Consider the following 264,395-nt stretch of genomic DNA (forward strand, 5'->3'; position numbering starts at 1 on the left):
CTATATTGAATAAGAGTGGTGAGAGTGGGCAATCTTGTCTTGTTCCTGATCTTAGTGGAAATGGTTTCAGTTTTTCACCATTGAGGAGGATGTTGGCTGTGGGTTTGTCATATATGGCCTTTATTATGTTGAGGAAACTTCCCTCTATGCCTACTTTCTGCAGGGTTTTTATCATAAATGGGTGTTGAATTTTGTTGAAATCTTTCTCTGCATCTATGGAGATGATCATATGGTTTTTCTCCTTCAGTTTGTTAATATGGTTTATCACATTGATTGATTTGTGTATATTGAAGAATCCTTGCATTCCTGGAATAAACCCCACTTGATCATGGTGTATGATCCTTTTAATGTGCTGCTGTATTCTGTTTGCTAGTATTTTGTTGAGGATTTTTGCATCTATGTTCATCAGTGATATTGGCCTGTAGTTTTCTTTCTTTGTGACATCCTTGTCTGGTTTTGGTATCAAGGTGATGGTGGCCTCTTAGAAGGAGTTTGGGAGTGTTCCTCCCTCTGCTATATTTTGGAAGAGTTTGAGAAGGATAGGTGTTAGCTCTTCTCTAAATGTTTGATAGACTTCGCCTGTGAAGCCATCTGGTCCTGGGCTTTTGTTTTTTGGAAGATTTTAAATCACAGTTTCAATTTCAGTGCTTGTGATTGGTCTGTTCATATTTTCTGTTTCTTCCTGATTCAGTCTTGGCAGGTTGTGCATTTAGAAGCATTTGTCCATTTCTTCCAGGTTGTCCATTTTATTGGCAGAGAGTTGCTTGTAGTAATCTCTCTTGGTCTTTTGTATTTCTGCAGTGTCAGTTGTTACTTCTCCGTTTTCATTTCTAATTCTATTGATTTAAGTCTTCTCCCTTTTTTTTTTGATGAGTCTGGCTAATGGTTTATCAATTTTGTTTATCTTCTCAAAGAACCAGCTTTTAGTTTTATTGATCTTTGCTATTGTTTCCTTCATTTCTTTTTCATTTATTTCTGATCTGATTTTTATGATTTCTTTCCTTCTGCTAACTTTGGGGGTTTTTTGTTCTTCTTTCTCTAATTGCTTTAGGTGCAAGGTTAGGTTGTTTATTCGAGATGTTTCCTGTTTCTTAAGGTGGGCTTATATTGCTATAAACTTCCCTCTTAGAACTGCTTTTGCTGCATCCCATAGGTTTTGGGTCGTCGTGTCTCCATTGTCATTTGTTTCTAGGTATTTGTAAATTTCCTCTTTGATTTCTTCAGTGATCACTTCGTTATTAAGTAGTGTATTGTTTAGCCTCCATGTGTTGGTATTTTTTACAAATCTTTTCCTGTAATTGATATCTAGTCTCATAGCATTGTGGTCGGAAAAGATACTTGATACAATTTCAATTTTCTTAAATTTACCAAGGCTTGATTTGTGACCCAAGATATGATCTGTCCTGGAGAATGTTCCATGAGCACTTGAGAAAAATGTGTATTTTGTTGTTTTTGGAAGGAGTGTCCTATAAATATCAATTAAGTCCATCTTGTTTAATGTATCATTTAAAGCTTGTGTCTCCTTATTTATTTTCATTTTGGATGATCTGTCCATTGGTGAAAGTGGGGTGTTAAAGTCCCCTACTATGAATGTGTTACTGTGGATCTCCCCTTTTATGGCTGTTAGTATTTGCCTTATGTATTGAGGTGCTGCTATGTTGGGTGCATAAATATTTACAATTGTTATATCTTCTTCTTGGATTGATCCCTTGATCCTTATGTAGTGTCCTTCTTTGTCTCTTCTAATAGTCTTTATTTTAAAGTCTATTTTGTCTGATATGAGAATTGCTACTCCAGCTTTCTTTTGGTTTCCATTTGATTGGAATATCTTCTTCCATCCCCTTACTTTCAGTCTGTATGTGTTTCTAGGTCTGAAGTGGTCTCTTGTAGACAGCAAATATATGGGTCTTGTTTTTGTATCCATTCAGCCAATCTGTGTCTTTTGGTGGGAGCATTTAGTCCATTTACATTTAAGGTAATTATCGATATTTATGTTCCTATTCCCATTTTCTAAATTGTTTTGGGTTCGTTACTATAGGTCTTTTCCTTCTCTTGTGTTTCTTGCCTAGAGAAGTTCCTTTAGCATTTGTTATAAAGCTGGTTTGGTGATGCTGAACTCTCTGAGCTTTTGCTTGTCTGTAAAGGTTTTAATTTCTCCATCAACTCTGAATGAGATCCTTGCTGGGTAGAGTAATCTTGGTGCAGGTTTTTCTCCTTCATCACTTTCAGTATGTCTGGCCAGTCCCTTCTGGCTTGCAGAGTTTCTGCTGAGAGATCAGCTGTTAACCTTATGGCGATTCCCTTGTGTGTTATTTGTTGTTTTTCCCTTGCTGCTTTTAATATGTTTTCTTTGTATTTAATTTTTGACAGTTTGATTAATATGTGCCTTGGCGTATTTCTCCTTGGATTTATCCTGTATGGAACTCTCTGTGCTTCCTGGACTTGATTAACTATTTCCTTTCCCATATTAGGGAAGTTTTCAACTATAATCTCTTCAAATATATTCTCAGTCCCTTTCTTTTTCTCTTCTCCTTCTGGAACCCCTCTAATTCGACTGTTGGTGTGTTTAATGTTGTCCCAGAGGTCTCTGAGACTGTCCTCAGTTCTTTTCATTCTTTTTTCTTTATTCTGCTCTGCAGTAGTTATTTCCACTATTTTATCTTGCAGGTCAGTTATCCGTTCTTCTGCCTCATTTATTCTGCTATTGATCCCATCTAGAGTATTTTTCATTTCATTTATTGTGTTGTTCATCATTGTTTGTTTCATCTTTAGTTCTTCTAGGTCCTTGTTAAATGTTTCTTGCATTTTGTGTCTTCTATTTCCAAGATTTTGCATCATCTTTACTATCATTATTCTGAATTGTTTTTCAGGTAGACTGCCTATTTCCTCTTCATTTGTTAGGTCTGGTGGGTTTTTATCTTGCTCCTTCATCTGCTGTGTGTTTTTCTGTCTTCTCATTTTGCTTATCTTACTGTGTTTGGGGTCCCCTTTTTGCAGGCTGCAGGTTCGTAGTTCCCGTTGTTTTTGGTGTCTGTCCCCAGTGGCTAAGGTTGGTTCAGTGGGTTGTGTAGGCTTCCTGGTGGAGGGGACTAGTGCCTGTGTTCTGGTGGATGAGGCTGAATCTTGTCTCTCTGGTGGGCAGGTCCATGTCTGGTGGTGTGTTTTGGGGTGTCTGTGGACTTATTATGATTTTAGGCAGCCTCTCTGCTAATGGGTGGGGTTGTGTTCCTGTCTCGCTAGTTGTTTGGCATAGGGTGTCCAGCACTGTAGCTTGCTGGTCATTGAGTGAAGTTTGGTGCTGGTGTTGAGATGGAGATCTCTGGGAGATTTTCACCGTTTGATATTATGTGGAGCTGGGAGGTCTCTTGTTGACCAGTGGCCTGAATTTGGCTCTCCCACCTCAGAGGCACAGCACTGACTCCTGGCTGCAGCACCAAGAGCCTTTCATCCACACGGCTCAGAATAAAAGGGAGAAAAAGTAGAGAGAATTAGTAGAAGTAGGAAGAAAGAAAGAAAGAAAAAAAGAAGAAAGAAGGGAAGGCAGGAAGGAAGAAAGAAAGAAAGAAGAAAAGAAGGAAAGAAGGAAGGAAAGAAAGAAAGGAGGGAGGGAGGGACGGTGTGAGGAATGAAGGAAGGAGCGAAGCAAGGAAAGAAAGAAAGAAGATAAAGTAAAATATAATAAAGTTATTAATATAAAAAATAATTATTAAGAAAAAAAAACGGACGGATAGAACCCTAGGACAAATGGTGGAAGCAAAGCTATACAGACAAAATCTCACACAGAAGCATACACATACACACTCACAAAAAGAGGAAGAGGAGAAAATCATAAATCTTGCTCTCAAAGTCCACCTCCTCTATTTGGGATGATTCGTTGTCTATTCATGTATTCCACACATGCAGGTACATCAAGTTGATTGTGGAGCTTTAATCCGCTGCTTCTGAGGCTGCTGGGAGAGATTTCCCTTTCTCTTCTTTGCTCGCACAGCTCCCGGGGCTCAGCTTTGGATTTGGCCCCGCCTCTGCGTGTAGGTCGCCGGAGGGCGTCTGTTCTTCGCTCAGACAGGACGGGGTTAAAGGAGCTGCTGATGTGGGGGCTCTGGCTCACTCAGGCCAGGGGAGAGAGGTGCGCGGAGTATGGGGCAAGCCTGCGGCGGCAGAGGCCAACGTGACGTTGCACCAGCCTGAGGCCCGCCATGCGTTCTCCCAGGGAAGTTGTCCCTGGATCCTGGGACCCTGGCAGTGGCGGGCTGCACAGGCTCCCCGGAAGGTGGGTGTGGATAGTGACCTGTGCTCGCACACAGGCCCCTTGGTGGCAGCACCAGCAGCCTTAGCGTTTCCCGCCCGTCTCTGGGGTCCGCGCTTTTAGCCGTGTCTTGCACCTGTCTCTGGGTTCCGCGCTTTTGGCAGCGGCTCACGCCCGTCTCTGGAGCTCCTTTGAGCAGCGTTCTTAATCCCCTCTCCTCGTGCACCAGGAAACAAAGAGGGAAGAAAAAGTCTCTTGCCTCTTCGGCAGGTCCAGACTTTTCTCCGGACTCCCTCCAGGCTAGGACTGCCTCCCGGCTAGCCGTGGTGCACTAACCCCTTCAGGCTGTGTTCACGCAGCCAACCCCAGTCCTCTCCCTGCTCTCCGACCAAAGCCCGAGCCTCAGCTCGAAGCCCCGCCCGCCCCGGCGGGTGAGCAGACAAGCCTCTCGGGCTGGTGAGTGCCGGGCGGCACAGATCCTCTGTGCGGGAATCTCTCCGCTTTGCCCTCCGCACCCCTCTTGCTGTGCTCTCCTCCACGGGTCCGAAGCTATCCCCCTCCGCCACCCGCAGTCTCCGCCCGTGAAGGGGCTTCCTAGTGTGTGGAAACCTTTCCTCCTTCACAGCTCCCTCCCACTGGTGCAGGTCCCGTCCCTATTCTTTTGTCTCTGTTTATTCTTTTTCCTTTTGCCCTGCCCAGGTACGTGGGGGAGTTTCTTGCCTTTTGGGAGGTCTGAGGTCTTCTGCCAGCATTCAGTAGGTGTTGTGTAGGAGTTGTTCCACGTGTAGATGTATTTCTGGTGTATCTGTGGGGAGGAAGGTGGTCTCCGCGTCTTACTCTTCTGCCATCTTCCCCTCCGCCCCTCAGGTTACTTTTTAAGGATAAAATGAGTTGGATAATGAATAGAGTAGTCATAGTATTGTATTCGAGAAGAGAGGGTGGTTTTCATTTAACCTATTCTAATCTATTTTGTGGTTCAGTTAAGGGCTTGGAGCAGGAGTGGGAGGTAGGAAATACTAGCTCCGTGTGTATGCAGTGGCCTATACGTCTTGTTTTAGTCATTGCCCTGTGAGGTTCTTGCCTTTCAACCTTGCAGCTCAAGCCCAGCATGGTGCCTGGCTAGTTTCTTTTGTTTGTTTGTTTTTGAATTTTATTTTTTTATACAGCAAGTTCTTATTAGTTATCCATTTTATATATATTAGTGTATATATGTCAATCCCAATCTCCCAATTCTGGCTAGATTCTTATGTGTGTTTATGGAGCCGAGTCAGTGCTAATTTAAGCATCTAAACTAAACCTATGATGAAATATGATAAATATAGTAGTGCCACTCAAATGTAATTAGAAATATTTTTTTTTTTTTTTTTTTTTTTTTTTTTTTTTTTTTTTTTTTTTTTGCGGTACGCGGGCCTCTCACCGTTGCGGCCCCTCCCGTTGAGGAGCACAGGCTCCGGATGCACAGGCTCAGCGGCCATGGCTCACGGGCCCAGCCGCTCCGCGGCATGTGGGATCCTCCCAGACCAGGGCACGAACCCGCATCCACTGCATCGGCAGGCAGACTCTCAACCACTGCGCCACCAGGGAAGCCCTAGAAATATTTTGATAAATATAATAAAACACTTTAAACATATTAATGACACAGTTTTCATGATCATTAAGGCATCCATTCTATGATTTGATCTTGATTTAAGTAAAGGGGGAATTCCAATAGTTGAGTTTAGGTACATCTAAAGGGTCGCTTTCAAATTGACATGGTTAAGTATGGTCTGTGATCATATCATGCTGGCTCATGAATTTAAAATATTCAGTGAGTCAGAAAGCACTTGATTCTAGTTTTGAAATGTTCGCTGTATTTGCAACAATGAGCAGGACCTGTTGTGGTGGTAAACAACAGGAAGATAGAGTTTCACTTCTGAACAGGAAAGATAGAATTAGAGATGACACAAATAGAGTATGTCCATGGCTGCTTTGAAAGGGATGTGTAACCTAAGAACTAGGATGAAAATTAAAGATTACGTGGAGTCATTTGAAAAATGGATAATGATAAAATAGCAATCATTGTTACCATGTATCCATTTCTTGCTGTATGCCAGGCACTGTTCTAAGCATTTTATATACATTAACCCAGTAGTTGCCTCCATAGCAATTACATCAGAATGTCTGGTGGAAGGGACCAAGCATCAATACTTTTTTAATGATGCCCCAGGTAATTCAGTCTGGAAACCATTCAGCAACCCTGCAAGGTAAATATTCTCATTGCTCTTTCTATCTTACGAAGGTGGAAACTTGAGTCCCAGAGAGGTGATGTGGCTCCGCCAAGGTCAAAGAACTGAAAACTTGAGACATGAGTCCAGGTGGACTGATTGCAGAACCCTTGATCTTAACCACTTGCAGTGCCTCCCCCAGTGCTTTAATGCCATTTCTAATGAGTAGCTTTGATTTTTATGAGTTTAAGGAAGCTTCCAATGCATGTCTTAACAATAATCATTTCAGGAGGTTATACTCTTTTCCTGTGGTTTGACCAGCAACTGTGTTGTTGGTGGCCCTGGGTAGTACCCACCGCTAACATGCACAAGGTTGTCAAAAGTGCCCTTCTCTCTGTCTCATTCCTTAACCCTCCAGATATTACTACTTCTATCTATCTTCAGAGTCCACCTAAGCCCACATCTGGGAATTGGTTGCATTTGTGAAAGGAAGAGGCAGTGCCTCCCAGTGCCAAGGCAAAGCAGGGCAAGTGCTGACGTTCTTCCTGTTACTGAAGCCCCATTCACCGTGTCCAGATTTCGACTGTTAATTTGCTAGTTGTCCATTACAAAGGCTTCTTTTGTTCAGCCTCTGCTGCAGGCTTCTAGTTCCTCAGATGTCTTTCTGTTTTCATCCAAAACCTAAAGTCAAGCTCCTCAGATGTCCTTCTACTTTCATCCGAAACCTAAAGTCCTGTTATATTATGCGACTTCAGGGGTCTCTCACCATAAGACTTTAGTCAAGAGACTTATAATACTCTTTTCTAGACTAGTGTACTGTGTGCTGTTCTAAATAGATTTTGGAGATCTGCTTGGCTAACTTTCTGGTTCTTTGGCACAGCATTGCTTTACATTTAAGTTCAAGCATGGACTTCTTCTGCAGACTGCTCACTGAGGTCCAGACCTTGAAAGGCACCACCACCACTATTTCTACACCCCTTGTGAACACGGTGTTCTCCTGTGAATGGATCCTGTCTGCATGGGTAATTTCGGTCACAGCTACCCTGGTCCAAGCAATTGCCTTTCAGCTATAGCTTGGGGGGTATATTTCATTATTTAATTCCCCTATAGCAACTGTATATCTAGTGTCAGAACAGATTTAATAAGCGAGGCACTTGGGGGTCTGAGGACTCATCCAGATGTGGAACACTTCTATGGAAGTGTTCTATGCTTTTTTATTTCCTAGATGAATTCATGACCTCAGCACATGCAGTGGTTGCAATAGTTAAAATTTCCCTCCAGTGAAATTGTGCCCTTTGCAGTGGAATCATACAAGCCCACCTGAAGCCGCAGTTGAACGCAGCCACCAGGCTCTGCTAAATTCCAAGGGCAGGGATTCAACAGCCCAGGCTCCACCAAGAGGCACCTGTGACCGACAGCAGTCAGAATTCACATAACAACCCGGTGGCCCCCCACCACCATGGATGAACCTTCAGGTTTATTCTCTACCTGTTAGAAATTCTGTCTTGTCATTATGAAACCCAGTGAGGGAGAAAGAAACTGACCGCACTTGCTTCAGTAAATTTTTTCTGAAAAACCGAAATAGGTCACTAATAGTAACAGATTTTGTCTGTGTTCTAATCTGCCACTGCTCTTTTCTCCTAAAATGGTACACTCAAGGGCAGGCTATATTTTTTTCCCCAACATTTAATTAGCAAAAGAAAAATATCCCATGAATAAAGAAAAAGCTCATACGACAAAAAAGGAAGAGAACCGAGGGGGCTGCTTCCTAAGACAAAAAGGAGTAGCTCTGACCCCCTTGGTTGCCTCAGCCCCCTGGTGGAGGACAGGCAAAGGGTAGGACAGGGCAGTTGAGGATGCCAGGTGTCCGGGGCAAGTGCCAGCTCTGAGGGAGTTTGGCTACAGGGCTTGGAGGAAGGAGAGTTCTCCAGCATCTCCATCGGCCCCAGCACACATCTAGATTTTGCTCTTCGGGAGTTCAGAACACACAGGGCCCTTTGAGAACCTAGAGTCCAACTCATAAGAAGTCTGGAGTTGTAAGCTGTGGCCCGGTGTGGCCTCACACAGCTACAGCCTGAGGGTAGCTTCAGATTTATTTACTGCCCACCCCAAGTGCTGCATAGCTGGGACCAACCATAGCTAGCGAGGACCGTATGCTGGAGGCTGGGCTGAGGCCAGCCGTAGCACAAGGCCACTTTCTAGTCACTTCAGGGAGGTTCAGTGTTTTTGAAAGGTCAAGAAAAGTCAAAAAAAATTCTTTAACATTTAATTCTCCAACTTTCGCATTTTGTATCCCTTCATATTAATACGCGGACTTTGAACATTAAAGTGGATGTGTTCTAGGCTGTAAAAAGTTTCCAAATCTTGAACATTATAATTTTTCTCCAGAACATATAGACTGTCTCAAATAGTAAAGTGACTGCCTCAGACTCATCAGTGAGTGGAGTAAAAACAAGTAGAATGGGCTTCCCTGGTGGCACAGTGGTTGAGAGTCCGCCTGCCGATGCAGGGGACACGGGTTCGTGCCCCGGTCCGGGAAGATCCCACATGCCGCGGAGCGGCTGGGCCCGTGAGCCACGGCCGCTGAGCCTGCGCGTCCGGAGCCTGTGCTCTTCAACGGAAGAGGCCACAACAGTGAGAGGCCCGCGTACCGCAAAAAAAAAAAAACAAGTAGAAAAATAGCAAAATCTCGTTGCTGACTGTCCCACAGGTTCACTCCCATGTTGAGTGACTATTTCCTGTATGAAGGTGCGCCTCAGTCAAATTTAGATTGTCACTGATCTTCAGGGTCATTCCAAGGTGTAAACTCCGTGAATGTCAAGGGTCTGTAATGAAATAAGAAACCAGACTTCTAAGACAGGGCCCCATCCTGTGAGCTGAGGACCCCTAGTGGTCCCTGCAGTAATAACTCCTTCTGAACAATAAGCATTGTCTGGAGAATGAGTATCTCAAATGACTTTTTCAGATGCATGTATATGTTGTTGTGATTAACAAAAACGTTACAATTGCTATTTGTTACCGTATTTTTTCAGTTAAAAGTTACCCAAAAGTAGTATCACTAATTGGAGAGGAGCCAGATGTTTTGATGTTACTCAAAAAGGCTGTGAACCCCTGCTTTAGATAATCTCCCCCAGAGCAGCTACTCTCTGGGGCGCAGCACCTTGAATAGTTGAGTCCACTGAAAACAACAGAAGTGTTCCACAGAACTCAGCCAGTCGCAGAACTGTATTAATCATAAGTAATGCAGTTATTTTTATTGCAGTACGTTTTGGAAAACAAGCATTGACCTACAAAGGAGAATTTGTAGGCTCTGACCAAATAAATGTCAAGTGACACAGTCACACACAGTAGCACTAAATGATCAAATGAGCAAATTTCTTCACATTGGAACTCTGGCTTTCACTGACTATCCGAGAAAACTGCAAAATGCAAAGCCATGTGGGATACCAGGCTTCACTTCAACAGAATTTTTAATTCACCATTTAAAAAACTCACACACGCACACGCACACACACATAACCAAGAGTCATGTCATGGCTTGGTTCAGCTGTGTGTGTGCATAAACCTGTATCCCTCTGAATCAAGTGTCATCATTACTGCATTTACTGAAATATTCTCTCAGATTGCCTGATATCCAGTGCCAGTCTCCTGGGGCAGTCAGGCAAATAAAATTTCGTTTACAGAAAGAATTGATGAGAATTTCCTTTTTTCCCTTAGAATTTTCCCCTCCAGCATCTAAAATCTATCAAACAGCACTTAAAGTGTCAGAGGAAAGGAGGACGAGATTTTTCAGAGAACACTGGGCAGTGGGTGGCAATACCTCATGATTCAGATTCTCCCTCTTGGTCTGAGAGGCTAGTGGGGAAGACAGTCAGTGCCTTACTTGCCATCAGTTAACACCTTATATTGAATTTCTACATCATGATGTTCGTCAAGACAGACATGCATGGATGCTTGAAACGCACAAAAATAATTTACTCTTCAATCTCAGATACACAAATATACTTAAGAAAGAGAAGTTTTATTAGGGCAATTTCACTTTATTTTTCCATACAGCAAAGTCAACTACTGCAGTAATAATAAAATAAGCATAAAACAAATTGCAGCCCAAGACAAAATACATAATTTTAAGCAACTACAAGCAGAAAGTAAGTTGTGATTACATAATAGTAAAACCAAGCACATCTGTCCTTTCAGCAGATGAAAGCGTAGGGTTGCTGGTAAGTGCAACACCATAACCAGCTGGAGTGAAGGCTGGATACACTAATTCATTAAACAAGTGCCCATTATCACATTTGCTTTTTTGAGTGCTTCTGAGTTGAAAATTAAAACCATGAAATTTGAACTGTGTTTTATCTTTTTCACCTGCTGAAAGAACAGGATCCTACAGCAATTAAAAAACAATCACATAACAACTATAGCTACTGTGTGCTGTTTGGTTTGCCTGTTTATGGTTGAAATTTTGTGAAAGTCAATACTTGTTTTGAAGATTTTTTTCTTTTTTTTTTTTTGTGAACAATAAACCACTGAAATTGGCAGAAACTGATTTGAATAGTATACGTCCTTAGTATAGTTCTGTCTCTTTTTTGTTTTGTTGAAGTTTTAAACATGCAGTAGTTTTGAAAAATGTAAGGAATATTTGATCCATGATTTCACCTTAATGGTTGAAGTACCTGCTAGTTTTGGTAATGATCTTCAGGCAGATTTGGCCCAATGGAGTTTTTGTCAGTCATGAGATCTCGGAAGGATGGCATATCTTTCCAGCTGAAAAAATCCTGGCAAACTACAAGCTGTCCACAAAAAGCAAAGCAACATGTTTGAAGGGGTATGGAGTGCTAACTCTGTGCCACTTTTGCAAGCAATTTTGCTCAGTCTGTCATTGTATTAGCCTTAACAAAACTCCTTGTAATTATAGACGTTTTTATTCAAAATAAGATCTTACTATTATACAGGTTTCTCTCTTTTGACTATATACAGAAGTGCAAAAAGTCAACCTTCTCTCTAGACGTTCCAACATGCTAAATTGCAGCATAATCAACCCTCAAGAGTTTGCACACACGCTATAATTCTCATTACGTAAACTTTGAGTATTTGGATTATCAACAAAAAGTCCCTTGTTCTATTTATTGATTATGCAGCTTATTTATAACAAGGCCTGATATTCAGGGATTTCAAAAATATTAAACAATACTTTAACATTTGAAATGGATACAGTAGAAAATAAATTTTATTCTAATATCTAGGATCTAGATCTTCTTATAATAACTAATTACAAACAAAATAAATCATCAAAATATTACTCAATTGTCTGCCAGGATTGTTGCGATAGCAACAACTTAACTTCTTACTTAGCAATGATTATATATTTATAAGATATCCATATAAAAGATCTTTGTTCTTTTAATGAAAACTAGACAAGAACTAACAATGACTGACATTCTTACACTTTAATATTAAATCAGTAAAATATAAATCATTTAGTTAACAATAATACGAATATTCATATGACACTACATGTAATTCAAAACTGAGTATGTTATGAAGGAAAAACTACTTTAATTTTTTTTTGTATTTTGAAAAATTCATCGGTAAAATCTAATAAAACAAGAGTCTATAAACTGAAATGGTATTCAATTGTTAATAGAAAATGAAATCTAATAAATGTAGGAAATGAAAAACTACATTTTAACAAGAAAAATAAGTAATATTCTATAATGTAACTAACTACAATAACATATGGAGTCACCATTACTCTCTTAACACGATTGAAATTACATTGGTATGGGTTCCAACCCGTAATGTAATAATCTAAGGCTTTAATAGATGTACAGTACAATCAGTAAAATCAACACATCAGTCTTATATTAGAAAGCATCTCTCTCAAGCATAAAAACTTGCAGTAAACTTGGAAGTATGGAAAGTTCTAGAACTGAACTTTCACTTCTCCCATTCCATACTAGAACTACCAGTGACCTGGCCCCTACTTCAGCAATTTTTAGAACTGCTGAACAGAGCAAAAATATCCTTTACTAGCTGCAACATCCAAACCACAAAAAAGGAATTCCTTTGGATGAATCCATTCTTAAAAACTGAATGCACATCTATTTTTTTTTAAATTTTGTAAAAGGCTTTCTAAGGCTATAAGCAGTAAATCTGAACAAAACAAAACAAAACAAATCACATATAAAATTCACCCATGTACTTAACCCACCCAGTGACTAGGTTAATTAAACATTTCCCATTTTCATATTTTGGTTTATCATGCATCTGATGAGTGCTGCTTTCTTCTTTGTTTAGAGTCACTATTTTAAATGTGACTGTGATGAAGCCTTTAAGCAAATGTGAAACCATTTTTGCAAAGCATTTAGAGTCTTCTGACTTTTGACAGAGCTATAAATAGAAGCAAAATAATTTCCTCCAACTTTTTTTTTTGTTATCGTGTCTCAGAAATGGCATATCCCTTTTGAATAACATGTTATACAGTATAGTATGCATAAATATTACACTACAATGCATTAAAATAATTTTATATATATATATCTATTATATATATCTCCAGTATGTGTGAGTTTATCTGTATTGAGAGAGTTTGTATTGTGCTGTCTATTTTGTTACTGTAAAGTTAAATCGGCCATTTCTGAGACAGCTTTGGTTTCCAAAAAAACAAAGGAAAAAAAAAGAATGGTGCCCTTTGACTGATTAGTACTAGCAAATAAGCAACAAAATGTGGCTCCGAAAACAATAACACTGAAGAAATAATACTCTAGTTTGATGTACAGTCTATGGCACTTCATGAGAATCCTTAACAACATGGTACTTAAAGCCATGATGTGCTTTAAAAGATACACAGTTGTGGTTTTGCTTGGCACATTCATCTCTGTCAGATCCCTCCCTCACCACATCTTAAAATCTACTACATTAAAAATATTACTCTTAAACAAAAATGACTGTGCATGCACGCTCTCATCTATAATGGCAATTTTAAATACAAGGTGCACCTTTGTTATTTGTAAACCTTGAAAGAAATAAACTTATTTTTAAAAAATTATATCTTGGTCTACAGACGTACCAATACATAATAGAATCATGGTTACACCATAGTCTGTCTTTTCAAGATGGCATGAATATATAGGAAACTAATTAGGTCTGCATATTTGAATGCATCACTCTGTGCTAGAAAAGAAAGACAATGTTGTTCTTTTAGACAGGAATATCACCTCAGCACAAATATCAATTAAATGTACAAAGTGTATAGGCAACAGTGTGCAGTGGATTTCCATGTTGTCTTGTCTTCTGGTTAACATGCAATATGCGGATGTCTTGTGGCTGAGGGGTTTTTGTGTGTGTTGCTTGACGGTATATACACTATGGCTAATGACCTCGTCCTTTACTCTAACCAAGCACACTGTCCTTTCCTCTTTAGCATGATCTGCAAGGGAAAAAGAGATAATCTTCGTTAAAACAGCCAATATCTAACAGCAGTTTCCAATATACATTCAACATGAAAACTGTATTTCTTGGTTTAAAGAGTGAACACGTGTATATTGTATCTTCATGTAAAAACAAAAAACACTTCACAAGTACAAAGGACCTACATTTGTTTATCATTTCTTCGAGAATAAAATGACATGCACAGCTTAATGAAACTGTAGACTCTGAACAAATATCACCTAACACCAAGCTCAAAGTATAAAATACATTTGTCGAATCAAGGGGTATAATGTAGTAGAGCTCTTTTTACCACTGTCATTGTGGGGCAGAACTTACAACTCATTTTACTTCTAAAGGTTAATAGGTTTCAAGAGTAATGGTTTGGCCCACGAAATTAAAATCCATGCAACAATCCTGTTAAACACAATTTGCTCTCTTTGGGTGCTTGATTAGCACAGTATGTGTTTGGAAAAAAATAAAAGAACGATACTCTACATGACTGTTTTGGATAAAGTTTGGATTTTTCCCACTAAAGGCAAGAAAATAAAAATTGTTCCTTACGCTCCTGACAAATTAAGGTTGAACTGATATTACAATGCACCTGTGAACTGAGTTCCAGTTTTTACATGAAATTTGTTCCCAGAGAATCTTTACATATTAGAATATGCTTTAGCACACAACCTAGAGAATGAAAGAAATCACGATTTTGCTGCACTCAAAAACCAGTTTAAGTATTGTAACTCCTCATGAAAATGAGTAATCATTTGTTAAACAGAACATTAAAGAGCCTAAGTTTCAATACACACAAATCCACTGTTTTGCTAATTGATGAACTTACGGCCATTTGCTATCATTTTTTTTAACCTGGATTATTGCTAAGAAATAGAACGTAGTTACAGATATACATATCAAACACACCCAACTGACTATAAAAGCTTGAAACAGTTTTCTTTTAACATGTCAAAAAGACAACTCTATTTCCAAACCTACAGACCACAAAGCGATGTGCTTATTCAAAATGTGGCTATTGTTCAGAATAATAAACATTATCAGAACTGCATTGAGAGAACTTACGAAACACAAAAATCAGTTTCAGTCATTTAATTCAGGATTGCAGCATGTCTCTGGTAGTACTTCTCAGATTGAGTCTATTTCTTTCTTAAACAGCTCTCAGATTTCATCTATACACTTCTCCTACATGGGTTCACCCTTTGACCAGCTGTTGCTATGCTCAAGGGCCTCTGAACTGCCCCATCTCCTGACTCAACACCTCTGTCCCTTCTTCTGTAAGGCCGTGACATCTCCCTTCACTCTGTAACAATCCTGATTGTCCAAATTCACTTAATTTCTGACTCTGTTAGGAAGAGCTGCTCCCTCATCTTTGTCCAAGAGAAATGTGTTCACACCTCTCTTATTTTAATGTAGAGTGCTGAAAGTTACATCATTATCTCATCATCTGCTCATCTTTATTTCCTCGACCTGGTAATTAACACACAGTAGCACCAAAAAATCATTTGTAAATAATGAACAGATAAATGAATGAAAGGAAGCAACAAAGAATGATCACCCATCTTATTTACCAGACTCAGTTTTAAGCATTATGGCTCTTTCTAAATATAAAAATAGATACTTAATACACTTCTGAGCATGTAGATAACTTGAACACATGCATACTGAATAAAACATATGCTCTATGGATGAAAACTGGTCATCTTTGCAAGTATCTAAGTCAATGTGTCTGAAAGTAAACCAAAAGACTTTCAAATCATTTGAGAAACGACATCTTTAGAATTATATGATCCTCCAGGGTGACTATTCTGAAGTACCTAAAGTTTACCTGGCTATATAGATATGTGTGTGTGTGTGTGTGCGTGTGTGTGTGTGTGTGTGTGTGTACACGTGCACATACGTCCGTGTGTGAATATATTTATTTAAATCAGACTCTTCATATTCTAATGACCCTGTGTGTGGCGAAGCACGGGGTAAAGTGGGTACATGTTCTCATTTAGGATTTAGCAAAGCAATTTTTGAATAAAATAAATGCTGACCTACACCAGGGATCAGCAAACTACTGCCTGTGAGCCAAATGTGGCCTGGTGCCTGTTTTTGTAAATAAAGTTTTATTGGGACACAGCACACCTTTTAGTTTATACGTTGTCTCTGGCTGCTTTTGTGCAACAGTGGCAGAGTGGAGCAGCTGTAACACAAACCCGATGGCCCACACAGCCAAAAATATTTACTATCTCATCTTTCAAGAAAAAGTTTGCCAGCCTCTGATCTATGCCTTCTATTTAGTTTTAAGTTGCCTTTTTTCTTCACTATTGTGTTTATTTCTAATATGAAATAAAAACAAAATTAATATATCCTAAGTATTACACATATTTAAGTGACATCAACATATTTATTATGAATTCACATGATAAAATTCCTCATAACCCATCTAAGATAAAATTGTGAGCTCTACATGAATACTTTCTTTGAAATTTTATAAAATTTTCTTAAGTGCATTACACAATTATTATCTTAAAAAAAAAAAACTACCACGGATATACACTCTATATTACACAATGAACTTACTGTGTAGTGATGAAAATTCTACATCTGGGTAACATACTTGTGGCTAGTCAGATGTTCGGCAGATATTATGGGTATCTAGCAAATAAAAAATTATTTAATGAATGACCCATGCAAGCAAGCCAACAACCAAGAGATGAAAACATTTTAATATTAAATTTTTTAAGAAAAGTGAAATTCAGCTGTGAGGTGACAGTCCTTATCTGGTCAACATAACAGTAAGTTAATGTAAACTTAATGCCTAAGTAGCAACTCATTTTTAAAAATCTCTGTGTTAAATACTATTCTATAAATGTTATCAGTTTTTAGGAAGAGAAGTAAAACTATCAAAAATTCATGCAGAGCAGTAATTGAAAGAAGCCCTTTTTGTTGGCCTACACACACACACCTGTGGTTTCAGTTATTCAGTAATCCAAAAAGTAAAGTAAGAAATGTCTTGCCTATTTCTGTGCAACCAGTTTCTACATTTTCATTCAACTGATGGTGTCTAACTTTTTTTCCAAGTTAAAAGTACCAGGTAAGAATTATAAAGGAGTATTTCAAAAGAACTGGATAACGGTATTAAATCTACTTCAGAACCCACTTCTGAATCCTAATTGCACATTTTATTGTATTTTAAATGGGCAAGAGAATTACAAAACTTGAGAGAAAATACAATAAGGAAATACAATAAGGAATATAGAGGTGACTTGTTTCAATCATCCCAAAAGCCAAGATCTTCCAGTTTGCAGCCTGATTCTCCTCCACCCCAGAAGTATGACTGCTATCCTGGGAGACAGATGTATGACATCTATCCTATAGACGAAGACAATCAGAGGAGTGAAAGCACGGGTTCTAACACTAGTAATCCATCTCCCGGTGTGTAACCTTGAGCAAAGCACTTACTCTATGCTTAGGTTTCCTCATCTCTAAAATGGCCCGAGTCCCATTTTGGCAAGGTTGATGGGAGAACAGTAAAATCACATACATGAAGGCATTTTGTTGTTGTTTCGATTTAGTTGTCCTAGACCAATTCAACATATTACAGTCCACAGTCTGGAGTGTAAATTAATTATGTCTCTATTTTATTTCCATTTCTCAGATGGTATCTTTACACAATTTTACAGCATTGGCAAATGGCACGAAAATGTGCTCCAAGCATAATGAAGCTTCTCATACCATTTTTCCTGCTGCTGCAGGACAGGATGTTGCACCCAACAGTGTAGAAGCATCAAGGATGGGGCTGTCGAAACATACCAAGGACCTTCAACACCAATCGATGCAGATGAAGGGCCAGCTATAAACTTCTGCATGCATGCAGGCTGCATTTTGTGGCATCAGCTATTTCCAGCATTGCTACTGTACTGTAGGCATATACATATGTATGTATATGTAGATATAATATATGTGTGTATATATATATCCATTCCCTTTTCTTTCTTTTGGTTGTGAAACAGTATGAAGACCCAAGATTATGCATGAAATGGTCACAGCACAATGCAAAAAGTAAAGTGTCCCCTACAACCAAGGTGGCCAGGGCATGTTGAAATTTGCTTTGCTGTACTTCTGCTTACACCAGCAATTCTATAGTCATACATGGTACACACAAGAGAGTTCAACATCATTAATCTGCACCATCAACGGATTGCATTGACTCCATTAAGAAATTTCTACCATAGATTACTTACTAACATGCCACAGATGCACAATCTAGCATTCTTGTAAATGAGTCTGATGTGTGAGCATAAATCCAGGGCTATTTTGACAAGCTTCGGAAAAACTAACGATTCTTTGCCAAGAAATGTTTAAAGCTTGTCTGAAACTTTAAAATACATCCATTTTGGCATGCTGCTTTTGAAAGTTTTTAATGGCTATACTAATAGCTTATAGTTCTTCTTCAACAGTACACGGTGCGCTACAGAAACAAGGGTGGCTACTCCTTATAGCAATAACTGCGAATTTGGATGGTACTTAAATTGTTCTTCTTTTCCTAAAGGGGCAACATGTTGATTCCCATCTGACTCTGGTTCGTCTGAGAATCATTTGGCTACATTTAACCTTGGTCTGGGGGTTATCCGAAACTTGATTTGCCTCTAGATTTTTTCATATGCTATTAACCCTACTGAACTTTACGTTCATAACAAACATATCTATATATTCAAGCCCAAACCTACTTTACATAAATTTGACTTTGATTCAACCAGTATTTTCTAGAACATAATTTTAAATAGGAGCAGAAAACGCTGGTTGAATCCATGCAGATTTTAAAATGTAAATATTTTAATAATCAATTTCTTTTGAATACTCACATCATAAAGTTTAAATTTCTGAAACAGATTCCTTCCACTTAAAAATACCCTGTGTATCTGTCACTCCATAAACTTGTATGGAACATAGAATGACTCAATTTGCCGTACTGGATGCCTTTTTTTTTTTTCCTTCATAACCCTCCAACGTTTATGCTGAGTAGTTACAGAAATAAGAGCACTTAGGAATTTTATTTTTTCCCTTAAATCATTGAGAATCAAAACTTGGACACAAATTTAACCTATTTTGAATATGCAATCTGCTTATTGAATAAAACTATAATGAATTTATAACAAACTCTATTTACAAGAGTGGTCATTTGTGGCATAGATAACACATTTAAATATTTTGCTTTTTATGAAGAATTTGGGCAAGAACTAAGAAATTGTATGTATCAAATGCGTATAACAAAAACCTTAAAATCACCTGTATTTTAAAAATGGTAAGTTTCAGGTGTGCCGCATTGTAGTTCAACACCTGTATACACTACCCTATATAATTTCGATTGGTCGAAACACCTGCGTGATGGATTGAGCCCAACTGAGAATTGCTTGTGTAAATATCATTTTAGTAGCTTTAGAAATGGAGCTGCGACAACTTTGGAGCACTTATAAATGGCATAAAAGCATTCTGCCGCTCATCAGAGAGAATGTGTAGGCCAACAAGAGGTATCTTTGAAACCCCATGCTCTTAAAGCACCCTCTACAGCCCTCACAGACACGCGACTCCCACGGACCTCAGTGGGAAATCCACGTGCGTCAGGGCTGTTGGACTGAGCCCTACGAGAGTTGGTTTTTAAGAAACAAAGCTGTAAATTAGCAAACCTGGTTGGCTGTGGCGGTTGCAGCGAAGGGAACACTTGTGGCAGATGTTGTTGCTGCGGACACAGTGGCTGGCGTAGCACCGTGCACCATGGGAACTTTCGGAGGGAAAATCATATAAGCAAACATACAGAAGAGTGTAGCAATATGGAAACCATGGCAACATGGAGGAGATAATTGGGCATGGTATTTATCACAGCAACAAGCCGTGTGACGGGGCATCATCACCAGTGAGTGACATGCAATCACAGCGCAAAGCAGGACAACATTCCAAGGAGAGAAGGGGAAGGGGGATGAAAGAGAAAAAAAAGGGGAAAAAAAGCTTGTTACCATCAAATCAAGAAAATTGACACAAACAGGCTTAATTTGCTAAGTCAAAAACAAGAATTTTATATAGTGTTCATAGTCAGACATTCAAAATCTAAGTCAAAATACAGGTATTTACTTCATATATACAATTATCTGTTTGAATAAAAGTATGTTTTCTTATTTACTATTGTAAAAATATACAATACATTACTTTTATGAGATAGTTTTTTTTTTTTCTTACACACCAGAACTCATAGTCCAATCAAAATCCACTAAAGGTGACTAAAGGAAACTTGTGTGTAAAGAAAACATTTATGTGAGTCCATGTCAATTAAATAGAAAATGGCATTTAATTGACAGGTGTTAGTAAAAAGGAAATGGACTTGCCCAATAGATATAAGTTAAACTTAGCAGTGGATTTTGAGGGGCTGTGAGGTGCACCATAGGTTTAAGATAATCAAGAAACAAAGCTGGCACCTACCAACACTTGTAGCGGGTGTCATGCACAATATTGAGCCTGCCCATCATGCATTGCAACAGGAAGGTGGATTTGAAAAGGGAAAAGAATTAAAACATCCCATCACACGTGTAATTAGGAAATTCATTTGAACAAAGAAGAAAAATTGTTATTATGGGAACAGTGGCATGTAACTGTCAGCACAATCAAATCATACAATAGCATAGTGATCAATTAGAACTAGTCTCAAGTGAAGAATAAAAGCCAGTTTAACTGTGTGCTGGTACACGTTGTTTCTCCTAATTGCTGCCTACAAATAAAAGTATTTTGAAAAAAATTGAAACCTGCTTAATTCTTTTAAAAATAATACTGCAGTTTGTTTTGTTTTAATCTGGTTACTAGCCATCTGGTAGCTTTGCTATTTCTGACTTTAACCTATGAACTGAGCACATGTTAAATCATTAGGGAAATTTATTATTAAGATGCTAAATAATTCAACGCACAAAACTGACTTAACAATGTAATGAAACCAAAACATTCATTTTCATTCCTTTGGTCTTATTTATTTCCCTGTTCACTGTAGCGACAACAACACAGGCATGGAAGGGGTTGTGATCATTCATACAGGAATTTTATTTGGAGGGGTACCAAGCAATAAATTATGCATAAAGCGAAAGTGAACTTCTGCATTGCCTTAGTTGGGAATTTAAATGTAAGGAAAACATTGAGATGGGATATACTTTCGTATAAGTCTCGAACTGGTTTACTTAGTAGGTATCTGGGAAAACTGACTGGTTTTCACTGCTGGTTTAGACCCTCAGGACTTCTTGGACTAGCAAGTGTTCTACAAAATTTCACATCCAAAAAATGGTTGATTAGATTTCAGTAAAAACCCTGAATGGGAGATAACGAAGATATATACATCGCATATGGGGTGTTAGCACTGATGTTCACAATGGCGCCACCATGACGTTAAAATAAATATTACGTATGTAGTCCCTGTTCTCTTTGACGTATAAACATTGAAAAATCTAACTTGTTTTACCAAGTACAGGGCCCTTTCCCACATACTGAATTACTGTTCTTTCTATGAGATTAGTTTAGACTTCTAGGTTTTAAAATATCAAATGATTTTATGTTTCTATCTGAATCTTGGTGCATCCTATTTAAATACTAGCAGCATCTGGGATGAACATTTGTTAGAAAAGTATCTGCCAATTTCGTCTCGTCAGAGATGGCCCTATAAAACAAAGCTGCCATTGAGAAGCACAGATTACTTAACTGGCATCCTTGTAACAGCTGCAATTAGACTGTTATCACAATTAGACGGTGGGCACAATGATCAGTGATTAAACTAGGTAATGGAGCTAGGGAGGCATCCTCTCAGGTGGAGTACTATTACATTGATAGGCATTATTTAAGACGCTTGAAGATCTCTGTCATTTGCTACCACTACTGAGTCAAAGACTTGTGAAAGACAACAAAAACCAGTAATAACAAAGACGGTAATTTGAGACAGTAGAGCAAGCAAAATTTAATACTCTAGATCTTATGAAATCATTATCCTATAATAGTGGGGTGGGAAGACTGAGAAAGGATGAAAAGATGAATGAAAAAGAATAATGTGCAATTTGATAAACAGTCGTTTTAAATACTGTACAGGTTATAGGTTTTAAATTTATTATTTATTATTATGCTGCAATTTGCCTATTGTATTTCATCCCATGCATAATTGAGGCTGCACATGCTGAAAATGAGTTAAATTTACCCTATCTCTCTAAAACTCTAAAGCATTTATGATTTGCATTTCAGTTTGAGTTACCTTCCTCATTAACATTATAACCAATGCACACAGTTTTGAGAGGGATTTGCAGCAAATAAACATAAGGCAGCAATGAAAATACTAGCCAGGGTGCAATAACTCACGAATATGAAGACATAATGCTGTAGGACCCACTTACCAAAAACAAAAAATCACTTTTGAAATGACCATAATATCCATCTTTACATCAGATGGGTTGATTTATTAATAATGATTGTACAAGTAGCCAATTAAAATTTTTTCCTTCAGTTTTCAGCACAAGGCAACATTTAAGTGAATGTATTTGTCAATTTCGAATTTCCCCTACAAAGGTATTTGCAGAGCAGAATGGTGTGTTTGAGGAATGCAACACTTTAATTACATGATATTCATATTAAAATTTTAAATTGATCTGTATGAAGGTGCAGAAAAAATTACTAGGAAGGTAAGTTACAAATGAGACGTATGTGTAGGTAAAATCTGTTCAAGGAGAAAGGAAGGAAGTAGAGAGAAAAAGAATTATAATGGAGATTTGGTTGGAGGTTTGAATTTAGATATGGTAATTCAAGCCTATTTAGGTAGATTATGATAGAAGTATAAAGCTGATTTAAAGTCTTCTAAAAATAATTTACATCATTTCAAACTAAAAGTTCACAATCAGTTGAATTATTCTCAAAATTGATATCTAAAGAAGCAACAGCTCCATAGAATTTATTTCTGTTTCTATTCAATCAATCGAATTCTATTTTATTGCACTACTGAGTTGGGAAATAATAAATAAAACTCAGTGCTTACTACATTCCAGGCTTTATTCCAGACTCTTAGACTTGTCTATAAAAGTGCTTTAAGAAAATGTTTTTATCAAATATGTTTAGAACTCACTTAAACACAACTCTGAAATAATTATTACTATTATCCCCATTTTATAGATGAAAAAAATGAAAGTATAGGGAAATTATATCTTGTGGTACAGCTGTATTTAAACTTCCAAACCAGATGTGTAATCACTATGCTAAGTTTCAGGTAAACCGTCTGCATTAATTTCATTAAGTATAATGAAAGTGATAAGCTGGAAATCTTTGTTTTTCTATTCTTTCTGTTAAAACAACCCCATCCCTCTGCAACTCCCCTCTCACTCCAACCCCTCAGGAAAGTTTCTTGGCCTTTTGTTTCCTTATTTCTGGTAGTGTTGCCACGCATGGCGAAGCTGAAGCCGTTTACAGGAAACTTATTTTTAGGTTTTTGAAATCATAAACCTAAACTGACTGAGGGCAATATGCCAGGTCAGGAGAGAAGAGAGATGTGCTTCTGAGGATCGCATGTAGGCAAAAACTGTGAAGGAGGGCAGAGAGAAAAGTTCCTCCAGACCCTGGAGAGGAGGCGGGCAGTGTGCAGCGTCCCTGGGTAGTTAGGCATGTGGCGTGTTCTTTCACAGCAGCCCTGCAGGCAGCAGGCTTTCCAAGGAATGGGCTGCTAAGGGAGGGAGGATAAGGGGCTCAGGCAAGGATGCTTGTACCCAAGGCAGGCATAGAAGCCCTGGAGTACCTGCCTTCAAGAGATCTTGTGGGCTTCCCTGGTGGCGCAGTGGTTGAGAGTCCGCCTGCCGATGCAGGGGACACGGGTTCGTGCCCCGGTCAGGGAAGATCCCATCCCACATGCCGCGGAGCGGCTGCGCCCGTGAGCCATGGCCGCTGAGCCTGCGCGTCCGGAGCCTGTGCTCCGCAACGGGAGAGGCCACAACAGTGAGAGGCCCGCATACCGGAAAAAAAAAAAAAAAGAGATCTTGTAAACATGGACATTGAGGACATCAGCAGTGACCAGTCCTGACTGAGGAATGGAGAATGGGTCGCCTGTCTGAGACTATTGGACTGCACAGGACCTCTATTTGAGTAGAGACAGAAAGAAGAGGAGATGTGAGGAGGGGGTTCTGGAATCCCAGTGACGCCGCCTGATATTTCTATCCAACACAGTGAAATTGGAGTTTAGAATTGGACTTAATTTCAGTTCAGGAAAATAAATCTGATGTAAATAAAAGTGTTATTTCTTACACACTCTAATTTCAGGGGTGAAATTTACAACTACAACATAAGTAGACCCTAGGTTATGCATAATCTGTATAAATAGTGAATTTAGTTTTAAAGGGTGAAGGTTAAAAAAAAAAAGGACTATATATCTAAAAAAAAAAAAAAACACCAAAGCTTCAATGTGAACTTAATCCAAATTACTTGTATTTATCTTTAAGTGAGATGGACGGTGTAAAAACAAAAGGCCAGAAAACTTTCTGGGGGTGGGTGGGAGGGAGATGCAGTGGGATGGGGTTGATTGAATGAATGGAAAGATGGATGAATGGACGAATGGATAAGTAGACGGATAGGTGGATGGAAAACAGGGAAGGAACAGAAGAAAGAGAGGAAGGGAAGGAGGTAGGGTGAGAGAGAAGAATAGACAGATGGTTAGAAGGATGGATGGATAAATGGCTAGATGAATGCATACACGGATGGATGATGGATGGATGGGTACAGGCCACGTAAGTCCCAGTTTGTTCTTAAAAGTTACGGTATATACTAATTTTTCTTAGCTAGCTAGCTGGTTTGCCACTGAACCCTGATATTTTGCTAGCAACTTACTCTGTATACAGAGTTACCTGCTCTAAAGATTTAGCCAACCATGCTTCATTGTAACTTCGATGAAATAGACCTGCGTGTCCCTGAAGTTATGATTGAAGCAACAGACTACAGAGCTCTAAGACTCTAAACTGCAAAAAATAAATGACTTCCTTTTTCCAATCAGTTCCAATAAAGTCTTCAGAATATAACTTCCAAATTATAATACTGTGGTTAGATAGGATGCTCTGATCATATAATTCTTCTATATGTCTGCAGAATAACCTAGACTTTGGAAAATGACTTTTTCTCCCAGGCGTTATACATAAGATGACATATGAATTTGTGGTAGGATGGATTTTCTGTAGTTCTCAAAGTATATTTAAAAACTTAAATGAGTTGAAAATATTTCAAAATTGAGAGATTTCACATATGAACCTGCAAATGTCCAGAATATCTGGAAAAAAATCATAAGATCTGGCAACACTGGACACCAGGGCCGCTGCATTAGGTTGCACAAGTTTGTATACAACCAACCCTGGGAGGAACAGACACAACCACCCCTTGTTCACGAAGACTTTGACGTACATGGAACCACAAAGGGTACTGTGCAGTGCACCATACCCACTAGGCAGACAATCCTCTAAGGCAGCAAAGGGCTAAGTCTGAACATTGACCGACCCCTTTAGACTGGGCCTGTGCTCTCCAGTGCCTCCCAGACCCCACAGCTCCTACTTTATTTCTTGCTCACTTATTCACGTTTCCTGCCTGGCCCTGAAGGCATTTGGGTTTTATATTCTCTGCCTTAGATTTCTTTCCTTTCTGGTTGTCTGATAAAGTGGTTTGGCAGAAGTATAAATGGGCTATCCATTTTAACTTTTTAATGCCATACTGGCACGCAGGTACGTATGACAATGAAAATTTTATTTTTGGCTGCGCAATGCGTGGCATGCAGGATCTCAGTTCCCTGACTAGGGATCGAACCTGTGCCCCCTGCAGTGGAAGCGTGGAGTACAAACCACTGGACCGCCAGGGAAAGTCCCGACAATGAAAATATTTTTAAGGAATGATGGAGGCAGTACTTACTTCTGATTATGTGACTAATAAAGGTTAACCTGAAGCTTAAGCTCTTTAAAACTGGGTTACAAATAACTCTTATCTGATATTACTATTGCAATAATTTCATAGCATGTTGACTACAAATATCAAGAACAGAATATTTCTGATGCAAATTCATCATAAAAATGCAAATGCATCTTAAAAATCTCAGCATATTTCAATATATTGTGGCACACTTTATTTAAATTAACAATGCTTAGTTTCTAGAACAGAGAGATAAGTATGATTCTGACTTATGAAGGTATTTATTGTTTTTCTCTGACTTGACCTTACCTATCATCTTTTGCTCTATCCTATCCACAGACTAAAAACCATTCCAGGGAGAGACTATTGTCATAAGTCAGAGTCATGCATATCATGCAATTAATGATTATACTTATTTAGAAAAATCTTCAGTCATTTGAATGTTTTTGGAGAAACTGATGCAAAACCCATTTGATAAAACAGATTATTTTAGGTTTCTTTAAATAATTTATGGAAGAAGTTAGATTTGTTTTTATTTTTAGATTTTTAAATAGGGAAACTGTCATTTCTAGTAGTAATGTTTTATTCAATGAAATAAACTGACAAAAATAATTTTTAATTTCTTCAAAGAGATTATGGCAGTTACCTACTTGAAACTTTGTTTGAATCCCTTGAAACTTTGTCTACTGATCTGACTATAGAAAAATTGATAGATTATCTGTTGGAGACAGCATAAATCCAGGGGCGTGGCAATTTATACTAAAGCAAAAAGATCCATTTCTGGAAATCTCTGAAAAACTGTATACGTTGAGAAGAAATTTTTTAATCTTATAAAACTTAAAACAAACGTGACTTTTCCCTCAGAATGCAACAAATACCCTACAGATCAACATGATTTAATTTCTGTTCTAAAATGGACAAACTGCAACTTGATAGACACTATTTCATGAGTAAATATCATTTTATCTGTGGTTCTAGGACAGGCTATTCCAATTAGCGGAATATTCTAGTTCATTCAATGTTACTACATATTCTACATAGGGATGGCTAGTTTTCAAAGATGCGCTGTATATAAAGTTGTGCTTAGCAGTAAAAACTAATGTGACTATAATTTATTCTCATTATTCAAAAACAAATTATCACATTCCCTCATGGCATTTTGAACGTAATGCCCTGTAAATACTGTTAACATAGTGTAATATACTAATGGGGCTGGATCTCTGACATACACAGCTAGTCATAAATTTATCAATTCAATTAATAAAATTATTGTATTAAATCTCTTAACACATGGTAATTTTTTAGAAAGATTAAGAGGTAAAGAGGAAAATAAGATTAGAGCCTCTGGTTAGTTGAATTCCAGATTACAAGAAGTGTAATATGTATTTTTCTGAAGTAAATGATGAGTGAGCAAAAATAATGAATTTCTAGATAACTAATTTTCTGATTATTTATGTTTTTAAATTATATATCTTTGTGTATAGTTCTAGAGTATATTTATTTGACTAAGTTGTAATCAACTGAAACCACAAATGTATAACTCAACAATAAATGTAAACTTCACTGGGCACTTAGGGCTACTTCAATATTAGCTCAGGAGCAACAATTTTAAGTGATATATATTGATTGGTACTGATAAGAGCACTTTTTAAGAGCTCTGGAACACAAAGTCAGTTTTTTATTCTCCACCTTGAAAACAAAAAGGCTGAAAAATAAAAATCAAAACTGAAAAGTGTCATTTCATATAATTCAAATGAACTCTACGGAATCATGAAGGCAAAGGGGTCTTACAGCAGGAAAGGGTCATAAAATAGCTTGACAGACATATAACAGTGTAGAGGAAAGAGGAAAAAAAAAGAAAAGAACTCTATTTCAATTCCAAATTACACAAACAAAAATAAATATATAAAACATCAATGATGTCTAATCCATCTTTCATTAAGCTAAAATTCTTAGTTTTTAAGGAAAACCATAGGAGATACCTCAGACAAGTTTCCATCTTACCTTCCACCTGCTCTATGGCTAAAAACAACTGGGGGTGTGGCTTATCTGCTCTACCAGTAGCACTCTACAGGGATCATCAGATTCATTTATTAATTAACTCAAACCCCTTACCTGGTGGGAGAAATGCTGTATGCTGTTGTAACTGCATGTTGGCTAGAGCCTGTTGGTATTGGAAAATACCAGTGTTAAAGACTGCGGTGGCACCGTTGGTTTTTTCAAGAGCAGGCCTCTTTGGTAATGGGGGAAGTACAGCTTGAGGAATTCCCTGTTTAGTGAATGAGTATAAAAAACAAATACCAGTAAAAAGAGAAAAAGAAAAAAGAAAAATCAGTTGAGGGCTAAAATTGTTAGGAAGCATGAGCAAGCAAGCAGCAGAGCACTTAACTACCCAAGGGGAAAAAACATCCAATAAACAAAAATTTAAAGGGAAAAAAAAAAAAAGCAAGATAAAAGCTTTAAAGGAAGCATTATTTTTGTCTTGGGGGCGGGGGGAACAACCCACTAGTATGAGAGCACATGTTATAATGTGTTAAAGTGTTTTAAGTCCCATAATGCTTCAGGCTTTCTGGGAGAAGCCATTGATTTGGGAAAAGAAGAAAAGCTGCACTGCGAGCTCCATGAGGACTGACAAGTATAAGCAATGTTAATAGTTAATTGTACGGAGTGACCGAAACAGGTAAAATAAAAATCAGTCCCACTCTGCCCCTCCCCCCATGTCTACCTAAACATGCACATGTCCCAGAGCATGCAAGTTTTTTTTTTTCTTAAAACACTGAACTAGAAATATTAAAAAGTCAATAATTCTATCACTAAAGCCATGCTAACCAAACAGGTACATAAATATACAGTCCAAAAATACATTTTTAATGTCCTTCAAGTATTCCATTAGAATATTCTACAATGTAGTTAAACTGAATGTGGACTGCTGGGCTTTCAGAATCTTTCATTGTATGATATCCGTCCAGGGACTTGTATTACGGTCTTTCCGCTAATTTTGTCAGGAAACCACACTCAGTTTTTCATTGTACTTTACAACTTTATAACAGAAAAAGGAATATATATTTTTAAATAGATAAAAAAAAAAAACTTGTATCTACAATAAAGCTACATGCCAAGCTAAAAGGTGAAAGGTCATAGTACCAGGTCAAAGGTTGCCTCGAGGGGTCGCTTCAGTGATTTGACAGCCGACTGAGTCTTAATTAGCAGGCAGCGAGCACATGATGGCAATGGGCCAGTGGGGTTCAAGCGCATTAACATAAACAGCAAGCAGAGGTGCATCATGGGGGCAGCAGTGCATTTTTGGGTAGGTGAGAAAAAACAAATAAAAAAACAAATCATCGGAATGCCATATACAACGAATAACAAGACTAAGCATGCACAATAAAGGCACTACTGAGTTGTTATTGGGAGGATAACTCCTCTTTGTAGTTAATTACAAACAAGATACTCTAACAGAAAAAAAAAAAGAGTGAAAGGAAGAGAGGAGGAGAGAGTCTGCCTTCTGTATTTTTGCTCAAGTATCCATAAACAAACACAGAAAAGACCTCTCTCGTGATTATTTTACCGTGCTACGAAATACCACACAGTGTTTTTTTATGAATATTTTAAAGATTACGTCATATATTTATGTAAAAAAAAAGGACAACATTACAACAGCTAAGCAAAGAACAAAAATGGACTCATTAAAATCAGCTATTAGATCACATTAAAATTTACCTTAAGTGTATAGGTATCTGTTCTAAATGATCCAATTTCTAACTCCTCCTTGAGTACTGCTTTCTCCTTTCTACGTAATGGCATAGGCAAGCTTCTCTAGCTTTACAGTTCTGTTTATGCCACAATATTGCTTAAGATTATCTAGATAGCAAACTGTTCAAAATCTTGTAGCTAATCCTAAAAACAATTTTGTTGAAGCAATTCTCCTAAATAGTTCCAGATTCTCTTATGGTTAAAAGCAAGATAATGTAGAGAAGAGCCTTGATGTGCAAAGGAACACACCGAAGGAAAACGATGGCTGATTAGGTGGCACACAGAAATAAGAGGACCGAAATGGCAGTATCGTTAAACCGAAAAGGAGACAGGTGTTCTGTACAAAGCAGAAATTTCAGAAACCCTATATCCAGAATAAGACACGGTATTAAGAGCTAGGCCGAGGGAAGGAGCAATCTGAACCATTTGAGGAGTTACTCTCACTTCTCTGAATGGTAACTTCATTATGTATTGTCTGGGATACCTGAACAAACATATCTTAAGCAAAAATTTTTTTTAAAAAGGTTAATAAATGAATAGCTTGTCGTCAGATATAGCTGTTCACTTTGCTTTTTTGACTGTTAACGAGGATTGATCTGAGGTCTCTAACTCACCATGGCAGCTGCGGTGGCTGCAGCCTGTGCTGCAGCAGCCTGGTTGACCTGGTATTGGGCAGCCTTGATCTTGGCTTGCAGATGTGCGGGAGGATGAAAGTATTTGCACTTTTCCCTAGAGCATCTCCCTTTGATGTAATCCATACACACGGTGACTGTGTTGTCATTGGTGTCAATCATTGTGCTGTCAGCAGGATGGGCAAACCGACAATCGTTTTCTCCTCTGTTGCAATTGCCACGCTGGTACTCTCGACATACCTACGGGGTCATTAAGTGCACAGGGGTCAGTCAACATGGACAAGTAGAAACTTTCCGAAGATTTTAACTTAAAGTGCAAGACTGGTGATAGAAGCCAACAAATGAAAGGGGAAAAGATAATTTGCAAAGGAACCACAAAATAACTTGAAAACATTCTTAGTTCGGTATACAAATTATAATCCCATTTCAGTAAAATGTCCATGAGAAAGAAAACACATTTATGATACTAATTATGGTAAAATATCTAATTTAAATTATGTTGATATACTTATTCATTACCAAGGGGGAAAACAGTAACTTTATATAGTGAAGAACCCTGGAGACACCGCTTTAATCAAACAATCAAAGTTAATATCACCAGTAATAAAGACATAATGACATCATGTACCTACTGATATGATGCACTGAAAAAAGGATACAACATTACATTTGTTGTATTACTGCTGAGAACGCATAACCTGAATTTATTTAATCATGAGGAAACATCAGACAAACTAAAATGGTAGGATGTTTTACAAAATGACTGATCAGTACTCTTCCAAAGTGTCAAGGTCATGAAAGACAAAGAAAGATTGAGACACTGTCACAGACTGAATGATCCTGGAGTCAGAGAAAGGAGGTTGGTAGGACAACTGGTGAAATCTGATTGAGGTCTGTAGATCGGATAATAGCAGCTTATCAAGGCTAATTTTCTGGTTTTGTGAGTGGTAACATGGCTACGTAAGCTGTCAATATTTAGGTAAGCAGGGTGAAGGATAGGCAGGAACTCTTGGTTCTATTTTTGCAACTTTTATGCTAATCAGAAATTATTTAAGAAAGTGTAAAAAGTAAAATGATAGCTTTTTCATAAAATGTTTCGAAGAGCTAAGTTTTTGATCATTAGAGATTTACCTGGTAGCTATAAAAAGCAGATGGAAAAAGATTAGTTTTTGTTACTATTTTTTTTTTTTTGCGGTACACGGGCCTCTCACTGTTGCGGACTCTCTCGTTGCGGAGCACAGGCTCCGGACGTGCAGGCTCAGCGGCCTTGGCTCACGGGCCCGGCCGCTCCAAGGCATGTGGGATCTTCCCGGACCGGGGCACGAACCCGCGTCCTCTGCATCGGCAGGCGGACTCTCAACCACTGCGCCACCAGGGAAGCCCTACTGTTTGTTTTATATCTATTAATTTTGGATGGGGTCCCTGGGGAAAGGTGAAAATGGGTTATTTTTCATTCATCTGCTCGATTTTGACTCTTACTATTAAAGTTTGTCATGGTGCTTGCTCTAATCAAGAGGTTGCCGGCGCTGTCTTCAGTCAGAATAGTTTGACCTTTTTACCACAAGAGGGCCATCTAAACACAGAATGTCCTTATATTTTTATGCTCTTACTTCATGCTTCAAGGATGTTTCCGTTTTGTTTTTCACAAATCTTTTTACAAACTGAGCGAATGCAGACCCTGAACACTCAATTTTGGAATTCATCAAGGGGAAAAAAGGGGGGGGGAACCCCATTGTGATTTAAAAAAACAAAGATTTTCTTGGATTTAAATACATGAAATGATCACATTTAATTCTAGGCATTTCCCCCTTTTACATCCATATCCCATTATTGAGGGAAGTGCTTCCTTTTAAAAAGGTCTCTATAATTTGTATCGTGGTATATCTTAAAAATAGCATTATAAACGACATCTTGCACCATTTGGAAACCTCAACTAGCTAAAGCATTGCATTCCACATAGCAATGAGCCAACTCTATTCATCACCTCAATTTATGTAATTTTTAAAAATTATTAAATAACTACTCTGTGCCAGACACTCTGAGAGATATTAGGAATACAAAGATGACTTAGGAAGTTACAGAAGATCCTTTTTTTTTTTATCATTGCATTTATCTTCTTGAACAAAAGAAAACAAGGATATCCAGGAGTTTATAATTTGAAAAGCAAAAGTGGTAAAGCTGTTATCCACAACTATTGTCCTCCACTCTCACTGAGGACTGGAGTCAGCTGGGCGGCTTTCTACACCACAAATCCCCACTTACTAAATTAGGCTCATCAAAATAGAAGAGAGGAACACTTAAATGAGGATAAAAACTCTTCACGTATGTATGCAAAATTATGCTAAACTTATACCACAGCATAAACAAAAAAGTTACTTTTCTGTTTAAACAAATCTGTGTCAATGCAGCCTCATCCAATAGGAAACCATCTGTGTTCGGACACTACTGCTGTTAGCTCTTCAGTAATTCCTGCTTTCTCGAATATGCTCGCAAAGAAACTGGCAGCAGCTGAACCAACACTCTGTTTTCCAATTTCTCTCGCTCTTTGCCACACTGACAAGAAAGAAGATCTGAAGGCAGTCTATCTGTAGGATCTTGAATCACTATCAAAATCAAAGATTTGCAATTTTTCAAAAACAATTATGCCAGTGCTGAGTGCCAGGCTGATCTTGACTTTTTTATTTCTCTGTCCATCTCAACGTTCTTTTTATTTTCAGGGATGTGAGCTTAAAATCAGGTTGCATAAAGATGATCATTCTAAGACCCCTTCTCGTCCCTCTCCGTTTGCTTTATGCATGTGTCAGTGTGGTTTGTATAGGTTAATAATTGGTTTATTACAGTTTTGTACTCTTTACTGCCTTGCAGGATGCATTGGGGGAGAATTCTAAAAAACATTTAAGCAGAGCTGATAACTAGCAGTTAGCTCAGAATTTTGTTCCTAAATCCAGCCTTTTCTGATGTTCCAAGAACTTAGGTAACTGTTTCTGCATGATATACATTTTTGACTGTTTTATTTTTTTTTCCAACTTAAGGTTCCTCCTGACAAGAGAAATGGAACAGAAGAAATATACTGAAATAGCTGTTCTCCTATTATTCTTGCCTTTGAAAAAAATAGAGAAGAAACTGAAAATCTCTTGTGAAAACTTGTACTGGTGAGAGCTACAAGGCTAGAGGGGCTAGAGAAGTTTGCCAAGCTTTCTTTGTATGTATGGATTGCTGGGTACCTATCTGAACAGAACAAACTTCCCAAAGCTTTTCAAACAGATTTTTCTCTACTAATGACCATCAATAAAATGGGATCTATCCCTTGACTGCTGAATATGGGTTTGGCCTGATAAACTCAAGCAAACTTTAGACTGTGTTGCTTCCCCAAAAGAAATCTCTTAGTGTATGTAGTATTGTGTTACCAAATTATAGTTGACAGACAAAATTTCAACAAATCTAACCTTATAATTCAAATCAGGATAAGAAATCGCACAATTTACCACACAGAGAATTTGGAACAAAGAAGATAAAATTAGGATTTGAAAACCCTAACAACATTATGGCTCTTTTTTCTATTCTCATCCAATCTTCTGCACGAACATATTTCTCAAATAGTTGTAACTATAGTATGGCTATTACTTGGTGATCTGTTTTTGCTCAACAATGTAGCATAAGCTTTTTGTTTGTTTGTTTTACTTAATAGTGTCCAGAGTCATCATTTTTGCTGGCTGCATCACATTCCATAAAACAGATGTGTATAATATAGGTAACTCTTTCAGAGAACATCTAGATTATTTCCAATATTCCCATATTACAAATAATGTTGCAAAGAGTATATTCATGACCACACTCTTTAAAAAAATCATTCTCTAAGGATAAATGTGCAGAAATGGCATTAGTGGGTCAACATATATAAGTACTTTTCACAGTTTGGTAAGTGGTTTTCAAACCTAGATGAAAATAATTCCATCTGTTGATATTAGCTAAACACATACTGTGCTTCAATCAAAAAGAATGTTTGTGGGCTTCCCTGGTGGCGCAGTGGTTGAGAGTCTGCCTGCCGATGCAGGGGATGCGGGTTCGTGCCCCGGTCTGGGAGGATCCCACATGCCGCGGAGCGGCTGGGCCCGTGAGCCGTGGCCGCTGAGCCTGCGCGTCCGGAGCCTGTGCTCCGCAACGGGAGAGGCCACAAGAGTGAGGGCCCCCAAAACAAAAAAAAAAAAAAAAAAAAAAGAATGTTTGTAAGTATAAGTACTTACATGTACTATAAGCATTAAGGCAGTTGACCTATACACACTACTATATATAAAATAGATAATTAATAAGGACCTACTGTATAGCACAGGGAACTCTACTCAATACTCTGTAATGGCCTATATGGGAAAAGAATCCAAAAATGAGTGGATATACGTATACATATAACTGAGTCACTTTGCTGTACACCTGAAACTAACACAACACTGTAAATCAACTATACTCGATTAAAAAAAAAAAGTATTAAGGCAGGATTTGCTTTGGAAATCAGGTAAGTTTTGGAAACTTTCATACAAAATGGGTAAGAGGTTGCTTTTACAGTAAAAACCGTCATTTCAATAAAAATATTCACTGAAAATTCCATTTCCAGAAAAACACCTTTGGCATATAAACTTTAAATAATCAAAAGAAAAAGCAATCAGAAAAACTTCCCAAGGAAATCTAAATTAATTCTACATAAACCTTCTTTTGTTAATTAAATAGCAGTAGTAGGGTGGAAAGAGAATAGAGTTTGAAATCAGAAATTTTCGCTTCTATCTAGTGTTTATATTTACTAGCTCTGGAATCATGAATACTGAATAAGATAATGTACAGATAGCTTAAAACACACTATACAAATCTGATTAAACAGTTGTTATTCGATCTCAATTTCTATCAACATGACAAACATATTTCAAAATGGTCAAAATAATAATAGGTTGTATAAGTAGTATTAAATTCATCATTACTCTGCAAGTTAAGGCTTGAGAGTCTAAGGAAATTAAGGTCAATGGATGAACTTATTCAAAACTAAACAGCCATTTGCATGTTCTTTAAGAGACATTCTATATTTTGTGCTTAACATAGTTAGTCATCTTTAGAGACTAACATTCAAAGCAGGAAGAGAGGGCTAACTGTAACAGAGAAGAGGGACTCTCAGGGTACTTTTTTTTTGCCGTACACGGGCCTCTCACTGTTGTGGCCTCTCCCGTTGCGGAGCACAGGCTCCGGACGCGCAGGCTCAGCGGCCATGGCTCACGGGCCCAGCCGCTCCGCGGCATGTGGGATCTTCCCTGACCGGGGCACGAACCTGTGTCCCCTGCATCGGCAGGCGGACTCTCAACCACTGCGCCACCAGGGAAGCCCATCTCAGGGTACTTTAATACTCTGGGAAGTCAATTTAAACCTAATGACCAATATTAAGGAGCTTATTCAAAGACACACACATACCCGTTGTCCAACGGTAAGCATCATGGACTTTACTAAGTTTGAGCTAACACAACACTTTAAAAAAGAAATACTGGATAATCAATTTTATCAAAGAACCCAAAGCATTACAGGTCATGAATATACAATCTAATACAAAGAAATTACCTGTGTTTTCAATTCAAAAAGAATTCAAATATCCACATCTTAAAATTCTGGTGATTAGGGGAAATGATCTTAGTTAATTGTTTGTAAAATTACATTCCCAAGATAAATATCTGATGATGCGATATCTAGTTTCAGTCTGTTATTTGATAATTGTACAAATTTGGTCTACCTGAACCTCATTTTTTAAAAACTGAAGAAAAAGACATCTACTTTAGCTACCTCAGAGAATTTCTGTTAAGATCAACTGGGAGTTTTCTTTGAAATCTAAAAGGTGGAACCTATCATTACCACCAGGCCAGTGAAGACAAGCATATTTCTATAGATGATATAGCTAAGAATTTGTCATTTGACCTTATGTAATTAAAAAAATCAAATCTGAATATACAGGAATGACCAACTAAATAAAACTTCCCATTAAATACACTGCCAGATTTTCATTTACTCATTTCTATGCATGACAGGACATCTGAAACAAGCTCATCAATATGCCAAATGTTCAGATCTATAGTTACCTTTATTACTCCTTCTAAATAACTGCAAAGACAGGGGCATTTTAGCTTTAATTTGTATGAAGAAATTGGTGGAAAAACAGCAAATATGAGTTGGCTGAGCCAGGATTAGCAATTCCCTTATTTTAAACAATGTACAACTCTATCATCTCTAAAACAAAACTCAAACTAATCACAGACAGTAATAATCGACAGAGACTAGATGTTTTAAATGGGGGGTGTGACCACATTTTAGAGAGTCATTCTAAAGCCTTATTACAATTAAAAAAAATGTAGACTACATAGACCTGTGTGCATAAAACTCAATATTTCTTGGTACTTTTCTAAAGAAATTAAAATATCATACAAGCAATAGCCAAACACTCTCTACAAAAATACGGAAGTAAAATAATTCTATCAGTAAGCCTTTCTTATATTATTAAAAGCATTTGCTTTTCTAATCTTATTTTGAATTGCATCTTTTATATGCAATAGATCATGACAAATCCATTCAATGCCTATAATAATGTCATGTAGGAATGCCTTTCACTATCACTTGAATCCACATTTATCTTTAAATGCTCTTTTTTGTGTAGGCAGTAGGTATCATATGTTTTTATGTCTATATGAAAAAAGTCACTAGACTCTTCTGTGTCAGTAAGTAGTGGAAGCATTCAGTATCCAGTGGTCTGAATTAGAAATTCATGTCATGATTACCTCAGTAGAATAAAACTTTCGGCACATGAATACTTTATTTTAAAACAAACTTTAACTGAAAAGTATCAGAAGCCTAGTGGATTGCTCTCCTTCCCTGGAATATGTCATATGTTTTTGTCATACAGACTATTGATATAAAAATGATGTAGTTCACAAAATGGCAATCTAATGTCTCCATCAGCATATGAAATATGTGGCCACTGGTTTGTCTTTTGTTTGGTTAATGCTGTTATGCAGTATAAATTACCCTAAAAATTATCACCAATTGCTTAAAATATTTCATAATGCTGTACATTGTGTTCTCAGCAATTTCACAAAATGTAGAATGCTAAATGCATTGGAGGAGGAAGATTTTTGTATACAAGTAACTGTACATGAGGTAAATGATGAAAATTAAGACTTAAATGACAGGTGCTGGCATCCCTGGAATAGGTATTTTATAGACCATTTGCATTTAGAATCACCTGGCAGATCTGTGCAAAGGATTTCAGAGACCCGCTAAAGACCCACTGAATCAGTCTGTGGGGATGAGGCCCTGCATTAAAATTTTTTTTTTTTAGTTTTTAATTTTTTTTTTTTTTTTTTTGGCTGTGCTGTGTGGCTTGTGGGATCTTAGTTCCCTGACCAGGGACAGAACCCAGGCCCTGGGCAGTGAAAGCCCCAGTCCTAACCATTGGACCGCCAGGGAATTCCCAGGCCCTGCGTTTTTCACAACCGTCCCAAGTGATTCTAATCACATTAAAGCTTGAAAACCATTGCTCTAGGACTAGGGGCATGAACTAGATGCCACATTTTGTAGCTGGAATGTTCAAAATGTAAACATGTTCTCAAGAAGAATGCTAACACATGTTTAAAATGTGTCATATTTTATCTCTTCTGTTACCTTACCCTAAGCTCTGAATAAGGGCATGTATCATTCTGTGATTAATTAATTGATTAACTGGCTGACTGACGCATTTATTCCTTCACTGACTAAGTTACTGGGCATCATTTATGAGCTTGGCACTATTCTGGTGGACCTTTGCTTGTTGTTAATAACACAGCTGATAACCTTATAAGGCTTCAAGATATGCCTTCCAACAGTTTTTACGTGTAAGATGTTCAACAGTTCTTCATTGGATATTGTTGAATAAACGAGAGAATAAATGCATTCATGGATCCTTCTTGCACCATAAAAAAATTATTGTGTGTCGTGAAAATAAGTCAAACAATGATTTCTTTAATTACCAACTCTTTGTAATGAAGCAAAGATACGACTAAAAACCTCAGTCCTTTCCAGTACCTACAGATTTTTAACAATTTCTTAAAATAATCATTGAAAATGACCGCTACTTGAAAATTACACAAGGGCATCCCAAGGTCACAAAATGGAATTTTAAAAGCCTCATTTCAGTGACTGATATTCGGGAGACTTGCTCCTCTTTAGAGAAAACCATGAAGACTGAATTTTACAGCACAGAAAGTATGCAGCTACAAGGTCTTTTAAAAGATATCCAACAAAGAATGGATAATATGAATAGTGATAGAAAGCTTAGGGGTGTGTGCGTGTTATTTATGTGTTAAATACCTTTACAGTAGTTTGTGGCTGGCATTAAACACAGGAAAATGACCTAAATTTCACCTAGAATGTCCTAACTGGAGGTGATCTTAGAGATTGTCTGGTATATTCCCCTAATTTAATATGTGTGGAATATGAAGCTCGGAAAATATCAAAAACTTGACCTATGCTTACTCACCTAACTAGCAAAATCACCAGCACTAATCCTTGGATTCGATTCCTGTTTTTCAATTTAACATTTTTTGTAGTATCACACTGGGTGCTATAAATATAAATATGTGTTAGTTCCTCTAAACAGAACCAGAAGGCTGATAATCTACCATGTTTTTAACTTCTTCATTGTCTATTTTGTAGCCAAAGAGAGAAAGAAGTGGCAAGAAGAATTGGCCAATATTTTAACTGATTCAAAATCTGTTCACCTCAAAAGGAACTCAAAATTCTAAAATGTACTTGGGAGTTCCATGAGTTAAAAATAGAGTATAGATTTAAACCCCAAATAACTTAATGTGTAAATTAAGTGTGTGCACTTACTGCCATGTCTTTTAGACTCCAAGATGTAGCGCAATTAGCATGAGAGGAGATACCCTGAAGATAGGAGTGTCTAAAATCACAAGTGCTAGGAGAAAGGTGCCCCTTAGCTTCACATTGCAACATCCTAACAGGCTGTAACTGTGACATTGAGTCAGATCCTGTGCAGGAGAATAAGGAAGCTGCCCTACCATCAGGCATTTAGATAAGTGGAATTCGGGTTAAAAGGAAATGACAGTCATTGCAACAGTAGCCATTTGTTGTGACTATGGGAAAGGAAGACAGACAAAATACTCAAAGTAGCTTCTTGCAAAAGAAAAACAAAACAAAACAAAAGACAGAAGTCTTCATTTTAACTAAACACCATACAAAATATAACCAATTACAGACTACCTAAAATTGTGGGAGGATTAGTTTAAAAGAGTTCTGACCACACAATCAGCCTTTTAAAGAGATTCTTTGACAGAGATTTAAATAGAGACGTTCTCAGCTTTAGGAATATCATCTATTAATAATTAATTCCATCAAGTTATCTCAGACTGCCTATTTCGTTCCCATTAAACAATCAACAATTACACATTATGAACCCAGGGTTTGCTTCAGAAAGGTCGGTGGGTGGGGGGGGAGGAGGGATGATTCATACGTTGAGCACATCTAATAATTTTTAAATATTTAACATTTCTTAAATTTCCTCCCAGTTTATCTGCAAACAGCATTAGTTAATCAATGAGCAAGAACAATTGTGCAATGACAAACCACCCACAAGTCAAGGTGTTATCTCTAGCACACAGCAGAGTCCTTGGTGCACAGAGGGCGTGCAATTAAGTCTCAATATCCTTCCTGAGTTCTCCTTGTGGAACTCTTGTAATTAGTAGCTTTTCCCAAAACGTTCAATGAAAGGTAAAAAACAAGCCTAAAATAAACAAACAAATGAAAACTCTAAAGGGAACACACAAGCCAAAATTTGCTGCCTCCTCTTTGTACTATCACCTGTGTGGGAAGGGAGAGTAATATACTAGTGTTTAAAAATGTAGTTCTGAGTTCATTCCCCACCAGAACATCCTACCCACGTGACCTTGAATAAGTTACGTTACATCTCTCTCCATAAATTTATCGCCCTGTTAAATGGAGTTAATGATAGTATCTTCCTCATAAGATTGTTTTGGGGATTAAATGTGTTGCATATGAAGGGGTAACGCTGTGATTGGTAGATAGTAAATACCCAATAAATATCAACTATTGTTATTACCGTCAAAAAGATGGTGGCAGTTATAACTATCTGAGATCCTTTGTAATGCATGCAATGAAACTTAATAAACAAAAAATTGGTGCTTATTAAATAAATTCCTGCTAAACTGATTAGAGTCAATTATGTTCACACAATGGCCTTGTTTTTCCGCTTTGTCAGTAATTAAGACACGTAAAGGTTCTCAGCACTAAGTACTGCCTCATGCTAACCAGGGAACAGAGGAAGAGCTCATTTGCTCTTTATATGGACACCAATGCTAGATTTGAGAGCTTCAATGTACAGTAATGTTGCCATTTTTCCCCTTCATCTAGAGTTTACCAAGTTCACTAATTTACAGCCATGCTAAAATTCTCAACAACCACTTCAACATAAGATTTATATCTTTAATTTCTTTTTCATGTAGCAATAGCAAAGTATATACCTCTGATCATCCTTGACTCTAAGACTGAGAGCATCACCCAATTTACAATTTAAAAACTTATAATCACATTTCACAAACAAGGCTGCCTTGCTATTCCAACCAAAATATTATGAGGCTTATAAGGAAACTTGCAACGATAAATTTCAAAACAGTTTGTAGAGAGTAACTGAATAACATCTTTATGAGGACAAGTACCAGGGGATTGATAGACTTTGTTAATAGCAACAATAAGCAAGAAACATTTAGGAAGCTTCTGCTGTGTGCCAGACACTAACTCTTTGAGGTAAATGCCATAAGTTTCTCCAATTTGAAGATGAGGAAACTGAGGCACAGTGAAGTAATAAGCCGTCTGATCCCAGAGTCCAAGTTCTTACCCATTATTCTGCATATGGATGTTGTGGCTTCTATAAATGTTACATTCATCAAGCATAGCATATCTATATTCCAGCCAAATGCTCCAAACACTAAACCAAAATCTCTGCTTTGAATTGTTTTTAACCTTTATGGCCATGGAAGAAATAAACAAAGCGCACACTTTGAAATTTAGAATGGAATACAGAAAGACACCAGCGAATCACTCCTACCTCAAGTCTGTCTGTCCGCATTAATTTCTGTGCAGCAGCTGCAGCAGCTGCAGGTACAGGGACCCCAGGATTCCCTGTAACCAACATTGGTGCAGTCGGCAAGATCTCTGCTGGAACCAGGCTTGGGGAAACAGGTCCCAGGTAGGGATTAAAGGCTGCTGATGCATTGGTGGCTAAGCTTGGTGCAACTGAAAACATTGGCTGAAAAATAAAATACAAAGCAAAATTTAATCGGCAGGTCTTGAGTTCAAAGTTGATATCCTGCATTATATATCTATCCTCCATCCACGTACCCATGCATCCATTCATAATCCATTCTCCCTTTGCTTCCTCTTTCCCTCCCTCCCTCTCTCCATTTAACTGTATGTTTATTTACTCTCATTTAGGATAAGAATGTTTCTTAAAACAAGCATTCATCAAATCAACGTTTTTCTAAAATAGAATGGGTAATTATCCATTAAATTTTCCACTGGGATTTTGAAGCTTGGGGTCTATCATACTTGCAATTTCTTTTTGAAAAATAGCTCAACCATTCAATACAGAAACTTCTTGTGGTTACCTAATCTCCACCTTTGTCCTGATTTAATCCTGGAAACTTGTCTAAGAAATACATTTCATAATTGCTATGTCAGATGTACTTAAAAGATCTGTTTACAACTGTTAATAGGTTGCAAGTGTCCTATTATCTAGAATAAATAAAGCAGAACTCACAGTGGACAGCAGAATTTCACAGTCAATGTAAACTGTGAATAAATCTTATGGGATACGTGAAAGGTGACGATGACACCATTTCTTTTGAGCATATAAGATAAAGTATTTGGCATATATATTTGTTGCAGGTTTTCCTGGGGAAATCATAAATCTCCCACCAGCCTATTACACCTTCGTGAGACACTTAACAAATTCAGCTTACTAGGGAGAAACTATTCTGAAATGTGAAGTCTGAAAAAGAACACTTCTAAAGAAATGCATTATGATTGTTCAAGGAAATACATATAGTAGCATTGAATAAAATGCTACAAGATAGATTTTTTTTTTTGCCAGGAATGCTTTCATGAATATATGAAAATAGTTTCTATTTGTTGATATGAAAATTTGCATATCAGGAAATATGTTTTTGAATAAAATTAAATAATTTACCTGAAATCTATTTTAACAATGTGCTTCTCCAGTTTTCAGAAGCTAACCTAGCACAATTTTCCACCTTATTGGTGGTAAATTTTCAACTTCCTAATTCAATGGAGTTTTCATTCTTGATGTTTAATGCTGTGTGTAATAATAATGTTTGTTTCCAAAACACAAAACCAAATGGACAAAATGGATCCTGTTCATTAAGGTAATTTTAAACAATCTGTTGTTATCTTTACCCTGTAGTAAGGAATAGAATCACAGAAATTTCTTTTAGAAAGAAAGGGACATGAGAATGTAGATAATTCTTCCCTCTGACAGGAATAAGAAGTTAGATGACCCCAGAGTTTATTTAGTATTCAAGAGAGTTTTGGTGTAAGGTTTTATGCAATCAAGATGGACATGTTACAAAAGTAATTCTTATAGCTCAGAAGAAATATCTTTAAAAAAATAAAATATATCCTTTATCTAATTTGGCCCTGACTCATCCTGTATTTAGAAGAGTAAAACAGATTTCAGGTATACCTTTTTTCTTAGGGCAGTGGTTCTCAATTATGGGTGATTTTGCCTCGCAGGGGACATTCTGCAATATCAGGGGACATTTTTGGTTGTCACAGCTGGGGATGCCAGCTGCACCTAGTGGGTAGAGGCTGCTAAGTGTCCTATAACACAGAACAGTCCCTCGTAACAAAGACTTATCCAGCCCCAAATGTCAATAGCGCTGGGGTTGAAAATGCCTATCCTAAAGGATACAGCCTTCTCGTGAATTCACAAATTGTTTTAGGACAAAATATTTGCAGCCAGCATATCCAGTCTTACTAAGAAGACCATGTAATACAGAGTATTTAATACATAATTTGATTCACTTGGGTGAATAAACAATATACCATGGATTCCATCGATATTTTCAAACTAAAATAATTGCTGTTCCTAATGTGTTGGTTTGAATGCCATGGTTAGTTGCCCTGCCTGGTTCATGGCTCTTGACGAAGTTGCCTAAAGTAATACTGCCGGTCCCCAGTTCCATCCCTGCCCAAGGCAGCTACCCACGCACAATAGGAAACTATTGGGGGTTCCAGATATTAACAATCAATAACCTGTCAGAAACTGGGGCCCAGAGCAATCTCCATCTATCAACAGTTACTTATTCAAACAGCAGCTGATCTGATACTGCTTCACTGACTACTGGTTGCCAAGGCAGCAGCAACACAAGAGTTGCCCTGTATAGTAAATACATGTTGAACTTGGATCTCTATTCAGAAATATTCAGGTTAAACTTACACTGTTACATACTGTCGGACACAATATGTGACATTTCAGCCAGAAAAACACTCTAATTTTTCTCTTATTTAAGAATTATAAGAAATTTAGCACAGGAGACTAAAAGACTAGTTTAGAATATGGAGAACAGAGCTGGTCAATGTTAATTCTTGCTATGAATTAATATGTATTTCCAGAGAGGGCATTTTAAATGTATACTTCAGAAAGTTATTGAGATGTTTGTGTCACTCTGCACAATCTACTATAATTATTTAGAAGCAGAGGTCCAACTGACAAACTGATGGAGGGAAGAAAAGCATTTTTATTTTAAGAAAATAAGATCAGTGGCCAGTAAAATCCAGCTTTGCTGAACATCACCGAATAAAATAAATTTATAATCTGCAATGCATATAGTGTAGCAGTTGCATATTACAGATAAAAGAATACTTTTATGAGATAAAAATACTCATCTTATTAACTGGAAACAATTTTTCCACTAGATTGTTTCTACAGAGTCGTCACATGAATTAATTTTCTGACAATTCAGCAGAACAGATTCAAATCTGAAGAACTTTAGGGCACTGTCCCCAAGTAAAATCTGTAGCAGCTTCTAAAATTCTAAAACATCAACTATTCAACAAACATTATCTCAAACTGCTCCCTCTCCAGATAAAGAGTTATTTGCTAAACAGGCAATCGATAATAATAGCTCTGTACTTTGAAACTGGATTCCAGTAGCTGCCCAAAAAACCCACTGAAGTGCAGCATTCCTTCATTTCTTTTGAATTTCTGTAAATTTGTTATATCCCTTTTTCAAAGAGCACCTTGCTAGAGGTAGGTCATTGCCGGCCCCAGCAGAGTGCTCTAATCAGATTAGTGAAGCACTTGAACTGTGGTACTGCCAATTCTCTATTCCAAATGCCATCCGAAAGAGGATTCAGCAGAATCACAAAGACGGATATTAATACAATGGTATTATCGAGCAGTATCCTATTTTCTCCGAAGTAACCACAGGATAACATAGAACTATGTAATTGGTGTATTTGATACTGACTATATCCTTGTAATAATGATTTACAGATATCTTTGTTCCCAGAAGGCATAAGGAAGGTTGGTTTATGATTGCCCTTTTGCCAGTGAACATCCTAAGCAGAGAAAAACAAATTGCAATCTCACTAATGCTGGTGCATTTATGGGCTAACCACTTGTTTGTTTTAAATGAGACATTTGATTCCATTAAGGTAATCAGGCTTTATTATGAATGAAAATGTTATCAATTTCACATTATGACCCTCGTTAACTGTGTGCCAACATGACTATTACAATAATTCTATTTATTGTGTGCCAGGCATTGTGCTAAGTGCTTTACCTATGTTATTATATTTAATCCTCATAATAGTAGAGTATAAACTCCTTGGAGCAAACGAAAGCAAAAACTCCACTGCTTTTGTTACAAGGAGGAGGGGATACATGTTTAGTTCACTACTAAATTCCCAGAACCGAGAATGATGCCTGGCACACAGTAGGCCCTCAATAACTATACACTGAATACGTGAGTGAGTGAATGAATGAATGAAAGTGTGAATAAATTACAGCCATGTCAGGTGGATATTATTAGTTTCATTTTGCAGATAAGGGAAAGGGCTCACAGAGATTATGTGCCCATGGTCACAAATGAGTGCATGGAAGACCTAGGAGTTAGACATCGGTGTGTTTAATTCCAGGTGGTTCTAAAACCAGTGGTTCTCAGTGCTGGCTGTCCAGCAGAATCACCTGGACGACTTGAAGCCCAGAACTCCCTGGCACTCTCTACTCATCAGAATCTCTAGGCAGCAGTAGTTTTTAAGGCTCCTGGGGAAATCCTATTCCATGTACTATGTGGTCTTCTACTATTTAAATACAGAAATAGGTCCAGTTTTCAGGTTCTATGTGAGGTCTCTAAGTATATGTGCCTCCTGTGGCTCCCTGCTTTTGAACATGGTTTTCCCTCCACGGTGAAGGTTGCTCCTGTCCAGCCCAACTGTTTAATTCCTAATTAGGCTTCAAGAATCAGGACTCTTTCTCGAAGTTCGCCCTGATCCACGCACACCTCCAACTATGAAGGCGCTTTTCCTACCCTCTGTTCCTACGTAATTCTTCGTCACTGGAGTTCAGCATTGATCACCAGGTGTGTTTACTTAACCATCTCTTCTACTTGGGCTCTCAGAGTGCAGTCTCAGGCACTGTGCTTTGTCCATTTTGCACATCCTGCACTTGGCATCTACACAGCTCCTCTACAAACATTTGCTTAACAAATGTATTTATGGATTTGCTGTTTTTCTCTGCCACAGAAACTAACTAGCAAATATAGTAAATATTTTCTAGTATACATATTTGAACATTAAAAAAGATTTAGTGTTATTTCCTCTGAATCTCAAATTTAAATCATTAATTTCTTTAGTATGCTTATTTAAAATTTAATTTATTTTATTTCTCATTGTCACTTTTTTCATATTGAACTAAGTTTCATTAACATACTATTACCATGCTGTAATCTTGCAAATGTCATAGGGATTCTAATTTATTTGAAAACACTGTGTGAAACAGTGTTTGTTTTGCATATAATGTTCGCCATTTTTAATAAAATAGAGGGAGTATATGAAACAAATGATATATACTCAGTATGTGCTGGGATTTACAGGACACAAATTTTAAGTCAGACTTTTCTAGATTTTACCTCTGTGTGTGTGTGTGGCGGAGGGTGGTGTGTTTGTGATGGTCAAACGTGTAAACAGGGAAAAATTAAGTTTAAAAAAATTTACAGCACAAAATCAAGGTATATAAAACCATGTTTCTGGGTAAGCACAGCCCTGTACAAGAGCTATAAACAGTCTCTGTAAACAATTATTTTGAATATAAACATAGAGCCAAAAGCTAATGGGAATTATCAACAGATTTACATTACAGTGTCTTTTCTTCTAAGAAGGTAGCCCGTGACTGGAATAAAATGAGACATACTGTTTTAAACTCTGCTTCTAGACTGACTTGCTGACTGGGCAAATCAAATGACCACTTACTTTATTCTTAATTTCACATTATACTTCAAGCGACTTTTAATGAAGTAATAAACATTTAAATAAAGAAGACTCACTTCTAGCCCTCCAAGAAGAAAGGTATCAACAAATATGGCCTGGTGCCTAAGATTCAGGGCCCATTCTCATGCTGCTTGAGGAAGTAGAGGCTCCTTGACAGAAACAGGCAGTAAGATGGGCAGGATGGATGAAATAAGATTCAGAGTGACTGACCTGGAAACATTTTTACCAGAAACACTTGGGGATAAAGCAGCCTTATCTCAACCACTAGTTGGATAAACTGGAATGTAAAGCACTAAAAAACAATTTAAGAATTCTAGGTGTTCCTGGAAGTGTGACAAATGATGACTTCAAAGCTTTCAGGAACCAACTGCCCAAAAAATGCTTGGATATGAAGTGACAGCAAAGGCAAGGCGACAGGAGCAGCAAAGGAGCTCCTAAGACTTTAGCTAAATCCAGTAACTTTGAATTTCTCTATCCCTAGCCTACTTCAAGTTCACGAAATGCATAGGGAATTCGACATGAGTTTTGTACCTCGAAGTAGCTAGTGTGTGTACCTTCAGGGCAGCTGCCTTGGGAAATTATGGATGGCCAAGGCCAACCTTTGGGCACACAGGGAAAGGCATGGGAGGGCACTGCTAGGGGACCTCCAGAGCTCAGATACACTCTTCAAAACACTGCTTACGCAGACCTCTTCAAGGGCAACGCCGAGAACCTGGAATCAACAGGGTTTCTGAAAAACATCTTTCTGGGATGGACCAAAGAAATACACCAGATGCCTCTAAGTTGTGAGCCCCTAGGTGCAGTGTATCGTTGGTTATTTAGTAATTTCTTGTTAGATTACCTTTGCATCAGATAGTGTATGGCAAAATAATAGTACTTTTTTCAGTACTACCTAGAAAAAAAATCCAGAAATTTTATTCTTTTAATTTGGATAATTAAATACTATAGGTCCTCTATTTATCTTCAAAGATCATACAATAAAGCAAAAAATGCTCTTTTGCATTTTTATTAGTGGTTTAGAAATGATAATAGAACTAACACCAATTACTTGATAATTGACTATGCTAAATTTTAGGAAGTAGACATATACATTCAATTATTTATTTTCAACTACTTATTTTCTTATCTTATGAAACTGGAATAATTATAAGATTGGTAGGACCTTTCAAATAATATATCTTAAAGTTTTCACTATATGCTGAAGAAGGTCAGGGTTTTTAAATGAATCCACCAAAGACCCAGAGTTGGTTGGTGGCACGTCTCCATTTAGTGTTTCCACAGCATGGACGCCAGAACCTGAACGGCCTGGGTGAAAATCCTGGCCCTGCTAACTCACTAGCTATGTAACTTGGGCAAACTAGTTCCTCTCTGAACCTCTGAGTCTTCATCTCTAAAGCTGGATAATATTCCCTACTTTTATAGGACGGTTGTGAGGATTTATGACATAAAATGTGCTGAGTGCCTTCAATGCCCTCAGAGTACTGTAATTACCCCCCAAATGTTATGTTCTTTTTCAGATTCCTGGCTTGGTACATTTCATTACAACATAATCAAGTCCATGAAAACAAGAAATTCGCCTATAAATCCCTGCATTTCCCAGACCAGCCCAGTGTTATGTTCTGGAGATCTTAAATTTATAGACCCGGTCTCTCAAAATTTATGAGAAGATGAGAACCCAAACTGGGCGGCATGATAGCTATTTCCTGGTCCCAACAGTACCCTCATCAAGTCCCTGGCTGCCTCTGCTAACAGTCTACTAATAGGTATCCACCCGTACTCCCATTCGATGCTGCAGTCTCTATAATTGGGCTTGTGCTCTGGTTCCAGTTATAATTCCTTTGGACTCTGGCACGGGTAAACTACCCTGAACCTCTGCCTGTTCTTCTCATGTTCGGGAAACTCTTTGCTTCATTCTTTCTTTCACTTATCAAGCAATTTTTTAAATCTCTGCTACATGCCAGGCATAATGCTAGATGCTTCTGAATTTGATTAGACCTCGCTAGCCTCTTCCCCTCTTCATGTTTCCTATCACTACTACCTGGGTTGGATCCAAGTTTATACCACGTCTTCAAACACCACCCTCTATTCTAGTGGCCATCCTCTTCTGAGTGGCAACCCTTTTCCATATTAGTCACCTGGCTGTGTTATAATCCCTCTCTGTAGGCCCAGCACTAAAGTTCCAGTAAACAGCTGGTTATGACCATCTCGTTTATTTCTGAATTTATATTCTGATATGAATATACATTTCCATATCATTATCCTCATCAAAACAGGGCTGACTACAAAAAGGATCGAAAAGTCTCAGGTGGGGTTTTGAAGGCAAATTTCCTGGATTAAAGCCTTCTCTACAGTCATTAAAACCCTAAATGCTTTAAAATTGAATAATTAAAATGACTTCTATACTCAGTACAAAAACGTCACTCGAATGGAGTCTACTTTTAGACTATGATCTCAGGATGCCTTTAGCAGAAGAGTAATTCCACATTCAAATCTAGACATATCAGGGAAAATTAACATAAAGCCTGAATGGGCTCACAACTAATAAAAATAAATGCTCCGTCTAAGCAGAGAATTTTCCAACAATAACACCAGAAAATGAGGTAATTTTTCTGATGGTTTCAGAAATCTGTGACTTGTTGATTTTTTTTTTAAACAACACATATTTGTTACTAGCATTTCAAACACATGAGCATAAATGGTGTTTAGAGTTTGTCCCAGGATTACACATACGATGACCCTGAAATGGCCTTGAGAGTAAAACTCAAGGACTAACTCAGGAGATGGGCCAAGCCTTCACAGTGAGGAACTCACTGTCATGACCTGTTCTCTGCCATCTGGGAACCACACTTGCTGATCTCAGAGGTTCTCCCAGTCACCCAGAGGGTAGAGCCTGCCGGTCAGCACGCTTTAAATGTTTAAGTGGAACAAAGTGTCTCACATCAAGGAGAGATATTATATTGACTATCGTAGTAGCCACCCCAAGGATTTATCAGATCTTTGAAACCATATGTGAGAGTCGAGTGTAAAAGAAAACTCTTGTCCTATATTTTACGCTAGAGACAATGATTAAACTTTTTTTTAAACCAAATGGAAATCTTCATGCTATCCCAACACAGACATGTGAAATTAACAGGTGTCACAGAAATAAATTTAAGATATCATATTTTTAACTGAGTCCCCAATAATGGAAAAAATATATCAAGTTAAAACAGACAGAATTATAATATTCTCTCACCTCAACTGTATAGTATTGATAATTGGTATCACTGCCGATTGGATTTGGAGATCCCTCCCACCTCGAAATGCAATCCCCCCCTCTTTTTTGGAATGATTGGTTCATTAAGTTCTAAGAGAGAATAATAATTACATTGAGTTCAGGGGTTAAAATGTATCAGGAAAAAAATTAGTTAGCATACATGCTACAGTTAGCTATCAGAAAAATGTGGGTCTTCACGTTTCCATGACCCCATAATATTGCATATAAGTCAGTGACAGGAATATTCCGATCATTGCAAATTTCAACATGCATTTAAATACAGAATTACTATATCACAATTAACATCAGAACATCTTTTGTACCCTAAAATTAGTTACGATATTAATCTCTCACATTTTTGTGGATAAATGTGAGTAAAGGTTATTAAAGTCATTTGTCACATACACCCTCCTCCCAAATCCAAACAAATAAACAATAAGTAAATAAATATGCTCAGAATCAAAGGTTACGTACATACACGGCTCAGTAAACATTAAATCCATATGACCACCTACAGTTTATAAAATTTTGCTCTTTTCTTAAAAGCTCGTGGAGTTTCTGCCTCTCCTGATTAGGTCTCCTTTGATGAGACTTCGAGGTCCATGATACGGATTCGTCACTGTCAGAATTTTCCTAGCATTTGTAACTATAAACTAGTTTCAATTTAAGTTTAAAAGAATAACAAAGGCTCCTTTTCAAGAAAGAGAACTGTATAGATTCTCTTTAAGGAGAGAGGAAAGGGAAACATTTTCTCAACATTAAAGATGATATACACCAATTTTTAAAATGACTATTACTGCTAAAGGTAGCCTGAAAATGCACCTTGACTATACTGATGAGTTTAACGACCATTTAAAAAAAGACCATTTAACGTCTGCAAGTCACAGGATTTAATTTGAAGGGAGTTTTGAGGGACAAACATGCTGTAATGTAAATTTCCACATGATTTAGCCAGAAGATGAGTAACTTTACGGTGTGAAAATTGTTTCCAGGGTTTGACTGCTAGTTTGGCTAGAAAATGCTAGGTAACTGATACTGTTACCTATGTTCAGTTGATCTAGTGCAATCACCACTTTAACACTGAAAGTGAGCACTCAGAATGACAAACTTCAGGAACGAGAACTGAGAACACGCTTACCACGGGTTGCAGTGGGGCACCGGGCATCATGGCGTTGGCTAGTTGCATTTGCTGGGCCAACATGGCCATGTTCTTCTGCTGAATCAAGTTATTGCGCCCATTTATCTCCAATTGCGTTTTTAAGTGGGGGGGTGGGTGAAGATATTTGCAGTTCTCCCTGGAGCAACGACCCTAAGAAACAAAAGCAGAAAATATCACCTTAAAAAAATAATAAAATCCACAAATCTTAAGAAAATCATAATGACGCAAACCCGTCACTTGAATCTACTGTGGGTCTTTCACACAATGAAAAAAGTCCAAATCACTTTATTATACATTTCAAGTAAATGATGAATTCACTCTAGTGTATTATCAAAATGAGATATTAAGACATGTGAAAAAAGTTTCAAGCTTAAAGAAGATCCTGTATTTTAATATTAGCACTAATATTTCTAGTTCCAAGTTCAAAAATCTACAAACTGCCAGGGGAATATTAAAACACAGAATTATCAAATAAAATGTTAGGCTCCTTCCATAACATCTTCTGGTTAACTTTAATGAACCCAAAAGAATGATGAAGTTTTACCATCTATTTTTACTTGTACTGAGTCGTAAGGGAATGAAATTAGAGGACTCAAGGCACACTGTTATCTTCAGTAAAACACCTTTACATATATCTCACAAGAAGTAACATTAAAATTACTACTAAGCGTTATAAGCCAATATATTAAGAAATGTACAGATGAAAAGAAGAAGATTTCCACACATTCCTCACTGTGTATAGAGATTAGTAAGTATAGTGAAATATTGGTGAAAAATGTAGCCTTTAACCTTCCAGTGGTAAATCTAGTCTACATCACCCAAGAATTATACAACAATAGAAACAGACATATTTACCCTCCAAAAAACTTAGAGTATAAAATGGAGAAAAAAAATAAGTTACTATAAAACAAGAAATGTGAATATACCTTTCTTTTGGGATGATTCTTCTCATCAAAATATATTTATTAAAGTCTGTATTATGCAATATTGTCAGGGATTGACCCATATTATTATTGACCCATATTATTATTGTCAAATCATATTGATAGTAACTTATCTCATGAATTACCACCTTGACAACTTCTTTCACCAATAAATCTAATTAGAGCTGTTTGTGAGGGTAAAAGAAAGATTTAATTGAAGCCATCAACCACCTTCTTGAGCTTTCTTTGATTTTTCTAAGAAAAATCTATTTACCATAATTTGACCTTGTACTGCAAATGGACGCAGAAAACTGATGTTCATATTTGTGAGAAAATCTGTCACAATTCTAACTTGAATGATTTATTTCTGGCTCGTTTTGATTAAGCTTTTTAGGAATAAGTTCATAAGTTTATATCACAGGATGCTGCCTTTTATTTTAACAAGCTTTATGTAATAAAGCTTTACTAATAATATTTTAAGTCAGGAGGCAGTAGAGAACAGTGGTCAATAGCAAGGATCTTACAGGCCTCAGGACCTGGGGTAGAGGCCTAGCTCTCTCTCATCAGCTGCACGAATTGAATAAAAAACTAACTTCTTTAAGCCTCAGGGTTTTCATTCATTTCAAAATTGCTATATAACCTACAAAAGAATAAGTTTATTTTTAAGATTAAAGAAGATAATGTCTATGTCACACCCTCGGTACTGCCTGGCACTCTCCAAGGAGCAGAGGAAGGTCAGAAGCTGCTATTACCACCACTCCCAGAGCATTTTAAATTGTATACACAGTAAGAGAAAAACAAAATATTGGCATGAAGGTAACTTTTATAATATTTATTAGCTATGGCTATTGATAAATTCACAAGTAAAGTAACATTTACATATCTATGACCTATTCCATCTGAAATCATCATGCTTGTCATCTGTTGAGATCGTGATTATATTAGCGTAAAAGCATCTGGATGCAAAACAACTTTCATAAAAGCAACACTTCGAGTCACAAGATAAACCACAGGGGATGACTGGCCAACATAAATAACTCATGGATGACACATGGTCTGATTTCAGGGATATCCAGTTGGGGTCTTTTAAAGAAAACCTGCTTTTTCAGTACAAAGAACAACTTGTCTCTAAGAGAAATTCTGCTTCTCAGTATCTCCACATCACATTTCTTACTAAGATTGGATTTATTTAAGTGCAGATAAGCAGGGTTATATCCACTCTGAAGATTCAGTTACTGTCAATTGACTCAGATCAGTTTCTAGAGTTCCATAAATAACACAGAGACAGCCCTGGGCCCTGAACCCTGCTTTGTCAACACTAACACTGGTCTTCCTCGCACTTCATTCTAGTGCCTCCCTTGAACATAAACCACCAGGGCTCTCCTGCCTAGGAATACAGCCTGGATTGAAATAACGAAGGAGAGAAACCACGTGCAAACCACCATGTATTCTGTATCCCCGCATCTCAAAACTTTTAATAGAAACTCGGACCTTTGGTTTTCGTTTTGTCTTTACTACATCTACTCAGGAAAAATGCCATTCTACTACACTTCCTACATAGGCCACCTTTCCATGCTTAGCTTGATCTGACTGGATTGCAGCCTCACTTTCAAAAAGCTATGTTCCTAAGAATCATCAACTGAGGACATTTTGTGGCAAAGTACACAGACTACCAAGCCTCCTCCGCAGAGTTTGTGGCAATAGGTCTGGGGCCCAGGGATCTACATTTAACGGTATTCCAGGTTATTCTGATATAGCAGAAAACACTACAGAACACAATTATGCAAAGCCACGTGAATTTTTCATTGACACGTATGGAAAAAATAACTGAGTAGCCTCCGCAATTGATATTAGATAAACTTAGCTTCTTAGGAAGGTCAAAACGTATTTAATGCTTACTATGCTGCTGAATAGTTGTGGTTTGACAAATAAAGAGGTCAAAAGCAAGTCAGAATAAACATCCTCTTCCAGAGAATTGCCTAAGCTCTGAGGAAAACCACCAGTAGCAACCCTTCTAGAGAGTTCAGGTAAATACGACATTGGTACCTCTCCACATTCATCCATCGCTTGAGTTCCCAGCACTGTACCTCAATAAGCATTTGCAGAATGAATGAATGAACACTTCTTACTAAATGCTTAAAGATGAATTCTACTGTAAATCCATTCTGGAGACAATGAAGATAACAGAATAAAAACTAGATCTAATACCAAATTTTGACTCTGAGTTGTACTAACCTAATGATGCTTTTATTCAGAGGCCAGAAATTTGAACACAGAATAAATAAAGCCTGCCACAATAAAAGGAGAAAAAGTAACATGAGGCCTGCAAGTTTCACTAGGGAGGAAGATTTGTGTAGGGATTCAATGTACTTGGTGTTTTAAAATCTATACAGTGACAATACATTCTAAAAAATCTAAAAACAGAAATTCAATCAGTATCTTGTACTCACATATGCAGATTTTTGTATAGGAGCTACTACTCTACATCATCAGAGATTTCACCCCAAGATACAATAAACTGGGTTGCTAGGATTAATGCAAAAACATGAAGAAGTTTCTATTCAGTTTTGATTGCTACATGCAGTTCCCCTTATTGCCATATAATCGTACATCTGACCAAACACAGCTTGGTTCAAACAACAGCTTTGTTACTTACTTGCCGTGTGACCTTATGGAAGTTAGTTAACTTCTCAGAGTGACCATAGCTTTCCTGTAAATAGTAACAATACCATTGAGCTCACGGGTGATGTATGAGGATTGAGCGAGATAGTGGGCCAGCCTCATACATGGCTCCTGGTATAACAGCCTGGCAATAAATATTAATAATTTCTCTCTCTTTCCGTAAGTTCTCAAGCTAATAACAAGCAGCAGTTGCTTAACCTAGGACCCTATCTGTTAACGGTACTAAAAATAATACAAGTAGCAAAACTCAGTGACAGTACATGTCAACCATCAATAACATAAGCTTTCCCCTTAATCATCATTTTCTATTTGCGACATCCACTAAGGGAAAATGCCCTTCGAATACATTTCTCACAATGTTATGCTTCTGCGGTTTACTTCTGTTGATCGCACCTGAATCTTATTTTCAGTGAGCTGGCCAGCTGACTAGCAGGCCACACTATACTGCCTATACCATAAATATCTTAGACTCCATTCAAGGAGGCCTTTTATAAGTTAACACAACACAGATTCCAAAGACATCATTGTAATGCATATACTGTATATTTTAAGGAAACGGAGGAAGTTCAATAAAATATTGATCCAGAATGAGTCCATTTTTCTCTAATAATTTTTCTACCATCTTTAAATATAAGTAACCTGCCCAGAAAAAGTAAAAAATGTCCCCTTGTAGACCATTTGAGGCTAATGAGAGATTAAGTCATCAAATCCTCAATTTCTGAGGTTACAAACTGTTAAGTTGTGAATTGAAGGATTTTCTCATTAGCCTTTGAAATTGGTACAAAGCATGTGATTCTAACAAGGGAAGATGTACATTTAGATTAGTTGAGTCTCAAAATAAATGCCTGATTAATTTTTAAATATTATAGTGTAATTAAGTATACTTTAAAGTGATTACACACATAGTACAAGCATATATAATATATATCTAAAATGATATGTATGTGATGTATATAGTGAAGTATAAATTGTAGAATAAAGATAAAAACTGAATGAAACTAGAGATGGCAATTTAGACACATAAGAAACTATTTCTCTGCTATTTCTAATATTTATTTAAGAACTAGCTAGCAATCAAAAATAAAACATCTTACTTAGAAGTTGGCCAAACTTAGTAAGACAAAGAAAAAATCAACATTATATTTGAAAACTGGAAACACTAATTTCCCATTTTTAATTACACTTCTTCCATCTAAAATAAAAGGACTGTAGTGACCTATGAGGTCAGAATGTAAAAAGTCACCTTATTAAGTTGCCAATGGTAACTATGTGGTAGGATGAAAATTACTGAGTCACATTTGCATAGACTCTGAAAAGAAAGGGGCAATAAAAAAATTATAGGGGTACCAGCTAATACGCATATGTCTTTTCCAACTTTCATTGGAAGTACTGGTTTTCTGGTAGACTGTTCAAACTGCAACCATTTATTTCAATTGTTAAAACTAATATTTCCTATGGAACAGCTGATATATGCAAATGTTTTGAAGCACTTTCTGAAGATATTCACTGCTCAGATATTGGCCAGAAGCTCTGGCAAAGGAAGCTGGGAGCTTCTTGTTGAAAATTGCTACTGGATTGGTTGGTTTTGGGGGTTTTTTCCTGCTAAGATAATACAACTATCTCAGAAAAATTTTGCCAAAGGGGGAAAGAAACCCTTTGCAGTCAAGAAATAGTTTCACGCTTTTCCAAAATGATTTTTTTTATGGTTCTGCCATGCTTGCAAATGATCAATTCTAAGGCAAGGGTGAGTAAATTTACATATATAATATTTATTTGAAAAGTATAAGTACCTAGTGGTAGGAAATGTACGGCAGTTTAAAAGGTGATTAAGAAAAAATTATATTTTATACACACACAAATATGCACACACATGCATATATGCTCAAATGTTTTGTTTTCATTTAGGGAATGATATAAGTTTAATTAGCTCTAGGAATTACAGCTTATTGGCTTTTGCAAATATTGAAAACAAATTAATTGCATCTAACACACAGGATATTGTAGCTCTTAAATGTATATATCTCCTTATGATTCACTTGTTTCCATAAAGGACTTGTGTCAGCTTAAATTATTTTATTATATTTATTTATTTTAAACATTTAATTTATTTTTTGGATGCTTTGGGTCTTCGTTGCTGCACGTGGGCTTTCTCTAGTTGCGGCGAGCAGGGGCTACTCTTTGTTGCGGTGTGCAGGCTTCTCATTGCGGTGGCTTCTCTTGTTGTGGAGCTCGGGCTCTAGGCACGTGGGCTCAGTAGTTGTGGTGCACAGGCTTAGTTGCTCCACGGCATGTGGGATCTTCCCGGACCAGGGATCGAACCCGCGTCCCCTGCACCGGCGGGGTGATTCTTAACCACTGCGCCACCAGGGAAGCCCCTTGTCAGCTTAAAGAACATACACATCCTAAAAAGAAGTTCAAGGTTTCTCAACCTCAGCACTCTTGACACTTGGGTGGCTATCTTGCCATTGCCATTTCGGTGGCCTAGTCTTTGTCGTGGGGCCGTTCTTGGCCTTGGAGGGTGTTTAGCAGCAGGCCTGGTCTGCTAGATGCAGACAGCACTCCTGCAGTCCGTGATGACGGTCAAAATTATTTCTTGATATTGCCAAAACATCCCTGGGGGTCAGGGGCAGGCAAAACCATCTCCAGCTGAGAGTTATCCACTGCTTTATACCTAATGGACTTTAATGAAGGCCGTATTAGTCTGCTCAGGCTGCCATAACAAAATACCATAGACTGGGTGGTTTCAACAACATAAACGTATTTTCTCACGGTTCTGGAAGTTAGAAGTCCAAGAATAAGGTTCTGGACAATTTGGTTTCCAGTAAGAGCTCTCTTCTTGGCTTGCAGACAATCCCCTTATTATTTCCTCACATAGCCTTTCCTTGGTGCAGGCACGCAGAGAGCTCGCTCGCTTGCTGGTGCCTCTTATAAAGACACCAATTCTGTCAGATCAGGACCCCACATCCAGGACCCTAACCTTAACTACTTTAACGTTCATTATTTCCTTAGAGGCCCCATCTCCAAATATAGCCACACTGAAGACAGGATTTCAACATACACATTTTATGGGGACACAAACAGTCAGTAAAAGGGGCACACATAATTTAAAACCTGCTAACCTGAAGTTTTTTGTAAGTAGCTTTAAATATTTTCATTCTTACATTTAAATGGTAGGATCCTTTATTCTGGGAATTTCCTCAAACATAAGATAATGGATTTGTACTATAAAACCTGGCTCTAAAGGAGTGGGTGGTTGACCAGTTATTCCTTCCAATTTTGCAAAATTCTAATAGCTGCAGCTTCCAAAAACTTTCAAAGTAGGAATATGTGAAGTTCAGTAGTTGTTTGTTTTGGTTTTAAATAAAATTATTTTATTTAAAATAAAAACAAAGACTGTGGTATATCAAAGACTAAATAATTAAATTCCAAAATCATATCAATAGCTCCATTCACTTGTTAACTAGAATACTGAAGAAACTGACTTTTTTAAGGGCAAGCAACATTTTCTTGATTTCCCAGAAAGTCTTTTCAGGAAAACTAAAAGTTAGACATGTACCCTCTCCTTTGAAAAAAAGCTATTGAGAAAGATAAATTAAGTAGCCAGAGAACCAGAAAAATAAAGATTTCTGACTGCCAAAATAAAGATTTCTGACTGCCAACTGCCAACTGGAATTCTGGTGGACCCATTGCATAGTGTAGTTTTTAATCATATGTAAATGGATACGTGTGTACGTATGTAATTATGCATATACACACCATATATGTTCACCCCAACTGTATACCTATTTCTAAGATCAGTGTATGCACTACAAACTCAGACTTTGCTTTTGTTGCAAATTTAAGAAACTTAAGATATATGACTAAAATTTTTATTTCATCCTTTGAGAAAACACATGAGAACTTTCAGGAACCTATAGAATAAAACCTAAAAAGAGGGCTTCCCTGGTGGCGCAGTGGTTGAGAGTCCGCCTGCCGATGCAGGGGACATGGGTTTGTGCCCCGGTCCAGGAAGATCCCACACGCTGCGGAGCGGCTGGGCCCCTGAGCCATGGCCGCTGAGCCTGCGCGTCCGGAGCCTGTGCTCCGCAACGGGAGAGGCCACAACAGTGAGAGGCCCGCGCACCGAAAAAAAAAAAAAAAAAAAAAAAAACCTAAAGGAACGCTGTACTATCATTTAGTCGAAATTCTTAAAGTAGTGAAAACAGATATCTTCATTTTTTTCTTAGAAAGTCTCCAGGGGGATTTCACTGGTTTGATGTTATTGTTTGTTTGTTTTGTTTTGTCTTACAAATAGTATTCTATAGTATATCACAAATGAGATGACGCTTGAACAATGCAGTGGGCCGGGATGGGGGGTTGGTTGTTAGGGACACCAATCCTCACGCAGTTGAAAATCCAAATATAATCATATGGTTGGCCCTTGTTATGGGAGGTTCAACATCTGTAGTTCAAGCAACCTCAGAGAGTGTGGCATTGTTGCAGTATTTATTGAAAAAAAATCTGCATATAAGTGGGCCCGCACAGTTCAAACCCATGTTGTTCAAGGGTCAACTGCAGTATACACATTGTTAATATGTCAAAACTATCTATTTACTATTTTTAAATAGTATGGTATACTACATAGTAAATAGATAGTATTGACATATTAACAGGAATTTTTTTTTTTAATTTGAGCTACATTTTTTGTTTGTTTGTTTTAATTTGGCTACATTGGGTCTTTGTTGTGGCAGGCGGGCTCTCTAGCTGCAGCATGTGGGCTTAGTTGCCCTGTGGCATGTGGGATCTTAGTTCCCCAACCTGAGGTTGAACCCACGTTCCCTGCATTGGAAGGTGGGTTCTTGACAACCGGACCACCAGGGAAGTCCCTATTCATTTTTTATTCTCAAATATTATGCCTCTTTAAGCCAGATTATAAGTGCACCCTTGTACTTATTTCAGAGTTTTACCATCTAAAAATGCTACAAAATACTCTTTAAAACAAACACAATTTCTGTTTTAATTTCCTCATTGGACTTTCAGGTAACACCAGGAACAAATGCTTAGCATCCCCATAGAACAACGGAGAAAGGAGTCATTTCTCCTCTTATTTTGCTGGGCAGTTAATCTCTAGTCTCCTAAACTTAACATAAAGTAAATATAGCAACATTAATCAATATTTAAAGCTTAACTTTCTAGGTGTAAATTGCTATTTCTTCATCCAATCAACATAAGGACAAATGCTTGGAACTCAGGTCAACATAAGACCTGAGAGAATTTTCTCCTATCAGTAAGAGAAAAAAGAAGCAGAAATTTATAAATGTATTTTCACTGAAATATTCCCTATTTCTTTATTTTATTTTACTACCGATCTGAAGTGCTTTCAAATGAAATGCAATATAATGCAAATTTTGATTTTTTTCCTTTTCCTGACCCCATAAAAAGTTCATCTTTACATATAAACTGTGGCTTAACAACTATTGAGACTGCCAGGAAAAGAAAGAAAAGTACTAACACACATACACATCCATACACACAATCTATTGAGTTTAAATTTGTAATTTTACCATGGCCTGAAAGGATATAAAAGAATGTAACAGACACTGTTTCCTGGGCATTAAACTTTTTCACATCCAAGTCTAATCTGATTTTAGGGAAGTGATTCTTGGTTAGACTTTTCTAGCTATTTAAAGAGGCCTCTCCAGTATTCAAATGTTCTAGGCACTATTTTATAGAACATTCCTAAGTTTGATGACGACGATTCTTGGACACGAAAACCAACAGTGACATTTACAAGACTCCAAAATATCCTCAATGCTGACGCAATATCAACGCACTCTAACTCAAACATCGGGATACTATGACTTTTTTCCCAGAGAACTTAGGAGCTTTAATTGCACAACTCCCATTAATCATCTTGAAAATGGCATAACTGAAACTCTACACGTCTAGATAAGTATTACGTAATGCAAGAGAGTCGGGTTAGCTGCTGCCGAGGAGGTGGAGAAAGGGAAAAAGGCAACAAATCACACACACATTCTTGTTACAAAAATACCACTCCTTTCTCCAGCAGCTTTTGTCTGTGAGAGATCAGATATACATACAACTGTGACAGCAACAGTTATATCAGCACACAATTTTAGCTGATACTCATCTGAAGAAATCTTAGCCTCCTCAGAGAGGGCCCACAGGGATCTTATATTTAGAGTTGCTTTTGATGGGATGCTGTAAGAAGAAACGGTCTCACTTTTTCCTTCTACTCCTGGCCTCCTCTATGCCACAGAATCCCACAAAAGTGTGTAGCCATCTATGAAGTGCTATAAAGGGTTTAGCTGGCACCTATGGTCTGCCACTCTTCCAGTCTTCCTGGGCTCCAAAGATGGGTCTGGCCAGCATCCCTAAGCCAAACCAGAGTCTCCCATGACCTTGTGAAAGCCCAGTGACATTTGGTAGGTGCCAGTATCATTAAACAGTCCAACATTTGTTGGCTGCTTTTTTATAGCATCATAAAATTGGAAATGCCAGATCACTATGTTTCTATTATTTTTTTAAATTGCTTCATTATTTTTTTCGGTACAGCAACTGTCAGACTTCTAAACTGTTTGGAGCAGAAAGACTTCTGAAGTTTTATGGTATCCAAATCAGACAGTCTTCAATCTTGGCTAATAATTAAAAGCCTTAACATTTACATAATAAAATTTAGAGCTCTGTTTGTAGCGCATGCCTTTCAATTGAGAAATACAAAATGTTTTACAGATAGTACCCCATTCATCATCATACCATTATTAGGTGGATTACAGCATGACTGTCTATATTATATTTCTAGGGCTTTCCTGAAGGTAAAAAGGAGGTAAACTTCTTAAGTCAAAAGTACATAATTTTTTCCTCAACAATCTCTTGGAAGACTTGTTTAAGCAGTTCTTTATAGAACTATTCTAGCTCTTAGTGCATTGATAAAGCAAAAGCTCTCCATCTTTAAATACCTCTCCAAAGGAGAAGGAAAGGGGTCCTCACCCAAGTACACATAACTGAACCAGACAGCCCAACTACGAAGCTGGAACTCTTCGCCATTACACTAGAGGTAATGGTAACCATTACACCATCACCTGATCATCGTTACATGTGCGTGCTTTTCTAATCACTGCTCACACCAAACACAGAAGACTTTATCCACAATAGGTCAGAACCAAACGGATGCTTCAACCCCCTTGAGTTCTGCAAAGCAAAAGATGTTTCACAATATAAGCAACTAATCTTGGAGAAGATTAATCCACATAGTATTTCCGAAGTGTAATGAAAAAACTTAGAATAACTTCCAGTTTCTCTGTCATTCTTTTTTTTTCCCCCTCAGCAGAACCTGTACTATAGGATCAACAGCAGAAAAGAAAATAATTGAACACCATAAAGTTAAATTTCTGCTTCACATTATCCATTTCAACAAGAGCCCTAGTGAGTCAAGAGGTTCTTGGACTATCTATGGATTCCACTGACCTGGCCTCTGTGATTTAGACAGATCACAAGTAAAGAAAAGGTGATTTTATACAGAAAAAGAGAATACATTATATATATTAAAAATAGGGCTTCCTGGTGGCACAGTGGTTGAGAGTCTTCCTGCCGATGCAGGGGACACGGGTTCATGCCCCGGTCCGGGAAGATCCCACATGCCGCGGAGCGGCTGGGCCCGTGAGCCATGGCTGCTGAGCCTGCGCGTCCGGAGCCTGTGCTCCGCAACGGGAGAGGCCACAACAGTGAGAGGCCCGTGTACCGCAAAAAAAATAATAATAATTAAAAATAAAAAACAAAATTAGACAATACAGAGAGGCTTTAAGGGGCAAGTCTTTCATTCAGCAACAGAAAAGAAAGTAATGGAAATCAAAGAGGTAAAACATTTTGATGACGTCAGCTCAAGAATAATAACACCATTGCTTTTTATTTACATGAAGCATTTGCTATATTTATACCTTCTAGATCCTACACATGCCTACAAATATAGGAAAGTAAACCCTATTTTTACATCTCTAAAGTAACATTTATTATTGGTTATGATAAACCTTTAAGTATAATATCATGCAATGTTTTCAAGGTCCCATTTCAATATTTCCCTTGTAAATCTCCCATCAAAACCCACTAGATTGGATAGTGTATATTATGCATATGACTGGTGCTTAAATAGTTTTCTAAACTATAACAGATGTCCAAAATTTTGGCTATCAGTTTTATATAGAAATTATTAAATTACACTGCTCTCCAATCTTTTAGCGACATCACTGACTTTGCCAAATAAGAAAGACCCTTCCTTTTCCCCAATTTTTCATTCCAAGTCCTCTGTAAACCTCTGAGATTCCCTAACTGAAGACACACACTGTCACTAGCTTCCTGACCTCACAGATTCTGCCTCAAGTCCAGCCATTAAACACTACTGCTTCACGTAAACAATGACAGAGCACAAGGCAAAAGTGAGGTGACAGAGGTCCGCACTACTGCTGACCACTGTCTCCTTCAGGCAGATCAACTTCGTACTTGAACAAAATGTGCTCAATGCCACTGGCACTGCCCCCGTAGGGAAAGCACTCCCCTCCCCCCATCCCCATGACAATTTGCTAAAATTGTGCACAGTCATCAGCTCGCTCTCTCTCTCAGACTTCAGGCTGCAGCGAGGAGAAAGACAATTGGCTCCCGGGCCCAGAACACGTCTCTATTGGATGCTGACTGCAGCAGCATAGGCGGTAGGGTGAAAAACAATCTCTTGAAGTAAAAAAAAAAAAAGCATCACAACACAGGTTATCTGAGCCTGTCTCCTCCTCTGCCCCCACCCCCATCCCCAGAGACTTCCACTGGCTTTCTCAGGCAGGTTCCCAAACATCTAAAGGAGTGACCGTGAACAGAAGTTACTTGAAAATTATCTCTGGGAATAAAACAGGAAAGTCTCCAAATTTTGAGAAAGAGTTCATATATTTCTGCTATCCTGGAATAGCTTTCTGGAAAATGATCCACTTTAACAATAAACAAATAAAAAGAGATGCCTGTGAGCTATGGAACTCTTACAAAACATCTATATGATGAGTCTCTTAAGGCAGAAGGGTACTGAAGTGACTTAAACAGAGGCATTTGAAAAGCTTAATCATTACAAGGTGTTCTGTTCTAAACAGCAATCAGAAGCTGCGGAGATATTCTTAAGTGCTTATTTAAGATGAAAAGTATGGAGATGTTGGGCCTCACGGGAACCTCAGCCATGGCAACACTTTTATAATAAGTCAGAATGCGAACGTAAGAGGGAAAAGCACAGGCGGCTGTCACATGGTGTTTTTCTCCTGCTATCACATCAAAAACATTTAGGCTGAAAGCCCGGATCTGCTCAGCACCGGGCTTGGGTGTATTAAGTGAGTAAAGCGACGTATCTGTGAATTTTACACTCTCTACCTCTGGCTAAAGCAGGTGGCTGTTAGTAGACATAGTTGTTTCATGTTCCTTGGCACTGCACATGCCTTCCTCCCAGCAGGGCCACAGGGCTTCTCTGCGCACTAATGTCTTGTCTTCCTCCCATGCTGATGGCCTCCAGAAGGAGGCTGTGCCTCAACCTTGTGCCCACAGCGCAGCCCAGGCCAATAAGCCTAATAAACATTTGCCAAGTGAGTGAGTCCTGACTTTATTTCAGAATACAAAATATTCCATCCAGAGAAAGAGAAATATAGTATGACATCACTTACATGTGGAGGCTAAAAAAAAAAAAACAAAAAACGATACAAATGAACTTATTTACAAAACAGAAACAGACTCACAGACTTAGAGAACAAACTTATGGTTACCGGGGGAAGGGTGGGGGGGAGGGATAGATTGGGAGTTTGGGATTGACATGTACACACTGCTATATTTAAAATAGACTGGGCTCCCCTGGTGGCGCAGTGGTTAAGAATCCGCCTGCCAATACAGGGGACACGGGTTCGAGCCCTGGTCCGGGAAGATCCCACATGCCATGGAGCAACTAAGCCCGTGCGCTACAACTACTGAGCCTGTGAGCCACAACTACTGAAGCCCGTGCGCCTAGAGCCCGTGCTCCTCGACAAGAGAAGCCACCGCAATGAGAAGCCCGCATACCACAATGAAGAGTAGCCCCCGCTCGCCGCAACTAGAGAAAGCCCGCGTGCAGCAACGAAGACCCAACGCAGCCAAATAAATAAATTTATTTTTAAACTTTTAAATAAATAAAATAGATAACCAACGAGGACCTACTATATAGCACAGGGAACTCTGTTCACTATTATGTAACAACCTAAATGGGAAAAGAATTTGAAAAAGAATAGATACATGTATATGTATAATTGAATCACTGCTGTACACCTGAAACTAACACATTGTTAATCAACTATACTCCAATATAAGAAGTTAAAAAATAAATAAACTTACAATAAAAAAACCTTCAGACACAAAAAAGAAGAAATTAACACAATAAATAAACTTACAATAAAAAAACCTTCAGACACAAAAAAGAAGAAATTAACACATTATAAATCAACTATACTTCCATTAAAAAATAAATATTAAAAAAAATTCTGTCCGATAAAGTAGTTCTCAAAAACATTCCTTGTGCATCTTCACCCAGACCTCTGTCAACTCACACACTGTGGCCTCATCTTCTCTCAATTCAATTGTATTTTCCTTCTCCCCTAGTCTCCTCCCATTTGCTCCATTTCCTGGTAACTTCTTACTACCATCATCCAGCCACAACTTTGTACTCCGACCCAAATAAGCAATATGGCCACTTGCTGGATTTCTCTGTGCCTTAAGCGTGTAACAACCTTCTCCTCTAGAGGTCTTGGTGATTTTCACACAGGAACTGTCCCAGGACTTGACATAAAAAAAGCAATAGAGCCCCAGGTCAATGGTGACGACCACATGAACTGGAATCACAGAGTTGTTTGTTCCAATGCTAACTTTGATATTTATTAGCAGCGAGACTGGGTTAATTACTCAGGCTCGCTCAACTTCAACTTCCTCTTCTATAAAACTGGAAGTAAGAATACCATCCTAGGGGGCTTCCCTGGTGGCGCAGTGGTTGAGAGTCCGCCTGCCGATGCAGGGGACGCGGGTTCGTGCCCCGGTCCGGGAAGATCCCACATGCCGCGGAGCGACTGGGCCCGTGAGCCATGGCCGCTGAGCCTTCGCGTCCAGAGCCTGTGCTCCGCAACGGGAGAGGCCACAGCAGTGAGAGGCCCGCGTACCGCATAAAAAAAAAAAAAAAAAGAATACCATCCTAGGGATGGAGTGACTGTTAGGTGAAGGCATGAATAATGGCCCTTGATTATGCTCTGGTACTCAGGGGACGGACAGCCCTGGGTCCCTCTCACTCTCCTAGCACATTCTTCACATCTCTGGAACCTTGCAACCCCTGCTTCCTGTCACACATTCCCACATCTCTGGTCACGCTTGAAAGCGTTCCTTCTCCTTTTCCTTCAGCCCCTGTTTTGACAGTCCTTCAGTTCACGGTCAAGTTAGAATCTCTTTTAATGAACTACTAACTCCCACTAAGCCTCTAGTGGCCAAGGATGGCAAATTTCCAGTCCAGGGGAAAAAACACTTCTCCAGGAGCCAGGGAGCCCTGGCTTCACTACAGCTCTTTCAGCCACTAGCTTTGTGGCATCATACAGGTGCTCACCTCCTAGCCCAAACAGTGCCTTCCTTTGTGAAACTGTAGCCAAGTAACGCAACTCCTGAGTGGCTGTGAGAAAGCTTTCCCAGTGCCCAAAGGCTGAATCAACGAATGCTCATTTCTCTGACCATAAGGAAACTGGGCATCTGTATTTTAAAAGGGGTAGATAATAAAGAGGAATCCTTTTCCTAGGTTAAATCTGATGAGAGGTGACCCTTTTCAAGTGTCACTTTCCCTGGATATTTCCTCTTTCCCTTTCCCCCCTTCCTTCTCTTTCTTGTCAGGTAGGATAAACTCACAGTGGTGAACTCAGCACCAAACTGTATTACAGGTAATTTTTACAAGTCTGTCTATCCCTCGAGATTAAGAACTTGTTAAAAACAGGACAAACTCTTAACTTAGCAACCTAAGTACTTTTAGTTAATGTTTGTAGAATGAATAAGCAATTTAGGAGACAGGAGGGCATTTCTGGGGTCCCAGCTATCACACCACTGAGACACCCCTGTAAGGTTTAAGCCAATGGTCCTTAATCATGGCTGTACATTATAAATTTAAAATTCCTATACCCAGCCTCCATTCCCAGAAATTCTGCTTTAATTGATTTTGGCTGGGTCCCAGGAAAGCTCTCAGACAATTCTAATGACTGCTACTCTGAGGACCATTGGTTAGTCTCTATATACTAATGCACATTCTCATTTACACGTCAATCACAGCCCTTTCCATAGTTCTTTTAAACCCAGTGTTTGCCAGTGACTTCAAGATAACCACTAATGTTATCTGTCAGTTAACTGATACTTGTGTTTCTGAACGGTCTCCTCACAGCTCCTTTCCTGGACAGTGGGAGAAAGGGCACTCAGGGCAAGGGCGGGCACAAAAAGAGCCACTGCCTTTTGTTCCCTTGGGCATGTCATCTTGGGCACACACGCAGGCAAAAGAGAAAGCAGAATGGAACAACGATTCATTGTCTCCTCATCTAACCCAAAAAACAAGCTAGAAGATAGGAAATGAATGGATGAGGCCAACAAGTAAAATAAAATAGGCGGTTTTGCTTTAAATATGCTTTATGCCCAGTCTTAATATCTTCTAGAATAACTTATTTATACATTTATCTACTTGGTGAGACTACTCATGTGCTGAGTGCTGCAGGGCCGCGGAGACACAACACGAACCGGACACGTAGTTTGCAAAGGGGAATAAGGCATGCACATAAACGGCTAGAATACGTGGACAGAAGACAAAAAGGGTCATAAGGTCAAAAAGACATTCCGCTTAGAAAAATCAGATAATAGCTTTGAAGAAGAGGTAGAATTTATACATGAGCGGTTACAAAAGATATCCAGGTAGAGGAAATAATCTAATTTGAAGCATCAGTGACAAGTAATAAGTCTGTAACAAGAGGAGTGGGAAATAAAGTTTGCAAAGTATGCTGAGTCTCGCTTGGGGACAGTTTTAAAAACTGAGTTAAAGACTGTCTACTTTTCTGTAGGCCAGGGAGAGCCACTGAAGGGAACCAGGGATGACAACAGCAAAGCCGCTGTTTCATGATTTCATCAGACAGGAGCACAAGGGGGCCTGACACGGCTGACAGCCTGGGGAGGAGAGACCAATTAAGTAATTATTTTAATAGTCCCGGCAAGGGCTAACACAGACCTGATCATTCTCCACATCATTATCCCATCTTTGTCACAATCTCCCACTCCACCACTATTCTAATGCACACTCACATACTCATTCTCTCTCCCTTTTCCTTTCTCTCTCTCTCCCCAGCCATACTAAACTAAACTACATTCAATCCCGTGTACAAGACATTACTTTGTCCGTGTAGATCCAGTTCTTCAAAGAGTTCGCCTTCCCCCCATCTTTTTTGTTTGGCCTGACTAATTTCCAGTCAGTCTCCAGTTAAATGTTGCCACCTCCAGGAAGTTTGCTTTAAACTTCAAGCCTTTGTTTAATGCTCTGTTAGTTGGTTCCAGAGCATGCATTACACTTCATCATAATTGCTTGGCAGGTGCCAATTTCTTTCACTAGACCAGGAATGAGCCTTGAAAACCACGCCTGTTTATTTTCCAGTTGTATTCCCCAAACAAGACCATCTAGAAAATGTCAGGATCATAATAGGTATTAACTCATTGAAGGAGCAAATAAGTCGTCTTTTAAAGCAGAATGTATACTGAATAATATACATATATACTAGACATGTAATACACACTCATATATTAACTGTAGATCTAACTTCTAAAACACAACTAGAACAGGGCTTTTTCAAAACCTACTAACGGGGATTCCCTGGTGGCGCAGCGGTTGAGAGTCCGCCTGCCGATGCAGGGGACGCGGGTTCATGCCCCGGTCTGGGAAGATCCCACATGCCGCGGAGCGGCTAGGCCTGTGAGCCATGGCCGCTGGGCCTGCGCATCCGGAGCCTGTGCTCCGCAACGGGAGAGGCCACAACAGTGAGACGCCCGCGTACCACAAAAAAAAACAAAACAAAAAACAAAAAAAACCTATTAATGTTTTGAGAATGTACTTAATTGATTATCTGCCACATTAAGCTTGATCATTTTCCAATTTCTTGCTACTTAATAACAAATTTCTGGTTCAATCATTAGTCTGTTATTCTATGTTCCACTGTTTCCTTAATACCAAGATAAAAACTGGCCTCCACACTACAGTCCAATCAGAAAACAGTAAATAGTAACTGTAATCTGGATTACTCAGATTAGAAAATGTTACTTAGAAGTGTCAATATGGTAGGTAGCTTGGCCAAAATTCTGAGGCATTGCTCAAGGGATATACCAATAAAATGAAACTAAAAATGTTTTGGTTTTTTTCCTGTTGTCATAGTTCTTGTTAGAATAGCAAGAAAAGTGGTTGATAATCAAATGGACTGATTATGCAAACAAAAAGTAACTCCTCCTAGAACCAGTATTCCATGTTATAAACTGGCAGGGTTTTGCTAAAGCATACCGGCTTCCGTGGGGCGGGGGGCAGATGCCCCAGGCTCCACAGGAGTGCATCCGTGAGATTACCAGAGCACACCTAACACACAGCAAGAAAAGATTTACAATGTATTAGTCAAGGAGTTTATTTTAGGGAGAGATTAAACGGAGAAGCACGTAAGGACCAAGAAATACTTTAAATAGATTCAAGTAAAAGTTTACAAATTATCCATCGCCTTATTATTTACACTTAAAACATGTTATCAGTCATTTGAGTCTGCGCGGTCCTCAGAATACCAATGTTCTTATCTCCCGGATTTTCTGAAGTGGAGGAACTTTCAGACGACACCCTCCGTTTTTAACACATACAGTCCTGCCAGCTCACTTGCTGTGGATTTGCTTTCTGTCATCTCTCCTTTTGTTTTTTCCAGTAATATACTCAAAAATAAGCTATACCCCCTGTGTTTTTCTTTAATATATGTCTATGGGTCCACTATGTAAAAACATCTGTTAATTCACCACAGGCCATTTCTTATACCTCACTTTTCATAAATAAAACACTTTGCTCACACAAATGAACAGACAGTTCATTAAAATAAACGGGTAATCCCCAAACTTTCTTTGGAGAATTTTAACCTACATCTTTCTCTTATCGGATTACCTAACGAAAAAGAAAAGAAAAAACAGAGTGAGGCAGACCATAAATCATAACATAGGGTAAATTTTAGAAAACAGATAATCAATACTATGGAGTGTCCTGTGACACCAAGGGGGAGCAAGTGCACAGGAAAAAAAGACCATTTTCAATCAACCTCACAATGACCATATGAGCAACTGGCATTAACTCCATTAGGCTGACGGGGAAATTAAGGCCCCCAGAGGTTTAATGACTTGCCCAAGATCACAGAAGTAGCAAATAAAGTTTAAATCTAAAATCGAGGTCTGATACTAAGTCTCAGGATTATGTCCTCTAGAGCGCAGCTGGCTTCTCAGGAATCCAAAAAGCCAGGAGGTTCTACTAGGTAAAACGGTAGCAAGTAACGCCACACAGGTGGGAACTTCAGGCTGTCCAAAAGACAAGAGATAAACCAACGAGGGCTTCGTTCAGGAGAGGTAAATTCAGAGAGTTAGGGCGAAGTAAGTGGAAGTAACTAAATACCTGGTTAAGAAATCTAAATATAAGCAAAGAAAACCCATCCATTGAGTGCCTTTGCGGAGACCAACCTGAATTTCAGGAAGATACTGCATAGTGAAAATAGCCCAAGTCATAAGGATGTAGAAAGACTGCACTCATTAAGTTCAAGTGGAATGACTGTCTGGTTATATTGTTCCTAACAACGTAAGACAAAACAGTTGCACTAAAATGTTTAAGTGGGTTAGCATGTCAAGCTAGCACACACATGTCCTCTGTGAAATGTGTTACATACCAAAATGGCAGAGAAGAGAAACTAGACTTAAATGATGATCAGGACTATTATTTGATATTTGAGTTTAAAATAATTTACATGACCCTATGAAGAAATGAAAAGGTACCTAGTCACTCTATTAACCCTGAAGAAATAAGATGCTTTCTTCGCAATCTTAGATTTAAAAAAAAAAAACATTTCTCACAAAATAAAAACTACTTATCTATATCTTTTTTAAAAAATTATGAACAGTTTAATACAAGGTAAGGAAATTAACCATGGATGATGAGGGGAAAAAACTTTACCATGTATTTATTGTTCATGCTCTTCCAGATAGAGCAGTGGACATAATCAACTCAACTAAAATCCTCCTAGAGCCAGGCTCCACCTGACACCGCTTCTGTTTATTCTCTTCACAGCACTGGTCATACCTGCAACTACGTTGCTTATTTATGTGTTTCCTTACCGACTGACAGGCTACACTAGGGACCTAAGATCCATGAAGGCAGGGCTTGTTTCCCAGAGCTTGGAGTGAGTCACAGTGTGGAATAAAGGAAAGAATAGATCTCACGTAATCCTCCCCACAATTCTATGATGGGAGTACTGCAATCTCCACCCCCATGACCCGGTGAGGATCAGGGATCCTGTGAAATTAAATAATTTGCACAAAGTCACAGAACAATTAAAGCCACAGAGACCCATCTGCCTGATTCATATGTACTACCGTACAAGCAAGTTTGGCAGACTATGTTTAGAACTAAGACAATATCAAGTTGAAATTCAAATAGTCAGTGTTTAAAATGTAGCAATGAAAAAAGAACGATCTCCAGAGGACTCTTTTCATGGTATATAAGCGCAGTCAGACATACTTCTCATAGCTGTCACCACAGTACACATTTAGTTATACTATGGATTTCACACAAATTGATATGACATTTTGCAAATCATAAACAAAGTTGTTGATGTCACCCTTTGGGAAAAAACTCAATTTTGCTCCAAAGTATTTGTGTTGCCACTACAAAGGTCTCAGTGGTTCTCACTTGGGAGAAAATTGTGAAGAAAATCTAGCTGATAATCTTATTTTTAAAAGCTGTAGGTTCATCCTGGAAAACCATGTAGGATGAACTGAATGTCAGTGATAAAAATAGATTCATACTAAATTGGTTACTCTCAATAACTGTTAAAAAAGCTCTATAAATTAGACACCATTTTTCAGTGAAATTCTTAGAAAAAAATTATTTAAAATACTTTCATACCTCCTACTAAAAGTGATAATATCCATAAGGACTGAGAAATGACTCTTTTGAGAAAACAATTTCTACAAACAACTGGTGAACTATATATAATATTCAAATTCACTTAGCCAACTACTGCACATACACAGGAAAGAGGAAACTGTACCCACAATTTTGCTAATAACCTATTTTTTACATCTATCTATTAATAAATATATATTGGGTGTCTATTAGCTTATCCTTATGCTGGATGACACAGGATAGAAAAAGAAAGATAAAATGTATCTCTAATTAGTAAAGAGAGTCAGATGTAGGAGACATGAGTGGAAGCTGTCTTCATGGGAAACATCCTCAAGATGAGGTATGAATAAAGTTGGACTAAAATGGTCGAAGGACATTGTCTCAGCCCTGACAGGCTTCATGCTCCACCCTCCCATTCATTCTCTAGATAAGGTGCTTTCTTACCTACTAGTTCACTAGGGTTCCAGAGACTTCTGGCTCATTGCTCACCATTTTGTGGTGGTTAAATCTCAGAAGGTGAAAGGGCTGGGATTATCATGCCCATTAAAAGTACTCTGGATTGCTTCCATGTCTTGGTTATTCTAAGTAGTGCTGCTCTGAACACTGGAGTACAACATAAATGTCCACCGACAGATGAATGGTAAAGCAGATGTGGTATATATATAGGATATATAGATACACAAGCATACATACACAATGGACTATTACTCAGCCCTAAAAATGAATGAAACAATGCCATCTGAGCAACACGGATGGACCTAGAGATTATCATGCTAAGTGAAGTAACTCTGAAAGAGAAAGACAAATACCATAGGACATCACTTATATGTGGAATCTAAAAAAAGAATGATACAAATGAACTTATTTACAAAGCAGAAATAGACTCACAGAGATAGAAAACAAACTTATGGCTACCAAAGGGGGAAGGGGGGAGGGATAATTTAGGAACTTGGGATTAACAGATAAACCTATCTACTATATATAACATAGATAAACAACAAGGAACTACTGTGTAGCACAGGGAACTATACTCAGTATCTTGTAATAACCTATAATGGAAAATAATCTGGAAAAGAATATATATAACTGAATCACTTTGCTGTACACCTGAAACATTGTAAATCAACTATACTTTAATTTAAAAAACAAATAAGGGAAGGGGAAACAAACAAACAAAAAAAGCACTCTGGAACCTGGGATCAGCTTTGGATATCAAAAAATCCTCTAGGATAGATTCTAGCCGCAAGATAATTTGTGATTCTAACCTACACAGCAGATTTACAAGCCATGCAATGGCCATGAGCCCCTCCTATGTGAATTCTAGTGGGAATGCAATGTTGCCACTTTCTTGGATCTCAGAGCTATACAGGCACACATGGGGAAGGGATTTGAGGGAGGGATGACATAAGACAGGGAGACAGACCAGTAAGTGTTAGGTGGGAAGGATAGGGATGTTTATGTGTAGGAGTTCTGTTACCCTCCTATGGCATCTAGGCAAGAGATGTGGACCCCTTTTAGGAGGTACCTCAAAGAGATACGACAGAACCACTCTAGAAACTTAGGATCTAAGGCAATAAATTATATACTGCATTAACATGCTGGAAAATTCAACAGACCATCTGCATAGGCATGTTTCCTGTTAAAAACAGAAAAAAGGGGCTTTGGGATTTTCTACTCAAATGAATTCTCAGGAATATTTTTACATCTTTTATGAAGTTTCCCTTACATTACTGCAAAAAATGAGAGTAGCTACCTTTCAAAAGAATGTGACGGTACTGGCAGAGCACTGAAATATTCTGAATGGCTACTTTTATAAGGTATGCTCTTTCTTCATGTGTATCTTTCCCACCCTGAGATTATGGCTCACCCAGTTAAGGCTATTACATAATTGTGACAAAAATAGAAAGGGATTAGTTAAGAAGAAATGCTAAAGAAGACATATATTATTCAAAAATTAAAGATTAACACTTTGAATGCTTTGTACTTCTTGTTGCTACTTAACCAATGCAGAAATTCTGGGGCAGTTGTTTATTCAAAGAGGCAGAAGTAGGAGAAGTATGCCGATTTTCAAAAGCATTCCATTCATTTTTTGAGTTTTGAAATGGCACATGAAATGTAAATATGTACAAAAGGCTCAATTTGTTGAACTCTGTTCCCATTAACACCACTGCAATGGGTCTCATATCAATTTTAGTTCCCAGACAGATGCTCTGAAGTTTTTAATAGAAGCATTATGTAGCAATAAGAAGTGGACTACATATTAACATGGATACAATATTACCCAAGTACTAAGAAAAAAATAAGGCCCATCTTTAGGGACCTCTTGTTGATATTTCTGTTTATATTGCATTATATGAAGAAAAAAGAAGTCTTTATGTCAGTACTTGCTAGTTATAAATCTCAACTGCCTCTCCACAATGTAAATTTCTTTTTCCAAAAATGACAAGACTGAATGATGTTCCCTGTACTTGTAACCCATGCTCAGTAGAAGAAACTCTTAAAAACTCCGCAATACATTCAGATGATAGAAGCTAAGGGAGTGCCAATACTTTATTAGCAATTCCTTGAAAACTCAGCCTTTCCCCCCAGAGTAGAATTGGAAACCATTCATAAGAATGTTTAAGGGCTTCCCTGGTGGCGCAGTGGTTGAGAGTCCGCCTGTCGATGCAGGGGACACGGGTTTGTGCCCTGGTCCGGGAAGATCCCCCATGCCATGGAGCGGCTGGGCCCGTGAGCCATGGCCGCTGGGCCTGCGCGTCCGGAGCCTGTGCCCTGCAACGGGAGAGGCCACAACAGTGAGAGGCCCACATACCGCAAAAAAAAAAAAAAAAGAATGTTTAAAATGGGCTTCCCTATGAGTTGGGGTGGGAAGAGGATAGACACACAGATACTGCATGCTTGTATGTTACTTCTCACTGCTACCAATTAGGATGTCAGCACTTTGCTGATCAAATCTGATTTTTCATCTCTGATGTATACTCCGTTTTTCATCTTGAATTATGCTAAGGTGTTCGGTATAGGAAGTAGCACTGCGATAATGCCTGACATATGTGTAGCAGAAGGCTGCACAAACAAAACCACGGCAGGCAGGAGCTAGATGCACCGAGGGTGAGGAAGCATGCAAAATTAAGCCCCCAAATATGGTCAGCTTTCCTCCCCAAAGTCTTCTGGAGCTTCAAGAAGCATTTTGGTTCCCCATGTGATTTTCAGGCACGTTGTGTGAACCAAGTTTTCAAATGCAAATGACAAGGTCAAAAGAAGGAAGGTTTACAGGTATGAGGATCTGGAAGAAGCAATGGAAATGTGGGAAGAAGGTCAGGAATTTGAAGGGTAATGTCAGAGATCTGTGAAGGGAAGCTTAAGCAGTTACATAACACATCTGCTCCTAGCTGTGAAGACTTCACACTTCAGACTTGGGATCGTCATTATCCATTCTAGGAAAGGTTTACATTTCTCCAAGTAAGTTCACCTTTATGTGTAATATTATGCTGTGAAGTTCCTTTAAAACTGATAAAGGAGACAGTGTTTAAAGGTGGGAGCTCCAAAAGGGAAAGGATATCTGTATGTGTGTGGCCGATTCATTTTGTTGTGCAGTGGAGGCTAACACAACATTGTAAAGCAACCCTACTCCAGTAAAAATTAATTAAAAAAAAAAAAAAAGTGGGAGCTCAAAAAGCAAAAAGATACATTCAGGTTGAAATCCCAACCCTGCTACTTACCAGCCCTATGACCTTGTGCATACAGTTTCTCATCAATAAAATGGGAATAACTATACTATCTACCTGATAATGTGATTTAAGAGAACTCAAATGAAAATTTATGTAAAGCCAATACCTAGCACCTAGAAAACACCAGTAGAGCGTAGTTGTTTTTCTTATTATAAGTTTATCTTGATTTGTTAGATGGAAGTTTTCTAGTCTCTCTCTACTCTGAGTTCATTTTGAAGGCCTAGGTTCATTGTTCTGGTAAGTAGGGCCTTTCTACAAAGGTCTCTGCCACTCCAGACTGCAGGACAAGGGCATTCTTGCCTGTGCCCTGTGACCCCTCTCGGAATCAAGTATCCTAGTATTAATATTCCTGCTACCTGGGTGTGCTTCTCCACTACGAGAAAGCAGGCATAGCATTTTATTTCCAAAAACTTGATCTCAGTGGTTGAGAGTCTGCCTGCCGATGCAGGGGACACGGGTTCATGCCCCGGTCCAGGAAGATCCCACATGCCACGGAGAGGCTAGGCCCGTGAGCCATGGCCGCTGAGCCTGCGCGTCCGGAGCCTGTGCTCCGTAACGGGAGAGGCCACAACGGTGAGAGGCCCGCGTACTGCAAAAAAAAAAACAAAAAACAAAAACAAAGAAAACTTGATCTCAGACTAATTCACCCTTTGTGTGTTTGTGCGTGTGTAGAAAGAGTTACACATACGAGATAGATGAATATACATACATATATATGGGGTATGTGTATATACAGAGAGACCCATACATACATAAAGGCACATATGGAGATAAATCCCCATTCAAGATCTATGGAATACTTCATGTGAACTTGGCAGGATTAAATAAAAGTAAATTAGGCTCTAACCAGAAAAAGTCCATTATTAATCTTTATTAACAATATCCACATTCATCTTCTCCAGTAACCCAGATATTATTCCACCAAAACCTCACCTTCCTTCCTTGCCCTTATTTTAGAGCATGATTCATGTAATAAAGATTTCTTTCAGTTAGTGAGTTAATTTACCTATATACCTGTGTAATAATTTACATGTACAACATCAGATATGCTTAGTGGATACCTACGAAATCCCATCCATGAAGTTTCTGCATTTCCAGCTCTAACTTTCAACTGCTAGGTCCCTGAACCAGAATCACTGGCCTTTTTCCAGAAAATTCTGTGCCTCCTTCTGTCCTACCATTTCCCCATAGTGTATCTAGTCATACACCTTCAAAGTCATAAACCCTGGACTGGATGCAGGTAGGCAGACAAAAGAACTGAACTCCACATCGGGAGCACCCATGACCAAAACAGATGCTCTTAGTATAGGAACTGAGGGTAGAACGGAGATAGAAGAAGAATATTCCTCCACTCAGTTATGAGATTGGAACTTTGAGAATTATTAAAAGCTGAAGATCTGAAAATGATAACGAATCTTTGTTACATTTTTTCCACTTTTAAAATTCTATTTGTACAGCCCTGATATGAAAAGACCCTTAATATTTTAAAGCTCGAATATGCCCCCATTTCATCAGAGCCCCTGTTTATGTGAAGTCAGCAAGGACACACTGAGGCAGGTGGCCGACTAGGTGCCCTCTCCAGCTGAGGTATCAAGCCCACTTAAAGCACGTGACTTACATTTCCTCCCAAGAACCAACACAATCAATTACATGTCATGAATCTTTGGGATTGTTCCCAAATAGTCAAACACTGCAAGAATATATAGTGTCTAGTGAAATCCAGTTGGCCCCCAAAACAGTGTTCCAGGGCCTGTGGCTCAAAGAACGGAGCATCGTACAGGGAGCTGTAGACCACCTAATTTCTGTTTTTACTTTTTACTTTTCTTGTTCATTTATGGAATGGCCTTGGTAAGCTGATTTATCACTCTTTATATAAGTTAATAATACCCTTTTTATCACTTTTCTTAGGCTACTGGAGACAAATGAGATACAGTCAAATCTATCTACAAAGCATGTATGTATGTGTGTATACATATATGTATATATACATATATGTATATATATACACACACACACCATACATATAGACAGATAGCAAATATATATAATTTGTTTTCTATCTAAATGTAATTATAAAATTATGAGAATCATATCTGCTCAGGAAACATACATGGATTAGAAGGGTAGACTGGCACTTTAGCAAGGTAAGTTTGAACTACTCAGAAATAAATGCTTCCTGTGACTTCTGATGAAAAGAACAAAGTCATCTGTTAACCAAAAATGCAATGACAACAATTTTAAGAGACAAAGATGGTATATGAGAAAGGAACACTTTCACAGAAAATCTGCAATAGTGGAGAATAATTAAAAAGAGTGACTAAACATATTTTAGTTCTTGACTGTATGAAATCACAGCTTTGAAGGAGGAAATATACAGCATCATTTACTCTTTTCACATTTTAATTTTTAGAAGACAAATTTAATATTGCAAGTCTTCAATGTAGACAATTTCTTTCCAAGGACCTGCTTTGTTAGCTTTCGTTTAATAACAGTTTTCACATTCAACACCAACTGCATTACTGTCTTGTGCCTGGTGCAGGGTTATGCTACTGCAGTGATATAAAAATAGCAAAGGCAAAAAAAAAAAAATACACAGCAGACTGGAATAGCTTAAAAATTGAAGCTTTTGGATAAAGCTCTCTGAAATAATTATAATAGATACAGCACCTGATCCTTTGCTATAAAATAGATCTTCCTTCATTATATAATATTAAAATTACTTAGGGATTCATATTTCTTTCTCTCTAGACCTATAAACGATTAAAGTTATACTGGGTTTCAGAAGAGTTCAAAATCCAAGCTGCACTGGCCTGCTGTGTCTGTTTACTTAATCTATTTTTATAACACTGCAGTAGCCAAATCCAACTTACCAAATACCTGCTTCAAAAGTGTGCACCACATTGATTCAAGAGATAAAACTTATGAGAAGCTAGCTGCAAACTATGTTTATTTCTAATAAATCAATCTACTCTATACTATTAAATTCAAGGCCGTAAGGAACCACAGATACACTGCTTTGAAGTCTGAAACACGGCCCAAAAGGATTTAAATTTTTTTTCAAACTGTTTGTTCGGCCAGGTAAGATAGTTGCCTACTTCACCTGTGTGAAATAACACAAGTTGCTATTCTTAGTTTGCAAATCTGAGTTTCTGTACCAATCCTCGGCAGGTTTTTTGACACCTAACTGGGTGTTGGGATAGATATATCATCTCTACAGCAACCTACTACACAAGTATATTATAGCTAAATTATTTAATAAAATAAATCCTCGACCTTGAACATCTTTCATGCCAAAGAACAATGCCAAATCTAACTTGCTCTGTGAAGCATTTCTAACAATTCAATGTACCCAAGAAAAATAAGCTTGAGAGTACTGACAGAATGGGATTTGCCAATTAAAAGTTGTTGCCATAGAAACAGGCTTTAATATGTTCTATGAAAAAAAATGAACATGTTATGCTTTCTCTTGAGTCATTTACATTTGAACATAAAATGTGAAAAACACAATTACAGAGAAGGGTGTAGCTCCCTAAGGGAGCACCGAACGTATTCTCTTGTTCGTGAAAAAATAAAAGTTCCTTTTCTTAACCAAAAATGAACACACACTCTGTTTTCTTGAATTTTTCATAGGTTATTTGACTAATATATCACTTCGGTGTGCGGGGTGATTTTCTTTCTAGAACTGTGCCTTTTTTTTTTTCCAAAGTACTCTACTAGATTTATATTTTCTGAAAGTCTTCAAACACTGTGCTCTTTGAAAAATAACTTTAAAAATATCTTTTGAACTACTCAAGGGGGAGATCATTACAAAGGATCCTTTGACATTCTAAAGACTCTGAATACCACATGCTAAAAAGTATTTTAAGTACATCATTGAATGTTCCTGACTGTTTACTCAAGGGATTAATATGGGTTAGACTCTAGCCAGATGACCATAACCAGCTACAGGATATAAAATAGTGAACTACTCTATCACTTTTATTACTGTTTTACTAACACAGCCCATGACAAGAATTCAGGACATGGTGCTATCAGTCTTCAGGTGGTGACCCACAAGATAAATAGTAATGTTTTGTAGAAATTCTATCATGCAGTTCCCAGACTGCACCGATTTCAACACCACTCTAAAAAGCAAATGACACATTTAAAATTTGTTTTTTGAAAGGATCAATCTATTATGATGTGACTTGATTCGTTATATATAAAAAGAAATCATCCTATGACCGATGAAAATTTTAAAGTCTATATACCTTCATCAGTTGAAGGTAGAATGATCTGCTATGTGGAAAAGACACTGAATAGAATACTTAATTAATACATTAATATTGTGTACCAGTGATTATCCAGAATTAGTATGATTAGATACCATTGAAGTGGATGAAGATTTTAATCTAGTATACTTAAGATGAAAGAAAGTAGTTGTTAAGAAAGAGGACGATATTTTAATTATAGAAGAACTGAACCGAAACATTAAAACATACATGACAGTACCAATCCTCTACATTCCCTCCTTCCTCCCCTGTGGGCATTCTCTCTGCCCTCAAAGAGGACTAGAGAGCACCTTGCTTATTTAAGGCCACAATGGCTCTTAAAGAACTTAACTTAAAAAAGGTCTAAATACAAGAAGGAGATATATTCTCGAAAGAAAGCATATATATAAAGATACCTTACAACTCATTTTTTAAAAACCTTAAGCTATTTGTCTTTCAAACTGCAACAAAGATGCAAATCACATCTCAAAACGAAGTATTGTTACCAAATAGAGTTCTCTTTCTGTGATTTCTACTACAGATGTGCAACCTCTCTTGCATTACCTAAAAAGTATAAATAATCCTGAAAATTACACCATCGCCATTTGATCTTCCTTTCGGGCCTGAAGAGTAAATAATAATTATCCAAACAAGTTCTATGAGAACATGCGCACTAAAGAAGTAAATCTGCCAGATAAACAACTGGCCAACTGTGGACAACAGCTTATCTTAATGGTACAAAGTTTGGAATTATAATAAACTCCTGACAGCATTGGTTTATACAATTAGACATTTCCAAAGCAACACAAAAGGATGTCTGTTTGATCAAGCAAGAATGTCCTTTGCAGATTTAGATTTCAAGTTTCAGAATCGAAAGCTGGAAAGCAAACATCATAACGAACTCCACACCTGCCAGCGAACGTTGCAAAGGACTTGCTTCGGTGCCCTTCCTTCTGATTTGGTTCAACAACTAGCACAGTATCAGGCTGCCTGAAAGGATGCTAAATTACTATGACTGTAATCTATCTGTTGTTTAGTTTCTTTTTCTAAAATATGTTGTTCAGAGAGTAATGTCATGACGTTTTACGGTTTTTAAATTGACGATGAGATGTGTTTTCAAAAAATGTAACTTTAAAAAATCAATTTGAATTCAGTCTAGATTCTTTTCAAACTGTCCATTTCATTTGCAGTGATTTTTCTATGATCCTCTAGCCAGGCAAAAACCCAGCAGCAATATTCTCTGGGGATAAAGGGTTATTTGATATATGAAAAAGACTTTTTAAAAAGTTTTTAATATACCCTAAAAATGGATAAAAAGTATAATGATTAGTAGCTTCTCCAAGAAGTATTTCCTCTAGGCAGAGTTTGCTATAGCTTAACTCCATCTACCACCCTCTCCCAAATGTAACTTTTCTTAAAATAAAACATTATAAACTTGTGTTGTACACTAAGCATATGGGGTCTGTAATCATTCAAATACAAATTATTTAAATTTTACATTTTGAAAAGTAACGTGGAAATGTTAGTCACTTTGTTACCGAAATAACAGGTTACAAAGTCAAACTCTCATTTAATCTAAATATATAATAAATCTAATAAACAGTAAATCTCAAACTCCCTTTAACTGTACAGATTTTACTTAGAGGCTAGAGATCTGCTGAATGCCCATTACATACAAAGGGGAATCTGAGGCGAGTGAAGGTGAAATCACTAATTCTCTTAGTCAGAGATTAAAGGTACACTCTCCAAATCCATCATTTTTGTTAGGTGTTATTTTTCCAACATGACAGCAATACAGTTTTCAAGGCAAAAGGACCCTGAAATATACCACAACACATCTACATTCTGGAAAGTGTTCATGTCGCTGCCTCAGTATCAATACAATGCAGAACTGCCCAGAGGATTCCTCCAAAAACAACCGGAATAGGGTCACTTGGGAATTAGCTCCATGGCAGCTATTCCACAGGGATAACAAACCTTTGTTGATCTTGTTACAATGGCTCCTTTACACCAGCTCATCTAATCTAATTTAATGTATTCTCTATCCATGAAACAGTATTGCTCTATAATCAAAGTTTTCAGATCTTTGCTATTTTCAGAATACTTTCTGGCTCTGTACAGGGGCATATAAACAGCTCTTAAGCTGTGGAGGCCCAGAGACATCCCTGTATGCTATGGGCTCACTCTTCAGGAAACTGCACATGAAGAATTAACATAAAATATTAGGGCCTCTGAATGTCTCCATTGAAACTGTGAACTCCTTCAGGAGCTCTGTGAACTCTGTAAGACTTCCTGATTTAAGGTAGAATTCCAAGCTCCACCCGTTGTAATAGCTGTTACAGACTACAGAAAATAGGACTCATCTAAGCACACAAAAGCATGTCCGTGTGCACAAAATCGTTCTCTGCAAGCTGTCTGATGGAGAGGCTTTTAGTGGGTAATAGAAGGAAATTCTAGAGAAATGTTGGTAGAAACTTCTATCAAAGCAAAATGCTAATAACACCTTAAAGGACAGCCCTTGTCTCCTGGGCCCCTTGAGTCCAGAGGTGGGATCAGGCAGGTCTTCCCTTTTCCTAGTTTTGAGACTGGAAGGATGGCCCCACTCTCTCTCAGGTGAGAACCACTCCTTGAAAGAGATGCTAACGGGAGACCAATAATACGCGGAAACACCCTGATTAAGTATGGAATGGGAATGATAAACAAAGCAGCATTATGGAACTAAGAATGCTATGACAAAAAAAACCTGAAACCCAAAAAAACAAATCACCACCACCACCACCACCAAAATAGCAACAAAAAAAACAAACAAAACGAAGTTGCAGAAAGTGTTAGGATAACAAAAACTGAATTTAAAAGGTAAGAAAAATAAGAGATCACCCCTGCCCGATGTAATAAGAAGAGAGGACACAACAGAAGGACACCTATCCAACTCCTACTTACATTCTGTCATTAAGGACAAGTATCTTTATTTTTTTTGGTCTCACCATACAGCTTGCAGGATCTTAGTTCCCAGACCAGGGATTGAACCTGGGGCCAGGGCAGTGAAAACACCGAGTCCTAACTATTGGACCACGTGGAAATTCCCAAGTATCTCTAAACTGAAAAATATGAAAGCTATAATGCACTCTGCCTTCTTGCCTGGGATACGTACCCGGTAACATTCATGGACAGGAGAAGTACTAGAAAAATGAAAAAGAGCCTCTAGAAAAACACATTTTCCCATTTATTTTGGATTTCCAAAGTTTTATTTTCTGTTTCACACTTCGAATTACTTGAAGCTTTAGGGAAAGGGCAGGATAAGTCTTACTTTCATTATCTCTCTAGCTCCTCTTACTAACACAATGTATGACTTCTCCAGCTTTTGTGCCTTCTTAAAAATGTTACGTGGCCTAACATACAGCAAGGGACAAAGATTCTATCATAGATTCATAATGTCCTCATACTTATGCGTCTCCATAATGATTTTAGGAAAGAAAAATGTTTCTTTTCCCTTAATCGGTCATTGTCTGAGGGGCATTACACTTAGCTAATGCATAAGACAAACAGGGTAAGAGTAATCAGCTAGTTTTCCATTTGACTCTTACTACTGCCAAGTGGGTTTAAAGGCAAACTATTTCATACTTATATCTGCTTACTTGATTAAACATTACCACCTCTGCTTACTAAACAAGTCTAAATATACCCTCCTTGGGGTAACTAAGGAGTGTGTTATGCTTAGTGGAACTGTCACTTAGTTACACTAAGGTTGTTTCTAAATCAATTGACAGATATCCCAAACACCTAATATGTCCCTGGCCTCAAAAAATATGATTCCTGTACTGAAGCAGGTTAGGGTGTCAAAAAAAACAGTTAAAAAACAAAGTAATAAGTCAATCAACCAATTACTTGACATCAAATAACTAACCCGTTCAAACTTTTTGACTGGGTTGATTATGTTGAAACAAAGGTAAGCATTTTAGAGGAATGCAAATTTTAGTCTTTTCTCACCCTACTGAGTTACAATGCTAAACTAGATAACATTTAACCAGAGAAGTAAAAAACACACCTTTTATAGAACAACTTGTGAAAATGAACGTATGTGAATAGAAAGAATAATTATTTGTATATTAACTTAAGACCAACTTTCATAAAAATATGGATGTGGGAAAGTAAAATAAAATTAAATTTTGCTACACTATACTACATTGCCTCTGAAGTGAATTTTCTGATAAGTGATTTTCTAGTAAACAACACTGAACGTATTTCCCTATTCTGCTATAATAGTTCAATAAGTAACCCATCAAATGTCTTCACCTTTTCATGTTGTATTAAAATTCTAAATATCAGGGCTTCCCTGGTGGCGCAGTGGTTGAGACTCTGCCTGCCGATGCAGGGGACGCGGGTTCGTGCCCCGGTCCAGGAGGATCCCGCGTGCTGCGGAGCGGCTGGGCCCGTGAGCCATGGCCGCTGAGCCTGCGCGTCCGGAGCTTATGCTCTGCAGCAGGAGAGGCCACAACAGTGAGAGGCCCACGTACCGCAAAAAAAAAAAAAAAAAAATTCTAAATATCAAACTATAAACAGGAATTTTTCTTAAGAAAATAGTGTGCATTTATGGGTAGAATTTGTTTTTATTTTTATTCTATAACAAGTTAGGATACATACTAACACAATATGCCCTGGGCTTTTTCTATGTCCAGCCTGAAGTTTAGGGTATACATAAAGTACATAGTTATAGTAAGGAAAACTATAAACTTCTGCTACCTTCACATATAACCATATTTGTACACACTTCCCCAAATCCAGACATGTTCATCTTTCAATCCCAGCTTTGTTACAAATAATTCTGAATATGGGCAGAATTTATGACTTTTACTTAATTGTAATATAAGAATAAAACTTGTTATAATAAAAACATCTATTATAAAATCTTAGTTTGGGGAAAGATGTATGATTTTTGCCATTCGGATTTGTCCAAAAACAAGGAATTATTTTCTGACACAAAGCCAGATTATTCTCTCTCACCCCCCGGCCTTGTTTTATTTACTGTGTACTTCTCAAATGCTATGGTGTAAGAACTTGCCATATTTAAAAAAATCTTAACTTGTAATTGGCTTATGACTGTCTTGAGCATTCGGAGTTTTCCTGTATAATGCCAAACAAAAGCATGGGAAAAAACAGTCACCCAATGCTTAGAGAAATAATGCAGTGGAATATATACACACTTAAAGCACATAAACACTCATAAATTATTAAAAACTAAACCCAGAGCAGGAAAATGTGTAAAAGTCATATTAAAATATAGCATGTGAAAATGTAAATGAAAAGTTCCATATGAAGGGCTTAACATAATGTACTAAGGTATCAGAAATATTACTTATTCAAGCTCACAATACTCAGGATATATTTAGCCAAGCCTTTGGGGACAAGCATGATAAGGCAAAAGCTATAAAACCTCTTGCAAAACCTCTTTAGAGGCTTATACCTAGTAATCGATTAATAATCTGAATGTTCTTTCATCCATGTTCTTGTTTTTCTGTCCATTGCCCTTATCTTCTCTTTCTCTCCTTTCTATCTGGCTCAGTGCCAGTTAGACTTGAAGACCTGAAGAGTTCATACAAATGAAAAGTGTCTGATTTGAGCAATTTGGAAGGTAAGGAGTGTCAGATTCTTAAATTATCCCACTTTCTTCCTCTAATAATTTCAGGCACTGTATTTTAGGCATTCAAGGACCAATATGTTCTACAACTGTTAATTGGTGAATTATGTGAGCACATCCTATTTTTATACTTTCTGACGCATCTTTTAAACTTCAAATCTGTAGCAAAAGGAGACCTCTCAACCACAGAAAACATAGTAAGAGATGAATAGTGAAGGAAAATTTCTTGATCTCAAGGTTATAGAGCCTGAAATGTATGACTGAACAATAGTATAAAAAATCTTCATACCTAGAAATCTTTAAGAAGAGACCTTTGTGGTTTAGAATATAAACTCCTCATCCAGGCTGGGAATAGCTGTCTGTGGTTTTACGCTGTTTTACTTTTAGAAATTATACCTCTTGTGAAGGTCTTTAATTGCCTTCTAGTCTAAGCATCCTATGTCATTAGCCTCATGTATCTTAAGGAAACTGGAGTCCTTCACCAATTCAGGTGGAGCAGAGGTAGGGTACTTTAAACCATCTTCATCTGAATCTTTGACCAAAAAAAAAAAAAAGAAAGAAAGAAAAAGCCAAAATAAAACAAATTTTAAAAACCTCAAAACAAACAATCAGAAAACAAAATAAACAAAAAACCCCCAACAATCCTACTACAACCTCCTGGTTCTTCTCTGCTTATTTGTAGCAATTATTAAAATGTCATTTAGAAAATCTGTGTTCCAGTAAATTTAATGAAGACAATTCTGAGCAATCTGGAATGATCCCAGGAAAGGAAACTACATCTTGCCAAAAATATAAAGTACAATCAAAACAATAGTTTGAAAGAAAAGCTGAAATGATTTAAATATTTAAGCCTCCAAGAAAAGCTACTAAGCCTCCTCAGTTGGTTTCTGTGCAAGGCAACATGCTGTAATTACCCAATATTAATGATTACTAGTTGGCAAAAAATGAGATATTCTGATAAAAGTTTTCAGAAATAACCATATTCGCAGTGAGGAGAGAGCTACATGTATAGGAATTCCTGCTTAAGTGTTCTGTCAATTTGCTATGGTCATCAATGAAAAACTCAAGGTTAATTGTCAGAAATATCAGTGGCAACCTCCCATCCAAGTTTTTATATTTAATTGCTACTGTTTCCAACCTAGATTTAAGTTATTCAGCATGTGTTAAACATGCAGGATAATCAAATTATAAATCAAAAGAAGAGTTGATATTCAGTCTACTACAAACACACAGTTTTAAAACTACTCAAACAATGATGTAATATAATATATTGGGTATGAGTTCTTGATATAATTGGAATTATAAGAAGATTCCAAATTTTTCAAAGAAGAAACCTTTCATAGGAAAAAGCAATGATATAGGCACATTTTACAACAATAGTTTTGAAAAAAACTGTCTAGTTATTACATAAATATCAGGAAGGCATATGCTATTAAATATTTATATAAATTTGGAGAGGTAACAGCATTAAAAACAAGCATTATATTATACCTATTTCCTAGTAGTAAAATGTGAGTTTAGCTCTCATAAAACAGAACAATTAAAACTGATAAATATTATAGGCACACGTGCACTCCTACATCTCATTTGGATAGCAAGAACAGATGAAATAGTCTTAAAACACTCTGTCCTGGTTCCCAGAATTTGACAGCTGTATGTTTTATCAAACAATTAACTAATGTGATAGCTCTGATTTTAAAAGAAATTTAAGGCACTATAGAAGATACTTAATTTACTCAATGTTAAATAATTCTAAACAAGTAACTGCCCAAAATTCTGAATCATGAATGTGACCTCCAAATATATTGATGTATATCAGAGCATACATTTTATTTCCATCAACAATTTGTCTTTGGACACATAATGACAACTAACATTTATCAACATATAATGTGTGCTAAGCACCGTTCTAAGTGCTTTGTATGTATTCACTCTTTTAAGCCCTTACAATCTTATTCAGTAGGCACTATTAATATCCCCAGATAAAAGACGAGGAAACTGAAACACAAACAGGTTAAGTAATTAGCTAATAGTCATGTGGCTGACAAGTGGAGGTGTCAGGGTTTGCACTTCTTAGCTTGGGATCTCTAACCACTCTGCCAGCTACAGTGTGTCTTCTACACTAGCTACAAGTTCAAGTCTCTGCAGATGGTCTCTTGCCATATCGAGCAGCAGAGGAGTATGTACTTTTAAATCAACCCAGATTCAAAGGCCCACATAAAAACAAAGACCCGGCCAATCTAATGTTTAAAAGCATCATATCTGAGCACAATTCTATTAAAAATAGTAAATGTCATCTTAGCAAAAAAGGAAGACACCTTTGAAGAAAGGAATGAATATAACCATTATTAATAGCTTCTTACTCACAACGCAAACCTTTCAACTACCTGGCAGAGACTCACTGTTATTGCTGTATTTTTCTCACTGCCATGGCTTTGGGGTTTCGTATTAAAGTAGCAGGAAGTTGGCATGTGAATCACCCACCACAACCCCTACCCCAAATCACATTTTGAGTATGAGGAAAGAGAGGAAAAGGGAAGGTAAGAGAAAAGAGGAAGTGAGGAAAAGGGAAACACAACCAGGAGAAAATGGGGAACCGAACTGGCATGCAGACCCCGAGGTGAAAGAGCAGAATCAGAGTTCTCCAAGAAGACATATAGGGCTGCACCGCTCAGATCATCTGCTAGGAGATGTAATTGGAACAAATCACATGAGGTTTCTGTTGTGAAGTATTCTTCACAACACGCTCTTATTCCTAAAAACACACCATTTGCCAACAAAGTGTTATTTTAGATTCCTTGGTTTTTGGCTCTCCTCTCAGCTAGATCTAATATATGATCATCTACATAACAATTTGACAAATGGTAAGTATCCAACAACTATTAGTCAGCAAGTCTTATCTACCATAAACATTTCATTCTGCTTCTAAAACAGCTTCATATTTCAGGTGTGAACCACAAATAACAAGAGCACTTTCAAAGACTCTCTAATTTAAGAGATTCCAACTGAAAAGCTAGAACTGTATCACTGTATTAAACGAAAGATTGCAACAGTAGAGATAAATAAAGTGCAGTTCAATTTATATGCTTTCAAGACAATATGTGAGAATATTTTCTAAGACATCCGAGTCAAATATTTGTATTATCTGAACAGTTTAACAGAAGAGTCCTACGGAAAAAAAAAAAAACCTATACTTCTAGTTTTAAATATTTCAGTCATTAATTTAAAAATTATTTTTGAAATTTAAAAGACTTTTGTAAAATGTAATTCATATTACATTTCAAACTATTAATCTATAAATATGTTGATGTGTCCTGTAGCAAGAATATAAAAATATGTAGAAATTTCTCTAGGAAACAAAGGTTTGATATCTAAATTTAGATTTTCTAAAGTCTAAAGGGAAATAAATGTGGCTAACATTGCATTGCAAATACTTCTTACCCTTGTTAAAATTATACCATAGTATTAACTCGTAGGAAAATACTCCTTTCAGCATTTGAGAACTACATGGAAATTTGAGTACTATGTCTCTATTATTATAATTATTATTTATTTTTATGAATTCATTACCCAGGATGTTGTAAATATTTATATGCAAAATTCAGTGGTAATCAGTGGTGTTTATCTTGACTAACTGATAATCTACAGACTGCAGTGCATTTATGATTTCAATGGAATTAATCTTCAATTCTCTTCACTTCATTGTGAGAAGAGCTATAAACAGATTGCCAAGAGGAGGCTTTTAGCATCGAAGCTTTACTTGAGGAAGAAAAGCAATTCCTTTGGGAGCAAACCCATCTTTATTCACTGCAGAGTACAAGTACTCTCAAAAGGAGCTAATAACCTCAACTCCTTATAATATACATATTTAAAAGATATTTTCTTTGTCCAAGATATAAGAATAATAGACACGTTCCAAGAAATAACATGATGAAGTCAATTCTACTTTGTCCAAGGGAAAGAGGATTACTCCCACTTCACAAGTCCTCTTTTGACCTAAGAGAACACAAAGGATCTGTGGGCAGTGGGCAGGAGATGATGGGGTGGCAATCTGCCTTGCTAACATCCAACATCCCTGAAGCCCTCCTCTATTTTTCCAATTATTTTTCCATGCTCAAATCCACACTGAACACTTCATTCTTGTTTGGTAAATTTTATGTAGATTATTCCACAAGGAATACATCAATTTCACTTTCCTGGCAATCACACCCTGCCCATTTTCAGCTGGCTTCCTCTGACTCCAATTTGATACCCTGGATTGAATGGTCATGCCACGTAAGGGAAATGCCAAGGCAAATCTGTCAGCTCTGTGGGTTAAAGCCACTGTAGTGTGGCTACTTAATGATTTATAATAGAGCTGGGAAGTAGTCACTTGCAGTGCTGCTGGGAGATGCTGGTGGCTGACACCAATCACAGAAAGTGGTAAAGATGTTTTCCAGCTGAAGATGCCTCAGAGCATTTTGTTTTTGTCAGATCACTGCATATACCCATTATCCAAAAACTGAAAGTGACCCTTCTCTATCCAACCCTCTCCTCTCACTGCACACACACACACACACACACACACACACACACACACACACACAACACTAAAACTAAAAATGTCTTTCATTGGACAAATATTGGATAATTTTCAAATAATAAATCACTGTACATAGTAAATTTAAAATAAAAGCTGATTTCATAAGTGCTCTTTCTATAGCTGAGCTATTCTTCTCTAATTTACAGTTATCTTTAAACTTAAATGTTTCTACAGAAGAAGAGATATAAGAGATCCTCATCTTTTAAAGTCTTTATATGTAAAAGATTAAAGCATTTACACAAAAAGTGATATGCCATTTAGAATTTGCTTTAAAACATTAGAGCCCACTGCCTATCCCCCCTCCAAAAGCGGAAGGATAGAAGCAACAAGATTAACAAATATTGAAAATTGCTGACACAAAGATTACAGTATATTATTCTCTCCACTTCTGTATGTGTTTGAAAATCTTCACTTAAAAAACTTATTTAGAAATAAACACGGAGTTTTGCATTAAATCACCACTTTTCCTAAATCAATCAAATCATTTTAGTATCATTTTAGTCCATCTTTGCTACCTCAAAATATTAATGTCTAATAATCTGCAAACTATTACTTGACCATTAATTAAGGACAAATGCGATGATCTGTAAAGAACATCTGTTTTAATTCACTATCCAAAATAACTGACATTACTAAGCACTTATTTTGATGTCCCTCATTTTCATAAGGAAAGGTAAAACAACAAAGGATGACTGACATTCAAAAGCTTGCTCACCTTCCTACTTGGCTGTGATATTTGTTTCTTCATTATGCCTACGTATTTAAATTTCAGTCTTGCACCTGTCACAATCTATCCTCCCAAAGCATCGGGTTGCTACATTTCCAAAATATAATAATAAACTGAAAGATTCTTTCATCAATCTTCCAACATGGACCACTTAAAAGTAAGTGAAGCATTATAGCCTAATTCAGTTAAATTTTCCATACCATCTACATTCAAATGGAAATGTATCTGCCAGCTTATTAGGTGCTGAGGATATTACATTATACTCTGCAGAGCTTGGCAGGATGACTCACACAGCAAAATAAGAAGAAAAATGGATTGAAAGGGAATAAAATTAAGTGCTATAAAAATCAACTGGTAAAAAGTACACGTGGTAAGAGATGTGTGCTTTCTCTAAAAATTATGTTTTTAAATCAGAGATATATTGGTCTTTTAGGACCAGAATAAGATGCTTCTGATGGTAACTAAATTCAGGGTTGGAAAGTTGTTACTCAGTATTCAAATAGCAACAAATCCTCTGGCTAGGATTATAAACCTAGTTAACAGCTTTTATACTCCACTGTGATCACTGAGACTACTCTTCTTTTTTTTTTTAAATTTTGTGGTTAATAAATAATTGTGGAATCTTAGAGTTGTAATAGAATTTAGAAATAGCATTAAGTCAACCGCCTAATTTTGTAGATAAAGGAATGAAGGTTTGCTCATGGAATGTCAGCCTTGCCTTCCTCCTAGGTTGTAGCAAATTTAGCATTCTTTTACATGTTTGTCCTGACACAGGCTGCTTTGTTATGCTTTGTTATGCTTTTGTCCAAAAATTTACCTTCCTCCCTCCTCCCCCACCGCCCCACTGTCTCTCTCTATATATACACATACATGTATATCGTATATATGTGATGAAGATACCTTCTCTTTTAAACTAATAGAATATCTCAGAAGAAAAAAAGTCCCTTGAAACTATCTTGGAATTTCCAGGGGAAAAAACTGCATACATTTTCAGCCTTTTAAAAGATGTTTAACAGAATTGTATAATTAAAATGATGTAGCTCTGTTATGCCAACCTCAAGGCTATATCAGTTGTTCACAAACTGTTCTTAAGACAAAGTAAAATTAGGCAAAGGTTTCTCAATTCTATCTTCAAATTCTATTTCCTTTTAAAAAAATTAACTGCTTAACATCACCAACTTAATCTCTAATAATATATCTTTTTAGCTATCTCTATTTTGGGGAAGATAATCCGAGCCTAAAGGCTCAGTTACGTTCATCCAATTTGCGGTATCAAAATTTGAAAATGAAAGGCTTTAAGACATCAGAAAATGAAGGATGACAGTTTTAATACATACATGAGTTGTTTTGCCTTATCATGAAGCAACGTGAGAATAGCAAACATTCAACCATTTTATCTCTTTGTTTGCTGGGACTTGAGAAAAGTTAAGTCATCCAGTAATTTTTCACTAGTTAACCAAGTAATTAAAGGAACTACGAATCTATAGAATTTATCAGAAAATTGTTTGAGCTACATACCCATTTTACTTTCAAAATTCACAAACTGTCAAATAGTACAGTTTTCGGATCACTCTTCAGAAAATTTATCTCAATACACATTTTACAGGTGTTAAGTTCACTAAAGATATGACATGCGTGTATTTCAAATCTCTAGCATAGTTAAATGCTTTCTAAATAAGCCACAACCATCCTAAATTGGGTGGTATAGATTTCGTGACTGGTATCATCTAAAGAGCTTCCCAAAAGAGAGGCTTAGTTATAAAAGGCTGAACTCAGAGTGATGAAAGATAGCTCAGTGTTCGGACAGAGCAGTCCATTTCCATGGAGCTGCTAGCACATTTGTAGCCAAGGTCCTAACACGGTCTGCCCTTGATCTTTACTTACAGCTTCAAAAGTCATTATGCCAAGAAAAAGGTAGGACAAGACACAAAATAACAAATTGGATTCCTTTTCATCACTGTAGTAACAGATCTACTTTCTGTTCTTTTGCAATCTCTCTCACCGTGTCTGACTGGCTTTTTTTTCCCCAAGTTGGAGGCTTTTGTCAAAACTAGAAGTAACTGATTTAAAACATTTTATGGGAAACTAAATCATGTTGGCAGGACTGGGTTTGGAAAATAGTCTAAAGTTATAAATATGTTCTGAATAAAATTTTTTAAAGATACTTCGGTTTTTAAATTGAAGTCTGTTCACTAATGGGTCATTCTGGGTCATAAATATATAATGCAGTTAAAGCTTTTGTTTCACAATTTAGAGGACATACCTGGTTAATATATCATCTGGGATGTCAGATAGGTTTCAACTTACACATCAGTTCTGAGTGGGTGAGTTTCTGGAGTGGTAGCAGGCATGTAATGAATTTATCCTTCGTGACCTCTGCCATGCTGTACATACGCTAGACATGTCAAAGCATGCAGTGTTTTACTAGAAATGACAAAGGGTACATTGTCCCCTTGCAAGTGATCTCTTACTGAGATAACAAAAACACAAAGTTATTGTAAGCCACACTATAGCTATATTGTACACAGATGTCTCTTGTTATAAGGAATTTTAAATATAAAAGATGCAGGCACTGCTACACAATGATGATGTTATAGTCTCTACCGATTATATAACTTAAGTGATCAAATTAGAGAAAGAAGGTACTCTAGTCCAGGAGTTGTACATGAAGAATAAGGGCATCTTTAATTTATAATATATTGTGGGAACAAAAAATTCACTTCACAGATATTCTCTTTACTGAAAAGGTTTTGATGCAACGTAGTTACTGGATCAACACAGGTTATGTTCCCTGGGGGCATCAACTGTGTGATGGACGAATCTCATTACTGACTGTGATTCAGAAAAAGCATGAAAAAGAATGAAACGTGAGGGCGATCTGATGAAGACTATTATCTGTAAAAGGGCAGGATCTGACATGTTTTCTTCAGCAGAGAGTATCTGGCACTTTAGGTATTTCAGGTGCTCGTTGAATATATTCGGTTAAAAACGGGTTGTAGCGTTTAGGCCCAATCTCTGGTTCTGATATTAACCAACTACATGATGTGTACTCAAGCATTTCATTCTTAAGTTTTCTCATCTCTAAAATGGGACTATCAATACTTGCCTCAGCGAGCAGTTTTACAGAATGAATGAAATCATGTAAGTGTAGTCACCTAGCTTGGCACCACGATGCCTGACATATAGTCAGCACTCGGTAAAAAATTGTTTTTAAAAAATGCTATAAATAGTTTAATACTGGGCTTATTCCTGTATCTACTTCCTTCATCCTCCTTTCCTTTGAAACTTATTGGTCTCCTATGAATACAGCTAGAAGAATTCTAACACCTCTGTTCAACTTACTGATAGTGGCACATCCCTACTAAATCCTTACCTCAACACCCTCTACCCTGTATCTTGTGGCTCAATCTATAAACTTAACATTGAGTTCTTAACAATTTTAATAAAGATTAGGCTCTTAAAATGGACCTGAGGACATGGGGAGGGGGGAGGCTAAGCTGGATGAAGTGAGAGAGTGGCATAGACATGTATACACTACCGAATGTCAACTAGATAGCTAGTGGGAAGGGAGATCAGCTCGGTGCTTTGTGACCACCTAGAGGGGTGGGATAGGGAGGGTGGGAGGGAGACGCAAGAGGGAGGATATGGGGATATATGTATACGTATAGCTGATTCACTTTGTTATAAAGCAGAAACTAACACACCATTGTAAAGCAATTATACTCCAATAAAGATGTTAAAAAAAAAAAAAGATTAGGCCCTTTGTGTATAAGGTATGTGTAAATTTCCATAATAATTTAAATTTATATCTCTCAATTCTACTACTAGCATTGAGTAGTAATATTAGTAATAACATATTTCAAAGTGAAGAAATACTAAATTTGTACACAGAAATGAAATCCTAAAACAAATGTATAACTCCAATATTGTAAACCATGACTGAAAAGGACTGTCTTTTGTGGTTATGTTCTTACAGATTTAATCCTAATTCTGCTATTATTGCATAAAAATATAGAACTTGTTATGGAACTTTGTCTATATAATTTGATACAAATTTCTACGGTTGTTTCCTTTCTCTCCCCATTAATTTTTAAAATATGGGAACCACACACATATATTAATTTAGACAATTCTACAGATTTGTTCATCCTATGAAATATTCTCTAAATAAGCACTCAGCAAAGTGCCAAAACATAATATTTACATATTTACCTACATCTATATAAAGGTAGCAATCTACATTTGAGAAATGAATAAATGCAATTAGCCCACGAGAAGGTTCACTGAACTACTTTTTAAAAAAAATTGTAACCCTTAAGCGTCTACATCTATGGCTCTGAAGCAAGGACAATTTTGCCCACCTGGGGACATTTGACAAGTTTGGTTGTCAGAACTGTTTGGTTGTTTGGGGGAAAGTGCTACTGGCATCTAGTGGGTAGAGTCCAGGGATGCTGCGAAGCATCCCACAATACGCAGGACAGCCTCAGCCACAAATACTTATCAGATCCAAATTGGTGGTAGTGCAGAGGCTGAGACACTCTGGTCTGCATAAAAGTCAATTAAATAACATGCCCTTCAGAAATCAAGTGGATGTACTGTTTTGTGGCATTACCCTTGAAGAGAGAACTCTGCTTTCTGCCTGTAGGAGTTTAAACCAAATGCAATGTGCGATTTTAAACGAATACAGCTAAGTAAGTTTCTTGAATCTAGGTCATAGACTTGAAACATCTGCACGAGCGATCCCTAGTAACGCAATCTTGAGGCCCGTTGATCCCGCAGTGGATCTGTGGTGCAGGGCGCACAGGGAAGTGAAATGTGAATGATGGGTGCTTGGTCAGGGCTGCTGAAATCTGCAAGTCAACCATGTGGAACGGGCCCAATAAACAAAAACATTACATCAATTATAAAACCTCCAGAATCACTGTCATGTTTTCATTGATTAATTCCCACTCATTTACTCAACTGAAAGAGTTTTGCAGCAAGGAATAAAACGCTTTAAATGATATCCAGTCCCCTGCAAAGCCAGGTGTCTAATTATCGTGACTCATCCTTTCTGCTCTCTCTCCCTCTGTCTCTTTCTCTCTGTTACGCAGCAATATTAGCTGGAGAGACTACTAACTCTTTGCTGTAAGCAATACATTTAAAAAAAAATTTTAGATGTCCGTTATCTTAGGAGAGAATGTCTGAAAGAAAATAAAATTGGCTCTCGGCTAAGAGACACTGGTTGAGGTATAAATAATTTGGTTAACTTCTTAAATGCACAATAATTACATACCCTGCCATTCATTCACTTTTACTCTTTGGGTTAGCTCCTCTAACAGCAATATCTAGTATCCCCAAATTAAAAATATTAAGATCTATCCTTATCATAGTCTTTTCAGGACAAAATTACTAAAACACAAATCTGGTATCACTATCCCACCTAAGTTATTCAATAGTTGGCCCTAGCTCTTTTTTTTTTTTTTTTTTTTGGTAGTACGCGGGCTTCTCACTGCCGTGGCCTCTCCCGTTGCGGAGCACAGGCTCTGGACGCGCAGGCTCAGCGGCCATGGCTCACGGGCCCAGCCGCTCCGCGGCATGTGGGATCTCCCCGGACCGGGGCACAAACCCGTGTCCCCTGCATCGGCAGGCGGACTCTCAACCACTGCGCCACCGGGGAAGACCGGCCCTAGCTCTTAAGTGAAGATTCAACTCTTCCGCTGAACTCACAAAGTCCTTCATAACCTGGGTTTTAGCCTTCGGCCCTGTGCCTTCCCTTTTCTCATAACTGCCCGTTGGCAACTGCCACAGCAGTTACACCAAACTGCTAGCAGTTCCTGGAACATCCCATATTTTTTCATGTTTCTTTGACTCGAAATATACTGATGCTTTGGTCTCAAATGTGCTTTCTCTCTTTTTATCTGCCTCATTTACTCCTTGCCATCCTTCAAATCACTACTGAAGCATCGCTGGAACTCCTTAGGAAGCCTGCCCTGCCGCCCCCCCCCCGGATACGATGGACCCGTACTATGGATACAGGTCCATAGTGCCCTGAGGACCTCCATCAGTGGGCATATTCCACTGCATCTGATGATCTTTTCTGTCTCCTGTGTGAGACTGGATCCTTTAAAGATAAGAAGTGTCCTCTGTGAACACTCAGAGCCCCTGGCAATGCCTGGCATAGAACAGACAATAAATGTCGGTGACTCAATAACTGGTGTCAATGAATGGATGAATGATGGTAAAGTTCATAGATTTGGGTATATGGGTTCCTTTCTCCACTTACAATAGTAACATTTTATCCTCTCCTTATAATCTAACCATCCTCAATTGTATACATCTTCTATAGTCAAGCTATCTCCTCATGGAAACCTTCAAAGTTCACCTTCAAAGTTCACCTGCTACCTAGTAGCTGTTTCATAAATATTTGATGCATGAAAAAATCAAGAAATAAATCTTTTAAAATGATTAAGTAAAATTAGTCCAAGGATAGGAGGATTTCAGTAAGGGCTGACCAACAAAAGGAGTGGATATGCGCAACTTATCTCCTTCTGGATGCAAGGGAAAAATGTGTATGAATACATAAACCTACTTGGGAAATCTACTTGAATGGCATATGGGTATCTATGACACTGGTATTGCAATTTCTGTTGGGTCTGAACTTTTTCAAAATAAAATTTGGGGTGGAAAATACCAGCAATTATAATAAATGTAGAAGTACTTACAGAAGGGTCAACAGAGTGCTATGGAAGCCCCAAGGAGAACAAGAGAGGAAACCTAGTTAGGTCTGGGAGTAGAGAAGCCTACTTAGAGAAAACTTCACAGAAAGGGTGATTCCTGAGATGAATCTTGAAGGACAGAGAGGGAGAAGGAAAGGGAGAAGGAAAGGAGATTCCAGGATGAGTGAATGACCTAGATGTCATAAGCAAGGAAGGATTTGTTTATATTGGATCCTATCGATTTTAAAAAGTTTAAAATGTGTATCAATATTACCACAGATAATTACTGGATGGGTGTACGATGTTCAGCTATCACTAACTGTAACCATCAGGGCCGGGATACGGACGTGGGGTCTTGTTGTGGTTTGTCATGTTATGGTGTAACACCGGAGCTGCCTTCGCTTCACATAAATGTGGAAGATATACTGGAGGAGGGGAGACAAGGGGGAGACAAGTAACGGAATGCTAATCTGACTATAGGCATAGGCCAAGGACCTATTCAAGAAGTGTTAGGGCAAAGATACTAAAAAAAAAAAATGACAGAATAAGCATATCAGAAACTAGGGAGAATTCAACATTTGGAAATCATTAGGGCCCAAGCCCAGGTACTTGGTTGCCATGACAAAGCCAAAAGAATCAACTGAAAATTTGACAAGAAGGTATCCTGGGAGAAGCTGAACAAAGAGGGAAAAGGCCAATGTTTTCAAGAGGCAATAAGATTATAATTTTCTATCTCTCTCGGGAATATGCTCTGAGTATCATTCTGCTTTGAGTCTTAGAGCGTGAGTCTGATCTGACTGCAAATGAAGCAAAGGTAGGTAACCAGGGATGATATATTTAATGTCCGAACCCTCTTCTAGCTTTTTAAATTCACCGTGAATCACTGAGGAATTTGCTATTTGAATAAGAGAAGGAGTCTGGAGCAAATAGCTACGCTCACGTGTAGCATCGCACTCACTAATACCAGTAGAGATGTCTAGAGCCATCCTTTATCTTTCATTTCATGCCTCCCTCAAATTCTAGAATGGAAATTTTGGTTTTGTGGAATGCTGACCCCTCCAGGGGTGAGCTGGTCCCTGCTTGCACTGGCCAGCCCTAGCTGACTGTGTACTTCTCTTCTATAATCTACATTCAGTGACCTCACAATGGTGCTTGAAATCAGTCATGGCATTAGTATTTCTACCACAGAAAACAGCAAACAGGACAAATCAAGGTGGCTTGTGGCTTTTTCCCCTCTCAGGGGGCAGATTATTAAACATTTACCAGGATACCACTGGATCCATACATCCAATCTAGACAGTCAGAAACCAACTAAGCATCTCATGATAAATAATAACTGAAAAAAACGGAATATTATTTCAAATAAAAAATACATGAGACATGGAGAAAATTTTTGAAATTCACTTCAGCAATCTGTTAGCAAGCAATCAGTTGGGATTGCTCTATGAAAACAAATGATTTGAAACTTTCAGTGTCATCTCTCCTCCCCAAGTGATGAGGTCAAGATATATACGGTTCCTGCTAATGCCAACTAAGAAGGAAGCAACAATCACGTCTTGCTTATACATGTAGCTGAAGTCAAATGATAGAACATGTGGACGAGTTTAAATTGTGTTATTCTGGGGAGATAAAGTTTGAATCTCCAGGGGAATAATTAGTCTTTGTTTATAAGTACCAAATGTAGTTTTTGAAAGAGTCAACATATTTTCCTTTCAAGGAAAATTAACAAATACAAGGTATTTGTTAATGTACGCTTAAGCAACTGATATCTTTCCATAAAATATGTATGCAGTTCTTTAAAAACCAGAGGATACTTTTTATAATTCAGAGATTAACCAATATGGATCACTCAGTTCCTTTGATAGAAAAGACAGCTAAACTAGTGCTTCCTTATGCAATCCATAAACAGAAAGGAAGCAAAATGTGTTCTATCACTATGAATAGAAGGAAAAATGAAAAAAGAAGAATGCCATCACTTAGATATTTCAATTAATTCTCTTCATTCCTGAGAGCAAAGGAAAGATATCCATTTAAGAAGAAAACTAATTGAACTTGGATATTTAAAAGTGAATTCTATGTATATTTTTTTCAAATAGCTTTTGCTGTCTTTTCTATCCTTTATTCTGACAAGTCACTTAAATCCCAAAAGGTAATTTTCAACTCTACTTTTCTCTTTAATCATTTGTCTTTTTTTTTTTCCATAAAACAGGCTTACACAATTCTTTTTTTGTTTCGTTTGGGCTAAGCAACATATGGGACCTTAATTCCCCGACCAGGGATCTTACCCGTATCCCCTGTGTTCAAAGTGTGGAGTCTTAACTACTGGACTGCCAGGGAAGTCCCAAGGCTTATACAGTTCTTAAGAAGCCAGTGGTTGAACACTACACTTACTATCTTCAACACATCTATGTTTAAATATGAATAAATTTAAAAATATCTTTAATAAAATAGATCAGTAATAGATCAATGATAATGACACATTTATATATCATGAATAACCTTACATATGACTTTAAAGCTCCTTGAATCATAATTTGTTTTTTAATAATGCTTTCTTTATACACACGCTGACTCTTCATGAGATGCCAGAAACTCACTGATTTTCTGGCATCCCATGCCACTCATTGATGTGGCATATGAAATTTAATACTCTAAAGCTAACAAATCCTTTTCTTTCTTAAATACAGCCTACATAAATACTCACTCCTTAATTGACACACATGCGCGCACACACATACACACCTCTATCTTCACTTTTAACTTCTCCAGTGTTCTCTGCTCTGTGGACCCTGGGGATCCCCATATTTCTAATTTCACTATGAATTCTCTTTGTTCCTCTGCCATCACCCATATCTTGACATGCTGACCATTGGCCAACCTTTTTTTTTTTTTTTGCGGTACGCGGGCCTCTCACTGTTGTGGCCTCTCCCGTTGCGGAGCACAGGCTCTGGACGCGCAGGCTCAGCGGCCATGGCTCACGGGCCCAGCCGCTCCGCGGCATGTGGGATCTTCCTGGACCGGGGCACGAACCCGTGTCCCCTGCATCGGCAGGCGGAGTCTCAACCACTGCGCCACCAGGGAAGCCCCCCAACCTTATTTTTAACTCTGCATCTCATTGCTTTCTTCATTTTATGTGATCTTGTTGCAGCTCAGATTACCCTGATCAGTAATGTCACTCATTCATATGTCTATAACCAGGACCCACGGGAGTAGTAACATACAGAGGCAAGAAGAAGGTGGGAAAATGAAAGGCACCATTTGAGATTCAATTTCTCTGACACTGTTCTCTACATACCCTTCTCCTGTTCCACACGCCCACCCCCGCCAAGAAAACACCACACATACCCTGAGAAACCCTCATGATCACATTACTGAAACAAAAGTAGTCTTAAAGCATTCCTCCCACAGTCACTCTGGGTGACTTCCCTGCTCCTCCAAGGCTCCCTCTCAGAGATGGGAACTTAGTACCAAAGACAGTATGTAAAAACTACCACTGTTTATGTTTATAGAACAATTATTATTTTCCATAGTCCTCACAACGGTCACCTGACATCAAGGCAGATGCCACTACCTTATCTTAAAGGTAAGGAAACCAGCTTTGAGATGTGAAATGCCTGGCCAAGGATCACAGAATTAATGGGTAGCAGTGGTTTTGATGACAATCAGGGCTTCTGAAAACTGACCAGCCTCCTTCCTTGTATCACTTTTCAGGATATAAGATAATATCGCTAATCACATCTACCATTCCTGAGGGCCTCTGTGAGCAAAGAGTTGTACTGGGCTCTCTACGAGCACATTCTCCCAGCAGCTTGCAAAGATAGACAAGGCATACTCTGTAATTCAGGACTGCATGATCCCTACTTAGAAAATGTGGAAAATGAAGCCCAAAAGCCACATCAATAGTAGATGGTGAATCTGGGGATAGAACCAGGCCTTCTCATTCCTTGTCTGTCTCCCTACCATAGCACTGACTACTCTGGGATTGCGAGCATGGTAATGTTACAGGGAAAATGTAGGACTCTGCGTTAAAATGTATTGGGGGAAATGTAAGAGCATACACATGCGCACGCACATACACACACATACGATACACACATACGTACATATACACACCTCCTGTGGGATGGAGAACAAAAATAATTGTATTTTTATAATTTTTAAAAACTAAGAAGAAAATCATTTCTGCAACCAAGTTAATGTTCGGAAGGTTAGAGTAACATTACTGTATTGCACATAATCAATTTCGATTTTCCAGGTAGCATACACTTCCAGACACACGCCCCGTTGGATGGCTCCAGTTCTACCAGAGGAGGTTATCATGAACAGCTGAACTTCTGACCCTTAAGAATCACAGAGAAAAGATGAGAGGTATCTGTATCTTTTACGGATGTCCTTCGTCAGGCAAACCTGACTAGTAGCTTCCTTAGCTGGCATAGCTTCTATGGATATGCTAGGATTCCACTGTTTCTTTTAAGGAGCAGATACTGGCAAAGTTATCTTATAAAGGGTAAGAGGCTTACCTCACAACAGCTCAATGCTGTTGATGACACATAAAAACTGAGAAGGACATTAAGTCTAATCAACCTCAGAAAAGAACAGAGTAATAAATTCTTTGGACAGTCTTTATATATAGCAAGTGTGCTGGGATATCTGATTATTTTAGTTCGAGACTATAAAAACTGCATCTGAGCATAATAAAACATAAGTCAGGGAGACTGTTATCTTTCTTAGCACCCATTTTAATGAATCAGAAAATGGTTTCACAAAACCACGAAAACGGATGCTTGCCTCATGATTATCACCAACCCACGCTGTTCTGCTGTACCAGATTACAAGGTGTATCATTCAACTGAAAGCAAAGAGTCTTTCCACTTCACACAATTCTGGAATTCTTGCTGCTTCTCATGAGACACAAGTGTCATGAAATTGAAGCCAGAAGCAGTTCTGTATATATTTAAAAAAAAAAAAAGGCAGACTCTTCTTGTGCTTTGGTAGCTGTGTGGCCATAATGGTCACTCTTATTATTGCTGTTTATCAGTTCACATGGGTACAGGTACTATGTTAAAGGAACAAGCTCCGTGGTGACTCCCCCGTATCTGGGGATGACTCAAGCCAACACATGGCAAAAATACATGATATCGCTGCTTCTCCACTCTGTGCTTTTGATTAAATCTATCAGAATACTGAAATCACCTGGAAGCCGACTAAATTCTTAGGAATAAAGTCATGTTAGTGAATAATTTCCATATTAAATTGGTTTTGAAATATACGTTCTTTAACAGAACAGTAGGTGAATACTCACATTCAGTATATTAGTCTAAATTTTGGACTATATCTAATAACATAGTTATTAGCCTGGCAGTGTCCCATCCTCTGCTCATTAATTAATGACTGCATTTTTCTAACTGAATGCTCATTTGACAAGGAAAGAAAATTAAACCTGGAAGAAAAGTCTAATTCTATAGTCTTATAAACTTGTTTTTTAAACTTCAAATTATCTTAAATAAGTTTGCACTTAAATATTTTATGCTAAAACTAAAATGTGAATTTAGTCTCAATTTCTAGGATTATCAAATGCATAGTAATAAGCCAAAGTTTAAAATATTTTGCTTCCTTTTATTCAGTGTCAAATGATATTCACTCCTAATTGTTATCTTAGTAAAAAATTTAAATATTTATGTCCTAATCACATAATCCTTGTGGTTTAAATTTATAAAGCAAAATTAAACTGGACATAGGCTCTGCTCCAGGCATTTGCATATACAAACTCATTTAATCCTCACATGAACACTATAAGATAAGGAATGTTATTGCCAAGTTCCCTGATGTAGTGTGAGGTCAAGCTAGTACTTGAACCAAGGAAAGTCTCTATGATTCTATTTTGCCTCTCAGACACTTGCACAGGGATGGAGTGTCATTCTTTTATTTTTTTTAATACTTTCATTTTGTTATTTGCTCATTCCTTCACTGAGTAAACATGTACTGAGCACCCAAACAAGTGCCAGGCTCTGGAGGAATAATAATAAATAATATAGAATTTATGCTTTTCAGTTATGTTCCAAGTCTGGTGAGACTGGAGAGCAGACTTTTGATGAAATAATTAAAATCTACTCAGAAAAATGCTAAAATGACAGGTAAAAAATTTCTATAGAAGCAAAGACTTGGAGAGAACCATTTAAACAGTCTGATTCTCAATGTCTGCGTCTGAAAAATGGGTATGAACAACAAGTATTTCTTTCTGAAAAGAAATAATTCTAAAACCATGAGTAAATTATGTGTCAACTTGATACTAACTTACACAGTATACACACGCCCTGCTTCACTCTATAAATGAAGGACTTTGAGGCATTTACCTTCCATATGGTAAAAAGAGGTGAAATTACAGTGAAGCAGTTGAGAATATAAAACTCCAAATTAAGAGATTTGCTTTATAACTTTAAAGAATGAAGGGACCGTGAGTAGCGAATTAAGCTATGGAAATCTCTTTTAGTCTTTTCATTAATCTGTATGGTCCTCAGACTCAAGTATATACTTTAATAGAAAAACACTGACTTCTCTGTAATGCAACCATAAAAAAAACTGACAATTTTAATCCATTTTCCTTTTTTCTTTTTAAATTTTTATTTATTTATTTATTTATTTAGGGCTGTGTTGGGTCTTTGTTGCTGCGCGCGGGCTTTCTCTAGTTGTGGCGAGCGGGGGCTACTCTGCTGTGGTGTGCGGGCTTCTCACTGCGGTGGCTTCTCTTTGTTACGGAGCACGGGTCCTAGAGCACATGGGTTTCAGTAGTTGTGGCTCGCAGGCTCAGTAGTTGTGGCGCACAGGCTCAGTTGCTCTGGCGGCATGTGGGATCTTCCCAGACCAGGGCTCAAACCCATGTCCCCTGCATTGGCAGGCAGGTTTTTAACCACTGCGCCACCAGGGAAGTCCCCCATTTTTCAATAAAGCCTCATATAGGACAAACTGGCAAGAGACACCATGAATAAAAGGAATTTGCCTTCCCCATCAGCTGCCTGACTCTCAAGCATGCTCTTATCAACAATTCTGTCTACTGTCGCATCTCTCTCCTTGAATGAATCTATATCTAGGTAGCAACCAAATCAGCTCCTCCATTCAACCTGAGGGACTAAAGCTTTAATTTTAAAAGGTTCCTAGTATTCATCTAAGGCAGGAAAAATTTACGTTTGTGCTGATTTCTCACCTTCTCCAATACTTCACTCATCAGTGAGTGCTGTCCGGGCACTCTCAACACTGAGAGGACGATGATGGGTGGGCTGCAGAGATTTCATGAACCCCTGAATGTGCCTGCCTGATTTTAGGGTTAAGTGCTGATGTGCACTGTATCATAACTTTTATCAGATTCTCAAAATGGACCACCAGCCAAAAAAATTGAGGATCTATTGAGATAGACTCTTCTTCAGAAATGAATACACATGAGATGTAACAAGTACTCAATAAAGAGCTGTGGAATTAGTGTTTGACACTTGAATTCACCCAAGGGTGACTACCTCTTACCCATCTATCCATTCCATCATGCCCAACCCAAAAAATAGGAACATAAAAGACAAAGCAAAACACAGAGCAGCTTGGTCAACTTCTATGCACTGTTGTCTCTAAGTACCCCAAAAGGCTAGCTTTCCCAGCCTCTGTTGCAATTAAGTTGTGCCATATACCTAACTCTAGCCCAGGAGTCACACGGAGGAAAATGGAGCAAACTTAGATCCCTGAGTCACTGGATGAAGGGCCGCACCACTGACTTTACAAGAGCAAGAAATAACTCTTTGTTGAGATAAGCCACTGAAATTGGGGTGGTCTGTTGTTGTTGTTTGTTGCTGTTGTTGATAATCACAGCCTATCTTCACATCCTCAAATTTAAGATAAAAAGTCTATCAGACACAGTTTAAATCTCTCTATGCATTAATTTTTTTTTTTTTTCGGTACACGGGCCTCTCTCTCACTGTTGTGGCCGCTCCCGTTGCGGAGCACAGGCTCCGGACGCGCAGGCTCAGAGGCCATGGCTCACGGGCCCAGCCGCTCCGCGGCATGTGGGATCTTCCAGGACCGGGGCACGAACCCGCGTCCCCGGCATCGGCAGGCGGACTCTCAACCACTGTGCCACCAGGGAAGCCCTAGCAACTTTTTACTTTGCACATTTTGATCTTTTCAAAATTATTTTCTTTTTCAGTCAAATGTTTCCACTTTCTATAATGAATATGGTTAAAATTTTTATCTAGCTTTGAAGGTATCTATTTCTGGGCTCTAAGTTATATCTTATTATGTTGTAACTTTCTAACCAGGAGGGGGAAAAGAGTATCATATTAATAACCTGTCCCATTCATTTGAAACTGAGGATTTGTTTTAGAAACAGCTTTTGAGGTTCACATAGGTAGCTAAATTAGCCCTGTATTATGATGCACAGTCCAGGCTGCAAAACCATTCCCCTGATAGCACTGGCTTTGGGGATTACTGAAATACATCAGGGACCACATGAAAAGGGAGCTTATTAAGAAATTTATATGCGGTTATTAAACAATATACACTTTTCTGCCCTCACAAAATTTACAGTCAAGGTTGGACTATAAGGCACGAAGAGTTAAACTAAAGGATTTAAAACACATTACATAATCGTGAGTGTGAACAAGGCAGTGAAACATCCAGACAACAAACAAGATGCAACTGAAGGTACAGAGGGGATGCTAGGAGAGTAGTCTCCCTGGCTGAGCACCTCCTCTTTGAATCTGACTCTCTGAACTCGGAAGTGCTTGGTACATCTTCCTTTCTAAGGTCAACCTCCCTACCCACTTTTTTGACCCTTTCTCAGCTTCTCTGATATATAGCACTCCCCATTATCTTTATTTTAATGAGTATTCATCTTTTCCTCTCCAATGACTCCTGTATCTTCCTTTAGTGGGAAAAACATGCTTCCATTGGACCCTCCACTCTTCTACAACAATCTTCTCTTCTCTGAACTCTCCAGCTGACACTCACTTCTCTTCATTTTATTACCGAATTTCTTTATAGAGTTGTCTAAACTTGTTGAGTTCTCATACATATCTTCCAGTGACTCATCTTCGTGGAATCTGGTTTGCAATGAGGATTCCACCTCCTCCCTCCCAGCTCTACTCAAACTGCCTTCTCAAAGGTTACTGGTGCCCATTTAACTGCCAGAATCAGTGTCCTTTTCTCATTTCTTGTCCTCTCTCTAGCATCTGGCACCACTAACTACTTCCTTCTTTTTTCTTTTGCCTTTCTTGATAATGCGCCATTCTCCCTCCTTTTCCCACAGTTTATTAATCTGCTTGTTCTCTGTCACTTTATTTGATTTTTCTCTCTTCTGACTGCTGATTATAGAGATGCACTAAGACTGTCTTTATATCCCTTCTTCCTACAGTACATTCCCTCTCTGAATTCAGCACAGCACTCTCTTGTAACACAGCACTATCAGTTCTATATGAATGATTTTCAGATGCTTTTTCTGTAAATTCAACCATCCCCAACCAAATCGGTTATCTGCTCCCTGCTTATTCTCCCTAAAAAAAAGAGAACACATCAATTCTAACACCTATATTTCTTAACTTGGCTAATGGCAATGCCTCATCCCTAAACATCCAAACGATAAATGTCAAGGTCATTTTCAGCTAACTTTCCTAGATACACATGGAGAAATAAGTGATAAACAGTAGCATAATGCAAAACATTTACTGTGTCTCCTTTTAAGTACAATATTTTTTCAAAGCATCACATCCATTTTCCTGAAATATCTTTGAGTGGGCTCTGTGATTTTTATTGTTCAAGATGGACCACTATGAAAAATATGAACTAATAAATAATTTCCCATTATTAGGATGACTAAGAGATTAGTCAGAAATGATATTCAGCTTTTCTAGTTCAGTGATTTCCTCTAGGCTTTGTAGAAATAGTAAAAACGTTCTCCACTAAGGCTCAGATAAAATCAAAAGCTAGTGTTTTGATAAGCTGTTCATTCAGAAGTCCAAGTTTCTATTCTTTCTCTTTTTTTTTTCATTTTTCAACATGCCACGAATATAATGTTACATTCAACTATTCATTTACAAAATAATAAGAAATAAGTTTCCAGCTGTTTTATTCACTGACTAAAGCCACTGTTGTTTGCATTTTTCTTAAATGATGTTTATGTACTTTTTCAAATGATGAAACAAGACGCTGTAGGTAACACAAGTCAAATACTAGCTCTATAAATTGGTACTAAGATAAATAAATGCAACAGCTATAAATAATTACATAGTAACCCCTGAAGAACTGTTATTCCAGCATTTCTAAACGTCTACAGTGTGTGTTTACGTAAGTACTCTCCGTAGCACAAGGGATACATTCCTGGGGAAGGAGCCCCAGGACAGGCATGGTAGCCAGTACTTATGCTGATGTGAGCTCGCTTCTCTATCAGCCAAGGCTCTTCCTTTCTCTTCAAATTCCCAGCTCAGTTTATTTCTGCAACCACTCTTTCTGTTCCCATGCTGTAGGAAGGCTCATTATGCTGTCCATAATGTCCCAAGGCTTGTGAAAAGCCTTAACTTTATACTGATATTGAATGTTTCCCCTACCTTTTTCTCCAACGGTTAAAAACCTGCCATGATAGTATCAAGCTCACTGCTTTTTTTTTTTTTTTAATCCTTTATACTTTTGGGTGTTACTGCTGCTGACTAAATGTTTAAAAATACATAGTGCATGGTGTTCCTTTAACACAATTACTGTCAAAGCTAAATAAAAATAGGGGTAGAAAAAACCCTAAATTCTTCTAAACCACTGTAATTTTCTTAATCCATTTCTATTTATCTTATTTAGGAAGTAATTACATGGATGAATGTCTATTTTTAGAACAGTAGGAACTGCCCTTTTGCTTATTTGTGTCTTCTCCTCTACTGATTCCCAAAAGCCGTATAAATGCAGATAGGGTAATTCAACCTGCATAAACAATATCTTACAACCTAAAAGTTCTCATAGTACTGTAATGACTGGCTGTTATCACAAGAGAAAATGAGGAATTTCACCCAATTTCTTTCAATGAATTCTTTATAGTACTTTAAAATAAGTATTGTTTTCTAAAAATAATAAACAGGAAGAAGGTGTTACCACTAAGTTTATCCATTCATTCAACCACTAACTCTTTTTTCACTAACACACTGATTTATTCAATAAATACACGTTGGCTTATCCAGCTCTTTGAGGATATAATATATTTTGATGATATAGCAAATTTTATATTCTCTAGTGTTTGTTAAAAATTCATTTTCTCCTTGAGGGCAGATGCTTGTTTTCTATACCTTAACTCTCACCATTATATTCACCTTCTCTTTTGTAAAATTATTTGGGGCAACAGAAACAAGTCTCAAAACTGCAGAAGAGGGCTTCCCTGGTGGCGCGGTGGCTGAGAGTCCGCCTGCCGATACAGGGGACACGGGTTTGTGCCCCGGTCCGGGAAGATCCCACATGCCGCGGAGCGGCTGGGCCCGTGAGCCATGGCCACTGAGCCTGTGCGTCCAGAGCCTGTGCTCCGCGACGGGAGAGGCCACAACAGAGAGAGGCCCGCGTACAGCCCAAAAAAAAAAAAAAACCTGTAGAAGAAATTTTAAATATGACCTTGACTTTTTCAATGTATGACTTAGCTTTAAGGAAAAGAAGAGTTTGGACTCTTTTTCCTCCCACCTCACAATTCTTCAAAATAGATTAAAATTTGTACTACCAATTGTATTATAAAAACAATAATTATGTTTTCAGTTTTAGTGTTCACAAGAGCAATATACAAGTGCATCATTAGTGGTCATATTTCAGGAAAATATTTACTCCTCACAGTATACTTTTGAACTTGCATTTATATTACTTTTCAGATAAATGAATTATTTCCCAAACAAGATGAAGTCGAGTTTACAAAAGGTGCTGGGCTATGCATCATCCCTATCAGATTTCATGTGGTCCAGGGAGGAAACATGGTGGGTATGCTTCCAAGGACACATGATACACACAAGGTGAAATGGTGATTAAATGGGGACCTGTCACAAGAAACTAAAAAGCCAGTGCTTCGTCCCAGTCTTACATGATTTGTAGTCTTCTTTGTTGTAAAGCTCCTGACTTCCATTAAAAATGCCAAAACCAAAACAAACTTATGGCTGCCAAAGGGGAAGGCGGAGGGGATAAATGGGGAGTATAGGATTAACAGACGCACACTACCATATGTAAAACAGATAATCAACAAGGATTTAATGTATAGCACAGGGAACTATACGCAATATCTCATAGTAACCGATAATGGAGAAGAATTTTTAAAAGAACATAGATATATACACATATAACTGAATCACTTTGCTATAATCTGAAACTAACACAATATTGTAAATCAACTATACTTTAATAAAAGGGAAGAAAGAAAAAAAACACCAAAAACTTACAAACATGAAGTAGAAACTGACCTGATTTCCATAAGGACTGGTATATTTGAGTTACAGGTAGAAAATGGTCTATTGGAAGACTTAAACATGAAATCTAATTTTAAAATAGCTCTGGAATGGAAATTCATAACAAAAATAACTAAAGGATAATTTTAACTCAATTTGAGGTTCTGTTATTAAAAATACAGTGTCAACTGAATTAGTATTTTTTAAATAATTAACTTTATTTTTCAATATGTTACTTTGCAACCCTTGTAAAGATATTTTAAAATAATTTTGGTCGCAAATGAACCTAAAATTAAACTTTCCTCCGAGTTGAGACGTCCTTTTTAAAGAGGTCTATTTCCACGTAGCAACCTTAATATAGCACATTTTAGGTATCCTTTGTTGTATGAAAGTTCATTACATGTTTGCAAATTTGTCAACACGGTCCCAAAACCATAAATACATAAAAGAAAGTACAAGCTCAATCCCTCAACCCTAGACTTTGGAAATACAATATAGATTACTTATTTTTTAAAATTAAAGTGATTGTGTTTAGAGATTCGGTGTAGGGCCTCGGACAGTGTCACCACAACCTTTGTGATAGGTGGGTCATGAGAAGTTTCGAACACAGGGTCAGGAATCACGAAAACGGCTTCTGAAGTCTTTGTTATTTTAATGTTTTTAATTGGAGGTGCTCTGTACTTTCCTCTTGGGCAACCCTGACTTTCTGCTGTAGATGATAATGGTGGCTTTAATTAGCCTAGGCAAACTTGGAAAACAAAACTGCAGGCCTGTATTTTCCTTCCTTCAGAACAGTAATGCAAAGTCTAATAGAAAAACTGAAATGGGAACTGTCCCAGGAAAATGTGGTTATGCTGCAGTACAGCATCCTTCTGAGGGTCATCAGGTTTAGTCCATAAAATACTATCTTGCATTAATCCCTGTAAAATAAACTCTTCTCAGGAGAATGATGGGACAATATGGAGAAAATCAAGAAGAAAGGAAGGGAAACAATGAAAGTTAAAAAAAATAATAAACCTAACCTATTTATGTGAAAGGTATGAATTTTTTTAAATAAGGAAACTGGTCTAAATGGATATTGGTAAAAATTTCTCACTATAAGACACTGAAATGCAGAACTGATGCCGACACATTTGAGGATTGTTCTCTAAGTCCTCCAAAAGGGCACTATTGCCAAGCCCCACCTCCCAATGACATAACTTCAGATTATTTTGAAGTGTAGCTCCCTCCCATCAATCATCCATAAGTTTTCTAAGTTTTGGACCCCACACTACCACATGAATTTGTCCTCTGGCAGCTGACCTCTTGGCTAGAAAACACTCTCGCGGACTCTCAGTTTTACCTTTTTCTCACATTGTCAGTTCCCATCAGCCCTACATCATAAAACAGGAGGCTAGAAACTAGTCACAAAACAGTACAGCAAAATAATAACAACAGCTTATTGAATATCTAGTGTGTGCCAGGCACTGCTCTAAATGGTTTAAATTTATTAATTTATTTAATCCTCAAAACAATCCTACAGTCCCATTATTATCTCCATTATAAAGATGGGATATCTGACGCTCAGAGAGGTCCAATAACTTATCCAAGGAAACTTACTTATCCAAGTAAGTGGTGGAGCTGGGGTTTGAGCCCAAGTTATCTGTTATCTGGCTCCAGAGCCAATGCTCCTAACCTCCAAGCTATACCAGCATAATTGTAATTCTACTTAGAAATGGTGTGAGAGTACCTGCAAATTACGTCTAATAAATTATACATATACATATATATACATACATAGTGGTTTAACTATACAGCTGTCCATCTTAATAAAAACAGTGTTTTTAAAATATTTGTTTGGCTTGTACCATACAGCAAATTTCTTTTTAATTACAAAAGTCTTTAAAAAAACTCATACATCAAAGGCCAACTGCCAGATAGGAAATCAAGAGTGACAATTGGTGACGATTACCAAGCACCATTCACTTTATTTACATTTTCTCTCTTAGCGTTGACACTTCTACATCCAACGGCAAAACTCTCCTCAGGAAGAGATACCACTAATTTTATTTGTACCACTCACTGCCTCTTATGTTATGAAACGGGTAAAACAGAACAGGTTAAATTGCCAAGAACACATCCGGGGCAAAGGTTGGGAGGAGAAAACTGATACTCAGGTATCTAAGTTATTTCATGTGTAAAGGATTTTATGATGAGCTTAACTTTTGTTATTCACTACATACGGTTTCAATAATATCTCAAACTTACTACCTAATTAAAACTCACATGATGAATTGACAAAATAAACTAAAAGCAAGCATCAGGAAATGAAAAACAGAAAAAAAAAAAAAAAGGCACTGCCAGGGTGTTTCCTCATATAAACAGTATGCTACACCCAGATATAATTCAGTGATGCATGGCCATAAAAGCAAAGCAAATGACTGAAGAGAATTACAGAGATAACATCTTGCAATTTGTGTTCTGGTGTAAATCTTTTATGGTATAGGCTAAAGTGTGTGTGTGTGTGTGTGTGTGTGTGTGTGTGTATTGCTATCTCTATGTATACATCTCTGTATATGTCTCTATGTATTCAGAGAGAAACTGGGAAGAGAGGGTGAGTTTACAGACACATTTGAAAATAAAAGCAGGGAAGGACCCTACTTTCCACAAAATAACGTACTTGTGTTAGTGATGATTTTTCCATTTTCGGACTCAATTTTTTGTTTACCTTCACATCAGTGTGTGCTTTCCAAAGCAAAATTTTTTAAAGGTGAAATGACTTCGCTCTTGATTTAAAAGTTTCTTCTTGAGATACCCTGGAAAGTTCCACACTATCTTAATATTATAGAAGTACTACTGCAGCATATGGTCTTTTTCAAATTAAAGAGACACAAATGTTCATGGAAACATTTGATCTGATTTTAACTCTCAGTTGAAGTTTTCTAAACAGCCATCCTTCAGGTGCCAGCACACAACATCCTGGGTGTGAATGCAAGAAGCAAATGTGTCTAGCCTACATGTATCATGCCGAATAACGGGCATACCTGTTTGGTTTACCTAAAAACACCTTTATGGCAACTTAAGTATCAACATAAATTGTTAGGCTTAACGCTAAGCAGAGTTAATTTTCTTTTTAATATGTTTTATGTTTTTAATGCAAACTTTGATTGAAAAATGCTTTCATCTTATTATTTTGGAGAACACACATCAAAAGAGGAGTTAAATTTATAATAAAACCCCAAAGTTTTGCCAACCATCCCCCACAAATATTTCAGCTTTCATAATTACACTCTGACTTCTCACATCATCTGCATAGGCTCTTCATTTTACTCATACATTACGAATTACAATTTTACAATATTACGTATTTAAAACCATATTTTGATAACTTCTTTATGTAAGGGTATATACATTAATGATGTATTTACATCAGATATATTTTTCTTCAAGTCTCTGGCACCAAAATTGAGTTTTTAATGCCAGAAATATCATTTTTAACTGTATGAAAAATGAATGTAAATAGATTCCAGTAGCTTTTAATTCTTGAAATATGTCCTTGCTTGAAAAGTTTTATAAACAGTTTAGAATATTTTATTCCCACATTCATTAATCAGGCTACATTAACAACTTCAATTCTGCTAGGTCACCAAACCTGTCATTACAAAGATTATATACATTCAGCTCCCCGGCCCACCTCTAGGATCTGCTTTAACCCTTCTCTGTCCCTGAGGGAGCCCCAGGACAGCCTAGGCTTTCTGCACTGTAGACTTGCTTTCCAATCCCTTTGGCGACCATGATATCCTTAAATGAGTTCTTCTGTCCCATTTCCAAAACTTCTAGCCTTTTATTTAATTGTCAAACATGCATTGAGTGTCCACTATTTCTGAGACCCTGTGCAAGGCAATGCAAGTAAATACAATAAACATCCCCAACCTCAAGGAGTTGAGAATCTAGTAAAGGAGGCTAGACAGGTTAAGCAGCAAGAATTCAAGAAGTCCCTGTTCTGACTAGTGTTCAAGGCTAACCTCTGATACTCAGCTCAGTCCAAGTTAACTCTCTCTCTCCAGAACTTAACCCCACCTGCTGGTTTGGGTTCTGTTTCAAAAGGGAAAGAATACAAGAATGATAATAGTACCTACCATCTGCTTAACCAGGACCATTCCCACCATCTAGTGACCATGATGCCTGTCACTGACACTGCCCAATTGAGAGAAGTTCACCCACCTTCCTGATGGCAAAACCACCCCAAATTTGGGTCGATTCTGATCTTTCATAACTTTTCCCCACCTTTCTCTACTGGCCTGCTACTGAGGAAAAATAGCTTTGACAGGGAAATCATATCAATTCTTGGAGAATGGAAGATCATTTAATCACCAAGATCCTGTCCATCTCTGATTTTCATAAGCCATGCATCTCATTCTGTGAACATACTATATTTTAAAAGAAATATGTACACCTCAATCAATTATTAATAAAAGTCATTTATTGGAGGAGTTCTTTAATCATTTACTGTCCATAATAACCCAATATAATGGAATAATGATATAATTATTAGCTTTACATATAGGTAAAGAACTGTAGAGCGGTTACGTAACTTGCCTAATATCAAACAGCTTGCAAGAAATGGAGCTAGAATTCCAATTTTTGGAAGCCTTTCTTTTAGAGTTCCCCCTGAACCACTAAACTATGCTACTTTTCCCAGCAGCGTACGTAACATCTTGATTTATTCATCATAAAAGGTATGGTTAGGGATGAGAGAGTGTCGGAGTGCAGAGAAAGCATGAGTTTTTGCTTTGTGGTTACTGTTGTTATTGCTGTTGCTTTGTGGAAAGTGTATATGCGTGTATATGTTCCTGTTTTGTTTAGTTTTCCAGTCAGACAGACTTAGGTCTAAATTCTAGTTGTATGAACTTGAGAAAGTTACATAATAGCATCAACAATTTATTGGCTATTTTCTATATGCTAGCCACTTGGCTAAGTGCTTGGCATACTCTGTCTTGTTAAATTAAATTAAATTAAATCTTCATAAAAAGACAAGGAAATCTTATTCATATTTCAGAGCAAGTGTGACTATGACTGAAAGAGCGTATGTAACGTTTTCAAGGTCAACTAGCCAGTGATGAACATAGACCAGACTGAGTTGGGAGGAGGTTTAGAAGAGAGCGCTTTGATGGCACTGGGTCATGAAAAGAGGCAGCACCGAATTTAGAAACTAACACTCACTACCAGAATTGACAAATAATAGGACCTCTGAGTGTGGACACTGGAGCCATACAACCTGTGTTTGAATCCTTGGATTCAGTTGTGACATCTTGGGCAGGTTATTCAACTTCTCTCAGCCTCAGTTTCCTAACTTGTAAAGGCAAAATAATAACACTACATACCTCCAGGTATTTTTGTGAAGAATAAATGAGATAATTATTGTAATGGCACTGGAGGTAGTAGGTAATCAATAAATTACAATTAACGAAAGAGATATAGCTTAATCTTGAATGATTCTGATGCGATAAACTTTAATTTCCACACAACAAAATGAATAATGAACAGTGTACAACTCCCCTAAAGGATCAAAAATGTTAGTATTGGGGATCATTCCCTAGATCTGTCCCTTCTTTTAGTTGCTCAAACCAAGTGCATCTTTTCTATATGGGTACGTCTAATGAGGCTGTGAACTTTGATTTATTTGTTACAACCATGGAAATATATCATAAAAGGCTCACATTTGACATTTCTCAATGTCGTTTATAAATGTTCTGCTCATAGCCCACCAGTCTGAACAACTCTCATACTCTCCAAGAAGGGACAAGGAATAGATGGGAAACAGGAACCAGTGGGAATTGAGAGGTATGAGTCGTACGAGCTGAGTGATGGTAGAAATACTTAGGGATTGTTACGACTGGGATTAAACAGACCTTATTTTGCGAACTAGCCCAAGACTTCTAAGACCTGCAGTGAATAAGTACTTCATATTTTTTTCTAAAGTTAAGTTTTACAAACTCCCATTCCAAAGCTACTCCAATCCTTAAGTATTTTTCAAATTGAACTTTCTAAAAAGAGAATTCAGAGTTTATATTCTTAGTTTTGTACACATTTTTCTCCTAGGTCCATCTTGGTTAGTGAGCATCTTGGGCAACAAGCAAAGGGACTGGATTACAATTATACCTCCCCAAGAACCACATTAAAGGAGCCTAAGCATGGTCTTATTAAGTGATGATAGCTATATGGTAAAGTCAAGGAGAATTTGGATTTTGAAGTAATAATTCCAAGTCAGACAACCAGAATGCATTTAATTAATGAATATATCAAATAATTTCACACAAATATAATTATTGTATTACAGAGAATGTGCATTCTTTCCACTTTTATGATACCACAAATAAACAGGTATCTTTAAAAATACAAGTTGAGGAATTTTTTAATTTTGGAAACAATGAAAGCCAATTAAAATTTTTGCTTAGAAGCAGAAAATATACTGCCTATACTTGAACAATCTTTTCAACTCTAAGAATTTAAATTTTCAGAAAATTGCCAAATTTACATGATCATAAACTGAAATAAATGGCATGCCAGAAGTTCTATACTTTCATCAAACAAAAATATTTTAATGATCCTTCCAATGTACTTTTCAAAATCCTAATATACTGAAAGCCACACTAAACAAGACAAGAAATAAAAAAGAAATTCTAAAGGCCTCAATCATGCTACATTGTGGAAGTGAGCCCAATGTTTATCAGCCGTGCTCAGAAACTCTTAATACTGAAGAAAATCTCTTCAATTCCTAGAATCCATTCATTGCTCTGCTGACATTGGCAAATTGGCCCCTCAAATGTACTGCAAGTTTAAGAAACAGAATCACATAGAGGCAAATGCACTGGGTTAGAATTCAGTGACTTGGGTTCTGGTCTTGGCTCTGGGCTTAAGAAACTGTGAATTAGTGGTCCTCTGTTTCCTTATCGCCAAAAAAGTCACTCTATTATTTATTCTATTTATTTACTTATTACTATTATTTATTCTATTCAGCTAGCTGCTAAGATCTTCATGGTACCACTATTTTATGATATGTACATTTTCTATATGCCTTAAAAAAGTCATCACTAAACTATCAATATTACTATATTGTGTCCTGCTTATATGAAGTTACTTTCTCCATAGAACATTAAATACAATGCATATCACTAATTGTGCTCCACTAAAAATATTTTTAAAGTAATTTTAAAATTGTAAGGTAATTTTATAAATGGCCATAGTAAGTTCAATCTATCATTCTGTCTTAACAATTAAATCATTTTAAAATTATATATATACAAAATTTTATATATCTGTAACTATATATATATGTATATATATATATTCATTTCTTGTCCCAGAAGAATATAAGAATTCTAGATAAATAAAACAGAGAAAAAGCACTCTACAAGCCAACTTGAGAATAATGCAAACTCCTACCTTGAGACTGTGCCATACATTTTTTAAAACAGTAAACGCATTATAAATGTTAAGAATCAAAGTATTAAAATTTCCCTTTTCTATTTTTACATATGAAATCAATTACTCAATTTGATGTACTAGAAAGACAGCAAAACATTCCATCTACTTATGCTTCGAGGTCTAGAAGGAATAAAACTTGGATATTTGCAAGTGTAAATAAAATACTTTGTTGAACATCTTTTAGTTTTAAAAATAAGCATGCTAAAGTAAGCACTATCAAAGATAAATCTTTGTTTTCGTTTTGTGCAGCTATTAGTCAACATTCTTCTTTTTCATTTTTAAAACCTGTTATATTTTTGGTTATTGAGATGAAAGTGTTTCAACGTGACAGTAAGCTAATAATAGCCTTAATTCCAACCATAGGGAATCAATTAAGAGATTAAGTCCTTATTGAAAAGAAAACAAAGGGAGAAAAAAGAAGACATGAATTGATAGTAAGGCCGCCAAAGATCTCATATTAGAAGAGGTGTGTTAATAACACTTCCGAGAATAATGTCTATGAATGGAGGCTGAGTAAAGAATAAAAGTTATAAATAAATAACAGTTGCCACAAAAGCTATTCATGCTGAAGAGATGATCTGGGTCGTTCACTCCGAGATGCTGCTGTGCTCCCTCCCAGCCCTCACACACACACACCAACACCCCACGTGTTATCTTTCATCCTGGTTTTTACATGCAAATGGAATAAAATTTTTCCCCCAAGAAATAGGGGCAGGGAAATAATCCCCTTTAAAAAAAAAAACAACAAAACCTGAACTTAAATCCTAAAAGAAAAGAGACTGCTATATTTAGAATGCCAAGCAGTATTTTTGACAACGGACAATAACGTATTCTAGCACTACCATGATCTGAGCTGCCTTTCCCATTCCTTCTGAATTAACTATGGACATAGGAATTTGAGTTTGAAGAATTTGAGGATATAATCATTTCATGTTTGTTTCTGGTTTTAAACATGAATGGAGAGGTAAATAAAATACAGGCATTTGGAAAGATAAATAATTTCTAATTTATTTTTAACTGTTTCAATTCTCAGCAAGATTCTTCTGACAAGATACACAAAGCCAAAAGGTGCTTCATGAATTCCACTTCAAAGAACGGAAAAAATATTTTTAAAAATCTATTCAATGCCAAGTTTAATCTAAATAAAATCAAAGAGAAATGCGATTATCACACCAAATTCCTAAAAGAAGTATTTTGTTTTGGCTCCATCATCAGATACAGAGTTGCCCAAGGATACTCTAGCTATGGAGTCTACGTTAAATTAATGGCTGTAGGTTTTTTAGCTTCTAAAACAGCTTCCTAGAGAAATCAGTACCTTACCTTCACATATCTTCTGGAGAGGTTTCTTGGTGCTTTGAAAACTCCTGAGGTCTATGTCAAACGGCCATTCTGTTGCTCCCAGGGTCTTAGGGGCTTGGAGAGATCCCAACACCTGCTGCTACCACTGAGCGTCGAGGCTAGGAAAGCTTCAGGGTTTTGACAGCAGGATCACTGAGCCACAGCCAAAGCTTGGGAAGCCTTAACAACTGAAAGCAAGTGTAGAGGGCAACGTGGTACCCAGCACGCACAGGGCGCTCAATCGTAGCAGCAGGGGGAGGAATGTTCCCGCCCTCACGAGGGTTTAGAGGCAGCCACCAGGGAACCCAAGGGTCTGTCAAAGGACAGAGCCAAGGAAGTGGAGACATGACCACACAGCACGAGACCCTAAGAGGACAAGGGAACGGGAACAACTAGCAGAGAGCTCAAGTAGCACTTGAAAAGAATCATCAAAATTCCCCGACAGGACACAAGAAGCAATGGCAAAATGCAACAAAATACATGGAGGTAGGCCATTCTAGCATCCCACAGACAGCCAAAAACACAGTTGAGGGGGGATATGGAGCTCTAGTTCTAGAAAGAAAAGTAAGGAAGACATATTATAGTATGCCTACTAGATGTGAGGTTAAAAATCTAATAAGTGGCATCAAATTCCTAAGTCCCATCACTATAATATTTACATTAAGATAAGGGAATTTGCAAATATAAAAAGTCACAGAGTGAGGATCCACAAGGCAACGGAGGTTAAAAGGCAAAGTTGTCCATTATGGGAGGAGAAAATGAAAAGACAGAGAGAAGGTTAAACGCAGTTGATTTTTAAATGGAGAAATCATTAAAATGGCTTTTTAAATACAACATATGTTTTATCAAATACATCACTTTCTATTACGATCAGATGAGGGAGACTGAAGGAATTCATGAGGTAAGAAAAGAATATGAAGAAGAAAAGGAAATGGACAAAGTGTTCAGAGACGAGTAGAGGAACAGATGGAAAAAAGAAAAGAAAAAAAAAGGAGGAAGAAAGAAAAATGAGATTAACTTATTAGGTTTTAATGCATTGTCAGATAACTACTCACTAAGATTCTCCTAAATCTGGGCTTCACGAGGTTCTATTTTCCATGGAGATGCTTATAGCTTGTTAACCACTATTCGCAGCTCTTCAACTTCTCACAAACCCTCAGGAACTTATCTTGAGGAGCCAGCTGAATATTAAGTAGTAAACAGCTACAAGAGACAGACCCTAAGACAATTCTGCTTTAATGAGCTGGGTAAACTCAAGCCAGGGACCAAATATAAACTCTGACAGAACTTTAATCATCCCTAATATGAATCAAAATTAAAATGACCAGGCTCATTTAGGAACTGTCACTTTTTCAAGCCTAGAAGCAAATTAACCACGCATAGTATTTTATATTGTTTTAGAGTTAAATGAAAAGAAACTTTACTGCCTAATGGCCATTCTGTGTGCGTAATTCTTGATTTCAGGTATTTACTTAACGTATATTAAGTTCAGGTTAACTAGAACAGTAATAATAATCTATTTTACTTGGTGTCAAATAACTCAAATAACAAGTGTTGGGAAAGGTTGACTTCCATCCCTCACCTCATATACATGTGGTTATGTTATGTTGTATATATTACGTTAATAATCTATACAATAAAAGCAGCTCTTGCTTGGGCAAACATACTTATGTCCAGAAAGTCGCTATGAGCCAGATTTTTTTTTTTTTTTTTTGCGGTACGCAGGCCTCTCACTGTTGTGGCCTCTCCCGCTGCGGAGCACAGGCTCCGGACGCGCAGGCTCAGCGGCCATGGCTCACGGGCCCAGCCGCTCCGCGGCATGTGGGATCTTCCCGGACCGGGGCACAAACCCGTGTCCCCTGCATCGGCAGGCGGACTCTCAACCACTGCGCCACCAGGGAAGCCCTGGGTCAGATATCTTTATAAAATGAAATAATCCTTAAACTACAAAATAGTAAGTACTGCCCAGGCAGCTAGTATTTTAAATTTGAGAGAATTGAGATTTTATAAGAGGATGAGGAATCTAAATTTCCCTTTAAAAATACTTCTACTGTATAAACAGTGCCTAAGTGTAGATGTTGGTTTGAACTAAAACTTAATTTTTTAAAACACAATCATGTCGATAGGATAGGTTTGCATAACGAAAGATGGAGTCCCTATGGTAGAAACTAAATGGAAGCTGAGCTTTCTTTTTAGTGTAATAAGTCTGACTTTAAATAATACATTAAAAAATCAATTACAGTTTGTTTTCTGACCTCTGTTCTCAAGCCCACTCATGAAAATCAGTTTCAACAATGTAAACAACAAAAACTAAAACATACAAACAAAAAAATGTGGAAGAGAAGATAAGAGACTGAATTAATGTTGCCGCTTGAAATGGTAGAGTCCATTCAATTATAAAGCTCTTCAGACAGAATGGTATGTCAGGATTGTCAGTGAAAATAGAAAAATCAGTACTAGCTTTTTAAAAATAAACATTACATTGCTACTAAAGTATCTTCCTAAAGTAATGAGATAATCTAAATCAGTGTTTCTCTGTTGTTAAGCATCACAAAGGGAGAAATTTTTGACAAAGGTGCTTACAACTGTATCCCTGCACCTAGTTAACCTTAACCTGGCAACATAGTAGGGGCTCAGTACATATTTACTGGCTGAACAGTGGTGCCACATGTGGAAAGGCACTTCTCAAAAGCATGGGGGTGGGAGGGGCGGGTTATAGTCAAATAGAGTTCTTAAAAATTAAAGTTAAACAGGGGTCTTCCTACACGGCTTGTCAGAACCTTTATTATGCTCCTGAAAATTTCTAAACTTGATTGTCAACATTTTTCATGGAATACCTATTAATCATAGATTAATTATTCTAGAAAAACTTGGTCTATACCTCTATGGAAAACTTGATATTTCTGCATCTTCTAATCTTTTAATGAAAGACACAGGTGAACTATAAATTGGCACATATTCATGTTATAAATTATAAGGTGGAAGAGATATCTATGTATTTCAAATCTCATAGTAGGCTTATCACAAATGGCTGCGGCTTTGGGATAAGGAAATTTTAGAGGAGAATATTTTGGAGGGAGAAAAATTGAGAGAGCTCATTCAAATTATTCGTTTCACCAATGAAGAAACTTGCTCAAGGAAACTATTATACATTGTGTTGGCAGATAGATACATTAGCAATGAAGTTTCTTTATTGCTAATGTCAAAGATTCATCCTGTGCAACTATCTGACTAATATAAACCATACCTTACTAATTTGCTCACATAATTATCTTGAAAAGAATATTCCTGGCAAGAATTTGTGTATTAAATAATCTCTTAATTTAAAATTCTATACTCTATTGTGCTGAAAAAAAAAGAGGGGCTCATTTACAATCGAAAGGGAAAATAACTGCTTTCATATACTAGAAAGTTATTATTTTTTTTAATCACTGGGGGTCAAATGAAAAACAAGAATGAAGATTAAATACTGCCTGAGAAATTACATGGGAAACTATACTCCATATACTGAGATAGCTAGCAAACTTCAGGATTAGTATCTTCAAGTAGTAAAGCTGGAAATAAATATGTTTATTTATGGAACATACACAGGATCACAGATCAGGTCACCAGTGTTAAAACTATGATTCCTTTCTAAAACAATGTTCTGATATTCAGATTATCAGATGCCATTTTCCCATGGACGCCACCTCAATCCTTGACAGAGCGAACCTGCCCAAAAGGTATCTTAGTAAACTGGCTCCCCAGTTGCCTTATTCACTCACCAGCATCCATTAGCCAACTCCATGCTTTATCTTCAATAGATAAGATACGGCTTCTTCTTGCCATGGTGCCATGAAAAGGATCCAGAAGGTTCCCTTAAACCACATTTCCTGAGTGACTGCTGCAGCACCAAGAGTAAAGGATATGCCAGGTCAGCCACTTTTCCTTCCCAGCAATATTAGCAGCAGCAGCAGCAGCAGAAGCTGGAGCAGACCGTTGAGACCCAACTCCTTGCAGGATGCTAGCCAAAGCACTCTTGTATACTCTACACCTAGACAGAGTTTGCCCGTATGTTTGCACCTTCCCCACAGTGTGTCAAAACAGGTGTTTTCCTGTGATCATGCTTTAAGTCTGCTCCCCAAACAAGGTGATAAATATACTGTTACTATGAAATTCTAAGTTTCTAATTCTATGGAAAACACATTCTTAAAGATTTACTTTATCATAAGGCAGCCTTGATGAATCCTTTTTAAATTTTCATTCACCTTTCCCACTCCTAAGAAGCAGGTAGACTGCCCTAAAATTTCCTGTTAATGAAAACACGGATGTTACCATATGAAACAAATGCCATCATGCAATTTTGGTCATTTCTTGCATAATATTCTATCTGCCTTCCTGGCACAGAATCACGTTTCACAAATGCTAATGTTTTCATAATCTTTACAACACTCCCAACAGATGGCGAAATATCAGGTCTCATGAACTTTATTTTACAGAAGCAACGTCTTTTCTGCCTCTATCTTTCACTCCCTTTTTGATGTTATTGATGAGTTGCTTTTCTTCCCAGTGGTGTTCAACTTAATGAGTGGCTAGAATATGGCTGGACAAAGAGAAGGTAACATCGCTAACAAAGCATTTACTTTACCTAGCCGATTCATCCAAAGCTCAAATCCTACAGGTTAAAAAAAGCATCTACAGATTTTTTTAAAAAATCGAAACAGTCCAACAAAGGATAAGTGAAAACCAGATTATTATTTTCTTAACAATTAGAAAATAATTATAAACTCCAAGGCATGTGTTCTCTGCACAGTAGAAAATAACAATTCTCATTAGCAAAACTGAAACCCTACATACACAGATTCTGAGTATACCATGTTGCTCGTGTATTAATACTTCATGTGTTCACTTCAACATCAAAATAAAAATCAGAACAGTAGTTAACACATATCACATACTCAAGTAACGCCAGGCACTCAGTACTTTACATGTGTTATCCCGTTTAATCTTCACAGCAACTGCAGATCAGGTATTATTACGGCCCCACTTTGCAAATGAGAAAACTGAGGCTCAGTCAAGTTATGTCACAAGTTTAAGGTCACAGGGCTCGAAAGTGATTTGAACCCAGGTTGTACAGTTCCAGACCTGGAGCTCTTAAACATCTTGTTAAAACTGCAGCATCAGTTCTGGTTTTCATTTATTTCTGTACTGCAAGTTTACCTAAACAGCTAATATGTATACAGTACTTATTGTGTGCCCTAAAATTCCGTAAGTCCTTTGCATGTATTAATTTCTTCAAGATTCAAAACAAGCCAGTGAGGTAAATACACTCCTATTTAGTGGGGTAAGAATGTTAAGGAAGTCGCCAAAGCTCATTGGACTACTAAGCAGCAAATGTAAACTTTGGATCCAGGGAATGCAGCTCCTGAAATTGTGGTTTTGTGGTTTTGTGCCTACGCCTACCCTCTACTGCCTCCTGAAAGCTGACTGCATGTTAGATGAAAGGGGATAAGAAATGTCAGGTCTGGCCAGAACCCTGGTGGAAGGAGGATGTGCTATCCCGTCTCTTTTCAAAAACATATGTATAAAGTACATGAGCTTATACAAGACACAATTCTATCATTTTCCTTCATGATGCTTACTAACTTAAGGAATTAGCAAATATTTTATGTGATTCTCAGATTTTAAAAAGTCAAGGACAAATGCGGCTTTCACATTTTATTCCAATATATCATATCTTCAGAGGCACTAACAGGACAGTAACATTATTATCATCACAGTGTCAGTCATTCTGTTTTGGGGAATTACCATTGCTGACGGTCATATTTATATTTTATTCCCATCATTGGCAAATAAATGTAATTGTGTGCAGGGCCAAGACAATAATTGTGAGCTTAGAGGAAGCTTCAGAAATCCAACGTTCATCCCTTGAGATGATGGCTGCAATCAACCTTGGGCCAAGACACCTGCTTGAATATTCAGCAGCTGAAACGACCTTCTTTGAATTAGCTCTTAAGGACACAAAGCCATCTGGGGAATGTCAGACAACTCAAATCAAGCACCTAGGGTCCCAGGTGTAAGTCTGAAAAACCAATGAAGAATACTGAGACCAAGCTATTTCTTTAATTTGGCAGCAAAGCCTAACTCTCAGGATGAATTCTGGCCAGCTTTAGCTTTTTTGGCTTTAACCTGACATAAATTACCGTAAGAATCCATGAAAAGTTCAGAGAGAAAATACACTTATGGTAAAGGTGTCTACCCTCCGTCAGAATTTAGCCACCGGCTGTAAGAAGTGCAGCCATTTGGCGACATTTAGCAGAGAGAAATTTACATACCCATGTGGCATAGCTTGAGGTGATGCATTGGAGTCTATTTACTCTCAATTATTTTTACAATCAAAAGTTTCCACAGAAGGAAGATGACAACTCTTTACCCCATTTCTAGACAACTACCTTCTCTGTAGAATTCCTTGGGAAGTGGTATTACATACTGTACCCACATAAGCTTGATTTACTCTTTGGCTGACACCAAGATTTAAATTTATCTCAGTGCCCAATGTTAACACTGAATTAACATAAAAGCTATTCAAAAATTTTTCAAAATCACATTCTGGAATTTTTTGGGTGAGAAAAAAAATAATAATTCCATAGGCTTTTACATAAGGCAGAGCATAACAAATGATTTTATGACCTTGGCACGACTAAGTGATAGACTAGGAAGATCATGACTCGTTTATGGAGTTGTCCAAATTTTATATGAGCATATATATGTATATATTCATTGTTTGACTTGTCTATTGAAGTTACAGTTCTTACTTCTTGCTGTTAATGACGCTGTAATTAAAAACACAGAAATATGATTCTGATTTTTCTTTTTTTTCTTTCAGTACGCGGGCCTCTCACTGTTGTGGCCTCTCCCGTTGCGGAGCAAGGCTCCGGACGCACAGGCTCAGCAGCCATGGCTCACGGGCCCAGCAGCTCCGCGGCATGTGGGATCTTCCCGGACTGGGGCATGAACCCATGTCCCCTGCATCGGCAGGCAGACTCTCAACCACTACGCCACCAGGGAAGCCCTGATTCTGATCATTTTAACACACTACTTTTAGAAAGATATCAGTCAATAGACATTATATTTGTATATGAATAAATTAACTGCTTCTTATCCATCAACTCCTACTGGGTCTACTCTCTTTTATTTAATTCCTTGAACTTGGCTTTATCTGCAAAGAAATATGTTAATAAGCATCAACTCTAGCCTGTTCACAGATCAGAACAGGAGGAGTTGCAGTGAGCTTCCCAGCTTCTTCTGGAAACTAAACAATGCACCAACTGTAACCAATCCTTAACTAAGTCGGCTAGATATGAACTGGTGACCTAAAAGTGAAAAGCTTTAATTGTGCATTACAAATTTCTGAGTCATTTTGTCCTCACAACTTTATGCTTTAAATAAACCTAAATGCTGGCTAAAGAAAATCTACAAGTATGACTTAGTGTTTCCAAACCAGGAAAAGGAAGGACTTTCAGTGTTTGAGATAAGGTTTGTTTTCTGGAGTTTGGAAAATAAACATTTCCTATGCAGTTATGCCTGGGAGGGTGTGTGTGTGTGTGTGTGTGTGTGTGTGTGTGTGTGTGTGTGTGTGTAGAGTGTCTACATTTGTGTGGGTAAGGGTGGAGAGGGGCAGAGAGGGAGGAGAGAAGAGAAAGGTAGAGAGGACAGAGGGAGAAAGAGAGAAGTTTTTAGCAGTATTTGGTGTTCATGCAAACTGGTTATTTTGTGCTGGAATTAGAATTTACCTCAGGAAGTATGTGCACATGTGCCATGAAAATATTGAAATTTATCATAAAATCAACAGGAAATGCTTACCTGACTGTATAACGCATTTCTATGAATGCAATGATACAGAATATGTCCCATATAGTTGCACAAAATTCTCTCATAGGAGAATAAGCAAATTTTGTCCTGATGCCGTGCTTATATAACCTTAGAGATATCTACTTTCTCAGTAATTTTTATGTAATTTATTGTTTACTGTAGTTACTAAGCAATGGCCAAGGGAAGTAATAGTGTCATATTTGTCAAGTACAGATACATTTGTAACCTATCATATGACATTTTAAGTATCAAGGCATCAGTAAGAGCTTCTACTGCAATTGTACATCTTCGCATGTGTTAGTTGGTTAGTTGTAAATGCGTCACACAAGCCTGTGCTCAATATAAGGATACAGGATTAAAATTAGAAAAACAAAATGCCACTTCCGGGTCTGTGTCTACCAGTTCACTTAATCCTCATTACACAACTCTGAGGCAGGTATATTATTATTCCCCTTTGACAGGTGAGAACACTCAGAGAGGCTGAAAATGTGTCCAGCAAAAGCTGTTCCATGAATGCCCCTAATAGAAATTAGGGATTAACAGGATTTCACCAACACACACACACACGCACGCACGCACGCGCACACACTTGTGGTTTCCTGTTTTCTGTTATAGGGACTGTTATATATATTTCATTTGATATATAGAGTTAAAATTTATACTTTCGAGAATTTATAGAAATAATTCTTAAAGTATTTGGAGATTGCTACTCCTTCAGCTTACTGTTTACGTCAGATAAGTAAATATATAAATGAAAATTATTTCAAACCAAGTAGCTTACATATTTTAATATGTCCAGAATGCTTTTATTTTGCCCAACACTTGAAAACAGCAGAACATGTGTTTGTTTTAAAAGAAAGCCATTTTCTTTATGCACTTGGACAGTGCTGTCTGACCTAAGCCAGTCAGCTTAGCCAAGGAGCAAACATCACTCTTTTATTTCTACAGGGTTCTCTTAATCCCTAACAGAAAAATTTCCCCACTTGCGCTTTTGTTCGTTGTTAACGGAAAGACTATATATGTTGTAATTACACGAGACCAGTATCATCCCTTTTCTTTAAAGCCCAGTTTCGCCCTCTAATGAGCTCCTGTTTGTTATCACTGGTACTTCCAGTTCCACCTTCCTGTTTAAAATATTTCTTCCCCCGCTCCCCACTTTTTTTTTCCTTCCAGAAATGACTAATCTTCCTGTTATTCTACTCTGTCCATTTTTCCCCTGGTATTCTTTTCATGTTGCGTAACATTTAATTTTCACCAACTCCTTTTAGAGGTTTACTACTATATCCTTGTTGCTGGCCTTCCATTTTCTACAGATTAAAAGTCAATATTTATGGATGAGCACACTTGTTGGTCAACTTTCGTGCTATTCAGATTAAGCTATTTCCTCAAGTCAAAAATGCAACTATTCTTTCAATTGACATAATACAAACAGCAATTTTGATCTTCAAAGTCAAGTCAGCTTAATCCTCAGTTACCAGATATCACAATTAAAGGGCTTAGTTTTTTGTTTCCTTTCAAATTTCCTGATAAGGTAGGTGCTAGAAAGCAAACCTAATATCACTGCTTTTAAAAATCTCTTGCCTCCCCGCACTTCTCCCTAACATCAGAAAACACATTAGCATAGACTCATAAGCAGAATGTAGTATTTCTCTATCTTTCTGATTTTCAACTGCAAAAAATACTTTTAATGATATGCCAGGAATCTGCCTTTTACCCTAATTTCAAATAATCATAACAGCTATCTCATACTGTCTGAACATGAGTGAAAGAGTAGATCTGAGAAGAGTTTTAGAATTACAATGGTCATTTAAATAATATAATCTAAAATTTTACAACATTAGTATCACATGCCTAACAAAACAATATAAATTATAGCCTCAGGTTTACGTAATACATTTTTCTGGTGAATTCAACATTATGTCATATTCACTGTCTCACAGTCACAGAATCCCTTAGAGAAAGGAGTGTCCTACTAGTCCCATTTACACTGGCTATTCATACAAGAAGATGTTCACAAAGCTTCAGAAGTTGTATGTTTTCTAAAATCCAAAAATGCCTTAAAAAATCCTGACAAAACACATTTTAATTATAGGAGATAAAGACAGCCATAAAATGTCATAAAATAGAAGTCAAATTAAGTTCAAATATTTGCTTATATTAAAATAGCACAGGATCTTACCACTCACTTTTGTCTTGGGGAGGTCCCCATTATTCCCTCTTCTTACCTTTCCAAATAATAAAAATTAAAACTTCCTCATTTGTCACATACAGTGCCCTGTATGAAAATACTTCATTTTTCTTTGGGTCAGCAGGCACAACTTAACTTTGAAATCTCTTTATTCTTCCTATTTTAGACACCAGGGCCAGGGTCTCTAAAATCAGCTAAAAATGTTGTTCATTAAAATGTATAAATAGGACACCAAATATGATAGTAAGCAGAAACAGATTCATATACATGCTTATTTTTTTTAATCATATCATATTATGAGTAGAAGAAAAACCCAAAGTATGTATTCTGTGAAAAAGCAGGGCTAGTGTCTACACCCCTAGTAGCTAGCCTAGCACAGTGTTACCAGAGAAAAAGATGATCAATACATATCTTCTGAGTGAACAGATTCGATCATATAGAGGTATATTTATGGTAAACAAAAAAGGAGGGAAAGGGAACTTTCCATGGGAAGTAATGTTATCAAAATGCATTCATCAAAAAAAAAGATTAGGAGAAATAATCCAAAGAATTTCCTCAAGGGAAATTTTGTAAAAATCTGTTAGAATCCTTTGAGTAACTATACTATATTTAGATCTTATATTAGAAGTTAATGTCTGATTCTGAAAATTGGTAAATAAAAAATCACGCAGTTTCTCCATCTTTTTGCTATAAACTGTATTGTGGAGTTGCCAATCAGATACTAAGGAAAAGCTCTTTACAGAAAGATTCCAGATGATAAATGCAGCAGGAATAATATAGTTAAAAGTCAGTGTTTTGCAATCCCTAACAAAATCATGGCGCTATGAAATGATCGACAATGGAGTGAAACCACTAGATACAATTTTAATGGAGAACTTTATAGGGATTGGCTCAGGCTCACCTGAACTTACTGATAGATTTCAGCATCATTAGAAGTGGAGAGAAATGAAATTATTCCCTCCTGATGTGATGCAATTGGAAGTACACAGCACCATCTGGGAAGTATTCTCACCAAATAACAGTAAGTAGCACTAAAATTAAACTCAATTCTAGCTTTAATTTCTAGTCTACAGAAAATAAGGGTGATAGAGGAACAAGCTAAATGATACTACTATAGGGAAGCAATTAGCTAAATTCAGAATCTCAGATGTTCTCCAGGACAATGACCTGATTTTTTCAACTAATAAAGACATGGGGTGGGGGAGTGGGGAAGAAGCAGGAATTATCATAGATTAAAAGAATCTTAAAAGACATAAAATCCAAATAGATGTTGTTTAGATGCACATCTGACAATTTTATTTAGATGCTCATTTGAGCAATCTACCTGTAAAAAAGATGTACTGTGACAACTGGGAAAAGTTGAATGTAAAGTGGGAATTAAGTGATATAATGACCATATGACCCAGCAATCCCACTACTGGGCATATACCCAGAAAAAAACATAATTCAAAAAGACACATGCACCCCAATGTTCATTGCAGCACTGTTTACAATAGCCGGGTCATGGAAGCAACCTAAATGACCATCGACAGACGAATGGATAAAGAAGATGTGGTACATATATACAATGGAATATTACTCAGCCATAAAAAGGAACGAAATTGGGTCATTTGTACAGACGTGGATGGACCTAGAGACTGTCATACAGAGTGAAGTAAGTCAGAAAGAGAAAAACAAATATCGTATATTAATGCATATATGTGGAACCTAGAAGAATGGTACAGATGAACCGGTTTGCAGGGCAGAAACACAGACACAGATGTAGAGAACAAATGTATGGACACCAAGGCGGAAAGCGGTGGGGAGGGTGGGGGGATGGGATGAATTGGGAGATTGGGATTGACATGTATGCACTGATGTGTATAAAATGGATGACTAATAAGAACCTGCTGTATAAAAAAATAAAATAAAATTCAGATATAAAAAAAGAAACAAAAAATGTGATATAATGAAATTATTGTCGATACTGATAGATTTGGAAATAGAGTTATACTTAAAACAAGCTATATTTAAAACAAGTTCTTAACACATAAAGTTCCTACACACATATAAGCAAACTGATAGGACAGGATGTCTGAGAGTTGCTTTAAAATACATCAGGAACAAAAGGTATGTGGAAAGTAATATGTGAAATAAGATGGACAAATGTTCACAGAATGTTCACATGGATACATCCATAGAAAATGCAGATTGATACATACACAGAAGTTGTTACAGTATTTCTCTAATTTTGTGTATATTTAAAAATTACCACAATAATTTTTAAAAGCTACAAAAAAAAAAAAAAAAAGGAAAGCAAAAGAGAACGGGTTGTTACTGTCTAGAAGAATAACCAAACTTTCTCTTATATTTTTAACTCAGAGTCACAAAACCTGGTTGACAAGCTAGGCTTTGCTTCTTCAAATCTGATCTGGCTGACCTAACTCAATTCATTTATATCTGTGAACATAAATATCTGTATCTGTAACAGGGAAAAAAATGATCTTTCCTACTTCAAGATCATGTATATATGAAAATAACTTGTAAACTTAATTTATATCTATACAAATATAGATATCATTATTAAAATGCTTTCTTGTTCACCTTCATGTCACATGTGTATATTATCATCTCTTCAACAAAGTAATAAGGTCTTTATGAGCAAAGTCTCTAGCTTATTCCTTCAACCAACAAACATTTGATCGTTTTCTATGGGGTCTACTATGTAACATGTATTTCACTAAATGACGAGAACACAAAGGTGGTAAGTCACAGGCCATGGACTCAAATCCAGAGAGGGAGGGAGACGCATAATTTTGATTAATGTGCCAAAGACAGTTATAGGGATATGAACTGGGTGCATTACAGAGACGAGGAGGCAGGACAATAGCATGGCCAGGGCTGGAGTGAGGAGAAGCTTCCTAGAGGAGGTCATGTCTAAACTAAACCTAAATATGAAAAAAGTCTGCAAAACTCATATAGGAAGAAAAAAGTTCTCAGCAGAAAGAAACAACACCACAAACAAAAATAGAGGACATTAGGTTGGAAGAGCAAAAGAGGAAGGCTTTTACCACGGGGCACTATGGCTAACACTCATTGTTAGAGGCACTGAGTCTCAATCAGTGACCCACTGGACGCAGAAAAATGCTAAGTACTTAGTAAGGGATCAATCAATACCTATTAATTAAAGTACAGAGAGATAAACGGTAACGCTACTTGAGTGCTCATTGTACATCAGGCATTTTGCTAATATACTGAGATAAGTGTACTTCTTACTCAACCTCACATCAGTCCCAGGGTGGGTACTGTTTCTATCCCTCTCATACAGATAAGGACACTGGGGCACAGAAAGGCTAAGTAACCGGCCCAGTCACTCAATTGGCAAGTGGTATAGGAAGAAAAAATCTGGAAATAAATAAAACAGCAGAGAAAGAAAATATCTGGAAATAAAATTCTACATGGATATTCCATATGGTCAAACAATTTTTTAAAAAAGAAGAGACAATTCTATAAACAGTGGGTGCTGCTAAGTGTTTAAGAAGTAGCTCTCTGGGGAGGGAATTGTAGCATTTGCCAATTTCCACAGTGTAAATCCTCCTACCATGGCCAATTTTAAGCTGCCAATACGACATCACTTAACCTGGAGTTGGGAACAGGTCTTATGTAAGCCAGTCCCAGCACTCCACTGGCTGCAGCTTTCAACAAGCTATACAGGTAGAGAGTTAAATTAACAGGCTAATCATATGACCAGGAGGTAACAAGTAAATCAAAGAAAAGGTGCCACTGCTATCTCTGTTATTTACAGGACTCTTGTATATAAGGAACAGACAATTTATATTTGAAATTATTGAGCTCCTAAGGAGTATAATGAAATATATGAAAGACAACGAGGATGAACAAGTAATTCATAGAGGTTCCTCAAGGAAACATACATTTTATATGAATGACAGAGTTGACATTAAAAAAAGTATTCTTTCTATGTGATTAATGAACAGTAATTAGTAAGTGATTCCCTGCTAAACTATTCCTCCCTCAGGGAGCACACAAGAGGATTTATTTCTAACTAGAGAAGTGGAAAAATGAAAGCACAGTTTAAGGAAACTATTTGATTTGGGTCAGCAACAGTCATTGCAACCAAAAGGAGGGGCGGAGGATTATTTTTGCATACCCTGTGCCTTGCAACCTACCTATCATATAAAAGGGGTTGAATGATACTGATAAGGAAAGAGGAAAAAAGCCAGTCCCTCACAGATCTAGATCTAGATCCAGATAGATATTTCTATACACAGGTATGTGTATAAAAGGGAGTCCAAATTATTAATATTAGTGTATGTACACCACTGCTTTGAAAACATTCCTTTAGGTTATCTATTTAACAAAGCATTGACTAAATAAGCATAGTTAGATAATTTTATATTTATATAAAAGAGAGTTAGAATTATTAATGTTTATCTATTGATCCTACCTCCTTATAAAGTTCCTTTATCATTTAACAACCGTGTCCAATAAATAAATATATCTAGATAAATTATAAATGAAATATAAAATCTATTTTTCACACAGAATGCAAATATAATGCTAAAGAAAGGCAGCTGGTGATCAGCAAAGCAAAAAAGATAAATTCTACACAAATTTGTTTAGAGGTCTACCAACCTTAAACCAGTATGTCCCCTTTTTTTGGCATGTGGCATGTTACTGAATCTGGCTCTTATGAATCCGCAGCCTATCTATTAGTTAACAGAATCCTGACTTAAATAGACTCCCTAGAAAAAACTGCAATTCATTAGTACTGTCTTTTGCTATTTAATACATATGCAAAACAAAGGCAAAAGATGCTTCTGAGCCTTGTTAGAGTCTATATAGGTTGCTTTCTGATGTTCTTCCTGTCTCAATAGTAGGTCCCAGGCATCTTTTATTGGGTCAATTTAACTATTGATTTCTACTCATAATGCTTACCAACAGCAGAAAAATGTCACTTTTTCAGTCCACTGCCTTAGGGCAGAAAAATTCACAGAATAAATGATTAAAAATGAAAAAAAAAATCAATCAGCAACACTGTTATCTAATACATAAAATAACTCCAATAACCAATTTTGTTACTTAACTAAACTGACATTTTTCAGCCCAGTTAGGAGACTGGCATGAGACTACGGGTGTATATTTTTATCTTTGTGATATCACAATTAGTTGAGAAGTGAAAATTCAAGTCAAGTGATTTTAGTGTTCGACATACAATGCTAGTTTTCATTTCCCTTCAAAGAGATGACTGTGTCAATTTTTAATGAAATGTGTGGTCTAATTTACAACTGTAATGACTATAATTAGCTTAATTGTCTTTTGAATCTTAAGGGTGGGGCAGGGAAGGTCATGGCATGGGTCAGGAGCTACTAGTTCAGCTGCTATTCTGCATTTCGTCCCATTTTAAAGTCAATGCAAGTAAAGTAATATTTATTGGAAGCTGACCATGTGTCAGGCCTATGGGTAGGCACTGGAGATTCTAATAACTAAGGAATAGTCTCCGCTTTCAAAAAGCTTCCAGACAGAGGATGTGGAGGTCAAAAGCTAACTACAATGGTCTATCTATTTTAGGAGTATGACAGAGTTCTAATGTATCTCTCCTGTCACTGCGTTTTTATGCAGTAAAATCACCTAGGAAGTAATGTGTGTGTTTTCATATTTCTGTGCCATGGTTAATACTACCTGGCTTACTAGAATCATACCTAAAACCAGAATGAATAGGCTTTAAGTTAGGGATTAAGCGATTGTTCCTGGTGATACTGGTTCCTGGTAAAATCTGATCTGTCCAGATTTACAAAAAAAAAAACAAAACTCAAGATAAAACAAATATCACCATCTCTTCCAATTAGTTTAAAAGTAGATCCAACTACGTGTTCTTGTGAAATTAACATGTTACTGTGTGTTATACAAATAAGAAGCAAGACTTGAAATACAGATTTACTGATTTTAAAAAAAAAAAAAAAGCTACTTAATGTTTTGGTGATGAAGCATGGCACACCAGGCTCAATCGGCCGTCTCTTGAGCATTTCACTTACTTCCCAACTTGCAAGATTAGGAAATCAAACTAGCCTCATAATCATCAACAAATACAGTAGATGCAGTACAAAGGTGTTCTCTTTTGAGCACCATATGAAGAGGCTCACTGATGAAGACAGTAAGTATTGCTTATGCCGCGGGAAGATACTCTACAGAGCCCGTATCTCTTTAAGATTATTATCAAGGCCTTACCTTCCGTGAAAGCACACTTTGCAGAAAAGCATGCGAAATCTAAAAAAATGGGTCAGCAGAACTTAGTCTCCAAGGAGACAACATTTACAAATTGTGAAGCTCCTTGAAGAGGGCCACTATGTCTCAGGAAGTGACTGTTTAAGTGGAGACTGTAGCATTTGTTACCAGCTACATAATTACTCCACTCTAACCCTAAAGGGCCTGAAGTACTAAATTTTTAATCCCTCCTAATGATTCTCTTCAAAGTGGATAAATGTAGGTTTCTCCTCAAATACTTAATTGCTAGGACGACTGGCATCAACACAATCTGGATTGTTTCTGACTCTCCAGAACTTTTTTTAAATAGCTCGTCACACAGCTCCTCAAAGAATTGTTAGAGGGAAGAAATAATGAGCAAGGTACTAAGTGGTAGGGCCTAGGCATTTATACTTTTTGGAAGCTTGGACTCTCTTTCCTTCTTCAGGTTTAAGATATGCAACACTGTACAGGTTTCACACTGGGAAGTCAAAAAAATTTTCTTCCCTAAAATTGGAGTGTGGAGAAATTTAAGTGCAACAGAGATACATGATCTCCAGACAAATAACCTGTGTCTTTGTTACTGTTATTAGTTCTACAATAAAAACAACAGTAGTTATAGTTGCAGTCTGGATCCCAGAATGTTCCCCTCACAATAAACACCAACGCTAATCAATGCTTTTCTCAATATTCTCAGCAGAGTGAAAGAAAAAGGAAAAACAAAACACCGATGATGTTGCTACCCTGGTAGTATTGCTTCTCCCCATTCAACCTTTGAAGAATAAATACTCTTCTACCTAAGCGTGATACTTTCCCAACAAAGCACTCTTACTAACAGTGAGTTAATATTGTTACAAAAATAACTGTGTATTGTGCCACTGCCCCGACCAATTATCACTCCCCTCTGAGACATGGGCTATCTATAAAGCCACCGTTATCAGGAAGCCTGAGCAGGTCCCTATGTGCTGCCTGCACAAGATAACATACAAAACATGGCAGGACAGCAAATAAAGGCCTGTTCCAGAGATTTCCATCAATAGAACATAAACAGTCCATCAGAGTGTCAGAGAAATGTAACTGGATGAGTCCTACTATAAATGAAGGGTGCTGGATTCCTTAGAGAAATAGTTTATGAATGTTTATATGTCACTATCCAACAAATGTCCTATTACATGAAAAAAAATTCTCTAACAAATTTGAAAGCACATAAAATCTGCTCACAATTATCGACCATGGTCAGGAAGAAACACTGCTTTCAATTCAATGAACACTGAATGCCGAGGACATTCAAAACACCATACATAGAGCGGTGATGAATGTAAGCCTCCCATTCTTAAGGAGCTTACAAAATAGTGGGAAAAAGAAACATGAAAAATGAACTATAAAATCAGGTATAATGTGATTTATTCTGTAATACATAAAATGGTAGGAAAATGTAGAGAAGAAAAGTTATTCATGAAGTATGTCTCATCTGATAATCACTGTATAATGCAGGCCTCTTATGAGTAAGAGCACAGAGAGAGAACTAATAACTCATCTGTCAACTGCAACCACAGGTTGACTTTAGATGCAAGTTTAGCCAAAAAAAAAAAAAAAAAAAGGATTCTGCAAAAATCAATTGGCTAGGGCTTCCCTGGTGGCGCAGCGGTTGAGAGTCCGCCTGCCGATGCAGGGGACACGGGTTGGTGCCCCGTTCCGGGAGGATCCTACATGCCACGGAGCGGCTGGGCCCGTGAGCCGTGGCCACTGAGCCTGCGCGTCCGGAGCCTGTGCTCCGCAACGGGAGAGGCCACAACAGTGAGAGGCCCGCGTACCGCAAAAAAAAAAAAATCAATTGGCTATATAGAATGTAAAATACAGGATATTGTGTGTTTTATTATAATTTTAAATTGTGTCCCATACATCCTTTTATTAGTAAATTTTGTTATAAACTTACGTATACTTTTTTTTTTGGAGAGCCTACTATTAAACCTCAAAACACTATAAACTTTTAATGCCACCAGTAATCAAGGCATCACAATAGTCAAGAAAGTTAAGGACCTTAATGGCAGTGAACAGCACCAATTCAACCTTAATTAATAGTAGTTATCATCAACTAAGTGTGTCATATGTGAAGGTGAAGACAGCATATTCCAGTTTTTGCTGTGACCTATGACCTGTCATATTTAAGGGTCCTGCCAATCTCAGGATCTTTACAAATATGATTAAGCTCTAACCTCACCAGTGGCTCCTCAGTTTCCTAATCTATAAAGCGAATGGATTGCATGACGTCATTTCTAAAGACTCTTCTAACTGCAATCCCAAGAATCTACGGATCACTGGAGTTCAATGCTGAAAGTGATGAAGGAACATAAAGTAACTCTAAATATCAGGCAAAACCCTTGAACATTCCATGAACAATCTTTTAAAACGCAAAGACTACACAAATCTTAAAGTGAAGCAAGAAAAAAAGTTTTTTTTCAAGGAAAAACCTAGCACCTAAAGTTTTCATTCTTGAAGTTTTTATAAAGCTTTAATTGTAATGGAAGCTTCACTACTCAGTGATTTGCCTCTACGAGTGTTACTCTGGTAAAAGCTTAACCTAAGTGGAACCCCAGGTGAATCCTGATTTTCTTTCAAGTTACTTCAAAAATGCTAGAAACACTTCCAACATCAAAAACAAAAATAAGGGGGGCTTCCCTGGTAGTGCAGTGGTTGAGAGTCCGCCTGCCAATGCAGGGGACACGGGTTCATGCCCCGGTCCGGGAAGATGACACATGCCATGGCCCGTGAGCCATGGCCGTTGAGCCTGCGCGTCTGGAGCCTGTGATCCGCAACGGTAGCGGCCACAACAGTGAGAGGCTCGTGTACCGCAAATAAATAAATAACGCTAGTAGGTTATATTCCAAATTTTAAATATTAACCTGATACTGAAAAATCATAATAATCAAGGGTACTTAATTAGCCAGGATATTACAATTTGAAAGCTGGCAACCATCTGTGAATGACCATAGAGTGCCTTTTTTTTTTAAGCTGTATTGATTGTATTTCTATTCTTCAAATTGACATAATAGCTACTCATGGCTTAGAAATGAGATTTGCAGGCTGTCCTTCCAAAGATCTATGCAGTAATGATAAACCCAGTAGTTGGAATCCATCAAGCTCACACTGAGCACGGTCACTGGCAGAAAAGTTGCTGCTGGACAATGCATCTTTTCAAACCACCTGGAATAGAATCTGTAAATCCACAAACAAATGATTTTCCATCGATCAAGTCCTATTTTCATTCACATGCAGTTTAGAACCACAGAGTGGAATACATTTGTAGCAACCTGATAAACCTAAAACATTGAATCTTTAAGTTTATGATGATGCCGTTTTATATGTGCTAATGGAATTAAAAAAAAAAAAGTTCAAAAAACAGAATGGCCAACGTGCTGCCAAGGTGATGGAGTTAAAGTATGTAATGGTGTTAAATAATTTCCCGTCGAATTTCAAGACCAACATTCATTAAATAATTGGAAATGTATGAAACAGAATCCTTTTAAGGAGTTTTGTCATAAGATAAACACATCTTAGTGATCAAATCACTTCCAGAATGCTGGTAACTTGAGATTTCATTTTTCTTCCAACAGTGACCTGTTTTTCTCTAGAACAGTTACTAAGAAAAATATTTTTCAGCTAGTCATAAGAATGACTTCCTTAGAAGCCCTTTCCTTTGTACTATTAAACAGTCTGGAAAATTGCTTGCTTGACTCATTCATGCTGTCAAAATATACTACAGGCTAAGGCTGACCATCAGTTTTCCCTGTTTCCTAGAACAACGCATATAATTTATGCATGAAGTTCTAAAGTAACGGCATCTGGAGTTTTAGCATCACTTTCATGTATTGATAGTTTATAAAACTATATCCACCCAGGCTAGTCTAACCATTTGCTGTGCCTGAGGCTGCCCCTAATGCAAGAAAAGTTTCGTTCATTTAAATCCACGATCAATCATAAATTCAAAGAGAAGATATTAGAATTATTTGGAGATTACTCTATTTGCAGTTGCTTGGAGATAATGAGATGAAATAAAATATGCAAAATATGAAATTCTTTACAAAAATAATTATGAGGTCAACCAGGTCATCACTGGAACTCCACATTTGTTGATATACATTGTAAGAATCTTAAAAGTAACACTTCTTCTTTTACCAACTGTCTATTTTATTATAATTAATAGAGGAGATAGAGCAAAATGGAAGATACGTAGCAAAAAGGAAGCCTGCTAATTACAATCCATTTTTTTTTAGGGACCAGAAGTCATAGCGAGTGTTATTTAGAGAGAAAAAATTATTTTTGAATCTGAAAGCTAGCAGGGACATTAATGAAACAGAGTGACTCCACTCTACCTGCTAACTATGAATAAGAAATTAAGTAGGTGAGAAGGTTATTTCATTTTTTTTTTTTTAAGTCGCGTTTTCAAATTTATCGACGGTGCTAATCAAAAAGCAAAGTCAGCTCTATATGGGGAGTCTGGAGCATGTGAAGATCTCCAGATGGTTTTATCCTCGGGAGAAAAATACATCTTCTATATGGACTGAGAAGTCATGGCAAAAATACTACCTTCCCTGAACCTCTCAGCAGTATTCAAAAGAATGGTTGTTAACCGTGAGCCTACAGCTTTTGAAAATATATACCTGGCCATGTCTCTTGGTTTAGAGATTCCAACTGAGTAGGTCTAGGTGGTGGGGCAAGTGGTAGGGGTAGGGAAAGAATATACCTGCCAGGTCTTTTTGGCTTTGCGCAGAAAGCCTGGAAAAGCACCTGAGATGCTATCTGGCACACAGCAGGCATGCCACGTAAGCTGTTGACTCACATGGAATTAAGTGGGTCCTACTGTTAGTATGGTGGATAACTAAGCAAGGGAAAGGTTTGCGTCTAGCAGGTATTTGTAGCAAAATGATCCAACTGGCACCATCTCTTGTACACTCTCTACTTTCAATGCTGAGCTTTCACAATTCTACAAAGTTCCAAACTGGCAGGTCCTCTGAGGACAGGGTTTTAATAGGCATTTCCAAAAAGCCAGTCATAATTGTTTATGTTCCCTCATTTTTCAACAATCGTATGCTAGGCAAATAAACCAGAGGTGACAAAAGGTTATAGATCGAAGAGCCCTGGAAGGTATTAACACGGGGAGAAAGCAGTCCTCCTTCGGTCACCCTGAAGCAAACACGTTTTGAAAAAGTAAACAGATTTAAAATTTGAGGCCATACTGTGACTAGGAAGGATTAATAAGGAGCGCCTTTATTAACCTGAAAGTTACTATCATTATCAGTATTTTAGTATTTTTTTTCCAATCTAATATTTCTATAAGTGGGGCGGAGGGGAGGGAGAGAGAGAACACACAAGTGCATGCTCTCTGACTACTGATGTTATCTGTAGAAACTTGTCTGCTGGAAAATGTTTCTTTAACTTTGGTTTGGCTCCTATCTTGGATCTGATGGGAAATAAAAACTTTTCCATGGATTAGAGCCAACTGAGCCACTAAAACAAAAGGTAACATTCATTAGAGGACCATGGTACCATGATCTCAGTCTGAAGGTTAATTTTTTTTTCACATTAAGTATGGATTGTCTGAAGTTTGGAAAATTCAAACAATGTCAAATAAAATAAGTAAATATCAGACCTACCTTAAATGTTATTGTTTACATGAAAAAATATTTTTCGCTAAGAAACAAGAGTAGATAAAAAGAACTCAATTGATTCCCAGCTTAATCATTTAACTTAATTTCCTGTCTCTGCAATATCCCCCAAATGTGAGCACCTACACACACATACACATCCCACCTGCTATTTCTACATATATCCAATAATATGCGATTTCAACAGGAAACCATTCTTAAAAAGACGTGACTTTTTTTTTTTTTTTTTTGACGTGACTTTTTCTCAATAAAATATGAGTATCTATGGGTGTTAGCTCCCTTGATTTTTAAATGAAATACAGGGGGGAAATCCCAGCTTTTACACATCTGCTAACTAAATATCAATTGACCATTTAATGCCAGGAAGGACTTACTGCACAATTTTTGGCATCTTCTAAAATGCTGAAGGGACTTGCCCGGTGGCGCAGTGGTTAAGAATCCGCCTGCCAATGCAGGGGACACGGGTTCAATCCCTGGTCCGGGAAGATCCCACATGCCGAGGAGCAACTAGGCCCGTGCGCCACAACTACTGAGCCTGCGCTCTAGAGCCCTCAAGCCACAACTACTGAGCCTACGCGCCTAGAGCCCGTGCTCCGCAACAAGAGAAGCCACCGCAATGAGAAGCCCACGCACCGCGACGAAGAGTAGCCCTCACTCGCGGCAAGTACAGAAAGCCCGCATGCAGCAACGAGGACCCAACGCAACCAATAAATAAATAAGTAAATAATTTTTTTAAATGCTGAAAACAAATTTTATGTTTCCTGCCTTCAGAGGTCCTCCTGTACTTTCTCCTAATTGTTTCACAACATGTTAAAAGCCTAAATAGCCAACTCAATTAAACAGGCTACAAGCGTCTCCTTCAAACATATTTGATCCTCTTTCAACATCAAGTAATACAATTAACTCACTGCCACATACTAAATCAATACACAGCAGAACAGAATGAGCAATAATCAATAGCCTTAACAAGAAGGCAGTGGCATGGCTCAATAAATAAAATAGTAAGTGCACAACTCATATTCAGAATTAGAATATAACAAAATTTATACAACTGCAAAGGAAAACCCAGAGCTAGCCACAGGAAACTACTAGGCTATACTAGCCCTGAAAAGACAATGAAATCAGGGAGCTGGGGCATTTTTCCCCATTCGCTGCAAAAAGTATATACTCTCATTTCTAACTAAAATAAAAAAGTCTCAAGCTTGTGAATTAGGCCAGCATCTTTAAATATCTTGAAGCAAAAGAGACCATTTTACTGGGCTAGAATTGGATTCCTATCAATTCTGGGTAATAGGAAAGGGGGAAAAATGAGGATGTGATAAATGGAATATCTTGGACTTGGATGCCCCTTTACACCTTTGAGGAAGTTAAGTGGTAGATATTTTACCAACTAAGTAAGTTTATACAGGTATAAAAAGAACAAAGTAGGGATAGTGCAAATCATGAAAAAATAGACTTTAATAGCTAACCTTCTAGTCTGTGCAGGTACTTTACTGAATAAACATTAATTTTATTTTTGAAACAAAGTCCTAGGTGAGTCTTTTAGGAAGAAATTTACATAAATAATATACTATTTGAAATATCAAATGTGAACTACTTATTTTAGGCCAACACAGAGCTAAAGAGGCATTAGTTTTAAATGAAATTAAATTTGGAACAGATGGTCACAACCACTTTTCCAATCATGGATAACTGCATTTATGAAATGGGTTTTTAGGCACAGACAATGATATGAATACTGACTTATTTTATTAATACTACCCCAGTGAGCTTGAAGTCAAGTGGTACACATGCTAGAGGTTAAGAGATGTTTTCTCTTGATAACAGGTAAATGAATAAGCTAGTGTGTGATAATGCAGAAAAAAGTCATCTTTAAATCTTTAAATTAAATAATGGATAAATACCTGTAGTACAGTATGCAAAATAATGCGACATTTCTTCCGACATAAGGAAAGTTCTTCTCTTAAGGGGAAGATACCTTAGACTGAATTCCAGCATTCAGACAAGAACACCATGAGCAGCTAGCTACTAGGTATGAAGTGTTTACACTGAGAGAGATGTTGCGTGGAATGACCTATATTATGGAAATGATCTCACTGAATTCTCACAAACATTCAAAGCAGGTATCATTAGTCTCATTTTATGGAGAAGGAAACTGAGACTTCGGGAGGCAAAGTGATTGGCACAAAGTCACTAGGAAGTGACTGATGGAATCAAACCCATATCAAGCTGCATTCATGGTTTTGGCTCTTAACCAGGTCTTACTCTTTGCCATGAAAAGTTTTTTATTTACACATTTTTGAATATGGCTTTTTGCAATCACTCTGCAGATGTTACTTTGAGTAAAAACTCCAAGGTAGCATTGGGACTACGTGAAAGCCATGAGTGGCTACATTCTCGTTACTCCTGGCACCAATATATTTGCTATAAAATAATATTTTATTGTAGATTTCATCCCAAGGAAAAGAGCAAAGAAGCCAATCTAGACACTCAGAAAACACCAAGAGGAAAAACAAAGCAAAACTATAGCTAAAGCAAACTAATGAAGAAAATACCCAGAGAAATGAAATCAAAGGATGAGGAATACCAGCACTCTGGTATACTCACCTTTCCCTGTGATCAATTTGGTTCTGAACACAAAATAAGTTTTACTTCCATACCAAGTTTGAGTTTATATATCAAAAACAATTTGTTAACAACATTTCTAACTGGCTGTTTGACTAAACTGATGCATTCAAGAAAATGGCCAAAAGGCACTGAGTTTCTAATCGTTTAAGGAAAGGATCCTTGTAACACTAGCTATTGATGTTAAAGGTTTTCTTTTCCCTTTTGTCCAAGCCAGCATTCGTCCAAATGAAAAGCTCTGTGAGGATAATTATATGTTTCTCATAGAGCATTTTAAGTCATATAATGAACACTAATATTTGGATACCTCTTTTAAAAGTCCAATTTAAACTAATATTTACTAAATACCCGGTAAGCCCAGGAATCTGACGTCCTTAAATCCATGTTTTTCTGAGAGCAAACATGCTCTTTTTGTCATATCATGAACAAAATGCAAACAGTGATTCTTATATTTAGTCATTTTTGTTTCAATTACAAACAATGCAAAAGTCTTAAAAACAATGTTATAAGCTATTTTAAAATTAAATATTCATGTGAAAAAACCTTCCTCTTACTAAAGATAAGTACTATACAAATATACAAAGAATTAAATTACCTACTAAAATATTATTCCTAGCTAATTTTTAAAATACAATCTTAAAAGTTAGCATAAATACTTAAGTGTGACATACAATAGGAAGACGTATTATATAAATCATTGTCAAAGAGGTGGGTGAATGCTTTAATCTAGATTTTAATTTCATATAGTATAACTTACAAAGACTTAGAAAGGCTTAAGCACAGTTTTTTGTTTCCAATATTATTATAAATGCCCAGTGAAACTCATGAAATATGAAGGAACTCTCACCCATTTAAAAAAAAAAATGCCTCATGGTTCTATGCATTAGAAAAGTACCAATTATACTACTTCCTTCAATAAGAAAGGATATTCTATTTTATGCAAAAAAAAAATCATAAGGATAATTATGTAATGAAAACCTCCTTATCTGGTGCCCCATACTTCACTTCCAAGCTTTGTCTTAGAATACTGAAACTCTTACTTGTTTTTTTCTCAGAACAGCCTATTATTCTGATTTTCTATACTGTTCCCAGTCTGGCATGACTTTCAAAATTCTTCCTGACCTAAGTTTTAGATTCTCTATATTATCAAACTTCTTCTAGTTAAAATTTAGTATAAATTTTCCATTTTAAATTAAAAAAAAAACCTTATTAGTGATTATTCAGGGATGTTTTTCTGAATTAAGAAAAAGTGTGAGTGATCATGTTTTAAAAAGTATAGTTGTCTTAAATTCAGGCAATTACAGTGACTCAACAAATATGCCTAAGTATGTCTGTCACTCTAATATGCAGACTCACTAATAATTAACACTATATTTTTGTATGCATAAGGTTGCTGTGTAGTGCTTCATTCACACTTTGTCAGCTTAAACAAGTTAAACTCAGAGCATAGGCTCTAAAGGTTGAAACACAGGCTCTAAAGACAGGCTGCCTGTATTGAATCCCAGTTTGACCACTTCCAGGCAATGCAAACTTGTATAGGTTACTTAATCATTCTGAGCCTCATCATTTTATATAATCAACAGATGATGATCAAAGCAGGGGAGTAAAATTAACCATTTCTATGTGTTACCTAAAAATCAATCTGATTCAGGTTTATCTTGCTAAATTTTGGAATATGACGGGTCTAGTATAAACCTTTTACCGTGTAAACACACTCTACTAATACGAGCACACAGTTTCTCTACCAGAGTTGAAATTCATCTGCTCTTCCCACACTGACTACTTAACGGTTTCCAAGTTTTTCATGACAAACCTCTCAGACATACACAAGGACATTTAATGCCTACTTACATTTTACATGGGCAAATTTGTGTTCCACTGGGACATTTTAATATTAAAGAATAGAAGAGTTAAAACAATGTTTTATTATTCTAAGATTTTTTTTTTTTTTTTTGCGGTACACAGGCCTCTCACTGTTGTGGCCTCTCCCGTTGTGGAGCACAGGCTCCGGACGCGCAGGCTCAGTGGCCATGGCTCACAGGCCCAGCCGCTCCGCGGCATGTGGGATCTTCCCGGACCGGGGCACGAACCCGTGTCCCCTGCATCAGCAGGCGGACTCTCAACCACTGCGCCACCAGGGAAGCCCTCTATGATCATTTTAATCTACATTATACTTCTCAGAAGCTGTAGTCTATCAACAACCTAACAGGCTCTGTGTGTTATTCACCCCACTGCCTATTGCAACTGTCTGGTACACAGCAGGTAATAAATGATGAAAAGGGGAGGAAGAATGGATTATTTTCCATTAATTGAGATGCAGAGGTGGCAAATACTTTGGTTTGCCATTTTTAAAATTCCTAACCATTCAGCATAAAAATATGTGTTTGGGGTGAAAATCTCTCCTCCAGCATTATTCATCCTTACAGGAAACACAGAAGCCAAAAGTAGCCAATAAAGATTCTAAAACATAATAATAATTTTGCATTTCTCACAATGCATACTCAACCCACTATATGTATGTTACATGTTAAGCTACTATATGTTAATCATAGTTTAAAGGTTGGGGGGAAGCTACTTAAATAGACTCCACTATGCAAAAACTTGCAATGTAGATGACTCTTCTTCAATGTGGATATGACTTTTAGTTTACCTGAGTTTAAGATGAGTTTGTGTTTGGAGTGTTCTTTTATATATTGGGTATTCTGATGTGTACATTTGTCTCCAATTTATTACTGTGCTATAATTCATGGAAGGCAATATCTGGCAGTAAAATTTCATAATAGTGAGAAAATTTTAATAAATAAAATCATGATGATAATCTTTTCTCGTGGCTAGATTTAGATTTCATTAGTTTCCACTTAGCCATGAAGAGTTATGAGATAATGTGAAGAAAGGTTCATTCAGAACACAGATCTTTCTTAACAGGATTCTTTATAAATAAATGAATTCTTTAGTTATTTCGTTCTTCATGGTTCATTTCTCAGTTGCCTCCATTAAAGAATTGTTTTATGAAAAGCAACGTAGTCTACCAAAGAGGAATCTTATTTTGGGCATGATAAATTTGGCTCTGTTTTTCTCTAAAACCTTTTTTTTTTTTTTTTTTTAACTTGGCCCATTTGGTAAGCTAACACTGTTTAGTTATAAAAGCTTCATGGGACTGGAAGATGTTACTAGACTTATTTTCAGTCTATGAACGATTTTAGAATATTAGATGAGCAAAGATATCTGAAAGCAAATTATCGTCTGAATGCAGTAACATGGAAAAGAATGAATTACAGATGTAATTTATCCGTCATGAGCAGATCCTAAACACTGATTATGTCCGTGCTTGTGCAGAAAATTGAAAATGATAGAAAAGCTTCCCAGCTTTTCTAACTTTAATTTTCCATGTTTTACTTTATGTAATTTACTGTCAACTATTAACAGCAGATGCTTCCTGCCTTATTTGAGAATAGCCTGGAATTAAGCATAAGTGATTCTGAAAACCAGAAGCCTTCACACCAAGTCTGAATTTTGTGCAGAGAGATAAATTCTAAGTTAAGATGCCTGGGGTCTTGAGAAAACAGTTTTTGGATCTCAATAAATAGTGAGTCTCAATCTAACATGAACTGCAATTAAAATATAAATATTGTTGAATAAATTGAGATAGCATCAGGGACCTCCCTGGTGGTCCAGTGGTTAAGACTTCGCCTTCCAATGCAAGGGGTGCGGGTTCGATCCCTGGCCAGGGAGCTAAGATCCCACATGCCGCACGGCCAAAAAACCAAAACAGAAAACAGAAGCAAATTCAATAAAGCCTTTAAAAATGGTCCACATCAAAAAAGTCTTTAAAAAAAAAAAAACTGAGATAGCATCAGAAGAATCCTTCTGAGCCTAAAATTGTTATCTAGGGTTAAAATATAGGTGGTTCCCAATAGACCAACGGTGATGCAGGGAGAGCTGCCCCAGCCTGGTGGCCTGTGGCTATGGGAACTCTCTTATTGGGAATTCCCTCTAGTTCTTCTCTTTCTACTTGTGGTCTCAGAATTAGTAGTTGTGAGAGGGAAGGGAGGGAAGAAAAGGAAAGATAAACCACCGGACACATTTCTCTCTCTCTTCCTTAAGTTTCTCTTCCACTGACCCTCCAATTGCTATGGAAAAGTTCCACCTCTGAACTCCACCACACCACCTAATATACTGGTCTCCCTGTTAGCAATTTGCCCCTGGAGGGCTGTGTTTTTAATATCTGCCTTCCCAAAGTTTGACACAGGAAGTGTTTAAGTTATACTCCTTGAATTGTGAAATCCCCACCCCCTATCACCTCCTAGATGTCTTTCTTCTCATATCTGGTTCTTTATTGCTGATTCCTTGACTATATCCTGTGATAAAATGGCCAGAAAACAAAAACAAAAAAATCTTAGTTTGATATTTTCACTATGCACCTATTTTTCCCCATTTCTACCAGTAATCAGAAGGAAACGGTATCAAAACAAAGCTACGCTTTTGATAATTTTAGAAAGGAAAGAGAATGGGAAGAAGCTGTTCATCAATATGAAGTTCCACAGTGGACCAGACTCAGAACCAAAAAGCTATACATTTGAAAAGGAAGCAGGTTGAGACCTTAGCAAAAAAGAAAGGTTACTTGGAAGATATATTAACAAAAAAGTCATCCCACCCAGGGGAAGCTTTTGACATAGCCCCTCATTCCATACCCTGTCTTTACTCCCTATGATTCTGAGCCCTACCCTATTGAAAGCCAGCTCTGGGTCACAGGAGTAGCCCAAACATGGAGCTGAGGAAACCTCTCGCACCGGCTTGCAGATAGTGTCTGCGAGTTTAGGAAAGGCTACCTTCCCTGCATTAGGCCCGGATGAATTTCCAGAGCCCCAAACTGAAACTTGAAATGTACTTTTCCCATCGAAACAGTTTAACAAAAGCAGTTGGGGACCTATGACCCTCATATTACTTAAGATGTATGATGGGATAGTACTCATAATGTTTCTGGGGAGGCTCCTGGGTTTAATTAATAATCAGAGTTTCCAGGGTACTCTTTGTACTGAACTATAACTCAAGCATCCTATGGGTTACTTAGGCTTCCCAGGGTTGGACTAATGACTTACCCACACTGCTTCTGTGGAAAAATGCTTTCTAGACAATTAAAACTTTGGAATATTTTTTAATATACATTGGGGGACAGCTACATAGTTTACACAGTGACTCCTTAAGATGATAAATTTAAAAAGTTTTTCCTACATGGCCATACATTTAAAACAAATATATAATCTTTGAAAGTTGGTGGAAGCAATTTTTTTCATGTGGGACCTTCCCGGACCGGGGCACGAACCCGCGTCCCCTGCATCGGCAGGCGGACTCTCAACCACTTGCGCCACCAGGGAAGCCCGGTGGAAGCATTCTTGATGCTATTTTGTGTTTCCTCATTGATTCATTTGTTGACTTAAAATATAATGTTTTGAGTATTTATTGCTTTAGGCCCTATGCTGTAAACCTGCCTGAAATATTAATTTTTATTCTTAAGCACTGCTGGTCAGGTATTTTCTTTGCTGAATCCTTGGGATGTGGATATGTAAATTAAGAAGCAATGTTTTACAGGAAAGTGGTTAAAAGTGCAGGCTGTGAAATTAGGTTACCGGGCTTGGAGTCCACATTTTACTGGGTGAATGACCTTGGGGACATCACTTAACTTCTCTGTACTTCAGTGTGACCATCTGAGAAATGGCAGTGATACCAGTAACTCTTCAAAGAGTTTTTGTGAGGACTAAGTACTATGAAAAAAATAAAAGCACTGAAAATACTGACCAGCATAAAATAATTTTCAATAAATATTAACTCATTTTATTTTGCTTCATACAGAGAAAATAAAGTATTTTTGCAGAAGCAGCAGAAATAGGCATCAGAGTAACTACAGACTCTTTTGTCGAAATCATTGAGACCTGTTTTTTATGACATACCTTCCTGTTATATTCCAGTTATAAATATATAACTGTTTATATAAGTATGCACTGGCAATAGGAAAATTAAAAAAATAAAGAAAGCAATTTTTAATTTCTGTATTAGTAAAAATCAATCCATTCGTGATATGCCATATTTTATTGACTAAATATATCATGATTTGAAAGGAAAAAAAAAAAGGCAACTCTAGTTAACGAGGACAGGAAAAGTGAGGACAGGTTTACCAAGATAAGATAAAAGTTTCTCTTCAGAAGTGATCTCCCCTCATACCCAGATGCTTTTCAGGGAGAGATACTTGATTCTGGAAGTTTTCTGGGGGGAAAAAAATCTCGCTAACTCCCATCCCAGTAACTGCCCTCTTGAACATCCATTTCCCCCTTCTACCTAAACTACCCAGAGGCATGGTTTCAATTAGGGCGACAGTTAAGTACATAGTTTCCAGCTATCCTTGCTGCCAATGAGAAACCAGGATGAATCACTGGGTGAAGCTTAGAGGACTTTTGCTAAAAGGAGCCTAAGTGGGCTGGGCTGCGGCCTCTTTTGCCCATGCTTCTTCCTGCTTCCTGGAATGAAGATATGGTGGCTGGCACTGCAGTGGCCATCTTGCAATTTTCAAATAAACCTATGGTCGGAAGTCATGTGTTCCCGAGGACCTAAGGGTGAAGAAACCTAAGTTCTAGTGACTGTGGAGTCATCACATAGGCCTGGACAACCTACTGAAATACAAACCCTTAATTTGTTTATGCCTCATGCTGGGGAGGAGAGGTGTCTCTGTTACTCAATACTGAACGTAATTCCTTAAAGACAAAATGTCTAAATCATTTCTGTATGACTCCAGAGAGAAATATAAAAAGGGATCAGAACCAACAGTTCTGAAGCTGGGCAGTTAGAAAGCTGGAAAGAACTCAGGGAGAACACAAGAAGAATATTACTGGTCAGACACGGCCAAGGCCCAAAGGTATCCAGGAGACAGCTTTTCAATCAAATTATAATGTATAAGGGATTATAACTATCAGTATCTTTAAAACACAAGTCCTTATAATAGAGAAAGTTTTATCTCTAACAACAAATCAAACCATCTCAAAGTGAAAATCTTTCAAAAATGTGCCATAAGAGTATAAATAATACTGTAGGTGATGTTCATTTGATGTTTTCTGTATGAGAAATACAGTATAAGATAAAAACTCTGTAGTTGTTTATCATAAATAAATATTAGAATAAGATGTCCTCACCAGAATTATTCCTGTTTAAGGTAAAATTCACCAAGAAATCACTATTCTAACAATCTGTTATACTTCAAGCAACTAAGTATTTCTAACAAGCCTTTCCAGTTGCTTTTACTGAAATTTCTGTGTATTAATAACTATCCTCAGGGCTAAATCACAGACCATCTACTTAGTTATCCATTTCCACTGACATAATTTTTGGCCTTGTTAACATAGAAATTGCTCCCTTATCTACAAGCACAAAATGTGCTTCTGCTGAAGTTTAAAAAAAAAAAACAAAAAAAAAAACACTCAAAATTTGCTCAATAGGATCTCTTTGTAAGAAAATAAGAAGCTTTGTCTAAGTCTGTGGGAAGGCAGAGACATTGCTCAGCATGAAAGGTAACAGATTAGCGACGCTGATAGCTGAAATCCTCTACTTATCCTTGGCAAGGAAAATGACAGGATAAGCTTCCCAAACTAGGTCCCTAGGTGTCTGTGCTGAGTCTGAGAAACATTCAGTTTCTCACCTCTCGCGTGAACCAGGCACATGTCACACACTTCCGGAATACAAGATTCACACCACACTGCACAGGCTCTTTTAAGTCAGTCATAGCCGTCAGCAACAGCCTCGTACATGGAATTGCTTTGAGGCCATTCGTGTGGAATCAGAATTTTGTGTATGTTTAGAAGTCTGCGTTACAATTAAAGTTTGAACTCGATTATAAGTGCCACATTGCTTTAGGTTTAAATTGTTTTTAGTTTGCCACAAAAGTTGAAGCAAGGTTTAACGCGAAAAAGAAAAAATAGAAGCAGTGTACCATAATCTTATGAAGAAAAAAAAAAACTAGCTCTAGAATCAGTGCCTTAGGTATCATGATTCAAAACACGGCTTGAAATTTGTCCAAAAGTTTAAAAATCTTTACTCCTTTAAAAAATATTATTCTAAAAAAAGTCTAACCATAGAATATAAATAGGTAAATGAATAAAGTTGTAAGTATAACCAAAGCAGCTGCGGCTACTGAGAATTTCATTAAAGAAACGTTTGTGTCAGAGTTGATGACATTACGCCTGGCTCATTCACAGGATATTCTTTACAAAGTTGTGACGTTTCTGCTTAGAAAATACAATTTGAACTTTCGTATGATACACAATGCTACCCAAGTTATGCTAATAGCTCATCTCCTAAATCATTAGGAGGAAATGAGGAAGTCCTGTGTCAACCTGTCACTGAAAGACACACTGAATATGTACCTACAGAGCTACACGTACATACAATACTCTGTCAGAGTTTCCATATCACATGGGAGATGCGCTTAGCAAAACAAACAACAATGAAATTCCAGGTAAAAGTTATTCCAATTAGGAGCCTACTAGATCCAAGTTTTAATTCAAAAGTAGATGTTTAGCCTGAAACTTGCAGATACCATTTTGTCAGGATTATCAGCTGAACTGGTTTAAAAGATATTATGGAAAGACTATGCTGGGACTTACAGTAGCAGCAACACAGGCAATTGCTAAATGGAAGATAAACTGTGCTAACAATGGAAGATCTTCTAAAGTGTAACTGTCAATACCTTGAGACCACTTTATTATGTCCAGTTATGTCACCCTCTCCCCACGTAACCATCTGGAGACTTGGTTTATCTGCGTTACTAACTATGAGTTTTCTAGTTGCTCATTTACCTGGATGTTTACCTATTTGTGTGTCTTCTAATAGCCGATTTTATTACTTCACATATTCCGCTAAGTCTTCAGAGGCACTTTGAATGTGTTCGCTCATGCCCTTGATTCCACCCCACTTTGCAGTGGAATCTGGTCTCTGATGTGTCTATGATAAATCTGATCAGCTGGGCTATCTATATACACAAACATGTATAACAGTGAAATGAACCATTATTTATCTTAAACAAAATTGCCCAATTTGGTAAGAGAACAAGGTACTAAACTTTTCAAAGGTAAAAGTTTGCTAGATTTTTGGAAAATAGATAGTAAACATAAAGGTTATACTTCTCTTCCCAGAGCACCTGAAAAATAAATGGATATTTGAAAAAGAAGAATTCAATAAGCAAGTCTCTTTCTGCTGATCACAAGATGAAAGCTTATTTTTTGATAATATAAATAACCTGGCATCACATTCAAATACAGCCTGTAGGCTTTCTTTATATCAACTACTTAATTTTAGTTAAGAGATGATTACTGAAGAAAATAGGTCACTTGCCATTAACGACTCTTTGAATCATCACTCCTGAAACATAATATTCTAATAGCATCTTATAGTGTTGACATTTTTCTTTTGATATTTTTCTCTTTGGGTATCCCTTTCATAAGCCATAAGAAAAAAAAATCCTCTCCAGCATTAAATAAAACACTTTTCTAATGTTCAGTATTTCTGAAGTAATAAAACACTCAAATCTATAATCTGTGAGCAATTTAATTCTCAGTATGAATATACTCTTAGACTGTTGGAAATTAAGACTGCAAGTGCAAAAGCAAAATTAAGGGAGAAAAATTAAGTGCTTAAAATATTGTTTAATTTATAAATGATAAGTCATTATTACATCTTTTGTTCTTTCTTACTGCCATCATTCTATTTCAGTATATTCATATGTACGTATATTCCTCATTATTATATATTCTCATTTTACTTAGCAACACATTTACTGTGATGCAGAATTCTAGGTTTTCCCGTAGTAAATGCATCTAAGTTAATTATTTAAACTTTAAAATCACCTATATGCAACTAAAAGACTATCAGCTGATTTTTCTTCCTATTTCCTTTAGTATGCCAATTGATTTCTTTTACATAAATACTTTCTTGAACTGTTTGACTTCTGTTTTTAATGAAATGAATTCTCCGCCTCTATGTAGAAGTCTGCTATAAACCTAAGTCACCTGGGAGCCTGGCCAAAGTCTGAAACAGCACAGCTGAAGGGTACAGCCATTTCCCAGGGTCCTCTCAGAGAGTATTTGCTTTGCTTTCCTAACTTGCTAAAAATAGTAGATTACACAGTCTACCTCCATCTCAGGGCTCAAGAACTCACAAAAGGCTGGACTATGGATTGTAGCAATATATAGAACACATTTTATTAAAGAAGTCAGGATATTACAAGTTTTCTAAATTCCTTCCGTTTACTCTCTGAAACAATACAAATGATCTAGCGGTTACTGGCATGGAAACCTCATAATGCTCCCAAATTTCAGAACTTCAGGCATGAGTCATAGAATTACTTTAACTGTTTTAAAATATGTTTTTGATCTATTTTAGCCACAAAATTGAACACAGGAAGACTACTATCTAAAAGGTGGGATTCTAAATACTCTATAAAGAATCACATGTGTTAGTTACAAACACACACACATATATATGAAACATGGCTTTTTGAAACATGAATACTTAATTACACATTCAAATTTTTTTAAATTACTTCTTAACATAGTTCCCTAACATTTAAGGAGCTGTTGTTCTGGGGATGAAGCTTCACCAGAAATAAATTTGTGTTTATTTTTTCCCTGTTATTTAAATCAAAATATCTTACCACATTTTAGACACTATAAATTAAATTTGTTTCTCTTAGAAAGACAAAGAATATGGACAACGTTTGCATTGATTAGCTGCTACAACAAGCTGATTTCAAAAGTAAACTTAAAATCTTGAAATTATTTGTTATTAAAAAAAAGTCCTTGATGTTGATGTGGCAGTTGAATCCTGTTAACCACACAGCATGTCATTAAGCAATGCTGCTGCTTTACTCAAAGGGGGACTGTTCCATGGCCACAAGTGAGCAGCAACTAAAAAAATATTTTGAGATGGAAAAATAGCAACTGAATTTTAATGTTTCACAATGTTTCCAAATGCTGTGAAAGCAGGTCTTCTGTGAAACCACTCAGTGTCACAGCCAAGTTCAAGGTCCTTCATTTTACAGCTACCAGTGCACCATCAACTGTCTGTGGGATTAAAAATTGGATTAACTAGTAATTGGGTCAAAACAGGGCTACTTATGGACACAGCTGGTTACAGACAAGTGTAATTAGCCCTTTGCCCCTCATTTTATGGGTCCCAGTCTCTAATCACACCTAAATTCAGTTGGCAGGAATTCAGGAAGACACGTTCACAAGGTGCAACCACTGTGCCCTTCATCGATGCCTTTCAAAGAAAAGGGAAAAAAAGGCCCAGTGGTAATTTATAACTTCTGTTTTTTGATCTTTAGCACTGTGACACTAAGAACAATCTAACGTTATAAGGTATCTTTGTTGTTACTAATACCTTTTTTTATATTCTACTTTGAAGATAATATCCTTGAGTCTTTGGTGAAACTTTAGCAAAGTGAGCTGCACACACTGGACCAAGAAGCAATTTACTGAAATAGTTAACTCACAAGTTAACTCATAACATTGGGGTGAGTTATGAGTTAACTTACATGTTAACTATTTCAGTTAATTCACCCCTATGGTATTAAAGAAAGGTTACTGTAGCACCATTTTTTTCTTTTTGCAAAAGACAAAATGGATCTATGAAACCTTCACTTTTCTATATATGTTGAAAAAACAGCGACGCCCCTCTCCAAGGTTCAAAGAGTGAATTAAACCAGCACATTAATATTCAAAGGCAGTTCATTAAACCAAGTATGTAGAAAGTACCCGGGAATCTTCACACTTCTAGTCGACCTTGCACATCAAAATTAAGACATGTATGCTATCTTTTAAAAGACCCACTTTCAAACTTGATACCTGAAATACGAACCCAGTGACATTTCTGAATGTCGAAATATACTAAAGTGAACTTGTTGGTATTACGGTGCCCACAAAAGCTAACTTTTAACACCCCTAGCTGAGACTGTTACAAATAAAAACATAATAATCAGGAGGTAACAGAAAATAAACTGCTAAGTTACTTCACATTAGAATTTTAGAATTAAAAAATCCAATTAATAATACTACTCAAGCGTTTCTACTGAATTATAAAAGTCACATTCAACAAAGTTTATGCCTCTGATAGGGTACTGTGGCAGCAGCCCAGAACCTTACTTCTAGTTATGTTTTCCACAAAATACATTGCTTCTGGCCTTAAAATAATATGCTCATACAACAAAAAGGAACTCCACAATGTCAAAACATTAATATAAAAAGTCTATCCAAGTTTAGCTGACAGAATCTGCTATACTTTTACAACGGTACAGCACGTTTTCAAACAAGCAAAAACAAATCATCCCCATCCAGCTAGTGCCATGGCCTTGTATATCATCTATGCACATGCTAACACACACGTGTATCTACATTTACTATTCCTATAGATAGGCACTGACTTAGCTACTATTAAGTAAAAAGTAGCCTGACACCTTCTGCTCTAGAAAAAAAAAAAATCACAGCATTAAAGGACGGAGAAAGTTATTCGTAACAAAGAAAGTTTGGCCAGACTTGGTTCTACTGCTTCTCAGTAAAGTCCCCCACCTCAACATCATCAAGAACACACCGTATAACTAAAACTATTAACACAGCAATCCATAATTCCAAACTCAGTGGACTGTATATCCACATCCCCTTTATTCAATTATTGCATATCCTTAAAATAATATAATATTTACTCACTTTCAATGAATCAAAGCAGGCGATTACTCGTCCATTTTCAACTTGGCAGCTTTTCGAAGGATGTGCAAATTTACATTCCGTGTCTGGCCGTGAGCAAGTCCCCCTTTGGAACTCTCTACATACTTCCAGTGTTAGCCATTTTGTGTCCCGAATTGGTGTGACACTAACAGCCATGTTTAGATTTTACAGGTAGTTAAAATTTTCAGTGAAACCAACAAACCCAACCCCCCCCCCCAAAAAAAAAACAGTAACAACCAAAAAAAAGAAAAAACTGAACTGATAAAACTGTAAAATGATGATGAAAATGTCTCCTCCAAAATACTTTTCCCCCACTCCCTGCTTTAAAAGTACATGGAAAATTGTGTTGTCGATATCAAGGAAAAGATCTCCCACTAGAAATTCACAGCATGAAACTGTTAATTCAAAGAGGTTTTGGTTTTTAGAGAAATACTAGGATCGTAAGTAGATGAACGTTTAAAAGGAGGGCCTCGAATCAGCCTTGTGCTCTCAGTAACCCCTTCCCAGTGCCAATTTGGAGCCCAAAATGCAAGCATGAAAACGTGGCAGACCCTTTGACACCGAATTTCCAAGCTGCTTTCAGCAAAGTTGTCTGAAAGGGAATCTCCTCACAGCTGAATTTGCAATGGAGTTTGGTGATGCAATCGGTATTGATTAGTTTGGCATAGACAGATGCAGCAGTTTAGAGCAAAATCGAGAAAATGATTTTTTTTTTCCTCCTTGATTTCCTGGCAGAAGATATCTTACTTTTTCAGCAAACTTTTCTTTTAAAACTAAAGCAGCCTAGGGCAATGCCAGATACTTAGAGCTTTTCTCTTGATTATAAGTAGAAATGGGGGTGTCTGGGCTAGAGGTGGAGGGTGGATGTGCTGTCGTCACAGTCTAGCTGGCAGCAAGCAAGGCAAAAGCAGAGACTGCTCTAGAAGCGGTTCCAAGCAGCAGAGACGTCAGGAAAGGCACTTCTTAGTACCAACCTGTAGAAAAAAGAGATAGGTTAAGATTTACTAAGTAGCTCTTCACTGATGTCCTACAGTATCACAACCTTGCCATGTGCTACCAGACTAAGTAGTATTCAAGTCAGCCTCTCTCTCTCCCTTTCTCACACACTCACACACACACACACACACACACACACTCTCTCTCTCTCTCTCTCTCACACACACACACACACACACACACACACAATACTTACAGTGAGGCATACTGCAGCCAGCCATCGTAGATTTATTAAAAAAAGGGGCCGTTTCCCCTTGTGAAGCAATGCATGATAGAGAGATAACCAATCACAGATAGTGTTGCAGCAATATTCTGGGCAGAAAGCCAATAGTGTGGGTTGTCTTATGAAAGGTCGCGCCTGTCAGATGTTCATTACTATGCTATAAGCACAGAAAATGTCCATCAGATGTGACTTATTCCACTGCAAGAGGACGAGCATGTGGGTTTTGAATTTACCCAACATGCAGTTAGTGGACTAAACCATGTTAGTTTCAAAACAGCTTCTCAAACAAGTCCAAGCACTTGAAGATCATTATCAGGAAATAAAAAGCAAGGTTTAAAAACTACAGCTGACTTCCAAGCTGCTCTCCCTCCGGCTCTGCGCAGGCACGGGCACTGAACAGCCTGCTCCTGCTGTCCTGACACGTGAATAAAAAAGGAAAGGGGTGTTTACAAATGGTACATTCTCCTGACCTATCCAATTCACTTCCTTCTACAGCCCAAGTCCTGCCCCTCCACTGAAAGCAGCACTCATACTGTAAAACTATTCCATTCAGCCGGCAGACACTTTGTCAATATATCACAGGGAGGCGAGATACGAACAAAAGCATCCTTTATTCTAACATTTTTTAAGCAGAAGTTGAGGTCATGTGGGGAAAATAAGGAGTGCAGTGTTGTCAGTGTGGCTGGCAAATCTGAAGTGAACCTCAAGGGAGAAAGTGAGTCCATCGCAGAAACATGAAATATTAAGTGAACAATTTGATTTGGGCAACATGATGCACTTCAGAGGTACGAATGAAGCTGGAGGGTGGGAGCTGGGGGATCCCCTATTGCCTAACGATCTATTAACTCTGACTGCTCCTACAGTGGGGCATTTTTGCTTTTAACAACTTACTTTCTCTTTCAATCTAGATGGAAAAACTTTCAGAAAATGCTCAGTAGTTACCAAAAGCATACACTTCTTTCCCCCATTTTGAAAGATACCAAAGAAAACAAGGCTTTAATAACTCTAAAAGTTTCACACTCTAAAGAGCAATGACACAGTATAATAAATACTGTTAGGTTACACTTCTTCAAGGGCCAAAAATGGCCAACTAGCGTATAGTATATTTCTAATGTGGAAATTAGAATACAGAATATGAATATGAATATATATATACACATACATATATATAAACCATGGATATCTAGCCGAAATTTTTTAAATTTCTTTTAGAACTAATACTGTCATTCTTAACATTAATTTTTTTAAAACTCCCAGATACTAGGTTTAGAAAATATTGTAGTAAGACTACAACTTTTGGAAAGATTTAAAAAGAAAAAAAAAAACTCATACTGATGCTCCAGAAATATTTTTGTTTTTAAGAAATTTTCCGGTCCTATTTCCTGGTTCTGTAAACTTGGTCACAAACTCTTAAGATTCATCCACCTTCCTTAATGTTTACTCTGCATTCAAAATTTCTCAACTTCTTCATGCCTTGCATAGGTACCACATCTGTGGTCAACATCTCTTTTGTCTTTCTGGAATCTTCAAGAGCTTCACCTGCAACCCTTACCTCCTTTAGAAGCTGGCTAACATGTCACTTCTTCCAAGAAGCTTTCAGGATGTCACTTCCTCCGTCTCCACCCACCCATATATTAACACTGTCTCCTCCCAATTACCTCTGCTCCCCTATACAGTGTTTTATTTGCGTACATGACTGACCCACTAGCCTAACGTTCCCAAGGACAGAAACAATCTTACTCATCTCAGTAACCCTAAGTGCCTGGCTTAGGGATGGAAAACTGATGGAGCGCCATAAACCGTGGCAAATTAAATGATTGATTTCTACATGCGAACTGGAATTCACTTTACAGCACATAAATACACAAACACATGCCGGAACACACCCATATAAACAAATGTGAACACACACCTGAAAACACACACACACACTCCTCATTGCCTCTATAAATTTCTATATTCTAGGGTCACTCAGATCTCCCACTGTCTAGGAATCCTCCCCCTGGCCCTGGACAGCTCCCTCTCACACTCCAGCTCTTCTAAAACTTCATTCCTCTCAAGTCCCTCCTCCTACATGTTGCTCTCACTACCAACAGTAGATGACCTCATATGTCACAAATATTTCATAGTAAAAATAGTGGCCCCCAGGCATGGACTCTCTCTCACCTTCCCACCACCCATCTTTAAACTATCTTTCTGTAATCTTTCTTCTCAGTCTCCCAGGAGCTTTCCCTTCTCCTGCCCAAGGTTAAGCTGCCACCTTGACTGGCTCCTTCTCGAGACTTCTTTCCCTCTAAACTCCCTCTATATAGGAACACCTGCCTTTCCTGCAATTCCTTCTCTTAGCCCTCAAAGTGCTGAAGAAGCTCTAAACTGGAAGGGGGGGCACAGCAGGAAGAAGGGGACCTTGCCTAGTTACACACCACCTCTCCCTAATGCTCGTAATCCATGCTTCCCAAACAAATGTCTGAAGAGTCATCTACACGTGCTATTTTCCTGCTTCTCCTCCATTCACGCTTGAATCTGTATCAGTGTAACCTCCCTAACTATTACTTTAGTGCTCAGCGACAGTCGTCAACGCCCCCAACCAAGCCAAATCCAAAGACTACGTACGCATAGTCCCTTGTCATTACTTGACCTCTAACGGCCGGTACAACTCCTTCTTTCTTGCCCCCTTCTCCTTGTCTTGAGTTGACACATTTTATCTTTTTGGTTTCTCCCAGCGCTGCACCTCTATCCTCCCTGGGAGAGAGGAGCTGTGAGGAACTGCCGAGGTTCTTGGCATATGTCATACCGTTGTGAGCTCCTGGGACTTGTTACATGCTAACCCTTTGTTTGGTTTGACACATACTTCTTCACCCCTTCAACTCGGCAAATCCCTTCTCCTTGTTTAAACTGCTCTTCAAATATCACCTTCCGTAGAAGGCTGGGCCAACTCTGATAAACATTATTCCCTTTCAGAATATTCTCAGTACTTTGTAGCTCTTGGTACTTTTGCCCCCAAGGTTATAAACTCCATGACAATAGAGTGTATTACCATTTTTTTTTAACCCAGTCCCTGGAATATAACAGATGTTCTTAAAGTGTTTACTAAAAGAATAGGTTTTATTCAACCTACTAGGAATAAACATGTTTGTGAGAATGTGTGTCCAGTTCCGAGGAAAATTTCATCATGATCTATGGGATCTAAACAACATGAGGACAGACAATGGTACCATTAGAAATATCTTCACTGCTTGCTGGTTATGTCTAAATACAACTACAAAATTAATTTCTAGGGTTGATTATTTTTCCTTTCTACAATGTTACAGGTTTAGTTCCACTCAAGTACAAAATATACTTTAATTACTTAAATGCTTATAAATGGGTGTCCTGATTATTTGTATTTTCTGTAGCAGAGAAATCCTATTTACATCAAAAAGTATCACTGAAAGAATTATAGATAAGTATTTGTAAGCTGAAAATACTATTATAAAATGTATTAGGCAAGGACGATAATCAAAATATTTAAAATTAGCCAGGCATGGACAAGTGAGCAACCAGATAGGACCCCGACTTTTATGAAATAGTCCAGCTGCACCTGATAATGTGTGTTCCAGCCTTTGATACAGGGCACTGGGAGTAACAAACTCAAACTTTATCCTAAAAATTGGTTTGACTAAATTGCTGATATCAGAATACTGTCTTGTAACCTTTTTCTTTTTCTTTATTGAAACGTAAGAATTTCAGAGGAGACTAGAAATCTTCATAACTGAGTGCTTTGATAAATTAAGATTTTATAGGATTCGGGTCAATACTTCAAATGGCAATGGATTTTTGTTCTACAGATAGAGACAATGTTTAAAAGTGTATGGGTATTGTTCAGATTGCAGGAATTCTTGCAAACATATTTACTCTAAAAATATGTGTTGTTTGTAAATAATTACTGAAAGAAATACTTCTACTGTAAAGATATTTACTGGGCTTCCCTGGTGGCGCAGTGGTTGAGAGTCTGCCTGCCGATGCAGGGGACGTGGGTTCGTGCCCCGGTCCGGGAAGATCCCACATGCCGCGGAGCGGCTAGGCCCGTAAGCCATGGCCGCTGAGCCTGCGCGTCCAGAGCCTGTGCTCCACAATGGGTGAGGCCACAACAGTGAGAGGCCCGCGTACCGCAAAAAAAAAAAAAAAAAAGATATTTACTAATAGGTAAATTGCTTCCGAGGTAAATTTTTGACCAATATTTCAACATATTATAATAAACCTCCCTGAACAAAAACAAACAAAAGAAATGATTGGGAATACAACCGTTTTTCAGTGAGAATCAAACTTTTAAAAACCTGCATAACAACAAGCCCTCTTTTACCTGTTGATCAAATTCCAAACACTAAACTGTAGTGCTCTTCCTATCATGGGACATGTTCTACATACAGACAGGCATATTCTTCCCAAGAACCGAGACCAATCTCTCCTTGAGTGATATCAGAATTCACATGTATTTTCTACTTTAAGATAAGAGGAGGTAAATAGAAAGGAAAAGAAGAAAATGTAAAGATAGAGGAAAAGAAACCAAAAACAGGATAAAGTTTAAAAAAAAAAAACCACGGGGAATTACAAACAATTACTCTTACAGCAATCAGCAATTGATATATATTAGCATTAAAGTAACAGTGGATGGCTTCATATAAATATCTATTTAAGGGTTGCATGGATTCTGCAGTAAAGGATAAACAGACACTTACAAGGTATAAGACTAAAATTCTGTTTTGGAGAACTGGATGGCCTCTATAAGCAAGGTTAAATTTCTTAGTCATATATGTTTACTAATCAAATATAGGCAGATTGGTTCTATTACAAGCCAGAGTAGTTATCTGGGAACTTGGGGGACTTTTTCATAACTTTTGATTTTGAAATAAGTTACATATTGAGGAAGTTAACTTAGTAATTATTTGAGGTTTTTTTACTTACTAAGACAAGTTTCAATCTAACTGGAAAAGATGGCCAACTTCGCTGTGTATGTTTGGAGCTGACAAGGAGAAGCTCGTCGTCCAAAACAGTTAACTTTTCCCCCTGGCTCACTGGTGTCGACAAGTCCATAATTAGCAACGCATTACTTTAGTAAACTAAGTTAGCTCACAGTACAATTTTGCTCGTGGCTTGTCCCAAATATTAACAGAGATTTCAGTAAACAAACAACTAACTAAGCATTTCTGGAGGCTGTATAGTTCTTTCTCTAATCACTAAGGTACTAAATAGGGTAACAAAGTTATTTATTATGTGGGAAAAACTGTGGTCTGAATGGGTTAATGCAATCTTCAGCAGTATTCAACTCCGTATAACAAAAAGCTGAGATCAGTGTTTCTCAGTGAGGGGGTAAGCACACTACTGGTAGCACCCATGGCGATTTTAAGTGATGCAGAAACAACGTAATTCTAATAGATGCATCGGAATGCTAAAACAAGTTTGTCAAGCCTGTGTACATCATAACTTAGGAAGAGGCTAAAGTATAATAAAAAGAATTTAAAGAATAAGACTAAGTAAATATATTGGTAAAAATCATGAAGGAGATATGCAAATGACTGAAGTTTTAGAAACACTGCTGAGAAAAAAAGATAACTTTCAACCACAAATCCCCTGGAATGGCACAGCGATGGGCAACGTGGCCTACTGGTCTGACGCTCTGCACTGTGTTTTGGGTGACAAGCTGCTAGCAAGGAAAGTAAGATTATGTTTACCAACTCAAATAAGTAATCGAAGGTCTATCAAAGCATTCCTTTAGAATTCTGATAGGTTTGATTACCTAATCATCAAGTGGTCTCTTATTGAAGGATATTGAAGGAGTGTTGGTTAGGTGATGCACTATTGCTAAAGATTTGAATTCCAAAAGCAACTAACTAAACTGTACTCAAATTAGAAAATGACTCTTGTCCCTTAAGTATTTACATTTAAGACAAAATGAAACATGAAGCCTCTACTCAGACAATGATTAAAAAGTTAATTTTGAATTGATTCCTATATCAGGCAAAATTTTAAAACTTAAAAGACATAAGAATCCTTAAAAAACTACAAACAGAACTACCATATGACCCAGCAATCCCACTACTGGGCATATACCCTGAGAAAACCATAATTCAAAAAGAGTCATGTACCAAAATGTTCATTGCAGCTCTATTTACAATAGCCCGGAGATGGAAACAACCTAAGTGTCCGTCATCGGATGAATGGGTAAAGAAGATGTGGCACATATATACAATGGAATATTACTCTGCCATAAAAAGAAACGAAATTGAGCTATTTGTAATGAGGTGGATAGACCTAGAGTCTGTCATACAGAGTGAAGTAAGTCAGAAAGAGAGAGACAAATACTGTATGCTAACACATATATATGGAATTTAGGGGGAAAAAAATGTCATGAAGAACCTAGGGGTAAGACAGGAATAAAGACACAGACCTACTAGAGCATGGACTTGAGGATATGGGGAGGGGGAAGGGTAAGCTGGGACAAAGTGAGAGAGTGGCATGGGTATATATACACTACCAAACGTAAGGTAGATAGATAGCTAGTGGGAAGCAGCCGCATAGCACAGGGAGATCAGCTCGGTGCTTTGTGACCACCTAGAGGGGTGGGATAGGGAGGGTGGGAGGGAGGGAGACTCAAGAGGGAAGAGATATGGGAACATATGTATATGTATAACTGATTCACTTTGTTATAAAGCAGAAACTAACACACCATTGTAAAGCAATTATACTCCAATAAAGACGTAAAAAAAAAAAAGACATAAGATAAATATCAGAACGACTCACTGCATTTTGTAGACTGAGCCACTAGTTTTGTTCCTAACTGTGCCTTCTTCCAGTCCCTACAGCAAAGTTATCTTCTTAGAAGCTTTTCCCGCCCACTGTCAAAAGTATCCAAACCTTCTGTTCCTCTCAACACCAGCCCCTTATCCTGCTTTATTCTTCTTCACAACAGTTGTTAGTATTTGGCATAATACTATGTACCTATTTCACTATCTGCTTATGAGCCACAGTTTAAAACACTGAGATGCCACCTTTATAACTGAATGAAACCACCGGCAAACGCCACTCTTTGGAAAGAGCACAAGGTAGTGAAGTTAACATAGAACCATATTTATACACCTCCTTCATTGTGAAGTTGATGGAAGTTTTTTTTTTTTTAATCCACGGAATAATTTGAAACAGTTACACGTGGCTCTGCAAATTTAAAACATGTAAATAATTATCTGTGAATTTCTGACAGAATCAGTCTTCAATTCTGGCAAAAGAAGGGAAAATTTGCCTTTTTTTCTGATGATATTCAAACAGGCAGTCTTTTAACATTTCCCTCTATTCCATGAGAAAGTCTAATAACACTACGAATGTTACTTTATCATTCTTCAAGATGAAATACTAATCCTATTTACTGTTTTATTTATTCTATATATTACCCAAAGAAGTTGTTATCTTGTTAGGCTTAGGTAGTCATTTCTGATCTGTCCATGTCATTTAATATTTCAAAATAATAATTAGGAAGTCAGAACACAAGACTACAATAAAATTAACAATGCTGATATGTGCTCAAAGAGCTAAAAGATAGAAAAACCAAATCTAACCATTCTGGCAGTTTTCAGGAAGAATGGTACATTAACCCATCTGGAATCTACCAGTGTGAAATAAGCATGATAAAACTGTGAATGTTAAATGGAATGTAATACATCGTGATACTGTTATTCCCATGGCAATGCCATGATTAGGGACTTTGATTTTAAAGTTTACTTAAATGAGTTATAGTTTATTTGGCACAGTAACTAGGGGCCAAAATCTTAGCTTTAATTTTCCATCTTTATATCTTCTGAACAATATCACCTAGCTTCTTACTGAGGTTGGTGGTACCTCCACCTAAAACATGTTTAAATATTATCTTCATTGATTGAGGAATGGTAGCAAATTCATCCATGCTTCCCTAATAACATTACTGTACAACTCAAAAATAAGTATAAAGTTGATTAACGAGAGACTTGAGGAAATATTCCCACGGCACCCTGTACATCAGTGAAATCTGCTGCATGTGTACCTCTTTGCCCCACTGTTCCAACTTTCCTTCCAAGGCAGAATCATTCCCACAACAACCAGTGGTCATTAAGAGCTTCTCCATAATTAACCTATGCCTGTTTTCCATTTGAGTAGGTTCAATCGAGCGAAATTATAAAATCGATATGTAAAGAAGTGACAAAAACAAAACAAAAAATTCTGACCAAAATATAAAGCATATCTCTGTTAGAACAAAATAATCATAGTTGTCACACTTTCCCGAATTTCTAAAATTTTATTGTAGCAATAGCCCTCGTTACCATCAACTATATGTGAGCACAAAAGCTTGATCTTAGCAGATAAACCTTGAATTTCCAGATGTCTGATTTAAAACCTAACCTAGTAACCTCAACCTGGGAAATCTTATTGGCTTATTTCTATAGAAGACTGCCCAAAATCTGTTGCTTAATTATTAATCATTATGAGAAAAATATGTAAAATCTATGTTTATAGTTAAAGAGATCTAAAATAATTATTCTTCAGAATATAATGAATGATATCAAATATGAATATAGGATTGAATGCATCCTAATTAAATGAATTATTGGACTTCTCATGACAAAACACAATACATACATAATTCCTCCTTTCCATTTAATCAGTAAAAGTCCCCATCACTTCACAAATGTATCTCTTATTGCAAACTTTACAAATACTCAAGCCACAAAGGTACCACACAGTTTAACGTTTCAATCCTAGGGATATTTCTATTGATTTATATATTTGACCTTAAAGATTACCTTTTTAACAAATACACTCAAACATACTTTTAATAATATACCAATGTCAACTGAATTTATTCCTAATAAAAATAAAATATTAGAATCTCAGTTTGACTTGAGCTTTTCTAAAAAAAACCCCACAAATTCACATACACTCACATGCAAATAAGAATTACGTTTTCCCTAATAGTGAGTCAAGACCTAGCTGTTTTTCCCTAGTTTAAAAAAAGAGGAAGATATGTTATAAAACAAAGACATGCATTAATAACTCATTTTCACTTCATTGTAGCTGAAGTACCTTTTGGGGAACGTTCCTAACAAATATACTAAACTAGGTCTCAGATGCTGAACAAAACAAATTATGCTAATATTATTGCAACTGCTATAGAATAAGCCAGTGCTTCAGAATGTATTTTGCAGAAGACTAAAATTTCAAAAAGCAGCTCCACAGTGACAAAAGGGAGGCACATTTTGTTTGTGCCTACCTCAATATTTATTAATTACGAGGCTTAACTTACAAAAACGAAAAACACACTGAGAGACTCTGCACGTCTTGAAAATATAAGATTAACTGGATAAAAAGGTAATTGGGCTCCCCGATAACTAAATTTATATTTATACATAAATCATTTACCACACTTTTGTGCCACAAAACATACTTAAGAACTGAAATCTCATTATATGAGCATCAAAGGACAATGCAGATCTAGAATCTCTGACTCTTTCATTCACAGGAACTTTTGCAGACATACATGGAAACGCACGTCTCATGGAGCTCACATTCAGAAAAAGATGTAAAATAAAACAAAGGAAAAACCTACCATGTGGTGATTAGACGGTGAAAATAAAGTATTCTCAGATTTGAAATGTAAAGCCTCAGGAGCAAATTAAAAGTTGAACTAAATACTGTTTATTTAAATTTTGAGTTTTTCTCCTCTACACTTAGACTTTCACATCTCCAGTGACTACAGTAACCTGAATTATTTCAAATCAAAGAATGAACAATTTGCACTCTTAACTATGGTTCTCCCTTGTTTTGTGATTGAGAAGTATGGGTATAAACGATAAGGCTATTACCTACATAGATACTACTAAATAATAATGGAAGAGATAGTAAAATATAAATTCAAATGATGAACAGAAATCTCTAGCAAGCAATTTATATGAATCATGTACATTAACTCCATGTATTTTTTCTTTCTATTTTGGGGAGGGGTTTAGACGTTGCTAAATGAATGCATTTTCACTGTAATAAATTTAAACCATACAGAAGGGTTTTACTGAGAATTCTCCATCCTTCCATTGCCAAATCAGACCCCCTCTAAACCCAAAGGTAACCACTATTATTAGTATGGTGTGTCTAGTCCTTTTTTCCATGCATTTCTCATACACATACACACATCTACAGATACAACATACACAGTTCACCACTTTTACCAAAGTGATGGAAACATACTAAAGCATATTATTCTGAGGCTTGCTTTCTACAATATATGTTAATGATCTTTCTTTATCAATAGAAATAGATCAACATAAATACTTTTTAACAACTGTGTATTACTTTACTATATGTCCATGTCTTTACCAGTGGTCACCTAAATTGATGCCAGTTTTTCATTACTTTAAGCAACGCTGCAATTATAAATACAAAACTATGCTTCCATTTGAGTGGTATTAATAACATAAGCACTTAGAACATAAAGTATATGCATATATTAACTTTGAACTAGAACAGCAAACTTCTTCCAAGAAAACATTTATTAATACCTGCTTCTACCAACAATTAATAACATGCTTTTCTATATTTATTAAATCTATGCTAGACCTAAAAAAGATACTATCCTTAAATCTAGATTGTATATTTCTATTGTAGGAACAGGTTAAAGGTACATGTCTTTCTTCCCATAAATAGAACTTAAAGCCTTTCATTTCTGTTTTGCAAAATATTTTCAACTGTTAGCACTTACATGGCAGTTAATCAATGGAAACATTTGTAAAATCAGTTGTTCAACTCCTGTTATTTCAAAATAAACAATCTAGTTGCTAAAACAATTACAAAATTTATATTTTGCAATTATTTGCCAAACAACAGGGGGCTGGAAGTCTGAATAAATGTTTCAGTTGACAGAGTATCAAAATGCACAATATACAGGTTACTATTCTTTTCTTATTAATAACAACAAAATGTGTAGTTAACAGAGTCTGCAGGGCATGTTATATTAGGAAAATCTCTGACAGCGCAATGTCATATGATGAAGGGAATGCTTTTTTTTACACATCATTTCTACAAATGTCAGAAAATATCCTGCTTCCCCCCTCCTTTTTTAGACACTAATTGACTAAAGGAAATGGTTTCTGACAAGTGCTATAAATAATGCAATGCGTTATCAAACTAGCTAAGGCACAATAGAACTCTGGTGAACTCATGTAGGCCCAAACACATTTCCCTGTGTGGTTATTTCTCCTGAGGCCGGGGCTCCTCTTGCCGTGGAGTGGAGCATTCTCCTGGAGTGGCATGCACTTCCAGTCTAAAGAACCGAGATAGGTATACACTTTTGTATGATTTTGCCAGTGGACATACCTCCCGTTAGAAAATAAAACACTCTCCTCTCACTTTACCCTCCTCAAACTCTTTCTCGCTTATTAAGTAACAGTTCACGGAATAAAGAAGAACCTCAAACTGGATTTGCAAAAGACTTAAGTGTGGGCATTTCTAATGCTTTTATTCTCTTTTTGACAATGTGCTTTTACCATGTTGTCAGAGTATAAATAAAGTCTCACTTCTCAGGAGATAAGAGCAAGATTCTATTCCTAGGATTTTGTACTTTCCAAAAGAGCACACATACTGAGCACACTATGAACAAACTAACATGGCAACTTGAGGTTTGGTTCCTTTGCTAAATAGAAAAAAGAACATCCCTTTCTTAAGTATTTTAATTGCCCATAAGGTTCTGTGCATTCTGGAAAAGCTGTAACCCATGAGGAAATCTGAAAAGTGGACTACACCCTCCTAATGAGACAGTGATGAAATCTTTTATGTTTTTCCACCAGCATCATATGCACTTAAAAAGCAATGACCTGCTTTCCATGGCAAATCACAGTGCATATGATGTTGATGGAAGTATATGCAGTTTACCGTGTGTCAATTACATGTTAACAGAGCCTTTAAAAAAAAGGCTAAGAACAGACATTTGTCTCAACAAATAAATGTAGCAAAGAACAGAAAAAAAAAAAAAACATATTCCTGGGACCTACCCTAGACCTACAGAGGATAAAGACCAGTAATCTACATTTTAAGCAAACTTCCCAGGTTATCCTTAATCTCATTAAATTTTGGCAACCATAATCAACTAAAGCTAAACTACTACTTCCACGAGAGACTGTTTACTGCATTTCTACCCAATGATTTCCCAAAAGATGGCTTATTTGAGATTTGGCATTGTTGCTTTCGTTGTGGTCATCCATTTACAATGCTTGGTGTCAGTTTATATATCTCTTGTAAAAATAAAACAGTGTGTGTGTGTGTGTGTGTGTGTGTGAAAAAAATAAAATAAAAAGTCAAAAAAAATGGTTAAGATGAGATTTGGTGACATGCTTTTTGATTATATTCCATTAACTACTTTAGAAAATAGACATACCTGCAAAATGTATATGAAGTTCTGTTATATTCGTTTTTTAAAATATTATTTTAAATCAGGCACCATACATGCCCCTCCACATCATTCTTATTTATAATAAGAATAATTTATGTAGTAAAATTACTTTGCAAAAAGATGAAAAAACAATTAAGCACCTATTCAATCACTACAATAAGATAAAATAAGTTGTTAATAGTAGGGATAAGATATGAAGTAAGGATTAATGTATGTATGGGAGTGTAGATATGCATGTATGTGTGTTTGTGGGTTTGTGTCTGTATGTGTATCCAAAGAATAAGGAAAAACTTTGCATAGGAATTAGTCAAATCATGTTCTTCATACATAACTAAAACCTAGCTTTTTATTTAAATTCAAGTAAAACCTTCGTATTAAATTTAATAGGGGGAAAAAAGACTTAAATAATGCTTTAATCTTCTTCCAGGAAGAACCACTTTATTTTGGATAAAACTATATAAACTATGCATCTTCATTAAAAACCCGTGAAGAGACAAACTTTTTGGGAAGTTGGCTTGTGCTACATTTCCTTTTGATTTATATATAAAACCTGCAAGGGGTTCATCTTGTTCTGTAATAAAAAGTTTCTACTGGAGGAGCCTCTTAGAAAAATTTACTTTCCCCCCAAGAAAAATTTACTTTTCCCCCAGAACTCATACATTCTATGATTATGCAACAATAGCAAATAATATTTGATATATTGGTATACAATTTACTTTCATCTGAATTTTGCCATTTGCTCCTCAGGACTCTAAGAGATGGTTATATTATCTCGCCCATTTGTGAACAAATAAATTAAGGCTTGCACGGGTAAGTGACTGGCTCGCCAAAGTCTCCTAAGCTAATTAAATGGAAGAATCAGGACCCAAAATCAGGTCTTCTGATTCCAAATTTAAAATTTCATTCGCAACACATGCTAGTACTTTAACACCAAACTTTGTAGAAAGGGCCTTAAATACAACAGAAGCCAAGAAACAGAGAGATTGGGGGTAGAGTGGAGTATGGTGCAGCAGCCACGACTACACCCCTTGTGGTTTGCTCTGAGAGGTAAGTGAAAGAGAAAGCCCTGTGTACAGATCCTGAGGGAGATAAGATGGCCTCTTCACACAGCTGAGAGATGGATGTTCTTGTCCTGGTATGTCCATGGGGTATATACTGGACACTAATAACGTACACTTAGAAATGTGAGAATTATACACTCCAGGTCTATTAGTTTCTTCTAGGATTGTTAACTGGTTTTAATCTAGTAATTCATACATTACTGGGTTCTAAATAGTAACTGATGTAAAGATTAATTGTAGAGGAAGAGGTGCTTGAGCATGATTTTATTTTTATTTGTCTGCTTTCTGAGCAAGAGGCTACATTTTCTTCAGAGCTTTCGAGGAGCGTAGATTTCTACCAGCAGAAACCTTCTACATAAGGAGCAAGGAAGGCTGCTCTAAACGCATACAACTGAATATATGCTAAGCAAGTATGCTTACAGTAAGACTGATCTATATCAGCCACTAAAACAGTGTTTGAAAAGCAGTGAAGGAGATGGAATAACTGTCTGAAACACTTCTAAGCCACGTAGAGGCAGATAGATTTTTTGACGGCTGTTAAAGCCATAGAAAAGTATGCTAGAGAGAAAGCACAGAGGGTTTGAAATGGTACCGCTGGTATTTTTCTTTTACGTGTAACAAACCTGTTCTCTAATATATTAGTTACCTTATGGCACCAAAAACAAAAAAATGGTAAATGTTAAGCTGCTTTCTGATAAGAAAACCCAAAGTCAAAACAATAAAAAAATGACAATCTCAGTTCCACTGCCTCAAAATTATCTCCTTTGACAAAAACTGCAAGTGCTACTCCTCTAATTGTGCTCTTGACTTTTTTAGTTCTCTTTCTTTCTTCTCTACTATCCTAGGGGAAGAAAAATGTTTCCTTTAAAGAAATCCAAATACATTCAACACACAACAATAAACTTTCTGCGCCACCAGGGAAGCCCAACAATAAACTTATTAAATGAATAAATATATTCATTAAAGGTAAACAATACTTAGATAACATAGTACACATGCATTGATTACATTAGCAGTTTATTGATGTTATGTATGTAGCCTAGACATAGGGGGAATACATGGATGCAGCTTTGAAGAATTTACTGCTTAATCAGGGGACATAAAATATACAAATAACTGCACATAAGAGAGAAGGTGGGAAGTACACAGCACAGATAACAATAAAGCTTGGTGACTAAAAGAGAGAGGTCAGGGGTGGTTTCTTGATGGATAAGACATCTAAAATAGGCCTGGACGGATGGGTTTCACTTGGTTGGAGACAAAAAGGAGTGGCACTCCAGACTGTAGGAATACAGAGAACAAAGGCAAGGAGAGGGAAAAGCACAAAACATGAACACTGGGGGAATTGGTCTGTGTGGATCACCCATGTGCAACGGGGCTGGCAGGAGATAATCTGGGGCTGGAACCAAATCAGTAAGGGCCTTGAAGGCCAGACTGAAGATTCCAGCCTTCACTTCTTAATTAATTGGAATTCATCCATTCCAAGATTTCACTCAAGGACAGAGTCAGAATGTTTAACTAAATACCCTAAGGGCTAAGAATAAGACTGTATATGGGATACAAAGAAATCTTAATAAATAAACTTGGGATTTTTCTACTTCCTAAAGCCTTTGCTTTGGTTTCCAGAAAGCTGAGAAATTTAGTTCTCAATTTCATCTCAAGTACTTGTTCCGTCTCTTTTCCTTCTAACTGACTTGTTATGTCTCTTTTTCACAGTCCTGTTTTATATGTGCACTTACTGTTGCAAGCCAACCAACATCCTTTTCTGATGGAGCATACATCACACATAAATAAAATTATATTAACATTTGTCCTGGTACCAGGTAAGGTTGTAGATGAAACACTTAAAAGTTTCAGAAGAGAAGAGACATATTAGAATCCAACCATCAAGTAAAGATTGTTCCTCTATAAATATTTCAATGAAAGATGGCCACATCGAATTCAGATACCCAGTTAGCATAGTGGACAATTATTCTAAAATCTACAACTGTTGGGTTCAGCAACCTATCTTCTTGCCTAGCTGTCCAGTTTGACCTTCCCTGTGAATTAGTGTTTCTACTATGATGCCAAAATGACCTTTTGAAACTTACAAGGCGTCCAAGGCTGCATATATTTTCAGCTGTATCAGCCCTGGCTGTCACAGCATTCTGCATGATACTGAGTGGCAAAACTGGAGCATACTGTACTAGCCTAACCTTTTAAACTTTACAATATTGTACGGCCACTCAAAATTGAGTTTTCTCTTTCTGCATTACCTTGTAATGCTAGTTCTCTTGCTTATTTGTAAAGCAGTGATTCTAAGCATAAAATGGTACTTTTCTTACACGAAAATAGAATACTTTACTTATACATAGTAAACCTAATACTGATAGAGGCTTTAAAATAAATATTTACTGACATCTACAAATAATACTTTTTTAATTAATGAAAAGAGTATTTAAATTCTGTGGCAATGGGAACTATAATGATATGTCATTATTTCTGCAATGGCCAATCTGAAATTTGAGAGATGTCTCAATTTTATAATTGCACTTTTATAATTGCATCTCTTTATGTTAACCATTATGTATTCAATGCCTAGCACAGTGCCTAGAATATAAAAGAACCCAAATTAATATTTAAGTGAATGTTGCAGAATCTACATGTTTAATTACACTTCATTTATCACAGAACTATTGCAATGAAACATAGGTGCTAATTTTCTTAACAAAAAATTAGTACATTAGCATAGAATATTCATCTTTAAAAAAATACGCCTGAGAATTCTTGGTACACAAAAGGGAAAATATTTTTCAAATCCATTAATGTCAGGTCATTTACAAACAGAAAACTGTTACTGTGTGAATAGGATAAAGTTTAACAACAGTAGGAAAAAAAAGCAATAGAAATCAATTCATTAAGACACAGTTAAGATTCTTAATAATGATATCTATCAACTGTTTGATCTCAAGCCTAATAACTATTAGAGAGTAATAATAAATTTAGATTTACACATGTATGTCAGAATATCTTTTGTTTTGTCACTGACATACTATATTTTCACAAGTCCTACTTGTAATCAGTGCAAAGAACTACAAAATGATATTAATATAATATTTCAGAGCAAACTTATACACTAACCTTATTGGTGAATGCGTCCCTTAGTTTCATATATTTATTTTGTTCCTTTTTCAGCTATAACTTATGGACTACTTCATAGTCCTTTATGGAATACACATGTACATATGGATATAACACACATATGTGTGCACATCACACACACACAGACATGCTCTAATTACTCTGCTAGGACTTGGGGGAAGTGAGAAAAGTTCATCAGAAATCTCCAAGTGTATGTCAATTCTCAATGACACGTTTGATTATTTTCATGTTGGCAACAGATTTCTATTTTTTAATGATGAGAGAAATGAACTGAATTACCCTAATGCCTTCAATAATGCAGCTGAATAAATTATAAGAGCATTTGCAACACTCTTTTATGGCTCAAGACACTTCTTAAACTGTGCCACTTAAAGCCATCCAATGAAGCAATTGGCAGAATGCTATGTCATTCAGAAGTGACACCAGAAACTTCACAGGTGGTAGTGATTTTGAGTCTAAAAGTAGATTTTGCTGATCTTGGCGAGCGCTGGGGCAGAGGGTATTAGGTGTGGGTAGAACTAATACCGAGCAAACCACACAGGCAGATTAGGCCATTCGATACTGCCCCTCCTCTCCAAGCCGGGGAAACTTCGAAGTCCACTCCCCCGTCTCTGCTGTTTTATGACCACAATGCTTCAAAACCTGCCTTTCACATCCTGCCTCCTTTACTAAGTCTTTCCAGAACTAACCTGGACTGAGCCTCAAGTCTACATTGCTGGGTTTGTTGACTTAAGTCATGCCATCCTGATGGAAACAAACAGGCAGACAAACAAACAGCAAAACTGGGCTGAGAGCTCAGCACTCACAGTACCTTGCTACATGACCCTTGAGCAAATCACCTGACCTTAACCTTGCTGAGCCTCCATTTTCTCACCTGTGAACCAGAGTCAGGGCCAGCAATGCATAAATCTCACAGCGCTGTGTAAGAACTAAGTATGGTCACGTAAGTAAAAGAATAAGTGCCTACCAAGTAAGAAGCTATTTTTATAATTATTATGATCGCTGATGGTATGGTCTTTTGTAGTTCTTGTTTTGTTTTCATTATTTCAAGATGAATGGATCTTTTCCTTTGGGCCATAAACTTCAGAAAAGAGGACCTATATCTCTAATTTCTCCTGAAAATTTCAGCCAAAAATCTTATCGTGAAGGTTTTTATGCAGTGGGCTTTAAATAAATGCTTATGATTGCAAATGAAGAATGGCAAGCCATACAATAAAAATTCTGAGTTTTCCAACCTAGAATGCAGAATAAATCCTGGAAACAAGGAACAAACACTTCACAGCTGAATGGGGTCTTATAGAATATGCACAGTTGCACTTTCACCATTTGAAAGTTTGGAAACTAGCCTACAAAATACAGCTTTATTTCCTGCAAACAAAGAAAAGCTGGAGGAAAAAGAGCTTCGTGAGCGTTATCTAAAACCTTTTGTCACTAAAGTTAAATACAGCACACCTCTCTTTTATGGATTTTTCTTTTCTGTTAACACAAAAGTTGCAGCCACTGAAACCTGACTGTCAATACTGAGTGTTTTCATCTCCTAATCAGGGAGTTAGTACGAAGAAGCTTCAGGTGAATTATGTCCCCATCTTTCTACAGAAGTGTCAACATCTGAAACAAATTAATCTCTTCTCTCTGGTCTAGAATCACCCTACATTTGGGTCATGCTTATTTATCAAATACTTAAACAGAAAGATAAATAGCTTAAGTACTGAATCATGTAATTTTAACAAATTATGATTTGATTTTTGTCTTTTCTCCAATATACAAAGTATACAAAGAGTTAAGGTGTCTACTGGTTGGTTTTAGGCAAATTCCACACTCTGCCCACAAGCAGCCTATTCTTGGCTCTTCCGTGCCCACTTTGTTTTGCCCGTACATTACTTGTGAATATTTCCATCACTACACTGGAAACTACCCTGAGAACAGGGCGTATCTTACTCACTTCTTTATCCTCTGATAGGTGGATAAAGCATGAGAGGTGGCACATGGACAAGTACACTCAATAAATATTTCCTAATAAGAGAGCTTTCCTCTGAGGTCAAAAGCAATGGCATACAATTCTTCCATCTTCCTTCTCTAAACAATATATAATTTTATTTGGTATATGTTCAAAATACCTCTATGAAGAGAGGAATTTTTTAGCAAGTGACAAGCTCCAAGAGAACCAGTCTTCAATTAATACTTTACCTTTTTTAAGTCATTAGGCTATGCCACATAATGACAGAGAGTACAGACTGGTGTGTGAAAATGATGCAACATGAAAGCATAAAATGACCATATGAAGATGATAAATAAATTTAGCATGTGTTCTGGAGCTATGCCTATCATTTCTTGGTGAAAATTTTATGGCATTATGTTATTGGTGTGAAAGCACATTATCTTCGCAAAGCTTCCTCTGATTGGATCCCAGATGGCCCAAATGCAATGTTATAATGGGTCACACTACTGCATGCCCTTACCATATCTGCTGAAGACAGGAGGCTCATAAACCTAAGAAGCAAAGATTACAAACAGGTGTAAAACTCTATGCCATTTGTAATCCAATGTCAAAGCAAAAGAATGAAATGTACTTGCCAGCCTTTTAACTCAAATTTATACCTTCTTGAGCCCTGTCAATTCTATGGGTGAAGTTTTAAAATGACTGTATCATAACTATACCACATTCATTCTCAGCAGAATCATAAAGGGGAAAGAGAATGCTGGTTTTGAAGTGAGAAGAGACCTGGCCTCAATTCACTTTGGCTGCTCACCAGGCTGTGTGAATTTAGGCAAGTAGGTTAACCTCTCTGAGCTTCAGCTTCCTCATCTCTATCAAGAGGATGGTGGTTCCTGCCACACAAGCCTGTTCCCTAATTGTGTAGCACTATGGTTCTTTTCTGGAAAGAATGTCTCACGCAGAGAAGGTGCTCAAATATGGCAGCTAGCCTCATTCTGTTCATACTGTTCGTACCGTTTCCCTCTATTTTCTGAAAAGATTGCCTAACCTTCAGCCTATGTCAGGCCCACCTCCTCCACAGAGCATGCCCTAACCATTCAGTTCCACAAAGACTTCCTTCTTTGAATTTCCTCCTTTGGTACTCAGCTTTATGGTGCCAATACTGACTGTGCTGTTAACTTTTCATGTCTTTCTCCCCAACTCAATTACATGTCAAAGAAGAATAGAAACTATGTAATTCTCCTTTGAAACCTCTTCTCCTGACCTACTACAAGCCCTTACTTCCGATAGGTGCTCAAAATATGTTTGTTGATTGATTATTTAGCAGAGCACAAAGAACGAACTGATTTCCCTATATTGCCTATTGTTAACATAGGAACATAACTTTCTAAGTGAAAAGACCTCAGCACATAATAAACTTTAACCCATTACTGAGAAACAGACACAATAATCGCTTCCTATGTTAACTGCTCCCAAAACAATATTTACTTTTAAAATCCAGTCCTCAAACTATATTCCTCTGAGAGAGTCATTTCCCACGGACAATTTTCAGTGAATGTGGTCCCCCAGAAAACATTACGCAGAATTCCATTTGAAGTACATTTTTTTCAATAGTCTCAATCATTGTTCTGGATATTTCAAATTAATTTTTGGAAAGGTCCTGCAATACCTCAGAGAGACTCTACACCTGGGTTAAAGATTTGCTTGTATTCCCTGTTGTTCACTTTCCCAACACTCATCAAATCTCTCAAAGTCTTCTGATAAGGTATTTAAGACCAACTGCCTTATATGAAGGCCATTAAGTTGACAATGCAGCTTTCCCTGAAATTTTCAAATAATGAAAATTCAAATAATGGCTCAAAATAATTTGGAGTAAATTTGTCTAGTTAAGATTGGCCCAGTGAATAGAGAAAGCAAAGAAGAATTTCTAATTTTAGTACTATTTAATCTTAGTTACTTTAGGATGAAATTTTCTAAGCATTATCTATAATTCAATAAAAACAGATTTTTACCATATCTTTGTAGCACAAGGCCAAAACCAGATAAGAAAAAAAAAAGTCTAATAATAGAAAAAGGCATGTTCTGAGTGTGATTTTCACATAATACTAAAAGGCACATAAACAAAAGGCAAAATGAAACAGTTAACATTATTTTCTCTAGCTCTACATAAACACATTTAAAGACATAAACAGTGCAATTTTAAAATTATTTTCTGTGGATATAGACCATCTAAATAAAGTGGTAAATCTTTATAAATAGAATCTTTTTCTTGAAAACTGTCTTGATTTCATAAGAACTTCTCTATGTGTATTAAATACAGTCATTGTTCTGACATGCTTTGCTTAAACTCTCTTAAGCCATTTACTTGTAACAGGCATGTAAGTGCCTTATGTAAAAAGGCCTACGAGTACTCCTGCAAAGCTTTCTATTCTATTTGAAATATAACTATCCTCACAACTCCAGGTAACTGTTAACTCAATGCAACTGGTTATTTATTCCCATAGGTAAATAATTCTGTTTATAAGAACGTCTGATTATTAAGGATCTTTATTTCCAGGAAAAAGAATATCACAGTTACACGGATACCTTCCCTAAAATAGCAAGGTCTGAGAAGTATAAATGTCAGCTACATTGAGCACATTGCAAACTTGTTTTATCATGTATCTATGTGCCACCTGGTTTATCATTGAGGATCATTTACACCAGTGTTCTGCATGAACTTTTAACAGGGGACCACAACTGCCTAGCTGTCAATGAGACATTTCTTAGCAAACAACAACATACCCCTAAAGATGAAATTACGCTTACTTTAGAATTACCAATTTGGAATAAAGAATTTAACAACCTTGTCTTTTAAAAGAGCTTGACAGAAATGAACTGTTTTAAAAATTTAACAGGTATCTTCCACTTACCCAAGTTATAGGTCCTGATAAAATATAATTTTAAGTGTTTTTCTCTGATATTTTAAAATATAGTTCTTTATACTAAAAGAGCTCACAAGGAGCAACGTGATGAACAGGGATAACATTAACAAAGCTTTTAAAATTTTGGATGAAAAGTTTTAAAAATTCTTACCATATTTTTATTTTTTTATTTTTTATTTTTTTGCGGTATGCGGGCCTCTCACTGCTGTGGCCTCTCCTGTTGCGGAGCACAGGCTCCGGACACGCAAGCTCAGCGGCCATGGCTCACGGGCCCAGCCGCTCCGCGGCATGTGGGATCTTCCCGGACCGGGGCACGAACCCATGTCACCTGCATCTGCAGGCAGACTCTCAACCACTGCGCCACCAGGGAAGCCCTCTTACCATGTTTTTAAAATCATTTTTAATACCTCCCATCACCTTTAACATCCACATCTAACACTTGCTACATCCTGTGGACCCAAAGCCTGTCACTTTTTCCTTAGCACACATGGCCCTTTCATTCTCCTGTCATTGTCCTTTTTTAGTCCCTCATCTCTATCCTACAATCTCCACTTCATCCTATGTATGTCCTATTCTTCCTCTAAAAAATGTCACTAAAACACAACTCCTGTACAGTTAGTTACTTGCCAAAGCAAATGTTTCCTAATGTTCCCATTGTGAATCAAACTTACTAGCTGGTCCTCAGTGCCCTCCAAAGTGGAGCCCCTATCTCCCTTTCCCACCTGATTCTTCGTTTCTTCTACCCTGTTAACTGCCCCTCCTAGGCCTTTTCTCTCTCTCCTCTTACTTTCTACTCATTCTTCTAGCGTCTCCTCAAATGCTGTAGTAAGTTTTACTCTTCTGAATTATTCCAAATGTTTACAGTTTCCATCTCCTATCAGTACCCAACACAAGTGTTTTTTAAATTTTATTTTTATTCTTTGACGTACAAGCATGGGTTCTAGAACTGGACTACCTTGGTTCCGCTCCTTGTTGTGCCACTTCCTAGTTAAGAAACCATGGGCAATTAACTTTGTGCCTCAGTTTCCCCATCTTTGAAACCGAGATATTAACAGTACACATCTCATAAGGCTGTTCTGAGGAATGTGTGAATTAATTCATAAACTTTACCCTGGCACAAAGAAAGCAGTTCAAGATGTTAGTAATCATTGTTAAAGCTATTAGCCTCATCACCATTCTTTGTACATGACTGCAAGCAAGACAAAAAATTGGTTTAAAATATGGACACTGGAATAAAGAAGAAAAAAGATCTCACAGCTCTGCAAACTACCAAAAGTGTTTTCTAGTCACGCTAGTCATCTTTAAGATAAAAGTCATAAAGGATATTTTACAGCTGTCGGAAAGATTAAATGAGATATTTTGTAAAGAAATGTATAGCAAGTGGCACTTCTATTAGTAACATGTTTATAATTTCACAGATGTAAGAATTAAACAATAGAAAGAGTAAATGGTTTTTCCCAGTTCACATACCTAGTCACATCTGGTTTGGTGAAATAAAATCTATACATTGTGAGACTTTTGTGCCCCACCTCCCAAAGTCTATTACTCCTTTCAAGATGTAGACAAAATGCAATAAATATATAAAGATACGATAATTTTTAAATGATAATAATAACATCAGTATCACCTCTTATATTTACAAAGTGTTCCACTTCTCAAAACATGTTACCCCCAAATGAGGTCTGTTTTTGTTGTTCTACCTGCACTGCAACAAAGATTGTACTTTCAAAACAAATTTAGATATACTGTTTATAGAAACTGATATATCATTTCATAGCAAGGCTTTTTGAAACTAAAATTTAGTAAACAGAAATATCAATGAGGGAATCTTTGTGCCGAATACTGAGTTTGCAAACTCAATGGCTCAGAGCTTTTTTCTCCAACTCCCCCCCCCCCCCCCCCCCCGCCTCCCCACCCCCCTCCACCGCAGCTAGCCATTTGCCCTCCTATTATATCTGTGGCCTGTGGCCTAACTTGACAATCACCATCCCACCCCATATCCTATCTTTCTACTAGGATAAGAGCTAGCCACCCACATAGAGTCCTAAAAGGTCATTGTAAAGGTAATTCTTTTCTTGTAATCAGATAAGACAGAAACAAATAAAATGTTAACCTATCATTATTACTATCATCAACAATGCTGATAAACAGATTGTTGAATACTGGATTAGATTAAATTTTTTGGATGCAATAAGCTGTGTATGGTCTGTAAGTTTTAATACTAAGTCAAGTTCAAAAAGTATCTTTAGTGATGTTCTAAATATGAATATGAATTGCTTAATGCCTTATTTGGCATTCTTGTTATTTAACCTGCTTTTGACGTGTTTTGACTATTAAACTGTAAAGTCTTTCACTGTTTAGATTTCCTCACACTCCCACTGCATATACTATTGTTACCATACATTTTTCGAATTTTCTCAAAGAGTCTATTCAGTCATAATCATTGTAGACAATGTCAGTACGCGGGGATTTGGAGTACAGTAAGTATACACAATGTTACCACATCTTTCACAACCAGGTACTTAAAATATTCATGAATTATTTTTAAAAACCTACAAAATTGTATTCACAATTGTGACACTTCTACCAGTGCCTGAAATCATCAGCTATATCTTGTTTTTCTTTCTTCACTTTTCTTCTATTCAACGTCACATTAAATTGTATACTCTGGCTGTCTCTGATTAAAATCTCCCTGCTAATATATAGTTCTCTCATTGCTGTTCATTATATATTATACGTTTCCTTTCCCAAAATGAAATCACTGGGTTTTTGGTATATTTTAGTATTACTTCCACTGCTTAACTTTAGTATATAGATTTTTTAGCAAACAACCTTGTAATTATCAGCTTACTTTTAACCTAGCTTTCTCTTGAACAAATTTTCTACATCCACTGTTCACCCCAGTTACCCACTTGGGTTTCTGATACATTTGTAACTATCTGGTGGCTTCAAAAACTGATATTTTATGGTATTCAACAGTAATACTAATGACAAAGCTATCAATATTTTAGTATAGGACATTTGGAAATCTATGTATTTCTACCAGCAAAAGGAACTAAATAAATGAACTAGAACATGTATGAAAATTATGTCTGGATGTTAAATGTATACATATGAACAATATGGAAATATCACTAAATAGATATAATTAATGCTGCTTTAACAGAGTAATATTTTTATAATGTTAAAAAATAAAGAATACCTTTTGTTTTCCACTATTAATGCGTTAGAACTGTTTGTTCCCTTTATTACATGTATTGGTCAGAGCTACATTAAGACGTATCTTCCCTTATCTCAACTTCCATACCATGTTACCTAGCCTCTGCTTATGAAATATCACTTTCCACTTTACAGTTATTTTCAAAACTCTTACTTCCCCTACCAGACTGCCACCTCTTTGAGGAAAAGGTGTATCTTAAGTTTGGCAAATCTCACTGAACATAGCTTGCTATTTTTGCCAAAATACGTATTTTCCTATGAATCAACTTTACAAAATAAAATAATATCTCAAATCAGCATGCAATGTTCATTTCACATGATTAAACGTGTTCCCATGATCCTAGAATCTTGTTAACTCTTTAAAACAAATTTATTCTTAATTAAGAGCTTCCCGACTATTTTAAAAGTGGAAATATAGCAAAAATCCAGTCTCAAGATAAATTTTTTAAGAATCCTTTGGAGGAAGAAATATTGTCATTTTGTGAATTCTGCTAAAGAGGGACTGGAATGGAGTTGATTTTTTTTTTAACATCTTTATTGGAGTATAATTGCTTTACAATGGTGTTACCACAATTCTTTTTAATAATATTATGTTATTTAATATCCAGGTGATTTGAATAAATTGGTATTGCCTTGGGAAAAGTTTTATCTTCATATATACATTCACACACAAATTGTATCCACACTTGATGGGACTATGTACCTTATTAGCTATTATTCACCTCTTTGGGTATATGAAAGATACACTTCTCGATTTCTTAAAACAATGTCCAAAGAGATGACAGTTTTTTCCTTTGGAGCATATACACTACTTGAAGCATGATACTTATTTCAGAAATACCTTCACCTTTTAAAAATAATTGATCTCAGTGGAAAAGTAATTTTCCACTCTATCCAATATGCCTACATTTCATCTTGAGATTAATATATCCTGAACTCTTTTTGACAAAGGATCGCCACAGAATCCTAGAGTAAGATCTCAAAAATAGTGGGAAAAGTAACAAATACAGAATGCCTAAAACTCTAACATAAATTCTTCAAAGGTTTTTCATTTTTATGGGCGTCACAGGCAGAAGTGATAAGATGCCTCTCAGAAAACATGAATAATTATCTGACAGAGATCTAATGAAATCATTAAAAGACTAACAATAATATGTAGAAAAACTATAACCTCGTATTTGCTACGTGTTTTTCCAAGGATATAGCTGTAATGCTTATATAAATGTATATTTTTATAATATGAAAACACTACTACATAAACCCCGAGTTCCCTACCTCAACTCTAAAAATACAAAGTACGTCTAGAGACTTTTAGTGCCCTATGGCAATAGCTCTTCTTGAATCCTCTGCGTTGTGATCAATAATTCTCCAACCATTAGTGAATCTGCTCCATGACTCATCAGAAATGATCTACAAAGTTAATGGGGATGACTGTCCCCCGCAGGTTCCACACATGCATTGACACTAATGGCAGTTATGCCTCCTGTAGGTGGGGGACAGATTCAAGATGGCACCAAGCCGGGAGGCAACTCTTCCGAGATTCTCCATGACACTTGCTCCCTTCCCCGCCCCACCCCCACCAAAGAAGAACTCACTGCATCCAACCTGTCTTATATCTTTGGTATCCTTCAAGGAAATAAAAGTAAGCGTATGTTATATGGATGGAAAAGAACCACGTTTTTTTTCAGTTTAACACTCACTGTGCATGGCAAAATGTACTTCAGTTTTGAAAATATCTGAAAGGAATGTTTCCAGGTCCTAGGCCATTGTGCTTTGATCACCAGTCAGATGCTTTCTCAAAATGTGTTCGTATTATAAAGACAAGGTCTCTGTGTATAGGAATTCCTCAAAGCCCAGAACATTACTACAGAAACGTATTCTTACCTCTCCTAACATTCAAAACAATGCCCTCTTCCCTCCAGGTGAAAAATCTTTCATTCTTGTGAATTCGTTAATCTTCGATTAACATACAGTCAGGAGTTTGGACTTACTTGGGGTTTTATTCTCTAAAGGTGGAAAGTCACAGCAAAGGAAAATATATATGAAGCATTTGAAGATAATTGCTATTTACTGAAAACTCTATTTTAAAATAAATTTTAGTGACTCGTTTGTGTTTGGTAACTTCAGGACAATGATAACTATAGTGTCTCTAAAATGTTCCTAAGTAGCAATCATACTCTATTCTGGCCTTTGAGAGGTGTTAAGACTCATCCCCTAATTATAAGCCTTTTCTCTGTTATTACTACCTCACCATTAAATCTCTAAACTAAATAGTAGTTTTGAGGATACAAAAATAGATGTTAGGTGGTGTGTTTTCTCAAATTTTGGTTACAATGGATAAGAAAGATGAGGTATTCCTATGTATAATAAACTTCTTTAGCTTGTAAAAATAAAAATCCTTTTTATTGTGTTTTGACCAGCAAACTCCTTAGGCTTTCTACCAGAATAGTGCTTTCTTGCGTTATTCTAGAACAGCCCTGTCCAATAGAAATACAATGCAAACCACACTTGTTATTTTAAGTTTTCTAGTAGCAGTATTTTTTAAAAAGTGAAAAGAAACACGTGAAATTAATCTAACAATATATTCTACTGAAACCAATATATCCAGAATATTATCACTGCCACATATAATCAATATAAAAAATAGTATCAGATGTCTTATAGTCTTTCTCTTGTACAAAGTGTTCAAAATCGAGTACGTATTGTACACTTAGAGCAAACCGCAATCCAGAAAACCACATCTCAAGTGCTCAATAGTCTCATGTGGCCAACGGCTACTGTACTGGACAGCACGTTCTAGATTCCAAAAATATGAAGCTTTTTGGCCTAAAAGGCCACACACTTTAAAATCTCCCTATGTAACATCCTCTGTGATCGGTATTGCCATTAGGATTTTATATTGAACCAAATATTTAAGTGACTATATTTCACTTCCTTCTTCTGCTCCCCTGACCTTCATATCTACGGCCCACCCTGATGCCTCAGAGTGTAAGAAACCCCAATCACCTATTCTTTTCATCTTCTTCTAAGCAAGATCTGAGATATTCTCTAATCTCTGCATCTTCTATCACCAAGCAGAAAGCCAGAAGGTGCAGCAAGGCTATTCTCTCTGTTTCCATAAATAGATACATCAAATACAGGCCTAATGTATGGCGACAATGATAAATGCAAGGGCGATTTTTTTGCTTACAGTAAAGACAGGAAATTTTATATAAAAAAGTAATACACCCTTCCTCAATCAGAAATACGATTTTACTCCCTCCCTCCCCCGCCAGGAGAAACCTTGAGATATTCTGTTCTTGTTCTGGAACAGAACCCAGTGTTTCATTTCATAGGAATTCCGTGCCCAGAGGAAGAACAGAATGTTGGAATCAAAATTTAATGAATTCAACTTGGAGTCTAAGTTTGCCCCAAATGTGGAAATGTAAACACAAGCAATAATATCTCAAACCATAAAACACTTTGGATTCTCTGTTGGCATGGCTGCATAGAGTATCACACACGATGTGTATCTGCACACAAATTTGTTCTTAGTTACGTGAGGAAAAAAAAATTAAACTAGGCACATGTGAGGTTTTCTGAGTCTCTTAGTAATAATACAACCTGATTATTACGTCTTTAGTGACACTGTAATTATAGACGAATGGATAAACAGGTTTTCTGGTGCTGACCCAACTTGTTCCTTAAAACACAAAAGGCAACTTTTGCAAGGAAACCCCCCACTGAACAAATAAAACTAAAAGCTTTGTCTACCTTTTGAAAGAAGGCCTAACAACACGCTAGTAATCCAAAAAAAAATTCACCCCCGTGCAAATACACAACACTGATGAAACTCAGAAAGCTGGAGATTTCCTAAAACACAGTTCGGAGCTGTAGTTGTCACCAACTTTAAGAAAGCAAAGATACAAGTGACAACAATGTGCTTTCACAGGCTACAAAATAACTTTATTCAGAGTCTCCAGCTATAGCACCATATCTAAGACATTCTAAGGACTGAACTAAGTATTCCTGGGATAAATTTTACAGTCTTTGAACTTTCATTTTAACTTGTCTCAGTGATAACATTTTATCTCAACAGCAAGACAGGGAGCAACACCAACGCTCTCAGGAACCCACAGAGATAACATGGAGTGGCTCACTTATGCTGGTATAGAATAGTTATGTACTAACTACCCTCTGGGTATAAACAGGCACTGTGTTCAAACCCAGGAGGGGGGAACACCGTGTCCACTGGTGTAGTATTTCAAAGCACATTGCAGACGGCCTGCAAATCCAAAGGCATTAATTATGACTTCTCTCTCACTGTATTAATTTGTTTGAGAAATTCCTCCGAGTAGGGCAGAGTTTACCATCCATTTGCTATCGGCTTGTGCCTGGGCTGGTGGGCACGCAAAGTAAAGGCAGTGGCAATAACCTTTCTGGCAGCTTCTTACTCAATCTTAATCCTAGGGAAGTGCACTCCACGGAAATACAGCACAGAATCCTAGTAGCCGCATATTCTCCCGGCCCAGGAGAGATTCAAGAACACAATTACTCTTCCAGCTTCACCACTGTAGTTGTAAAGTGCTGTGAGAGGGGCAAGCATAAGCTCCACCATATACCTGCTCGTGTTACAGGCTCTGGAATCAAAGTATTCTCACATGACACATTACTACCAATAACAGATTCCGGCTCCGTTTAAAAAAAGAAAAGGGGTGGGGGGGGGGAGGCCGCGCTACATATTTGTCCTGCTTTTGTCTAAAAAACCAGAACCCAAGTCCTAACTACTTTTCATTCTTTTCAACCTTTCATGAAAGCAATTCAGTCCACTAACTGCGGCTCCACCCTGAGAGCGCCTATACTTACTTTTCTTACAGTTTTTGAGTGACGCACTACAAAACGATGGGAAAAAAAAAGAGCCCTCTCATGCAGGGCTTCTTCCGCCCTGTAAACTTGGCAAAAGGCAAACTGGACTGAAATACAGCACTCTCCATATAAGGAAGCCCAGCTAAACATGTCATGCGTAATTTATGGGTAGCAGGCAGAGAATTAACCTTTGCGTGCACATATTTGGCCCAGATGAAAACCGGGCTGGATGGCAGCCCCAGGGGCAGGGATGCGGGATCTCTTGGGAGAAACCGTGGCTCCCATCGGATGGACTCGCATCTCCCCCCGACAAAGGTCGTTAAGTTGTAAGTACACTTCCACGCACCTGTTTCTTTTATCCGCCACCACCACCACCACCCCCCTTCTTTCTTTCTCTTTCTTTCTCTTAGGCTGCCAAGTGGGAAGCTGGCAGTGCTGACAGTGTCCGCAGAGCCCAGGGAAGGGCTCCTCGCAGCTGGGCTGCAGCTGCAACCTCCCGCTTTCCCTCTAGCTCGAGATGGTGTGTGATAGGAAACCATCCAGCGTGCTGAGCCGGCCCAAGCGTCCTCTCACTTCCTCCTTCAGCCATGTACAGCCCCGAAAGAACACGAACAATGCAGAGCAGCAGACCAGCGCGAGCAAACTGTGAAAATGGAAACTTACCTCTCACATTTTTTTTTCAGAGGCAGCCCGACTGCCGAGCGAGTGCCCAAGGCATTGTGGGAGTCATGATTCCAAGAGGCCCGCGATTTAAAATTGAACTTGTCAGTTCCCGGTCACGGGAGCATTGTGAGCGCCACAACTCATTCAGCTGCAGTGAAAAGACTGTTGCATGTCGCTGTGCAGCCTCTTATCGCCGAGGTCTGGTTTCCGCTGCTGCTGCGCGGCCCCTCCCCCGCCGGCCCAGCCCCACCAGGAAGCCCTGGGCGGACTCGTCGAGCCCCGGAACCCACGCGGCGGCGAAAAAAACGCTCTTCAACTTTCCGCCGCCCCTCGGCTCTGCTCCCCCGCCACCTCGTCGCCCCTCAACCAAACAAAGTCCGCTGGGGGTGGTCGTTGCCACCCGCCGACCGGCGCGGAGAGCAAAAGGAAACCCGAGCTGGAGCTGGCGAGGTGCATCCCCGCCGCCTCCCGGTGGTATCTTCCATCTTATACGTTCAGCATTATAACCTCCGAGCTATAGTGCAGAGAGGACGCACCGCTACTACTTTCTGCTCCTTCCGACTGGCTGAGCCGACAAATCGGTTCGTTGTTGAAAGAGGCCCGTGGATGGGACTTGGTAAGGCAGCCGGCAAGGTTAGACTGAAGGTGAGTCTCAAAATCAGGATAAAACAGTAGCAGCTGGTGGGGCTGCCGCGTTAAAATGCACCACACAGTTTTTGAACCTGATGGCCCACAGGCGGGAAAGACATCCGCACGACTGCCAGTGTGTATCTTTCTCCAGTAACAGGGTGTCCACGGTTTTGGAATTCCTTAGTAAAACTTACTGTCACACAAGCACGAACACTCACATACCGGCTTCCCATCTACTTTGTAAATAATATTTGGAATGTGAAATCCCCTTCCTTCCCAACTCTGCATTATATGATTTATAGAAAGAAGAACTCCCTCTTTCAACATAAATTATTCATTTTCTGAAATACTGTAATAGTCCAAGGCAAATAAGTCATATCATTGCTGGAACAAAGGAAACCACAGCCCCAAATCATAATTCACTGGGTGTCGTAAGATGGAACTTGCCTTCACTTTGAATAGAAAGAATCCTGGACTATCGTTATGTGATCAAGTTTTAGAGATTGGCGCGGGGCGGGGGCAGAACTTCCTTTGGATTTAGGGAATAACTTGTTCAATGACGATTCTAATTAAAAACATTGTTTCCCATGTTTTGGACACAGTTTAGGACCAAATGCTAGCTACTGTGCGATGTACTTCCTACAAGTTTGTTAGGCTGTGTTAGAGAGGGTGGGGACAGCTTCAGGAGGAGAAGGAAAAACATCATGAAAGGTGCTAAAATACAAAAATACTTCTAGAGGCATTAATAACAGACTTGCGATCTCGACCCTTGGCTAGGTCCACAAAACACTGAGTTAATATTGTGCACTGCTCCCTTCCAGAACAAAGAAATTAATTAGATGGTGCCACTTCTCAGTGTTAATCATTGAAAAGTACCCAAGTGCACACACAGTGGAAGCAAATTTAAAAGGAAACCGACACTTTCTCAGAGAACAGGGATGGGCATTCTCTATCTGCCAATTGGTAGCTACCCCAAGCTATGAGGACTTCTTTTCTTCTAATTCAGCATTCATTTCAACAACTACATCAAGTGCCTGCTATGCCAGAGATTCAAGAATGGATAACACAGAGTTCCTACCCTCAAGGATAATACCTCTACCAAGGAAGAGGCTACTGAAGAGAAAAATAAACCAATTAATTCCACCTGAAGGATAAATGCTAAAATGATGAAGGCAAGCCCAAGATGGGCCTGAGTAGATTCAAGAAGGCTTCCTGGAAGAGTGACTTTAACAGGTCCCTTGAAAGGTGTGTAGCAATTAGCAAGATAAAGGGAATTGAGTCCAGGTCCACTGGAGAAAAGAGCCTGGCAAATACAGTGGACCTGCCAGTCTTTCTGTTAGAAGTGCAAGCCGGATACTTATAGGAGAGTGGCAGCAAATGAGCTAAAAGTAGGTCTGTGTTAATCCAAGGGTCTCAACTTTACTCTGAAAACTGTGATGATCTAAATGAGTTTACACAGCAAGGAGATAGGTGAAATTTGGACTTGCATTTCAGAAAGATCCTGTAGCAGCAGCTCGGAGGGTGAATGGGAGTGTAGGGTGGAGGCCGATGGAAGAAGGGTGAATGGGTGTGGACAGACTGGAAAAATGACTCATGCAGGGAATGAGGAAGGGAGGAGACTCCCAAGTCCCTGGCTAAGCCTACTGGATTGTTTGCTACTTGCTTTTTAATTTCTCCAGTTTGCCTCCATTCTCCTTGACAATAGACCTTGACTTCTGAGCTGGGCCACCTATGCCTGTGCCGGCAGGTGGGTGCCTCACTGGCTTCCACGCGCCTCTCCTCAGAATGTCCAGTGAACCGCTGAGGGCTAATCCTGGTTGTAGGAACTTATTTTCAATTGTTCTCAGACCCTTGCAGACTTCCAGGTTAGAGCTTTGGTGTTCTTCTTTCATGTGGGTTAGAAAATTCGCTGTTGGGAGCAACATGGTGAAAAACAAGACTTTGAACCTGTGTGGTGCAAGAGTGGAAATTATTTTTCCACTTCAGCACTGGAGGAGGGGAGACGTTCTGGGAACAAAAGAAAAATTGAAGCCGAGACAAATTTTCTGCTCCACTGAACAGAATACAAAGAAATACAAGAAAGACCCTTGAATGTTAGAAACAGTAGAATAAACATCCTAGTAAATGACAAAGAAGAGAGGAAAAAATGTTATTTCACATAAGAAAACTCATACAAAACAATGGTCAACCTAGGACTCCAAAGTGAGTCAAAATAAATGATGATATAAAACTTCATTGCCACTGGTTTAGCTTAATTTATTATCATTGATAATACTATAACATGAATAATGACATGTAACATTTTGAAGCAGTGCAGCAAACACCAGATCATATGTTAAAAATATTAAATCATGTTGCCAGCTTTCAACTACCAGTGGCATTCTAACCACATTTCAAATTGTGGAAATTATTAAAAAATCATTATAGTAATAAAAAGTAAATAGTTCCCATTTATAATACCAATCATATTCCCTCAGTGCTAGGATAGCATTATGGTTTCTCTTCTATGAAGTGTAGTGTTCATAGTTCATAGGCTCATGAGTAAGTATATCTATAAGTATAAAAAGAATGTCATTTGTGGGTGGAGAGGGAAATTATAGAAAACAATTTCAGATGAAATAAAACTACATTTTCAGATAAAGGAAAGAATATTCACTGCAGTTTCCTGAAATATTTCAGACCATTCAAGTCTTAATTATACCAATGAATCCCAATAGAAATACAGTTAAGGAATATGGTTTTCAGAGATAACATCAGCTACCTGGTTTACAATAACACAGATAAAGGAAATGGTAGCATTTATCTTTTTCATTCAAATGAGAGTCTTTATGGCACTGTGTAAGCGTGTGTGTGTGTGTGTGTGTGTGTGTGTGTGAACTGTATCTTTCTTGTCCTACACACCACATTTCTTTTTTTACATCTTTATTGGAGTATAATTGCTTTACAATGGTGTGTTAGCTTCTGCTTTATAACAAAGTGAATCAGTTATACATATACATATGTTCCCATATCTCTTCCCTCTTGCGTCTCCCTCCCTCCCACCCTCCCTATCCCACCCCTCCAGGCGGTCACAAAGCACCGAGCTGATCTCCCTGTGCTATGCGGCTGCTTCCCACTAGCTATCTACCTTACGTTTGATAGTGTATATATATCCATGCCTCTCTCTCGCTTTGTCACAGTTTACCCTTCCCCCTCCCCATATCCTCAAATCCATTCTCTAGTAGATCTGTGTCTTTATTCCTTACACACCACATTTATAGCTCAGTAAGCTCTCACTGCTGTCCAAATATTTGCCTTTTCTGCCCCTCCCCCAACAAATCATCCAAATGAAAATATCCCAAGGTATGCTTCTTAAAACTCGAAATATGAAAAGGTCTTGAATCACAGATCTAGGAATACTGTTATTATACCAGAGTAAAAAGAATCCATTACAAGATAGTGTCAAAACTGGGACCCAAATTCAGGCCCCATGATTTTTGACCCATGTTTAAATATAGATGGTTAAGAGAAGAAGCTGCTGGAAGGCAGTGAAGAATTGGAAACACTTTCGTATGATGAATCTATTTTAAGTACATGCATTAAATGTATCTCCATTCAGTTTCACAGCAGGGAAGGGGGTGGAAGCATTCTTCTGTAGCCTGGATTCAAACTTGTTCAGATATCTGAACAAATATACTTGATAGAATTGTGTGAATTTAGTTTATCTAAATTTAGTTTAGGACCTTTATATATTTCACATATCAAGTAAGTTTTTAAAATTATGCCTAGTATTTAAATATAAATAATATATATTCTATTGTGTGTATATATAGTATGTTATATAATAGAACATATTGCATATATAATATATATACCACTTAATGTACAAAACACATAAATGTAAAAATATATAAAACCAATATATTTGTCTTAAAATGTTTATAAAGATTAAAACTGAGTTAAAATATTAATTTTATCATGCATTTTTCAATTAACCTATTTTACCTAAAAGTTGAATCTAAGTCTTCATTATAATCATTTTAGTATCTAGAAATAGGGAAATAGAAAGCAAATACGTTTCAGAATTAAAGGTTTAGAACCACAGAATTTTAGTAGAGAATGGACATTAGAGCCCATCTGGCCCTGTTCCCTTGTTAGACCAGAAAATACTGTATAAGTAAATTGGAACCATGACAGAGAAGAGCTAGCATCAATGTCTTCTGATTCAGGCCATTTATTTTCATCATTTTCTTAAAGACACTAGGACAACAAGAATATAGGCATAAGTGCTCCCCAAGTTTAATGTGAAGAAGAGCCACATTAGATTTCTAGGAATATAATTCTTTCCTCCTCTATTTCTTCCTTGTTTTTTCTTTTTTTCTCCTTTCCATTTTTCCATCCTTCCTTCCTTCCTTCCTTACAGAAAACACATTCACACAATGCCTCTGTTTCACAAATGTTCATGGAGTATCCACTGTGTTAAGTAACTCCTGTTCTAGGCAGTATGGTTACAGAAATGAACGACACATCCCAATCACTTCCTTCAAGGAGTTTACAGTCTCTTAGAGGGAGACAGGCACTAAACAAGTAAAGAATAAATATGTAGAAAAAGATAAATATCTGAGGCAATTTCAGATGGAGGTAAGTACTATGAAGTAAAAGAAAGCAGGTTGAGGGGAAAAGGAGGGGAGGCTGTGTTTGTTAAACAGGATAGTTGGTCAAGGATTGAGATGGTCAGAAGTAGGCAGAGTCCTCAAAGAAGTGAGAACTGGGGAAAAATCATTCAAAGCCGTGGGAACTGTAGGTCTAGAACCTTGAATCCTGAGCTCATGCTAGGGCTGGAAATCCCATGACTGATAAAAAACGAATGGGATACCTAACCTCAAGGAGTTTACAGTCCAGTGAGAGAATTGATGAATCTTAATAAAATTAATCACACTCAAAATGCAAAGCTCCAATCATGATAATTTTGCTCAGCGGGAACCATTGACATGTTTGGTTATATTGGAGTTGGGGGGGCCAGTATAATTGGCACAGGATCCAGATTTGCTTTTCACGGAGATAACTAGATTATACTTGACTGCTGTGTACAGGAGCCTGATAGTCTAATCGCAGAACGGAACACAGGCAATACACCGCCGCTGAGAAGGAGAGCAAACCAGAAGAGTGGGCTCTGGCCAGGACAGCAAAGGCAGCAAATGGCTGAAGACCTGAGAGAAGAGAGTGATTTAGTTGCCTATAGCAGTGAGATACAGTAAACATTAGAATCTTCCATCTCAGAGCTGAAGAGAATCCATAAGATGACCAGCTCCAGGCCTTGAGAGAAGTGAAATGTATGTGTGTGTGTGTGTGTGTGTGTGTGTGTGTGTGTGTATGTGTGTGCGTGAGAAAGAGAGATTTATTTCTTCCCTCAAGTCAACACAGGATAGAAAACTCAAAATTTCTGAAGACAGAACATTTTCATAAAATTCAGCAGTGATTCCAGTTCCCAGAAATAGACACTGATAATATTAGTTTACTTATTTCCAGGTTTTCCTCAACACATTTTTTTACACAATTGTTATTGTACTACATGTACAATTTTGTGCTGTTTTTTCCCCCACTTCACTTCATAATATAACTTTATAAAGCAAATAATATCTCCATGTCATTCACATTCATTAATAATCCTCACTTGTCACATAAAGTAACAGAGACTGGAGAATTGACCCCTGACCAAAACCTCACAGTTAATAAGGGGTCAAGCCTCCTGCCCCACAGTGCAGCATTTCTGAGCCTACGTCCCAGATCCTGAAGTCATGTGTCTAATGTGTAATACATTTCTATACATTCTTATCTAGGATATACACACTGTCTTCTAATACAGACTGTCATTAAGGAAAAGAAAATGTACACTAATGGTCTTTTAATAAGTAAAAATGTTACAAAAATAATTATGAAACAGATACCAGAAGGTCAAAATGGACATATTACCTATATTATGTTACCTTACAATATATAATTACATGTAATATTGTGAAATATTTTCTACCATCTCATAAAATGGTGTGCTGTGGTTTAGCAGAGAGTCTCCTTGTAATCTTTTAAAAACAGTATCTATTAGATCTAACAGTATAAATGTTATAGTGTAACTATCTTATGGACTGTAATCCAAACATTTCTACATGTTAACTCTGTTCTATGTAGAATAAAAGCATCTGGAAAATGTGGCCATTGCCTTATTTCTTCCTAAATGCAAAAAAAAAAAAAATTGAAATTGTCAATAGCAAGGTTGATTTTTCTTTTTCTAAACATCCACTGTATCTATCTACTCATTTATTTCTGAAGTTCCTTTCTTTTGGCTTCTATGATATTCCACATCCTTCTTTCTTCTCATTCCTTTGTGTGGGTTTTCTCTCTCTGGATGTTTTGTCGGCATCTCTTATTCCTGCTTCCCCTTCTGTTTCCAGAAATTACCTTCAGACCATGTTTCAAGTGATGTCCTAAAGCAGGGGTCCCCAACCCCTGAGCCACGGACCAGTACCTGTCCATGGCCTGTTAGGAACCTGGCCGCACAGCAGGAGGTGAGTGGCAGGCGAGCGAGTGAAGCTTCTTCTGTATTTACAGCCGCTCCCCATCGCTCGCATTACCGCCTGAGCTCTGCCTCCTGTCAGATCGGTGGTGGCATTAGATTCTCATAGGAGTGTGAACCCTACTGTGAACTGCGCATGTGAGGGGTCTAGGTTGCGCGCTCCTTATGAGAATCTAATGCCTGATGATCTGAGGTGGAGCTGAGGCGGTGATGCTAGCGCTGGGGAGCGGCTGCAAATACAGATTATCATTAGCAGAGAGGTTTGACTGCACGGAGACCACAATAAATCGACTGCTTGCAGACTCATATCAAAACCCTATCAGTGAGTAGCAAGTAAAAAGAAGCTCAGGGCCCCCACTGATTCTGCATTATGGTGAGTTGTATAATTATTTCATTATATATTTCATTATATATTACAATGTAATTGTATAATATATATATTATTAAAATGTAATAATAATAGGAATAAAGGGCAGAATAAATGTAATGCTCTTGAATCATTCTGAAAAACCATCGCCCCTCCACCCCTCCTCGGCCTGTGGAAAAATTATCTTCCACAAAATCAGTCCCTGGTGCCAAAAAGGTTGGGGAGTGCTGTCCTAAAGGGACTTCTGAATAAGAACAACTTTTGTCACATGAATAAATGGTGGGAGCTTCGTATACACATCTTTTTTCTCTTCTTCCCTCTTTGCCTTGTCCAGTAGTGTGGGAACTAAGCAGTACGGTCATAAATTAATTCTAATGTCTTAATGTAGGCATCAGGGTGCACCCGGCTGCTCCTTGATTCATTCAACAGATATTTACTGAGCATTACGTCTCAAGAGTTAAACGGCACTGGGGACATGGAAATTAAGATCTCTTCGAGGTGCTCACAGTCTAATCTAGTAGAGGGGGATAGACCTAGGGAAAAAACCCCTGCACATTTGGAAAAGAGTGTAGCAAGTGAAATAATTCAGTTAAACCCATGTGCCAAGCAGATGGCAAAGAGGATAGGGCTGGGCAAGGCCTTGCTCCTCATAGACTCCCAACCAGCCGGCAAATGGTATAATTACCTGGCACATGTTAAGTGCTTGACGGCAGAAAGAAAGACACCGAAAAGTCAGGAAGAGCCATTAGACAGACAAGCGACCTGACAGTAGGAACACTTTAACAAATCATTGCCCTAGCAACGTGAGGGGAAGTTTTTCTTATTTTTCATGCTGCCATTATGTAAAGCCTACTGAGTGTCAAGTCTAGTTCCCAGACGCTGTGGCTGCAGACAGGCAGGCTTCCTCACCCTGCCCTCAAAAAACTCCAGGCCGCCCTTGCAGCCCTTGCAACTCTCTCTCTCTCTCCTTGTTTCCCCCAGACCTTCAATAGTAAATCCCCAACTAGGTGATAGGAGATTATCTGATTAAAGTCATTCACACTAAGGCGAGAATGAGGCTTAATCCTTCAAAAGTGTTTGCTCTGACAAAAGGATAGCTTGTTAACCCTAATGAACTGCTAATAGGCAGAAGTTAGAGGGCTCTATGGATCTCTCCTCCTCACTTTCCCAGACTCCCCCAACCCCACGTCCCTGGCTTTCTATTTCCCCTCCTGAAATAAGGGAAACTGGTGAATTCAGCAATATGATGGATTCCTATTACACACATTATCTCTTTGAACCCTCACAAGAGACGTGTGAGATAGCATTTGTGAGGCCCTCCTAGAAATGAGGAGACTGAAACTAGGGCAGTGGTTCTTGACTTTGGCTACATTTTGGATCTATAGAGTGCAACCGTCTATCTCTGGGTTGCAATTAAATCAGAATTTCTGGGAGTGGCACCCACGCACCATTTTTTTTTTTAATATCCTCAAGGTTTTTATTTATTTATTTTTGGCTGTGTTGGGTCTTCGTTGGTGTGTGTGGGCTCTCTCTAGTTGCGGTGAGCGGGGGCTAACTCTTCGTTGTGGTGCACCGGCTTCTCATTGCAGTGGCTTCTCTTGTTGTGGAGCACGGGCTCTGGGTGCACGGGCTTCAGTAGTTGTGGCACGTGGGCTCAGTAGTTGTGGCTCGCGGGCTCTAGAGCACAGGCTCAGTAGTTGCGGCTTAGCTGCTCTGTGGCATGTGGGATCTTCCCGGACCAGAGCTCGAACCCGTGCCCCCTGCATTGGCAGGAGGATTCTTAACGACTGCACCACCAGGGAAGTCCCCACCAATATTTTTTTTAAGTTTCTCAGATGATCCTGCTATACAGCCAAGGTTTCCTACTGCTGAGCTAGAGTTTATGAAATAAAATCCCTCAGAATCAGTGGCAATGTATGGACCTGCTCTGTTTCCTCCCCTTGGCAAGTTTGTCTGGCACGATAGAAACAGTGTTCTCTGCAGGAAACATTATCTCAAATCGAGTTTAGGTTTGCCCACATGCATCTAGAAATGCAGGAGGCAGGCTAGTTGTGGGGAGGTTAGATGCTGCGGCACCTTTGTCATGCACCTGGTTGGACATGATGCTCCTTAGGCCACCAAAATATGTCTCACTTTGTACCACGTAAGCATCAGTGACCTGTGGGCTTAAAAACAAGCTAGAGAAACAATCAAGCCCACACAGAGGATAATCCTACATGTTCTATAAGGCTTAGGTTGCTGTTTGCTTAAAATTCTATACCCTGCCTCTTTCTAAGAAATTGTTGAGAATGACATCAGGGCCTCTGAGTATCCTGGGCCACTTCCTTTTGGGTTTATTTATATCAGACTAAAGAAAAAAATATATATTCTAGAATATATACATATATGTATATGCATACCTATATATGAAAATGTTATATGAATATATACATATATATGTATATATATACTTTTTAGAAATAAAAAGTCTTTGGCAAATTTTAGTATGTTTTATAAATTCACTCAACAAACTAACATAGTTAAATCATAAATACAAATAAATTAATAGGACATTTCTCATTTGAATCTCATTTGCGGGTAATGTTACAAGTCTTAATTTACTGTCTTTGTGAATGTGCCGTCAGCCAGAATGTGGCTCTCCTGGCCACACCTGGCTGGACTCAAATGCCTGTATTTCTGTCACCGGCTTAGCAATGAGTAACTGCTGACAGGACCTGATCCCATCTAGCCTTCTCAGTAATTTATGTATTTCTAGACAATGTTGAACATTCTTCTCCCTTTCAAACTTTTCTGGCCGTAGGCCACCAGCTCACTGGTAACTGCTGCATTTTCCCTCTAAGTCGTTTTGCTGTCAACTTTCCTATCTGGTCCACAAATAGTCACTGAGCACCTGGCATAATTCTGGACTTTCCTGGAATCTGAGGCTACAGGGTGTGTAACACTGGACCCCAAGCCTCTTGAAACATACAGTCCCACAGGGGCAATAGATATGAAATAATAAGTAATTATAATCAATTAAGTAAACAATACAAATTTGCAAAGTGTAGTGAAAGGGAAGGAGAAACATGTGAATAGGTGAATCTAAACTCAAAAGACAGACAATTATTATTTTTATGATCTCCCCTTTATTTCACTGAATTCAAACATCTGAAATTATAGCTCTGTGAGAGCCATCACAGTACTTAAACTACACATCTACACTGCTTGAATTCCTCCTCATTTGTAAGACAGAATTCTATTACTGGTTGTGTGAAACAGTGACTTTATTTCTGTTAAGATGAAGGGTGTCCACCACACAGCCCCCGAGGGCAAGGTTTAAAGAAATCTCTGACTGATCATTACTACTCTGCCCTTGCTGTGTTCTTTGGTGTTTACTTTCATTCATTTCCTGGGTTTAATCTTTTAAGGCTATGACATCTACAGACAAAGCCAGCTTCTCTCTCACACTTTTGGAGAGTATAGTATGTCAGCTTTTGAATTAATATATGAAAATCCACTTGTATTATCTTTGTTTTTGTCAAAGTTACAGGACTTTTTTATCCTTGTTTCTGATGTAAAAATTTTCTTTACTATTGCTGGATATAAAAGGTAATATGTGCTTATTTTAAACAATGTATCAAGTGCCTTTGATAGGAGTTTATTAATTCTGTTCAGGTGCCACCGTAAAGATGTTTATGCATGATTATTCTAGACTAGCAATAGAGTGGTGGTGTACAACTCCTACCCACATGCTTACTCCCATGCACAATGTAACTTCCTTCCACAGCTTCAAGACGCCCACGTTCCTGCAAAAAAAAGCACTTTCCTACCTGTCATTTAGTCTTTACAATTAAATAAAGAAAAAAGTAACTGTATAAAAGAGGCTGGCCACCCAGAGCCTCTCTTTTCATAAAGTCTTTCTTCTCTAAAGATATTCTAAATTACAGACTTAGCCAGAACAGTTTTTCTCCTTGTGATGACTTTGAAGTCTGTTTATTCTTACAATATACTGGTAGGTCTTTCTTGGAAGAAGCTGTAAACACTTCGTCAGGTCCCTAAATACTGAAAACTCTACATGGTCCCTGGGAAGTTAACTCAGATTAGACTTAAGCTTGTAGAAAAGGGCATATTTGTCACCAAATATCCAATTTATGTGAGGCACCCAAATTATTAGGAAAACGGAGTACATGGATGACACTTGGCACACATTTGTTGATCTTCCTTACCATGATGGAAGAAGACAACTGAAGTAAGTCCATTTCATTTATGACTAACTTACTGGGTGACTAAAGGGAACACACTGTCTACTTTGGGGTTATTGGCAACAGGTATATACATGCCAAATATGACACATGGGCCAGTTTCCACTGGCAACAGTCACGGCTGCTGCCACCTTGCCCCTCTGCCTGTGCTGTTGCATGCTCTTGAAACAAGGCATATCCGTCTCCCCAGCCTCGTGCAATGACCTGTGTTTGCACCACACTCTTTAGAAGAATCAGGTTAAACAACGGGGGGTAATTTTTCCAAAGCTGCTGCTCTGCCCATGACCTTGGCTCCTGTGAGATAAAAGAGTCTTTGGAGTCTACTAGACATGAGATTCTGGACAGTCTCTCCAAGTCTCAGTTTCCTGTGAACTTAAAATGTCTACCTCATAAAATTGTGCTGATGAATGACTTCATGAGAATTAACCTAACATGAGTGAGGCATTTGATAAGTTATAGCTACTGTTATTATTTTAAGTGGATAGTAATTACAAATTTAAAAATCTAGAATATTTAAAGAACAAGCTCAGTTTAAACTTCAAGTCTTTTCAAAATATGGTGATTAAAATCACATTACAACTTTAAGAAATTTACAGCTATTTTTCACAAAATGAAAAGACAGCTCCTCTTACAGTTTTTTGAATAGACAGGTAGGATGTAATTAAAAAGGGAATCCCAGATGTTCCCTGGAATGATAAACAGGCACTTGAGAAACATCTCTCTTAATTGGCCAGTGAACAGCTTTCATTTGTCCAACTTTCCCCACCCACTTTACAAGGGGAATCATAAGAAGGACAAGCCAAGCCAAGCAAAAGGCATCTACCACTTTAGGGACTTCCCTCGTGGCACAGTGGTTGAGAATCTGCCTGCTAATGCAGGGGACACGGGTTCGAGCCCTGGTCTGGGAAGATCCCACATGCCACGGAGCAACTGTGCCCGTGAGCCACAACTACTGAGCCTGCGCGTCTGGAGCCTGTGCTCCGCAACAAGAGAGGCCGCGATAGTGAGAGGCCCGCGCACCGCGATGAAGAGTGGCCCCCGCTTGCCACAACTAGAGACAGCCCTCGCACAGAAACGAAGACCCAACACAGCCAGAAAAATAAATAAATAAACAAATGTGGGGTTTAAAAAAAAAAAGAGAAAAAAGAATCCACCTGCCAATGCAGGGGACAAGGGTTCGAACACTGGTCCGGGAAGATCCCACCTGCCACGGAGCAGCTAAGCCCGTGTGCCACAACTACTGAGCCTGCACTCTAGAGCCCGTGAGCCACAACTACTGAGGTCGCGTGCTGCAACTCCTGAAGCTCGTGTGCCTAGAGCCCGTGCTCCGCAACCAGAGAAGCCACCGCAATGAGAAGCCTGTGCACCGCAAGGAAGAGTAGCCCCCTCTCACCGCACCTAGAGAAAGCCCGCGCGCAGCAATGAAGACCCAACGCAGCCATAAAAAAAATAAATAAATAGTTTAAATTAAAAAAAAAAAGACATCTACCACTTTAAAGAACAGTTTATATGCACAGTTGCATGGAAACCACTTCCTTTGGAACCGTGCGTGAAATTGTGATTTTTTTTTAACCCAGTCAAAGCTGTTGCCACAGGATAAAAATTTCGTTGTCTACTTGCTTCTTTTAAGTAACTCTAGTCAAGAGATCCTTTCAGACACAGCTTCCCCTTTTTCAGATTTTACTCCTACCTCCCTGAAAAAAATATATCTCTCAACTTCATCAGAACGAACATGCTCAGAACTCTATGAGGAGAAAATAATGATTATGTGTTGCTAAGTACTATTTAGTAACAAAGGCTTGGACCACAGGAATGATGACATCACCCGCAGAAAGAGGAACATTTACACTTTTGAAAGAGATTCTTTTCCAACATGATGGGTCACCGTCAGAAGAACAAAGCCAAATAAGGCAGGAGGAGAGTCTGCTTGGCCTGGAGAAAGCATTCTTAGCATCCAATTCTGGACAACTATCCGCCCCAAGTTAACTAAATAGAGTCACACCCCAAGCCCACGTGTTCTTTCTGTGCTTCCCTCCTGAATCTTGTTCACGTCAGCAAATATGTACTATTCTTATTGCAGAAAACCTGCAACTCCATAGTTTCAGTAGCTTTGCTTCTTGGTTAAACTGCCCAACTATGGTACGTGGCAGGTCAGAGAGTGGCTTCATGTTTCAGGACTGGTCTCTAATATTCACACACTGCAGATATTCATGCATTTATTCCCTCATGCACTTGGGAACCACACACCATCTCACACTTTGCATTAATCCAATAACATGGTCAGTCATCACACCCACATATTTACGTTATAGGATGGAATGCACTGCTTAAATAGCACATAAGTCATTTGCACCCCTCCACACTTCTCAAAACTGGTAGCATAATGGTTTTCTATTCAGGCATTGTCAGGAGTACTCAAAAGTTAGCTTCTGACTCCTACAGTATGATGTCTGCCTGCCTTGGGGAAATTATGATTGTGTTCCTCTCCACCCCACCCATTGCCATCCTTCTAGGACATACTCAGCTCAAGGTCAGAAGTAGATTTTTTTCTTTGTCAGCTCTTAACCCAAACCAGACAGAGAAGCAGCCATACTAGTTGTAATTCATTTCTTAAGTATAGGGGGAGGCCAATCGTTCTTAAATATTGAGTTTGTTTACTCCATTAAAAAAAAAAAGAATATGTCCTTTTCAGTAAGCTAGCTTATATTCCCTTCCCAAATCATACTCCACCTCCCACCTCCCTCAAAAAGTTGTGTCCAACTAACTCTAGGATTTAAGTGGTAGTAATTGGGTCATTTAGAGCTCTTGGGATAATAAAAATAAATCAGAGGAAATTTATAATTACCATGGAAAATGCAAAGTAAGTTACTACTACTTAGAAGAGGAACAGGTTGATATTGCAAGGGTCCCTATCATCACTGGCACTGTGATTTAGGAAGAATAAACAAAGGAACATCTGTTGTCTCCAGGCACTGGAAAACAGCCTTTTCTCTAGTCTTTTCTGCTTTAGATCCATGCAGAAACGAAGGTACCTAATGACCCCATTACCAGACATCAGTGAACCTATCTTCAATGACCACGATTGGGGTCAGTTAGTCCATGACAATCTTGCTGAAAAATCTTAAGTTGACAAATTTAAATGATATTTGAGACCTTTTCACTTTTATCAAACGTCACACCTATTATGGAAATGAAAAGGCAAGAAAATGTAGTTAACCTCTGAAGGTAAACTTAGCTTATCTGAAATTTATCTAAATATAATAATTTATCTCCTAAGAAAGCTTTTGACCTATGTAGTAATTCCTGCTTCTCTTCAAACAACAGCCTTTCCTGGCCTGTGTTAAACATAGATAATGAATAGGTCATTCATGTACTCCTCTACCCAATACACACATGTGCATGTCCTTGCAAATATTTGCTCACACTGTACAACTCCTTTCCTTGGCCTACAACGTAGGTTCCTGGCCCTTTGTCCACCTCAGTTCTCCTTAGCTTCATCTTCCACTTCCCTCCGAGGACTGGACTCTTTCTGCTTCTCAGATATGCAGATATGCCAAACTCATTCCTGCCTCTGCACTTGCCCTTGCCCGTTACTCTTCCTGGGCCACTCTTCCCAGAGTCCATGGTTCTCTCAGCCTTCTCATCATTCAGGTCTTGGCTTAAATATTACACGTTCAGAGAAGCCACCTCGGGAGGCCAGCTGTCTCTCTGTCCTTCTACTTTGCTTAATTTTCTTTGTGATGCTACCCTCATCTGAAATTCCCTTTTAAAAAATTTACTCGTCTATTGGTTTACTCATTGTCTCTCCCCACTAGACTGAAGGGTAGAATGTTGAGTGTAGAATCTTGGTCCTGTCCATCACTGTTCCCCCAGCATCTAGAACAGTGCTCAGTGCATGATGCTTGATGTAGGAATACAAGAATAAACACACTTCAAAATGAAAACAGAGTCTTCTCACAAGAATTAAAAATCTTCTCTTCACATAACCCACTTCCTGAGAAGAACCACAAGGTCAGGGTCACCAAATACCTCGTGTGGGAGGACCGTAAAATAGAAAAAAAGTTACCCAATATTAAATTCATGTGATATTAACATTTTTTTAGTTCTTTGAAACTTTAAACTTTTACCGATTAAATGTTGATGGTTCAACTTTAAAGCTGATTCCTTCAGGAAGCCTGTGCCATCACTATACCCAGAAGTATAGCTTTCAATTATTTTGACGTCGCAAAAGGCATATAATATATCTTATATATTTTTCATACTGGGTCTCAAAATCCACTTCTTTTAATATTTCATCTACTAGATTGTAAGATTTCTGAGGCAGGGATTATACCACATAGTCTATAAATTTCTAACAGTATCTAAGCCACAGCTCTGCCTACCTTGCTTCTCAGTAAATAAGTAGTAGAGGCAGTATAATACCATGATAAAGACCCAGCTTAGAGAAAGACACACCAAGATCAGTTTTGTGACCATTATCAAGCTACCTCTCTCTGAAGCTCTCTCTCTTTTTTCTCTTAAATCTGTAAAGTGGGAATAATAGTACTAATTTTACAGTGTTGGTGAGGGTATTAAATTACTCATGGGAAGCACCTGAAATACAATAATATTTTTAAATGGTACTAAAAAATAGTACTGAAAAGTGACATACAATGTTACTAAAAACTGGTGCTAAACGTGTAATAAAGCTATTATCAGCATCATCACCACCACTGTTATTTGGAGCCTAATAATCTCAAGAACCAAGTTTTATGTTTATAACCTTAAACTTGACATTTTGCACAGGCAAAAAAAAAAAAAAAAAACAAAACCCATAACAGTTTTCCTAGAGTAGCTTTATAATCCACTTCAAGACCAAAAATAGAACCAGGAAATAATTACAAAACAATATGTGAATTGCATGCATAGCCATGAGGACGGCACAGCAGATGGTTCATCAAGAAAGTATTCTGGAAGGAGATTGCTCTTCCATCTGGCCTGAAGAAAGCAATGAACCCTAACTGGCCAAGAAGAACGGGCGCATGTTTTTCTTGGTGGTGAGGGCATGGGCAGAAAAAGTGTAGAAGCCATGGGGCAGCAATGCACAGCAACTGCCCCTCTGGATTCTAAGAGGGTAGCGGCAGCCGCTGTGAACTCATCTCTTTTTAGCTCAGTGGAAAAAAGCCAACACACACAAAAAAGAGAACTTCTTGGTCCATTTGTTGTCTCCAGGGACTACTTTTTTGTTTCAGTTCCTTTCACTCAATGGTAACAGAAGTACCCCCACCTGACAATTGCATGGCAGTTTAGAGCACTATCATAACCTTGGCTTCTTCCAGACAACCTTGGGAGATAGCTGTTATTTTCTTATTTTTTATTTTTTTTGTTTTATGCGGGCCTCTCACTGTTGTGGCCTCTCCCGCTGCGGAGCACAGGCGCCGGACGCGCAGGCTCAGCGGCCATGGCTCACGGGCCCAGCCGCTCCGCGGCATGCGGGATCTTCCCGGACCGGGGCACGACCCCGTGTCCCCTGCATCGGCAGGCGGACTCTCAACCACTGCGCCACCAGGGAAGCCCAGCTCTTATTTTTATTATGCCTGTACATGAGGCTTAGAAACATCAAAGCCTTTTGCTTAATGATTTATTTGTGTACCTACTATACTCCATGCAGTGTTCTAGATACTGAGGATATATCATGAACAAAACAGACCAAATCCCTACCCTCATGGAACTTACATTCTAGTGGGAGGAACAGACAATAAATAATTGAATAAAGAAATAAAGATGAATATTTTATTTAGTATTAAGTGCTATCTAGAAAATTTAAATGGGAAAAAGGATAGAGAGTGACTGGGATAGGGACACTACAATAAAATTTTCGGTTGGTTATGGAAGACAACCCTTTGGAGGAACAAACATTTGAGCAGAGGTCTGAATAAAGAATGATTGTGTCACAATAATACATGTGGGAAGAGCATGCCATGAAAAGAGAAGGAAGAGCATGTGCAAAGTCCCTGAGTCAGAAATGAGGTTAAGATACCCTAGGAGCAAAATGAAGAGTGGAGTCAGAGCATAGTGAGTGAAGGGATGAGAAGTAGGATATGAAGGAGGAGATGTAGGTGGAGGACAGGACATATAAACTATCAGGAAAAATTTGAATTTTATCCCAATTAAAATAGGAAACCATTGAAGAATTTTGAGCAGCGAGTTATATGATATGATTTATGTTTTAAAGAGTCATGCTGGCAAGGATGCATGGGTAGAAAAAGCGAAATTTCTCAGGAGGCTAGAACAAGATCAGAGATGCCTTCAACAGAGATGACAGTGTCTCACATGGTGCTCAAGATGGCAGAAGGGGTAAGCCTGATCAGTGCTGGGATATATTTTGGAAAAATATTTTAACAGACTTGCTGATAAGTAGGATGTAGGTGAGGCAAAGAAAGAAATTAATGATGCTTTTGACCTAGATAACTGAGTATAAGATGGTACCATTTACTGACCAAAGAAAATTGGGCACGGAGCAGAGAAGGGCAGGAAATGAGGAGATTTTTTTTTTTTTTTTTGGACCTGTTGACTTTGACATATCTGTTAATACCTGAGTGAAGAAGTTTAATAATCACTTTGAGGTATGAATCCAGAAGTTGGCAGAAAGTTAAGGAGGTATGGATTTTTTTAAATTTAAAGGTATGGGACTAGATATCTGGAGAGGGAAGACAAGTAACTTATCTAAGATCCAAAGTCAGTAAGTGACAGAATTGAATTTGAACATGAATCTTTTGACATAGACCCACTTGCTCTTGCTGCCACAAATATTAGAATGTATTCATAGTTATAAGCACTGGAGTAGAATATGGGGAAGGGCTGGGGGCAGGAACATTCTAGAATCACTTATATTGAAGGGTGAGAATTTTTCCCGATGTTTATGGACTACACAAATTCATGGTTACTTCTTATCTTACTTTCTTTTCTAATTATTTTTTGTAAATGTGGTGATATATATACAATTAACTTTAAAAAAATCTCTGGAATGATAAACTCATAAGGTTGGCCAAGTACTACAGATATCTACTTTCTCATCTGAAATGGTCACTTTTTTGCAATACGCAAGAGAATAACTGACTTTAGACTAAACGTAGACTGCACAGAATTGAAATATAAAGATAAAAGTTCAACCAGCAACTTGAATAGGTATTTCTGAATTGTATCATAACATTTGAATTAGGTTGTATCAAGCTTGTTTAATAGAAATGTCCCCAGGCAAGTAGCAATTCATCTCCATGGCTTAAAAAAAAAAAGATTAAATCAATTCAAAAAATAAAATAAAAGCAAAAAGAATGCAAAGGAAGAAAACTTAAAACTGGAAACAAACTGAAACAAATGAATCTAATTGTATTTTAAATGAATATTATAACCCTGACTGAAAAGGAAAAGAAGAGAGAGTGAGGGATGGAGGGAAAGAGGAAGGAAGGAAGGAAAATTTATCCATCCAGTAATTTACAAATACATTATTTGGTTGGGTATGGGTGTGGGGGAGAGAAGTGCACACAAACTCTGCCCTCTTTTTCAGTAGGTTTGTTTATTGTAGTAGTGGTTTTGGTAAAACAATTTAGAAATTATTTTAGAGATGTATCATAGGGTTGAGTGCACGAGTAAGCATGTTGATGTTAGGATCCAGGGCTCACACTGTGGAAGGAGGAGCACACAAATACGGAATAGGGAAGGGCAAGAAAGAACCCTACAGGGAGAGATTGGAATTGGAGCTATCAGATGAACTCATGATGTCCAAAAGAGAGGTGTGTGTATACAAAAGTTTTTATGCATAAGCATTTGTGAATGCATACTTTTGTGTTTATGTCTCTACATATGTATGTGCATTAACATATTTCTCCTGAAAGAGTCAAGAGGCAAAAATATTCAGTGGCAGTGGATATGCTACACATCCAGATCTGAGCCTCTAACACCGTTCCCCACTAAAGGAGATGAGAAATGAATGATTCCAGGGGTGAAACAGGATGGGTACCAGACCAGCCTACAACATCTTCTTCTGCCAGAAAGTACTCACTAACATGATGGGGAGGTGCCACAGAGGCATCAGAAGTCAGAAAGAGAGGACTCCATTGGCTAAATAGGGACCGTTTGAGCACCAAAATAATTAAAGCAGTAATGAATTATAACCATTGAAAAGACAGAAATTCATGAGTTCACACCAGTAACAGATAGACACATAAATTAATAATTAAATAAATGGGAGAGAAGAGAGCTCTTTTGCTTAGAATGCGCAAGACTGACGAAAACGTGCAGGGAGTGCTGGAGTTGGAAAATCATCATTTGGTAACCATTATAGTACAGATTGCATCAGATGAGAACACCAGTTAATGCGAAGCCCAACTGGAAATTTTTCACTAGGAGCCTTCCTAATAAAATGGAGAAATTAAGCAATACCTTGACTAGGTGGCCAAAATTAACACTCCCAGTGTGGGACAGATGAGCATCATGTGCCTCTAGATGTGATAGCATGAGAGGAACAGTATCACCTATATGTGTAGTATTCTAGCAGAAAATGCATAACCACAATCTAACCATGAAAAAATGTCAAATACAAAATGAGGAACTTGATGTTAAAAAGAATAGAAAAAAGAGTAGGTGGATAAACTGTATTCTTTAAAATTTTCAATTCCATAAAAGACAAGAAATAGTGTGGAAATATTCCAGATTAAGGAAGGCTAAAGAGACATTACAACTAAATGTGATTCATGACTCTAGACTGAGTTTTTACTGGAAGGGGAAATATTATAAAGGGTGTTGTTAGATAAATAGCAAAATCGTAATATGAACAAATATGAGATTAAAGTATTGTATCCATGTAAATTTATGAAGTAGATAATTATATGTAACTGTTAAATAAGAGACTTCTATTTTCAGTAATTACACACTGAAGTAAAGGGTCATGTTGTTTGTAATGTGCCCTCAAGTGGTTCAGGAAAAAAAATGGAGGTAGAAAGATAGAAAGAAAGAATGAGAGCAAATTATAAAGCAAATGGGGTAAAATATTAAGATTAAGCAAACCTGGGTAAGAGTATGTGGGAGTTCATTATACCATTTTTATTTTTACAACTTTTTTGAGCTTGAAATTATTTCTAAATAAAAAAAACTTTTAAGTAAATGAAGTATAACAAGCATTTCTAGTGAGCATTTTAAAAAGTCCACTGCCATCAGCTATCTGATTTTATTTTACTCAGAAAGCCGCCTAATTGCACAGAGAATGTTTTTGCCTTTCCTCTAATTCAGATCTGTTCACCAACACAGGAAAAGAATAAATGTATCTCCTTATATTTTTTCTTATAAAAAGGAAAAATAAATTGAACTAAGTTATACTTAAAGAAAAATTCTACTAAGTTTATTTTCAGAATCAGAACTGGTGATGTTTTTGCAGATCATATTACTATTTACATCAATAAGAAGAATTTTGAGAATGTGATAATGACTACATACATAAAAAACTAAAGGCTTATGATGAAATATCTGTAAAATAGAATAATAGATTTTCTTTAAATTTGGATTTTAAAATCCAAATTTAGCATTTTCCTCAATAATACTGAAAAATTAAAACTTATTTCTTGTACACGCATGGAATAATGAAAACATAAAGCTAAAAGCAACTTGGAAAACATCAAATCTAACTGCCTGATTTTAGTTCATGTAAAATAATAAAAAATATCAATGATGTCAGGTAAGTGTTGGAAATATAACAATAATGCTCAAAAAACAAATTATTTGCATTTTAAATATTTTAAAAATTAGCAGTTTAAAAAAATTTTTATTGGAGTATAGTTGATTTACAATAAATTAGCAGTGTATTTATTTTCTACAGTGCAGATATGTAAATTAGACTGCACTTAACATATTGTTTTAAATGGGAATACTCAGAAGTATAAAAGGACTTGCCTTTATTCTTTATATTTACGGAAATTATTTCTTATATGGAAATGAGACTCATATTCTATCTCACAGACAACCCATAGTTCCATAGTGCATATTTTTGGGAAAACAAGAACTTTCCGACTTATTTAGCACATATTTTTATTAATAAAATAAATATGAATAGGCTACACGTGGCACTTCTTTGGAAGTCACATACATTAAAAATAAATAGAAGATCAACAGATGTAGGTGGACACAAATTTGCTTTTAAAATGCTGAAAGACCCACGTTACCTAGATTTAGAGTATTTTTGTTTCTGAATTTAAAACACTGTGTCCTTCTTAGTCTGCGCTTAAGCCATAATCTTTCTTTCAGGCAACAAACTTTCTTGTCTTTGCTTTTTTTTTTGCAAATGGGGAAATAGCCAAAAAGAGGGAAAGCAAAACAAACAACAAAGAAATGTTTCAGTGTTTCAAAAGTTCTTTTGCAAATCCAGTTATTTATGTCGAAAACAAATAACGTTGTTTCAAAGTAAAATTATTATTTGAAAGATGATATATTCGGGTGGGATAGAGCCCTCTGTTAGCAGCATTCTCTTCTACAGGTGGGCAGTTTTGGGAAGTTCATACTGCGAAAGAGGAGACAGCCAGGGAACTGTGAGATTAGCTGGATCAACCCTGGGTCTCCATAGTCTAACAGATCTCCAGCAAGATCACCCACAGGTCACATAGTCAACCGTGTCTTATTAAGACAGGTATAAAATTTCACAATGCCATACAGCGGTCATCCAGTTTTAACTTTTATTAGATTCAATGAAAATTTATGTCTTAGATAGTGGGTCACATGAATGTAATCCTAACGAAACAGTAAAATATGTGTCTATAGTGCGAAAGTCAAAATTTGTGTTTTCCAGAAATGAATTATTTACAATATTATATCTAATGTCACTTAAAACTTTTGGATGTGTGAGCAGGGTCTAAATGTTTGTTGTAATAACAGTATGTGAAATAAAAAGCCTATGCAATGCATCCAGCTGTTTTCCTAATAATGCCAAGAATATCCCCTTCAACAATCTATATGATTTATGCAAACACAGCCATATAGGCGCTAATTTTTTTCTGTAGATATAATTTTCTCAAAGGCAGAAAAAATTCTAAGCTTATTTTGCATAGTCTAGGACTAGACTGTTCATTCAGAGACTTTAGTAATTCTCAACAACATCAACACATCTGTCTTGCTGGCAAGATAGCATTTTCTCTACTTCTTTAGCCTTCATTTGTGGTTCTGAATTTGCAGCGGTGATCAATTTAGATTGTAATTTCCTTGGGTTATGTTTTCTCTTGGTTGTTATCAGTTATTCAGCGTAATACCACACCCACAGCACTTAATAGCTCATGATGTCAAAATATCTCATACTTAAAATTCTGGACATTTAGAAATACTTCCATCATTTTTTAAAAGAGAGGGGCATTAAAAATGGTATTGTTGCAAATAACATAACGAAGTCCTGATGGAAGTAGTGTTTAACTAGTGTATGATACATAAAGATGAAGATGCACAATTTTAATGGATTTCTCAATACTAAAATGTTGATCTAGTTAAGGATGTCAAACTTTATACTTTCTGAATTTATAACACGAACAGTCTGTTTTTAACAGTCTGTTTTTCTTCTCCCTATAATCAAAAGACAGCAACTCTTGTTACAGCACATTGCATGAAAATAGTTTAAAAAAAAAAAAAAAGCTTTTTTCCAGGTAATGTAGTAGAACCAGTATGACAGTACTGTTTACCAAAACAGTAAAAATTAAATCCATTAATTGATGGAACAATGTAGACTTTCTCTTTTGGAAGCCATGTGAGTATTCTAATTAAAAAGCAAACCAAATTAAGTAAGCATTCAAATTATTATTTGACTATATATATTATTTATATGTATGTGTATATAACTGCATTTTTCTTTTTAAAGATGTATTAAAATAAATTGTAGTGTTTTGTCAAAGTACATAGAAACCAATTGTTTTTAAAAGGAGGATTTAAAAATTGCTATATAATGAATACAATTGTATAAAATTATATTAAATACAATTCCTATATAGTGAATACAATTGTATTAATACAATAAATTAATGTTAATATGTGTAAACATTACTCTAGATTAGAACAACAAGAAAAAATATTCTGCTGGATTTAGATTACTTTAGAATTTCTTAATGAGATAAGTTTCAGCTTAGTTTGACCTCCAGTTATGAATGCAAATGGTCTTACCTTGTTTTAGTTCTTGTTCCATTGCTAGGCATTAAACTGTAATTAATCTTATTAAGACAAACATGAATTTCTAAAATTAGATTTACTTATTTAAATTTTTAAATCATATCATCTACACTACAAACTGCTCCTAAAGTATTTACGTATCGCTGCAATGTGATGATAATGAAAAATAACACTGAAATGTCACATTTTAATTAATACAATATATTTTCACAGTGGGTAAACAAATGCAAGAATATCTTTTCCCTGTAAAACGTTCAACTAATAATATGCAAAATTAACAAGGCAATATATGTAGGAGAATTTACAAATGTTAGGAATTTGCTAGAGCTGGGGAAGAAAAAAGTTCTCAAAATTTATTATTAATATAAAAGTTCTTTTAGCACTAAACTGTGTACAAAATTATGAAAAAAAGAGAATGTTTTACTTTGTAGTTAAAATAATTCAGCTATCGATAAGAACTTTTAAAATTTCCAGCTTTTTAAACGCTGTATGAAGTTGAAACGTAAATTTACTAAACTTTTTCATTTGAAATATTGACTACTTACTTGAGAGAGGTATCGGTTTTATCTAACCTACTGTTATTAACCTACTGTTATAGAACTGTTATTCTATAAGTAGCAATCCAAATAAAATGAAAAATAACAAGTAACACTTTCTTCTTACCTCTATGTCTTATTTACAGTTGCTTGTTGAGCTGCTTAAATAGTTGAGTTAAACTATCAACACCTCAAAGAGCTCTGTTCTCTGCTCCGCTCTCTTCTCTAGACACATTTTTTTTCCCTCTGCAAAAGGATAGTCTACCAAAAGAGGAAGTTGTGAAACACCAGAGTCATTATGCTTTATAAGTTCTATGGAGAACGGAAAATTATTCACAAAGCTTACACTTGAAATCATGGTAACAGGCTATAATTTATGTGTATACATACATAATTAATGTATACACATATTTATATGTGTAAGCAAATTTTAGAAAAGTTATTGAAATCTATACTTAAGTAATGCTCATTTACATGAGGAAACATTTCCTGTGTGACTAAATGATAATCATAGAGGAACAGAAAATACTGCTCTGTGTGGAAGAAAATTATCAAGCTGATACATGAGGAATAAACTTGTTTTTATAAGGCTAATTAATGTAAAGTCTTTAGAGTATGACCTAAATCCTAATCTGACTACAGATATTTTGTAAAAAGAAAAAGAAAAAAAAACTTCAATAAACGGGCATTTTCCTGGAATCTGAGTAGTGGTTTTTTACCTACAAGTCTTAAACTTCCTTTCCCATGAATAGTTGCCTGTTACATATAGATAAAGCATTGCAAAACTGAAACTGTTGCTTATTCATGAGCTATGGTCTCTCTCAACTTCAGCCACAAGAATAAAAAACAGGTGCAGATTCTGCAATGTTGAACATTTAACTGGTTAAGTTTCTAACAAGATGGGGCATTAATTAAAAATATCTATAGGACAGTAGGGACAATGTTTGAAAAGGACATAAAAACAGTTGAGCAACACAAATACTATTGCCAACTTCAAATAAAAAGAAATACTCATGTATATACTTCTCCCAGGTTACTGGATAATAGAAGCAAATGGGTAGCTGCAATTTGTATGTGGCGGTCTCTCCCAACCTCCCTTGGTCGTTGGGGAAGAGGAAGGGGGTGGATTGCAAGAATAATTAAGTAATTATGTAAACCTCCACAGATTGCAAGAATTACTTTCTGGACTCTAGAAACTACCACGCTCTCAGGGTATCACACTCTGCTTTTTAGTTAACTATATTTTCAAAGAGGCAATAAAAAGTAATTAGGGGATGATTAAAAAATGGAAACATTTTCCATTTCACCTAAAGTCATACTTAATGTGAATTTGCAGTAAAAATAAATGAATAAACAATACTAAGAAAGCGGCCTCCACTCCCACACAAAAACCATAAAACCAAACCAACCAAACAAAACCCCCCGCATAGCATCACCAATATAAAATCTGATTTGAATTCTCTAGTGAGATAATTGTAGAAAAACTTTTGAAGAAAAAGTTATTATTGATGTGATTAACATTGCTTAGATTCTATGTGTTTTTTGAGAAATGTTAAATATTACTGTATATGAGTATTATTATAAAACATTAAGCCCATCTGCTCCCCAGAGACCCAGGTTCACTCCTGGAAGCATAGTGTTCAATATCTGTGGATGATTTTAATGTGCTAGCTCAGTATTTGTGTCCCTTTTACCAGGTGGTGGATGTGTATCTCTGTTTCTCTAATAATCCTTTCCAGGCTGGTGAATATGCTCAAAGTTCCTCCATCTTAAAAAATCTCCTCTGACTAAAGTGCCCTATTACCTTCCTTTTTGAGAAAGTTGTCACCATTGACTTCCTTCAATTCCTCATACCCTCTGTATGTGTGTATGTGTTTGTGTGTGTGTTAGAATATATATAAAATAAATTGACCATTATTGTCATTTGTTAAGCATATAGTCCAGAGGAATGAAGCATTTGCACACTGTTGTACAAACATCACCACCATCCATCTCCAGATCTTTTTCATCCTCCCAAATTGAAACTCTGCACTCATTGAAAAATAAACCCCAGTTCTCCTTCTGCTGCCCATTCCCTGGCAAACACCATTCTACTTTCTGTCTCTATGAATTGACTCGTCCAGGTACCTCATAGAACACTTGTCCTTGTGGCTGTTTATTTCACTTAAGTTCATTCAAGTTATAGCATGTGTCAGAATTTTCTTCCATTATATGTATCTACCATAGTTTGTTTCTATTCCATTATATGTATATACCATATTATATGTATATACCACATTTTATTTAACCATTCATCCTTTAATGGATACTTGTGTTGCTCCACCTTTTGGCTGTTGTGAATAATGCTGCTATGAACATGAGCGTACAAATATCTGACTCTCTGCTTTCAATGCTTTTGAGTATATACCCGGAAGTAAAATTGCTGGATCATGTGATTATTCTGTTTAAATTTTTGAGGACCTACCATACTGTTAAATACTCCTTTCTTCCTCATGCTTCATCCCTCCGCATTCTGGTTTCTGTCTCGCCTATACACAAAGACTCTTGACAAAGTCACCGAATGACCTTGTTACCAAATCCAAATGACACGTCAAAGCCCTCGTACTTGACCTCTTTGCAACATTTGCCACTGTTGACCACTTCCTCCTCCTAGAAGTGCTCTTTGTGCTTGAATTCTGGACTTCACCTTCTCCTTCTGATTATGTAGCAATTGCTTCTTTGACTTTCTTATAGGGTTCCTTAACTGTGTTCATCCACTGAAGGTTGTCATTTCTCAGGACTCTGTTCTGGACCAGCCCCTCTTCTTACTCACAATCTCCTCAATATATTTCCACGGTTTCAGTAGGCAAATACTTACTGCTCCCAAATCTGTCTCCAACATAAATATCTCTCTAAAGAAGTTTTGACCAGTGCAAAATACAAGATCATTTTTACTTGTGATCTAGAGAAAAAAATTTTGCCTGGAAGCTCTAAGATCAACCTGAATTGATTTTCACCTCTACTATTGTTTAGCTTTGCACATGTCAGCCATCATTTCTGAGCCCTTTCCTCATCCATAGAGTGGGGCCTTAAATGCCCTCCTTAGAGAATCATTGGAAGATGATTTTGTTAACATTCAAAAAATTATGAAATGAAGAATACTTAAATATTTTATTGTGTTTATAGTATAAAAATACAGATAAAGCAAAAGTCTATTCTATTTCCCTCTAACATGATTCTCCTCCCCCAAGGTAACCAATGCTATCAGTTTGATGCATATCTTTGCAGACCTATTTCCTGTGCAGTTATATATGTATATATAATATACATATACATATATTATAGCACATATGGAATTAAGTAATTTTTTGGGTTTTTAAATGTACATAACATCATACTGTATGTTTTTCACTGTGGCTTTTTTTAACTTTAAAACATAGCTCGAAGGTATCTCCAAGTTATTCTTTTTTTAAAAAATACATTTATTTATTTATTTATTTGTTTATTTATTTTTGGCTGCGTTGGGTCTTCGTTGCTGTGGGCGGGCTTTCTCTAGTTGCGGAGAGCAGGGCTACTCTTCGTGGCGGTGCGTGGGCTTCTCATTGCGGTGGCTTCTCTTGTTGCGGAGCACGGGCTCTAGGTGCGTGGGCTTCAGTAGTTGTGGCACGCGGGCTCTAGAGCGCAGGCTCAGTAGTTGTGGTGCATGGGCTTAGTTGCTCCGCGGCATGTGGGATCTTCCCGGACTAGGGCTCGAACCCGTGTCCCCTGCACTGGTAGGTGGATTCTTAACCACTGCGCCACCAGGGAAGCCCTCCAAGTTATTCTTTTGAACTGATTCATATATATCTAATTCTCCTGTTGATAGAATTTGTGTAACTTCTTCACAATTAAAAATAGAGCCAGTCAGCAACATTATGTCTCTTTAAAAATATGTGCAAGTCTTTCTTTAAGGTAGATACAGGAAAGCAGAATTGTTGGTCCAGAGTGTATATACATTTAAAATACCAATTGTCACTGCCAAATTGCCCAGTCAAGAAAAGATTTACCCTTTTAGCTTCCAACATCTCCTGGTTTTTGGCTCTTTTGTCAGTATTTAATATACTGAAACTTTTAAAGATTTGCCAATCTAATGGACAAGAAAATGGTGTCTTAATGTTTTTAATTTATATTCTCTGATTATTGTGGAGACTGAACATATTGTAATGTTTGTATCTCACTTTTTATTTCCCGTTTGTAAATTGTATGTTCTTTCATTCTAGACATTTGTTTATTGGATAAATGTCAACATCTTATTGATTTGTAGGTTTAAATTTATCTTGTTTCACTGCATTGTCATCATTCTTCTTTTTCAATGCTCCAGTAATTGGCTACTCTAACTTTTTGAGATGACTCCAATATTCTTTGATAATACACTTGTTTTTTGGAACAGCAAGATGACCCAGGCTTATTTTGTATATTTCCTACCATAGGCGTGAACTTAGTCATTTCTCTAAAGGACCCTGGTTCCTTTTAGTAGGACAGGGTTTTTTGAGACTACAGTTTAGACCTTAATAGTGTTCATTGCTACAGAGTTATCACAAGCATTAGAGTTAGTGAATAAAATGTCAGCTCTTTCTACATGCCAAGTAGCACTTAACTGCAAGATATATTTAAATATGTATTAGAAGTTTGTGTTAATATTACATATTTTGCATTAAGAATAATATAGGAATAATATATCTAAGAAAATACCTTTTTAAAATAAAAATTGGGCGCTATTTTCTTATGAAAGGATATTTTGATAAAGAAAGGCAATAGCATAGTAATTGTCATAATTTGCATTCAGAATGTTCAAAATACCCTTCCAAAGACATTTCAAAAATCATCTAGATTGGAAAGATATTACACAGCTTTCATATTTTCCATTATTTTAATCCGCATTTATCATTATGATTCTCAATCTCTGTTCCCTTCAGTTTTTCCTGCTATTATGCCTTTACCACTTAAAAGTAAGCATCTCTGCATATGTCCCTGAAAACAGACTTCAATTAAAATAAAATATATTCATGCTTTTAGCCACTATTTTTTCTGAAGACATATTTTCACGGTCACTTGAAGACTACAGAAGTAGCAATATTTCAATTTCCCTCCGCATATCTTAATGGTGAGAGAAGTACTTCTGATTCACTGATTTTATTTTTAACTTCCTATAGAAATGCCCTTCGTATTTAAGCATTCATGTAATTTTTTCTGTTGTGTTTTCGTGCAGCTAGAGAATCGAAGAGGAAGGCATTGTCTGATCATTCTCAAATACCTTTAAGGCTCAGTTCCTTATCTGAAAAAGGGGATGAGAATACCAACTTCACTGGGGTGCTGGAAGAATTAATTGGATATCCAGGTAAAGGGCAAAGCTGAATAAGTTTCCTGATGAGTATGATGCTGATAATTTCCAAATCTAATTTGAGAACACACAATTGGACAAACATTTTTCTTCTAATTTGTGAATGTATTTATTTATTTGCAAACATTGCAAAAGGTTTACAAAGTAAATCACATCTAGTTCCACATTTATATTACATTTATTGTATTCATTATGAAAAATGAATGAAGAGAGCCAGGAATATAGGAGATTTGTGGAGAGTCATTTATTCATTCTTCTGTTTAAGATTTATTATCTGCTATATGTAAGGATTTATACTAGGAGCTGGGAACACAAAAAGAACAGCTGGACTTTGCAGGTTATTCTCTGTTTCACTCTTTCCTGCCCTGCTTCTTTGCCGAGAAGCTGATCTCTACTCACCACACTACTAAGCTCCCTTGTCCTCTTCCTTCTGGTTGAATTCAGCCAATGGATGTACCAGCATAAGATAGAGAAGAGAGAATTTGGACTATTTATTTTATCCCCTTCATCCTGTCAGGGCACAGTTTAGGAAGTAACAGGATTCCTCTCCCTGCAGATCCTCTCTGCCTGTTTTTCTTCCTCAGACATAGCACTGACTAAGTTCCAGTAACACGGTTCTTCTTGCCTTTCAGGTCTAGAGGTGGCAATGGCTTCCTACCATCACCAACCTATAGCTGCTTTATTGTACCTGGTTGGTTCCTAATTATTTCAACACCTCTCAATTATTCCTTCATTAAATCACCTGAAATTGATCCTTTCAAATGTACCATCTCAGGCAGACCTTACTCTCAACATCTACGTTAGTTCTGTCGTGCAAACAGATTATACATGCTAATTTGAAAGTGACATATTAGAAGGTGTACAGTTTCAGAGGGAACACAAAAGTGGAAAATTATAGATGTCCTAGGCTAGGGGAATCAAGAATCATAGCACAGAGGAAGTGATAATTGGACTGAGACTGGAAAGAAGAGTAGGACTTTATGGGTATTTAAAAGAGAGGTTGCAAATAGAAAAGGCATGGAAGTCAGAGGAAGAGATGTGACCTGGAAGGGCTGGGAAAGGGGATGGTGAAGGACTGTAATAGAAGAAGCCAGAGAGAAGGCATCAAAAGATGACAAAGGGCACCATAAGTAATGGTGACTTGAAATATGACTCCTGAAGAAGAAAAAACACCCACTTTTTTAGCATGGCAAGCAAGTCTTTCAGGTATCTGTACTTTTTCTTACCCACATTACTGATCTTTTTTCTTCTGGAAACAATTTTCATGGTTTTTCTCTGAGGAACAGGCTCACCCTTGGTATCAGCCCATGTAAAGTAAGTGGCATTGACTGTCCTCACACTCTGACATTGGTGTAATGTGACCAAGGTCTGGCAAGCAAGTTTAATCCTTTTCCTTTGCTATGGTGACTGGTTCAAAGATGGGCATGTAACTCAAGCCAGCCAATAAGACTTACTCCTGGACATTTTAAACTCTGCTTTTGCTGAGATTGGCTATCGAAGAGACTGAGCTCTGATGACATCCTCTGAGTCCCTGACTCCAGCTATGCCTGAACCCTTATCTCTGTTCTTTTCACTTACTGAGCCAACAAATTCTTAGATTTCTCTCACTTGCAGCTACAGAGTCTTTTACATCAGGAGGGAAACTCTGGAGGAGGAAGCATGTTTTCTTGAAGCATAGAATATCATCAGTAAAAGAAAGCTTTTTCATTATTCCTAGACCAGGACTGTTCAACAGAAATATAATACAAGCCACATCTATCACTTAAAATTTTCTAGTTATTACATTAAAGAGAAATGGGTAAAAAGAATTTTAATAAGGTATTTTACTTAACTCAACATATAGAAATATTACCATTTCAGTATGTAATCAATATAGAAATTGTATCATTTCATTTTTAAATAATTAAAATAATTTTAATTGTTACTTAAAATTAAATAACAATTAAAAATTCAGTCACACTAGCCATATTTCAAGTGCTCAGTAACATTGGACAGCACAGCCCTAGACCAGATCCTAGAGTACAGGAGGAGTCAACAGAAGTCCAGTTGAAATTGAGTCTTTAGTCAAAGTTTAGGGTCTTAGAATAGGGAGATAGTTAATATTTTTGAACAGGGAAATGATGTAAGCAAAACAATGCTTCAGTAAAAATAATCCGGCAGCTACAGCATCCTTAAAGCTTTCCTGATTTCCCAGTCAAATTAATGATGCCTTTTTCTATAATCCTCTTGTATGGAGTTATAAGGACATATGTCAGATTCTCTAGGGGCAGAAACACTTATTCACTTAGAGTAAAGTAGCCAGGAAAATAATCTGGTGTTCAGCAGGATTCTTTCAAGACCTTGCTATGCCTTCCTTTGTCCCTAATGAGATTTGGAACATTCCCATGGCATTACGTGGTGTGCCAACTTCTGAATCCTGCTTCTAGACAATCAGGTACAGTGGATTGATGGAATCAAATGTATGATGAACAAATAATTAAAAGTTTTTTCCCTAATGTATGCATTAACTTAGAGGTCAATCTTGATTTGAGACCTATTCAAATAGGAAACAATAAGAGTCTTAGAGTCAAGAAAATATACTATATATTGTCAGCTCCAAAGTGGGAAAAAGTTTCTTTACTTTGCTTTTATCCCATCCCAGGTTCTTGGCCATAACAATTTCTCAAAAAAATGTATTTGGAACTAGTGAATTATGAAATACAAATAATAGTCTTTCAAATTTTCTTGGATAAGTAATATAAAACAGAGCACTTTAAAAACATTTTTCAATTTTTAATCTATTTAACATATTTGAATAACTTTTTGATTAAAATTTTCTGATCAACATTCCATTTTCTTTCCATTTTTCATAAACAAAATGATTTAAAGATATAATACTTTTCTTTCCTGGAACATTCATTATGATTTTAATCAAATGATTATATGAATTCTAAGAGTCTTCATTTGCTAGCAGATGAATTACATTAACAAAAAACTGTTTTGTCAGAAACACTCTTTTTCTGTACGAACATTTCAAATTCCTGAGCAGAGGCATTTTACATGGTTAGTGAAACACTTTGTTTCTGCCAACTGGGAGAGGGCTATGTTTGTTATTTCTGTGGTGAAACAAAGAAAGGATATGTTCTTCTTCAGTGGCACAAAACCGCTACAACAGAGGAACATGTTTCAAAATGGGGGTCAGGTCAGGAAAAGAAGTCCCCAGAGGAAAACTGCTGGGGACTGGCCACACCTAAAACTAGAGAAAACAGTGCAACAGCCATTGGTGGTGACTGCAGCAAATCACAGCCCCTGTGAGATGACTCTGTGCCCTTTGTAACAAGACTTCCAGGGAGCAATGATGTTATATAATGTTGGAAGCTCTTGTAAAATGAAACATTGGTGTCATTTACTTGCTTTTTGTTTGTTTGTTTTGAGCAATGATGAGATATATATTTGAGAATGTCGTGGGGATTCAGTTTGTGGGACTGTAAGCATCAAAAGAGAAGAGGTATTTCTTTTTCTTTCTTTTTTTTTTTTTTTTGCGGTACGCGGGCCTCTCACTGTTGTGGCCTCTCCCGTTGCGGAGCACAGGCTCTGGACGCACAGGCTCAGCGGCCATGGCTCACGGGCCCAGCCGCTCCGTGGCATGTGGGATCCTCCCAGACCGAGGCACGAACCTGTGTCCCCTGCATTGGCAGGTGGACTCTCAACCACTGCACCACCAGGGAAGCCCAAGAAGAGGTATTTCTTAGTGGGATTTAATCTCTGCTCTTTGGAGGTGGCTGTCTTTGTCAATACAGTTAAATATTTTTTACTTTTGGAGACTAGTTCTGACATTTGTTGGCAAGTGTGGATATCCATTTGGCCACTACTGACTGAGCCCTTGGTGGTCATATTATAAAGCTTTACAATGTGCCTTTTGTTACAAAACTTTTATATGGCCTTAATGCATTCTGTTCTTCCCAAAAGCCAATTACCAGCAGTTACTCAGCTTTTAGAAGGCTTCAAATGAAGTCACTTATGTTTCATAGTGGCTGAAAATTTACAAAAATATCAAAGCTCAAATCCTTTATTCTGTGTTCTCAACTGAATCAGTGGTTCCCAATGTTTTCTGAGTGTCAGGACATGAAGCACTTTTGATTCCTGGAAATACTGTCTTTTTTTGTTTGATAGATAAATAGCTAGATAGAGATGTAGATATATGTATACCTATATGTATATATACATACTATGTATATAAATGGATTTTTTTGGTGAATGGGAGTTACAGAAGTAATAAGTGATTATCATAAAACTATGAGAATAAAACTATAAAAATCATTTTTGTTTCAATCAGCTGGGGATTATTACAATTCAATTTTTATATATAGCCTTCCAGATCCATATATATATATCAATTTTTCAGAAATGGATTACATAAAAATATAGCAGACTCCTATATAACTGCATTTCTATATTTATTATTCACAGACTGGGAAAATACTTAATGACAAAGCTACTATACATTTAATAACACTTCTTATTCACACCATCACCTCCATACCTTTGAACATATTCTTATAGAACATATATATCCAGGCTACTGAAATAACTGTGGATGTATGGTTTGGAAATCTTTCATAAAAAAATATGTCTTTCATATTTAGAACCACTGATTGAAATCTTTTCACAACAAGCCCATCTTGTGTGGCTGTGCTGATTGCTCTACATCCAAAGCAAGTTCACTTGACATAGCTTCTGTTGTTGTCAAGAAACACACATGGAATAGTTGCTACAAACCAGAATAGGCCTCAACTTGTAAGAGAGAGGCTTGGGAATCAGCCTGTCTGATTATGTAGTTATATGACTTCAGGAATTAATCATTAATGGTTCTTAGGCTAAAGGTGAGTGAGATGCATCCATAATTTCTTTCCACAAAACCTGGTAAGACTTCTAAAAAGAGAGAAGATCTGGAAGAGGTCTTTAAAGAAGGAGCTATAATACTTGAGGAAGTTAGTTGGGCAAATGAAGCTTTCAGGGAGATGTACAGTCAAAATCCAAAAGAAATATCTAGTGAGTATTGTACTGAGGATGATCAAGAGATCAAAATTCACAAAGGAATTTATGTTAGAAGCAGCAGCAGTCATACTTAGAACATGACAAATTTCTTTTTAATTTGGGAACAAAATTCAAAATAAAGGTAAGTTCAGAAAATAATATGATGAACAACTGTGTAACCACTATCAGAATAAAAAGCTATTAATGCCTAGGTATCTTTTGGTTAGGTAACTTTTCTTTACATAGCTCATTTAAAAATTAACCTTGAAGTACAAGGAGTGGTTGATAAAGTGTTGGGGATATTATAAAAGAGAATGGAAAGGAAAAAGCACCTTTGGGAGACATAGCTAGTAATGTACATGACACACACTCAAAAAACTTTTAGAAAAATGACTCACTGGAATTACTTAAAATTGCAGAGACTCATCAAAGATGGGAGGTTAACTATGACATGATTTAACATGTTCTAAGTTCCTTAGTTTCCACAGTCATTTGATTATAACTCTAACTGATTAATTTCAGAAATACAGACAGACTCCAAGTTTAACTGGGCTGTGATCCAAAAGTTAATTTGTGTCTTAGTTGTTTGAATTTGCTCCCCCATAGTTACAAGGTTATATTCTGTTGTTAACTCTCCTGACTGGTTCATAAAAGCCTATTTAACATGTCAGCCAAGATTACCAGCTCCTTTAGGACCCCTCATACATCACATATAGGAAGCAGTGATTGTTAGGTCCGATAATAGTAGGGTGGTTATATTTAGAAAAAAAAAGATTAGTTTTCTATGGCTGTGTAACAAATTATCACAAACTTACCAGCTTAAAATGATACGAATTTACTATCTCACAGTTTCTGTGGGTCAGGAATCTCATACAGCATGGCTGAGTTCTTTGATCAGAATCTCAAACTGCTGAAACAGTTTGAGATTCAGGGTTGCTATTCTCATATGAGGCCTAGGGTCCAAGGTCAAATAGGTTGTGGGCAGAATTCAGTTCCCTGTGGCTTTAGGACTGATGTCCCCATTTTCTTACTTGCTGTTGACCAGAGGCTGCTCTCTGCTCCTAGAGACCACATTCTTTGCCACCTGGCCCCATCTGTCTTCAAGCTAGTAATGGAGGGTATCTTGCACATCATATCCCTCTCATGTGTTGAATCTCTGACTTTCTCTGTCTCTGATCTCTAGGCCTAGTTTTAAAGGGCTCATGTGATCAGGCCAGGCCCACCTAGAAAAATCTTCCTATTTTAAGGTCAATTGATTTAGAATCTTAATGACTTTTGCAAAATCCTTTAAAACAGTGCCTAGGTTAGTGTTTGATTGAATAACTAGGAGAAAATGTATACATATCAGGGCCCAAGAATCTAGGGTCACTGCCTTAGAATTCTGCCTACCACTAACCCTATCAGTTAGAGATACATACTGACATATGAAGGACAGAATGACATGATGCATGGGATTTGCATTGAAATAATCGAACAACAAGAAAAAAAATTAAGTGAGAGATAGATGAAATAAAATTGTCAAAATATTGAGTTGTTGAAATGGAATGATGGGTATTTAGGGGTTTATTTTACTATCCTTTCTGCTTCTATTACATTTGAAAATATCCACTAAAATTTTAAGTAAATAAATAAATAAATAAACTTTGATGCCATTGAACTGTAATCTTGTTGAGTTTAAACTCATAGCCTCATTCCTTCCTTTCTTCCGAATCCCTTGTCCAACCATTCCTCAGCATTTTAAATCCATGAAAGAAATTGGGACTAAGTGCATCCCTGGGCATACCTGGGATGGCCAGGACGGTAAATGTTAGTGCATAGATAAGGACTAGAGCATTTGTTATGCTGAAGGTGAGGAATATGTGTGAGACAGAGATCTCTGGCCAATGGGACAACTGTGATCAACTTTACGCTGGTTGGAAGGGGTAAGGAAATAAGGAGGCCTGAAAAAGAAGAACTGTCTTCCATACAAATGTCAGCAATAAATGTAGAAGAAATGATAGAATTAGCAAATTACCATTATGCAATCTGTGATGTAACAGGAAATTTAGACAAGGATATCAGAGATATGAAAATCAATTGGTGAAACTTTATAAGAGAACAAAATATTCACAGTTTTAAAATATCACCCTGTGAACAGCTTTTTTTTTTAAATTACAAAGGGAAAATGGATCTTTATAATGGATCAATCATGCAATTACTACCTTAATAGAGCTGTCTAACTTAAGATAACCAATAGTGAGACAATGTCATTTTATGATTCCTGATTAATGTAATGAGAGTTAATTGCTTTCACTTATGCAACATTTTTGCCCCAAATTTTTAACTTGAATACAGTCAAAAGAAAATAATTATCCAATCTAAAGCATGGAGTATTTTACTAGACAACTGGCCTGAACTCTTACAAAATTCAGTGTCATTAAAAACGAAAACTAAAAGCATAGGGATTGTTTTAGATTAAAATACTCCAGTGAGACTTAACCAAATGCCTTAAATGAGCTTTGACTGGATCCTGCTTTGAAGAAAAAGTTTATGAGGACATACTGGAGAAAAAAATTTGAATGTGAATAGAACATTAGATGCTATAATTGATTTACTGTAGATAACGTTGAGGGTAATAAAATTATTGTGCTTTCGTAGGAAAATGTCCTAATCAGGAGATATGTTCTAAAATATTTAGAGATGAAGTATTATGATCTTTAACAGCAAGTTTAATATACATACACACATGTACATATGTGTGGTGTGAAGAGAGAGGGAAGAAACAAATTTGTCAAATGTTAACAATTGGTGAAGATTATATAGGCTTTATTGTACTATTTTTCAACTTTTCTATAGGTTTAAACTTTCAAGTATAAAGGAAAAAATCATACAACCTTTAAAAAAATTTTAATTAATTTATTTAATTTATTTATTTTTGGCTGCATTGGGTCTTCATTGCTGTGTGCAGGCTTTCTCTAGTTGTGGTGAGTGGGAGCTACTCTTTGTTGCCATGCACAGGCTTCTCATTGCGGTGGCTTCTCTTGTTGCGGAGCACAGGCTCTAGGTGCATGGGATTCAGTAGTTGTAGCATGCGGGCTCAGTAGTGGTGGCTCACGGGCTCTAGAGCGCAGGCTCAGTAGTTGTGGCGCATGGGCTTAGTTGCTCCACGGCATGTGGGATCTTCCCAGAGCAGAGCTCCAACTGTGTCCTCTGCATTGGCAGGCGGATTCTTAACCACTGCGCCACCAGGGAAGCCCCTCATGTAACCTTTCCTGACTTTAGTTTCTATCTACATCTGTAAAATGAGGGGGTTTGAATAAATAATCTCTAAGTTCTTGACTATTCTTTGATTAAATGTAAATTGAAACAAAGGACAAGGCAGCAGCTGAATTATTCAAGAATTTAATAAAACAGGGCTTCCCTGGTGGCGCAGTGGCTGAGAGTCCGCCTGCAGATTCAGGGAACACGGGTTCGTGCCCCGGTCGGGGAAGATCCCATATGCCGCGGAGCGGCTGGACCTGTGAGCCATGGCCGCTGAGCCTGCGTGTCCGGAGCCTGTGCTCCGCAACGGGAGAGGCCACAACAGTGAGAGGCCCGCATACCGCAAAATTAAAATAAATAAATAAAAAAGAATTGAATAAAACAGACTAGAATGATAAGAAATGTGATGCTGATGACATGGGCAGTTAATTTAAAACAATTTTTTAAATAGCATGTAGTCCATTGCCCTGCACATAATTAGTTATGTTTTTTTAATTTGTTGATGGAATTACACAACACATTGATTCTTTCAAAATATTAAATATAATAAAAGGCCCAAATTATTTCCATTTTGAGAATAACAGTTATGTGGTTGATATATATAAGGAGTTCTACTTATTTCATATCCAGAATATATTTTTTGAGAAAAATAGAATTTCATTAGTAATTATCTGTCAAATATAGTGGAGAAATTTTTAAAACCATAGAAAATTTGTATGTATGATATATTATTCAAGTACTAAACATTATTTTCTACTATTAGTTCTTAAGGAAATTATTTTATTTTATTTTTGAAATTAAGGAATTTATTTTAAGTAGGTAATACTTTGATCATCAGGACATTTTCAGATCTATATTTATTCTGGTAGCTAGGCCATAGTATTCCCAAATGATTAACTTTCAGAATATAAACAATGCTCAGACAATATGACTGTGGTAGAACAATACAGAGACATGATTATTCTGCAACCTTGTGTATAAGAGAGACAAGAACACTATCAACACACAATCACACAACTGAAAGTCCTCTTCTAACATGAATGATTAGTACGTCTTTACTAATGACAACTCTCCTCCCACCTTCTAGATGAAGAGTATGAAGTTAACCCAGTTGTCCCCACTTCCTGACACCACTCATTACATAACTGGCTTCCACATCAACCCTCTATAGAATCACACTGGCAGTCTTTGGCTAGTGGGCTTGGACAAGTTATTGTCTATCTGCACTTCCTCCTTTCTCCCTTTACTCTCTTTCTGTATTCTTTGTCTTCCTTCCACCCTCCCCTCCTTTTTCCTCACCCTTCAGGTCCTGACATTAGGCATCTTGCCTCTTCAGGCCTCTTACTACTATAGTCTTTGAGTTTTCTCTTTTTCCATTTCCTATTTTATTTATTTATTTATTTTTAAAAGTTACTCATATCGATATGCTCCTTCTCTATTTACTTTAATACCTTAGAAAAATAAGCAGGCTATAAAATATTTTTCCCTTTAAAATAAAGTTAAGGAAGTAATTTTAATTTTTCGTTCAGCAGACTAAATATCTTCATTCTTTAGCAAATTAGAAAAATTAACAATTCTCAGTTGGTGAGCATCAATTAAAAATTATATCTTGTTATGTCACATTTACAATTAGGTAGCAATACTAAAGGACAGAAATATGTTAAAGTATACTCTAAATGTAAGAATTTTAGCTGTTTTACTTGAAAATTCCAAAAATGTTACACAGAGAGCCTAAATAAAATGTACTGAATTGTTGATGAATCATATTTTCTCCATGGTGACATAAAATATTATTTGAAAATGTAAGAAGGATGAAGCTTCTCCTTCAGTTAGAAAGAAAACTGTAAATAAATAATGTTTCTTAGATAATTCCTTGTCTATACTGTAAATATTAATCAATTTTTATGAATAATTTTTGACATTGTCTTTCCTCTAATGGTTTATTTACATTGGAGTATTTTATTTAAAATTATTATACATCTAAATCTATCATAATTTCTGTTTAAAACTGTGTTCAAAGGGAAAAAATGAAGAAAATTTATCTAAAGTTCAGATTTTTTTACTCTTTATTTTACTACATATAATGTATAGTTAAGAATAAAAGCAAAACTGATACAATAGGATATGATATATCCTGGTAAAGTTTTCAACAAAGTATCAATATTAAAAGATTTGTCCAGAATATCTTTTTTTAAACACATGCTTCCTGTTTAAACATTATAGATTCTTGTTAACTAATATGAGCATCTTTCCAGTCTGCCTTCATATTATATCTAGATTTTCTTGCCAGCAAGAACATCACAGACCATGCACCTATGTATCAACTGGCCATCTTGTCTTTGACTAAAACTTTGGTTTGTCTCCCTTGGTAAAATCCAAACTGATGGGTAAATTAATTTTACAAACCTTGGTTGTGTTGGTACATTTTTAAGTGATTCTTTTTTCTTGTAAAACGCAAATGTAAATTGATTGTGTTAAAAATGAATTCTGCTTTGTTGTGTACTGATGGAGTCTTGCTCTCACCTAACAGTGAGTATTAAGATGGCTGCATTTTGATCAGATGTAATTTGCATCCCCTACGTCACTTAATACATTATTTACAGATATATATATATATATATATACACATACACATATATATACATATATATATATATATATATATAAACACACACACACACACACATATTCAGTAGATATTTGTTGAATGAGTGCTTCGATGAATGGACTACCCTGGTAACTAAGAAGGTGCTTAAGGCTATGGGATAAGGTTCCCATGTAATAAATAATTGTTTTTAAAATTAATATGAGCATTTGCTCTTAACACTTTGAGATCTGTAGGTCTTCCTATTGTTTAGTAGATTTCCCAGACTTTGGTATCATATTTCTGCCCATTCCTCTCCTACTTTTTTTAATGCTTAATTTATTACAAATTTCAGAATTGGCAAAACGTAACAGTTCTTACTACTAAAGCATTACCCCTTGTTCACCATAACAGAATATATTTAGCATTGCTTAACTAAACGAGGAAGAAACATTAATTCTGCCCTCCGTCTACTCATATGCCAAATTCACATCTTTGTCTGATTTACTTGCATCTGTTTTATTTTAGCTTGGTCAAGAAAACAATACCGTCTTGAACTGTATTACAAAAGACCAGAAATGTGACTGAATCAATGAATCACCATCCATTACAACAGTTATATTTGAAAGGGATATTGTTAGAAAGAAGTCCTATAACTATAAGGGACTATAGTCCTATAACTATAAGAAAACACCTTGAAACCTATGTGCACAGTGCTTTACAGCTCTCCAATTTATAGATTTCATGTTGGATTAAATAATTTGCAGCACCCTGACTCTTTTCAGGAAATTTTCCAAATTATCTAAGGCAAACTCACCACTGTTTATGCTACTGAATATTTGAAGTTTAAAAAAAGTCACAGGGCTATTGCACTTAAATGTGTTGCATAAAGGCCTTTGCTATTTACCTGAATAAGTTAGTAATTTTACTTAGGATGACTTTTACGCATAAATTAGTATTTTTAAAAAAATGTAATTCTATGCACTTACTTATAAGATTTATGCTACCCAACATTATTATTAAACTATGAATGTCCTTGAATAAAGATTTATGTCAATAACAAAAAAATCAGTTGAGTATTATTCTCCCTCTAGGGCCCACAGTACATCTTAATTATGCACTTAAAAATCATTTTTTCAGTTGAAATGTGTTATAGAGATATGAATAATGATAAAAAACTGGTACAATATAATCTTTGCGCCACTTGCATCCCATAAAATCTGTGAATTTTTTTATTCAAACAGAACAAAGTTATTCAGTTATATGTTCACTAATGCTTCATGATGATGGTTACATTAAGAACAATTTTGGTAATAGTTCTGTATTTCTCATCTTCTAGGGTAAAAAAATATGACAATTTCTGCCTAACTTGATCTGCAGCTACTTCCTTTTCTGGATTTGGAATGAATAGTAATTGCCTAAATTCAGAGTTACATTTAAGACCAGATTTCAAAAAATTTTAATACAAAACCTTTCTGTCACATCATCTTGAGTTTTACTGAAAACCTAGAGGTGCATATAACACCTAGAATAGGAAACAAAAGTCAACCACGAAGAGAAAATCTCTTCTTTCAGTTACCTTTTATTAATTAATTGTGATAAAAATCTATGTAATTTTCATTTTCACTAACGTTAAAAATTCATTTTTATGGTGGCTTGCAACTCCAGATACCACCCATGATAACTGGAACTGAGAGCAAACAGGACCCAGTTCTATCTTCTCATACCTCTCCACCTGTTTATCCAGCTACAGTACAAATGTCTCTTTTTCCTAAAGTGGTATCATATATTCAGTCAAGAATTTAGATGAAAAAATATTTTAGAATCTCTTGAGAGGAGATAAGAGCAACAACATAAGAGAAAGCAATCACTTATGCAGGGATATTTTATTTGGCACATATATAAGCACAGTGGTGAGAGAGGATATTGTGTGTTAAAAAGCAACTGAAGGGCTTCCCTGGTGGTGCAGTGGTTGAGAGTCCGCCTGCCGATGCAGGGGACACAGGTTTGTGCCCCTGTCCGGGAAGATCCCACATGCCACGGAGCAGCTGGGCCTGTGAGCCATGGCCACTGAGCCTGCGCGTCCAGAGCCTGTGCTCTGCAACGGGAGAGGCCACAACAGTGAGAGGCCCGCGTACCGCAAAAAAAAAAAAAAAAAAAAAAAGCAACTGAAGTAAAATCACAAGCCTAAAAGGAAGTTGTGCTTGAAAAGCAGGATATTTCTGCTTCTGGCCATCAGGGAGTCACAGAGTCTAGAATTGCCTTTCATCCATAGACAACTAGAAAACTAGGCAAAATATAGAATACATCTATTTTCAGAAACTGGACCATACGCAGTATACCTAATGGTCCCTGAGAAAAGAAGCAAATGAATTGAGCTTCTTGCTTGGAGGTAATTTCTGGGCTGCAGTATAGACATAGGGAAACCAAAATGAGCCTGGAAATCTCATTGAGTTGGGGCATAAATGTCCCAATTTGAGGAGGCTGCAGCAGTTAGAACTTGCAGGACAAAGTATCTGAGATAAAGGAAGTGTGTAGAGAAAGAACTCTAACAATCTGACTAGGGATTCCTATGAGTCTTTGGCTAAGTACCAAATATACATGAATACCATGAAGACTCATGAGTCCAGACTGGGAACATCTTCCAGTGAAAGAATAATTATATTGGAGCTGTAAGATGAACAATTCCCAAAACTCACACAGAGCTGGGAATTATTTGAGTTCCCATCAACCAGAGTAGAGATGCCTTGTTGGGTATTCAGTAGAATACACAGAAGAACCTGTATCTTAAAAGTGGGACTAAAATAGCCAAGAGAAAATTTCATTCTAGACTTTCCCTAAAATGACTTTAAAAAGAGCCTAAGGAGTTCTCTGGTGGTTTCATGGTTAGGATTTGGCACTTTCACTGCCATGACCTGGGTTCAGTCCCTGGTCAGGGAACTGAGATCCTGCAAGCTGTGCAGTGTGGAAAAAAAAAAAAAGCCTTGAAACATCAAAGTTCTAAAATGTGCACCCAGTCTAACAATCTTTAAAGGAATATAACAAAATCCAGCACTCAGCAACCTAAAATTCACAATGTTCGGCAACTGATATAAAATTACTAGCTATATGAAGAAAGATAAAAAAATTTGACCCCTAACCCAAAGAAAAATCAGTCAGAGGAAACAATCCTAGAAATAAAAGGGATGATAAAATTGGTGACAAGGACTTTAAGATATCAATATAAATACGTTCCACATCCTCAAGGATGTAAAGGAAAACATGAACATAATGAGGATACAAGTAGAGGATATAAAAGAGAAAAACTGGAACTCTTAGAGATGAAAGTTAAAATACCTGAAATTAGAAATTTACTAGATAAAATTAACAGCACTATATTCATTTCAGAAGAAAAGATCAGTAACTGTAAAGACATAGAAAAAGAAGGTACCTAAAGTAAAATATAGAAAGATAAAAGACTAAAAAATATAAACAAAGCTTCAGTGACCTGAGGGACAATATAAAGCAGTCTAGTTTACAGAAGACCCAGAATGAAAGGAGGGAGAGCAGGGGACACAAATAATAGACAAAATTCTTCAATTCCATGAAGCTTACAATCCCAAAGCAAAATAAACACAATGAAAACTATCCCAAAACATAGCACAAGCAAATTGCTGAAAACTGCTGTTTGAGAATGGAGATGGGTATAGGGAAAGGGAAGGAGATGGAGTTAGGGTTATGACTGAGATAAGCCCCAGATAACCGAAGCATTCCATTGACCTCTCCTTGAGGATCCACAACAAGCAGGTATAAATACTTAACATTGACTTTAAATACTGGCATAATTTTTTTTTAGTCTGACATTAAAAGTGAACAAAATCAAGAATACTTAATCCAAAGCTGAGAAAAATATACACACTACACATAGACAAAGATATTAATTGGAGATATATGGGGGGTGTGGGTGATAGCAGAGAGTGGGGTACAGGGAAGCTACAGATCATTTGTCATTTATTGTAATTTTTAGCTACCCCATCAGAAGTGTCTTCCTTGTATATGTGGGATAATGCTATGCTTCTTTAGCATTACATTTGTATTCAAGCCCTCTCACTGTGATATTTTATTCTGTAAATTCTCTCCTCCTCCACCCTCCTCTCTCTTCATCTGCTCTTTATTAAGGATATAGCATGATATTGGAGAAAAGAAAATGGAGAATATGAAATTCTACCCAAACAGAAGGACAACTAACAGAACTTCTAGGGAGTATAAAAGAGTCAGAGAGGGAAATGAAGAGGAGAACCCAGGGTTTAGACACTTGCTGGGCCCCAGAGTTGGGGATAATAATTTGATGAAAAGATGAAAATGCATGGGTAGTTGGAAAGATCTCACAGGATAAAGGGCTGTAGCCTGATTCCCAGAGTTTATGAGAAGGGCCACAGGCCACCAAAGGATACCTTGGTCCACTTAGGTTCATACTGTGGGCCTGTGGTATAGTTGAGCAGAAATATCTTGAGTTATAGTTGCCAACTTTTTCTCAATGGCAAGTGGCAGACACGAATCCCAAGGTTCTTGCATTCTCTTTGGGGTGATGAGACACTGGCCATGAGGACACTGGTGAGAGTTGAGGTAGGAATATACCATCATAGTGAATGGACAGACACAGGACTTAGGCGGCTATTGTGAAGAGGACTGGGAAAGATGGGCTTATGTTAGCAAGGGAGGGCCACAGGGCCCTGACAACATTAAGAGAAAAGACTAGTAGTTCACTAGCCATGAACTAAGCAGGAGCTATCAACAAGACCCTAGCAGGCAGGTGTGTTTAAAGAAAAAAAGGAAGTTGATTGTTTCTACATGGTTGACCCTCAAAATATTTTAATTAGATGAATAAAATAATGCTTGAAATAAACTATATTCTAGGGGTTTTAAGTGGCTCAACACATCTTTGATAAATTTTTTTTTTTTTTTTTTTTGCGGTACGCGGGCCTCTCACTGTTGTGGCCTCTCCCGTTGCGGAGCACAGGCTCCGGACGCGCAGGCTCAGCGGCCATGGCTCACGGGCCCAGCCGCTTCGCGGCATGTGGGATCTTCCCGGACCGGGGCATGAACCCGTATCCCCTGTATCGGCAGGCGGACTCTCAACCACTGCACCACCAGGGAAGCCCCAATATTTTTTTGATATAACCATAAATTAACTATAAGTTGCAACTAGTTATAGAAAACTATTTTATCTAAAATACTTTATGTAACATTATTTAAAAAAAACTAAAAGAAATACAGAAAGATTTTAAGAAAATGCATTCATTTTAGAATGTGTATCACTAATATATGTCATTTCTTCTATTTTTATGTAGCACTTCCACCTGGCTCAAACTTGGTGGGAGATGCTTACTTCTTGGTAGCGGGTAGGGCATGTTTTCTAAAGAGACAGCAGGGAGCTGGGCAGTGTATTTAAGATAGGACATATTTCAACACGGAAACTTGGAAAGAACATGTGACGCATCACATTGCCAGGTGTCCAACCTCTGGTCTCATTATCCACATAAGTATATGAGTCTTGTCATCTCAGACTCTGATGAGATCACTTGGAGTATTCATTGTGGCTGAGGTGTCAGATGGAGTGGAGAGGGCTCTGAATGGGGGAGCTGGGTGTACTGACCTCTGCACTGGCTTCAGCCATCAACCAGCCATGTCACCTTCAAACTGAGGCTTAGTTCTTCTACTTATAAAAGGTTGGGGTCGGGACTAATTATTTCTAAGATCTTTGTCAGCTCTTATATTTTTTGAACGTTAAAAATAATTTCTAATTTCATAAACCTAGAAAACCATATCATCAATACCAAGGTTCAAAACTTTCAAAACGTGATGATATTTAGGAATGAACAGGGCTTCCCGGGTGGAGCAGTGGTTAAGAATCCGCCTGCCAATGTGGCGGACACGGGTTCGAGCCCTGGTTCAGGAAGATCCCAAATGCCGGGGAGCAACTAAGCCCATGTGCTACAACTGAGCCTGTGCTCTAGAACCTAAGAGCCACAACTACTAAAGCCCTCGAGCCTAGAGCCCGTGCTCCGCAACAAGCCACTGCAATGAGAAGCCCATGCAACCCAATGAAGACCCAATGCAGCCAAAAGTAAATATGAACAAAATGAGAGTTTTTAACGTATCATTTATTTGTACTCTTTATCTAAAAATTTATGCCCTTCTCCACTGACCTAGAATTCTTCTCACTGTATTAAAATGAAACATAAAATACCAGATGTACTTGCGTTGGATATAACAGCCAACCATCAGTAGAAATAATCTGGAGTTTAAAAGTAAATCAATCATTCATTCTTCTGGTGGTATTATTATAAATACTAATGGTAATATTACTCGTGAAGATTGTCCAAGGGAGACACAAAATCTGACTTTATTTTGTCCCACTTTATAACTCACACATCTCTAATTTCTTTTTTATCCCGATTTCTTCTTTGCAGGTATGTGGCACAAACCCTCCGAAAACTAGAAGTCGTCTGCGGCCTCTCCTTAACTTCCACCCAGCTGCAATTTTTTTTCCTTTCTTTTCAGAGGTTCTTCCCTAAATTTACATTTCCAGAATAACCTATTTTATCCATTTTCTCTCTCCTCTTAGAAGAAAGCATCTAATAAACTCAGTAGTTCTAAGATATTAGTGACAATTATGTGATTCATAAGGAATATTTATTTTTAAAAAGATGTAGTAATGCCTACCACTCCCCCATACACACCATTAATTCCTAGTGACATCTGTTAATTGTGGACCACTAAAGAGACATCTTTTAAAAGTAATTAGTATGTTTTCTTCGCTCATGAAGATTTTTAACTTTTAAAAAATATCACTTTTTTTTAGTGCTTTCAAATAGGAACCCTAGTAACCTATTGTAAAAGGAATAGTTAAGCCACTGCATAATGAGCCATAAACTACATCAGAAGCACAAAATGAAATGAGAACTACCATGTCAGGCACTGTCACAATCGAAAGATTTATAATTTTCTTCATCATGAAGATGTTGGGTAATTATTCTTACTGCGCAAAAGCTTAATTACATTCATATATAGGCATCTCTGCACCATTCACTCATTAAACATTCATTGAGCACCATGTTCCTTGACTAGTTCCTTGACTATATGTTAGTATTTATGCAAAATATATAAGGCACACATATGACTAGTTAGGTTATGCCCATGGCAGCCACCTAACTTAGAGGCTATGAGCTGGTATGCAAATAAACACTGAATAGTAGTTTACATAGGAGAAAAATTTGCATGTAATAATCTCCAAATTCCCACCCCATAAATACTTGTACTAGTTATATACTTATCCTTATGCATCAAAACTCCAAAATACAGTATTTTGGTTAAAACAAAACGTTTTCCCCATTAAAAATATTGGATTGACAATCCTAGATTCAAAGGGTACTGGAACTGAAGGAAACTGTAGAAATCCTGTAGTACTGTGGTGCTTGAACTTGCTTGAAAGAGGCCAGGTGGCTGCCTCAAGCGGGTTGGAGGAGTGGCATGCTGTTGGGGACAGACTGGCTGAGCAGGTGGCTCCTGGAATAACCAGAGCAGTAAAATCCCTGGGGCGGGGGCGGGGGTCGGGCAGCGCCCTCTGCTTCACACTCAGCCTGACTTTGCAAGTCACATACTTACATCATATGCCCTGGTCCTGTAGACATTTGAGTTTGCAAAGCCTACATTATATCCTTCTCTTTCTTTTTACTCATTCTTCCTTTCCACTCAATGTCTAATCACTAAGGAATGAGGTTCGTGTCACCGGCTGATGTTTTCCTAGAGAGCACATTTTCCCCTGGCACAAAGGGAACCATCACCTTAAATAATTTTTACTTTAACTTATGAATAGCCTAAACAATTTTATGTAAATGAGTTGCATGCTCTGTGGACAGGCATTATTAATGTATGCTTGTGAAATTATTTTTATTTTAATAACACTATTTATGAGAGCTGAAGTGATGGATCCAGGCTTGGAAGCCTGATGCATCTCACTCACTTTAGATTTCTCACAGGTAAAAGCTAAGTGGTACTACCTGCAATATAACTCCGAATCCTTCAGAATACTTAGAAAAAATAAAAACTTAACAAAAAATCATCGTGTTTAATTTGACGGGAATGAAAATTGGAGAAATGGTTTCGGTTTCTATTTTGCCTGCTGCACTGTCCAATATGGTAGCCACTGGCCACATCAAGCTATTTAAATTTAATTGAAATAAAAAAATAATAATTTTCTCAGTAACACCAGTTATATTTCAAGTGGCTAGCAGGTACTTCACTAGACAGCTGAGATATAAACAAATATCCATCATTACAGAAATTCTGTTGGACAGCACTGTACTAGAGAAATACCGTAAACTGAAGAAAATTGCTTGTCATCTATAAGCATGAAATCTTTCCTTCCGTTTCTTGTCATGGTAAGGAAACTGTTACTCTGAAAAGAATACCTAGTGCATTTGTTTTCCTTCTGACATTTCTTTCAATTGTCATGTCCCCCTGTATGCCTTTTACTTCTAAGGGTTCATCTTTCCTGTTCAATCCACACATTAAACACGGAGACATCAACCATTACCATCCATAGTCTTCCCTGGTAAATAAAGTAACTCTTCCACTATCACTAATATTAACTATAAATTGTTATCCTGCAACTAGAAAAGATTAGATTGTACAAACTTAAGGAAACAGCTTTATGCCTCTGATGGATCTCCAGTAAATATCTCTGCCTCAAAATACCTTCCAAGAATCTGGTCACAGTGCCTGAAATCCCAGCATGTTCTGGAAAAATTTTAGCTTGTCTACAGTTTATTACTAAAATGCAAATTCCTGGCTGCTGTGTATCAATCTGGTTTCAGTATGTAGCTATTTGCAACCCAACAGGTTAATTCTCCTAGGTTTAGAGCCTGGAAGGAAAAGGGCTTTGGCAACTAAAGAGAGGAGTTTGTCAGGGGAAGTTTTCACGAAAATGTCAGGTTGGTTCTGAAAACGTAGACCTCCTTACAAAGAAAGGAGACCAGAAAACATGAGGATGCTGTTTGCAGCACTATGGGATAAACCTGGCTTTGATCCTGAGTCTGTAATGTTCTCTTGTGCCATTGGACATACTTCTTACCCTCTCTGAACTTCAGTTTTATGTCCTTAAAAATGGGTCTATAAGTAACTTATCAGGATAATAAATGATGTGTACACATAGGCCTAGTTCTGTATAAAGCGCATATTGGGAGTGACAAAAAGGAGCTACTGTTGGAATTACCTGCCACCCTTGTCACTTTTTTTTTTTTTTTTGCGGTACACGGGCCTCTCACTGTTGTGGCCTCTCACTGTTGTGGCCTCTCCCACTGCGGAGCACAGGCTCCGGACGCGCAGGCTCAGCGGCCATGGCTCACGGGCCCAGCCGCTCCGCGGCATGTGGGATCTTCCCGGACCGGGGCACGAACCTGTGTCCCTTGCATTAGCAGGTGGACTCTCAACCACTGCGCCACCAGGGAAGCCCCCCACCCTTGTCACTTTTAAAGTTTATAAACCTTTGATTTCAAACTAAAAATGATGACCATATTCAATGTCCTTTCCTCTCTGCCTTAAGTACTTGAGAGTCAGTCAGTCAGAGCCAGGAACTGACTCCAAAAGATTGCAAAGAAGGTATAGAAGGGAACTTCCATGGAGGATGTGATGAACACAAAGAAATGGTTTGCCTGGAGCAGAGAATCATTAAATCATTATCCAGAAGTGCTGGAAAAGGAGATTGGAAGGTTGGGATAGAGATAAGATGTAAGGCTTGGCAGAAGTTGTTTTTTTGTTTTTGTTTTTACATAGAAGGTTCCCTCAAGGACTGGAACCAGAAAGTGTAAATTATTCCTAATTGTCTCAGTTTCTTGCATCTGTCTGGGTTTATACTGATCTTAAATATTCTTTTCAGTTACAACCAGAAAGTATTAATAAGTGCATATTGGGTACCTATTTGTGTCTATAAAATAGGCATATCCTTCCTTTTAGGAGTTGTTTTTAAGCCTAGAGGGGCAGATAGATTTTAAACAAAAATTTCTATAAGACAACATGATATGAACCATGATATAGGGCAGCGCAGGGTACAATGGGAGTTGCAGGGGTATGTGCTCAGAAAAATAAACTTCTCCTGTAATAGCTAGCAAAACCAAACACTGAGTGGATGTCATTTCCTGCAGCCATGACTCTCAAAATACAACAGTTACTTTATTTAATGTTTTGGGATATTTTCTCTATGTCCTTCCTATCATATCTTTTAACATAAATCACCTAGAATCAAATGGAAATATTTAAGTTTATGAATGTCCCAGAAAATTACAGTAATAGTCAACTTAATCAGAAATCCTTATTCAATAACCTTACCCATTGGGAGTCACTATAAAGGATACCAATAAAATACTTCTGGGGCTTCCCTGGTGGCGCAGTGGTTGAGAGTCCGCCTGCCGATGCAGGGGACACGGGTTCGTGCCCCGGTCCGGGAAGATCCCACATGCCGCGGAGTGGCTGGGTCCGTGAGCCATGGCCGCTGAGCCTGCGCGTCCGGAGCCTGTGCTCCGCAACGCGAGAGGTCACAGCGGTGAGAGGCCCGCGTACCAAAAAAAAAAAAAAAAAAAAATTACTTCGGATGGCTACATGGCTGCCACAAAGTATTCCTGAAGATCATCATTTATATTGACTTTTATTTTATATGCAATTGTAACACATTTTTTTGTGTTCCTTTCTTGTTTGTTTTGGTGGTCCACACAGGCTGACTAGTGATAACAAATGAGAAATCTGAAGAAATCACGCACTTTGGAAATAGAAGTGGCAAAATATGAATCAGAAAGGAATCTGAATTTTGAACAAAAGGCATTAAGATTTGAATAATACTGCCATTCCAACAGCAAGCCAATGGGGAGTGCATTATAAAAGATTTCCTTCAAAGTGATCGAAATGGAAAAAGAAGGCATCTAAAGTAATAAGCTTCCATTGTTTGGAATTTTTACTTATATGGAATATTATTTTTATTGGTGATGATTGATAAATAAGGTGTTATAAAACCTTTAGACATAGTATTTATGTCTTCAAAATATTTGCCTCTGATTTCTAAAGCCTTGCAACAAAGCTATTAAAATCTTTTCTCTCTACACTCTGGTTCCAGTGTCAGAAAAGCCTACTCTTTAGGAAAGATGTTAAGGAAGATTAACATCCTGTCTTAAGTTTATGTAACGAAAAATAGAAATACTGTAGAAATTAAAGGGTCTGGACTTATTTAAACCAAGTTATTAAAAATTTTATACACTTAAATAGTGACATGTGATTTATATTTAGTTAAGTACCTTAAGAGAGTAATCAGGAAAAGTAACCTAAGGTCTTTATGAACCAAGAACTAAATAACTAAAACCCTAAAGAAAAAAAAAAGAATCTTTAGATCAACATTTCCAACCAAACTCTACACTAAAAATCTACCTTCCAGAACAGTAATTACAAAAGGTTTCATTTCTTTTGTTTGTTTGTTTGTTTTTGCGGTACGCGGGCCTCTCACTGTTGCGGCCTCTCCCGTTGCGCAGCACAGGCTCCGGACGCGCAGGCTCAGCGGCCATGGCTCACGGGCCCAGCCGCTCCGCGGCATGTACGATCTTCCCAGACCGGGGCACGAACCCGTGTCCCCTGCATTGGCAGGCGGACTCTCAACCACTGCGCCACCAGGGAAGCCCCTTTCATTTCTTATGTAACAGTTAATTTCCAAAGAACTGAACACTTTAAAGACCAACAAAATTTATGTGTTCGATGTAGAAGTAATAATAGCAATAGTACCTTTAAGACTGTGAAATTAAAACAGGGTTCTCTTCTCTTGCACTGTTATAAAGCAGAAACTAACAGACCATTGTAAAGCAATTATACTCCAATAAAGATGTTCCCAAAAAAACCCCCATAAAACAGGGTTCTCTTATTAGAAAACAAAGTTCCAATTTCAACTAGAATGCAAATGAATACCTCATTCCCACCACCCTAGTTCTGGGCCCTGGTTCAGCCCTTTGTACTATTTCAACAGTCTGATAATTAAAAGATCTCCTTATCTCTAATCTTTTTTCTTCCAGCTTATCCTATTCATTGATAAGATTAATCTTTCTAGAGCAGTGCTATTCTGTATCATTCCCACACTAAGGAGCCTTCAAAGACTCCCATTTTTAATTGTGTTAAGACAAACCCATCAGGCTGTACTCCAAATCCCTCTATCCCAGTGATTTTTCAAATGAATTCTCTGGAATCCTAATAATTCCAAGATGTGTTTCAGAAGAAGTTACATGAAATTTTGGTCCAGTGCAATGGATGCTGAGGCTGCAACTATTGTCTATTACCCTGGGGTTCAAATGTCTACATGTCATTAGACCAGAACATTATAGGAATAATTGTGCTAAATTTGAACTGATAGACTAATTACTACTTTGAAAAATTTTACGTATTAGGGCTCTGCATAAAATTTTATTTGAAAAAAATTTTGACCTATTAAAAGAGTTTGGGAAATGTTTTATAGCATGCTATCATTTTATCTCCCAACATGTCCCAGTTACCTGTATCTACTATGATGCCAGTTCTTTTACTGGAAATTCCTTCCTCTTCATCTCATTCCCCATGTCCTCAGGTTAAATTTTTTCATGACCATCAAAGCCTTTACTGGTCCATCTATCCAACTTTCTCTTCACTTTGTGCCATGTTTACCGCACCCATTGGATTTTCTTCCCTGTGTTTTGTCCATACCCCACACTAAGTTTATTTTTCTTGACAGTAGGAATTGTGTCTTACTTTGCATTTATTAAGTGATCAATATTTCTTAAAAAAGAATTGAACACCAAGATTCTGAAAGTAAAAATGACTACCACCACCACTGTTACCACCATATAAATTCTATAAATTCTCTGCTTTAAGAGCATTATCTTTTCAAGAGCCTTGTCCAATGACAGATGTTCTCTAACTAGTAAAATGTATGAAATATGATACTTTCATAGAACATATGCAAAATCAACAATATTTTAGAGTGATTTGACAATATGAGAAAATATGATTAGTGATAACAAGGATAATGAAAATAATAGTTTATTGAATGCTTATCACGTGCTAGATCTGTCCATATATCTTCTCTTCTCATTCTAACAGTTCTCCAAAATGGGCAGCATCTCACTTTTTTTTTTTTCTTTTTTTTTTTTTTTTGCAGTTCGCGGGCCTCTCACTGCTGTGGCCTCTCCCGTTGCGGAGCACAGGCTCCGGACGCACAGGTTCAGCAACCATGGCTCATGGGCCCAGCTGCTCTGCGGCATGTGGGAATCTTCCCGGACCGGGGCACGAACCCATGTCCCCTGCATCGGCAGGCAGACTCTCAACCACTGCGCCACCAGGGAAGCCCAGCATCTCACTTTTATAGAAGAGAAAATGGATACTCTAAGAGGTCAAGTCACTTGCTCAAGGTTATAACTAGAGTAAGTAGGAGAGTCAGGATTCAAATATTGTTTGTGTGGCCCAAGAGTGAATGTTCTTTCCAGTTCATCACATTATCACTCAGAGTGTAAATAAGGAAAATAATAATGATACTGGCATAGGTGTGAATTTTTCACGCAAGAAGCTTTGAATATTATTATTCAATCATGGAGTTTGAGACTTTTTTACGTCTGTTACAAAATTCTAGCTTGAGGGGTTTCCCAAGATAACACACCCACTTGGTCTGAAAACTGTCTTCCTCAGTTACTGAGCATTTCACTCGTCTTGGCTAAGATGAAGACCTTGCACCAGAGCAAGTGACAACAAAAGAAGAAAGCTGAAAAATAGAAATGTTATATCCTTAGTTACAGATGTGAACTTAAAATGTATGCTGCTTTTGATGGCAGAATAAGAATGAAGAGAAAACGTGTACAGCATATGTTAGTCAAATATGGATTGGGAGCAACTCCGGTATTGCTAATTGAGTAGCGATTAAAGCTGAATAAACAGAGGCAGACTTGCCCTCATAGCAGAATGGATTGGAGGCATTGATCAAGATGCTCTTGAAGTGTGGGAGTTTCAGGCTTTCAGCTTGCTCCCCAGCTTGACTCTTAGCTAGAATCAATGTCAACAGTGCCAGTCTCCGTGAGAGACCAACTGCCTTCTCACTAACGCAACCAGGTAGCTTCAGTCAGCCCTGTTTTGAACTTCTCTTGCCAGTTGCCAGTCTTTCTGATTTCAGTCTTAGCTCTAAGCCCATGGACTGGCTAAAAACTAGTTTCCTCATTTCACAATACTTAGCAATTCCAAACTTATCCTTAGGTCATTGAGCTAAATTTTACTTTGGTGATTCCTAAGTAAACTTAGTATCTTTCATAACTTTCCCCATGGTTTTTCCTTAATTGTGATTTTACAGTGTTTGAATTCCTAAATTATACGTAGTAAAATAACACTAGCTGCAGGTATTTTGAAAGTAGCTCCTGAGACTGTCACCTTGAGACAACCCTGAGATTATTACTAGGAAGAAAAGAGTGTGAACAGCAGGGGTGCCCAGTGGAGGTGGTCTCTAAGGAGGGGAGAGCAGAGGTACGATAGTTAATCAGCCCCAGTGCTTGAGGGTTCAGTCCCAATTACCCATAAGCCAGTTGTCCTAAGCTGTTTACAAAGCTTCCCTCTCCCTCTCCCTCCTTCCTTTTCTACCTGCCTCCCTCCCTTGCTCCTCCATCCCTCTCTCCTCCCTCGTCATCCTTCATCACTGATTTTCCTGACCTCATCTCTTTTCTGATCCTCTACTGATTGATCTAACGTATGACTTTTAAGTTCATGAGAACCTTTCTCCAAAGTCAGAGCGAGCAGAGCCATTTTAGACCATGATACTATCAAGATAATATTTTTAATGTGCAAACAAGAAACTCTGTAAATAGAAGATCATTGTAATTGCTGCCACTTACAAGATGCCACTTCTATTGAGAAATTAAAGGTGATTTATATCTATTAAATGCAGTCACCATTTTGTTTCAAAGTAGAAAAATTATAGCTAACATTTATCAAATTCTCATTATGTGTCCGGGATAAGTATTAACTAAGTATTTTATACAAACTTTCTCATAAAATCTTTAAAATCAGTCCCTATCAAGCAATAGGTACTAATATCATCCCTACTTAACAAGTGAGGGAATTGCGACTTACAGAGATTGAGCAGTTTGTTCAAGGTCACACAGCTAGTAAGTATTTAGACTCAGGATTTGAAACCAGATACTACTAATTAAAAAGAAAAAAAGAAGTGCTCTTAATCACTTATACTGCCAAAGATTTTAAATTATTAATTTTAAGCTATATCTGATACCCTTTTGGTCAAAACCACCTTTCCTAAAGCTGTTACAGAATATAATGAATGAAAGGCAAAAAGCAGACTGGTCAAATTTCACAGAGAATTAGTTTGGGTCAATAATAGAGTCATTCCAACAATAAACTCCACTTGTATTATATTTCACCATATTATGATTAAAAATGCCTTTTTTTTTCTTTTTGTAGAAGTATTTTCAGATACCATGGTGAGATGGTCTAAAAAAACATATATCAATTCTGTTAATTTAAGTCTTTCTCCAGAAATGTTCTTGCAACTGGATAACAAAGATTTGCTTTTATTTTTTTTTTTTGGTGGGGTTTAAACTTTAATGAGAACATCTTAAGAACATGGAAATGATGTTTTTTTTTTTTGTTTTTTTTTTTTTTTGTGGTACGCGGGCCTCTCACTGTCGTGGCCTCTCCCGTTGTGGTGCACAGGCTCCGGACGCGCAGGCTCAACGGCCATGGCTCACGGGCCCAGCCGCTCCGCGGCATGTGGGATCTTCCCGGACCGGGGCACAAACCCGTGTCCCCCGCATCGGCAGAAAGACTCCCAACCACCGCGCCACCAGGGAAGCCCAGAAATGATGTTTTTACATACAGTACTGTGCCAACCTTTGGGCTCATATTTGGAGCTTCAGTGTTACAGAGGATTTATTTATTTAACATAGTTTTATTGAGTTTTATTGAGTATCTCCTGTGAACAAAGCATCTCAGACAATAAAAAGGTTACTGGTGTTAGACCTTACTTGCAGGAGCCAGGCTCACCATGATAAAAGAGACTCGCGTATCAAGATAAACCCCTCTGTTCTTTTTAAAATTTATTTTATTTATATATTATTTTTGGCTGCACGCGGGCTTTCTCTAGTTGCAGTGAGCGGGGGCTACTCTTTGTTGCGGTGCGTGGAATTCTCATTGCAGTGGCTTCTCTTGTTGCGGAGCACTGGCTCTAGGCGCGCGGGCTTCAGTAGTTGTGGAGCACGGGCTTAGCTGCTCCGTGGGCTCGAACCCGTGTCCCCTGCATTGGCAGGTGGATTCTTAACCACTGTGCCACCAGGGAAGCCCCAACCCCTCTGTTCTTGAAGCAAGCTGATCTGGAGTGAGTATACCAGGAGCATCTCCCTCACCTCAGGTGGAGAAGCAGACAATTACTTGTGTAGCCTCAGATCAAACTAAACAATGATTTTAACCTATGACACCGTAATCTACCTGACTTCAACTATCATCACCGTCTGCAAATGCCTACTGCTATTCCTTATACACTAGACTGAACCCCCTGTATATTTACACTAATCTAGTCTAGGTTCACAACTCTTCTTAGGGCATTGTCATTTGGGGCATTGATATTTGGGGGGAGCTCATCTACTTTGAGGATCAGTTCCCTTAGCCACAATCCCAACTGGTCCCACCAGTTAGAGATGCCAGCATGTCTCAAGCTGAATCCATTTAATTATGACACATTTGTTAGAGCTGGAATGAGACTTAAAGATCCCTTGGTGGTTTTTTTTGTTTTTAATTGAAGTATAGTTGATTTACATTTGGTGTTTTATTTTAATCAATAGATCCACTTCTTCAAGTGGAATTTAATGGAGAAGCTCAATTAAAAAAACTAAATAGAACTCAAGGTGCAGTTGAAATAAGAGTACAGAAATGAGAAGGTCCAAGATTCCTCCCTCCTCACCCACCATAAACACACCTATTCAAGATGTTTAGAGCACAGCCTTAGCATTCCTGATTTAGTCCAACTAATCCTGAGTTCTAGGCATCTTGTCTGAAGTCACCCAACTAGTAACCAACTAGTAAGTCTAGGACCTAACACTCAAAACCAGTGTATTAGTCAAGGTTCTCAAGAGAAACAAAAACAATAGGATATGTGTGTGTGTGTGTGTGTGTGTGTGTGTGTGTGTGTATTAACTGGGGGGACTGGAAAGTCTGAAATTTGCAAGGCAGGTCAGTAAACTGGAGACCCAGGGAAGAGCTGCTTTTGCAGCTCAAGTCTGAAGGCTATCTGGAGGCAGAATTCCCTCTTCCTTGGGGGACTTCAATCTTTTTCTATTAAGGCCTTCAACTGATTGAAGGAAGTCCACCCACATTATGGAAAGTATCCACTCAAAGTCTTCTGATTTAAATGTTAATCACATCTAAAGAGTACCTTCACAGTGACATCCAGACTGGTGTTTGACCAAATATCTGGGTATCATGGCCTAGCCAAGTTGACACATAAAATTAACCGTCACATTCAAGGTCCTTAATTCAAGATTGTATGCTCTTTTCATTACGAGTAACGGTTTATGATCCAACAGAAGAGAAAGGACAGTGTAGCATATGCTGCCTGTTGCTTATCTAACACCCATTCTCCTCTTCGCCTTCCTAACAAAACCTAAAATTTTTGTGTGGAGGCCATGAGCCTACCTAGAATATTAAACCTTCTAATTTTTCCTAGCATTATTTTTGACCAGTGAAATGTAAGGAAAGGTGACTGGGTGTAGGTTTGGGAAATCTCTTTAAAGAGACGAGCTGATTTAGCTGGTATGTGGCCCCTTGGCCTTTTCCCCATCCTCCTTCGTCTTGCCTGGAATTTGGACCTGAGGACTGAAGCTACAACAGACACCCTGTGATCACAAATGTCAAGAAGATCAGAAAGACCTAAGTCCTAACATTTTTTGAGCTGATGAACCAGCATCAGTAACTCTCTCCAGATTTTTTGTTTCATGAGAAAGAGAAAATAACATTATTTTTTTCTATGCTCTGTTAAGATTGCTATGCAGTCCCAGTCCTTAATTGATACAGACAACGACACAGGTAATTATGATGAAAATCTTAAAAACTGAACAATGGTGGAAACCTTGAGACTGTGTCTAAGGCAGCAAGGCAGAAGAAACAGGGTTGATATAAGTTAGACATCATGAACACATCAAATACTATGAGAGACCATTAGGCAGGAGCTCTGGGAGACCGAACAGCTGCCATGAATTCAGCAAAAAGGTAAGTGGACATAAATAGCTATAGGAAGAAAGGAGATGGATATTTAAAATAGTTAAACTTTTTAGCCACAAGCCTGGGAGAGTCACTGGAATGAATTGCAGTAAAGCTGTGTGACTTTTTTTCTCTGAACCTTTCTGGAAAGCGATAGGACAGGAGAAGAGCAGGAACAAATTAACTACCCTCATTAGTAATCTCCACTGTAATTTGTCTCCTGACAGACCCTTTGAAGAGCTTATCTTGACTGGTTTGTCAGTGGAAGCACCTCTTCATCCCAAGGTTTTTAAAACAAAGACAACTGATTAAACTCTTTAACTTGTAACTAAAACTGCCCACCTTGCTGCAAGAGCTGAATCACTTTTAGACATGATTTTTCAGGAGTGTGGGGTGGGGAAAGGGAGATAGAGAGGGAGAGAAAGAGACTTAATCTGTTTGAGATGATTAAATTAACTCCTGCTTTGAGGCAGAAAGATAGCTCTGAACTTTCCATAGCCATCGAGAACCTTTCCTAAAGATACTCTTCTTATGAGGGTTCAGTTTTATGGAAAGAATGAGGGGTTGTGCAGTAGTGATAAAGGTGTAAGTGGGAGGATGTGTGAATTGAATTTTCTCGAGTTGAGGTGGGGAAGCTTCAGTCGGTGGATGACCTTGGGCACAAAACAATCATTGGCTGGAAGTGAGCACATAATATCTTTGGGGAAAAGAGAATAGAGTAGGGCAGGTTCGAGTCAAGTTTGAAGGCAGAGATGTAAGTGAGAATCAAGATGTATCTAGCAATACATGGTCAGGACAGCAAAAGAACTAAGCTGGAGGACAAGAAACAGGTGGTTAGCAAACATAAGGCTGGAATTGTGGCTGAAAATCCTGACAAAGGGAGATTTCTCCCCTACCTCCCTTCCTCCTTCCTTCCTTCCTTCCTTTTTTCCTTCCTTCCAGGGCATTAGAGGTACAGGGCTCATTTTCCTGGCCAAGCTTATTCCCTCCTGTTTTCTCAAACCCCAGTTCACAGCCAATGGAAAAAATGGTCCTCATTCACAGTTCACCTTTGAGAAGTCTTTCGGGAAGCACAGAAATTCAAGCATGTTTATTACACCCCCATCTTGTCAGGAATAAAAAAATATTTTTATGCAAAACTACAGCATTAGGTGTGATTTTGACACGGAAAAATACTTCTTTTAAAGACTTCCAACACAATGGAATATGAGACTCAAATCTTATAATGCATCCACAGGGCTATCCAACTTCTTCCACTGAAGCAGTATTCTATTAAATAAATAGATATATTCCTAGGACTTTCTAAATTAATAAACATACATTTAAAATATTCTGGGAAGAGCCTATTTAATTCTCTGAGTAAAAGGCATCTGAAGGAATTTAGTTGCTGGGATGCAACTCTCTGTATTTTCTTTCCTCCCTCCCTCCCTCCTTCTCTCCCTCCCTTCCTTCCTTCCTTCCTTCCTTCCTTCCTTTCTTTCTTTCTTTCCTTTTGGCCAAATACCAGTCAGTTAATTGGAATCTAATATTTATTGAGTACAAACATGGTCTAATTTAATGCTCGCAATAAGCATTCCAATATTTTTAAAAAAGATTTTTAGCCACTTGTTCAAAGTCACTAGTTAAAATAGTAGAGAGTTTTCATCTTCTCTGAAATAAATCATCAGCTTAAAACAAACCTTACTGAACGATGCTAATTCTATACACTCCCTCAAGTTATTTTCAAAGGTAGGGGAAGTATAGGCTAGAGTTAAAACTTAGAGCTGTTTTGGGGACATATAAACTGATTTGAATAGACTTATTATACCAATTTGAAAATGAATATCTGGAACAAGAGGAGCTTTGGTAGTAAAATAATTAGAGAAAGTGAAATATTAGCATTTTAGTTTAGCAATTTTCTTTCAGTGTGTGGAGAAATATTGGTTTATAAAACAGAATTTGTAGACATGGTGGATTCAGTTTACAGTGACTCAGTTCATGGAGTCCTATACCCTTTCCTGGCTCCTTGTGATGTGGCAGCCACACACCTGTGTGGCAGAAAAGGGTAAATGAGCAGTTTGGTTACTGTTTAATCATGAAACAGTTTTCCTGCTTTTTACCCAATAGGAAAATTATATGATAAGCAAAAATTGCTTTTCATATACACCACAACGAAGGACTATATTTCAAAACCATTTTTCTTTGATGGTTCAATGACTTTGTTTTTTCATTTACAATCTCCTGGAAGCTGAAAATAAAGTAAATCTTCAGATAATATAAAAACCGCAAAACTTTTAGAAGTTTCACATAAGACATTAGAGTTATGCTCTACTTTCTACCCAAAGGAACTAATTTCTGAATATTTATTTAGTTTATAAAACAGAAATAATTACAGGCATGACAGACACAAACCTATGTTTTCCAAATCTTCTCAGAGCATAAATACTTACATTAAGATGAAGTGTTTTAGGTTAAGACTTATGTGTAAGAAGTCATAAACAACCTAGTTTCATTATATTTAATGTTCTAAAACAGCATTATAATCTTTTAGAATTGTTTTCATGTTTGAACCATTTAAATATATCTATTAATAATAAGGTTAAAGTTCAAAATAATCTATTTTTAAATGCCACCCAATTTTCTGATTATATTTAAATATTATTTGCATACTTATACTAAATGAAAAATAGTTTGAAATCTCAGCATTCTTAAAAAAGGAAATATTCTTTGATGACCCCTCTGAGCATTTTTGGTTCATAGCACAGTAGCTGGTATATATTTTATACTCAGTAAACTTTAGTAAACTACAGAATTTAGTGAACTACTGTGAATTATTTTATTATCTTTTAAAATTTTATATTGTATATTGGAGGAAATCCAGGACATTTTAAGCATCCAAAAATTATGATCTAAAATAAAGCGTAAATCAATAATGAAATTAATCCTAGGCTAGCGTCTATTGGTTACAGGACATTTTGAGATGTAAGTTTATTTTAAGGTATTTCATGAATAGCAGCAATACATTTAGCTACAAAATCCTTTGGTTGCTAAACATTTTATGTCTTAAACTGATAACCTCTGAATGGCAATTTTTTTTAGTGTTAGTTATGTTTACCTTAGTACATATTTAACATCTGTCTATTGTGAACAAATTCATTCTTTGCCTAGGACATTCCCTCCTTGTTTTTCTCTTTTCTGGTTTCCCTTCATGGTACCACTTCCCTTCTGCCTTCTCAAAAGGACATGTCTACTTGTCCTGCTCCCCCAAAGCAGAATCAAGGGGATGAGATTATTCTTACTGCCCACTCTCCTTCAGGCTCCAAGGATCTGCAACCATTGCTCATCAAGCCCTTCTCCTTTGTAACTCCTATTCGTTATTGCTTTCTTTAAAGCTTCTGTTTACTGACTTCCAGGAGATTCAGTGTCTACAACTTCAACACCTCAATTGAACTCTGTCTCTTCATTCCATGCCCCACCACCATGATCATCAGGGATCCTTCCAACCCCCTCGGCCCAACTGTCCAACTCAGGCAGAGACATCCTGGTCATTACCTAGAACTGGTCCTGCAAGATATCAAAGTCTGAAATCCATTTCTCAGTCCCCAGCATCCTTCTCCTCCCATCATGAGCTCTCATGCCTCTATGGAATCTGTTGTTTGTGCCCATCATGACCCTTGGTTTTTAACCCCTTTGTACTGTCCTCAGGTATGAGAAAGCCCGACTACCTCCTTGGCCTCATTACCTACTTAAAGATCCCATGTTGAATTAGACTTTCCTTTCACTGACTTTCCTTCACTCTATTCCCCAATCCTGGACACAATCTATTTTCTCCACTCCTATTCCATGGCTGCATACTGCTGAAGGATGTTGCAATGTGATGTGTATTACAGGGACTATAAATTTATGGTCCCTGACCTCAGCTGAGTTTTCAGTGTTTCTCAATAATATTTTTCTGATTTTATTGGTTTATTTTCTATGGACTTCACTATTATTTGTTATCTACCTAAAACTTACTTCTGGTTGTCTCCCTCTCAACAGGGAGAAGATTTAGGCCATTTAATATGAATTCCCTACTTCGCTCCTTCTCTTCAAAAGTCATCTAAACTATCCTTTCTTTTCTTGCTCTTGTTTTAGAGAGATCTCTCCAAAATTTTCCCATCTTCTGAACACACCTTCTTCTAGTTCCTTTCATTTTCCCTCATTTGTTTTTTTTCAGTTAATCTGTCTTTTCCTTGGTAAATCAAGGCCCAAGTTGTTAGCAAATTTAAGTTAAGCTTTTCTCATTATTGCTTTCAACTTTAAAAAAGCCATCCTCTTTTTCATTTACTTCATAACTAGACTTCGTTAAAAGGTAGTCTGTCCTTTCTGCTCCCTCTTCCTTCCTTGGCATTGTCTTTAGCAACTCAGAGTCTAGACTTCCTCGCCCTGGTCTATTGGAACAGTTTTCTCCCAGATAACCATACAAATCCCCATATCCAGTGTCTCTCCCTAAAGTACTCTTAATCTAACACTGCAGACCATTCTTCTTCTCACATGTCTAAATCATCTTTCTAACAAATATTTAAATTGCAACTATATGCAGTAATGCAATACAAAGATAAATATTATATGGCCCCTTTCCTTAAGAAGCCCATAGACTAGAGATGGAACACACTACTGAAGTTATGAACAAGAGCTATCATGACAGAGAAAAACAAGAGTGATCGGCTCTGCCAGGGAGAGCTGGGAACAGCTTCACCAATGTGACATCTTCAGTGCTGGTGCTAGGACTAGGATGTGTTTTCTGGGTGGAGAAGAGGAAAGCAGGCATTGAAGACAGAGACAACATGCCTGAGGCACTTGCCTGGCATGTTTTGGAAAAATTTAGTGTATGTGACTAGATGTAGAACATCAAGGATTCAGGGTGCTATATAGGGATTAGTGAAGCAGTTTGAGGTCATATGTTAAAGGACTTTTTAGACCAGGTAGGAGAAGTTAAAATCTGTCCCATTGGTACTAGGGAGCCAATGGAGACTTTTAAGATGTAGAGCTTTGTGATGTCATTTATCCAAAACAGAACAGATTACTGAGCCTCTGAAACTAACTCTTCATTTGCCAAAATTCTGATTAAGGGAAACTTCACCCTTCTAACCATTCACTCTTTAAAACTTAGACATAGGGGCTTCCCTGGTGGCGCAGTGGTTGAGAGTCCACCTGCCGATGCAGGGGACACGGGTTCGTGCCCCGGTCCAGGAAGATCCCACATGCCGCGGAGTGGCTGGGCCCATGAGCCATGGCCGCTGGGCCTGCGCGTCCGGAGCCTGTGCTCCGCAACGGGAGGGGCCACAGCAGTGAGAGGCCCGCGTACCGCAAAAAAAAACCAAAAAACAAAATAAAACTTAGACATCTATGTCTAGTCTGCCCTCCCCCAATCACTCTCTGTATCTTTGATACCAAACTCTATCCATTTTACTCTACGTCATCTCTTGCACCTTGGATTTCCATTCCTCTCATCCTCCATGTCCAGATTCAAATCTCACCTGTTAGCTCTTGCCTGGACTTTTGAAGCACATCATGCACTGGGGTCCCAGCCCCTAGGGTCTCTCCTTTTACTAATATACTCCCCACAGTATTGGCGTTATGGAATGTCTGCAAAGAATAAACCAATATGTCAAATACTTTCTCCAGGTCTACCTGATATGAGAAGGCTTTCTTTCCTTTTGCTAAACCTTTGTTGAGTACCTGCTATCTCAGTACCTGCATTGTGCTGACCTCTTGCCTTTAGGCAGGGCAGAAAGCAGAAGCATCCTACTGGCAAGTGCCCTATGGTATTTATCAAGTCCAAGGCAGGAATTGTAAAATGGTGGCCATTGGGCTGAATTGGCTCAAAGTTGTATTTTATATAAACTGCATCATTTAAATAAACATTTACAATTTGGGACAATTCACACAAAAATAAAAATTTATGGTTTCTGTTGAAAACACAATCTGTCAAGCAGACTCAACAATCAGATGGTCCTAAGTAGAGGAGAAGCAAATGCTTATACCGGTACCACTTGCTACTGCCTTTGCATCTCACTTGATTTCTTTCCCCTAACATAATTCTTGGGCTGGGATGGGGTGAGGGGAAAGGAGGGAGGGAGGGCTGAAGATGCCTGGGGTTGAATTTCCTGTCATCCCAATGGGAAGGGGTCTCAGAGTCAGAATTACATTGTAAAAATTATTGTTGTAAAAGAATATGCAATTTCTTGAATGCTTGCGTGTTCATACCAGCGAGGTGTAATACCATAATTCATACCAACTAGGTGTAACATCAATAATTTTCTTGTTTGAGATTTAAAACAACCCCTCAATTTCTACTTACATTTTATTCTCTCATCTTTTTAAGAAGAGTGGGCATCAGAGCATTGACAGATGCAGGGAAGAGTGATGAGGGAAGTAAACAGAAATGGATGGTCTTCAACATAGAAATTCAAAGCAGTAAATTAGGTTAAGGAATATCATGGGTAGAAAGCCAAGAAAAGAAAAAAAAATGCATAGGCAACTGAGATTGGGAGAGAATTCCTAGTGTGATAAGAAGCAAATGCAGAATTGAAAGCAGAGATTTTGTCTTTTCAAGTGTTTGAAGACACCAGGAAATATCACAGCCAGAGCTGGAGAACATATAAAACAGAAGTCTAGAGAAGTCCCCAAACCGATGAAAGAACCTACTTCCCCAAATAGTTTAAGGGTCTTTGTCTTTGGTGAGCCAAACCACTAAAATAAGGAAGGAGGCAAGGTCAAGATTTTCTCTTTTAGGTTCGGAGGAGTCATGTTTTGCTAATCTGATACTAAAGCAACTATATTTCTGTACAGAGCATGAAGCTGTACGTAAATTCATCCATTGCCTCAACCTGTTCTGCAAATATGTAATAGCTCCGTATTTGGAGACAAAGAAGCCAGTTTGTTCATAGTATTGCATTGTTTACCTTTTATTAACATGTATCCCAGGGGCTCATTTGCATAACATTTGCATTGCTTTGGCCATGGACAGCACATAAGGCACCTGCAAAGCTCTTGATCCAGGGAGGAAATAGTGTGTGGTGGGCTTATTGAAGTCTATGTGAGTGAAGGTGGGGAGGGAAGGAGAGAGTCATTCGTAAATTCAGTTAAGATAGCAAATGAGTACTTAGGTTCCTTAAAAAACACTTTTTCCACTTTAAAACTATTTTGGGACTTAGAGCCTCAAGAGTAGAAATTGTTCTTAAAGGGAACAAAGTTCTCTGAAAGAAATAAAAAAGCTAAATCCATATTTGGCAAGGGGCTTTATATTGAATATAAATTTTAAGATAAATTTATTTTTCAGACAGTATATAAAAGCAATCTCAGGGCTTCCCTGGTGGTGCAGTGGTTGAGGGTCCGCCTGCCGATGCAGGGGACGTGGGTTCGTGCCACGGTCCGGGAAGATCCCACATGCCGCAGAGTGGCTGGGCCTTTGAGCCATGGCCGCTGGGCCTGCACGTCCGGAGCCTGTGCTCCGCAATGGGAGAGGCCACAGCAGTGAGAGGCCCGCGTACCACAAAAAAAAAAAAAAAAAAGCAATCTCAGAAAAGTTTATTTTCTTTTTATTCAAAAAAAACCCCCACAGAGATATAAATTGATATATGCTCCTGTTATATTCCTTTGGATATTACATAGATTGAAAAACTGTAATTAGAAAAGGAATGAAAAATAATTCCATAAAGTATTCACACTTACATTTGAAAATCCAGAAGAATGTAATGACATATTTCAGCAGTCAATATAGGGAGTCATTTTTTCAGGTGAACTGAAGTGTGCATTATTGCAGCAACAGCTGCAAAAGACTCCAGAGCTGACACTTATTTGGGGGAGTTCTGACAGAGTGGCATGTTATTCAAACTTTCTCTATGTAACTCACAATTCCATATACATATCTGTAATTCTAAACTTACGAATTTTGCAAAATCTGTGCAATCTCTATAGACACATACACATACTTGAAAGGGTTATGTTACTTAAGCCATAGACAATAAGCCATTTTAAAAGAGAGCAATAACTCACTGTAAGAATCAAGCCAGTTCTTACTATACGTGTGCTTTAGCTAACTTTCATATGCCAAAATTTGCTTTAAAAAATTCAGAATTTATCGACATTTCTCCGAAGAAGACATACAGATGGCTAATAGGCACATGAAAAATGCTCATCATCGTTAATTAGTAGAGAAATGCAAATCAAAACTGCAATGAGGTATCACCTCACACCAGCCAGAAGGGTGATCATGAAAAAGTCTACAAATAATAAATGCTGGAGAGGGTGTGGAGAAAAGGAAACTCTTATAGACTGTTCGTGAGAATGTAAATTGGCACAGCCACTATGGAAAACAGTATGGCTGTTCCTCAAAAAACAAAAAATAGAGTTGCCATATGACCCAGCAATCCCACTCCTGGGCATGTATCCAGACAAAACTATAATTCAAAAAGATACATGCACCTCTATGTTCACAGCAGCACTATTTACAATAGCCAAGACATGGAAACAACCTAAATGTCCATCGACAGAAGAATGGATAAAGAAGATGTGGTACATATACAATGGAATACTACTCAGCCATAAAAGAAAAATGAAATAATGCCACTTACAGCAACATGGATGGACCTAGAGATTATCATACTAAGCAAAGTAAGTCAGAAAGAGAAAGACAAATACCATATGATATCACTTATATGTGGAATCTAAAATACGACACAAATGAACATATCCATGAAACACAAACAGACTCACAGACAGAGAGAACAGACTTGTGATTGCCAAGGGGAGGGGGGTGGGAGGGGGATGGATTGGGAGTTCGGGACTAGCATGTGCAAACTATTACATACAGGATGGCTAAACAACAAGGTCCTACTGTATAGCACAGGGAACTATATTCAATATCCTGTGTAAACCAAAATGGAAAAGAATATGAAAAAGAATATATATATGTATAACTGAATCACTGTGCTATACAGCAGAAATTAACACAATGCTGTTAATCAACTATATATAAAATATACACTTATATAAATATATATATAATTTATATTTAAAATATAAAATCAACTTCAATAAAATTTTAAAAATCAAGGCCAAAAATATTCAGAATTTATGAGATAAACAACATACAGTTTTATTGTTTATTCTAGTCCATCAACTAGAAAAAGAAGTGAATTACTTCAAAGACATTACTTGAAAACTATATTATCATAGTTGGAAACTATCACCAGGAAAATTCCAATTCTCACCAGGGAGTACAAAATTACCATATTTCAACTCAAAACTAAATTTTAAAATGTTCCATATCACTGTATCGAATACATTTTGAAAAACATAGGTAGATCTTTCTACATTACTTAATTGCTGCTTGTTGCTCTAAACAATTTTCAGCTAAATAATAGTTTCAACTCCTATAAAACATAGTTCATAACATGGTAACGACAACATTTTTACAATAACTTACAATCTTCTGAGATGATGTTTCACAACGACTTCAGTTACAGCTGGCAAATATGATTTCTGTTACTCTTCTATTTTAGCCTTTCAGTAAGTGCCAGCAAACGAAATTATATTCCTTCCCTTTTATGGCTTTCTACAAGGTCCTGGCTTGTAGAGAGGGCATTTGCGAGGTTGCTAACGCTAAAGTTAATGTTAAACAGCTTATATTTTAACTACAGCTATTTTGCAGGTTGAAGTACCCACATTTTGATTCTTGGCCACTAATTTTGGTAGTTGAAAATAGTAAATGACCATGCTTTCGTCTTATTTATTTTTAGTGCTCTAATGGTGGCCTCTTTACACCTTCAGAAACATTAGTTCCTATTAACAGATCTGGAATATTGATTGATATGAAAATGAAAGTTCACGCAATCAACATTTTTGTTTGTTTAAAATAATTTAGAAGCCAAAACAATGATATTAGTTCACTTGGCCAAAATGCAAGGCATTTTAGGCTTTTAGAAGAAAGATGTAAACACTAACGTGGAAATAAGCAAACTGCTTACAGAAAAATGTGAAGGGAAGAAGGTTTTTGTTAGAGGACGTGGTAGCTTGCCATTAAAAACAGTTACTGTTCCAAGAAGTCTGTTTGGCTAATGCCAGAGACTCTTTATCAGTAAAACAAGTGAAGCTACGCCTCAAACATGTTCCTACACATTTCTTGAAAAAGTCTGAGCAACTTTAAAAATAGGAGTGAAGAGTAGAAGCCATATGGGTCACAGTCATGTTTGAAGTGACCCTCTGGTGATCTCTGTGGCCACTCTGACCACGCCCCCAGGCCCCAGCTGTGTGCATATGTGACAAATGGAAGCAGTAAGTGACGTCCTCATCTACAGGATCCCAACAAAACCTCTGACCACTTTTCTCCTAGGTTGTGACCAAATATATTGGCATTGTTTAGATATAACTAAAGGATGTGAAAATTGATTTGGGTAAAACGGTCAAAAAGAAGCCAAAGAGGCACTGCTAACAAGAATGCACATTATAATGTGCTTTCATATGATAAGACTAACTTCTAAAACACTCCTGAAAAATAACTTTTGATGGAATGTATTTATTGGGCCAACCAAAATAATCTATACTATCAAATATTTTAAACTATTGAAATTCTGAATAATGCATCCTTTCTTATGTAATCCTTTATCTTACAGGATAAAGGAATATTTTCATTCATTATCCCTTACTGAAATGGCTGTCTTGTCAAAACTAATAGTACTCTGATAATAGGATTTTTTTTTTAATTAAGCAGGTTTTCTCTCTCCTTTTTTTTTTTTTTTTTTTTTTTTGATGCATGTTTGGTGCCTACACATGTTTGTACAACAGTGTGTTAGACTGTTAATCTATTTAATTAGACTTTGGTCACTGGCCAGTTGGATTTATACTCTTTATACACCTTTTTGTTAGAACTCAAATATTTAATAATGATCATTATAAAGAAGTATGGAAACACCCACAATATAGTTCTATATAATCAGTGGCTATAATTAATCATGAAATTTGATGCAATTTTCTAATTTCTAATGTTTTAATACAACTGTTACATAATAGTATGTCTCAAAAAAATGAATAAAGCTTTTTAAGTACATTCTTTCCCATTCTCAGAAATAAGGCAACTAATATGATTTGATTAGGTTTTGATTTTCTTAAAAAAACATGCTAGTTAACCTTTTAGAATACAGAAATTCATGACTTTAGGGCTGTTATGAACCTTAGAAATTTTCTAGTTCAATTGCCTTCATTTTGCAGATTAGAAAACTTAAGAGTCACCAAATGAAAAAATTGCCTGGATTCATATAGCAGGTGTGATTAAGAGTAGATGGAGCAATTTGAATATGAAATAAAATAACTACAATCTAAAAACCTGAAATTTTCTTCTTTTAGTGAGTATATAAACCCCTATCCATCTACCATATGCATTTTGCATAAGATTAGGAGCCAGTATTTCCCTTCTTGAAAAATACTCTTTATATCATAGAAATATAAAGATAACAAAGTCATTTTTATTCTCATTTGTTTCAACAGATATTTATAGAAAATGCTTTCTAAACAATCACAAAAATGGTATGTCAATTCAAAATATTATGAACACTTCCATAATAGCAATATATAACATGAAATTATAAAATCATACCTGAGTCCCTCATTGATACTGAAATTTTGGTATTATAATTAATTATTCTGTTGCCAAATCCCAGCTGTACACTCTACACTTTCTGCAAATTATTAAGTAAACCATTATAAGATTAACATTCGTTATACCTTGTCTTCTCTCATTAGTCCCACTTTTCAAGCAATGGTAATTTGAATAGAAATTTTTATTTTGGCTCCTTTCGTAGGGGGGTTATAAACAAACAAAAAAGCCTGGGATAGCTATAAAATGAAACATGCAACCCTTAAAAACTATGTTATTAAATCATCTTATAATGGCAAAGGAAAAACAATATATATAATTTAAGTGAAATAATTTAAGTGGTAAAATTTAAGTGAAATAAGCCATAAAATCCCATTGATAAACACACACAGTGCAAGTCTGTAAGAAAATATTTGAGAATATTAATAATGTAGGTTTTTTCCCTTGGATTGCAGGATTTTGGAGGATGTTTTCTTTTTAAAATAAATGTCTGTATTTTTAGTATTTTCTACAATTAGCTGATTTATTTTTATAATCAGGAACTAATTTCAAAAGAATATAAACATAGAAAACTAAATTATGGAGTATAATTATGTATGTGCAATTCAGGCTGCTTAAAGTTTGTATTCAGACAGCATTTTTACCCAGAGAATGTTAGGATCTTTGTGAGTATGTATTTCCTAAGGAGGTAATGAGACAAAAGGCATTTTTTGCTCAGTAAAAGATTAGCAGCCTTGCAAAGCGGAAGAGTCCAGTGGTACAGGAAACAAAAGTAAAAGAGTTAAGATAAGGGGCTGCTGAGAAAAACAAGAGAGTCTGTAACAAGTAGTAAAAACATTTGCTTAGGGTTTTGGCTTATAACATTCCTCAGAGAAAAGTAGAAGAAATTAATAGTTCTGTAACATCTGCATTATGGCAGGAATTATGTTTCTGTCATTTAATTCTTAGTTGTGTCCCATTGGTCTGATTCTCATATAAATTAAATATAATTTACCTCACCCTGGTGTGTTACCCAGAAAAGCAGAATGACAAAAGTAAGAAAACCAGGGTTTAAATCTAAGTTAGTTGGCCCCTAAAACTTCTGCTCTTTGCATTTTACCTCACTTTCTCCAGAGTATTTTGGTGAAATAACTAAACAGATAGTCTGTTTTCTAGGACGTTAGTGACTGTGGTATTTGACTGTAAGAAAAAGGGGAATTTGGTAATTTTACTTTCAGAAAGGAAAGTACAACCAGGGAGGGGTTTAATGTAGAGACAAACTTCTCAATTCTCCAGCTGAGAGGAAGCCAGTGATAAAATAAAACACAAAATGGCCATCAGAGTAAGACAGACCTTATGTGACATCGGGCAAATTTCCTAATTTTTCTGAGTCTCAGATTTCTCAGCTGTAAAATGATTAAATGATACCATCTTACCGAGTGGTTGTAAGGATATATGAGAAAAGCATCCAAAGAGTACCTAGAAGGGATCATGGAACAAAGCAGCCACCCAATAAACGTTGGTTATGTTTTCCTTGCATCCTGGCCATTGGAGACAAATTACAGTAAGGTACTCATTGCCCAAGACATTTATTAGTTGTTCCTGAGCTTCCATTAGCAGGTGGCAGCCTACCTATAAATTCCTAAGTGCATGTAATTATTTTTAAATACTATGTCTTGAGATGTTTCACTGTGGTTTTCCCATTACCATTTTCTAGTTTTCTCCATGAACTTCAGTATTCTGCTAACAAAATATAGAGACTAAATTTAATAAAGTCATAATCGAGTTTGTATTTGGAGTATTTACAATCTCAATATTATACTGAAGGACGCTAAGAGATCTTTAAGTTCAAGAAACAAACAGGATGAATCAGGTTTATATCCTTTTAGTTTTAGCTAGAACAGCTTTTTTTTTTAAACATCGTGTATCTTTAAAAAAGTTATTTATTTATTAATTTAGGCTGTGCTGGGTCTTAGTTGCGGCATGCGGGATCTTCATTGAGACGTGCAAGCTTCTTAGTTTTACTACTACTACTACTACTACTACTACTACTACTACTACTACTGTTGTCATTGTTGTTATTTTCTTTCCAAATTGAATGCTCCGGACAGCACATCTCTCTGCCTCTTGCAAGCTCTGTCACTTTCTATTGCGGTAGCTTCTCACGTTTACTTTCCTTATGTGGTCCTGGATTTCATTCATACCCCTCTTTCAATGGTCTCGTCAGAAGCACTGGCATCACTGGAAGATCCATTAGAAATTCTTGGGACTCACCAGACCTGCTGAATAAGAGACTCTGTAGATGAGGCCCAGCAGTCTATGCTAAAATGTTTATCCAGGAATACTTGCTCCATTTTGAAAATCTGTGTTCTAGATGGTTACAGCTGAATCAATACTAGCACTCAGGTCCAACCCCCCAGGCTCTACAGACTCAGCTCTTGTTCACTGCATGTTTGACATCTTTGCTTTCTTTGGGGGCATTTTCAGCAACCTTGCAATGTCTCAGGTTAGCCTTAGCCTATGCAGGAAGGGTTCATTTTTGCAACAGTCTCACAATGTGACATTCATAGCATGTCCTTATGCATTTCTGACCTTCCCCTAATCCATTCCCTGTTTACCACACTGTTAAGACTTCCATGGAGGTGAGCAGGGTACTTAACTTTAGTGTTCTTTTTAAATGTTAACAATTTAATCTTCTTCTCTTAGGAAGTTGTGACTCACTCTATAGATGAAGAACTAAAAGCAAAACAAAAACAAAAGCAAAAAACATAACCAAAACAATCAAAACAAACAGAAATCCTCCCCAAACCAAGTCCTTAAAGTAACAGAAAATTTAAGCAGTATGTAAACGCTTAAGATTTTTGAGGGACATCCCGATATCACACAGGCATATTTGATGTTGGCAACTTTTTGGATTACAGAGCAGAGTTTTGTCTCTTCCACCTATTTATAACATCAACATAAGCACAAAGTGGGGCCTGAGCTTCTTCAACTTCTGACATAACTTGTGAAGGCGAAATAAATATGAATATGCCCATGAAACAACAGAAAATGAAAAGAGAGCTAACTTTCATTTTGATTTATATTGATAAATATTGCTTTGTTTCACTTGATTTTGTTTTTCTTCCACAATTTTTTATCAAGTCAGGGAAGCTGCTAACATTACTGCTTAAAAACCCTGTGTGCTTCTTCAAGATGTGGGAAACAGTAGTCAAACCATGGACTAGGCAGTCAAAAACTAAATTGTCTCACCCTTGTCTACAGTTTGATGGTACTGTTGTTTGTGCCAGCTAAAATTTCATCGCACACAATGAAATCCCTTGCAATGGACTTTCTCCTTTACCTAACCATGAATAATTATTCTAAGGTCAAACAGACTGTATACTTTCTGTGCCTCAATGCTTTTATCAGAAAATGAGGGAGATTTACAAGAGAAAAAAAAAAAGAGAAAAAAAAAGAGGAAAAAAAAAAAAAGAAAACGAGGGGGAAATTTAGGAACATTTTACAATGATTTTTTATATAAATAACAAAAATTACGAATAAAATGTGAATGCAAGGCAATTACTAAGACAGACAGAGAATCTCCTTGCAGAAGGAGGTTTATTCTTCATCTCTCTCCTCACTAGCTTGCAGCAAAGCCAATCTTTCCCCGCCAGAGCCATGAAAAGATATCCAGGAATATTTTTTACATTATCTGTGGTGCATATTTTGCTTTATTCAAACCTCAGGAATAGAATCTATGAACTTCTTGGTGTGAGAAACAAAATAGTTTTGTATCACTGTTACTTTACATAGTGAGACCAACCATATGTATGTTCAGTATTCTCCTGGACAATTAACAAAGTAAAAGGTAGAGCACTGAAAATTACTATTTTGGGGGTATATTATCTTATTATTCTTTGTATCATCCGCACTTGGCACAGTTCCTCGTACATTATAGACAATGAATGCACGTTGAAATCATGAGTGAATAATTACTAATATTCATTGGCTTGCTTAATAATTTGGGTCGTTTGAAAAAAAAAGTCTCAAAATGGATGAAAGAACAAAGCAGGCTATGATTCATCTTCATAGATTAACTAGTAGGAGTTTAAAAGCTGAACAGCAACAAAAAATAACCCTATTAGGAATGACATCTGAGTCATAAACCTAGTAATAGAAGCCTCGAGTTTTAAAGCATGTGTTGCAATCATTAAATTTCAATAATTCTTTCACTATCATCCAACTTCACATGCCATGTTCAGTAGCAATATGTCAAAATGTGCCATGACCAGCCTATCATGGAGAGTGCAGAGATATAGTTTCTCTTCTACTTTAATCTAGCGTTTCGTTTTCTTTTACTACAGGTATGTGGTTGCACTTTTGCCTTATGTCAACATTTAAAAGCACTTTAATAAACATGTTTGATAAATACTGATTGAATAGGCAACATTCTTTGTGTATGCTATAAATGGTTTACTTGGTTTCTGTTTCATAATCTAATTTACATAAAAAGTCTTTTCCAAGGATGGATACATTTTATTTAGTAATTTTTTTTGTTAGGTCCTGAATTTGGGGGGAAGATTTTTTTTTTTCACTTTAACACTTAAATTTCAGAACATCTTCAGATGCTTCTGAATAATATGAATTCTAGTGGATGGCATTTTTTTTCACAATCCATTTAAAAATCACTCTGAGAAAACAGTGTGGAAGATTCAGTCTCTCTGTAGTTCTGTAAGTTAAAATGACTGAAAATGAAACTTTGTATGTGGTTAGTGTAGACTGAATTTACACATGTTTCTCAACTTAAGTTCCTTATTTTAGGCAAATGTACTGTAGTTAATAGTTTCTCTATTAATTCAACAAGGGATTAGAAAAAAGGAGAATGGATGATTTAGAAAGTGTTTCCCAAGATTGATAAGTTAAATGACTAAATTCAATCACTCCATTAACAAAATGTTGTGTTTTTTCTTGCCTTCATATTTGTTTCCATGTATCCTCCTCAAATCCTTTCCCTTTGTTCAAATTCACGCCTTAACTTTCTTTAAATCTGCTCTTTAGACAATCAACAATTCCAAAAAAACCCTTAACTTGCTTAGAAGCACTTTTGTTAAAATACTACTCTATTTTGTATTTTCTTATATTCTGCTTAAAAAAAGAGTTATTGGGTTAAAAAAAATCCAGCAATAACCTTTAGCCCTTCCCCGTTTTCTACTCTTACATATAAACTCCTCAGTTAGGGTCTCATGCATTTCTACAACATGATCCCATTCATCTCCTCAAGCACTTTGATTCCTTCTATTTCCTACCACAAATCAAAACCCACTTTATTATTTTCCAATTATACGTTGTAGGTTTGTTCAACCTTTTTATTTACGTTATCTCCCTCTCAGCTTCCTATCCCCTACACCCACCTCTGTCAGGATTTATATTTAATAGGTATTTACTTAACAGATCCCTTCTAAGTGTCACCATGTCCCTGGCCGCAAGCTAGGAAGTAGAGAGATGGCAGTGAACAACTGAAGAATTGTCCCTGCACTTATAGAGCTTACAGTAAATGAAACAAAAGTCACCCAATTAAATATAAAACTAAATGTTTATTAAAAAAAATACACTTGGAGGGAAAGATCCAGAGAGCCATGAGAACAAATCAGAGACCCAATTTAAATTTGGGGATCTCTCAGTTAGTAATACTGTGAGATCCAAAGTACAGGCAGGATTAGCTAAGTAAAGATTAGATGGAAATCTGTTCAGTCAGAAGGCACAGAATTTTCATATGCATTGAAGAACTTTCTGAAGAAGACAAGTGTGACCATTGAGTAACATGAGAGAGGGAATTGTACCTAGGTGGAACACCCTTCCCAGGTAGCAAAAGCAGACCTGCTCCTCCATTCCTTCTTCTAACCTGACTATTGAATATTTTTAATGTAATTATCCATCCTTGACTTATGGATTTTGTAAATGTCTTATCTCCCCTACTAGACTGTAAGCTCCTTGAAGGCAAAATTATTTCTTATTCCTATTTCTGTCCTCTGTATCATGCATAATGCCTCGTGGGCAGTGACTATGAGGCTGACTTCCTAAGTGCAGGACTGAGAAGGACCCACTGTTGCTTTAATTCTCTGCTGTCACCATCTTCCATTTCTCAATACTTTTTTTTTTTTTTT

At 37.3% G+C, this 264,395-nt stretch overlaps 1 protein-coding gene across 21 annotated transcripts; it reads right to left on the reverse strand.

Moving 5' to 3' along the window:
* Positions 1 to 10,450: 10,450 nt before the first annotated feature.
* Positions 10,451 to 212,361, reverse strand: MBNL1 (muscleblind like splicing regulator 1). Of its 21 annotated transcripts, XM_027092776.1 has the most exons (13): positions 156,207 to 156,313; positions 122,658 to 122,776; positions 118,876 to 119,777; positions 51,194 to 51,364; positions 50,035 to 50,145; positions 41,338 to 41,538; positions 30,183 to 30,440; positions 28,960 to 29,013; positions 27,931 to 28,084; positions 20,353 to 20,388; positions 19,566 to 19,660; positions 16,459 to 16,533; positions 10,451 to 13,879 (listed from the first exon to the last, which is right to left on the reverse strand). In XM_027092776.1, the coding sequence occupies exons 4-12, from the start codon at positions 51,260 to 51,262 to the stop codon at positions 16,477 to 16,479; spliced, it is 1,035 nt and encodes a 344-aa protein (XP_026948577.1). In that variant the 5' UTR covers positions 51,263 to 51,364; positions 118,876 to 119,777; positions 122,658 to 122,776; positions 156,207 to 156,313; the 3' UTR covers positions 10,451 to 13,879; positions 16,459 to 16,476. The 21 variants fall into 21 exon arrangements, with proteins under 21 accessions (XP_026948577.1, XP_026948562.1, XP_026948574.1 ...); XM_027092761.1 differs by lacking the exons at positions 118,876 to 119,777; positions 122,658 to 122,776 and adding an exon at positions 212,297 to 212,352 and having other exon boundaries at positions 156,207 to 157,198; XM_027092773.1 differs by lacking the exons at positions 118,876 to 119,777; positions 156,207 to 156,313 and adding an exon at positions 187,675 to 187,896.
* Positions 212,362 to 264,395: the final 52,034 nt, after the last annotated feature.

This window comes from Aethalodelphis obliquidens, unplaced genomic scaffold (assembly GCF_003676395.1).
Source record: "Aethalodelphis obliquidens isolate GAN/ISIS:26980383/991018 unplaced genomic scaffold, ASM367639v1 scaffold81, whole genome shotgun sequence".
Classification (NCBI taxonomy): Eukaryota; Metazoa; Chordata; class Mammalia; order Artiodactyla; family Delphinidae; genus Aethalodelphis; species Aethalodelphis obliquidens.

Coding starts and splice junctions, on each gene's coding strand:
- MBNL1 (XM_027092761.1), bottom strand. CDS start 156,380: ATGGCTGTTAGTGTCACACCAATTCGGGACACAAAATGGCTAACACTG. Junction 41,539..50,034: donor ATCAATACTATACAGTTGAG/GTGAGAGAATAT, acceptor TTTATTTTTCAG/CCAATGTTTTCAGTTGCACC. Junction 28,085..28,959: donor TCGAGGCAACCTTTGACCTG/GTACTATGACCT, acceptor TTCACTAAACAG/GGAATTCCTCAAGCTGTACT.